This window comes from Pleurodeles waltl, chromosome 7, assembly GCF_031143425.1.
Source record: "Pleurodeles waltl isolate 20211129_DDA chromosome 7, aPleWal1.hap1.20221129, whole genome shotgun sequence".
Classification (NCBI taxonomy): Eukaryota; Metazoa; Chordata; class Amphibia; order Caudata; family Salamandridae; genus Pleurodeles; species Pleurodeles waltl.
Genome location: NC_090446.1, coordinates 443,619,343 through 443,907,700, shown reverse-complemented (window position 1 = coordinate 443,907,700; position 288,358 = coordinate 443,619,343). Strand labels below are relative to the sequence as shown.

The 288,358-nt window shown below is 45.0% G+C and overlaps 1 protein-coding gene across 1 annotated transcript; it reads left to right on the top strand.

Annotated features, from left to right (window-relative positions):
* Nucleotides 1-56,345: 56,345 nt before the first annotated feature.
* LOC138304157 (programmed cell death 1 ligand 1-like) lies at nt 56,346-276,413 on the top strand. The gene is made up of 4 exons (XM_069243972.1): nt 56,346-56,467; nt 107,999-108,331; nt 155,646-155,969; nt 273,537-276,413. The coding sequence occupies exons 1-4, from the start codon at nt 56,413-56,415 to the stop codon at nt 273,689-273,691; spliced, it is 867 nt and encodes a 288-aa protein (XP_069100073.1). The 5' UTR covers nt 56,346-56,412; the 3' UTR covers nt 273,692-276,413.
* Nucleotides 276,414-288,358: the final 11,945 nt, after the last annotated feature.

Here is a 288,358-nt window from a genome sequence, read left to right as displayed (position 1 = left end):
GTTTGTCTGGAGGACCGTAGAGTAGCGTGTACTGGGGGAGGACCCCATCCACGAGTTTCTCCAACTCCTCCGATGTGAAGGCAGGGGCCCTTTCTCCAGACGCACGAGCCATTGTCTCTTCCAGACCGAGGTCACAGCAGCACTTGCAGTGTAGGTCCTCTCCTGTCGAAGATCAGGTATCGAGTGAGTGAACAGAGAGAAAATGGCGGTCACGTCCGCTGCGGGCGTACATTGTCATTGGCTCCTGGGACCCATAGGGTCCAATGTTAACCAATGCAGAATTGCGCCGCGGTCTTCGACCGCCTACCGCAACGGTGTACAACGCCAGCGCAGTTACCTCACATCCCATTGTCCCACTTTACAGGTCAGGCATCCGCCATTTCAGGGGCCCACATGGCTAATTTTTAACTGCGTCGCACATACCTAGGCCTTGCCTCAACATTCATACAGGCCAAATTTCGGATTATGATTCGTGTTCTGTGTAAGCTGTGAGTACGTACCTCTGCAGTGGTTGACTCTGTGCTCGCTGTTGTCCTTCATAGGCACCATCCGCTGGGATATGTGAGGAGATGGCGGCATCCTCCGGTGTACAGACCGCTGGTGGACCTGTTGACAATGGAGGAAAGACATGTGATCATCATCTACAGGCTTGATCGTGCCACAATCCTTGAAATGTGTGCCCAGCTGGAGCCAGACCTGATGTCAGCTATCCTCCACCCCACAGGAATCCCCCCTCTGGTGCAGGTGCTGTCAGTACTCCATTTCCTTGCAAGTGGGTCATTTCAAACAACAGTGCCCATAGCATCAGGGATGTCCCAGCCTATGTTTTCCAACGTGTTGTCCAGAGTGTTGTCTGCCCTGCTGAAACACATGCGAAGCTACATCATTTTCCCTCAGGTGGAGGATTTGCCTACAGTGAAAGGTGACTTCTATGGCCTGGGACATATCCCCAACATCATAGGTGCCATTGATGGGACACATGTGGCTTTGGTACCCCCCGCAGGAGTGAACAGGTGAACAGAAACCGGAAGAGTTATCATTCCATGAATGTGCAGATGGTGTGTTTGGCAGACCAGTACACCTCCCATGTGAATGCCAAATTCCCTGGCTCAGTGCATGACGCTTAAATCCTGCGGAATAGCAGCATCCCTTATGTGATGGGTCACCTCCAGAGGCACTGTGTGTGGCTATTAGGTGAGCACTTGGAAGCAAGTCAGTGGGAATGGTTGTCTGGGGATATCCCTACAGGTTAGTGTGTGTCTAACAGTTGTCCTCGCCATTTGCAGGTGACTATGGTTACCCCAACCTGTCGTGGCTACTGACCCCAGTGAGGAATCCCAGGACAAGGGCAGAGGAACGCTACAATGAGGCCCATGGGAGAACTCGGCGGATTATAGAGCGGACCTTCGGCCTCCTGAAGGCCAGGTTCCGGTGCCTCCATATGACAGGTGATTCCCTATTCTACTCACCAAAGAAGGTGTGCCAGATCATCGTTGCCTGCTGTTATCTTCACAACTTAGCTTTGCGACGCCAGGTGCCTTTTCTGCAGGAGGATGGTCCAGATGGAGGTGTTGTGGCAGCTGTGCAGCCTGTGGACAGAGAAGACGAGGAAGCAGAAGAAGAGGACATCGACAACAGGAACTCGGTCATCCTACAATACTTCCAGTGAGACACAGGTAAGAAGACAAACCTGCCTACTACATGTACTTTATCACTACTAGTTCTCTACTGTCTCTCGTTTTCACCCAGTGTATGGTCACTGAGTTGTCACTTTCCCTTACGATTTCACAGATGTGGGTCCCACTGTGTGACATCTGCTTTGTTTCCTCATGGACTAGAGCTGTGTGACATAGGTATGTTGACATTACATTTTAAAGAGCATTTTGTCACTGTAATTGCTAATACACTATTTCAAAATCACAGACAGACTCCAGATTGTTTTGTGCTTTAAGGGTGTTTATTTAAGTACTCAATATTGGAGGGGGTTGTAAAATGGTGAGGGGTGATGGTGGAGGAATGTCCATGGCAGAGTCCAGTCTATTAGTCGCACAGGTGCATTGCCCAAATGGGCATAGGAAGTAGAGCTGGGGCAGTTTGAGGATGGACAGGGTGACAAAGTGGGACAAAATGATGACATTCAGGGCGGTCTCATTTCTTGGCAGGGGTCTTGGCATCGTTCTCTGTCTTTGTCCTGGATCTCAGGGACTGTTTGCTGGGTGATTCTCCCTCTGCAGGGGGTGGGGTGCTGGTGTGGTGGTCCTGTGGCGGGGCCTCCTGTCCACTAGCGCCGGTGGAGGTGGTGGCAGTTCATCGTCCAGGCTAGTGTCAGGGGCCCCTTGTTGTGCCACAGTGTCCCTCCTGGTGTCGAGGACTTCCTTCAGCACCCCTACGATGGTGCCCAGGATGGAATTAATGGATCTGAGTTCCTCCCTGAAGCCCAAATACTGTTCCTCCTGCAGCCGTTGGGTCTCCTGAAACTTGGCCAGTACCGTTGCCATTGTCTCCTGGGAATGGTGGTAGGCTCCCATGATGTTGGAGAGGGCCTCGTGGAGAGTGGGTTCCCTTGGCCAGTCCTCCCCCAGTCGCACAGCAACCCTCCCAGTTCCCCTGTGTTCCTGGGCCTCCGTCCCCTGGACCGTGTGCCCACTGCCACTGCCCCTGGTCCCTGTTGTTGTTGGGGTGGTGGGTTAGCCTGGGTTCCCTGTAGTTGTCGACACACTGCTGCTTGACGTGTCCTGGGGACAGAGGTATGGGCCCGCTGAGTGGGTGCTGTGCTGGTGTTTCCAGAGGGGGGAAGCTCTGTGGTGGCCTGTGACTGTGTTAGGGGAACCGACTGTCCAGAGGTCCCCGATGGTCCGGGCTGGCCACCTAGATCCAGTTTGACAGAGCGGCTGTCATCACTGTGGGCCTCTTCTGTAGGTGGTGTGGACATGTGTGGACCCTCCTGCCCGGTGACGTTGGGTAGGGGCCCTGCAGGGGTATAAAAGGATGTTTATTACATCTGTGTGTGCCATGGTGTGCAATGGGTGGGTGACCGTGTACCCCAGTGCTTGCATTCCTGTGTGGGTCCTTGTGTGATGGTGGTTTAGGGGGGTGTATGGGTATGTGCAGTGGCCATGCTTTGGTGATGAGTGTCCATGCTTTGTTGTTGCATGCAGGGCTTGGTGTTAGGATGTGTGGTTTGTGATGTTGGGACATTTGTGAGGAGTTGGAGTGATGGGGGTGAGGGTGGAGGTATGTGATGGCATGCAAGTAGGGTGGGGGATGTAATAGTTAAGATTTGACTTACCAGAGTCCATTCGTCCAGCTACTCTGGCGAGGCCCTCAGGATGCAGAATTGCCAATACTTGCTCCTCCCATGTTGTTAGTTGTGGGGGAGGAGGTGAGGGTCCGCCGCCAGTCCTCTGTACCGCGATGTGGTGTCTTGAGACCACGGAACGCACTTTCCCCCGTAGGTCGTTCCACCTCTTCCTGATGTCATCCCTATTTCTTGGGTGCTGTCCCACTGCGTTAACCCTGTCCACTATTCTGCACCATAGCTCCATCTTCCTAGCTATGGAGGTGTGTTGCACCTGTGATCCGAATAGCTGTGGCTCTACCCGGACGATTTCCTCCACCATGACCCTGAGCTCCTCCTCAGAGAACCTGGGGTGTCTTTGCCGTGCCATGGGATGGTATGGGTGATGTGTGGGGTGGTGTGTGTAGTGAAAAGTGGGGTGATATTTAGTGGTGTGTTGTGTGAGGTGCGTGGAAGTTATGTGGGTGATGGTACTGTGTGCCTGTGGATGCTTGGTAGTTGTTTGTAGTGTCTCTCTCTGGCCTTCTCTCAGTAATTTTGTTGTAGGGGTTTGTTGGTGATGTGGGTGTGTGTTTTATATTGTTTTGTATGTGTGGGAATGGTGTGTGTATGTATATCAGGTGTGTGTATTTTGAATTGTCCAATGTGGCTGTGCTTTGGAGATGTGTGTGTATTTTGAGCGCGGCAGTGTGTACCCCCAATGGAATACCGCGGTTGAAAGACCGCCACGTGGATTCGTGTGTCGTGATAGTGTGGGCATATTTCTGTTGGCGTGACGGTGGAGGATTTGTTTTTGCCAGTTTATCACTGACCTTTGGTGTGGCGGACTTGTGTGGGTGTCTGAATTTTGGTGGATTCCGAGCAGTGGGTCATAATGACCGCGGCGGAATTCCGCTGCCGCAGCGGTGTGTTGGCGGTCTTCTGCACGGCAGTAAGCGTCTTTTGCCGCCAATGTTGTAATGACCCCCTATGTCTTTTTGGACTACACAGAAGAGGGGGTAACACAATAGGTCTTCTTTCATGGAGGTCAAGAAGCACTTACATGTTCCATGTTACATGTTGTTGTTCCCAACATAAACAAAGCAGTCATTGTTGGTGAAACATTGTTTCTCTCTGAGGCCAAAGAGGCATGGAATTGCCTTAACATATATAAAGAAGGTAAGGATGGAGGACACCCAGCTGGTCTGGAACCCTAGAAGCACCAAAGAAAATGCACACCATGATGCTGCAATTAGCAAAAAGACTTCATGGAATCAGAAGAGCAGCAGTCCTGGAGGTGATGAGCACACTGAGCCACAGTGATTAAGACTATGTTGGGGTTTGTGGGATGACAGACAAGAGGGCACTGTTAGAGGCTGCCATCCTCCCAGATTCTTCAATGCTGAAAGGAAAGGTCTAATGTTTTGTTAAGTTTGTATTGGATGGAGTGAGTGTGCCTTTCTGTTCTTGGGAAAAAGAGATGGGTATAATTGTTACTCTCACCCTGCCCCTGCACTAGCACTTTGCCGTAAATTTATGTTCTCTTTCTATTAATCTATTTAACTTGAACTCTGATTGAAATGCTTGCAATGCATTAACAATGTTTTTTACTGCTGTTTATTCTGATTTTTACATGATTTGATTTTGAGTCTATTTTTTATTGTTCCTTAATTTAGGCTGGAGTAGCTATCTCCTTCTGCACATTGGGCTTCCAATTATGAAAACAAACATCTGCATTTCCCTTTGTTCTGCTGTTTTTAAGTTGTGTTCTTATTAAAATTGTAATGGTTTATAATCAACCACACAATAAAGGGCTATTATTATAATATAGAGTTGGGTATTGTAGTGTGGTTCTTTGGCTGTCAAAAGTAAGATATGGTTGGAGAGAGCGAAGATGTTTGGGCAAAGAAATACTGGCTGAAAGGTCAGAACAAGGTGATAGTAGCTTGTGGGTGGAAGCTGCTTGCCAAGATGCTGCTAGGCCATCAAGTGAACAGATGGCTGGTCTGGGTGATTATGCGGGACCAAATGGTACCCCAAAATCTAGAAATCCAAAATTTACCTCTATCAGATCTCCCACATTTCACTAGACTGGAAATTGTGTTAAACCTCAATTTTGTGAGTCAATGTGTCCCCACATCAAGGGTCCTCCCCAGGCATTGATATTAAAGAATACAATCAATTAAGTAAATGATGAAGATGAAATAGGCCCATTCAATAACTGAGGTCAATATCAATTAAAACATTGGGTGTTATTGCAGAATTCAAAAATAAAACTGTACATTGATTGAACTCCTGGGAAATGTAACTTACTGAGAAGTTGATATGTGTATTTGCAAATGATTGTCAGGTACACGATGCCCCCCAAAGGGGAGGGGGCTATTTCTTCAATGTTATTGAATTCAACAAATCAAAAACTAACACAGATTAATACCAGGCTGATTTGCAGGGCAACCTCACATTTTCTAAATCTTTCTACAGGTTTGCCCAAAAATCAAAGGACATTCAGTATAGCCTAAAGGAATTTGTCACCAAACAAGGACTTTATTTTGAAATTTAAATGCACATAAATACTGACTATCCTCGTGCACAGGAATGGAGAAGAATGCTTGGCATAAGTTAATGACTGTCTACCATTCTGCATCTGGTGGAATTTGGAAGAGTATTACTGCTGGATTTGATACTACAGAACAACATGGGATCACTATATTTTTTAAATCCTGCACTATTCTCCATTAACCACTTGGTTTCTTAATTTTCATCACAGGAGAGCTGTAAGGACTACCATGTACTTACTGAAGAATTCGCTGCTCAGTCATTTTCTCACTGACAGGTTAATTCCTTTCTTCTGTTTCTCTTGAAAGTTATATAGTTCTAGGGGAACAGCATTGTGTTTTACATTATCTTTACTGGCTTACACTTTTCATCAATCCTATCTCTTTACCAGAGAAGTCCCACACCTCTTCTTTGAAAGCATGTCTTAAATTCAGAGGTAAATCATCTTTGTTTGGACTAGGAACAGGTGAACTCTTTAACCATATGATTTAATTTTAAAAAGAGAATCTTTACCTTGAGCTTCAATTGCAACACAAATCGGTGTGTAATAAATTATGCAGTTCATCTTGCACAGCAAGGGGCATATTTGCAAGCCCCTTGCGCCTCCTTATGCCACACTAGTGTAATTTTTTTACACTAATGGGGTGTTAAGGAGGCAATGTCCATGCATCATATTTACAAAGTGGTGCAATGCATGTATTGCACCACTTTATAAACCCTTGCGCCATTTTATGCCATACCCAGATACAATGTATGCAAGGAGGGTGATCCCACACAGGGTGGCCCAAATGGTGTAGTGAAATTTACTAATCTCCTATAGGCCTCCCTGTGCGTTGCTCCACTAGCATCAACATTTTTGGTGCTGGTGCAGCAAAGCGCCACAATTGATGACGCTTTTGTGGTATTGTGGCCATTATGCGCCATATGGTAAATACGGCGCACCCATGTTACTGTTTAAGGGGTGCAGTGGGGTGCAAGAAAAGTGGCGCATCAATGCTGATGCACCACTTTCTTGTAAATATGCCCCCAAGTCTCTGCCCAACATGCCTATAGGACTTGAAGCAAACAGAAAAAAACTGATGATTATTTTCCAATGGCACTATTTTAACAGGTACACTTGCTGTGATCTGATTAATGATCTGTTTATTACTGATTCCTACAATGTGGACTTCTCTTCCTGAGAGTGGTAGGTTTGGGACTGCCACAGAATAAACTGCAGAACAGGTAGCTCCCGTATCTATTAAGAAAGAAACTGGGCGGCCATTGACTTCACCAACAATGTATGAGCCACTTTCAGGACTGATCCTAGTAGGGAATCCAGCTCCCCCTTATGTACTGTCACTGGGAATTATTTTCTGGAGAAGACTATGGAAAATCATTACCCATAATCAATTAACTCTGCTGGTACCCTGGATTATATAGGATTTTTATTTTCATGTTTTGCAGCAACACTAGGGCTGTAGGCATATTCATGTGGAATTGTTTGTGATCATGCACACACTGCACAGAAGTTGGTTGGGCTGGGGCCAATGACTGTGTCTATGCATGATTCACATTTCTCTACATGTATGGAGCAAAATGATTTTGGTTTTAATCAGGATTTTGTCAATATTCACACTTCCAGTGTCTGATTTTACTGTGGAGATGACAAGTACTATTCTTCATCATTTCAAAATTTACATTCATTCCAAAATTATTCAACATCCATCTTCCGTGACCTTGCTTTTGCATCATTCAATTTCCCACTCTCACACCTTGCATTGAGGACATCTCATTCATTCCCACACTGCCAGATTGAACGTAACCCAAATCAAAACCCATTTAATAATTTCTAGCATTCCTCTCAAATTGCTTCATCTGAGCAAGCATCTGCTTCTCCTTGATTATTTTCTGCTTATCATTAGACCAATAACTGCTGCACATGGCAAACTTCCAAATCTCATCTATACTCTTTGTCTACCCGCACAGCTCACTGTGCTGTATAGGATTACTAAGCTTCAGATGCAAAGCCATGACATAAGCAGAGATGGAACCACTCGCACCATCTTTTTCAGGATCTTCAACTCCACTGTACTTCTTGAAGATTTGCATGCATCTCTTGTAATAAGCATGCACTGATTATTACAGCAATGGCCATCTTACATTCAGGCCACAGGTCACTGGGTATTCAGTTTCAAATAGTAAATTCAAATCAGTCCAAAGTGTTTTCAAAATGGTAGTCAACCTATGAAACTTTTTATATTGCTTTTCAGGTTCATCTCATAAATTTGGAACATTTGTTGTGAAAGCATAAAGATCAGCTCTTGTCCAGGGCACATGCACATAATTCCCGCAATGTACTTCTCTGAAAGGAAATTTTGAAACTGTCCCTATTTCTCAATCAGTAATTGACCCCATTGCCTTCTATCTTGTTTCTAAGCTTTCTTTTTACTTGCCATCCCTCTGTTGTACTGTTTTCTGTATTTCTTTAATCACTCCATCCTTCTGTCTTTCAACTCAGTCTTAAATTTGGGCCCTTAAAGTCATCAAACACAGTTCCTTTATTTCATCATTAGTCAAATCCACTTTGTAATTCTTGTCTCACATTTTTCATTTTAGTGATGTCTACCTCACAATCATAAGCTAATTCCCCAAGCATGTCATGTGTTTTATTTGTGTATCTTGCAGCTTCCTTGATCAAAAATCTCCTTTCATCAACACTGTCTGAATAAGTCAATTGTCCCCTGTAAAATTTCTCCAAATTAGGGCACAGATTTACTAAATTGTCACGCAATGCAGTGCAGCATCAAAATACTGCGCTGCATGAGAATGAGAGGGTGGGAGAACTCCACATTTACAGAAATATGGCACTCTCCTCCACTTTCCCTACTGTCGGTGCAGACATTACTGCATAGTGCAAGGGTGTCTGCGTTAGCCTAGCACAGGCTTTGTACTGGAAGGTTAGCCTCCAGTACAAAATACTATACTTAGACGTCATTTAAAACTTTTCCTATTTGTATGTGTGTTGCAGAGTGCAGCATGCAGGGAAAGTCAGAAAAGAAAGGAGAAATGAAAACATTTGTCCTTTTAATGCCTCCTTTCAACTGGTGTTTACTTTTGGTACAAAGCCCAGTCTACTATTGTTTGTAGGTGGTGTTTTGCATCCAAGGGCATTGGTGCTTGCCTGGTAACGTTGAAGTAGTACCCATGTAACGCCTCCTTTGGCACTTAGTAACGCAATTCATTGCTTCACACTGCTTTCCACTACTTCTAGGGTATTTCCAGCACAAAACATGTTTGCACTGAAAACTAAATTAGGAAACAAAAATTGTGCTGTCTGTTGTCACATTTGTGACGCTAACCCAGTCCAAAATATTTATAAGGCTACTCCTAGGTTTTTAAAAGATCCACATTAAGAACTTTCTCCGTTAGAGTTCCCTCAATGACAGCAGTAGTAGCAGGCAGATCAACTGGAGTTAAATAATCAGCTGTAATACCGCTACGTGTACTCATTAATTTTGTTACTGCAGTTTTAGATGGGGCACTCGCTTACAATAACAGATGTAGTTAGTCCCTGTATTTGAAAACCCATACTACATCCTGCTGTACCAATATCCAGTGCTATGGCAGGACCTTGTCTATGTATTCCATCAGTATATTGAGGAGGTCTGGAATGCAAAAGATTATTTAAAAAGTTATCCTCCTTATCTGAATCTTGATTTAGTTTTTCTCTCTTGCTGTCATTGATTTCCTTTTTGTCTGCTGTCTCCTTGGCTTTTGTGAGGAAAACTGTCACTCCCTTCTCATTTCCTGCCCCAGCATCTTTCCTGTCGATGTCACTTGCACTCAGTACATTGTCTAAATGAACGTTTCACCTGCTTCAACATTTTCATTCTCTTCTTCTCAGTAGCCATGCAACCCCAGTTATTCAGTTCCTCAAACTGTGTAAGTCTAAGTAGCAGCTTTTTGATATTCATAGTTTGTCTCAGAAAATCTAGCTTCTTAATATTAAAGGTCCCCTCTATAGGACACTGTAAGTATTTACCAGAAGCGGTATAAACATGCCATTCACAAAATCCAGGTACATATATAGAACCCAATGTCTGTCCTCATTTCATTGGCTGGTGTTCGCTCAGCAGGCAATGTCTGGCACTCAGTAGAAGGTACAATAGAAACTTTAGGCTTTTGTAATACAGCACTAATTTTTTCTACCGAAAACGATCCAGAAATCACACAGAATGAGGTAGTAAAAAAACAACTAATCCCATTGTGGCTGTGCCAAAGGGCAACTAATCACAGCATGGCTCTGTCAGCAACCAACCAGTGACAGTGTATGTAGCTGTATGGTGATGTCTCACCAATCCAAAAAAGACAAGATGATTTGTGTAATGCTTAAATTAATCTCAGCCACTGGCGATTGCTCCGGCCGCATCTCAATCCACTGTGCTTTTTTGCCCACCAGGCCATCTCAGTTAGGAACCAGCCACATGCAAATCAGTCTTGACCCTTCTCCTCTGCCTGACCTGCCAGGGTAGGTCCTTCCTGAACAAGCACCCTAGGACTGGTTTCTCCCTAGTTAGGGCTCTTCAGCCAGGTATAGCTTGGTTCCAGTGACACAGTGAGCCTGGAACCCATGTCTTGGCATACCGGCGCATTTAAGGTGGCAAATACAAAAAGAACTAGGTGATGGATTGAATGCTTCCATTAATCTCAGCTACTGGCAATTGCTTGGACTGCATCCCAATCCATCGTTTTTTGCCCACCATGCCACCTCAGTTTAGACCCAGCCATATGCAAATCAGTTGTGACCCTTCTCCTCCTGGGAAAAGTCCAGTCCAAACTTCCCGGCCTGTCCCTGGCTGAAGAGCCCTGACTTGGGCGAAACGGGTCCTAGTTTGCTTGTGTTCTGGTTCAGGGAGGACCTGGCCTGGCAGTTCGCATGAAGCATGCATGAAGAAGAATCCTAGCAAGCAGTTTTTAGAGCCAGGGCATCATGCAACATAATCCCCAGTAACAATCTGATTAATTATAGAGAGGCAGTTGGGGTTAACAGCAAGACTGTTTTCAAAAGACTGCCATATAGCGTGTTAACATTTAGAATAGATAAATCACACTAAAGCCTTCCACATAACTTAAAAGCATACCTTACACTTGTGCATTGTAATCAACGGGGCTAAGATAAAATCAACAAATGTAACAATAAAGAGGTTCCAAGCCCACCAGGGAATACAAGGACAGGCTTCCCTTTGAGAGCTTCAAATTCGACTAAGATTCTGCTTCTATACACTTATTGAGATTCTAGTTCTAACATCCCGAGTGTATTTTGTTCAAGATTGTGTGTATAGCTTGTGTGATTCATGGTGTGTATGAGTGAATCAGAGTAGTGAAAGCCATGGGATCCGTTTTGGATGCCCCTGACCTGGCCTTTGCACAATATGGAGGTGTATTCCTGACATTCCTGAAGCTGGGAGGATGGGATCTAGACATTGAAGTGAGGGAAGAGCAGACAAGGCTGCTTTAGAAATTTAGTTAAGACTTTTGCAGTCAACAGAGCTGCTTGTTAGTCTTCCTGAAGCTCTGCCATTGGTAGGTGGTTGGAGTGAATAGTGCAACTAGATACTCTGCTGTGCAAGGTAAAGCGAACCCTAGAAGCGAGACCAGCCTTTTGTCTTTTCCTGATCACTCTTTTAGCGTGGCTGCAGGAAGTGCCGGTTGGTTACCCGAGTGTACTAACCAAAACACCAACTGAAAGACCTTGCTGAATGACATAACAGTGAGCTGTGAGAGAGACTATCCACCTCATGAATACTTGACCGAACATGCGGTCATATCCACTCATGCAGAGTTAAGGATTTGCATTAGCAGATACTGTTTTTACATCAGATTTAAGAAAAACGCCTCTTTAATAAAAGATGATTTTTTCTGATGGGTTTATGTTTCCTACACATTGGCGCTTTAAGTTGGTACGGTGTGAACTATGAATACGAGTGTGCATGTGTTAGATTTCACTTTTTGTAACTATATATTTTCAGCGCTCGGAAGCTGGACGAGGAGCATCACCTTCTTGTCTTCTGGTGCACTGTGCCAGGTCTACATAAAGGTATGGTGTATAAAGCTCTTGACAGAAAGAAACAAGCATTTACAATGCATCGGGTCTCGCGTTGTAAACTCCTAACCCGACTTTTCACCTATCGGGCAAAAGTGCATTTATGCACGTAACCCGAAAAAGTGAAATCAAGTAGGTAAAGCGCTCGACTTCTGCCAAGCAAGATCGGGCTCGTAAATTAGAGAAAAAAAAGTCCACGAGCCCGATGGAAAACAGCGAGCCTCGCATGTTTTCTGTACTTGGTCGCTGCGCTGGAGGAGGGCTAGCCACCGGAAAAGGCATGGCATATGCGTGCCTTCGACTAATGAAAGCAAGCAGATTTTATTAGGGAAGCCCAACAACCCAAAAAAAAAAAAAAGGTGTGTAGTTGACAGGGCTCCGAGCCCTTTTATAAATACAAAAGAGTCTCCCTGCAAAACGCATGCGCGAGCGCATGCAACGCAGGCTCGACCCCAATGAGGAGCAGCACGAGACTATTTTTTTGCCTACGCTTACACGTCTGTACCTGTTGCTAGCAGAAAGTGGTTACACCTCTGATAGCTCAGTAGGTAGATGCACCCGCTGTCAACATTCAATCCTTGGCGGTTGCAATAAGAATGAATACACGGATGTGAGGTTTGTAAAGCGAATGCGTCTCAGAGTGTACGCGTTGATGGTATGATATGCACTAATACACAAAGGAAGACCTTACGAAAGACCTCCTCTGAAGGAAACATCCAGAGGTCCAAAAGAGCCGATTCTATGCTTTGGCAGCTAAGAAAAAAAATGCTTTACCTCCCTTCCTCGCATGCTTAATGCGAGGCACTGCCAACAGGGTGGCGGACGCCAATCGCAAAGCTCTGGTGGGACAGTAAGGGAGGAATCTGTTACCGAGATAAGATAACCTGGACTGGACTGGAACAACGACCGATGGACCAGAGATAATGATTTAAAGGAAATCTGCTTCATGCTTCATAGTCTCAGGATGAACTGCGCAGCAGCATTTTGCACCACCTGGAGACACACCAGCAAAGCTTTGGACATCCCTGAGTAAAGAGTGTTAGAATAATACAACTGAGGTGTGATCAACGCATGGATCACCATCCTCCTACAATGTATATGAAGGATAAACAAAAATTTCTTACGGTTGCGAAGCAACCTAAAACATGAACCAACCACAGCAGAAATCTAAAGTTGCATAGAAAGTTGGTTATCCAATTTAACTCCCATTTTTTCCCCCACTAAAGATGGAGGGAGGAGAGAGAGCAAAGCAGAAGGCCGAGCAGCTTTCCACCAGTTGGCTGAGTGGGAGCCAAGCAGAATAATTTCAGTTTTCTTCGAACTGCATTTTAACTGGCTGCCCTGCCTTCAATCAAAGATGGCCAAATGCAATACCTGAATGAGTTTTCTATCAAGGAGGAAGGCCCCTCGAAGTCGAAGAGCATCTGGGCGTCGTCCATGTAAGACATAATTTTACAGCCAAACGACTACACCAATGTAGCTAGAGGAGACATAAAAACGTTAGAGTGGGGCTCAGAGAAGAACCCTGAAACGCTGTCTGCTTCACTGACTCAACAGCAGAAATAAAGTGAGATACCTTCGAATGACTGCAACCAATCTCACACCAAGCCACTAAGCCCCAGGTTGGTGAGGCGGTGCAAAATAATATTGTGAGGGTGGCATTGAACGCTGCAGAAAGATCGAATAGAATCAGTGCCACATTTTTGCCTTGATCCAGAGACATCTTGATATGGTCAGATATTTCCAGTAGTGCAGTCTCCATGCTGTGACAGGGACAAAACACTGTTTGATTAGGATGCAACAGCTTGTCCTGCTCTAAGTAATCTGAACGTTGGATATTAACCAGTATTTCCAGCATTTTGCAAAAACTGGCAACAAAGAAATGAGCCCATAGATGCTGAAGATGATTGGATCTAAAGAGGGCTTCTTAAGAAGAGGGACAACCTTAGTCAGCTCCCGAACAACTGGCATTAAGGAGAATGATAGAGAGAGGTTAAAAACTCTATTGATTTTCAGATTAACCACCTCCACTGCAGCTGCTAGCATTGCAGGAGGACAGGAGTCCAGCGGGGAGCCAAATCTGCAGTTCATAATTGCCTCTAGGGAAATTAACCTGAAATGAGCAAGGCTGCTGTCATCATTCGGCCTCACAGGTGTCAGGGCAGCCTTCGAAATAGGAAGAGCCCATTGAATATTGACACTCTTGGCCTCAAAGAAATCTGCAAGCCCACTGCACAACTCCTGGGAAGGAACAATCGCCCTAGTACAGGCCTTTGGAGGGAAAAAGGATCTGGAGACCTGGAAAAAAAGCACTACAGCTACTACAGGTGCCATTATTTTTTTCTCAAAATACAAAAGCTGTCCTAATTTGATGGAGGTTACTATTCAGTGAGTAGCTGTACGCCACATTGTCTCTAATTTTTTGCATACACTTCTTTCTGCAGCCAGAGAAGAGAACCAAGGGCGGGTACCCTTCCCAGCCACTCCTCCTTGAACTGCCACGGTGCCAGAGACTCAGCAGCCCTACTTAGCCAAGAAGTATTAGACTCCATGCTTAAATTTACATATTTAACTGGGGGGGCAGTTCTAGCTAAGAACTCTGACCAATAAGTGGCCTGGACTTTATTCCATGCATGGAAGAGTATGCCATGCAGCAGGGCTGGCCTGCAGGATGTGGTTATCAACCCTCCATATGATTGTAATTTGAAAATGATCCGACCAGGAAATTTGATCCCAGGACTGGTAGTAAGAGAACAATGGAGAATACCAAGTTAATGATAAACGTTTGCTATTCAAGAGTATGACCCCCATGCCTATACCACTCCCACTTCCTGCCTGCTTCCATCTATCTTATTATTAAACCACTGTGAAATTCTCCTGTGTATTAAGTCTCTAATCACAAAGTAGGGCTATGGGAATTTAAAGATCTGCAGGGGTTGCTTCCCTAAAACTCTCTATTTACCGCAATAGATCCCCAGGTCTATCACAGGAGTAGAGAAAAAAGCACACAGGGGAGAAGAAAGCAGAGCCTAGCTACAAGAAAGACATCCTTTTGAAGGACGAATTCCCTCACACACCCAAAGGTGGCATGCTTCCTCATACGGAACCTCCGCGCATTGTGATACCTAGTCACTCATTGTGTGGGCTATCACCCTTTCACTAGGAGGGAGGAGCTCTGCTGACGATTTAGAGGTATGATAATCATCAAATGATTAGCAGGATGTGGTGAGGAAGGCAGAGTGTGAACAAAGAAACAAAGTGGAGTACAACTGACTCTATAGTATGCTTGTAGTTTTATTGGTGGTTCCCTGGGCCAGGATTAAAAACCAAGACAGAACAGGAAGAAGTTAGGCCTGTCTACACAAATCACAGAGACGTTTCTGCCTATAACCCTCAACAGAAGTGTTGTGGCATTCTTCAGGACCTGTTGTGAAACGTCTGCCAGTTTAAGTGCTCAAAATACAAAAATGTAATCAATCAAACTAAAAATAAAATCGGTGTATAGAAAACCATCTAGTGGTCCTCATAAGACTCCAGAAGGTTGAAGGAATGGTAGGGATTCACTGGTGGATACCTGTGGAAAACATGTGCAGAGTTTACAATAAAGATATCGTATCTAGGCCACGTTCCATTGCACCAGCAGGAATTAACAGTACCTGGAACATAAGGTAAATACTTGGTGTGCCATCCTAGGACTCTGTACACAACAAAACTGTGAGACAGTCAGAAAGTAAATAAGAGAAAAGTAGAGCTTACCCATAAAAGTCAGGTTTAGCACCTCACCTCAAGCCCTTTCTAGGAGCTCAGGGAACATTCTCCCCTACAGGTTCATAGGGAAGAGATAAGAAAGAAAGCAAACAAAGAAAGAAATATGAAAAAGAAGGCTCAAGTCACTCGAGGGCATTGAAACAAAATACATCTTATGTGTCTAATATGTCTAAAAAAAACATCTATGTTACCAAGTAAGCCTATACATGCCTTGGAATCCCAAACTGATGTATCTGCATCATCTAGATTACCCACAATGTATGCTCATTATCCATCCAAAAAGGAGGCTAGTCATTTCAACAATGCTTGAGAACAAAAAAAGGTAGCTAGGGCACCTAGTTGGAATAAAAAATAAGCCGGGTATCACGTGATATACCCGCTACTCTCTCTATTCGTCAGTATTCCAGTGTGACCGCAAGATGGTGGCCGTATGGATGCCTGCATGTAAACAATCACGTATTACATAGGGCTGCAGATAGTGGCATCTCATGACAGGGGGACAAAAGAACAACCTAACGTGCTGGTGTATGTTTATATTCGTGCCTGCCACTTTCATTGTAAGGCTGAGGGCTTGCGATAAACTGTGATGCAGTTCCATCTGCATATGCTGCCTCCCGTGTAGTAAACTTTTTAACACAGGAAACGTCTAGGCACTCAGGCGCGCAGCATCCTGGCATGAGCTGGAGCGCAGGGGATTGTCGTGCAGGTGTCACTGTGAAACTGAAACTACCACAGGAATAGTAGTACAGGTCTCCCTGTTGACATGTTCACCGCTCTGGGGAACAGTGACACCTGCACTACAGTCCCCAGCGCTCCTGCTCACACTGGGATGTGGCGTACCTGAGTATAGCCATTTCTCATGTGAGAAAGTCAATTGCAGAAAGGTTTACACTTGCCCCAATTTACAGAGCCATATTAGGACAGACCCCGGGACCTCGGAGGCAAATTACCTCAAACCTTAAGTCTGAGGCCCACTAGCCTCTGCCTGCCTCATGGCTCCCTGAGTGGGACCTGAGAACACCACTCAGATTTGAGCAGAAAGAGACATTCAGTTTTAAAAAATAGAAGATCACCTAAGTAAGCATGAAAAAGACATATGGGCAAGGACACAGTCTGGCTTTTCCCTCTTTAAAGTGGGATGTACTAGTTACTTCACTATCCTGTGCAAAAACAATCCTGAGAGGCATTTTCCTATTTCTATGTGTGTTGCAAAATGAGGAGAAAAAGAGGAGAAATAAAGTTAGTTCTCCTCGATATGTCTCCCCTGGGGAGGCATAGCATTTTGTCCCATTCCCAGGTCAGCCTCTGATGGTAAATCTGGGAATGCACCAAAATCTATGGGTGTGTGTGTTGGAGCACCCATGCTCCACCCATTGAATACCTTCCTGGGGCACAGTAACACGGGAAAAAGATCTGCGACACCTTGCACTACTCCAGATTTGTCAGTCCATACAGGGCCATGCAAGATGCCCTTGCCTATCTTGATAAATCTGACTTCAGCATTGCTTAAGAGTGACGCAACCCTATGATAAATATGGGCTTTAGTGACGACGCCACCCCATGCATGTAGACACCTTGTTTTACTTTACTTCACTTTTTAAATTTGTTAAAATTCCTAAACCCTTTCTAACTAGTCTCCTTAAACAGTGCAACATTTTCAAAAATCGTACTCACTTTCCTTTTCAAATTGTCTCTACCTAGGTTAGACACTACAGCAACACCTCCATAGCGAGCCCTCATTTCCTTTTAGGAAGCACACTTCTACAAGACAATGGAATCTCAAAAAGGCATTCTTCTCAGGACTGATATATATCACATCTAGATTTCTTAGGATAGCTTCTGTCCATGCTAGTCCCCATCCATCACCTAATCCACATCTAGCATACATTTCAGTGTAACGATTTGGGGAAATCGTCAATTAATTTCATATTTGTTTAAAGCAGGGGACAACTAGGGCCAAAACCTTAATCACAACTGAGTGTAGGAGAAACTTGACATCTAATCTCTGCCCTCACTTTCTGTCAGTCGATGATGATCTTACTGATCCTGGAAACATTTTGTCAGGCAACTCAATGAAAATGGCCCTGTCTGGCGCTATCCGGTTATCAACTGTCCCCCAGATTCCTTTGATGTCTGGAAACCCATGCACTGTGAGGATCATCTGGCCCCTTTTCGGGTCACTGTAGCCACCCACCTGCCAAGCCATCAATGTTGAATGTATTTCTCCTACTAGACTTTTACCAAATTGTAATCATCAAATGTGTGTTCAGACGCTAGGCAACGCTTGCAATATGGTCTATCAACTTGACGTGCGCTAAATAGATGAGATGTACACACCTTGGATAATTGGGTTCTGGGAATTTGCTCTCAACAACAGAATACATAACAGATTTCTCGACTTGTCCTTGATTATTGCTGGGAGGGCCAGAGGGCGACAGTGGCAGTCATCAGACGGACTGCCGCATGGTAGATGAAATGCGGAGGTAAAGATCTGGGCCACAATTGAATGAGCTGTCATAGGTGCTGAGGAACTGAGAGCGATACATGGAAGTTGAATACAAATATGTTGCAAGAATAAAAACTGATGCCCATGAAGTTGTCTAAGCAAAAGTTGAAGAAGGATGAACTTGACCATTGTAATGTAATGTAACAGAGGCTTTTTTCAGCAAATTAAAAATCACTCACTTATTTTATTTCATTTGCATAGAGCTTTTATCCAAAATGCTTGGGCTTTGAACAAAGGATACAACAAAATGAAAACTGCACTCATTATGACAATACTTTAAAAAGAACCACACACTTCACAAATAAATGATGTTTTAGAGAAAATTTATAGGACTGAAGATGTGCAAGAGAGTTTTTAAAATGTAATAACTTTGGGCCAAATTTATTAAGTTATTTGCACAGTGCAGCGAACCAATCAAAGTTGCTGCTATGTGTTGTATGAAAGGAAAAGAGGAGAACAACACAATATGTATTAAGATGTGGTGATGTTTCTCTCTCTCCCGTATTGTTACATTGAATTCTCACTTGCAACAATGCAGACACCCTTTCACAATCGTGCAACGTGTGATGTCAAACATAGGTTTTGAACTGTACCAAATATTGGGCCAGATGTATCAAGAAGGCCTTTTGCGAGTTGGAAATAGCAATTTTTAAGAAATCCCTATTTCTGATTCGCAAAATGCAATGTATCACATTTGCGATTCGGTAATAGCGATTTCTTAAAAATCGCAAATGCTATTACGGAATCGCAAATTGCGATACAGCCCTCATTCGCACCTATGGGCCTGTAGGCCCATATCTTCAAATTTTTCGCATTTCCAAAATTGCGATTTCTTAACTGGAAATCGCAATTTTGGAAATGCAAAACCCCAGGGTGCTGAGGGCCGAAGGCCCCCTCTGCTGCACCCCAAAATAATATTTTACAACATGTATGGTGCACACATGCCAAAAGGGCATGTGTGCTTTACATGTAAATATTTTAAAATGCATTTTAAATGCATTTTTAAAATTTGCACATGTTTACAACCAGGTTTAACCTGGTGGTAAATAGCGATTCCTAAATGCCCAATTCGCATTTAAGAATTGCTTCTTACATGTGCTTTAGAAATCGCAAATAAGGAATCCTTATTTGCGATTTCTTATTTAGAGAGTCGCAATTTGCGACTCTAAACAGGGTCGGAATTTTAAGGAATTGCTATTTTAGCGATTCCTTAAAATTTCTTTCAGAATGCCTTTAATACATTCTGAAATGGCTTTTTGCATTCGCACCATTTGCGAATGCAAAAAGCTTTCATACATCTGGCCCATTATGCTTTGACAGAGTTTAAAACATTCTGTTCTTTGCAAGAAGCCTCTACTTTTATGTACTGGCACTCTGAGAAGGGTCCTATTGGGTTCCTAATGGGAGAAGAAATCAAAGGACAGGAACTATCCAGCCGCATTCGGGGCTTCTGAATTCGTGTGATGCCCCAAGGAAATTATGGAGCCCTAGCAACATTCTAGAAGCTATGAAGAACACTGTGGGAGCCATGAACCTTCTTGAATGTCTTTTCTCCTTAGATCACATTACTTTGGAAAGCGCTACAGAGGCATGTGCAAAAATCCTGAAAGTCCTTAACTACTTCCAGGTTGGAACCTGCAGCAGTTTTCCGATAACAAAATCAAGTATGTGGTACACATTTATATCTCCTTTGAGTCATCCCAAACCCAATTTACTACTATGATCTCCCTAATCCCTTTTTACAGTTCTTCCCTCCTCCATCCCTCCTTTACTCATCCCAAACCTCAACTTTCTGGATTCTTTTCTCTTCTATCCCTCCATTATTCTATTCAATCCAACTAACAGACTCAGATACTCTCCGCTCAAATTACACCATACCTCCCTATACTAATATTAATACTGTACTCATATTTCCCTATACTAATTCACTACCAATCCTTTTGGGTTCCAGAGTAGTGTGCTACTTGCCGAAAACCGCTTCAGGGGTAGTAAGCACCATATAATTATAATTACAATTACATTGTCTCAGAAAAAGAAGATGATGTAGATCCTGCCAAAGTCCTCAGTACTTCGTGTCACTCAAAGACCATGATGGGTGCAGTGCTCTCTTTTCTGATAATACAACTGTCCAGAAAAGAATGCTGCAGAGCTATTGCTACAGTTCGTCAAAGTTATAGTGTTACTGTAGTGAGGCTGGAGCCAGGTCGAGAAATCTCCCTGGGCATTGCACCTTGATCTGCCTATTTATAATGACGCAGAGCCAGCCACATTTCCCATTTTGCTAGTGCGTTGCCGCAAATGTGTAACTGCAGTATGATTGGTGTTAGCCCCAGGGAACAACAAGGAAGATTTAAGATATAATCCTCTGCTCCCAGGAAGGGCCCATTTGCATTTATACTTAGATGCTTTGCCACACAACACCCAGCATAGGTCTCATCCTATGCTCACTTTTTGCTTTGATGCTCTCAGCTTCTTAACCCCTTGGGTGCCCAGGACATAACGGTAACGTCCTCGCTTACACCGCTCGGGTGCCGAGGACGTAACCGTTTCGCCTGCTATGGGCCCTCGGGGGGAGCACTCCTGCCACCCCCTCTCATGGGCAGGATGGAAGGGGAATCCACTCCTGACCCCTTAGTGATGTCTAATGACGTCAGCACGGGATCGCATGCTGACCTCATCAGAGGCCACCTCCACCGTGCTGGAGGCTGAGGGATCGGAAGAGAAATGCAAAACTATTTCTCTTCTGATCACATATTGGGGTGGGAGAGGCATCAAAGGAAAGAAAAGGCCTTACCTTTCCTTTGATGTCTCTCTGAGCATTTCTGCAGCCCAATCGTGAAGCAATTGGGCTCCAGAAATATTTTTGTTTTGTTATTGTCATGAGGGTCGTTCCCCCGGGGGGGTGGAATTATTTTAGGCCATTCCAACCCCCAAACCCCCCCCGTCCCCCCCCCCCTCCCCTGGGGCAGATCAACCTCTGGACACCAGGGATCATTTTATTTAAGTTTTTTGTTTTTACTTTTTTACACTTGGGAAGCGACCCCTTAGGCAAGGGTTGCTCCCCTGGGGGGAAATTATCTTTAGGCCATTTCTGCCCCCCTTGGGCAGGAAAGCCTATTTGTGTTAGGCCAATCTGCCCCCAAGTGGGGAAGAAACCATTAGACACCAGGGATTTACCTTTTAGGTCAGTTTCACATAAGGCGAGCGACCCCTTAGGCAAGGGTCGCTCCGCTGAGTGGGGGTAAATTTATTTTAGGTCATTTCTGTCCCCCTTGGGGGCAGATCTGCCTATTTTAATTAAGCCAATATGCCCCCAAGGGGAGCAGAAACCACTAGGCTCCAGGGATTTTTTTTTTTACAGATGGGGAGCGACCCCTTAGGCAAGGGTCGCTCCCCTGGGGAGAAATTTAATTTTAGGCCATTTCTGTCCCCCGTGGGGGCAGATTGACCTATTTTTATTTGGCCAATCTACCCCCAAGGGGGGCAGAAACCACAACACACCTTAATTTTCTTTTTTTTTGCATCAATTTCACACGAGGGGAGCCACCCCTTAGGCAAGAGTCGCTCCCCTGGGGGCAAAATTATTTCAGGCCATTTCTGCCACCCTTGGGGGCAGATCGGCCTATTTCTATGAGGCCGATCTGCCTCCAAGGGGGGCAGAAACCACTTAGGCACCAGGGATTGGTGTGCTGTGTGTTTCGTTTGGGGGGACAGCCCCTTGGGAAAGGGTCGCTCCCCATGGGGGCACATTCCTGTTGGCCATATCTGCCACCCTTGGGGGGGCAGATCAGCCTATTTGTCTAAGGCCCATCTTCCCCCAAGGTGGGCAGAAAGCCCACCAGAGACCAGGGAAGTTTTTTTTTTTCTCAAAAAAAGAGGGTGGGGGCATAGCCATAGACCCACCTCAAATACATTGGGACAAAGTTGTTCTGCCCACCGGTGGGCAGATCGGGCAATTACCCCCGATCCACTCCCGGGTGAGGGAAGAAAGCCTTCCAGATGCCAGGGAATTAAAAAAGAAAAAATAGTGGGGTGGTGGCTACCCATACTTGGCAAAAAACAGGTCAGTTTTCGATGGGAAAATGTGATGTGTCAATGTTGTGTCTTAGGGCATTTCCTGTCCTGGGCACTAGGCCTACCCACACAAGTGAGGTACAATTTGTATTGGGAAACTTGGAGGAATGCTGGGAGGAAGGAAATTTGTGGCTCCTCTCGGATTCCAGAACTTTCTATCACCGAAATGTGAGGAAAAAGTGTTTTGTTTGCCACATTTTGAGATTTGCAAACGATTCTGGGTAACAGAGCCTGGTGAGAGCCCCATAGGTCACCCCATTCTAAATTCTCCTAGGTGTCTAGTTTTGAAAAATGCATAGGTTTGGTAGGTTTCCATAGGTGCCGGCTGAGCTAGAGGCCAAAATCTACAGCTAGCCACTTTCCAAAAAAACACATCAGATTTCAATGTAAAAATGCAATGTGTCCATGTTGCGTTTCCTGTCGCGGGCATTAGGCCTACCAACACAAGTGAGGTACCATTTCTATCGGGAGACTTATGCTCATGGGGTCGCTCCCCTTCATTGTTAACATAAAAAAAAAACTCCCCGCCGTCTAAATGCTTCTGCCCTCCCAGGGGCAGATCTACCTAATTAAAGTAGGCCGACCTGCCTGAAAGGCCTAATAATAAATTGTCACTCACCAAAGTGGCCACTCGCCTTATACATAAAAACGAAAATAAACTAAAAAAAAAAAAAAGATCCCTGGTGTCTAGTGGGCATTTCTGAAGCCCGGTCGCTTCACGATCGGGCTGGAGAAATGCTCAAAGAGACATCAGAGTAAAGAAGAGGCCTATCCTTTCGTTTGAAGCCTCTGCCTGCACCCAGCCCCAGATCAGAAGTGAAATGCAAAGCATTTCTCTTCCGATCTGTGCTGGAAGCTCAGCTTCCAGCACAACGGGGTCGACCTCTGATGAGGGCAGCCCACTGATGTCATCAGATGTCACTGAGTGGGTTTTGGGGGGGTTGAGGATGGAAGGGAAAGCAATTTCCCTTTCCATCTCTTGCCATGGGAGGGGGATGTGAGGCCCTTGGGGTGTGCGCTAGCTCTTCCCCCGAGGGCCGGTATCAGGACGACATGGTCTCATCCTCGGCACATGGCAACCATGGCAGAGAGCGAGACCACCAGTTTTGGAATGTTACCTTCACTATGAATTATTTTTCACGTCATACATTAAGCACACATTTTTTAAATCCCATGCTCATTTATTTCCCATTTCTTACATTCCTTCATATCATATGCATTTCATACAAATATTCATTGAATGTTAATCACCTTGAGAAACAGCAGATGTTAGCGTGTAGACAAAATAACATCGATAGAAAGCTAAGCTAGCAGTATGTAAAGACAAAATGTTCCGAAAATTAAGTAGGAGAGTAATGTAATGAGTTTTAAAAAACATAACTATCAGTGTTAGTTGGTGAAAAAATGTTAAATGTACAAAAGGTTAACAATGGTGGCATATGAATTCTGGGACGATTATTAAGTATCACCTAGAATTTTTGGTAGGGGAAAGCAGGAACCCGGAGGGGATAAATATGTACCATAGTCATTTATTCTCCCTCAAAAGCAATCTGCCTGAATTTGCACTGTATATATCTATGTAACCATACTTTGGCAAGAGTTAGCTGTCTATCTTACCACCGGTTGGCTACGTGTGCATATTGACAATAATCCACCAACTGTGTAACATTTCTGCCCTCTCAATTTGGTACCTACGTTTTGTGTCATAAGTAAAGTGTTTATACGTAAAGGCATTGGCTGGTTATTGATTTATTGACTACTATTACATATTTTACTGAGTTATGAGTTTCTAGCCTCATACCACTTTCCCAAGTAAGCCTTGACTACCTGACTTCGCTACCATGTGGACCAAGTGCCAAAGCTGTGTACTTGGGACTCAGTTTTAGGCTCAATACCAAGGTAAGGCCCCAAGAAACTGCAGGTATAAAGCTCTTAATTTTATGACCTGAGCCCAGTAACCTCTGTCTGCCACATGATTCCTGAAAAAGTTTCTTTAATCCCATAGCCAATCACCACCAGTTCGCTCTATTCTTCTGCTGCCAGACAGAGATGTAACATGACAGGCCCTCGGACAGGATGGCGCTTGTCAATAAAAACGGACTCCCATATAGTGTGCAAAAGGCCGATTTAATGAGACAGGTGCATTTTTCAACTGCCAATGCTATATCTGGCTTTAACGCCTTACATTCTATTATTACAGAAGCTTCACTAATACATAACCAGTACTAACCAACCACCTCCCCCTCCCCTAATTATCCCTTCCCCATCCTGTCATGAAAACTTCCAAACACCATTCATGCCATTCATTCGTCACATTCCCCACTCTTGCTGAACTTTGGTGCTGACTTTGTTGAGATTCAAGAAGCCCTACCACTCACCACCCCTCCAGAAGCTCCACAATGTATTTAACTGTACAACGTTTCTGCTGTTATAATGTCTTGAACTTACCAACAAACTGCCCCCGCACCTGCTCACCACTGATGACAAAACCAAACCCCCAGATAACGGGTTCATCTGCAAGGTGAGTATGCTGAGAATCAATTAAATAATCTCCTAGCCAGTATGCCTGCCTTGCAGATCCCGAAAGGGAGCCCAACAACAGTGATTTCACCCGCTCTTGCTAATCTCTCACAGGTTAGCTGGAAAAATTTGTCCTCGTCTGCCCATGGTGCAAGCCCACCGAACCTGGTCCACAGAAAACGAGAAAGAGCATCCACAATTTAATTATCCACGCCTGCTTCATGCCTAGCCTTGTATGTAATATTCAACCTCAAACATCCCAGGCCAAAAAACCGAAGCAGCTTCTAAACCATGGGGTCTCTGGCAGACTGCCGATTCACCATATGCACCACTGACATGTTGTCAACGTTGAATAACACTTATTTGTTTGCAAAACAGTGCCCCGTAAACTGACTGCCACCACCAGTGGAAAGAACTGAAGGAAGGCAATACTTCTGCCTTCCCCCTTCCATGCATCTAGCTATTCCTCTGTGCACCATTTGCCCTGCCAAAAAAGTCCAAAACCACACCCTCCAGCTGTGTCAGAAAACAATCAAATGGACCACTCCATCTCCTCCCCCAGACATGTCAGGAGTACCCCGTTAAAATTCTCCTGAAAAGTGTGCTGCATACGCGAATCCTCCCTCACACCAACCGAGAGCCGTAAATGATGATGTGAGAAGATGGTCCCTGACAGAGGCCACCCCAAACTCCTACAAAACGTTCTCCCTGCCCGCACAGGTCAACAAGCAAAATTCAAGTGGCCCAAGAGAACTTGAACATCCCTCACTTGCACCTCGCTTTTCTGAAGTGCCTTGTCCAATAATCCCAAGCATCGGATCTTCTTATCCAAAGGTAACCTGACCTCCATGTTTCCAGAGCCCACTTCCAGAAAAGTTATGACCTGTACTGGACCCACCATTTTTTCTGGTGCCTATGCGACCCCTAGATCGTGCATCAATTCCGTGAACAAATCCAAATTCCTCTGACAGTCCTGAGTACCAGCTGCCCCAACTAGAAATAAATCATCCAAATAGTGTGTCATAATGTCCCCTCCTCCCACATGAACAAAGATCTTCTGTAAAAAGGAACTAAAGGTCTCAAATAAGAACAAGAAACCGAATAGCCCGTTAGGAGGGCCTTGTCAACAAAGAAAATCACGCCAACCGGCATACCTAACAACACCTAATCCATCAAGTAAACTGGCAGAAGACGAAAAGCAGACTTTGCATCACATTTGCCCATAAGCGTCCCTGATCCCAGCTTATTCACTAAAGCCACTGCTGTGTCCAAAGAGGCATAATGAACTCTGCTACCAGCTTCTGGGATAAAATCGTTCACAGACAATCCCTCTAGCCAAGACAAATTGTGAATCATCCGAAATTCCCCGGGTTCCTTTTTCGGGACCACCCCAATAGGAGAAATACGCAATTCATCAAGAGGCCACTCCTGAAAGGGGCCCTCCATCCATCCCTCCTGCACTTCCTTCATCAATTTGTCCCACACCGAAGTTTCCTGTACCCTCACCGGTTCTCTGCCTATTGTCTCCCCTTTGGCCCCACATAGCACAAATGGAAACATCCTCAAAACCACATCCCAACAATTGTTGTTCTTCCTCCGAGCCCACCCTGTCAAGCCAGTATAACAACCTGTCAATCCCAACCGGAGCATGAGCCTTTTCCCAGAGACTGCTGTTGCCACCGCCCCCTACCAGGGTCACTGTGCCCAGAGCCCTGTCCTTCAGCCTGAAAGCCCCCGCCCGTCTGCGGTCCACATTGCATGTGCTTGCCTCCACAAGCATTTGTGCTTCTACTTGCAGTAGTCCCGCCAGCACTGGCCCATATCAAAATACCAGCACGCCCTGGAAATGCCCCCTTCCTGCTGCCGCCGAGGTGGGGTGCCTTCGAAAGGGCTTGTATATAACCGGCAAGTCACTCTCTGTATAAGTCAATAGAGCTGAAGGCACAGTTGTCATTGTCTGCAAAAATAATTCATTATCCAATTGACCCCAGATGCCGTCCGCATCCTCCGCCAGAGGCGCCCTGAACTCCTCATCATAACGCACCCATGCCATGCCCCCAAACATGACCTGCGCTTTCCGCACTACGTCCAGACACTTAAAGAGGGCCACACACCTTTCAGGGTACTGTTCACAATATACACTTGTATAGATGAGAAAAGTTGCCATCCAATTTTCTATATTTACCAGAACCTTTGGCATGCACGAGAGTTCAAATTCCTCCTCTTTAGAACCTTCTTTAGCCTTTATCTCTCTATGAAGCAATTTGAAGCATTTAATATACACCCCTTTCCATATCCGTTCTTTTGTCGCCATCATCAAATGTGCCCCCAGCGGTTTCGTAATTCCCATATATGGTAGTTTGGTCTGCCTAATGTCCTTACTCTCCTTTTTGTCACTGTCCTGCTGCCCCTCCCCTACCCCACTCAGCTCTACCTTAGTAACACCGCCCAAACCTTCCCTGACTGTGTCCTTAGCCCCCTCAATCTCTGTGCCTGTACCTTGATCCTGGACATACCTACTCTTCTGCAGATGAATATCTTGTGCCTGTAATTGCCTGAATCCCCATCTTCACCAGTCCACCCCCTCTCTGAGTTGCCGCAATTGTCCTTACCTGGCCTTAAGGTTGGGGCCCGCACTGAAGCCGTCCGCGGAGGCACCTGTTGCGCTGCTGCTGTGGCTCTATCCGCCTTGACCAACTGCTCCGCCGATTTCTGGAAAACATCAATGCTCTTCTCCCTGTAAGTGCCACTCCGTGCTATCCCGCACCATTCACATTCGTACTTCTCCACAATCTCCCCTTCCTCCACTTCCAGCTCCTCATTATCCAATTCCTCCTCATACACACCTCCAAACGTACCACAATTTGCACTAGTGCCTGGCACCTCACCATTACCCACGCCACCATCGCCAAATTGTGAATTGTACAAATCCTGTGAAAAGTCAAAACCTGGCAGGGTGGATGCAAATCCCTGTACCCTGCTGTCACTCTAAACAGTCCAGCACTGCCCCAGAGCTGGGCGCACTGACACATGCTCTGACTTCAGGCCAAGTCTCCAAAGCCACACAAGACTTTCCTGGCTGGAATGAAAACACATGAGATGCACCTACTTGTGTCACATGGCTGTCCCTGTCCTCCTGATGCTGTGAACACCGACGGGGGATTGTGACACCAGACCTATCTCCAAGGGCCCCCATACCAAATGCCTCCCCTTCCAACTACAACACCGAGGGGCACCTTATGGTGTGTACACCCTCGACCCTTAACCCCTCATTAGCAGCCCAAGAAGCTGTGCCGACCACAGCCCTGAGCATAGAAGCCGTTCCACCTTTGCTGCCAGGTCACTGCCCCCTGGTGGGTACCTGCCTGTTACTTGCACTCCCCCAAGCCCCAATTTGAACCCCCTGGTCCTGATCCCTACTCCCAGTCCTACTGCCTTGGGCCTGCCTGTCCCTCACAAGGGAAATACCTGGTATATTCAAAGCCTCAACCCTATCCCTCCTCCCTCCATCATTTGTGGGGCTATAACCACCTCCCTTGGCCCTGGCTGCCTGTAAAACGTCTCCGGGGGCTGCATAAATCCAGAGGGCCTCCCCCTTGCTCAGTCCTGCCCCTCACCCCATAGCCAACCAAGACCCTGCCACCGGCATGCATCAGAGATATGTTGTGCGCGCTGGCAGGCATAATGGCACCGCAAGCTGCCAGAAACCCCCTAGAGCCGGAGGAAGTTGTTGGCTCCACTACCAAGGGTGCTGCAGAGCTGGCCCCGGGTAAGCCTTCCGCGCTCAGCTAGCCGGGGGGGGCGTCTTCAGCTCCAGCCGCTTCCTCCCCGGCACATTCCTCAGCCCTCCCAAACTGCTTTTGAGGGGAAAGAACTCCCCCACCGTACCCACATGAGTGGCCCTAGCACTGCCACTACCACACAGGGCTGCTCCCTTTCCCTTTCCCCATCCTCACCCCCACCCATGCTCTGTCACCCCGCACGAGGCTACAGGCCGATATGGCCTGCTTGCCTGTAAACCCCACCCCCTGCTTTCAAACCCCACTGCAACTTCCTTACCCACAGGCTAATACCGCTGCGGCTACCCCCACGGACCGACGATGAGGCCTCCCTCCACTCAGAGTGCCCTCCCCTAACAGATCAGCCTTCCCTGCCTCCATCAAAACCGCCACCACTTGATGAACGCGGTCATCTCGGCCACCATTGCCCACCCGATCGCCTGCTACACAGTAAGATACAATCAGCAAGGGATAATCAACAGTGACCCACGGCCTCGTGAGCTACCACTAACCTTGTAACTACCAATTAACTTCCACCTAAAGAATCACCAATAAAACTGATGCCAAACGCGCGGGACACAAAAAAACTCCAAGGTTCTCACTGACCCTTGCTGCCAGTGCGTACCAAAAAATGGTGCCCAGCCAATGGTCTCCTGTCCCCTATGTACCCTAGACTTGACAACTCCCCCACCTTAAGAATTGGCCAATAAGTTCGCCCTAGAACCCTGGCCGCTACCACCCACCTGAAACTCCCCCAAGACCAGCATTTTAATTCAGTTACCAACGCTTTTCAATGTAAAGCATTTGCTGGCTTTTCAGTTGAAAGCATTTGCTACAATTTCAACAACAACAGCAGGTGAAGCCTAATGTCTGTGTTCTTAAGCCCCCTCACTTTACTGGTGAACTAACAGAACCAATGACATCTTTAGTAGCACAACTCCAGGTGCCAACCTATCGTTCGGTGCCATTTTTCCTCTAACCAAAATCAGACTACAGTGGTTGCATCATCGTAAAGTCTCCACTGTGATAATCTTATATTGTCGTCTCCTGGAAATAAAAGACAGACAAAGACACTTAGGGGGTGATTCTAACTTCGGCGGGCGGCGGAGGCCGCCCGCCGAAGTTCCCCCACCAAAATACCGCTCCGCGGTCGAAAGACCGCTGAGGGTATTTTGGGATTTGCCCTGGGCTGGCGGGCGGCCGCCAAAAGGCCGCCCGCCAGCCCAGGGCAAATCAACCTTCCCACTAAGATGCCGGCTCAGAATTGAGCTGGCGGAGTGGGAAGGTGCGACGGGTGCAGTTGCACCCGTCGCGTATTTCAGTGTCTGCTAGGCAGACACTGAAATACTTTGTGGGGCCCTCTTAGGGGGGCCCCTGCCGTGCCCATGCCATTGGCATGGGCACGGCAGGGGCCCCCAGGGGCCCCGCGGCACCCCCTACCGCCATCCTGTTCCTGGCGGGTGAACCGCCAGGAACAGGATGGCGGTAGGGGGTGTCAGAATCCCCCATGGCGGCGCAGCAAGCTGCGCCGCCATGGGGGATTCCCAGGGCAGCGGTAAACCGGCGGGAGACCGCCGGTTTACCCTTTCTGACCGCGGCCAAACCGCCGCGGTCAGAATGCCCTGCGGGGCACCGCCGGTCTGTCGGCGGTGCTCCCGCCGACCCTGGCCCTGGCGGTCTAAGACCGCCGGGGTTAGAATGAGGGCCTTAGTGTTTGCAGATGGAGAATCAGTCCTGTGGCTGTCCCTGAGGACTGATGCTCCTTTACTACAAAGGCTGCTTATCGGGACTAGGATTCGAAGGCAGCAAAATGTTTCTTTGTTGGGGATTGCAGAGCAGTAGAACTCTGCTCTCAAATGAGTGTTAAAGGTCAGAAGATGTTATCATTTAAGCAGCATAACAGCACATAACACAAACTAACTTGTGTCTACCACATCTGAGTATGGCTAGCTTTAGGGTGGTGCGACCGGTGCAGTCGCACCAGGCACTAGCATCAGTGGTGAGAGAGATAAAGTTTTATTAATAAATTAGTGGCATTGAAGTTAGCATATGGTGAATAATTAACCTATTTTAAAAAGCCTAATAAAGAAAATAACATGAGTTGTAAAATGTATACGTTTTAATTATGTTGAACTATGTGGCCACCATTCATATTGTGCACCACGTTTTAACATGAGAGCTTTGAATTTTATTAAATGAAAGTATTAAATTAACTAATATTAAGCATGTTTTATTAAAATGCAGATTAATAATTGAAGTGTTAAAATTAATATAAATGAATCACACTTATATTTGAATAAATGGATTTTATTATGACAGATTACACATGTGCAGAAAATAAATGCATGTTTAAATTGGTTCTAACATGTTATCAAATATTTTTGTAATTAAATAATTTGCTTTGCTTAGAGGATATGAATTGAAAGGTACGCAATAGGTTTATTAATGTATTCATGTGTATTTAGGTTACTTAATTTGACTAGGCTTGAAGTATTATTTTGCAAGCAGCAATGGAAAATCACTTGTTTAGTCTGTCCCCTCTGACCTGAATTTCCTCCCTGGGCTGCTAATGTGAATGTTCAATGTCCTATTGCATTGTCGGCAAGAGACATGTTTCAGATGCAATAATGTAACACTATTTGTTCTAGCTGTCAAACAGAACAAGAAGGTCATAGATCTCATGTGAAAGACGGGGGCTTACCATGGAGGGGCCTACTAGGGCTATTATGTTTAGCTGTCGTAGTAGTGCCCCCACAATGACTCCGGGGTCAGCTGGGGCTGCTATTACAACATGTAATAACATCTTTGAGGGGAAAACACTGGGGGTGGGGGCTACGTACCATTAGTCTGCATGAGGTGGCACCCAGGGGCAGTGAATGTAGTCAGAGCAACAACAAATGCTATAAATTCACCACATGGAACGTGCAAGGTCTATGCAACAAGATTGAGGCAGAGGAGTGGTGTAATATTGTTAATGACCTTGATATCATCTGTATCCAAGAAACCGGTGTGTCGCCCATACTAATGTACAAGGATTTACTTAAAATTTCCTGTGCGCCATCACTTATCAATCAAGGAGGGCTAAGGGCGGGCTTTAGTTACTTATCTCAAATAAATTCCCTGTAGTAGTTAAAAAAACTTATTTAGAGACCCCTAATTTTCAATTGCTGCGGTTAACTTCCAGGATTATAGTGGATGTGGTGTTAATCAACGTTTATAATAATGTTTGTGACTCCACTCGTTGCAGAGTAGCTCATGTTCTGGATCATGGGGGGTCATTATGACCCTGGCGGAACGCAGAGAACCGGCGGTAAGACCGCCAACAGGCTGGCGGTCTTACTTTGTGGAATTATGACCATGGCGGTTACCGCCATGGTCATCCGCCGGTTCTCCGTTCCGCCCGCCAGGGCGGAGATGACCGCTGGGCTAGAGACTTGGGTCTCCAGCCCGGCGGCTGTCACTAGACCGCTGGCGGTATTTGGACCCGGCTTACCGCCGTGGATTTCCAGCCGTTTGAACCGCCATGATATCCATGGCGGTAAGCACTATCAGTGCCAGGGAATTCCTTCCCTGGCACTGATAGGGGTCTTCCCCACCCCCCACCCCGACTCCCTCCCCTAAACCCCCACCACCCCTGCCACCCCCAAAAGGTGGCAGGGCCCCCCTCCCCATCCTGACCCCCAACATCACATCACCCATACCCACACGACACGCACGCAGGCACCACCTACACACTTACACGCACACACGCTGACATACATGCCTACATCCACACACACAGTCAGATACGCACACCCACATTCAAACATACACGCACACATCCATACAGACATACCCACAGACATACACGCACTCATTCCCATACACACAACACCCCCGCAAGCATACACGCACTCACACACCCCTCTACATACACACAAGCACACCCCCATGCACCCACACATCACACAACACCCCCCCACCCCCCTCCCCTCACGGTCAATCGACTTACCTGGTCCGACAATCCTCCGGGAGGGGACGGGAGCCAACAGAACACCGCCACGGCGCATCACAGGACGTGATTCGCTGGGCAGTGTTCTGTTGGCGTGGAGGTGGAGGTGGAGTAACCTCTACTTCCCCGCCTCTCGCCAGTATGGCTGTTGGCGGCTTGCCGTCCGTAAAAGGACAGAGAGCTGCCAACGGTCATAACAGGCTGAGCGGCAAACCGCCACCACTGGCGGTCTTCCGCACGGCGGTCCCTCAGCGGTCTTTAAAAAAGACCGCCGAGGTCAAAATTACCCCCATGGTCGGCATACATTTCTACACTTAATCCACTCAACTTTTATTATACTATGGGCTAGAGATTTTAACATTCAATCCTGTTTCTTGCCAGTACCCCAGAACTGCAGGTTTAATAGTCATGAGGAGGTAGGATATGACCACTTTTGTCATAATGACTATGGAGAGGTTCTTAATTTAATCCTATCCAAATATGACCTGATGCTACTAAGATGTAAACATGGAAATACTGGGTAAGAGATTCCTTCCTTTAGAGATAACAACTCCTCATCTGTTGTTAATCACATCCTAGTGTCTTCAGTCGCTAATAATGTATGTGACACCCCCTACATTGTCCAATCATCATTGAGTGACCATGACCCGATTATCCTCCTGAACCTACTCTGGGGCCCTAAATGTGAGTCTCAGACTATCATGAATCAGGTGGATGCACAGAGGACTAATGGGGTGAGACTGAAATGGAGAGATATTGACCCGGATGGCTTACTACAGAATATTAAAGGGGGGTGTCTGTCTGAGTTCGACTACTGTTTGCAAGATGAAATTGCCCCTATAAGGTTGCTTAGTTGTTTTAATCATGTCATGTCTTGTAGCAAGGCCCTCTTGACACGCCAACCAAAAGACAGGCAGCCTGGGGAAAAGAGAATGGTTTGACCACTCATGTAATAAAGCCCAGGGGGAACTCAAGCCGGCCCTCCACATCTCCCCTAGAGACCCTGTGGTAATCAGGACATTACGTGGTAAATACAGGGAAGCCCTGGAGCAAAGGAAGAAAGTGCTGAGGGAAGAGGCCTGGTCAATACTAGCCTTGGCCATGGACACAAATAATAACAAACTGTTCTGGGAAATAGTAAATGAGCCCTTTTTGTCTAACAAGGCGTTTCCTGAATTAGGCTCCAGCGTGTCCTGCTCAGCATGGGTAGCCTGCTTCTCCAAGGTGTTCAAGCAAAAGAGAGGGGTGGCAGACATAGCCGGACAAGAGGAGCCGTGGTGTGGGAATCCCACCTATTTAAATATCACTATGGAAGAGGTGCTAGGGGATGGCCCAGGGTCCTGGTGGGATACCGCTGGAGGTCTTCAATTTAAATATTAACCTCTGGCCCCCAATCCTCACTAGGGTGTTTAACACGGTAGCGACTGGAGCTATCCCGTTATTCTGGTCTTCTTCCATTACTGTACCCATATATAAAAAAATGATAAATCAGACCCCAAAAATTACCCACCAATTTCATTGCTGGACTCATCCATGAAAGTCCTAAGTTGGGTCCTATTGGCAAGACTTGATGAGGGGTATCCGACAATAACATTCTCTCACCTGTTTAATTTGGTTTTAGAAAAGGATTAGGTACTATTGAGCAATGTGTTCATCTGGATGTGTTAATAGGGAAATATATGAAGGCTAAACCAGGTGCTTCATACCTCCTTTTTGCAGATCTAAGTAGTGCGTTTGATTTAGTAGAGCATGCCCTTTTGGGGCCTACATTACTGGAAATGGGTTCCCCTAGGGATATCATTGACTTTTTGGCCTGCCTATACAAAAACCTAACATGCAAAGTCTGTTTTGGGCTAAAGGGAGAATTCACTTCTCCCTTGAAAGTCGGGAACGGTATCCACCAAGGTTGTGTCCTTGCCCCATTACTATTTTCTCTATTTAACAATGGGGTGGATAACGTCCTGCAGACCATACAGGCGGATCGACCTCAGGTGGCAGGGCGCCCTATATCTGTGTTGTTATATGCAGATGATGCAGTCTTGATCCCTAGGACTCCACTGGGACGCAAGAAATTAATGAATGGCTTTGAGTAATTTATGACACTAAAGGGTATGATGATTAACAAATCTAACACTTTCACTATGGCTTGTGGACAAAGGCCCAGAAATGTAAAATGTCTTCATCCAGAGCATGCAAATTACCATTGTTAGTTCCTTTAGCTATCTGTATGTCTTATTTTCAAGCAATGGATCCTGGGAATAGCACATTCACATGGGTAGAAATAAAATGTGTAGGAACTCGCATGGTATCCTCAGATTTGCCAGTAAACTGGGAAGTCGTCAAATAACAACTATAGTGGATATCTATAGGGCTAGAGTCTTATCTATGGTAGTCTACAGGGCAGATTGTGGGGTCATACAAAGAGCCCCCCTCTGCAAATAGAGGAAAATTGTTTCCTGGTGCATCGCTTAGTAGCGTTCCCTAAAATGAGGACTTGCCCTAATGAAGCGGTCCACTGGCCTTGTGATGGGGTTAGCAAACAGAGCACCTTGCACTTTATGCTATTCTGTAAATTTTATATACACCTCTGGATTTTTTTTTCTCAAACCCCTTTAATTGCTCAGAATATAAGAACTCATCTGGCCGCATTTGAATTTTTGTTAGATCTAAATAACCTCCACTTGTGTTACAAGGTGATGCTATACATTTTACTTGTCATCCATATAAAGAAAAGCCTCTCTTTCTGAAATCTGTAATGTTGGGATATGAGCAACTGCATGTGCTGTGTTTTGTTTTAATTGCTTTAATTATTTATGATACCTGATTTTATGACCTTGATTGGGATTGTGCACAACAATTTATTTATCTATCTACTTTTATGGCTATTTTCTATTTGCTGAATAAAGTTTATAAATCAAAATCAAAAGATTTTTAGTTTAGTTTATTGTGTGTCGTGAGAAAGGAATTGCAACAAACAAATAACTAGAGAATGTAATATTTTGTTAACCACTAAAGAAACCCGATGACAACGCACTTTTGCTGAGAAGATTCTTAAAATATCAGAATTTGGTCGTGCCGCTTCCAGTGATTGGATGCTGAATCTGACGTCTGAAATGTGCCCACCTGAAGGACCAATCGAAAGGATTGTGGTTATTTTAATTAGTGAGACACTTTCAGTTTCCACAGAGATTCTCACATGCCTCGAAGCTGTCCAGAACTCTGTCCACTTCTGTCCTAAGACTGCTCTCTCACACTCCTATTCTCTGAGTTCCCTGATGAGTTTTCTCATCATAGTCTTAATTGCCCTATTCTGTTATGTGGTTCAGTACTAATAAGGCCAACTAATTCTGAACTGCTGCTCTGTCCTACCTGCAGCCTGTGCTCTGCACCATCCTGATGCTGCTATCAACTGACGCCAGAAGACGGTGACTATCCTGCTTGATGAATCATCCTGTATGCTGTTCCATGAGGAGAGGTATAAATCAATGTGGTTTCTTGTTTCCTTTTTAGCTTAGTCACTTACACCAGCATATTTTTATAGTGTGTTAACCTAGTTAGATGGTTTTTCTAATTTTATTTTGTCTTTCTTTATTTTGCTTTTGCCTGCATGTGGTAGCCCATTCCCAGACATGCTAGTCCCAATTTTGGTTAGTGATAAGGATGGCCCAACTCGGATATTGATTGTTAAAACTGTATTTTGATGATTTACTGATGTCACCTTCATGTGCTAGAAAGTTAATACTCATGCGCATGTTGTATTGTTGCTAATCTATATTATTCTTTTGGAGTGTCTAAAAATATTGATGTTTAGTAGGTTGAATCTTTCCAGATGTTTTGGTCAGCCTATGGTTTTCATGTATGTTTATACCTTAGTTTTGCACACCATATTTGTGACATTGATTTTGATATTGTCATAAAGCTTTAAAACTTTATTCGGTTTGGGGTCCGATTGAGTTTTAAATTGTTTATGGTGTTTAGTATTGTTTATGGTATAATGTCATTAATTTGTTATTGAATGATTCTGAGTACTAAACTTTTTAGTAAAGTCCAAAGAGTCAGTCGACCTCAATAGGAATAGTTGAGATTGGTGTTGGTGTCTCACGCAAATGCTGGTGGTTGTTGAGCCCGGACCTGGAGAGTAGAAATTTTCTGGAGCACCAGCGCTCCAGCAGTTTTGGTAGCAGAGCTATGGTTTTGTCTTGTGAGGAGGAGAGTCAGAACTTGCCCACATTGTGATTTGTTCTTGGTTTAGAGCAAGGGTTGATGAAATCTCAGCTTTATGCTACATGTGTACAGTATGTGTTTGAGTACGGTTTTGCGCTTGTAGTGTTTTGGCAAATCTCGGTGAAGTGTGATATATACAGTGAAGTAGGGTATTTTCGTAGTCCCAAGTAATTGAGGTGGGGGTTTGCGTACTCCAAGTAAGAGAGTGGGGAATTGGCGTACTCCAAGTTAATGCTGCGCTTTCTGCTCAAAACTGTCTACGTGGTTGTTGATGTAATGTGTCCTGCGAGGCCTAAGACTCCAGAGTATTGTTCAAGTGTATGGAGACAATTGGTTAATTTATTGTCTGCAGATAAGGTGTTGGTTGATTGAGCACTGTCAACAACACCAGTAGCATTTTCTTTGACCGTATGTGCTGTTGGTTGGTATTAGGTGAATCCTGCGTGCACATGGAGGATCACTACCAATCGGAGTGAGGTTTGCGGGTCAAATCTTACTTGAGTTTGTGAGAAAGCCATAGCCGGAAGAGCAGCTGTTTGTGTGAAAGGCCACAGTCGAAAGTTCTGTACAGCTTTTAAAGCGCTTGAGTCCTACCTGTAGTGAGCAGACAAGTTTTGTTTTTTGTCCTCGCAATATTTTGCATTAAGGTTTTGTGTGAGCGGTGTGTAACACGGCTTTGAAGTGAGTCGCAGCAGCTGAGCAGAATGAGTGTGACATCATTTGGTCTGCGCTGGGATAGGTCAGTTGGTGAGAAAAGCCGCACACAGATTGATAGACAAGACTGCGCTGCCATAGTTTGCGAACAGCTTGTGGAAAGGATTTTGGGATTGAAAATTATTTCCTGGTTTCGTAGATTTTCAGTTTGTGAATTAGATTTTGATGAAAATTAAGTTTTTCAAAGCTTTAAATAGTGTGTTGAGATGTCTTTATTCCAGTTAGGAAGGGTGAGCCTATTCCACCAGAAGGTACACCAGCATTCCAGGTAATGGAAGAGAGAGAAAGTTCAGCATGTGTTTGGGTAAATCAATGGTGCAAAATAACTGAGAAGGAAGGCACCTTAGCTTTTCCTAGTTATGGAACTTTTAGTTTGAGAATATTGGAGAATCTGAAGGGAGTGATGTATGAATCAAAGCCCTTCCTGGACCTGCACAATTTGAAGCACTTGCTATTTGGGAATTCGTTGTGAGACAAAAAGAGGCTCAGAAATTTGAAAGGAGAATAAGGAAAACAGAAAAGACGCTAGCAGAAGCTAGGTGGGATGCAGAGCTGAGAATGTGGCGAGCAGATACATTACACACAGTGAAGTTATTGCCAGCGATCACACAGGAGGGTGATGAAAGTGTTAAGCCTAAAGCCAAAAAGAAATCTGAGGAAGATGTAGGACAGATTTTGGGTGAAAATGAAAAGGTAGCAGATGTCAAGAGTGATTCAGATGATGAATTTATAACTCACTTGTTGCAGAATCACCCTCACCATATAATGCAGTTGAATCAGTAAGTCAGAATGTAGTCCTGAATGTTGCCACAGCTCCAGCTGTACAAAGCCAGGTTTAGATAGTTCCGAACGTACCTACTGCAAATGTTGTATAGGTGCTAGTGATTTATCCAACAGTCCCAAATATTAATACAGTTCAAAATATTCCCATTCCAGTTATGCCACAGCCAACTCAGAATGCAAGAATGACTCAGTTTGAGTCCACACCTAATATACAGATACCCGAACAAGTCATGAACCAGAAACAGACTATGCCATTGTACTCCCCAGTAATTACACCACAGAATGTTGCCCCAAGACAGTCAAATCAGGCTTTTGGTACAGTATTATCTGGCCAGAATAAAGGATTAATGTTGCCACAAAGTCAGTTGAACTTGTCAGGTCCAGAAGCATTAACAGTCCCCGTAACCATAGGTCAAGTAATCCTGGTGTATGCCCTGGGTAATAATGCGAGTGGTCCCCAGATTTCAAATCCACTATCAGGAATATATTCACCTTTTGGAACTAGTGCAGAAATGGAGAGATTTAGCACTAATGTCCCAGCCATGACCCCTAAGAATTCTTTCGATTCGAGACAGATACATAATGGAGTTGGTCCACTTATTGGTGTGACATGTCCCCCATGCTCCGTGGGATCAGCTGTGGCGGCTTAAGAGCAGGCTATGAGAGCCCCATGCAATGTACCACATTTTGTGCCCTGAAACAATGGTAATAACATTAGTTTACAAGGATTGACAGCCCAACAATTGACTGAATGGTTAGATAATTTGCGTGGAGCATCAATTCCAGAAAACATGCCTGAAGAAGAAAGGACATTAAGCATGGCTAGATTAGAATTGGAATTAAATGAGATGATTGAGGGAACACTTGACGTGAATAGATTAGATTCTTACAATGAAAATAAATAGCGCTTCATGTGCAAGGAAGTTACTCTTCGAGCAGGTCAGGCTTATGAGAAGTTAACCAATTTAGCTGAGAAATATGAAATAGAGATGAATAAATCCAAACAGTTGAAGAAGAGTTACAGATTAGAATTTGAATCAAGAGATATTGCAAACATGAGATAGCCTGGAATGAAAATTCATATTAAGGAGTTGATTCAAAGCATTCAAACATGGGGAGCATTAGATAAATAGAAAGGCAGATGGACAAAGAAAAGAGATCGAAGGAAAAGCTGAATGCATCTTCAAGTGATATAAAGCTGGCTAAAGGAGATGTAAAAATGATGCCAATGAAAGAAATAAAGAAGGGGATTTTGTTCATGTCCTTTGAGTAGGAGTGGCATACTGTCATTTCCAAAGGATTATTCAAAGTTCAGGGAGAAACCAGTGGAATGGTACCAGCAAACAGAGAGGTTTGTCAAGCTTGCAAAGTGTTTGTGGAAGGATCTAAACACTTTGTTTGAAATTGTGGTTCCAGCAGATTTGTGGGTTGAGCGTAAGAGGAACATCGATTGGCCAACGCATGAGCAACCGAGAGACGCAGTAACAGGTGCACCGTCTGAAGAGGTGATGAAAAACTATTATAAGGTGATTGCATTTCTGAAAAGTACACTTTCCCCTAAAGACATTGATTGGCAAAGGATTGGCAGGACATCTCAGGAAGCAAGGATTCTGTTCATGCTTATTATGAGAGACTGCTGAAAGCATTCAGACAATACAGTGGCACAGAGATTATTGAGCCGAGTATAGGAGGCTGGCCTGGTTTGTAGTGGGCACCTTGGATACTTACACCTTATACCAGGTCCAGTTATCACTTTTTAGTGAACTGTAGTAGTGTTCTAGCAGCCTAGGCTGATAGAGGTAGTTGAAGCAGAGCAGCCTTTACTGACCTAGGAGACATGCAAAGCTCCTGCAATACCACTACAGTTACACAGTACTTATACACAATAAAAGACAATACTCAGTGTAACTAAAAATAAAGCTACTTTATTTTAGTGACACAAGGCCAAAAATATCTTAGAGGCAATACTCCTTCTAGGGGTAAGTTTTATACACAATATATACACTAGACACGAAAATAAGGTCAGTAAATAGTAATAGGATAGTGCAAACAATAGAAAATACCATAGAATGCAATAGGAAGAAATAGGTCTAGGGGCAACACAAACTAAATACTAAGAAAGTGGAATGTGAATCACAAATAATCCCCACTAGACAAGTGTGGTGTGTAGAGAATCGCTGGTAGTGTAAGAAAACCACAAAGGTGAGTAAAATACCCCACTCCAAAGCCCAAGAAAGTAGGAGTAAAGTACTGCAAGTTTCCTTGGGACACACTACAATTCGTGATTAGAGTTATTGAAGGAACCAGGCAAGACTGCCAGCAAAAAAATGGTGGATTCCTGGACCTGAAGACCTGTAAAGAGAGGAGACCAAGTCCAGAAGTCGCAGAAGATTCCAGGAAGGAAAGGAGCCCCTGCCAACCTAGAAGATGGTGCAAAAGAGGACTCTCTGGTTGGAAGAAGTCTGCTGAAGAGCACCTAAGAAGTTGTCTGTGGGTTCCTGCATGATGGAAAGGATGTCCCACATGTAGATGTTGGATGCAGGCGAGTTGCAGCGCTGGATTCGCCCAACAAGCCTTGGTTCAAGCAATGTCGCGGTTTGCGTCAAAATGGTGCTGCCTGGACCCAGGAGGGACCTGGGTGCCTCAACTCAGACTGAGGAGGCAGAGGGGGCTGCCAACACTGGAGGGAACCCACATGTGACCAGGCAGCACCCACGGTGGTCCCAGGACACGGGGACAAAGAAGGTGCAAATTGCAGTTGCTGCAGCACTACAAAAGAAGGTCCCACGCCGCCGGAGATCAACTCAGTAAGTTGAGCGTGGCAGGATAGAGTGCTGGGTACCTGGGCCAGGCTGTGCATGAAGGATTCTTGCAAATAATGCACAGAGGCACCAGGAGGTGAAGATGACGCAGTGCACAGGAGCACTGTCGCAAACGGGAAAGACAAGATCTTACCTCCTCCAAATTTGGACAGCTAGACCTTAGGACAGTTGAAGGGGTCCACCACCTGTGTTCCAAGGAGCATGCTCGTCACAAGGAGAGGGGTCCAACAGAACCGGTCGTCGTCTTAGAAGGTGCCAGCTGGAGCAGGGAAGTGACTCCGTCACTCCACTGGATATTTCTTTGGCCCTTCTGGTGCAGGATGAAGACAGGGAGTCCCCAGAGCATGCACACCGTGGAAACTGTTGCAGTTGCTGGCTGGAGCTTAAGCTGCAGAGTCAAAGTAGCCCTTCTCGATACTTTATTGCAGTTACAGTGGTTCCTGGAGCAGTCTGCGGTTGATCCGAGGTCAGAGGATGAAGCAGTGGTTGCAGAGGATTCCTGATGGAAATTTGCAAGCAGAATCTGAAGAGAAACCCACAGGAGAGACCCTTGATAGCCCTGAGAGGGGGATTGGCTATATGCACCTATCAGGAGGGGTCTCTGACATCATCTGCTGGCACTGCCCACTCAGAGGCCTCCAGAGTGTCCCCACACCTTGGAAAACATGATGGCTGAAGTCTGGGACACACTGGAGGAGCTCTGGGCACCACCCCTGGGGTGGTGATGGACAGGGGAGTGGTCACTCCCCTTTCCTTTGTCCATTTTCGCACCAGAGTAGGGACTGGGGGTCCCTGAACTGGTATAGTCTGGCTAATGCAAGGAGGGCACCATCTGTGCCCTTCAAAGCATTTCCAGAGGCTCTGGAAGGCTACCCCTCCCAAGCCTGTAACACCTATTTCCGAAGGGAGAGGATGTAACACCCTCCTCCCAAAGAAAACACTTTGGGCCAGATGTACAAAGCTTTTTGCATGGCGCAAACAGCGAAATTCACTGTTTGCCCCATGCAAACAGCACATTGCGATGCTCATTCCCATTTTGCGAGTCGGTAACCTCTGTAAGGGGTGTTCCCCTTCCTATTTACGATTCGCATCGCAATGTAGAATTGCTTTGTGACGCGGTCTCAAAGCAATTCGCAGTTAGCACCCATTTCAAATGGCACATCTGGCCCTTTGTTCTGCCTTCCTGGGACTGAGCTGCTCAGACCCCAGGAGGGCAGACCCCTGTCTGTGAGGTGGCAGCAGCTGTGGCTGCAGTGTAAGCCTCAAAGAGTTGGTTTGGCAGGACTGGGAGTCCATGATGGAGCCCACAGGATGCATGGAATTGGCTCCCCAATACCAAATTTGGAATGGTTGGACAATTCCATGATCGTAGACACCTTACATGGCCATATTCGGAGTTATCATTGTGAAGCTACATATGGGTATTGATCTATATGTAATGCACGTGTGTAATGGTGTCCCTGCACTCACAAAGTCTGGGAATTTGGCCCTGGACAGCGTGGGGGCACCTTTGCTAGTACAAGGGTGTCCTCACACTTAGTAACTTTGCACCTAGCCTTCTGTAAATGAAGGTTAGACATATAGGTGGCTTATAAGTCACTTAAGTGTAGTGAAAATGGCTGTGAAATAGTGTGTGCACTATTTCACGCAGGCTGCAATGGCAGTCCTGTGAAAGGGTTTGTCTGAGCTCCTTATGGGTGGCAAAAGAAATACTGCAGCCCATAAGGATTTCCTGGAACCCCATGCCCTGGGTACCTAGGTACCATATACTAGGGACTTATAAGGGGGGTCCAGTGTGCCAACTGGAATTGGTAAATGAAGTCACTAAACTATAGTGACTAATTCAGAAGCAGAGAGAGCATAAGCATTGAAATTCTGGTTAGCAGAGCCTCAGTGCCACAGTTAAGCACTACTGACAACACACATTAGGCCATAAACTAGGAGCACTGGGGTCCTGACCAGCAGGATCCCAGTGAGACAGGCAAAACATATTGACATACAGGTAAAAATGGGGATAACATGCCATGAAAGATGGTACTTTCCTACACAGAGAGAGATCATTCATTTTGTGTTTATATTCATTCTAGGATTGAAACCTGAAATTAATAATAGGATTAGGAATCATTTGATTTGCTGGTAAGGGAAGTCGATTGATTAGGTGTTGCAATACGCAAAATACTGTAGTGATGAGATTGATCTGAAGCAGAAAACGTTGAAGGAAAAGGCAATGGTGATGCAGATTAAATTTGCCCAAGCAGCAGGTATGCAGAGTCCGCAAGGAGTGTTGAATGTAGGAGGAATGCAGGGAACACAGGAACAAGGAAATATTGTGCCTCAGTTTAGAGGTAGAGGTCGTGGAGTTCCAGTAGATCCGAATGCAAATGTGGCTGGTATTCAGAACATGAAGAGAATGCTGCCTTGTCATGCATGCGGCACCTTTTTACATTGGAAAACGGAGTGCCCCTTTATTAACGTAAATAATTTGGTGCAAGTGGGGGTGTTGCGCAGATGGTTGACAACAGTCAATTTCAAAATCAGAGAGTTCATAGGCCCCAAAATCGAAGCATGAGTGTTCCTAAAGAGTTTAATCAAAGCATTCAAACGGGAGGAGCATTAGATAAATGGACAAATGGGAAATTCTCTTTGGAAAAAATATTGGACTTATTCGAGGTGTTGAAACAGTCAAAGTGACAGTAAAGCCAAATGCTGTTTTCCCGGAACACCACAATATCTCACGACTCCAAAAGTGATTGAAGGAATTACGCCAGTAATTGCAGATTTTATTGAACAAGGAGTTCAGAAAGAAGTGATGGGCAGCCCATGTAATTTACCAATTATGGGACTGTGAAAGCCAAGTGGTAAATATCGTATAGTTCAGGATTTAAGAAAGGTGAATGAAATTGTAGTATCTTGTTGTCCTGTAGTGCCAAATGCAGCTGTATTTTATTTTAGATTCTATGTGAAGCTGAGTGGTTTTCAGTCATTGATTTGTCCCAAGCATTTTTATCAGTGCCTTTGCACGAGGATAGCCATTTCCTATTTTCATTATGACCGTGTGTATACATGGTGCCAGACTCCACAGGGGTTTTCTGAATCTCTGTCTATTTTTAATCAGATCCTGAAGAAGAACTTAGGGGCAGATTTCTGAAAAGTGGTGCTGCACAGAGTGCAGCAACACTTTCCCTGAGCCCCTTAACTCCCCCTTACCGCCACCGCCACTATTTAAAATACAGCACACCATGGCGCAGGGTAGGGTGCAATAGCGTGGTTCAATGTGCTGCTATTGATGTACTATGCAGGAGTAGAGCCAAAATGTTGGTGCTACTGCTGCAGAGTACATAGGGACCCATTCTAAATAATGGAAGCCCCTTTTCCTTGCGCTATTTTTTCGTGCCCCCCCCCCTTACCGGGGAACGCCCCCTTTGCACACATTTTACCTGGCGCAGGCATAACATAGCACAAAGGGTTACGGCGCAGGGAGTTCAGCCTCGTTGGGCCACATTAACGTAAAAAATAATGACACTAATGTGGCGCAAGGTGGTGCTAGGGGGCTCATAAATATGTCCCTTAAAGTCTTTGAAAATGCCATTTCAGTCTGCTTAAATGCAGTGAATTGATGATTTGATGGTTGCGTCCAATACATGTGAACCTTGCAGACAAGATACCATAGTGTTGAATCATCTGGGTGAGAAGGGACACAAGGTTTTCCCTGCTAAGTTACAGTACTGTCAGAAAGAAGTGAGGTACTTGGCTCACCAAATTGAGAAAGGTGCGAGAAAAGTGTCCAGAGAGAGAGTTGCAGCAATTATGCAAATTAATCCCCCAGTTACACAGAGAGATGTCAGAATGTTTTTGGGCATGGTGAGCTATTGTCAACAATGGATCTAAAATATTTCAGTAACTTCCAAGCCACTGAAGAAGTTGACACCCAAGGAAGTCACAGATCCAGTCCCTTTCAACGAAAAGTGCATGAAAGTGTTCACTGAGTTGAGAGAGAGTTTGTGAAAAGCTCCAGCTTTGGGGATGCCTGATTACACAAAAGGTTTTGCACTGTTTTGTCATGAACATGATGGTTGTGCTCTTTCTGTTTTGATGCAGTCACATGAAGGAACAAACAGGCCAGTTACATATTTTTCAGCCACCTTGGATCCTGTCGCTGCTGCTTTGCCTGGCTATTTGAAGGCTGTGTCCCATGCTGGCATGAGCATCAGTCAATGCAAATGTTTGACCAATGCCCGTCTTACCCGTTATGAGTTATTGATCCTTGGATCTGCAAATGTAACAGTCAAGAGGTGTGTGGTTTTGAATCCCCCCTCACCAATGCCTGTAAACGTTGATGACTACATTGATGTCAATGAAATGGAACATAACTGCCTCGATGTCACTGAACTGTGCATCAAACCCAGACCTGATATTCAGGATACTCCTTTAGAGGAGAATGACCAAGTTGTCTTTGTTGATAACTCCTGTTTAAGAGGTAGTGAAGGTACTCTGAGAGCAGGTTATGCAGTTTGCAACCTCTCAGGAGTTGTGGAAGCCTCAAGGCTTCAAGGAGTCGTTTCTGCCCAAGCAGCCGAATTGGTTGCTCTTAGAAGAGCATGCTGTGTTTCAGAGCAGCTCAAATTGGCAATATTCATAGATAGTCAATATAGATTTGGTGCTGTCCATGATTTCAGGCAGTTATGGCATCAGAGCGGTTTAATGGCCTTGTCTGGATCACTTAATCGAAATGGTAAAAGAGGTCATCATTTGTTAAATGCTTTACAGTTACCTAAGAAGATTGCCGTTGTCAAGTGTGTGGCCCACCATAGGTCAAATGACTATGTAACATTGGGCAATGCCCATGCTGAACAAATCGCCAGATATTGTGCACTCCATTGCATCACCTTTAGAAAGAGTGGAGTAATCAACGTGACACCAGTGAGACAAATCAACATTTCTTGATGTCACTGGTTGATACCTGGGATGAAATTAAGAGATTGCAGGAAGAGGCAACAGAGGAAGAACACAGAGGTTGGATAAAAGCAAGTGGGCTCAAAGAGAGGGAGATGATGTTTGGATTTCAAATTAAGGGAAGGTTGTGTTGCCAGATTGTTTGTTGAATTCAATGGCTAGATTTTATCATGGTTAGGTTCATCTCGGCAGAGATGCAATGATTCGCACTTTTAAGCAGGCATGATACAATCCCAGATTCAGACTGGTTGCAGAAGCGGTCTAACACAGATGTGTTACATGCCAGCAAATGAATGTAGGGAAACGCACAGTGGTTAATTTGAGCCACATAGGCAGATCAGGAGGTCCATTTTAACAGAATGCAACTGGATTTCATTGAGATGCCTGCCTGTAATGGACTTAAGTATGTATGAGTCATTGTATGTGTTTTCTCCAATTCGGTTGAGGCCTATCCAACACGTAGGAATGATAGGCTCACTATAGCTAAGCTGCTGCTCAGGGAATTAATTCCAAGGTATGGATTCCCAAATTCTCTGGAAGCAGGTCGAGGAACTCATTTTGATAATCAGTTCATAAAGTTGTATGCAGCGTGAACACTGAGCATAAATTGCACTGTAGTTACAGACCAGAGGCATTTGGATTGGTGGGGCAGATGAATGTAACGCTGAAAGCTCGATTGGCAAAGGTTTGTGCCTCTACAGCATTGAAATGGCCTGATGCATTGCCACTTGTCCTGATGAGCATGCATAGCACCCCTGACAGGAAGACAGGGCTGCCGTCCCATGAAATTCTGATGGGTCGTGCAAAGAGAGTACCAGCAGGAGCTACAAATGCACTTGTGAACATAGCAGCTGACTTAATGCTGGACTATTGCAAAAGTCTAGCTGATGTGGTTCGCTCTTTGTCTCATCAGGTTGAAGCAGCAACAGTTCAACCAGCTCAAGAACAGTGCCACAGCCTGAAGGCTAGTGAATGGGTGCTGGTTAAGAAACATGTGAGGAAGACTTGCTTAGTGCCAAGGTGCAAAGGTCAGCTTCAAGTCATCTTGGTGACAACAACAGCTATGTAGTGTGCTGGTCTTCTGAACTGGATTCATGCAAGCTATACATGCAATGTTCTGTGTCCTCTTGGAAACACAGAGTCAGATCCCATAAGAGCGAGTGCTTGATGAAAAAGGGGTTAGACTTGACCAAGCTGTGAGGACGAAATCAGTTGCTGAAGCAGAAACGTGGAAAGTACAAGCAGTTTACATGCAGATAAAGGCACAGTTAAAGATACAGACAAAAGTGTAGGAGAACAAAGTCAAAGTCAAAATCAACTGATTCCTGCCAATACAGCAAACATTGTGAAAGCAGTTGCACCCAGAAAGACAACTGTGAAAGGAGACAAATGGCATGCAGCTGCACATGAACTGGTTGCTGATAAACTCCCATCAGTAACAGAAGCAGTTGAAGAGCCAAATCAAAGTGAAGATGAAGATGGTGCTGTCAGGAGAATGAAAAGGAAAAGAGTGCCAAGTCGCAGATACCCTTCACCTGAATGGATCTATTTTGCCACAAATGAATGAGAGAACAAATGTATGGCCTTTTGTTTTGACCGTGAAAATTCAGTTGAACCTTCTAAAACTTCAAATTGTATTTGAACTGAGCTTTGAAATAACCTTGCCAACTGATCAACAAAGACATTACACTCTGGAAGTAATAATTGGCGATTATCAGACTGTGTTCTACTGAAAACAAACTTTGAACTATTTTTGAGAGCTGTTAGTTGAATCTTGAAGAACATTCTTGAAGATCGAGAATTGCTGTAAATAGTGCAAAGACTTTGAGAAGCCGATTTGTTCTTAATTTTTGCTTGCTTTTCCCCTTTGTATATATATTTTTTTCTTTTCTAATTCTACCGAAGCCATGAATCCTGGACAGGGCAAACACAGTAAATGCAAATATGTGTGTATTGGTTTGATTGTAGTATGCATGATTGTATGTGTTTTGTTGATTACAGGATTGAGTGTTTCAATGAAAGGAGAGGTGCAAAGTAGAGCAACTCCAGTGCTGAGAATGATAACATCTAAACAGGATAAGTTCTTTAAGGATGTTGGATTGTTTCATTTATATAACACAAAATGAGATATTTTTTTTTCCAATGTGTTTTATAGTTTGCTGTATGAGTATGTGGACACAATGGGGGTGATTCCGACCCTGGCGGTCATGGACCGCCAGGGCCGGGGTTGGAGGATGCACCGCCAACAGGCTGGCGGTGCATCAAGGGCAATTCTGACCGCGGGGGTAAAGCCGCGGTCAGAAAAGGGAAACCGGCGGTTTCCCGCCGGTTTTCCCCTGCCCCTGTGAATACTCCACGGCGGCGCTGCAAGCAGCGCCGCCATGGGGATTCCGACCCCCTTCCTGCCAGCCTGGTTCTGGCGGTTTTCACCGCCAGAACCAGGCTGGCTGGAACGGGTGTCGTGGGGCCCCCTAACAGGGCCCCACATTGATTTTCAGTGTCTGCCTAGCAGACACTGAAAATCGCGACGGGTGCAACTGCACCCGTCGCACACCAGCAACTCCGCCGGCTCCATTCGGAGCCAGCTTCCTCGTTGCTGGTGCTTTCCCGCTGGTCGGGCGGGCGGCCTTTTGGCGGTCGCCCGCCAGCCCAGCGGGAAAGTCAGAATGTCTTTTGACAGCGGTACGGTCTTCTGGCGGTTCCCGCCAGGCGGGCGGCTTCCGCCGCCGGCGGGGGTCAGAATGACCCCCAATGTGTGTGCATGATTATTATGTGTGTACACAAATTCCTTCATCAGTACAACAAGGAATCACTTATCACAGCTTACCATACACTTACGGGATCAGTTGCAGTCTATTACTAACACGTTTGTACAACCACAAGTACATTCAGTATTTTTTCTCCAACTACGATGTAGACTTCTCTTTTGTTCGCATTACTACGTTGTAGGAGGATTCTTCTAGCCTACACTGACTTTTGGCACATCATATGCACACAGGAATAACCTGACATGTATTCTCACACACGAGGATAATGAGTTCATTAATCAAGTAGATGATAGAGGAAAAGCAATGAAGGAAAGGATAGATAAGGCTATAGTTAGTAGGAGGAAATCAGTTCACATCACATCTGATGCACAGAGACGCTTAGCTTTAGATGGGCAACATGTAGGAAAGCTTTGTATAAATAGGCCGCAATTAAAAGCTGACAATACGTTTATAGGAACTAGTGAATGCAGACATGTGTTCCTGTTCACGAGTGTATGGGATTTTGTGCTAAATGGACAAGACCCTGCTGTACCTGGTGTCTATTATATCTGTGGTAAGAATGCCTATTAGAAGCTGCCGAAAGGCTGGTATGGTACTTACTATTTAGGAGTGGTTTTCCCAAAAAATTACCAAGTGGACAACATTAACAATCCTGAAGGAATTGAGAGACCTTAGATGAGATTTAAAAGAGGAGAAAGTGGTTCAGAAATTACAGGAGATATTGTTGGAGCTTTCATTTCATCAGTGAGTGTGATCTTGAATGATATTAAGATAAGGAAGTTATCAACAATTGTAGATAAAATGTCAACTGATTTTTCAGGTGTAATGCTCCTAATGGATACTGAAATGGTTGCAGCAAGGTCAGTGATTCTTCTGAATCGCCTTGCATTAGACATTCTTTTAGCAAACGAGGGTGGAGTCTGCACACTTTTGAAATCACAACACTGTTGCACTTATATCCTGAATAACAGCAAGGAGATAAGGTTATATTTATTTAATCTGACGAGTCTAAAAAATTACTTAAGTGACCTAAAAGAGGCAAATGTTTGGGAAACAATAGGTGAAGGATTCTCCAAGGTAGGATCTTGGTTTGGAAACTTGGGAAGTAGTTTTGTGAGAATGATCCTGAAGCCTTTATTGATTGTGACAGTGTGCATAAATTGCGCACTTGGATATTACAAATCTTACAATTTCTGGAGAATGCAAAGAGCAAAAAAAAAAACAGAGGAGGGAAGAAACGGAAATGGAGAATATGAGAGACAGATATTATCAGATGATGAAAATAATCTACAATTATTGCAAGCCTAGATCTATGTGTTATCAAATTACAAGGCTTTGACCTGTCTCATTGTAAATGAGAATAGTTATTTTGTGACAGCATAGATTGCCGTCAGAGGAGGGACTGAGAGGGATCAAGTTTTATTAATAAATTAGTGGCATAGAAGTTAGCAAATGGTAAAAATTAACCTATTTTAAAAAGCCTAACAGAGAAAATAATGAGTTGTAAAATGTACACGTTTGAATTATGTTGAACCAAGTGGCCACCATTCGAATTGTTCACGTTTTAACATGAGAGATTTGCATTTTATCAAATAAAAGTATTAAATGAACTAACATTAAGAATGTTTTATTAAAATGTAGATTAATAATTGAAGTGCTAAAATAAATATAATTTATTTGTACTTATATTTGAATAGATGGATTTTATTATCCCAAATTACACATGTGCAGAAAAATAAATGCACATTTAAATTAGTTCTAACATGTTATATATCATGTTTGTAAATAACTAATTTACTTTGCATATAGGATATGAATTGTAAGGTGTGCAATAGGTTTATTAATGTATTGATGTATAAATGTGTATTTAGGTTCCTTAATTTGACTAGATCTGAAGTATTTTTTGCAACCAGAAATGAAAATTCACTTGTTTATTTTGTTCTCTCTGACCTGAATTCTCTTCCTATGCTGCTAATGTGAATGTTGAATGTCCTATTGTATTTTAGGCAAGAAACATGTTTCAGATGCAATACTATAACACTATTTGTTCTAGCTGTGGAACAGAAAAGGAAACTCACAGATGTCATGTGAAAGAGTATTAGTTTAGTTTATTGTATGTCCTGAGAAAGGAATTGCAAGTAACAAATAACTACAGAATGTAATATTTTGTTAATCACATGTAAAGACACCAATAACAACAACTTTTGCTGAGAAAATTCTTAAAGTATCAGAATTTGGACCTGCAGTGATTAGATGCTGAATCAGAGGTCCAAAATGTGACCAATCCAAAAAAGTGTGGTTATTTTAATTAGTAAGAAACTTTCAGTCTTGCCAGAGATTCCCTCATGCCTCTAAGCTGTCCAGAACTCTGTCCACATCTGTCTTAAGACTGCTCTCCCACACTCCTATGCTCTGAGTTCCCTGATGAGTTTTTTCATCATAGTCTTAATTGCCCTATTCTTTTATGTGATTCAGTACTAATAAGGCCAAGTAATTTGGAGCTGCTGCTCTGTCCTACGTGCAGCCTGTGTTCTGCACCATCCTGATGCTACTATCAACTGATGCCAGAAGACAGTGACTGTCCTACTTGATGAATCATCCTGTATGCTGTCCCATGAGGAGAGAGAGGTATGACTAAATGTGGTTTCTTGTTTCCTTTTTACCTTAGTCACTTACACCAGCATATTTTTATAGTGAGTTACCCTAGTTAGATGATGTTTCTAAATTATTTTTGTCTTTCTATATTTTGCTTTTGCCTGCATGTGGTAGCCAATTCGCACACATGCTAGTCCCAATTTTGGTTAGTGGTAAGGATGGACCAACTCTGATATTGATTGTTAAAACTGTATTTTGATGATTTACTGATGCCACCATCATCTGCTTTGAATGTTAATAATCATGCGCATATTGTATTGTTATTAATCAATAATGTTCTTTTGGAGTGTCTAACAGTATTGATATTTAGTAGGTTGAATCTTTTCAGACGATTCGGTCAGCCTATAGTTTTCATGTGTGTCTATAACTTTATATTGTGCCCCATATATGTGACATTGATTTTGGGATTGTAATAAAGCTTTGATCGGTTTGGAGTATGATTGAGTGTTAAATTGTTTATGGTGTTTAATACTGTTCATTGTATAAGGTCATCAATTTGTTATTGAATGATTCTGACTACGACAATCTTTGTCAAGTCCAAAGATTCAGTCGACCTCAATAGGTGAGAAAGGTCTTAATGTCTTACCCAAGCGCTGGTGGTTGTTCAGCAAGGAACTGGGGAGTAGAAATGTTCTGGGGCCCCAGCACTCCAGCAGTGGTCACTGTGTTTAGAAATAACTTAAAGGTTTAAAAGCACCTGCTGAAGCTCCTTGTGTATCAGTTTGTTTAAGGCAACACAGATAACACCAGTGATTAATGTTCCTGCTGGAGAGAGATCGAGTTATGTATAGTGGCAGTTCTGACTCACCATAAAGTAGCCCAGAGGGCCTGCTGATAGGAACGTGTACCATGTGGCTCATGGAACTGTATTTTATGTGGATAGCCGAGTAGGTTATTGCTTTTGCCACAGATCCCTTTTTATTACTTGCAGTTCATAAATTACAATCCTAATATAGCACAGTGACCTATGAACTGTCTTCAAAAAGCTGCATTCAAACTGAGAGGCATAGGGTTGGAACCTTATGTTTTTCCCCAGTCTTTTATTATCCTAATGTTGCTAAAAAGTGGTAATTTGGGTAGAAATACATTTATATTAGTAAAGGCAAACCCTACCACTGTGCCACGTTTTAAATCCGGACTTTGTGCTTCTCCATACCAGGCCCTCTTAAAATGTACTGCTTGCTAGTGTAGATTACATGATTCATACACCTTGTAATCTTTATTGTCTTATTCAACATTTCCCATAGACTGATTTAAGACACGTATGATTCATTGTATCGGCATTATGTTTCTGTGATGTATGGAAAGTGCTCTCACACCCTACACTGGTATGCATAGTTCTATAAAACAAATGAAATGATTGTGAGAGAGGGGCAATGGAGAGATGACGGGTACTGTTTAAGGTTGGTAGTTAGGAAATTGGGGGTGCCAAAAAAGATCGCCACACCGGATGCCACTAGGGCTAAAGCCGGCCTGCATATGAACAGCAATTCTCGGGCACTGCTTCAACCATGATAAAAATACCCCTCCTGATGAAAGTACTTCAAGTTTAGACGCTGAGACTATCCTCTTCATCACACCCCAAAAAGAAAAAGCATCTGATAGAAGCAGCCTCTAACTGAAGCCTGAAAATAAAAAAAAATTGGGACATTTTAGTCACACTCTTGGGACTGATGCAGACGAAATGGCCGGGAACAAATGCTCCTTGTGAACCATTTCTGAAGCCCACAGGGGGACAGCAGCTGCTTTAACAAAACTCTAGTCCCGGTATTGATTCTAAATATTTCCTTCCCTGCATTAGAGATAATGACACACTTGCTACGCTACTCCACAGAATAGGGCATGCATCTGAACCCGTGACTGAGCCCCAGAGGGTGAGGCAGAATCTTCTTTGCCAGTGTCTTTGCTGGCTTACTTAATTGTGTCGCAAACAGGCTGCTTTTTAAAACATCAGTTAAAGGCACCTGCTGCAGAGAACTTTGTGTGCCCGGTAATGTTCAGGGGATATTAATGTCAAGGTAGCTGTAGTTATTGTAATTGTGTGTGGTCCAGTCATAATTTTCACACATCAGATGTGTATTTTATGTAGCTAGCTTAATGGATTACTGCTTTTGTCACAGAGATCCTTTTGTTATTTACAGTTCATAAGTTACAATATTTCAGTTACAGCACAGTTATAAGAAACACTTATTTGTGTAATAACAAAGGCCTGATTTAGAGTTTGGCGGATGGGTTACTGCCCCTCAAATGTGACGGATATCCCGTCCGCTGCATTACGATCTCCAGAGGCTGTTATGGGATCATAATACGGTGGACTGGATATCCGTCATGTCTGTGAAGGAGTGACCCCTCTGCCAAACTATACATCAGACCCAAAGTCTTAGTGCAGACAACCCCAACCACTGCGTTATGTTTTACATCCTTACTTTGTGTTTCTCTGTGCCACTCACTTTTAGCATATAATATCTACCAGTGAGGAGGACATGTTACTTCTAGACCTTGTAAACCTCATCATCAAATATAACATCCCGTACATTGATTATCACACATGGATGATTGTCTCTCATTAATCTGTCTGTGTGATAAAAAGTGATCTAGCACCCTACATTGGGTGAGCAGCGCTATAAAAAAATTAAACGAAAAAAATTAGTGAGTGCTATTTAAAATGCTATTTGTGTAATTACTCATACCAAGCCATGTATCTAACATTCTTATTGTGTATGTATATTTCCTATAAACAGGTGTTGCACAAAGTCAAAACCCTGCCTTCAAATTGCAGTTTCTCTCAAGTAATTTTAGAGTGATATGAAAGCTGTGTATAATGTGTGTGTGGTGTAGAGACACCCTACATTGAAATTAGTACCACTATTAAGGAAATTAAAGGAAAGGGGATACCAAGAGATGAGAGGCACTGTTGGAGGATAGTAGTGAGGAAATATGTGGAGAAGGCAGTCAAGGGGGTGGGATGTCAACAAAGATTGTTGTACTGGGCGCCACCACTTTGGTCCTAAACAAAACCATGTATTTTAAGCAAATCAGTTCTCATGGGTCTGTATATTTATTGGCCTGGGGTGGCTTCTCCGTTTAGAGAGTGTCACCTTTCCTCCAGCATCAGGAGCTGCAAAACGTTTATAGTAAAAACATAATAAACTCTGTTTATTATGTTTTTACTATAAAGGTGGGCATGGCAACAGGCGTGGCGGGGACAGAGGGGGAGTGCACAGCTCTCCCCCTTCAGTAGGGTCTCTCCAACCTGGCACTGGATTGCCGGGTTTGAGTGATCAGGCAGAGGCTCCCAGTCTGCCTGGGAGTACCCTGATTTGGCACTCCCAGCTAATCCTGACGCTGCTTTGAGCATCGTCAGGATTGGCCACAGGGCTGGCTGGGAGCCCATGCCAGCAACGACAGAGGAGAGCGGATGGAGCGGCACAGTGTGGAAAAAATATAAACTTTACTATTATTTTTTTTGGTCCCCCTCCCACCATCTCCGCCACATGCTGCGCTGCTCCTTTTCCCTCCCACGAGCCGCCCCTTACATTGGCCAATATTTATGGGCTTTTGAAGCAGGGCAGCGCTGCAAGTCACCTTGCTGTGCTGCCCTACGTCAAAAGGAAAGGGCAGGAATGCGTTGTATCTGTGTTGTGTCGATGACATATGCTGCATTCCTGTCTTTTCCCAGTGGGCTGGTTCTGTTTTGGCAGCCTAGCGCAAGGGTGCCGGTGTTGCATGCAGGATTGTTTTTGTGCAAGAAGGGGCACTTTCCTGCGCAAAAACAATCCTGGTAGACTTTTTCCTCTTTCTACGTGTGCTTCAGAACGGGAACGTAGAAAGAGGAAAAAACAAGGAGAAATAAAGAGCTGTTGTAAATCTGGGGATGCATCAAAATCCTTGAGTGTTGCGTGGGAACACCCACTGCAACGGCATGGAATGCCTCCATTGCGCAGAGTAAGCAGTGCAGCGATTTGCGCTGCTTTGGCTTACTCCATATCTATGAAGCTATTCAAAGCCACGCAAAGTGGCTTTGTGAGGCTTCATGGATACAAGTTCAAGATTTGCGCTCCCGTTGCGTCACAAAAAGTGATGCCACAACGGCAGAAGGGGCTCATAAATATACTCCATTGTATCTCCTTAGGTAATGTGTATTCGTTTCATGTCTGTGACCTTATGTGACAGTTAAAGCCAAGTAATGATAACAATTTTAGTGATTCCATCGTTTAAAAACCGCCTGCCTCATCAATTTGTCAATATCTGTAAAACCTCTGCAGGAGTGTGATGTTAAGTCGGTAGCATTTGTACTGGCATTTGGCAGCACTACAGGGAGAGTGGGTGGTGAAAGCTGCAGGAACCTCCTGAGAAATATCTGGAGCACTCTATTTTTCCATACATCAAGCACTGCTGGAAAGGCCCGTTTTGTAGCACGCAAATAACGTTTATCTGTCTGACGTTTATCAAGAGCCGCACAGTTTGCATTTCTGTGGCATTGTATATTGCAATAAAGTTAGATTAAATGGCGGCTCTATCTTTGTACAATCCTTCCAAAAGAGGTGCACTCCTTCACGCAAGGCTCATTCTTGCTTTACGAATCGCCTTCAGTAGTTTTGTGACGCCATAACACTGGAGTTAGAATGGCTAATGCGTCCCACAACCGGGTATGAAGCACTGTATAAATGTTGCAGTAGCACAGTAAACGATGAAAATCGTGGAAGGGTGGTTCCGCGAGAGGCCTGTTTTCGATGAGAGCGAGAGAAGAGCAGCAGCACGGCGAGGCCTGCAGTTATCTTGTCCTCTGCAGCAGGTCCCTTGGCAAAAAGATAATCGTGAGTTAGAAATGAGACCACCTCTGCCCTGTCACTTTCTCAGCCAGCTCTGGAGCTCTGTCGGTAGTGTCGAAGAAAGGCTGAGAAGGAAGGGCCGCCTTTTGCCAGCACCTAGGTACAATGGTTTACGCATGGAGCCTGCCTCTCGGTCTGATGATCAGCGTGAGCATTATGGGTGAGTACAGCACCGCTGTGGCGACCCACAACAATGTGAACAGGTGCAACAAGCACTGAGGCTGGGATTGCAGAATAACTGACGCATGCTCATTTAAAACCTTCTCGATAAGTGTCCGAACGTACATGCCTTGTTTGAGCGTGGTTACTTAGTGGGGGCTGTGCTTCTACAAGTATTACTGCTATATAATATTGTTTGTTAGTTTAGAGCTCCACAAATCCAGGAAAACCAAATAATCAACACAAGTTGCTGTAGTTTTGAAAATTCACCTTGCCTTTATTTTGCTTCTTTTCAGAGCTACATTTTCAGTCCTGAAATTATTACTTCTTCCGTCTGCGTCTATAATCGAGCGTGGAATTTTCCCGTTAGACACTGACAGGGCCTAAAAGTAGTTATAGCATGTTTGAAGAAACAGTTTTGTTTTCTCCAGTGCATGTTTAAAAAGTGTATGAAACAGGGCCAGCCTTGTTGTGTACTTATCTATGTGAAAGAGTAAGACCGTGCTGGAATTGGAAAAACTGTACTCTGGGAACCAATACATTAGGAGTCAAAAGACCCGATTTACTAAAGCACTCGCGTGTAGTCAAAGTTTTGAGTGCCGAGTCTCCTCACTCGGGGCAGAATCTCCGCTATCGGGGTGGAATTTCCGCACGGCACGCTGCAGAGTGTGTGGTGTACATAGAGTGCGGAGATTCCGCCATGGGCGCGGACACTCTGCGTTCGTGACTTTACTCAGTGCTTAATTTGTAAATGAAAACGTGCAGGTCCCCAAAGCTCTCCTCTAAAACACGCGGCTGCTGCTATTAAATGTGCGAGCAGGTAATACTGGGGCAGCTTAATCCTGAAGCCATCTCAGGCCTCTTCAATCCATTTACAGTCACCCCTGCCCCTTCAGCTCACTCTTGCAGCTTTCTCCTTTCTCTCTTTGAGTACCCTTTTCTTTTTTCTCTTCCTCTGTCTTTCCCACATGAGGCTTTTGCTCGGAGTAAATGCTTGAGGCAGAAAAATAAGTGCCTGCAATAAAAAAAAAATTCCGTTACCCAGCACCGGAAACCACCAGCTCAAATTAAGCACTGACTTTACTAACACGTAGGTGACTTCGTGAATCGGGCTCAAAGTGTGGCAGCGGAAAGGGGATGGAGTCAAGAGGGGCGGAGTGGAGTGAAACCTAATTTATACATTTATTTGTTAAAAACTATGCCACAAAGAAATTAACATCAAGGACAAATGTGACAGTAAGTCTGTTCTGGCTTAATTTAATTGGTACAAAGAGCCTGCATTTTATATATCTTATGAGGCTAAGGTACCTGCTGCAAAGTCCTTTGTGCTTGCAGCACTTTTCTAGGATAATAAGAATGGTGACCTAACACTGGTGTTTATTGCACTTGCTGGGGAGATCTATGTTTTGTCTAGTAACAGCTTTAAACTCATAAAGTAGCGTAGAGGTTTAATGTGCCTGCTGCAAAGAACAAAGTAAATTATGCAGGTCACAGAGTTGTATTTTACTTAGATAGGTAAGTGGGTTACTGCTTTTGACACAGATGATTTTCTTACTTGCAGTTCATAAGTTGCAATCTTTCTAATATAGCACAGTAAACTATGAATCAGCATCAAGATACCGTATTCTAACTTTAAGGCTTGGATTCAGAACCTTATTGTTTTTTTTCCTCAATCTATTGTTAGTCTGAGGTTGCTAACAAGCCCTCTTCTGGATAGTACCAATGTCTTATGAGTGTCAACAGCCTCAACCACTGTGCTACGTTATCCTGACTTTGTGTATCTCTGGACCACCCACTCTTAACATATAATATCTACCAGTAAGACTACATGTGACATCTAGACCTTGTTGCCCTCATCATCGTATGTAACATCCTGTAAATTGTTTTACAAACTTGTATGATTTATTGTTTCTGTCTAATGTGTGTGTGTGTGACATAAAGTGCACTGACACCCTATATTCAGGTGAGCATCACTATAAAATAATTAAAGACAAATTAGTAAGTGCTATTTAAACCATTATTTGTGTAATTACACATACAGAGCCATACACCCAACATTCTTAAAGCACTTGCATATTTCTTATAAGCTGGTGTTGCACAAAGTTAAAAACCTGTCTCAAAATTGTAGTTCCTATCAAGTTGTTTTGGAGTAATAAGCTGTGTGCCTTGTTTTCCTCCATTGCATTTGCACTTAGGTGTTAGGCTCCAGGTAGCTTCTATCCAGGATGACACTTGAGCAAAAGGAGGCCTGATGGCCCTTTAAGAGAGGCCTGTTGTTTTGGGCCCATCTGAAGTGAGAATAAGAAAAAAACCCTCACTGCCTAAAGGTTGCTGTTAGTGACAGTGTTGGTTTAAGGGTTTTGGGGCTCTATGGTAAGACATATTGTGGGGCCACTGTGTGGAACAAATTCATTTTATCACACATTTCATGCCAACTCAAGACCACATGATGCCAAACAGTACTAAAATGCATGTTAAACTTTAACTGGGTCAAACAAAACAGTTGAAACATATGTTACCCAGAACCCAAAAAACCTTTAAGAACACACAGGATACAGAGACAGTTTCAAAAGGAGAGGGGTTTGGATAGAGAAATAGAATAGACAGAGATCAAATAGAAAGGAAGTTCACTTTCCCGGGGAAGCAGTGAAAAGTGCGTTCTTTCGGCCATTAACCACTTTGCCCATGTCTTAAAATATCTCTGGCTAAATTCAAAAAGATATATTCATTACACAAATTACAGCCATTGTGTTTTTTTGTGAATATAATGACACTGCTCAGCTGCTACTAGAGGTTACAAAGTTTCCTCCTCCCTCAATCTAGGACTATAAGAGATGTCACCACTGTAGCATCCTCCCCAGCTCAGAAGCATGCAAATAATCACAGTGCACGAGGAGCTCTGTAGCTGACATCTTTATTCCTTTTCATACAATGACACACTGCACTCTGATTTTGTCATAGCTGTTAATAACCACACCTTAACACCTCCCAACAAATTAAGTAATTCCTCTATTGAGTCTGCCTAGAACCGCAAGGGTCCTAGCGCACATAGTCTCACAGCACTACAACCAGTTAAAATCTGGAGAACTCAAGTAAGGTATGAGCTTAGGTTGGCATCCAATTCTGCTGTTGAGGGTAGCTCCATGAGCATCTACCAAATGCCCCCTTCCATTTTTTCTCTCTCCCCATTGTTACCCTCAACCCTTCAATATTCGCAGCTCAGTACACTGTCCCCAGGGCCACCACCAGAGAGGGGCAGAAGTGGCCTCAGGCATTATGGCTCTCTTATATGAAGAGACAAGATGCTACTCATGTGCAAATCTATTTTTAGAAATATAAAGAAAGCCTACTGTTTTCCAGTTAATTAATGCAAGGCAGTTAACATCCCTAGATAGTGGATGCTATAAATGTGTATTATTTCCCCGGGAACATATTTTATTAAATTGAGTTATACTTATGGACAGGTGCTTGTGCCACCTGACATAAACACCCCGGGCCTTGCAAAAATGGCCAGATCTCATGTCAGAGGCCCCAAGCTCCATTCCTGGCCTTGCCCACTGGCGTTCCTGCTGATTCCACCCACTCTATGTCCTATTCAGAGCTTTGAAAGGCCTTCTGCTCATAATCTCACATATCATTATCTCTTTCTGTGCACACCACTCTGCTACTCAATGGATCCAGATTCATAGTTAACAAACTCAGGAAATAGTATAAATGATATAAGCATTGACATTTTTATCAGGTAAACCATGCTAGCGTGCCTGGTCCTTAGTAAGTAAACTTACAAGGGGACGCGTATAGGTCGATGAACCATTTGAATCGCATGGAGTATCCTAGTCATGCAGTGAATACTGAATCAATAATCAACATCAATAATCAAGAAACATTCTATGGAAAAACAACTCTTAACCATCTACACATGAATAACCACAACTCGGAAAAGGAGTTAATCAAGTTTTATTTCCCTATTGGTTACAATACTAACTCATTTGTTAGCTCAATCTTTATTCGATCATTTCAAATTATTAATTTATTCATTAAAATGCAAATGACATAATCAATCAGAATGTGAAGAAAAACATATGCTTGAATAAAAGCCAATAAAGATTTCAACATCAATAGCAGAGTTCAGCAAATAGCTCATCAGTCATTTGTCACTGTCAACTTCACCCCCAGGAAGACTACCTAACCAAGATTAGAATCAGCGTGTGGGGCTTCATGCAAAACAATTTAGAGAAAAACATGAATTTTGGAAAACATCTTTCTAAGTGAAAATCTATAAAACAGCGCAGTTGGTACCTAGAAGAAAAGGCCCGAGTTAGTCAGTCACATTTTCATAACTACCTATCCACAGAATGGATCAGCAACAAAGTCAGTCTTCGTCTTCAGGTCATCAAAATTGATCAGCTACGCATCAAGCTCACAGAGTTTGAGCTCAACAACAGAATCTCGAACGGCGTCTTCTGACGTCATCAATTCTCCCCTAGCATCTCTAGTTTAAGCCCCTTGTCGTGACTTTTTATTAGGGTCTCCCACTCCATCCACCTAATTCCCCATTGGTCAGTCAGTCAGCAGAAATGAGTTTAACCTATAGTATTTGTTTACCAAATCTACAAATTTCAATATTTAGTCCTTTCACAAGATGTGGATTGGTTCGCCATACGATGTCCTCATCATCTGGCTCTTCAGGTATCAAAATCGTTGCATGTTCCTCTTCAGTTAGTGCCTCTATTGTTCAAGTCCTGGGAAAGTACATTAAGCCTACTCTACACATAATTGTATCAAATTGTCTTCATCATCTCCTGTCTGCCGGTACACTGCAGAAAATTATAGCTAAGCAATTTTAACATCGGGCGGTTCGGGGTCAGGTTACGCATCCAGTTTCTTGCAAAGCGTTCAGTGATTCAGCTCTTCGTATGCGAGGCCTAAGAAGACTAGGCCTTTATTTCAGCTAAGTTAGCACTGCGAGTTAATGTAAGAAATAGGTTATACATCTCATTATGACATATTACTACAATATTCTTATATATTTTCATTATTTCACACAGTATCAGTTATTTTAGTACAACAATGTATAAATGGCTGCCATGCCCAGAGGGCACATTTTCAATCGTGCACATTATTTTTCTACAATCAATATCTCTACAGCTTTTCATTATTTCAAACGCATAAACATAATTAATAATTTTCTAATTAGCATATTGGCTTCAACAACCACGGTACAGAAGGGTGTTCCACCAATATGCAAACCATACTTTCACGCTACAGAGAGATCCGAGGGCCCTGGATTACAAGTAGGCTGTCAGAAAGGGATCAATACATCTACACTCTCATCTCTCCAATGACTTCTACATGAAGTCAGAATTGCATATATATCAGCCTGTAGCACATAAAATGCAATTAATTTTAGCATTATGTACCAGTGGTAGAAACAGAACCCTGTGAAGTTGAACCCAGCTCAAGAGAGACTCAACCAAATTTAGTAATGCATGCTGAAATGCTCCTTCCTGGGCAATACACTCAAGATTTGGAGCGTCCTCCCAATGTACATTTGGGTGGACCCACTGGTCTCTTTCTTTAAGAAGCTATTCAAATACCACTTCCAACACTGTCACCCAAAATAGCTACATCTCTTTGTCCAGGATCATGCAACCATGACCTTCAACCTGAAAACGTTAGTTTACCCAGAACAATTTCCTAATCTGATCATATATTTTCTGTTATCTCATTTACAGGTTGTCTAGGAATGTAAGATTTTGTATGATGTAATAAGTATCCTATGAAAAACTTTCAGATACCTTATTGCTAGGTCTTGATTCGCTGTGCGAAAAATTCAAATATGTACATCACTCTGTGCCACAGGAAGGCAAACACTTGGGTTAGTGATTCTGCAATGCACATAGCAATTAACCAAGAAATAAAGATTAGAGGTACACAGTTGCAGAGTGATAACCACTTGAATGAGGATTTTTTTCAATGCAGGTGAGATACAGTTGTTAGTAATACACCTGGTTGTGTCTTGGACTGAGTGGTGTCTATTGTGTTTCTTCCAGTGAACCCAAAGTCCCATTGCTGTGGTGTCCATTGATTTCTTTAGGTTTGGCCGTCACTGGATCTGGGTTGAACCCACTGACTCACTATTCAGGTGTCCATTGGCTTCCAAAGGAAGCACGATCATCCTTTCTGAGCTGATTTCATTGACCCATTACTGTGTTGTCTATCATCTTCCTCAGTTTGGCTCATCACTGTATCTGGGTTGATGCTATAGACAAACTAGTTGGGTGTCTATTGACTCCTAGGCTGAGCCTTTATTTCTTCTTAATTGAACCAATAGAGCCATTCATTTAAAGATTATTTAATTCCTAGTATTGAGAAACCCTAGTCTTCAGACTGACCTATTGACTGACACCATTGTGTCTATTAACGTTCTGCGGCAAGGGAATCATTACCATAAACTCAACTCTATGGTATCTCTTACTTCTTCAACCTGCACCAACCTCTCTGAGGTTAATCCATAGACCCACTACTGTATTATCGGACTGTTTTTTAATTGTTTTGCCCATATGCCATTCATCACTTCAAATGGGGCCTGGAAGTGACCATACACTCTGCCAAATTAATCAATGGACTTCCACTCAGTAAGACAGCTCCCATTTTGAACCTAATAAATCAGGACTACAAACAAATGGAAAACAATCCTTAATAAAGATTCTCATGAAACTCAGAAGCCAAATTTCTTCTGCACCTGACTTAAACCCAACGTGTTAATAACAAAAGCTGAAATCAACTGACAATTGATCCCGCTGCTCTAGAATAAAGTATCTAAATGCATTTGATATACAGTATCCTCCACAGGATCTACATTCAGAAGTGATTTTGATTAATGAACTACCACAGCACCAGAAATTGACTGTTGCATTTAAAGTCAAAACAACCAATCTTGCGTTGGACTGAGAGTCAAATAAACACAAACTACGCAAAGAACTTTAACTCCCAACACATCAGGTTTTCAAATCTGCTATTGTAATTCAGGGAAGCACTCCATATCTAGGGCCATATTTATACTTTTTGATGCAAAACTGCGTCTATGCAGTTTTGCGTCCAAAAGTTTTATGCGGGTTAACGCCATTTCTTAGCGCCACTCGTGCATCAAATTTATACTTTGACGCACGGTGGCGCTAAGAACTGGTTAAAGTTTTTTTTTTTTACTCTAACCATTGGGCCGCGTTGTAAAGCAAAATGACGTTAACATAGGAAAAATGACTCTAATCCGGTTTGCGACACGGAAAATGTCGCAAACCGGATATGTGCCATTTTTCACCACAATAGCGTCACAAAGCAACGCAAACACAGCAAACAGTTCTAAGGAGCCCCTAAATGGATCCCAGAAGCTAGGAGAGAACCCTGGGAGACCTCAGTCTACCAGGAACCAGCTAGAAGGACACAGACAAGACCCAGGGGAGAGACAAAAAGAAAAGGAAGTGTTGTTTCAGTGCATAGGAGCATGAAATACTGGTCAGAGAGTCTTTATCACCTCTAAAGTGCCAATTGGGAGGAGAGAGGCAATTTGGCAACAAATTGTGGACAAGATAAACAGTGTGGCAGGGGTCAGGAGAACTGTCACCAAGTGTAAGAAATGCTGGCATGACTGCAAGCGCAGGACAAAGGAGAAGGCAACAAACAGGAAGGCACACTGCAGACTGGAGATGGGAGCCCAGTGCCGCAGGAGGCCCTGGACCAGATGGAGGAGATGAGTTGCAGCCGTCATCCCAGAGGAAATCGTCACAGGAATTGCAGGACAGCGCAGACTTTCAGGAAACAACACAGATGCAGGACAAGTTGCATGGGGGAACAAAATGCCTATATGTCAAGTGCAAGAAGGGGGAGGTACATACCTACTACACAATGCATGTCAGCCATGAAAATCAGGCAGCAGAAAGGGCAAAGGGTCATGGCACAGGTGCATGGTCTGTGCAGGGGTACCCAAGGTCACAGCATAAAACAACACCAACAACCTTTGCATGGGGGTACATCTCATGCCAAGGCTGCTGGAAAGACAAAGCCAGTCCACGAGGGTAGGGTAGAATGTAAAACTGGGCTGCTGTCACAGGATAGCTGGTATTGTCAGAATGTTAACTAGGGGACAATGCCCAGTCTGAGGCCATTGCCTCAAGCAGCATTTACCATTGACAACATTTGACACTACTATCTGTGCTGTGTGTGCTGGTCAATTAGGAAATGGCAATTAGGTGCCCATGGCATAAACACACTCACAGTTAGGGTTCTGGATGACTAAGTGATCAATCTCCTTCAATTCCTATCCAAGTGCAACTCCAACATCAGACACTGTCACTTACATTATGAAACACACAGCAGTAATCTCATACCCATGCTGCCCATTCCAGGGTCTACCCTGTGCCTGTGTTACAATAGCTGCAATGCCACCATGCAACATCTCAACTGTCATACTGCTAAGACAACAGCATTGAGGGGGAGGACATATGTGTGTAGCTAGTGAAACACACCTGCACAGTCATAAGAGGAAATGGAACTCTGTGAGGCCCATCAGAACAATGCAATGTAGCACACATGCGCAAACAGCAACATGACAAACTATCAATGCTGAAACCTGTATTGTGTCATGCCAGTGCAATACATGGTATGTGCTAGGTCTCAGCAACGTATGGGTGTATGTGAAATATCATAGACTGGGGCAGAGCCATATTGTTATGTGTGGTGCATGTGGCATCATCACACCAACACGCATTGCCAGGCCTCACCATGCTAATGGTAGCAGAGGGAGGGTTGAGTAGGACAAGAAGGTGGCAAGACACAATTTGGACAGAACCTACACCTAGAGGATGTGATGCAGACAATTTCCAACACTGCCCACACTACATGTGACATGCAGGTGGGGCATAGGCCTGTGGTAATGCAAATATTAATGACAGGAACAATGAACAGGAACCCAGATTACAGTGTTCCACCAATAAGTCAGTGACACCACATTACAACTGCCACAACAAAGACACACTAATTGTACAATATTTCATTGCAGAGGACGATGGCTCTCCTGTGCATCTGCCTGTCCTGGACTACCCTAATGACATGGATGACGAGCTGTTAACCATCAGCCAGGAAACCCTCCAAGATGTCCTGGGAACCCTCCACACCCCACCTCCAGTCACAAGGAGGAGCACAGATGTAGCAGCCATCCCAGAGGAATCACCCACCACCCCAATAGTATGACCTGCCAGCTCAAACACAGCTGAGGACTCTGATGACACTGGGACCACCTTTGAGAGGACAGTTTTGGGAGTTCAGCAGGAGCTGGCCAAGGAGGTGCGGGTGGGGATGCAAAATATGGCAGCCAGCCTTGGGGGGATGGGCATGTGCATAATGACATCCGCAGAACAGTCAGCAGCCATGCAAGTCCAACAATCCCTACTGCAAGGACTACAACAGTGTGTAAGGGACTTCACCACTGCAGTGAGGGAGTTGCCACAACACCTGGCCTCCCAAACCTTTCACTGCATGCATGACAACAATCAGGACTCCCTCAGGGAAGACATGGCTGCCTACCACAGGGTTGTTGCTGCCATTCTCAATAACCAGCAGCTCCTTCTTGCTGCAGTTATGCCCTTTATAGTTCCACAGTTGGCAGCTACTGGGAATTCAGAGTCCACGTCTCCAAACACTGAAGTGTGGGTGGACGACTCCTTTGCTGCAGGCACCTCTGCTCCTGCCCTTGTTAGCCCTGCTGCCCACAGTGAGGAGGCTATTGACCTTGTGAGAACTATCTCTGTGAGTCAGTCCGCTATTGTGAATGCCATCCAGGGACTGGCGACAAAACTCCAGCAGATGAATACGTTCCTGGAGGGCATTCACAGTGCAATGGCTGGCCTACAGAGATCTTTTCAGGCTCCCCCTCCACCTTCCTCTTCCCAGTACAAATCCCACCTTGCTAGACCCAGCTAAAGCACACAGACAGACTTGCATGCATCCACCTCAACAGACAAGGTAAGCACAGACAAAAACAAGCACCACAAGACACACCACCGGAACGCACACTAATAACATCTACCTGCAGACACAGCAACAGTCACAGCTTGCCCTGACATCCCGCCCCCCAGCATCATACACACGACATCTGGCACACTTACAGACACCATATCAACAGTCACTGATACAACCACCACACCCATCCTTCCTGGAGACACCACCCCAGCAGACCCTCAAACGTCCACCCCAGTCACCACACTTGCAGACACCAGACACACCTACATGCAGCACATCTACCATACCTGCAGTCATCACCCCAACAGACACCCACCTACCACTGCATTCCCCCACACCACCCCAGCCCAAAACACATAAACGCCCTCACTCATCCACCTAACAGACACCACCACACACAAGCACACCTCCCACAAACACATACCCAAAACATCCAAACCTACATGCCAGACTCCCTCAACCTCCAACTCCCAAACCCCCTTCCTCGTGTATCTAAAAAAAGTTTTCCTTTGTGGCCTTGCCCTTACCCCTGTTTACCCCGTGCCACTCCCAAAAAGGATAGTTTCCCTGCCTTCCACCTCCAAGGCCTCCCCTGCTCCCCTGCAAGCACCCAGGTTCCTCCCCCACCAAGAAGAAGGCCACCCCTCCCCAGAAGGCTCCCTGTCCCAAACCCAAATGCCCCCCTTAACCCCTTTTGATAAACCCTGAGGTGCCTGCCCCCTTGATGTCCCTACATGTAGAGGCTATATAGCAGTCAGGAGTTCAGTTGAGGCCCACTAGTGCGCCTTTTGGGCTACAGACTTTGGACTGGCCTACAGCCTTGGAGAAAAACTCTTTTAATAGACTTATTTATTATTAATGCCAACCAGTTGTTGTTTTTTTTAGACACACCTTTGTCCTGCATTTCCTTCCCTAGGTTTCTGTTGTCCCATGCTTACATTGTTGGTGTGCCTGTAGTTGTGTATGTTTGTGCTGCTTGCTGTTCCATGTTGTTTTTTTGCGGTTTGTGAGTTTGTGTGCAGTGCTGTTGTCCCCTAAGGTTAGGTTGTGTGTTATGTGTTGGGTATGTGTATGTAGCTGAAATGTTGGTGTCATGACAGTGTGTTGTGTTTGTAATTGTATGTGTTTCTTTTTGTTATGTGCGATGTGGGCATGTATGGTGTATGACTTGTCCCCTGATATGGCTAATGTCTACATGTGGTATGTGTGTTCTTGAATTTTGTCAGTGCAGACATGGAGTGTGCTGAACTGTGGTAGTTTGCTTTGCATTTGTGTGCGCCTGTATCTATTTAGGTGTGTGTCCCTCTGAGCTGGTTGAGATGGGGATGTCCCATGGAGTGTGAGTTGTGTGTGCTTTGTTGCCTTGCTCTTCACCCATTGTGTAACTGTGCATGGCAATTGGTGTTGGTATTGCTTGTCCCTGGGATCCAATTGTGGGCAGTTCCAGTTTGCATGTTTTGTTTAGCCTTGTTCAAAATGATGTGTGTTCCAGTGCAGCCTCCTTCCATGTATTGTCCTGCTGCCCCCATCGCAGCAATGCAGGTCTTGTTGTGGTGGTGCGCTTTGTGTCATTTGTCTATATGTCTCTGTGTGTATTGTGCGTGGCATTGTGCTTCCATTGTGCAATGTGTGTGTGTGTGTGATGTGTGTGTCGATTGAAGGGTTGTTTGATGGTGGTTTTGTGTGTTCCATGGCACATGGATGTATATGTGTGTTGTATGTTTGGGCAGTATATGGCCATGGCTGGGTGTGAGTGTGTTGAATGTATTTGTATGTGTGCAGTAGTTGTGTTGTGATTGCTGTGTATGTTGTGTGGTTTTCAGTGTCCCTGAGCCTGTTCTTTGTAGCCATTTGTACAAGTGTAGAATTGCCGTGAAGTGCTTGTGTGTGCTGGCTGAAGTGTGCGTGTTATGAATGTGTGGGTGTCCTTAGTGCACTATGTGAGTGTGTGTGTCTAGAGAGATAGGTGTAGCTGCTGCCGGTTGCCCCCCCATGAGGTGTTTGCCAGCAGCGTGCTGTTTTTAAAGGGTTAATGTTACAGGCAGGTGTGTGTGTACGTACGGTTGGTGTCGTCTACATTGATTCCGTTGTCTTTCGGAAAGCAGGAGCAGTGGCAGGACGCCGAGCAGTGGCTCCATGGCGGCTTCAAACGTGTATGGCTCTCTGCAGGTGAATGTCTCCATTTATGCTGTTCGTTTCCTCCTCTTGATACATGTTGATTGGACTGCCGCAGTCAAATTGTCAGTGTGCAACCTCCTAATACGTCTGGCGGAAATCTGGTCTCCGGCAGCCTGTTTGTGACTCAGATAGACCATGGCGGTCTGTGCTGCCTGGTGGCAGACCACTGGCAGTCTTCTGTTGCCTCCTCTGCCAAACTCATAATGTGGGGGTCCGCTCCACCAGCCTGTTGGCAGTTGGACTGCCACGCCAACATGGCTGTCCTCGGACCACCAAACTTGTAATCACCCCTTGATCTCTGTGTCCTGAAAATGAATTAAAAAAATTATGTAATTGAGCAGGTTGAGCACACCCCGACCCAAGAAGAACATATATGTGCGTCCCAAATGGTCCCCCCACTTTATTGTCTGGCCACAACATGACAACATACTGTAGCAGCACTTACAGGACTCTGAGGCATGGTCCCCCTTGAAATGCATTGTAGTGAATGCCAGTTTTTGACGGGTCACAGAAAAGGAGAACGTATAAATAGTGATAACAGATTTTAGTTACAATATAAATCAATTGCTACTGGTACCATACTAATTTTAGGAATTGTGAGGTGTTCTAATGTGATTTTACCCTATGAAAAATCCTTCTGCTGGTATTTCATGTTTGATAGAAAACAGTTTTCTCTTGATTTTTCCATAGAGGTTATGGAAAGTGCCCCAGAAGCTAAAATGATAGCATATTTTCTGTAAATTTACACTATCTTTCTCAGCCATGTGAGAATGAAATCTGACATTCTCAGTAAAACATGTATTTCCAACAGGAGCAGTCTGTCAGTTGTTTCCCTTGTGTTCTACTGCAGCCTCCCAGAGTGTTCTAAAGAACAACTAGAGCACTAACAGTCTTACTTATGACAAAAGCACACCTAAAGCCATCTTGATTGAATCAAACTGGTAAAACTTAAAACTTAAAAATTTAATTAAGAAAGGAACAAAATGAGGGAGTTAATTTTCTCATTGAAATTATGGTTAGTGCTGTAGAAAGAAAAAATATGACACGTTTTAAGTGAGTTCTCAAATATCTCCCTCTTCTATTTCATGACAACATTCTGACATGCGGACTGAAACATGCACTTTCAACACCAGCAGCAAACTGCTAGTTAACTTCCCTGTAATCAGCAGTTTTACTACAGCGTTCTAATGAGCAAGTAGAGTCCTAACATTCTGAATCTATTCCAGAAGTGTGACACATCTGAATGCCATCTTGATGAAATCAAAGTGGAAAACTGATAGCGTTTTCTACTGAGGATAGTGCAGTAAATGAGGAAATAAGGGGGCTTCATAACAAATAGGTCTTTCAAGATGGCCACCATAGAAAAACGAGCCCAAGTGTAGCACAAATATCTCCCAAATGTAGCCCAATTATAGCTCAAGGACAGAACTGTGCAACACACTGAGGGCTTCATTACGACTTTGGCGGGCCGACTGTCAGAACCCCAAAGCCGCGGGGATGAGGCCACCGTCAACCTGGCGGCCTCAACCCCCATCGTATTACAATGTTTCCACCGGCCTGACTGGCGGAAACATTGTGTTACAATGTTTCAGCCAGTCAGCCCAGTGGAAACAGTGCAGCAGCATTGGCCTTGACTCCCTTAAGGCAGCCAAGGCCAATGCACACACTAGCACATTTGGAATACGCATTGTCTGCAAAGCAGACAGTGCGCATTACAAGGGTGCTGCCATGGGGGCCAATGCACTGCCCACAACATGGTCGTGGGCAGTGCAGGGGCCCTCTGGGGCCCCAGCATTGGCTTTTGGCCAGCCTTTTCATGGCAGTGAACCCGCCATGGAAAGGCTGGTGGAAAGTGAAATTGTGATCAGCACGGCGGTGCTGCCAGGGGCACTACCTTGGCTGACCACGACTTTGACCACCACCACCCCATCGGGATCCGTTATCCCGGAGGTGGTGGCAGTCTCCTGGCAGTCCGACCCCCAGAGTTGTAATCTGGTGGTCGGTCCCCTAGGAGTGTGGCGGTCCAACTGTTACCGCAAGTCTGAAAACCTCCAAACTCATAATGAGTCTCTTAATTTTTGTTTTTTTCCAGTTTTATATACATCAGGCTTGACCTGGAGTGCTTTACATGAGCATCAGTTACATTACCCAAGGACACATTCATTTTGATTTTAGTTATGGGAAGATTAAGGGATTTGCCCAGAATCATAGGATGTCGAGCTGATGCCGAAACTCAAACCTGGTTCCCCAGTTGCAAAGTCTGCAGCTCTGGCCGTAAACCCCAAATCCTCTCCCCAAAGTGTAACATATAAACAAGTGATAAACTGGATAAAGTAACATAAAAATAGCAAGTATTTTAAAAGTGCTTTGTCACTATTTGAGAACTCAGAAAATACTTCCTCATTTTAGTTTTTTAGAGCACTAAGCATAATTTCTATGGGAAAAAGTCTGTCTCATCTGTTTTAATTTCTAAAGGAAATGCTTCAGGTATCATAGTTTTGAATACATTAAGATGATGTCAGGCATGGCACAATTTTGTAATAAACATAGAATGTTAGCAATATATTTGTTCATTAGAATACTGTGGAAAGGCAGATGTTAGGGGCACAAACTCAGATAATTGAGGACAGCTAGGAGGGTGCAGAGGGGACAAGTTGACCATGCTGGGCAGGTGGGAGGGGCTCCTGCGGGCCATGGAGGGGAAAGTGGGACAGGGGAAAAAAACCAACCATACTGAACAGGCAAGAGAGACTGTTGCAATATGTTTTGCGATGTTTTAAGCCAAAAAGGGCTTTATTTTACCCGTCTCCTGCCTAAAATCTCCTGTTTTTCATTGTAAGTTAATGGGGAAAGTCGATTCCCCAGGTTTGTTATTCAACATTTCCTTCTTACCAAGTTCAAAATGTTGGCAAGTATGGTAAATTGGATCACGGAAGGCAGGAGGAATGATAACCAGCCTATCATAGGAGTTTTAGATCTACAGATCCATATATTCTATTGAGTATTGTTTGAAGTACTAGGCTGGTGAATGGTGTGAGGAATTTTGGCTCCTATAGCTTTATTTGTGCAGATAGAATTGTCTTTAAAGTACCTGGGGTAATAAATATTGTCAAAAGTCCCCAAAAATATTTTGGGCTACTATGGCCATGAAAATGTATCTGAGCTTTAATAATATTGTATAACAAATAATCGTATTGAGGGTACATGATGCATTTTGGCTGTCATTGTTGATAGCTGTATTGTTATAATTGTTTTGTAAAGTGACAGGGTGAGTATCATGTTGAATTTCTAACAAAAGTCTATGATGTTATACAATGGACTTTTTCCATGAAAATTTGTTTAATAATCTGTGGGTTTAGCACTGAATTGTATTATGATTTACATATTTAGCACATTTGGGTGAAGTAAAGTCTGTCTGCTGTGTCAATAATAGAAGTAGTTCTTTAAAAATCCAGCTCAAACTAATATTTGTCAAGTGATCAAGATAATGGTGGTCATTCTGACCCTGGCGGTCTTTGACCGCCAGGGCGGAGGACCGCGGGAGCACCGCCGACAGGCCGGCGGTGCTCCAATGGGGATTCCGACCGCGGCGGTAAAGCCGCGGTCGGACCGGCACCACTGGCGGGGTCCCGCCAGTGTACCGCGGCCCCATTGAATCCTCCGCGGCGGCGCAGCTTGCTGCACCGCCGCGGGGATTCCGACCCCCCCTACCGCCATCCAGATCCCAGCGGTCGGACCGCCGAGATCCGGATGGCGGTAGGGGGGGTCGCGGGGCCCCTGGGGGCCCCTGCAGTGCCCATGCCACTGGCATGGGCATTGCAGGGGCCCCCGTAAGAGGGCCCCTACAAGTATTTCACTGTCTGCTGCGCAGACAGTGAAATACGCGACGGGTGCAACTGCACCCGTCGCACAGCTTCCACTCCGCCGGCTCGATTCCGAGCCGGCTTCCTCGTGGAAGCCTCTTTCCCGCTGGGCTGGCTGGCGGTCTGAAGGCGACCGCCCGCCAGCCCATCGGGAAAGTCAGAATTACCGCCGCGGTCTTTCGACCGCGGAACGGTAACCTGACGGCGGGACTTTGGCGGGCGGCCTCCGCCGCCCGCCAAGGTCAGAATGAGGGCCAATGTTGGTTATAACGTGTTGTGTTTCATTATATCTGCCAATTAAAACTACCACCAAAGTAACTCCATTGGTGTTGGCTTGTTTTTCCCAATTGATGCAAAGGTATTGGGGTACAGAGCAATAGTTTTGTGGTGTCAAATTTATCGTAGACACAAACAGCTTGCACTCCAAGGCTGAATTCCAAAATTAGGTTTTTATTGGCAACACTTTTCGAGCTCAATGAAATCTTCCTCACAGCCACATACAACAAATGTGCACTATCCCCCATAAAATGTGCTACCTTGAACACAGTGAAAATAGAGAAAAGGTGTCCTTCAAGTCGTGCTGGGTCAAGGTATAAACAGAAGAGAGATTTAATTGCTACACTAATTTGTCACATTTCACTGTCATGCTCATCTCATAATATTGAATAAATTAAATAACAGCGCATTCGCACAAATCAACAACAAAATGAATAATTTTGGTGAAAATTAAATATAAACTTCCAATAATGGCCAAGTGGCCAGACAATTCGCCCCCAGATGGTACTCATAGAAATGTGAACTAAATATTCAAAATTTGCACAAAAAAATCAAGCCCAAGTGGCCGAACATACTACAGGTTGTCTCAAAGGGCAGGAAAAACTTATAACTCAAAAAATGTGTATCATCTGTGCCACTCCCAATATTAAGAAACCCAGTAAAAAAGTGCACAAAATAAATCTAAAATACAAGAGCATAACAGGACTCCTTAGCACGCAACATCTACTCACACAAGATTTAACAACCACTAATGACCCAAGCAGCTGAGACTCACATGTTATTAATTGTCCAAACAACATGTTGTGCAGCATGACTAGAATACCAACATCAGTATCTCACAAAAGGCAAGAAATAAGAGACAAAGAGAAGATGTGCATATTCAAAAATGCCAGTCCTTGACATATACTATCACATTAGCCAATATAGACATGAAGCTGTTCGTTCAGGTTCAACCTTTTTGACTGCTTGGTATTCAGGTGAGTTATATATTCAGATTCCAGGTTTCGTAATCTCTTCTCTCTGTCGCCTCCTTGTGATGTCATAGTTACCCTGCAAATTCCAAAGAAAGAAAGGGTTTCAGGATTTTGTGAATGTTCCTATTGCCCAATGTCTAGCCACGGGTAAAACTGATCACAGTTCTTAATTGCCCGGAGGTGCTCAAGAATCCTTTTCCTCACAGGGAATGTAGTGCTTCCTATGTACATAGAACCACAAGGACAAACCAACGCATATATACAATAATCACTACTGCACGTGATTAATTTGTTGATCCGCCCAGGTCTGCCAGTTGGCAATGGATAGGTCTTGACATTCTTGCTCCCTTCAGAAGCTTTACAGTTCCCTGCACTTGTAAAAATCATTCTGTTCACTTAACCAACCCCCTCGCTTCAATTGTGTATTCACATAACTGTGGACTAAAATATCACTCATGGACTTAGACTTCCTGTAACTGACTAAGGGGTGACTTGACATTATCTGACCTATAACAGTATCTGATCTGACCAGGTGCCAACGTTTAGAGATCATACTCCTAATCTTAGATGATTCAGCATTAGAAGTGGTAATCAATCTCACAGGTCAGGCATTTTCCTGTGACCGAACTCTCTTTACCGAGAGGGCATCCCTGGACTGAAAAGCGGCTTTCTCCTTAGCCGTCTTTAGGACTTGGCAGGGATAACATCTAGCCCTGAATCGCCTACTCATACTAGTCTGTTCAACTTGGTATGACTGTGCCTCACTGCAATTCCGCTTGGACCTTAGAAATTCCCCATAGGGGATGCTCCATTTCAACTTATCAGGATGGTGGCTTGCCAGCTGTCTCCCTTCTAAGCAGTGACATATGTTCTATCCCTTCCTTGATCTCTACATGTATGTCAAGCAACTCAATTTTCCTCTCACGGATTCTATGTGTAAAAGCTGGATTGAGGTTCTAGGAAACTACCATTGGCTGATATTATGGGTCTACCTGGTGGGTTTACTTTATTCTTATGTATTTTCGGCAACATGTACAACATGTACAAACATGGCGCGACAGGTTTCTGCACATAAAGACATTGAAATTCTTCCATATTCAAAAGATCTTTCTCTTACCTAACAGGGAATGGTACCCAAAGATTGTATGTTTGTAAGCCTCAAGAGCGGTGAGTTCATAATCCCCTGACCTCAGATGTTGTCTCTCTGCCTCCTGTATAAACATTTGAACATCACACTGCACAGCGTTAGTTGGATTAATGTATAGTAATGAAAATTACTATATGTTAAAAAAGACATAGAAATTCACTGAAAAAAACAAATGTTACAGAAACGGTATAGTTAGGATTTTTTTTTTTTTAAACATTGAAATTCACTTTAAAAAACAAAGGTTACAGGGACATTATAGTTAGGCTCTATAACTCTCGCCACGCCAGGCACAGTTTTTTGTAAAAAAAAAGATGTCAGGCGTGCCCTAATGTTTGGGGAAATTAGCACAAGTTCTAGTTACCTTAGGACACAAGCTATAGTTACTTGAGATAATTCTAACTATAGCAGATAAACTTCTACGATTTTAAACGTTTAAAATGTGAGCCTAACTATAACGTCCCTGTAACCTTTGTTTTTTTAAGTGAATTTCTATGTTTTGTTATTTCTTTTTCATAACCATAATGTCACTGTAACCTTTGAATTTTTTGTGAATATCTATGGGTTTTTTCATTACGATACGTTAATACAACCACCACCACATGGCTGAGGTTGGCCTGAAGGGGCTGGCCTGAGGCCAGACTCTACGGCCAACCCCTATAACAACCCAATCCAACATGCCCCTCCTCAGGTCGATCTTAGCCCCGGGAACCCCATCCCCAGGGCGTGGCCTAATTATTATTATTTTTTGGGGGGGAAGAGCAGCATGCCCCCCCTCCCTGCGGCTGAGATCCCTGTGTCATGCTTTGTGACCTGGGTGCACCCCAGAGCACCCAATCACAATGCTGGGTACTGTGGTTGGAGCCTGAAGGCCCCCCCATGGTCCCAGCTGGCTCCCAGCCTCCTGCAGAAGCCAGCATTTCTGTCACACAGAGAGAGCTGCTAAAATAGTTTCCTCTGCTCCAGCAAACAGCTATCAGTAGCCAACTCTGGGGAGAGCTGCTAAAACAGTTTCCTCTGCCTCCCTGTCTGAATCTCTGCGGGCAGGGAGAAAGAGGAAATCTCTGTTTCTTAGTGATGAAGAGCTGTTTGACAGCTCTCCCTTTCTGTAAGCAGAGTGTTTGCTGTGCCTTGGCAGCTGCTGTCAAAGGTTCGGTCAAGCTACAACAGACAGCTATGTCCCAGCTATGTCCCATGGGTGGGCACCCTGTGACATAGCAATTGCTGACCCTGGGGGTGGCGGTCCCCTGGGCCATCATTGGCTCCTTGAGTGGGGCCGTGCAGCCCCCCCTGTAACAATCTATATAGCCCCTGGGGGTGGTGGTCCAAAACTGAATCACTTTCATTTTTGAAATATTTGCCCCAGGGCTGTGGAGGGGGCACGTGGCCCCTCTGCACACAATTTAAAAAATGCACCAGGCAGGTGGCATGGTTTTGTGCAAATAGATTTAGAACCTAACTATAATGTTCCTGTAGCCTTTGTTTTTTAAGTGTATTTCTATGTTTTTTTTATTCTATTTCTTGAATTTTATGTCCCTTTGGTTTTTTTCAGTGAATTGCTATGGTGTTTTTTAAAGTAAAGTAATTTGAATTATTATACATTAATCCAACCACTGCTACACATGGCCTTTTGCCCTGTGCAGTGGGGGCTGGCTGCAGGGCCTGGCCTGCAGCCTGGTACAGTAGCCAACCCCCCAGCACCACCCAACCCCGTGCCGCACACGGCCGAAGGGCCTGTCTGTCTGGGTGTGAGAATAAGTGTGAGAGGGAGTCTCTAGTTGTGAGAGTGGCTGTGAGTGTCTGTGTGGGTCAGTTAGTGGGTGTGTGAGAGTCTGAGTGGGTCTGTGAGTTGGTGCGTGAATGTCTGAGAGGTTCTGTGAGTGGATGCATGAGTGTCTAAGTGGGTCAGTGAGTGGGTGCATGAGTGTGAGTGGGTTTGTTCGTGGATGCGTCAGTGTCTGAGTGGGTCTGTGAGTGGGTATTTCAGTGTCTAAGTGGGTCTGTTACTGGGTGCATGATTGTTTAAGTAGGTCTAAGAGTGGGTGCTTGGGTTTCTGAATGGTTGTCTGATTGCATGTGTGAGTGGGTGTGTGAGTGTCTGTGTGGGTGTGCCAGTAGCTGTGTGAGTGACTCAGTCACAAAGAACCCTTGCCTGCCCCTTTATCCAACAAGAGTCCACAGTTTTGCACAAAATATCTACCCAAGTGGAGTTCTTTCTGACTCCTTAGGTAAATGTCCAGTATGTATTCTACACTACAGCTGTGTAATGGACCACAAGGAAATGTCATCAGTGACCTTGTGTGCACTTTGGCAATATGATTGTTTTTGGTGCGTCATTATCCAGAAATCTGTGATAACATGAATCCTCCTATAGAGAGGCCAACAAGACTACAAAGACGTACCTCTCCAGCAAACCAGGGTCCTTCCTCTTATCCATATGACTTAAGTGCTTCTTTGTTTTGTGGGGATGTCCTCATAATATGGGTTTACTGGGAGAGGGAGGCCACATGACCCCTCTCCCCAGGCCAGTTTCTCAGCTAAGGCCCAGCCTTCACAAATATTATATATTAGTGGGGGCTGGGGCTTGAGTAATAATTAACTTGGACCACAGGAGTGAATTCAGAACCTACCTATAACATACCTGTAACCTTTAGGTTTTCCAGAGAATTTCTAAGTTTTTTTAATATCAAGTAATATTAAATTACCTGACATCTAACCGTCACTGCTCATGGCCTTCAGGCGTGCGCAGCAGGGGTTGGCTGAAGGGCCTGTACTGTAGGCATCCAACCATCTGCATGCACAACCTTTGTGTGTAGTGGGATTGGCCGCAGGGCCTAGCCTCTAGCCAGACCCTGCGTCCAACCCCCCATATGCATCCAACCCCGCGCCATGCATGGCCTTCAGCCATGTATGGAAGGGTTTGGTCACAAGCGTTTTCTCAATGTAGAATTGCAGTAAAAACACCCTTACCTTGCCATGAATAAGTTCAATACATTAGAAGGGTTTGACAGTGGGCAGGAAAACAGATGAAAAGTCAGCTCCCAGAGAGCGTAAGCAGTTTTCCTGCTCCCACCCGCTGGGAGCAGAATCACAGTTTGCTCTTGCAGCTCCTGCCAAGTGACAGCAAACAACTGTATCTCGAGGGTGGGTACCTCGGGTCATAGGGAGCTGACCCTGAAGGGTGTCTGTCCCCAGCACCATTGATGGCTCTCAGAGGGGTACCACATGCCCCCCCTCTTCTTTCTATACCACAGGGCCAGCCCCAGGGAGGGGAGCTGCATGGCCTCCCTGACTAAATATTGGCCATGAGAGGTGGTGGTCCCCAGGCTGAATATCGCCCCTCCCCCTTTAATGAGTACTGTGCCCCGGGGAGGTGGGGTCCCTTGGGCCTCAAAAGGCCTATGTAGTCCCAGCATAATTCTTGAAATAAAGCCCCAGGGATATGGTGGCCCCTGGGGCCCAAACTGGCCCTGTGGAGGCAGCACTCACTGCCTCCCCACTTTTTATATTGAAATATGGCCCCAGGGCCTGGCCCACCTGAGAGCTGAAATAGAAACAAGTGTGGGAGACCACGCTTGTATTTAAAAAAGTTCCCAGATCCAAGGATCCTCTATGTTTTTGCTGGAAAATGTTTTCAAAAATGCTTTTTGGTCCTTGTGGGGTCCCTGGGGGGGCATTTCTACCTTGCGCCTTTTTATTTATTTTTAATTGTATTTTTCAGACTAAAGCTGAGTCCAAGCCCCAAAATGGCTACCAACACTTCCTAGTTTAAGTGTTGACAGCCAATCAGATAACAGCACAAAACCTGTCGAATTTGCAGAGATTCCGAGTCCTTATAGATCTATATTTTTAACACTTTAAATTTCTCCAAAACTACTGAATGGATTTACATCAAATAACAAAAAAAAACACTTTCTGAACCACAAGCTACCTCTCTGCCAAATTTGGTGTAATTTCGGCCAATGGTATGGGCTGTAGTCATTTCTAGAAATCCCTACGGAATTGCATGGGGAAAAAACATTTTGGGAAATGCCCTTTTTCTGAGGCCCTGCTTGGCCAGTCGCCCTGAAACTGACAGCAGCTGCAGTGAGTGGTGCACTAGTTTTAAACATTTTGGGAAAATTCAACTCCGTCTAGCACTGGTGCACAGCACAATAATAATCTTATAAGATTATTTCCTCTTTCTATGGGTGATGCAGAATGCATCACATATAGAAAAAAGAAGTAACGAGGAGATATCCCTCCTTGTTACACCTCATTGGGGAAAGCATAGCATTTTGACACATTCCCAGGTTTATTAGCTTTTGTAAATCTGAGAATGCGCAATATCCTTTGATGGATGCACGGTAACTCCCATGGAATGCCTCACAAAGGAAGTATAATGCAGCACACCACATGGGGCTGAGTTGTGTTACATTTTCTTTACTAAGCCACGCAAGGCAACTCAAGTTAGCCCTTGCCTGGCTTAGTGAATACCAAATAACATTTTGCTTCAAGGCTGCACCAAAAAAGTAGTGCGACCAGAGTGCAACATGTTAGTAAATCTGGGCTTTGAACCAGAAATTCCACACCCTGCCAAGTTTAGTAACCCACAGTGTATTAAAGTGCAATGTTTGCAATTCTTCATGTTAAATTTCCTTACTGGAAAACCAAGCACCCTAAAACCTGTTATACTGTGACCATTGTTTCTGGCCAAGAGTGCATAATAATACACAATTATCAATGGCAAATTGGCTTTTTCTAAAACACACTGGGCCAGTTGCCAGTTAGACCAACCACGCTTTAAACATGTTTAGTACATTTTTGAATATCTTTTGCCCCAAATGATGTTTTAGAAAAGTAGTGCCAAAGATACAGTTCAATAACAATTAGTTTAGTTATTGTTCTTTTCACCCTGCATTCCTCTTAACGTTATCTGCTCTACAAGCTTTTTGCTGACTATCCCAACTTGCTTCTGCAACTGTTCTATTCTCATATTTGTCTCTGTTTCTGATGAGCCATATGTTCCCAAACATTAAGCACTTCAAATTATGTGGGTCTCATAGGGGGTTTCATCTCCTAAAGTACACGCCTCAAGTTTTCAAAGACTCTCAGATTAAATGTTTCATAGCGAGGAAATTCTAATGCTTCTTCTTTCTCTGTAATCTTATGCCATTGCTCAAGCCACAAACATGCATGAAGACATTTTTCTGACAACACTTAATGACCTGGAGTACCTTTGGGTGGGGTCTTTATACCCTCTCTAAATGGGATAAATACATCTCTCAATGCACTTTTCAGTGCGTTAAAGAACTTCATTTTCAGTCAAATTCAGTAGTACATAATAATCTTTTCATATGAATCAGGAAGTAACTCTGCTCCCATAATTCTCTTCTTCAATATTGTTAACCAATAGCAATGCAGCACTGTCCACCAATACCAGCACAGCGCAAGATGATGTAAATCTTACTCCTCTCAGCAACTCACTCGCCTTTGCAATTGGTTCTCACACAATTGCTTTTCCCTCACTTAATACAAAATATTGCAAGCAAAAAACCAACAACCTGTCTGCTCACTGCAGGATAGGGTAACCAAACACTTTAAAGCAGTATGGTGATACACTTTCCAGCTATGCTTTTGCAATTACACAACGAGTAAGACTTGACAAGCAAACCTCACGCCAGTTGATACAGATCATGCATGTGCACTCAGGATTCACTTAATACCAACCAACCGTCATTTACACAAGGAAAACCATTGGCACTGTTGATTACATTTCACAACAAGCAGCTTACACTGTAGACAATAAATTAACCAACTGTCTTCTACACATGTGCATTATTCCGGGATCTTAGGCCACAGAAGACCCATTTAACAATAACCATGGATTGTAGCAACAAGTGCCACACCACACACATGTAAGAACTCCACAAAATACTTTATAACATCTTACTTTCCCACAATCTCAGCCCAAAGCAACACAAGGGCAAGCTCTATTAATACCTACACATTCACTACAAAAGAACAACTCTGAAATATCATCAATTTTCAGAACCGACCATGGGACATAGACTTTCATTGTGGGCAATTCGCATCACAAACATTTGGGGGACCCCTAACACTATGCCAAACTATGGCTTCCCCCTCATGGGAGAAACCATACCTCTGCTACCAGATTAGCTGGAGCATTTTCCTATTTAGGATTATGCTCTAATCAGGGTCAGTAAATCATTTCACCCAGCATAAGGGTGTGGAGACATGAAGCATCAAAACTTCACAACAAGTCAATTTAGAATGACAGTATGACCAAGTTGGCCACATAAGGAAAACTCCAGTCTGAAATAAAGTTAAGGGGTTTTATCATAAGATCAGTCTTCAAATCATGTAGACAATTCTAAAAACAAAGTTATAAAGATACAGAATCACCATTGGTTGACCAAAGCAACAGAAAAGATTCAAACAAACAAACATCAGAAGAATTAAACATTTAACAGTAGCAGGGCAAAACGTCAAAAGAACAACCTGTGGAACAGAAAACAAACACTGTTCAGTTCTTTTAAGCATCAAGGCAATTCAAAGGTTCCTAATTTAAGCTAATTAGTCCAAGGAAAATCTCTACAGATTAGCAGGTCAAAGGTAACATGTGCTGGCCTATAACACATGCAGAAAAAAGAAGTAAAAAGAAAAAGGACAAAACGAATTTGGAAAAAAGACACCTGGGGCAAAAGGTAAGTAACTAAAGTTGGCAAAAGGTAGGTAAAAAGGGAAAGCATCAACATGTGAGAAGCTCGATCAAGAATCTTCTTCTCTGGGTTAGGGGAAAATTCTCTAAGTCTCAGCAAAGCTTTGCAAAGGACAAGGTTAGACAGGACTGTAGCTATCAACGTCCTAGGGTCCAGCAAGCATAGAAGAGTGGGGAAAACTGGCAAAGGTTCATTTTGGAAACAGTATATTAAAGTTCATAGTGCAAAAGCAAAATGATTTGTTCATCCATCACTCCACATGACATGCATGGTGTAACTGTCCAATCATAGGCAGTCATGCCACATAGAACTGCAACACTGATGAAGATTCCCATTACTGACATGTAGAAAACATCCAGCTTAGCTCATCTGTGCAGACTGAAACATTTGTATTCATAGTCCATTCTACAGTTCCTGAAAGTGCTGTGCTCAAGGTTAGTTTCTCAGGCTCACTATGTGTAAAACAATAGGGCATCTATTACCAAGCTAGCCTCTCATGGGAATAAAGTCTGAAATTAAGGCACACATTAGCAAGAATGACTAAACATTTTTCTACAGTCAGGAAACAGGGCCTTACAGGCTTCACTTAGGCTAAGCAAGGTTAATTTAAACTGCACATTCAAATATATCAAAAGGCACATATAGCATTCACAATTATGAATTCAGCATTAGTAAGCTTTGTCAGTTTTCATGTTACAGATTTAAAACAAAATAACTATGTTGATACATTGCATTGAATATGGTACAGAACTACATTCTTCAACTTTTGCATGTAACATTTATAAAATGTATCTTCAGAAAACTATTAACGTTGTAATACAGAGTATTAATTAACAAGATACAGAATAACATAGAACTGAATTAATTTGTTATACATAAGTTTAAAGACTATAACACAACACTTTTGTCAGTAACCCACAGTGAATGCACATTAATATAGGCTTTCAGTGCACCACTTTACAGCAAATCTATTAACACTGTGAATAACATAATGCATAGATTGTCATGTGTAGGTGATCACAGTGACGTCAGGGGCATCAATAACATTTCTGCTACATCATTGGCATAGAATGCCTTTAAACTGTTTACAAGTAGGGGTGTTAGCACAGGGGACAACTCTCTTTCTACCATTGGGTAATGATGTCTGAAGCTTATGCACTATAACAGACAGAATATGTACTTTACAGTCTACATGGTAATCCTGAATTCCACCTCCCATCAAATGATCTTGGTTTTGATAAGCTTGATTCCTTGAAAAGTTACCTGCATTTGGAAAGACGTTGGCTAACACATGAAGCGCAAAAAACAAGAACAGTGTGAGTACCCAATGCAGGAAAAAACAAATATGTAAACTTACAAAGTTATCATTAGCACAGGTAACAATAGAATATTAAACAGTAATAGCCTTTGTGAAAATAACTGGCAGTAGTTAATGAAGAATAACTTGGCTATTTGCTAAAACCTATTGTGAAACCTTTACATTTGACAAAAAAATTTAAGTAAAATGCTTGCCTGAGCTGATGAGATAAAAACATAGCAGTCCTCAATGCTCAAAAGTAGCATAATAAAAGTGTTGCAGGAGGAATAGAGGTGTTGCTAAACCAAAAGCAGAAACAAAAAATGTGCAGAAAAAAGAGAAGCAATCGGTGTAAGTAGAAGAATGAGTGGCAGAGATAATGACGTCTACTGCATTGTAGCAGGATAGTAAAATTCCAGTTTCTTTTGATTTTTAGATGTAGAGTACTGGCTTTTCTGAACAGGCAACGGTTATTCAAAGACAGTAACTATGTACACTTGGGCCCAGATTTACTAGGCAGATTTGCAGAGCAAGACCTTAAGTGTTATTTACTATGCCACGCAGGCCCACCTTGCATGACTTTGCACGGCATAATAATTCTGGACTAAAGCAAGGAATGGCAGTGCAAGTTGCTGCCTTTCGTTACTCTGTCCTGGGATGGTGCTCCGTGGGTGTATCATTGGTGTTCCCACTCATCCACCCAAGGTTTTTGGTGCAAACCTAAGAATGCGTCAAGGGGAGGTGTAACAAGCAGAATTGGGTTCATTTCCTCTTTTATGCAGATGCAGCACCCATAGAAAGAGGAAAAAGCCTCAGCGGATTGTTGTTGTCCCTTCTGACACACATAACCCAAGGTCAAAAACACAACTTCAATAACCCTGGTGGATTATTACCTCCTAGGACCCAAGTTCTCGCTTCCTCAGCTAAATGTATCTATTACAAAGAGAAACATGAGACTTAGTTTGAGTTTAGATTCTGTGCAATGTGTGGGTATTCTACTGCCTTTCTGAGGCTCACTTTCACCTATCCTACAATACACTGAACAGTGAATCAAAAAGTCTACTTGTCTGTCAACCTGTGATTCCTCTTAGAGTCACCAAAGTCTTGTCTAGCTCCATCGTTTTTGTGTCCTCTTATCCTTGCTTGTTCCCAATATTTTCAGTTTCTTTTTCTTAATTCCTGTAGGTGTGTGCTTAACAGTGGCTTTCTAAAAACCATGATTGCTGTGTCTGGTGGGAAATCAGTGTCTTAGGCAACACCATGCCAACCAGAAGGAATACATGACTTTACAATGCATGCCTTTACTTTGCATCCTTGACAAAGCATGCCTTTACCACACATATGCCTTAACACACACATGCATTTACCATGCATGCCTTTACCAAACAATTAAGGTACGTAAAACCCATATATATATATATATATATATATATATATATACATATATATATATATATATATATATATATATATATATATATTTATATATATATCATGTAAAGTTACATGGACATTATAGTTAAGAAATAGAATGAAAAAAACCTTAGAAATTCACTGGGTTATAGGGACAGTATAGTTATAGTTATAGTTAGGCTCACATTTCACTTGTATAAAACCATAGAAATCCAGCAGTTATAGGGCCAGATGTATCATCAAGGCCATTCGCGATTCTGAAATAGCGATTTTTAAGAAATCGCTATTTCCGACTCGCAAAGTGCCATGTATCACATTTGCGAATCGGTAATAGCGATTTATTAAAAATCGCAAATGCTATTACCAATTTGCGCATTGCAATACCGGCTCCATTCGCACCTATGGGCCTGTTGGCCCATATCTGCGAATTTTTTGCATTTCCAAAATTGCGATTTCTGAACCAGAAATCGCAATTTTGGAAATGCAAAACCCCAGGGTGCTGGCGGCCTAAGGCCCCCTCTGCTGCACCCCCAAATTTTTTTGGGGGACATGTAAGGTGCACACATGCCAAAAGGGCATGAGTGCTTTACATGTACAATTTAAAAATGCATTTTCTAATTTAGAGAGTCGCAATTTGCGAATCTCTAAACAGGGTCGCAATTTTAAGGAATCTCTAAAATAGCGATTCCTTAAAATTGAGTTCAGAATGTATTTCATACATTCTGAAATGGCATTTTGCATTCGCAAACGGACATTCGCACCGTTTGCAAATGCAAAATGCTTTCATACATCTGGCCCATAGTTACCTTAGTTAACTATTGCCTATGCACCCATAATGCACTACTTATGACCTCACATATTACATCACTTGTGACACGGTCAGTGATGTCACTGATGACATTAGTGATGACATCTCAAATGCATCACTGATGACATTGCTGTAGTAATGCTCAAAACTCCTATAGGAATTAACATGGAAAATTAACTTTTTTGCCCCCCCCCCCTTTTTTCTTGGCTTCTGCTTCACGGATCACCCCAACACTTTCCCTGCACAACAAGAATCACTTTTTTTTTTTAAATGTTGAGAAGATCCATCAAACGGCTCCAAATAAAAAATGCTTTTCCTGTAGAAATATGGTCCTAACTATAATTCTGTGTGTGTATGTATATATACATAGATATATGTGTGTGTTTGGCTGTGAGTAAGACCTTTGTGGTTAAAACGCCTCAGCCTGAATAAATTATCACCATTTTGAAATCCCGGAGTTTTGTACACACACACACACACACACACACATAGATATATAGATATATATGTATATGTATATATATATGTATATATATATATATATATATATATATATATAGATATATATATGTATAGGTATATATAGCTATGTATATATATCTATATATATATATATATATATATATATATATATATATATATATATATATATATAGATATATATACACACATACACTAAACAAAACTAAGGTTACATGGACGTTATAGTTAGGAAACCAAATAAAAAAAAAGAAATTCACTTAAAAACAAAGGTCACAGGGACATTACAGTTAGGTTCTGAATTTATTCACACAAAACTATAGAAGTTGAGCAGTTAGATTTATTTTAAGTAAGGTGCGGTCAAGCCCCTATAACCACCCAATCCTGCGCTGTGCGCACTGGGGGTTGCCCGCAGGGCTTGGCCTGTGACCGGGCCCTGCATCCAACCCCCTATAACCAGATGGAAGAGAGCAAGACAGAGAGTGAGAGAAAGTGAGAGATTGAGAGACAGCAAGAGAATTAGAGAAAGAGATTGAGAGAGAGAAATAGAAAGCGGGAGATAAAGGGAGAGAGAGAGTGTTTTTAGGCTTTGATGAGTGATATACTAAGAATGAGATATTTCCAGGCAAATTGAAAAATTAAATGTATTTGTCCAGTGAAAACAGTGATATCACCTTTGGATATGTACCTCAAATATTTGAAGTTGAAAACGAAGGAAATGACCACTCACACATCTAGGACTGAAACCCTCAACTCTTGGTGAAGGGGGCTCAGACCTTAACCATTAGGCCAGTGGTGACTCTTTCCCATCTAGTGTGTAGACGTAACTATGACATTGAAATCACTTTCTCTCTCTCTTTCTTCCATCCTGTAATGGGATGGAAGAGAGAGAGAGAAAGTGACATAACGGTGGGAGAAGCCGCAGGGCCCCTACAGTCCTAGCCTGCTCCCCACGTCCTGCAGGAACCAGCATTGCTCCCGTAAGTAGGGTGCTGCTTTAAAAAGCAGCTCCGTGCTTGCAGGAGCAATCTTTTCATCTTTTTCCTGCACGCATACTCGCGTGCAGGGAAACCGATGAAAGCTCCGCTTTCTGCAAGCAGGAACTGCTTGACAGCTCTTGCTTGCAGAAAGCGGAGTTATGTTTGCTTTTGCTTGGTGGGAGCTGTATTTTTAAAATTACCTTTACCATGCTATACTCATACCTACCCCTGAACCCTAAAAATACCCTTACAAACTACACTTGAGATAACTATAACTGGTGAACTACAGTGGTTAAAACATTATATTGTGAACCAACATGGCCGTCCGGTTGTGAAGCCCAGAGGCTCCGCATAAAACCTCCCACAGACACTCAAAAACAGTGTCTTGAGGGGGGCCTCTCACCAGCCATGCTTCCAAGAAGGAGTTTCGAGTCCCAGGGATGAGGTGAACGGTGGTGGGGGAGCCCGGTGGACGATCTCGCCGACGCTGGCGACACTTGGCGGCGGAGGACTGGAGTGCGGGCCGGGAGTCCTGAGGCCTGCGCTTCTGCGACTGCCCTGTGGAGAAAGAAGGGCACCCCGGGTTGAGGATGCAGCGACCCCCACTGTGGACCAGCGGGGGGGCAGTGAGGTCCCTTCGGGAGCACCCAGTGGCCAGGCGGTACAGACGAGGCACGGGCGCAACGAAAGCGATGCAGGAGGCGGGACGGTCCCAGCTGGGAGAGAGAACCGGGGACCGCTGGAGGGGGAAAATCGGCACTTGACCCCACATAGAGGAATGGGGGGCGGCGGCGTGCCCCTGGATGCCCAGTTTTGGGGCTTGCCTGATGCTCCTGCCTGACCCCAACATGGCACCCAAGGTCACACCATGTGGAGCTTCCCCGTGGAGGAACATGGCCGAAGAGTAACTCGAAATGCACTCCTCTTTCCGGGAATTAAATGGCGGTTTTGGCACTGGGAGGCACACCCCGGTAAGGAGCAATGGGGGGGCCAGCATAAGAAGTGGTGAACAAAGTGGCAATAGGAGCACGAGCGAGGGAGGTCTTTGGGGGGCACCTATGCCTCGACGGAGGCTACAAACCAACAGGGTCTCCAGTTACTTTGCACCTGCCAGATTGGGTGTGCCCCCGTCGCCGCGGTCAGGGGCCATGGCATTAACTAAGGAGGACATTCTGTCGTCTCTTTGCACCTTCAAGGCGGAATTGCAAGAAGAACTCACGGCTGACTTTAAGACCGCAGATGTGTTCCAATCGGACATTAACAGTTGCATGGCCTCTCTTCAGGCAGACGTGGACTTCATGGGGACCCGTACGTTAGATCTAGAAACGCAGGTCCACGAGATGAAACAACAAGTAAATACAATGGAGAAAGAGGTCACACAGCTCAAGTCGCAAATCCAGCTCTCGATACTCAAATGCGAGGACTTGGAAAACCGCTCCCGCAGAGACAGTATTAGAGTGATGGGGCTGGAGGAGGGCAGTGAGGGAGCAAATCTGGAGGCTTTTGTGGTGGGTCTCTTCGTCACCCTTTTGGGCGATGAACATCCAGTAGTACAGGTGGAAAGGGTGCATAGGGTGGAGAGCCGCTCCGCCAATGAGAGTAAGAGGCCTAGAGACATCCTAGTGAAACTGAGCTCATTCAAGGTCAAGGAGGGCATCCTCCAAAAGGCGAGGCAAAAGGATTTCGTGTCTTTTCAAGGAGCACAGCGCACCCTATTCCAGGACATTGCTCCAGCCACACTGCTCCGCCGGCAGCAGGTCCGTCCAGTAACAGATGAGCTGAGATCGAAAAATGTTAGGTACAGATGGACATTCCCTTTCGGCATAGCTTTTGAACTCAACAAGTCATACCACTTCACGGAGTTTGGATCAGCGGTGGCCGCACTGGGGCTGCAGGAGAAGAGTGCCGACGTCAGACGCGCCACGACAGGAGAGTTGCAGCGCCGGGAGGACCCTTCCACATCCACTGCTGTGGATCAATGGAGGGGGAGGAAGACTCCCAAGATGTAAACTTATGCGCATGGCACATGTCAGAAACAAGTTCGGCTAGGGGCGGAGGAGAGGATCTTGGATGGAGGCAGCATGGGAGCTCTCAAAAGTGCCTTCGAAAGTGGTCTGGTGGGGGGTGGACGCGTATGAATACCCCTTCCTGACCATGATGACCACAAGGAGGTTTGAGTACCAGCGACCTGTAGTTTATGAGTTTTTACCTGTTCTGTTGCTATTTTCTATGTTTGGTGACTGTTTGTTGTCCCTACTTTGCGTGGACGAACAGTCCTGAGGGGGCCAGGAGACATCGGGGGACCTGAGATGGAGGTGGAGAGCTGAGGAACCCGAGTGACAACACAGGACAGATGTACCCACAGGCGAGGTGCCTTTGGTCACATTGACAAGATGCTAAATTTTCTAACAGGGAATGTTAAAGGGCTCAATTCCCCCAATAAGCGGTCACAGCTGCAGAAGTTCTTTGACGACCACCAATATGATATTGTGGCACTGCAGGAAACACATCTCAGGAAGGGAGAGGGACACAGATTACATCACAAACAATACCCGCAGATACATATTGCTTCAATGACAAAAAAAGCCTTTTGGGGTCGTCCTGCTGTTCCATAGGTCCATACACTTCCAGATCTTGGGGTCGAAACAGGATAAGGAGGGTAGATTTCTAATGGTCAAGGGCACCCTGGGGGGGCGGACTTGTACGGTGGCCACACTATATGCACCCAATAGTGGCCAAAACGCAGTTTCTATTGAACTTCCTCGACGTGTTGGGGGGGTTTTGCAGAGGGTGAGATAGTGCTTCTTGGAGACTTTAACTTTATTTGGGATGCCGCTCAAGACACAACACACCCTCAGAGACCACTTACAAGTGTCTTTGCAAAATCAGTTAAGACGGCCCTTAACAGACTAGGGCTCTTTGAATCTTGGTGCACGTTTCACCACACAGTGAAGGATTATACCTTCTTCTCCCACTCTCATAGATCCTACTCCAGGATTGACTACATATTTTTAAGTCAGCCTCTTCGGCAAACTCTTCGATCAGCAACTATCCACCCAATTATTATATCTGATCATGCCACGATGGAGGTGAGTTTGGATTGGACCCTCCCGTGTTCTAGGGGCAGGCAGTGGTACTTTCCAAACATCTTAACCCATGACCCATAGACTCGAGACAAGTTGCGGAGAGCTATCAGAGAATTTTTCCAGAATAATAAAGCAGGGGACACTCCCCTCCCCACTACCTGGGACACGTTTAAAGCTGTCCTCAGGGGCACATGCATTTCATTAGCAATTAGCCTTAGACAGGGTCTGGAGAGTGCACTGAGGGTAGCTGAACAGGCCTATAAGCTCTCCCGTACCTGGCAGACTCAGAATAAATTAACTTCCATTAAAGGCAAATTGCAATCTACGTACATGAACAGAGCAGAAGTCGTATTGTTGAGGCTTCAGAAATCGCATTATGAAAGAGGGAACAAAATAGGCACACTCCTTGCAAGGCAATTACGCGCTAAGCAAACTAAGGACTACATAGCGTAAGTGCGTGATGAGTCAGGGGAACATTATTCAGATGAGGAGAAAGTGCAAGCTTTTAGGTAATTCTATTCCCGACTATATAAATCAGATAATCCGAGCGCCCACGCCCAGGAGAGCTACCTGCAACACACTCATCTCCTGCAGGTTTCTTGGGATTCTAATGAATTCTTGGCGGCCCCATTCACCGCAGACGAAGTGCGGGAGGTCATCGACTCCCTTCCACTACACAAAGCGCTGGGTCCCGATCGATACACTGCGCATTTCTACAAAACCTTTGGGGCAGAGCTAACACATCACCTAGCTGACCTGTTCAATTTCATAAGAACCGAGCACACACTATGCCCTACTATTGGAGAAGCCCTGATCACACTTATTCCTAAGAAGGGGAAGGACCCTCAGCTCTGTGCCGCTTATAGGCCCATCGCCCTGCTTAATCACAAGGCAAAATTATATTCCAAAATCTTAGCCCAGAGACTTGAGGGGGTGTTACCAGATCTGATTCAGGGCTTTATCAAAGGTCGGCAAACACACAATAATTTGAGAAGGGTCGTTCACCTGATGGAAAAGGTAACAAAGAAGCAGGTTCCGGCAATGCTTTAGGCACTGGACGCCGAAAAAGCGTTCGACCGGGTGGTCCTTCTTGGTGGCGATCATGCAGGGATTTGGGTTCGGGGAACAGTTCATAGCAATGGTAAAGAGCAATTACTCATGTCCCCGGTCAAAAATACGAGTAAACGGGGTGTCTTCCGACTTCTTTGACCTGTCCAGGGGAACAAGACAGGGCTGTCCCCTTTCCCCATTGCTCTTTGTACTTAGCGTGGAACCTCTGGCAGCCCGGATAAGGGCAGATCTGAATTTTCAAGGCATCCAATTTGGTCCCGACCAACACAAGATATCACTGTTTGCCGACGACATCTTGCTTTTTGTTACTAAACCACGTACAACCCTTCTGACCATCCAGGAGGAGTTGGGTCTTTTCAAGCAGGTAGCAGGCTTCAAAGTGAATAGGGGGAAATCATATATCCTTAGCCTAACAGTTCCTTCCGCCGAGTGCTAGCCTCCACATCTCTATTTGTATGGGCCAAGAAAGAAATCCTGTACCTGGGAGTCAGGCTCACCCCCAGGGTGGCCGACCTGTTTAAGGCCAATTTTCTGCCCCTACTTAGGACGTTACACGTGGACTTTAAGAGATGGTTGACGCTCTGGCTTTCATGGTTAGGTCGTATAAACACCATTAAGATGACAGTACTTCCACGTTTTTTATATCTGCTCCAAAGCCTGCCCATCGACATACCCAATGATTTTTACACAGCTTTGTACAATATTCACCCGGTTCATTTGGCAAGGCACTAGAGCTCGCCTTTCCAATAAATTGCTTACGTGCCCCAGAGACAAGGGCGGTTTGGCCCTCCTAGATCCTCTAATATATTACAGAGCAGCACAGATCCGCATCATCGCTGAGTGGTCACTTCGAGAGTCAGACAAGCTGTGGCTACATATGGACAGGGCAGTGACGGGACGGACACTATGGGATGCGCTTTGGAAGCCCAAAGGAGACCGACCGAAAAACGCTATTCTCAGCACCCCCACCGCTACCACCCTTAAAGTATGGGACACAGTGACAAGAGTCTACAAGCTCACAACTTTTCCCTCACCACATACCCCAATTCACTATAACACAGACTTTTCTCCGGGAGCTACCCCAGGTCCTTTTGACAAGTGGAGGGAGGGAGGCTGCTTGACGATCGCTGACCTATACCATAGGGAACATATAAGTACAATCCCAAATTGCTGTAGAGACTTTCATCTACCCTACTCTGAGCACTTTCATTACAATCAATTAATCCATTGGGTTACTCAGCCTCATATGCGAGCGGCGGCCACCAGGGATCTTCTTCCCATTGAGAGGTTTGTCCAGCAGGGAGGGGTAGCAAGGGATAGTATTTCCACACTATATAGGTTGTTGGCGTCAGCGCAGCATGCTTATACTCCCTGGCATCTTTCTTTCTTGGAGCAGGTCTGGATTCCCAGGTGGGGGAGGTTCTCTGGCACCACCTGTTTCAGGACATAGTCAAATATAATCGCTCCATGGGGACCAGAGAAGCACATTATAAAATACTCTACAGTTGGTACCTCTACCCAGAGGAACTTAAAAAATCTATCCCCAAGTGTCCGACGGGTGTTGGCCTGGCTGTGGGATGTTGGGAGATTTGAGGCACATCTGGTGGGACTGCCCTGTTATTTGCCCATACTGGAACGAAATCCTGTCAAATTTAAAAGAGATTTTAGGTTACCCTGTCCCGTCCTCACCTGCACATATTTTACTGGGCCTGCACGCTCTGGAACTGCAGCACCAAACACATGGCAATCGTTCTACTTTGTGGCTGGCATTAGGTGCAGCAAAGACGGCATTAGCATCATATTGGAAAAAAACAGAACCACCCCCAATACCATTGTGGTATACTAGACTATGGTGCGGCCTCGCCATGGAGCGATTATCTGATAAGTTGGACGACTCCAGGAGAAGCTTTGACTATATTTGGGACCCACTGGTGAGGTTCCTCTCCAGGGGTATACCGCTCACAACCTGTAGCCCGCGTCTTAGGGCTCTGCATCTTTTCCATGTGTAAGAACCAGCACACTGGGAGGGACATTGGGTGGGATTGGGCGTGTAGTTACATGTGTGAGTGTGACATTTTTGCTTGACTGCTATATTCTTAGATTTCATACACCACGCTGAGAGGGACAGGATACATAATATGGTTGTTAGCATTGATTTTTTTCTTCTTTTTTGCACAAGGTAACACAACTCGGTGCACTACTGCAACTTTTCCAGGTGGAGATATTTGAGATTTAAGTTGCGTGCAGCGCTCCCTACTATTGAGAATTGATTTGATCAGAGATGGAATCGGGGGACACACCTGGTGTATTGCACGATGCTATTTGTGATCTGAGTTGCTTGTATCATTGTTGTATAAAACTAAAAATGCCAATAAAAACAGTTTAACAAAAAAACATTATATTGTCAGGGAAATTCTCATCTAACTATAACAAAACATTAACCTTTGTTTTTATCAGTAAATTCCTTGGGTTTTTTAACATAAAGCCATATTTTGTCACCATAAAGCCAACCAACCACCCAACCCTCCACAGGCCTCTAAACCCACGCTGTGCAAAGTCTTTGGAGGTGCATGGTTTGGGGTTTGCCACAGGGCCTGGGGGCCACAGAGGGAGCCCCAGAGCTCCTACAGCCCCACCAGCTCTCCAAATGAACTCATCTTGGGTACACTGGAAGCTGGATTTGTTTCCTCCTGGAGAGAGCAGCTTTTTTGGCTTGCCCCGTTCAAGTTGGAGCAATGTGTGTTTTCCTGCTCGCAGAAATCTATTCACACTCGGTGTGAGCATTTTTAAAGCTCCTGCTGAATGAGAGCAACATGCCTTCCCTTCCTGCATTCTTGCAGGCAGAGAAGGCTTGTATGCACCCACCAGGTGGGAGCTTTACAAATGCTCTTGCCAGGCAGGAGCAAGCATATTTTCCCTGTGCTAATCTGGACAGGGAAACCATTGTGTTCTGGGGGTGGGCTTCAGGGACACAGTAAGGGAGCTGGTCCTAAAGGTTCGGGGAGGAGGGCTGTGCGTCTTCTCCAATTATTTTTTACAACAGCCCTTGGGATGAGGCCCCAGCCCTCATAGAGGCTTGGGGAAGTGGGGGCAATACATCCCCCCTGAAAAGGGAATATTGAGTGCTGCCCTTGGCCCTGCCCCGGGCCCTGCCACCTTTTGTGTTTTTAACCTTTTTTAAAGGACTTAGGACTGAATCCTAAGATGGCTGTCGCCATATCCTTGTTGATGTGGCGGCAGATAATCAGATCTTAGAATTATACAAAACAGTGATGGATGGAATGCTTGAATTAATCTCAGCAACTGGAAATCACTTGAGCCTTAGCCCAATCCTTTCTTATCTTGCACACCATGCCACCTCAATTTGAACCCAGGTGTATGCAAATCAGTCTTAGCCCTGCTCCAACAGGAGCAGTCCAGCCCAAATTGCCAAGCCTGGTCCCCCTGAACAGGAACACAAGCAATTTAGGACTGGTGTTGCCCTAGTTTTGGGCTAATCAGATGAGTACAGGTTAGTTTCAGTAAGCCAGTGCACACAGGACCCACTTCTGGGTATACCCATCTCAATTAGGGTGACACAATACGTATACAAAACAGTGATGAATGGAAGACTTGAATTAATCTCAGCCAATGGTAAAAACTTGGGTTGCATCCTAATCTATAATTATTTTGCACACCATGCCACCTCAGTTTAGACCCAGCTATATGAAAATAAGTCTTAATCCAGCTCCATTAGAAAAAGTCCAGTCCGAACTGCCATGCCAGACCTTTCTTGAACTGGAACACAAGCAACCAAGGATGGATTTTGTCCCAGTTAAGGGTTCTTCAGTCAAGTACAGATTAGCTCCAGTTATACAGTGTGCACGGGACCCACATCTGGACATACCTGTCCCACTTAGGGCAAAACAATAAGTATACAAAACAGTGATGAATGGAATGCTTGAATTAATCTTACCTACTGGCAATCATGCAGGCTGCATCCCAATCCATTGTTATTGCGCATACCATGCCACCTCAGTTTGGAACCAGCTATATGCAAATCAATTTTGGCCCTGCTCCAGCAGGAACAGTCCAGCCCAAACTACCAAGCCAAGTCCACCATGAACTGGAACATAAGCAAGCCAGAACAGGTTTTGCTCTAGTTATGGGCTCACCAACAGGGAACAGCTTAGTTCCAGTGGCACAGTGTGCATGGGACTCAAGTCTGGGCTTACCCTTCCCACTTAGGGTGACACTGTAAGTATACAAAACAGTGATGAATGGAATGCATGAACTAATCTCAGCCAGTGGTAATCACTCGGGCCACATCCCAATCCATTGTCAGCTACATGCAAATCCGTGTTGACCCTACTCCAGTAGAAACAGTCCAGCCAGAACTGTCAAGTCAGGATCTCCCACCCTCTGTTGGCCCAGCAGATCCTCTGCGGTGTAAAATAAACAAAGTATTCGAGCATTAATTGCTCACAAACTACTGAACAAATTCACACCAAATCACAAAATGCACTCTTTCCGGACCAAGATCTAGCCTTCTGCCACATTAGGTGTAAATCAGTTCAGCCATTTGGGCTGTAGCTGTGTCTAAAGTTCCTATGGAAAAAGGAATGGGGAACACACGTTTTGGCCCCCCTCTTTTCTCTGCCGTCGCTTGACCAATCACCCGGAAACTTGTTATGCTCATACCAGGCAAAAAGTAGCACTTTTTTGGAAGGTTTCATGAAGATTACTCAAACAGCGCTAAAGTTAGCAACACAAAAAAGTAATTTTGTATGGAAACATGATCCTAACTATAAACTACCCAGTGGCGTATATATATATTCACTGGAGAAACCTAAGGTTAAAGAGACATAGAAAATGTCAGTAAAAACATAGCGCTTTAAAGGAACAAAACCTCTGACATTCACTAGCTACAGTTAACTCAAAGAACTATGGGCCAGATGTACCAAAGGATTTTACCCATTCTGTGTCTATGGGAAAAAGCTTTTGTACATATGACCCTATATCCTGTGCCCTAGTTAACTATAGCTCACACTCAGGCCATGAATTATGTCATTTCAGATCTTGCAGGGATGTTATCAATAATGTCATAGAACATGTCATGAGTGATGCAATATGTGAGGTAATTAGCAGTGCAGTTAATCAGCTGTGCTTTTAACTAATCTGACAACCAAAGTATAGATATTCAGACTTCAGAGGTCCATCCTAGGTAGCACATAACCTACTTAGTCACTGCTCTTTACTTTATACAATATTTTCATTGGGAGTTGAGCACTTCGTGCTTAAATTAGTGACTGTTCTTAAAACAGTGTTCCCAATGGGAGATAAGGGTATAATGGCTATACAGCGTATCAGTGTAAGGATTATCCCTGCCACAGGTAGAAATACATTTTACCTTCTCTCCAACATAACTTCTCCAGGAAAAGGGTTGTTTATAAAGCTCCTACCTGTAATATTGCACTTTTTGCTGCCCACTGCTGGTGACTCCATGGCTGTTTTGACCCACTTTAATAATGCACTAGTACCAGGTGAGCACTTTATTACTTAAAAAATATACATTATGTGTTGCTCTATAGCATATTTTTGCCAACTACTTTGCCTCTTGGGTCCTTAGTGCAGGTCTGTCTGCAATAGGGGGTTAACCCAAGTGGGAGAACTCATTACAGAATTTCCGAGGATAAGCATTGGCCCTAATTATTAAGTAAGTGTGCTATAATATGGGTGCAGAGTGTGTATCTCTGCAGCGCCTGTACAGCAGATTTGTACTTTTACGATGTTCTGCCTCACAAATTACATTGTCCCTCATTATGACCCTGGCAGTCTTTAGATCGCCAGGGTGGTGGTCGTACTGCCGCCAATGCGGCGGTAGCACCATGATCGGACTGCCAGCACCTCCACTCTTCCTCCACAGGATGGTGTGGCGGTCCTAATCCACGATGACAACTCTCTTCTCTACTAGAGGTTCATGGCAGTAGCACTGCCATGAAACGGCTGGCAGAGACGAGGTACAGGGGGCCCCAGAGGGTCCATGCACTTGGTATAGGCAGTGCAGGAGCCCCCATGGCCAGTCCATCGCAAAGTTCACTGTCTGCTTTGCACCCTACACACTAAAGCATTGCCGCCAGCTCTATTACTAGCCGGAAACTACGTTGTAGGGCGTTTCCTGCTGGGCCAGTGCTGACCCAGCGGAAATCTCGTAATAGCCCCGGCAGGGAGGCAGCCACATGGGCGGCAGCCTCCTTATTGGAACTTCGGCAGGTGGGCTTTTCCGTCCACCGAAGTCTTAATGGGGGACATAGTCGTAATATTGTGCCATTAATTCAGTTTTTGCCTGAGTGAAGCTTTCATTATGCTGCTAAAAGCATGAACATTTTTGATCTTAAAGGTAATCCGAAAGTGTATTGCAACAACAGCAAAACAGCAGTTGAGAGACATTTTCTCCTTGACAGCCATACACTGTTACTGCGTGTGACGTTTGCTAGAAAGTTCTCTCACAAAACATTTTCATACACAATACCAGCAAAGTACCATCCAAATGTGCAAACGTTTGTACAATTTTTGTGAAAATTATGCTTATTTGGAAAAAAATCTATTTTGCCCACCTATAGCATACGTATGAACACATGTTTTGTGTAGTAAGCAGAATTATTGCAAGAACTTTATGCTAGAATGTAACATTTCGATTGTACAGTTAAAGGCAGAACAGTGTTACATATTATGAATGCCTTCGTCACCAGCCTTCTGGCAATTCTTCTTTTGTTTTGTCATGGGTTTTTACAAAACTTTATTGTTTGGGTATATGCCGGGCCCTCATTATTCTAATTAAAAAAAAGCCAGAGGCAAAAACGTTTTGTGGTCTAAAAAAACACACATTATCTTAGTACTGCCTGGCACTGAAGGAAACTACTTAAAAATAAATCAATGTCGCATTAGCTGCAAGCCTCTTGCCTTCGAGGAAGAAAGAAAAAAAGAAAAATAAAGATAGAGAAATAGAGAGAAAGAAAGAAGGAAAGCAGGAAAGAAAGAAGGAAAGAAGGGAAGAGGAAGGAAAAAAATCTGGTTTCATGTTAAAAGTGTGCTGTTCAATTTTCATTTTACTGAGCTCAGCAGTAAGGGGATCCTCTGTGTAAGATTGCCTTTTTGATTTCCGAATTAGAGTCAAGTAGTACCCCCCTTACAACTGTGAGTGTGTTTGCACTAGCACTGAACACACTCTAACTGTTTGCATGATTGCACAAGTACTAAATGCACTTTAATTGTGCATTTCAGTTGTGCCTGGTAAGCCAGTAAAAGCCCTGAATGTATTTTTTTTTTTTGTGTTTTAAGTAAATTGTTGGTATGTCAGTGTGTTCACCCTTTTCCTGCTGATCACTCAACTATTTTATATGATTTCAGAAAGGTTATTTCCAACTGCCTGCATTTTAACACAAGCACTAAATGCACTATAATTGCATTTAGGTAAGCAACTAGGGGTTTAGGGTGTTTACCTGTTTTTGTTTTTTGAATCTTAACATTCATAGGGTGACAAGTAAGGGATTATTGATATGTATATTACGTTCTGCACCTCACGTGTACCAAGGGGGTGACCTGAGAACTGTGACATTTGATGTATTTGGTCATGTAATTGTTTTAATTAACTATGCATGTTAAATAAATACATTTAAAATCTGAAAATAATTTGAGAAGGAAAGAAAAGGAGAGGAAAGAGCGAAGAAACAAAGAAAGATTGGGAAACAGGGAAGGAAGGAAAGAAAGATGGAAAAAAGAAGGAACGAGATGGGAAGAAGTGAGAATGAAACAGAAGGGAAAAAAGAGCAAAAGAAAGGAAGAAGGAAAAAGAAAGAAACAAAGAAATCAAGAGAAAAGGAAAGAGAGAAGAAAAGAATGAATGAAAATAGGCGAGAATTAAAGAAGGCCAAACAAGAAAGAAAGAAAGAAAGAAAGAAAGAAAGAAAGAATAAATAAATAGATAAGCAAGAAAGAAAGAAGGAAGAGCAAAGAAAGGAGGAAAGAAAGAAAGAAAGAAAGAAAGAAAGCAATTAGGAAAGAAAGAAAGAAGTATAGAAAGAGAGAAATAAGTAAAGCACCAATAGTTTTTTACAGAACAGTTTCAAATGTACACAATATGGTATGCTGTGAAATAGCAGCAGTCAGAAAAGCAAAGCACTCCGAAAGGAATTTACAACAGTACTGGCAGATGGGATCTGATAAAAAATGGAGTGTGCATCAGAAGCGTTGTGCTGTCACATCAAGCTTTAAATACAAAGGTAACACTAAAATTATGATGAAGTAAAAACAAAACACTGGCACTGAAGAGAACCACCTTTTGTGAGGGTGCGCTCCTTGTAAGAGATCAAAATGCAGTCACTTAAAGTACAGTTAACCAGTGGCTTAAATGTGAATGACACAACAATAGAGCAATGGATGAGAGGTGGAAGAAATCCCATATGTGAAAGTTTATGACACATATTTTAGTAAAATCATAAAGGTATTAGCTAATGATAGACCTAAAAGAATGCAGACTGCTGCCAAGAATTATATCCTAATGTCACATATACTTTTATTTGTCTTTGGACCAAGGCCACGTACCTCAATGTTTCCTGCTTTTGCCTAATTTAACTTTAATAGTAGCTTTCCTATTCTGTCTTTTTGTTTAATTGGGGCTTTTGCATGTTACCCCTGCTGATTGTTTGGGAATGGGGGTCCTTGCTGTCTTCCAGCCCCTGGACACCTTAAGTAGCCCATGCGAATAGTAATTATGTGAGTGAAATTATTTTGTTAAGATATTGGTGGGAAAGAGAAGCCATGAACGAAATAAAAGAAGAAACTGGAGGCCTTTAGAGTTGTGAATGGCTTTCTGAGGACACGCCCGCGCTGCACAAGACTGAACTTTGATATGTCTGAATCAACCCTAGCCTACAGAGGCTGACAGGTGGGTGGGAGGCTAAAGCTCTTTCTGCCTAATGGGTGTTTTGTCCATGGTTGAAAGCCCTACCAAGGTTGCATGTGCCCACCTGCTCTGCCCTATGAAGCTAAGCAGGGCAATAAAAAGAACAAGATAACGTGCAAAAGGAGGGTAAAGAATGAGGAAGAGAGATGACATTGAGCAGTGCTTAATTTGTGAAAAAACAAGTGCCGGGGCCATTGCCACGAGGCCACTGCAGCTTTCACTACTCATTGTCCCTGCCAATGTCAGTGCCAACAAAACTACTAACCATCACACTCCCACAAGAGTGGCAATTCAGACTATTCTAGATCCCCAAAGCTATAAGAGCTATAAGAATGGCTTGGGAGACAGGTATTTGTTAATTCTAAATACTTTAAAAATGATTAACAACTCTTCATGTGCTCATCTCTAAATTAGACATACTTTAGTACTGTGTTGTAGGCTATCATAAGTGCAGGTGTTGACAATTAAATGCTGGTGCCGAGCACCGGAAACCATTGGTTCAAATTAAGCACTGACTTTGAGGCCATCACCAGTTAAGAACAATCTTTGAGCAAAGTGCATAGTTTGGAAGACAGCTGTTGGGTCATACACATAATTGAAGGAGTGTGAATCCTCTGCTGTGCCTCATCTGGTTGCCCAGAGAAGGGTGCACACCACTTCAACAAATTAGGGACATAGATACTGGAATCCGTTGCTCTGTGAAAACCGGCGGTCTTGGAAGTATCTAATTCATCTAGAGCCTTTCGGGATATACATACGTGACACTCTTGTTGCTGTAAAAGGTCATTTATTAGAACAGGTTTTAAACATCATTACTTAAACATTTAACTGTATCTCCTTTTAAACAGACTTTAACTTAACAATTCCCTTCCCTTTATTTTCTCCTTAAAATATCTCCCTTCAATTTTCCTACCGTATATGCTCCCCTATTCCTCCCATGCCTTCCCTGCCTGTAGCCTACCCCTCCCCGCTCTGATCCTTCAATTCCTAGTTTTTCCCCCTGGAAGGGTGGACAAGCCCGCACCTGGCTCTCTACTCCATCTCCTGCCATCACTCTCAAATTCACCTGTCCTAAATGACTGTTAACCGCTCCTACCTGACCCCCCTTTCCTGCCTAACTATCCTCTCCTCCCTCTGCCTTCCTAAGCTGGGTGGGTGGGTGGTCCTAAATAACGCGACCCTCCCACGCTAAGTCGGCGCAGTGAAGAGGCCGACCCCACCCTCCACCCCCTTATATTTCCTACCCTAAACCCGCCCCCACTTACCTTTTACCCAATAGGGCGCCCTGCGCGCCACATCCTCTATCCCCAAACTGCCCGCGGAGAGACTAGACTGCGTCTCTCTCTCTGCGGGCCCCTTCATTGGGACATACATACGTGACACTCTTGTTGGTGTAAAAGGTCATTTATTAGAACAGGTTTTAAACATCATTACTTAAACATTTAACTGTATCTCCTTTTAAACAGACTTTAACTTAACAATTCCCTTTCCTTTATTTTCTCCTTAAAATATCTCCCTTCAATTTTCCTACCGTATATGCTCCCCTATTCCTCCCATGCCTTCCCTGCCTGTAGCCTACCCCTCCCCGCTCTGATCCTTCAATTCCTTGTTTTTCCCCCTGGAAGGGTGGACAAGCCTGCACCTAACTCTCCACCCTCCCCCATCTCCTGCCAACCAGAGAAACCTGTGAGGCGTTTCGCTGCCCCACCCTCTTTTATTTCCGGGTACACAAATTTGTACCCCATACGCTTTCTAACATCAGTCTCAGTTCTGTGATATAGTACACATTACCCAACTGTGATAAATGGACCCCGTCGTCGCGAAACAAAACTTGTTCTGGTTCTTTTATGTCCCTGTGTCTCAAAACTTTGATCCCCTGGGCCCAGCAGAAAACTCTCATAGCTCTGTTCAATTTTTTCCGAGCCCGCTCTATGGCTCCATGATTAATAGCCCCTCTCCAAGCCCTTCTCGGCACAAATTCCGTCCATATAAAGCATGTTCCGTATAGTTTTTGTTTTAAAAGTTCCAAATCCCTCTGCATCAATTGAATCAAAATGAGCCCCGATAGCTTCCCCAGATCATTCTCCCCCAAATGAATCAATAACAAATCTGGGCATCCCCACTGAGGCAAGTTACTCGTGATAAATGGGAGCAGGCTCCCCCACCTCATACCACTCTTGCCCCACCAACGCACTTCATGGTTTCTGCTGGGCAGTCCCAATGATCTGCCATAAATTTGCTTCTCTGCAAATTTTGCCGCCCAATGAACAAACGAATGGCCGACCAACCATGTCGTCATCTTTCCCGTCTCCGGCCCAGCCACGCAGCCTGTAAAGAAAAAACATTGTAACAATTGCCTGGATACGCAACCCCCCCCCCATCTTTCCTCTTCTGTCTGTTCCGTGTTCTTCAAGGCCTAACATATCTCTCACAGCTCCTAGACTTCCATCTCCCTATGGCCTTGATCTTAGCCCAATCCCAGTCCAAATGTGCTGCCTCCGTTGTCGCGCCAATCCTAAATGAGTGCGTTCCATAGTCACATGCGCGCCGCCCTATCCTTCCAAGGGCCATTCTCATAACTTGTAAAAGTTGGTAACTAGTTAGCTTCTTCCCTGACGCATGCATGAAAACCCCTGTTTCACCTGCCCCTGGCCATCTGGCTTTGAAACTGACCCATTCCTCAACCGGGCAAGCTAACTCCACGCCCCCTTTTCTCAACCATATCCACTTGCCTTTCCCCAGCTGGTCAGTTTTTGACCATCTTAGCCATATCCCCAACCTGTCTTTATGCACGCATACCTCTTTTCTCCTTACCCCAATTTCTTTACCCACCCCCAACAACTCTGATACTCTAAATGCGCCAACAAACATCCACAACATACATAACCGAAATAAACCCACCTCGTATTCATCCCTACAACAGACTGGTAACACCTGTACCATCTCTATCAACATTTCAACGTAATGGGTTCCCTTGCTGGCTTGTCTCCGCTCGCTCTAACCTTGCTCCATCCCGTCAGCATTTTACCCAATAAATCATTGCGCGCTGGATCATAACCGAAAAACAATTTTCCATAGAAAGACACGCCAGCCAGTTTCCCCCCAATTGTAGCTGGAGATAAACCCTCCCCGATCAGAAACAACACGAAACGTCTAGTCCTGGCTTCAAGCATTGGCAGGCTTTGTGCCCAGAAATTGCCCCAAAACTGTTCAAAAGATTGAAACTCCAACCATGCCATTCTGTAGTTACGCCACGTGGATACAGCTAATGACATCTCCACCAGCCCCGTGATCATCATGCCCCACATTCCCAGATGTCTGCCGGGACCACAGTCTTGTTCTGATCCGCTCCAGGTGCCAATTCGCGGAAACGCCACCACTGTGAACGAGATAGGGAGTCTGCAATCTCGTTATAGATCCCCGGTGTATGTGCAGCTTTAAAAATAACATTCAAAGACAAACATAACAGCATGCACTGGCGCAACAAGCGCAAAACTCTGAGGTCCCTTGCTCTCTGTCTGTTTACCAACTCTACCACTGCCATATTGTCTATCTGAAAAATCACTGTCCTGTTAGCTAATTCTTGTCCCCACACTGCCAGTGCCACTAAAAGGGGAAAAAACTCCAAGAACGCAATGCTTCTCCCTTGCTGCATCCAAGATGCCAGAAATGTCTCCGCACACCTCCTCCCGTCCCAATATAAACCAAAGCCTGATGCTCCTGCTGCGTCTGAGAGAACTTGTACCTGCCATACCGTGTCCGACTCCCCAAAAGACATCGGCACTCCACTGAAATGTCTCAGAAAAATCTCCCATACTCTAATGTCTTCTCGTAACGTCAATGATACTCGTATCCTGTGGTGCGGAAGTACGGCACCTGACATGGAAAGTCCCAACCGCCTACAAAAAGTTCTACCACCCCTAACTACTCTGCACGCAAAATTAAGGTAGCCTAAAAGCCTCTGAGCCATTCTCAGGTCCATCTTGCGCAAAGTGCGCGCTTCCGCCAGGCAATCTAGCATCTCTCCCACTTTTGCCTCTGGCAACATGGCGACCAATTCTTTCGTATCCAGTTCAATGCCCAAAAAGGTTAGAATCGGCGCGGGGCCTTCTGTTTTTTCTAGAGCCAAAGGCACACTTGCCTGTTGCGCCAGCTTCTGGAAAGCGTCCAGAGCCCGCCTACACGCCCCAGATGCCGCAGGCCCTACAAATAAGAAATCGTCTAGGTAGTGCGTCACCCACCTATGTCCACTCGCTCTTACAAAAAACCATTGTAAAAAGGTGCTGAAAATCTCGAAAAGAGCACATGATATCGAGCAGCCCATGGGCAGCACCCTGTCCACATAAATGTTGCCATCCAGCTGCATGCCCAAGAGGTCAAAATCTGCTGGATGAATAGGGAGCAGTCTAAAAGATGATTGAATGTCGCATTTTGCCAATTCCGCCATCCTGCCACACTTTAAAACTAACTTTATCGCATCATCGACTAAAGCGTAAATTACTTTAGAGTCCTCTTGGGCAATAAAATCATTGACAGACGTCCCTTCCGGCCAAGACAAATGATGAATCAACCGAAATTCCCCTTGTGCTTTCTTGGGTACCACTCCCAAAGGTGATATCATCAAGGTGTCACTTGGCCACCCAGAGAATGGGCCTGCTATTCTGCCTAAAACTACCTCTTTTGCCAGTTTGTCACGCACTATCTGCGGGCGTTCTTTGGCTGACCGCAAATTGTCAGCCCATCTCCGTTGCCGAGGTCCTTAGTAACCTATTCTAAAACCTTCTCTAAAACCCCATTCGAGTAAACGCGCTTTATCCATGTCTGGGTATATATGCAACCATGGCAACAGAAATTCCAGTCTAACTGGTGTAGGACCCTTTTGGCGCAGGAGTGCCATGCGCCCCTCTCCCTCTAGCAGCCCTCCACTGTTCAGCTGGGCTGGACAGGGAGAAACATTGGGTGACTGGATGACGGCCCCCGCACTTGGAGCAGTCATGCTTGAACCTGCATTGTGCCCTGGAACAAAAACCCTTGTTAAAGTTCCAACAAGCCCCCGCTGTTGTCCCTGTTGTCTTAGTGGTATTGCCCGCCCCTCCATGGGCGGGGCGAGCTTGAAAGGGCTTGTAAGTCACTGGCAGGCCACTCGCAGTGTGAGTGGACGCCGCTGTCTGCGCCGATGCCATCCATTGCATCCACAATTCGGGGTCCACGTCACCCCACGGTTTCTCCGGATTGACACTCACTGGGGCCCTGAATTCTTCATCGTAACTGAGCCATGCGAACCCTCCAAAATGCATTTGGGCCTTCCTAATTATATCCATGTATTTAAAAAGTGCAATGGCCCTGTCTGGGTATTTCTCGCAGTATATACTGGCGAATATCAAAAAGGCCGATGTCCAGTTACCCATTGTTATTGGCACCCGAGGCCTACGTGCTAGTTCCCATTCTTCCTCTTTGGACCCTTCCTTTGCCTGTATGTCCCTATGCAACAGTTTAAACACATCTACATATTCGTGTTTCCATATTTTGTTTTTTGTTTTTTCGGCCACATGCGAACCTAGTGGCATGGCTAAACCCATGTACAGCAGTCTCTTTCTGTGGCCTCCCTCTTCCTTGTCCTCTACCGCCTTTTCTCCCGTATCCACCTTCCCCATTGTGGCTGTACCACTCGTGGCGGTGCCTTCTTTATCTTTGTTCTCGACCGTCTTCTGAATGTCGCTATCCCCTGCCTTCTCTAAAACTGACCCGTCTCCTACCCCAATGGACCTTCTTGTGTCAGCCTCCTTTATTATCCCGCTCCCCTTGCCCCACACTGACCACCAATTCTTACCTCCAGCGGTGTCTCCCAGACTCCTTGGTATTCTTTTTAGGCTTCTGCCACGCGGCGTAACTTGCCGACCACCAGTGGGGCCTTCCAGCAGAGCTGCCACCTGTAAAACAGAGCACGAAGAGGTTGCGCCACTCTTGCGCCCTCGCCCGCCACCCTTTGTCACCGTGCTCACCTCCCAATCTCGTATTTCGCCATCCTCCCATTCATCCCCTTCCTCCTCATAGTCTAGTTCCAGTTCATCATCTCCTTCCCATTGGCCTTTGCGCTGGCCGAAATCTCTTGTATTAGTTGATGTACTCGCACTTGCTTCAAAACCTGCATGACGCGTGTCATCGAGACGGTGTCCTTGATCCCTCGGTGTGGAGAAGGCCGCCGCAGACCCCTCCAGAGCTTCGTGCCAACGTGTTTGGGCCGTATTGCACCCTGTCGGCGTATTCCGTCTCTTGCCAACCTCTGCCGTTGGCATTGCTGCCCTTCTGCCCCCGTGACCGTCTGCGTCACCGGGTTTCACCGCGCCTACTGACCCTTCGGCCGTTCGAGCCATTTGTCTCTGTTCTCCCCTTGCCTGTGGCACCCATACCCAGGTTCCACTTCCTTGCCCTGGTTGCTGTGTCCCTGCCTGCCCCTTGGCCTCTCTGGGTTTTGGGGTTGTCTCACTGCGGGCCTGTGCCTCGTCCCTGTCCTTGCAGAGCTGCGCCCACCTGGCCTCTGTTTCTAAAACGGCCTTACGCTGTTCCCTTATTCTGGCCTCCAAATCCCATGTCTCTGCCTGGTCCCAGGCCCCCTGTGTGTGCGGGCTCAGGTCCACCACGGTCCCTGCTTCCTGTGCTGCCTTGACTTTCCCTCCCCTGGCCTGGCGTGGCCCTGCCTTGGCCCTCCCTGACCCACCCCTGTGTCTTCCGGCATACTTGCCTCTTTTCTTTACGTGTGCCCCGAAAAACCCAGCGCTGGGGCCCTCCCCCCTGTGGTATGACAAATCTAAGGGGGTGAAATCCCCACTGGGCCCCGGTATGGGTTGCTCTACCTCCTTGCTGTGCCTGTTGTCCCCGGCCCCCCCCGCTGTGTGGCCCTCGCTGCTTGCGGGGTCCGTGCCTACTTGCGCGCTAGCTGTCCCTGCGTCCTGCGTGTCCTGTGTCTCCCCGCCAAACATCAGCGGGCTCTGTGTCCCGTGAAGAACTTGCTGCGCAATCGCGCCCTGCCCGGGTGCTACAGATCCTTCATCCCTCTCCCCATCAGAGTCCTGTGACTCGCATGCCGCTATTGCGGCCGCCACCCGCCCCGATGCCGCACTACTGGGGCGTGTCATCCCCACCCAGGCCTGGTCTAGGACCCCTGGTCTAAGTAAATCCGCCCTGCCTGCTTCGCCTAAAACACGTATTGCGGCCCTTACTGCCTCCGCGTCATGGACGGTGGCCATGTTGCCGACCGAGGCGTCGGTTGTTGTTCTACTACGGCCCTATTATTTGCTTCCTTTTATGTGTCTCTGTATAATTGTCTGTGTTTTATCTTTTATTTTATTAAGATTTATTTATATATATTATTATATATATATATTTTTTTTTTGCACCAATGTTGTGCCCCAAAAAACTGGCCTGCACCCGTTGTGGGTGTTCCCTATGCTGTCCCCTGCATTGGGTAGGTGTCCAGCTGCCTGTGACACTGCTGCCAGAAATTCCGAAAAATATAATATATATATATATATATTTTTTTATATACAAGGGGCCCTCCCTGTACCTAGCGCGCCTTTTGTTGCCCTGGGGCCCCGCGCGGGGGTGTGACGGCGCCTCCGCGTCAGCAAGGCCTGTGCCTGCTGACTTTCTGCAGCACGTCTCCCGGTGGTGCTGAAAAAACCCCGGGGGGCCGCCTCTTGCCGAACGCGCGTCTCCGCGCGCTAACAAATTTTTATTTATTTTTTGCCGGCCTTCTCTGCTTCGCGCGCCGGTTATACTTTGTCAATTGCCAAAAATGCCCAAGGGGGGGCTGCCTCCCCCGTTTCTGCCCTCATGACCACATCTGCCCAAGGAGCCGGCCTCCCCTACCGCCGGTGTCCTACTCCTCCTGCATGCCCCGCGGGACGGTGTGCCTGCCTGTAGATAATGCTCTCAATCTAAAAACCCCTGGCCTAACTGAACCTGCCTCCTTATCTCCTTCCTAAATAACGCGACCCTCCCACGCTAAGTCGGCGCAGTGAAGAGGCCGACCCCACCCTCCACCCCCCTTATATTTCCTACCCTAAACCCGCCCCCACTTACCTTTTACCCAATAGGGCGCCCTGCGCGCCACTTCCTCTATCCCGAAACTGCCCGCGGAGAGACTAGACTGCGTCTCTCTCTCCGCGGGCCCCTTCAATATAAAGGTGTGGCAGAGGTAATGAAACATTGTGGTCATCAGCGATTAAAAAGACTGTTAAGATGTGAAACGTTCTCATGTCCATGTGTTTGCTTTGCAGGTGCAGTGCTGGCCAATTCTGGCATGCCGCAAGTCACCTCACATGTCGGGGATAACCTGCACCTCGAATGTCTTGTATCTGTGGATAATCTCCCAGTGAACCTCAGCCTCTTGACCGTACACTGGGCCAAGGATGGAAACATCAAGGCCACCTTTGAGAATATGGAGCTTCGTGTTGCTTTGTCACGCCTGCAGCTGAGGGAGCATGAGCTGGAGAAGGGGAATGCTTCTCTTGTGATAGGGCAGGTGATACTTGCTGATGCAGGACTCTACCTCTGCAGTGTGACATACGGCAACAGAAAGACGACAAGCCAGATTAGGCTGAAGGTTGAAGGTGAGGTGGCACTGTAAAAACCACAAATTTATAACTGCCTTCATAAAAGTGGTCTGATAGCCAGTTACTACTATACTCCAACAATTTGGTCAGGCTTCTGCCCTCCGAGAACCAGAGTAGGGAGGGGGCAAACGCTTCAAACTAGGATCGTGATCACACACTTGCCCAATTCGCTCACTCGTACACAAAATTATCCACCAAAATGTACCCATTAATAAACCCCTGTTGCTCCTGCCCCTAGGGGAAGTAGAAAAAATGAGGCCTGGGAGAAATTTTAACCACGCTGGAGTAGTTGGAGTAATATCAGTAACTCAGTAAATCAGCATTACTCTTATGATGTGAATTACTGAAATTAAACAATTATGCCAGCTTGAGTAATTAAGTGAGTGAGTGAGTGGCTGCTGGCTACTGTTGTTTGCGTCCTGTCGCCTTTAGTGCTATCTTCTTAGTGGAAAATGCATTCTCAGGTCAAATTTGGACACTCTAAATGCTGGATTACACTTCTTACACATTTACACATTATTACAGTAATTATGCAGTATATACAAGTAATTATACTATAGAGAATTATGCCAGTTACGCCTAACCCTAGAAAAAAACCTGTGTCTATATCTCAGCACCTCAATAACACCTGCTTATCATTTACACCAAAATAAGGAAATACAGTTATGACCAAAAAGTGACATCACAATTTCAGGTCTGCCTCGGAGAAAAACAAACAAATGCCCTGACCTGTATAGAGAGAGGGAAACACATCTACACGGATACATTAAGACAACAACTACGGGACTTTGTTGTCATGTGCCCGCACTTGGAGCAAAAACAAACACAGGCAAACTTCCACCACATTCACATAAACACTTCCCCGCCCTCATGGCTAGAGCTAGTATAGCAACAGAAAACCACCTATCGCTACAACCTTACACCCAGTGCTGGAATTTGGAAACGTGTACTCTGGAACCCATTAATTGGGAGTTAAAGTGTGGCAGACGAAAGGGGGTGGTGTGACGAGGGTTGGCGGCAGAAAAGCAAAATCTGACAGTTAACTTACAGATTTAGTTTAAAATAAAAAATTCTGCTGTAAAGAAATTGGCAACAAGGACATATGAAACAGTAAATCTGTTCTAGATTTCTTTGTTGGCCTCAAAGAGGCTGCATTTTAAAATATCTCACAGGGTTAAGACACCTGCTGCAGAGATCATAGTGTGCCTAACAATTTTGAGGGGATTTTAATAGCAGTAAGATAACTCTAGTGGTAAACACAGTTCTGGTAGAGTTCTGTGTTTTGTCCAGTCACAATTTTGACTCATAAAGTGCATTGAGGGTTAATGTGCCTACTGGAAAGCACATCATGTAACTTGCAGATAACAGACCTGATTTTCATTTAGATAGGTAAGCGGACTACTGCTTTTGACACTGAGATAATTGTATTACTTCAAATTCATAAGTTGCAAGCCTTTTAATACAGCACAGTGATCTATTTACCAGCATCAAAGAGCTGCCTCAAAGTGTAAGTTGTGGGTTTAGATGCTTACACTTTTTCTAAATCTGTTGTTATTCTAAGATTGCAAAGAAAGGTTTATTTGGGAAACAATAAAGTCTTATTAGTACAGGCAAAACCGATCTCTGTGTTGGGTTTTATATCCTGACTTTGTGTTTCTCTCGACCGTTCACTTTAAACATCTAATGCCTACAAGCATGGATGATAATGATTCCTACACCTTATAAGTTATAACCCTTGTAGGAAATTGGGTTACTGGCTTAGAAGGGTGAATCCCTATTCAAAGAGCAACCACAATTCTTGTCAGGGTGGAACACAAGCAAAAATCAACTTAACCTCTGATTTACCCTCTGGTAGCTTGGCACAAAAGCAGTCATGCTTAACTTAGAGGCAACGTGTAAAGTATTTATACAGCGCACAAACACTAATATGGTGAAAACACAACACATGAAAAATCCCACACCAAGATCAAGAACTAAGACGTAAAAAGTGTCAACCACATTTATTTGGTTGCCGTAGACCGAGTCCAAGTCACAGGTTCAAGCTGACTGTGATGGAGCGTGGTCAGACACATGACTGAGTTTAGTCCTCTGAAAAGTACCTTCTTGTGGTCTGGGCGTTGAGATGCAAATTCCTTGCATTGCACTAAACAGGCCAGGATCAAGAAGACATCGATTGAGGTGCGATGTGATGAGAGGACCGGCATTGAGATGCTGTTGACAAACAGATGCGATGCAAGGTCCCGCATCATAGTCGAGGGAGCTGCCAGGGCTTGCAAAGACACACTGAGATGCATCGGCATCAAGGACAAGGAAAAACTGCGTTGTGCTAGGTCGGAGTCTATGGTGAACTGCACCACACTGCATGGAGATGCAAGGAGTTGCATCAACAAGCCTGTTATGTCCCTGTGACTTGAACAGGGGGCCAGCTAACTGACCCTTGGGGTCCTGGGTCCACACAGGCAGACTGGATTCAGCAGAGCAGCTTACAGGAGGTGAGGAATCCTAGTATAGCAACTGCAGGTTTTGGGCATCAAAGCAGCCTTTGGTCAGCAAGCAGGTCAGTTGGACTGACTACACAGCTGGGCAGATCTCCTTCCTTGAAGAGAACACAGTTCCAGAGATGATCTAAAGAGTTGGGCCTGAAAGTCCATTATTTACACCTGTTGCCAACTTTGAAGTAGGAGAAACTTCTAGAATCCTCCACCCTACAGAAGTGTCCAGAACTTCCTTCCTCCCTGCCCTAGTCCCAGAGTGTCTGAGGACACAGAAGATGAGTGTTAAACCCTTTGTAAGTGTACTCAGACAGAGGCTTTGTAATGTGCAAGGGTGATAGGTGACAGCTCCTCCCTCATATATCAAGTCAGAGATAGTCCATCCTGCCAACACCTATTCCCCCTTTGTCACACTGTCTGGGAGAAATTCAAAGATCAACTGCCAGCTATACCTTGTCATGTGACCCGGGATACAGGCTGCAGGCACCAAATGTTTGTGACAAGAAAATGCCAACTGTCTAAAAGTGTTATTTTCAGAATTGTGACTTAAATTCCGATTTTACCATTAAAGAGGCATTTAAGTTACAATTCTTTAGATACCAAACTCAATATTCCTACATGCTCCCAATTTTTGAAAGTTATCACTTATTAAATGTAGTAAGGTAACCCAATGTTATTCCATGGGGGAGGCATGCCTTACAGCAGTGAAAACGAATTTAAGGATTTTTCACTACCAGGGCATGAAAAACATAAAAGTACATGTCCAGCTTTTTAACTACACTGCACCCTACCCTCTGGGCTTTTAGGGCCTACCCTAGCAGTGACTTGTATGTTTTGAAAAGGGAGGTTTGGGCCTGACAAAAGGATTATTGTGCCAAGTCAAAACAGCATTTTGAAACTGCATACACAGGCTGCAACGGCGGGCCTGAGATATGTTTAAAGGGTACTTAAGTGGGTGGCATAATGAGTGCTGCATGCCCACAATTAGTATTTTACTTACAGGTCCTGGCACCACTTTACTCCATGATTACAAGTAAATTAAAGGTATGAATTGGGGGGTAAGCCAATTTCACCATGTTTAAGGGTGAGAGCACAAGCACTTTAGCACTAGTGAAGAATTCACAGAGTCCTAATGCCAACAAAAACGAATTCAGCAAAAACAGAAGGAGTAAGGCAAAAAGTTTGGGCAAAGACCACCCTAAGACTGAAAGGTCTAACAACCCTCACTGTCTTATGTAACATTTCCTGTACTTTGATTTATACACAAGATTGATTGTGTGTGATGTAAAGCACTCTGTCACCCTTCCCTGGGATGAGTAGGTCTATAAAAGAATAAAATTAAAAAAAAATATTAGGTGCCATTTACATCAATATTTATGTAATTACTCATACAGACAGAAAAATCTTGCATTCTTACAGTGCAAGCACATCTCTTAGATAGGGAGTTAAACGAAGTTATAAACTTGCATCCAAATCATAGTTTCTCCTAAGTACTTGTAGACTGATAACATGCTGCGCGCCTTTGTTTTCTTCCATTGATGTGGCGTCTAGGTGTAAGGCTCCAGGTAGCTGCCATCCAGTTGTAGTGAATCCTAGTTCGAAACAGGAGTTAACTTAGCCTATGGCTTACAGACTCGTGCCCCCGTCACCTAGTGACTTTTACCTACTTAGCTTGCTCTGTCTTAGCCCATTTAATTATTTAATTATTTTAAGATGGCTGCCTTGTTGATAGTTAGGCCACTTGTTATGCTTTGCATTATCAGTGTCACCACGCTAAGGCGTCAAGATCAAGCAACAACCACAAAGAAACAGTAGGTGTTCACACTTAGGGATTTTCCCTCTCTATACTTTCGAGGGATTGTTTATATTAATTGCCATACCAAGCATGTCTGTTATCTATTGTTTGGGAACACACCTACATCAGGGGTCCTTGTAGATCTGTATAAATACATCACACTTTAGACAGATGATCAGAGGGATTCCGACCCGAGTGCATCGCCACCATTGCTGATATCGATGCAGCACGTCGTCTTGACGCTGACTCAGTTTTCGTGTCCCTGCGGATTCTGAGATAGAGACCTCATTCCAAGGTAACAAGGGTTGGGGGCTCCCTTCATGGACATAGCATTGGCAGATTAGGTTTAGCAAACCCAGCTCTCCTTTAGGTAGGAGGTTAGGCCTCTCACATTAGGGTATCAGGGCATATTACATCTCGTATGTCTTTTCTTTGCATTGCAAGATGGTGGGGGTCTTTGTAATAATGACTCTCGTCTTCACAATTCTGTTTCTTGCATTGTTCATTATCCTAATCATTGCAGCCCATGCAACTTATCGCAAATTGCAGTTATGTTAAATAAAAACTATTGCATCTTTGTCATTGCCTGTGACATGATATATCTATGAGAAAGGGGTAATCTCCATTTAACCACAACACTCCCTGAGATGTCTTATTCTCGAGTCCATGCGTAAAGGCTGCCACAAATCACCTTTTACTATTGTGTTTCTGGTGAGGTGCTGCTAGTGAGTCGGTAAGGTTTGGGCAACAGTTGCGACTTGTTGTAGGATAGGCATAGTCGCCTACAAGCAAAAGTACTGTCATCCTTTAACCAGCAGTCTTGCTTAAAGCAAGAGTCCAAACTACGACACAGTATTATATGCAAACAGAAGGAAGGCTGATTGCCCTTTAAATCAGGCCTTAATTTTGGGCCCGGCTGGAAGTGTACTAAGAAAGTCCCCTTGCCATCTGCACATTGCTGCTCCAAAAGGAATGCAGACAAAGGGGGTGCTGCTGAAATGTGCCCTGATGTCAGAAAATGACACCATGACAAATTCATCATGTTTTCCTGGGTCGGTTGGATCCCAGACCCAGCAAGAAAGAGCTGCAAGAATCAAGATGCGGCCTGATCGCCCTATTTTCCAACACTGCTTACACCCTATTCATACACAACAGTTTGAGCTGTGAATTCCAGTCCTACACCTGCAATCTTGGCCCTATCGAGAGTTGGGGGTGGTCAGGGTGGGCAGTCGTTTACCACAGGGCCATAATATTAGGCTTAGAAATCGATAAATCAACATGACACTTGTAAAGCGCTCACTACCGCTAGGATCCCACTCAGCTTCTTGGGCTGTACTTGCAGCAGGAAAATAATGTAGGGCTAGATGTACATATCTTTAGTATAGCGATATCCAAATAGCAGTTTTTTTCTAAATCCCTATTATATAATTGCTAATCTAAATGTATGAAAGTTTTATTTCTTATTTAGCAATTCCTAGTGGGTTGCAAATCGAACTACCTAATTAATATTGATGAGGTAGGTTACAATTTATGACCCATTAGGAATGACAACCATCACAGGAATGGTCAGCAGACCACTGTTACTGTGATTGCTTTTTAAATACATCAATACTTTTTTTTAAATGCAGCTAATTTTCCTTAAAGGAAAATGGATTGCATTTAAAAAAGAAAAATGAAAAGTGTAACTTTCATCTTCTAAGATTAGGCAGTGGTCTGTGGTTAGTTGTACACCTGCCTTCCCCTTATTAGCGTCTTCAGGAAGCTGTACCTTTAAAAATTAGAATTTTGCTCACATAAAATGTAAAACTTTTCTCACATACAAGCACATACATGCCATTACAGGGAGTGCAGAATTATTAGGCAAATGAGTATTTTGACCACATCATCCTCTTCATGCATGTTGTCTTACTCCAAGCTGTATAGGCTTGAAAGCCTACTACCAATTAAGCATATTAGGTGATGTGCATCTCTGTAATGAGAAGGGGTGTGGTCTAATGACATCAACGCCCTATATCAGGTGTGCATAATTATTAGGCAACTTCCTTTCCTTTGGCAAAATGGGTCAAAAGAAGGACTTGACAGGCTCAGAAAAGTAAAAAATAGTGAGATATCTTGCAGAGGGATGCAGCACTCTTAAAATTGCAAAGCTTCTGAAGCGTGATCATCGAACAATCAAGCGTTTCATTCAAAATAGTCAACAGGGTCGCAAGAAGCGTGTGGAAAAACCAAGGCGCAAAATAACTGCCAATGAACTGAGAAAAGTCAAGCGTGCAGCTGCCACGATGCCACTTGCCACCAGTTTGGCCATATTTCAGAGCTGCAACATCACTGGAGTGCCCAAAAGCACAAGGTGTGCAATACTCAGAGACATGGCCAAGGTAAGAAAGGCTGAAAGACGACCACCACTGAACAAGACACACAAGCTGAAACGTCAAGACTGGGCCAAGAAATATCTCAAGACTGATTTTCTAAGGTTTTATGGACTGATGAAATGAGAGTGAGTCTTGATGGGCCATATGGATGGGCCCGTGGCTGGATTGGTAAAGGGCAGAGAGCTCCAGTCCGACTCAGACGCCAGCAAGGTGGAGGTGGAGTACTGGTTTGGGCTGGTATCATCAAAGATGAGCTTGTGGGGCCTTTTCGGGTTGAGGATGGAGTCAAGCTCAACTCCCAGTCCTACTGCCAGTTCCTGGTAGACACCTTCTTCAAGCAGTGGTACAGGAAGAAGTCTGCATCCTTCAAGAAAAACATGATTTTCATGCAGGACAATGCTCCATCACACGCGTCCAAGTACTCCACAGCGTGGCTGGCAAGAAAGGGTATAAAAGAAGGAAATCTAATGACATGGCCTCCTTGTTCACCTGATCTGAACCCCATTGAGAACCTGTGGTCCATCATCAAATGTGAGATTTACAAGGAGGGAAAACAGTACACCTCTCTGAACAGTGTCTGGGAGGCTGTGGTTGCTGCTGCACGCAATGTTGATGGTGAACAGATCAAAACACTGACAGAATCCATGGATGGCAGGCTTTTGAGTGTCCTTGCAAAGAAAGGTGGCTATATTGGTCACTGATTTGTTTTTGTTTTGTTTTTGAATGTCAGAAATGTATATTTGTGAATGTTGAGATGTTATATTGGTTTCACTGGTAATAATAAATAATTAAAATGGGTATATATTTGTTTTTTGTTAAGTTGCCTAATAATTATGCACAGTAATAGTCACCTGCACACACAGATATCCCCCTAACATAGCTAAAACTAAAAACAAACTAAAACCTACTTCCAAAAATATTCAGCTTTGATATTAATGAGTTTTTTGGGTTCATTGAGAACATGGTTGTTGTTCAATAATAAAATTAATCCTCAAAAATACAACTTGCCTAATAATTCTGCACTCCCTGTATAGTGGTCCTACACGGTACATTCGTAGCCATCCATAGAATAGCATGCTCATGTTTGTCAGTCAGTGGAAATCTAGCTTATGACCTTCAGATTACTGCATTCATAAGTGGTGAGGTTGGACTCATTGGAGCCATTCTTGGTTTAAATAGGAGTAGTTGTAATTTCCGGTATTTTCAGAGTTGTCTGTGTGTATAGTAGCATATGTGGGAGCTTTTGTGATGGTGTAGCATGGATGGTAGTTCGTGTGACACTGCAAGTGCTAGTGCATGTAGTATAAATGGTGGCACATGTGGATGTGGCAATGTATGACACAGCACATAAAGCAATGGAAATATTAGGGCCTGATTTAGAGTGTGCTAGACGCGATACTCTTGTCATAAACATGGCAGATATCTCATCTGCTGCATTACAAGTACATTATAATCCATGGCATTTGTAATAGGGTGGATGGGACATCTGCCACGTCTGTATGGAATATCCCATTTCCAAACTCTAAATCAGGCCCTACATGTGTGTAAGTGTATGATCGTTTGCAATGCTGTATTTGGTGGTCTGTGCAGTGAATTGCATGGTAGTGTGACACTGTAGGTCTGTGACATTATTCATGGTATATGTGCAAGCACATCTAGTGGTGTATGTTGAAACATATATCTAGGATTAGGCAATTGCAGTGTTACATGTAGATTTTTAGGGTCGAGCCTGCAATAGATTGTGCTAGCACATGCGTCTCGCTTGCAAGACTCTGTTGTTAACTAAAATGGGCTTCAAGCCCGCCCGTTGTTTACCATTTGTTGGCTTGCTTGGCACTGCTCTTTAAAGCCTTGTAATTTGTCACTGTAGGCCAAGTATCATTTCCGTGTCTGTCTGTGGAGCAGGGACCAAGCACTGATTGATTCAACTTAATCAGTGCCCGTCTGCTGCTCCCAATGTGATTGAGGGACTTTTTTTTTTCTTCTAGTGACCCACAATCACAAGGCGTGTAACTGGCAAAAACGTGTCCAGCAGGACAAATAAAATTGTAAACTTTTTTTTTTTTTATAGTTAACTCTTTTCTTTTATTTTGCCAAAATCTTCTTTTCTCACATTGCTCTCATGTTTTGTTCTTGTTTGTGGCAGATTATCTTGTTCTAAAGTTTGCAAAACAACATTGTTTCTTTCTTATGTGTAATTTCCAAAATTATTCTTCAACACATATTTGTGAAGTACTCCCCAATCCAACCCATTCCAATCCACGCCAATCCACCCCCCCTCACCCCACACCAGTACAACCCACTCAGTCGTACTGACCCCAAACCACTCCAGTCTACGCTACTTCAAACAAAACCACTCACCCAAATCCACTTCAATCCACCACACTCCAATCCTCCCAACTAGCCACACTCAAAACTACCCCATCTACCGCACTAAAATCTGCCCCACTCCAATCTAAAACAATCTGCTCAACTCCAATAAAAACAATCTGCCCCATTACAATCCAAAACAAGCTGCCCTACTCCAATCTGCCTCGCCAATCCAAACCAACTTGTCCCACTCCAGTCTAAAACAATCTGTCCCACTACAGTGTACCTCACTCCAATCCAAAAACAATCTGCTCCACTCCAATCTGTTTCACTCCAATCCAAAACAATCTGCCCCACTCCAATCCAAAACAATCTGCCTTACTCCAATCCAAAACAATCTGTCCTACTTCAATCTGCCCTCACTCCAATCTGTTTCCCACTCCAGTTCAAAACAATCTGCCCCACTCTAATCTGCCCCAAGCCAATCCAAAACGATGCCCCACTCCAATCTGTTCCACTCCAATCTAAAACAGTCTGCCCCACTCCAATCTGCCTAATTTCATTCCAAACCAATCTGCCCCACTCCATACCAAAACAATCTGCCTCACTCCAGCATAACAAAATCTGCCCCACTCTAATCTGCACCACTCCAATCCAACATAATCTGGCCCATACCAATCCAAAACAAAGGCCCGCTCCAACCTGCCCTGTCCAAACTAAAACAATCTGCCCAACTCCAATCTGCCCCATTCAAGTCCAAACAATCTGCCCCACTCCAATCCAAAACAATCTGCTCCACTCCAATACAAAACAATCGGCCTCAATCCAATCAGCACCACTCAAATCCAACATAATCTGCCCCACTCTGATCCAGAACAATCTGCCCCACTCCAATCTGCCCTACTGAAATCCAAAACAAACTTCCGCACCCCAGTCCAAAACAATCTGCCCCTCTCCAGCCCAAAACAATCTGCCCCATTCCAATCTGCTCCACTCCAAGCCAAAACAATCCATCCCACACCAAGCTGCCCCACTCCAATCTAATTAATCTCCCCCACTCCAATCTGCACCCTGGTAATCCAAAACAATCTGCCCCACTTCAGTCCCCCACTCCAGTCTGCCCCACTCCAATCCAAAATAATGTGCCTCACTCCAATCTGCTCCACTCCAAGCCCAGACAACCTGCCCCAATCAATCGAAAACAATCTGCCCCACTCCAATCCAAAACAGTCTGTCTGCTCCAATCTGCCTCACTCCACTCTGCCCTACTCCAATCCAAAACAATCTGCCCCACTCCAGTCTGTCACAGTTCAGTTCAAAACATGTTCCCCACTCCAATGTGCCCCACTCCAATCCAAAACAATCTGCCCTATTTCAATTCAAAACAATCTGCCCCACTCCAATCCAAAACAATCTGCCCCACTCTATTCCATAACAATCTGCTCACTCCAATCCAAAACAATCTGCCCAGCTCCAATCTGATCCACTCCAATCTGCCCTAGTTAAATCCAAAACAATCTGCCCCACTCTAGTCTGACCCACTCTGATCTGCCCCACTCCAATCTGCCCCACTCCAATCGACCCACTCCAATCCATGGCACTCCAATCTATGGCACTCCAATCTATGGCACTCCAATCCACACCACCCCAATCCAATGAGCCCAAATTCAAAACAACCCAATACAATCCACCTCAGTCCAATCCACCCCACCCAATACAATCCACCCCACAAAACCACACCCCACCCCAATCCACTGCACTCCATTCCACCCCAATCCAGTCCACCCCACCTCATCCTGTTCACCACTCTCAATCCAATTCACCCCATCAACCTCACCTCATTGCAATCCACCCCACTTCAATCCACGCCACTCCAATCCACCTCACCCCACTCCAATCCAATCCACCCCAATTAAACTCAACCCAATCCAATCCACCCCACCCCACTCCAATCCAACCTACCCCATTTCAGTCCACCCCACTTCAATCCAATCCACCTGTCCAGTCCACCCTACCCCATCTAATCCACCACTCTCAATCCAATTCACACTACTCCAATCCAACTGATCCCACCTTAGTTCAATCCATCCCACTCCAATCCAATCCACCCCACTCTATTCCACCCCACTCCAATTCACCCAAACCCACTCCAATACACCCCATCCAGTCCACCCCACTCCAATACACCCCACTCCAATCTACCCCATTCCAATCCACCCACTCCACTCCAGTCTGCCCCATTCCAACCTACTCCACTCCAGGCCACCCTGCACCACCTCACTCTATCCAGTCCAATCCACCCCACCCACCTCGTCCCATTTCATTCCACCTCACTCCAGTCCAACCGATTCCACTCTAATCCACCCACCCTAGTCCAGTCCACCTAACTATAGTCCAATCCACCCCACTCCAATCCACTGAGTCTAATCCGCCCTTCTCCAATCCACCCCACTCCAGTTCAATCCAATCTACCCCACTGCACTCCAGTCCAATCTAATCCATCCCACTCCAATTCATCCACTCTAAACCACCCTGCTCCTATCTAAGCCACCCCACACTAATACTATCAGCCCCAATCCAATCCTTTTTACTCCAGTCCTATCACTCCAATTCAATCCACCCACCCTAATTCAATCTAATCTATCCCACTCCAATCCACCTCACCCCATTTTAATCCACCCTCCTCCTATCCACCCCTTCTAGTCCATCCACTCCACTTCATCCAATGCAACCCACTCTACCCTATGCCAATCCACGCCACTCTGCTCCAATCCAATTCACTAGACCACCTCAATCCACTCCAACCCACCCCACTCTATTCCACCCCACTTCACTCTGCTCTACACCACTCCACACTACGACACTACACTCTACAATACTCTATACCACTGAACCGCTGACCTTTACTCCCCTCTACCCAACTCCACAACCCTATTCCCCAAGTCCACTTTGTGAGAGTCCAGGCCACTAATGTTTAGCCAAACTGAATAGCAGCCACACTGGTGTACAAAATGGCAAAAAGACATTGCCAAGCCAAGAGCTCTTGTAAAGGCGAGACCTATCGGCTTTGCCAATGCTTGTGTTATTTCGGCATTTATGTTGGAAAGTGTGTAGGTGAATGCAGTGGTGTATGTGTAATTGCATCTGGTGGTATAGGTGATGTGATATATGTACATGTGTACCTGTGGCGGTGGTTAGTGTGTAGGTTTATATGTAGGTTATTAGGTGACTGGTGAGGTTGTGTAGATGTATATACTGGTACATGTCTAAGTACAGGGAGGTGTATGCTTAGCTGTCTATTTAGCTGTATGTGCAGTATGTGTTAATGAATGTGTAATCATACATGTAAATGTATCTGGAGGTTATGCAGTGGTGTTTGTGGAAATATTGTGTATTGGGCAGATACATATTTAATGTGGTTGTTAGGGTATGGGTATATGAATGTGCTGGGGCATGTTTAGGTGTGCTTGGTGAGGTATGGGGTAGAACCTATGTAGACACATGCCCGTTTTTATGTGTTGGTGTATGTGTGGCTTTATGCACAGGTGTATTTGTAGATGATGTAGTGTATATAAAACAGGATGTGGTGTGAAGGTGATGCTGTATGTTTAAGTGTTTGAGGTGTGCCTGTGATGGTGTATGTGCCAGCATATGTAGGTGTGTTTGTGTGGCTATAAGGGTGTAGGTATGTGATATGATGTAAATGTAGTTAGTTACTGTGTTTGTAGTTGTGTAGGGAGTGGTGTGTATAGGTGTATGTGATGGTGGTGTAACATTTGGTGTATATTCTGGTCTAGGTGTATAGGGTGGGAAATGTGCTCTGGGCGAGGCAGTATACCCTTATGTGTGGGTAGTGGTGTATGTTGTGGTGGAGGTGTACGATTAAGTGCAAAAATATCACCAATGTCGCTGGGTGTACATGTTGTGTAGCATGCAGATGTGTATGTGGTGGTGGCAACATTGTGGTATATGTAATAATAAGTATTGTGGTGTTTTCAAGTGTGTGCATGGCCATGTGTAGGTGAATGTGTTGGGTTATGTAGAAGTACCTGCCTAACTGTATGTGGAGGTGTCTGTGTCTGTGGAGGTGTACAATGTAGCGTACATACTGATATGTCATGATATATGAGCTGGTTCATGTGTGTGTAGGTATACATTCTGGTGTATGTGTAGGCGTATATTTAGGTGGATGTTATGCTGTATATGCTTGTGTATGTGGTGCTGTATTTGCAGGTATATGTGTATGTGGTGTTATAAGGGAGGGTGTATGACTAACTGTTGTGGTGTAGATGTAGATGTGAAGGTCTATGCATAGATTTATGTGATGTGTGTTGCTGTGCACATGACAGTTTAAGTAATGGTGTATGGGGTGGTATTTGTGACTTATTATGTGGTGGTGTAGGTATATGGGCTAGTACATATCAGAAAGATGGTAAAGTGAGTTGAACACTCTCAGCGGAGATATTCAGTGTTATTCAGGTCATGCATTTGAATCCTGGCAAGGCAAACACAGCCTTCTATCCTTCTGACATGGGCATATTGAGTACTATAATTAGGGCAACAGTAACATGTGTTATTTACAGTGCATAGAAACAGCAGAACTGTGTTTTGTGCTATATCCAATATATGGTAGCGGCATGTTGGAGTCACATAGGCTGGTGTTGGTATGAGTTGGTGAGTGAGTACATGTATTTGGCAGTGACTGTGAAGCTCTTTCTGGTAATGCAGAAAATGTTGAATGTGTGGGTGTACTCTTAGGACTATGTGCAGTGTATCTGGTACTGTACATGATGGTGGAGTTTGTGGTAGTAGTTGGAACGTTGCCCTTTCTGAAGTGTCACCCCATTTTTTACCTTTTCTGAACCCTATCTTTGCTGGGTATAGAGCTCTGTGTGCTTTATCCCTGCTAATGAGGGGGTAAAGTGCCTGTACACCTCCTTTCAATCTGATGACATTGGTATATATCTGAATGGCATATTTACACTTACCTATAAATTCTTAGTATATGCTACCAAGCGGTACCCGGGGCATTCATTGTGGCATCCACCACTGAGTCAATATAAACTTGACTGCAGGCCTGCCACCAGTAGCCTGGCAGCGTATGTTTTAACTGAACATTTGATTTACTAAAACAACCCCTTTTGACAGGTCAAAAACTTCCTTTTGAATATTTATAAGTCACCCCAAGGGTCAGGAGGCCATGTATTTAAAAATAGAAGGACACGTAAAAGTTTCATGTTAGATGTCTTTACAGTAAAAAATAAAATCCATATTTTCACAATAGCAGAGTTGGATGTTCATTTGGAAAGCACTGAGATACACTATTAAATACAAATACTGTTTTCTGACAATTGGGCTAGCTAGAAAAATAAATAGACTAATGTTAATAGTTACTAAAAATCTATTTCAATTGTAAAGTCTGATATTTTCTAAATATTACAAAAAAACAACATTCAGAAAGTTATCATTTCAATCCCTAAAGTCCCTGCAAGGTAATGCTGCTCTTCCACTTTGGCCAACCAGTAATTAACATTTAAATAGGCATGAATGAGGGCTGAACTTGCTTCCAGGAGGAAGGAAACAATAGGCTGCATTATTGGTCACTGATGACCTATCTGAACCTGACAGAATATGTGTGGGTGGGTAGGGAGGATCCTTTTGACATTAAAATGTCAAATCCTGCTTCAATGTCTACCACTGCTTGACAAGTCTGCTGGAGCTTTTCTTATGAGACTTGTGGCATACTTGAAAGAGGCCTCCCCTGCCACAGGCTAATGTTAGCTGACACTTAATCTGGGGCTGTTTTTGTTCCCACAGCCAGTCAAGCCCCAAATAGTCTCTTTTGATTAGAGGTGGATGGTAAACTCCACTCCACCAGCGGAATATGCAGAATGTTGCTTACTCCGTTCTCTACATGGAGTGCAGCGTTCAGCAGAAACTCCTCCAAGCACAACATGGCAGAGTTTACTGCCCACCCCATAATGTGAAATAATATGTTAAAAAACTCATGTGTATCAAACTATTTCGACATATTTGTTTACTGCATCTTTGTTAATGTACGCACATCACGCAATCTGACAGAACTGGATGACAGAAGATATATAAATAATTTGAAACGTTTCTAGATTTTTGAGAGGCAGCAGGACAGAACTGAGTGCAGCGGATGGGTTAACATCACAGTAGGAAATGGGTGGAGAATAGGAGGTGACTGCTATACCATTTTTTAATACAAAGAAAACAGGAACACGCACTGATAAAGAACGTTTGCTAACAAAGACACACATTCTGATTCATTGCTTGTGTAACAAGTACATTCTGGTGGACTAATATAAATGATTATCTCGGCCAGCGAAACAGTAAGGGGCATATTTATACTCCGTTTGCGCCAAATTTGCGTCGTTTTTTTTTACGCAAATTCGGCGCAAAACTAACGCCATATTTATACTTTGGCGTTAGACGCGTCTAGCGCCAAAGTATGAGGAATGAGCGTCATTTTTTTGCGTGAACGCCTTCCTTGAGTTAATGAGATGCAAGGTAGGCGTTCCCGTCTAGAAAAATGACTGCGACGCAAATGCGTCGTATTTATACTCCCGGGCAAAAATCACGCCCGGGAGTGGGCGGGGCAAAAAACCCCGCATTTGCGCCTCTTTTTAACGCCTGGGTCAGGGCAGGCGTTAAGGGACCTGTGGGCTCAAAATGAGCCCACAGCTGCCCTCCCATGCCCCCAGGGACCCCCCCTGCCACCCTTGCCCACCCCAGGAGGACACCCAAGGCTGGAGGGACCCACCCCAGGGACATTCAGGTAAGTATAATTTTTTTTTTTTTATATTTGTTTTGGCATAGGGGGGGCTGATTTGTGCCCCCCTACATGCCACAATGCCCAATGACCATGCCCAGGGGACAGAAGTCCCCTGGGCATGGCCATTGGGCAAGGGGGCATGACTCCTGTCTTTTCTAAGACAGGAGTCATGTAAATGGCGTCTGGGCGTCGTTAAAAATGGCGCAAATCGGGTGGAGGCGATTTTTTGCGTCAACCTGACTTGCACCATTTTTAAGACGCCCTAGCGCCATTTTTCCCAACGCCGGCGCTGCCTGGTGTACGTGTTTTTTTTCCACGCACACCAGGCAGCGCCGGTCTGCTTGCGCCGGCTAACGCCATTCAATAAATACGGCGCCCGCATGGCGCTTCAGAATGGCGTTAGCCGGCGCAAAATTTTTTGACGCTAAACTGCGTTAGCGCAGTTTAGCGTCAAAAAGTATAAATACGGGCCTAAATATTGTAATTCCTTTTGAAACTCCTAATCCCGTAAACATGGAAACCGCTGACCTCTGCACAAGCAGCGTGCCTTTTTTGCAGTAATACATGCATAACATCAACAAAATGAGTTTTGCTGCATGGGAATGATATACAGGAATCTATCGGACTGCTGCATATTTTTACTAACTCTTTAAATGACAGAAGGGGCCACAATTCTAGTCCGGGTATGTCAGATACATAACCTAAATTAACCTGTTCTCACCCTCTGCTACCCTTGGCACAGAGCAGTCTTGCTTAACTTAAGAGGCAATGTGTGAAGTCTTTTAGCAGCACTTAAATTACAGTAGCACAGTGAAAACACCACAAAAAGACTCCACACCAGTTTAGAAAAATAGAAAATATTTTTATGAGTAAAGCAATTTCTTAAAAATCGTTATTTCAGAATCGCAAAAGGCTTTTTTCATACATCTGGCCCATAGTGCTTAATGGGCTCCCAGGCAACTGTGTTGACTGGTGGTGAATATAATATAAATTGCTCTGGAGTGACCTGCCTCATTCCTATTTGTCACACTGTGAAAATGTTCATATAGCTTTGGGAATCTTTGGCTTTGTTTTTCATTAGCTTCTCCCTAGGCTATGGTGGACTGAAACTCCGCCACTCGTGGAACTCTGTGGAATGTTGCAGAGTTTTTAGGTAACAAGTTCCACCCACTTCTACTTTTGATGTTACAGTGTCACAGCGTGTTTGACAGGTCTGCTGGGTTTATGTATAACATTTGAGGTGCACTTCAAAGAGTCAAGGCAGGATGCCAAATCAAATCATGTGTATCCCATGTCTGGTTGCTAAATACTCAGCTTTGTTCTATCTGATTTCTGCCTCTAGGGATGTTGGGGTACAAGGACAGCCTGAAAGCTGAAAGCTGGATTTGGGTGTTAGATTGGGAGAACACTAACGTTAATACGTTTACATCCCAAGAGGCTAAATTTAGTGTGCCTGAAGACTTAGACCATCTTGTAAATGCTCAAAGTGGATAGGGTTAGCCCAGGGAACCTTTATTCCATTGGTTACGGCATACCAAGTAGTCATTACTACCCACTAGGTCATGGCAGACATAAATGTGACATCTCCAGGCACCCAATTCAGAGCACTCCTGGACCTGTGGAGGATCAAAATAGGAGGGAATCTGCTGTCTGGGACCTGAGAAGAGCCCTGAGAAGCTGGACCTGCTTGCACACTTGTACCCAGGAATAAGAAGTGGACTCTGTTGGACCTTGCTCTCTCAGCAGGGTCACCCCGCCAAATGTTTGCCTTATACCCTCAACATTTTGCTTTTGTTGACCGAAGGACTCTGTGCACTTTACCACTGATAGCCAGTGCTAAAGTGGTTGTGCCCACTTCCCTAAACATGGGTTGATTGGCATACACCTAATTGCCTATTTAATTTAATTATAAATCCCTTGTAGAGTGGTATACCATATACCAAGGGCCTGTAAATTAAATGCTACTCGTGGGCCTGCAGCACAAATTGTGCCACCCACTTAGGTAGCACCCCAAAACATGCCCCAGGCTTGTCACTGCAGCCTGAATGCAGTGTCACACTGCCATGTCAACTTAGTATTTTAACCACCTTGCCAAGCCTTAAACTCCCCTTTTATCACATATACGTCGCCCCTACGGTAGGCCTTAGGTAGCACTTAAGGCAGGGTGCTAGGTAGTTAAGAGGTTGGACATGGATAACATTCGACATTTAATAAACTATAGTTCCAAACTGGGAAACAGTATATATGTCATGTTTGGTACCTATGAAATTGTAATGATAAACCCTTGTTAATAGTAAGGTCAAATTTTTTGTCAAAACTTTGAAAATGCCACTTTTGGAAAGTTGGGATTTTCCTGCCTTTAGCCACATAGAACTGATGCAGTGAAATTTACAACTTTTCACTGCGTCACTCTATGACTTCACTGCGTCAAAATGTTGCCACCTGCTCAGTCCAGGCATAACATTGATGCAGGGCTTTTTCCAATGGGACTCTCCTCACATTGCTGGACTTGCATTAGTTTAATGGCCCAACTCCAGCAATGCATCACTTCAGCGCCAACAGATTGTGAAAACGTGCCCCATGGAGCTCTGTATAGTAAATATAGTGCATCCTTGACGTCGTTAGGGGATGTGCAACAGTGCAAGAACTCCGACGGATTGATAACAATGCATCCGTTTCTTGTAAATGAGGCCCTATATGTTCCTGAATGAGCCATCTGCTGGGAGTATGGGGGGGTTTGGAGCAGAGTACTGCCCCACTTTGACCTGAATAGTCTGTGCTCTGCCTTCATACAAAGGGCTTAATGACCCTGTATTGCCAACACTCCATCTTAAAGCCAGGGCAGGGAAGTCAGGAAATTCCAAGCACTTCAAAGTACCTTTCCGGAAACTTCTCCCACCTTCCAGAAAAGCACCAGAGTATAAAAATAGGACTTTCAAACCCACCCTTCAGTTCTCTACTGGACCTACAGAAGGATTCTTAGAGGACTGGCTGGTGCTGTGTCCTATTGTGCACTCTGCCAGACTGATACTGTTCCTAAAAAGACTTCTTTGCTACCTGGAGCCTGCCTTGAACTGTCAGAGGCCAGGCCTGCTGTTGAGCCCTACATCTTTACCTGCACCCAGGACTACCAGAGGTGACTCCAAGGGCTAGTTTGCTGGCTTCCTGTTCAGAGCCATAGGGATATTACAGGCTCCCATCCTCTTGATACTTCTCTAGAGGGAGGTCAGAGGTCTTTTTACATGAGGGTTTATCCTTCTCAAGATACACTACATGCAAAGGAGCTCTTCTGGTAATTGAAAGCAATAAACTTTAAACATACTACAGGAATCTGAGAAAAAGCATACTGCTTGCTTCATTATAGGATTTCTTCCTGCTCCCTTTCAGAATGGGCGTGCTACTACCTGTGAGAGGCACTTTAAGTTTTACACAACTATGATTAATGGGATGATATCACACCCTAGTTAAAGAGGGAAAGGTTCTTTATAGTTAAAAATGCATCTACCTGATAGAGCCCTGTCTAGTTTATTCTTATTCTCAGGTGATATGATTAAAAAAGGGAGGAAGCACTAGAAACTAGTGGTTATAATGGCCTCTGTTTCTATAGGGCAACATTTAGATGAGGCATACTGTCTAGTTTTAATAAATGCCTGGGTTTGGTAGGGGTTCCCTAGATGCCCAGCGAGCCCAGGACCAAAACCCAGGTTACCCCCTTGCGAAACCAGGTTGTTTTATGATAGATAATTTTGATGTCTCCGCAATACATTTTAGGCCATATCCTGTCTCGGGCACTAGGCCTACCCACACAAGTGAGATACCATTTTTGGGAAAATGCCAGGTGGAAGGAAGTTTGTGGTTCCCTACAGATTTCAGAACTTTCTATCAGAAAATGTGTTTTGAGTGAACGTTTGAGGTTTGCAACAGATTCTGGGTAAAAAGATGTGGCTTGAGTCATGCAAGTCCGCCCACCCTGGCTACCCCTAGGTTTGTAGTTTTCAAATATGTACAGGTTGGCTAGGTTTCCTTAGATGCCGGCTGAGCTTAGGTCCAAAATCCCAAGCTACCATTATTGGGAAAAAGGGTCAGTTTTCAATGGAAAACTGCGCTGCGTCCATGTTGCATTTTGGGCCGTTTCCTGTCGCTGGCATTAGGCCTACCCACACTAGTTATGTACCATTTGTATCGGGAGACCTGGTGGAATGCTAAGTGGAAGGAAGTTTCTGGCTCTCTGCAGATTCCAGAACTTTCCATCTCAGAAATCTGAGGAAAATGTTTTTTTAAGTCAAAGTATGAAGTTTGCAAGAGATTCTGTCTGAAAAAAGTGGTGAGAGCTATGCAAGCTAGCCCCCTGTGGATATCCCTTAGTGTCTAGTTTTAAAAAATGTACAGGTTTTCTAGGTTTCCCTAGGTGATGGCTGAGCCCAAAATCCACAGCTAGGTACATTGCAAATACATGATCAGTTTTCAGTGGAAAACTGTGATGTGTCCTCATTGCGTTTTGGGTGATTTCCTTTTGTGGGCACTAGGCTTACCCACACAATTGAGGTACTAATTTCTATTGAGAAATTTAGTGCAATACAGAATAGTAGAACAAGTGTTATTGCCAATTGTCTTTCGCTGCATTTGGGCCTTCCAAATGTAAGACAGTGTGTGAAAAAGAAGACATTTTGAGAAATGCCCTCTAATTCACATGCTAGTAAGGTACCCACAAATTCAGGGATGTGCAAATAACCTCTGCTTCTAAACTCCATATCGTATGCCCATTTCAGAAATACATAGGTTTACTTGATACCTATCTTTCTTTCTTTATATTTTACTAAATGAAAGTTACTGTCTGCCCAGTATGCAATGAAATACCATTGCAAGGTGCAGCTCAGTTATTGGCTCTGGCTACCTCAGGTTCTTGGTGAACCTACAAGCCCTATATATCCATTACAACCAGAAGGGTCCAGCAGACGCAATAGTATATTGCTTTAGAAAATCTGCCATAGTTAGAAGCAGTTACAGATCAAAACGTAGACACAAATTGCTGTTTTTTCAACTCAAATTCAATATTGTGTAATTTCAACTGTTCTTTGCTATAGGAAAACCTTGAGTGATCTTCACTAATGACCTCTTGCTGAACTCAGAATTTTATCTACTTTTAGGAAATGTATAGCTTTCCGGTATCCATTATTTTACACTCATTTCTGCCACTAACTAGAAAGAGGTTGAAGGCACAAAAAATAGGAAACATTGGCTAAGTCCCAGTAAAAATGCCAAAACTGTTTTGAAAAATTAGGTTTTCTGATTCAAGCCTGCCTGTTACTGAAAGCTGAGAAGATGGTGGTTTTAGCACCACAAACCCTTTCTTGATGCCATTCGCAGGGAAAAAACAGACACTTTCTTCTGCAGCACTTTTTTCCCATTTTTCCAAAAACACAAAAACAAAATGTAGCTGTATTTTTGCTAATTTCTCTGTCCACAAACCCAGGGTACCTTTAGAATCTGCAGGATGTTAAAAAAAGAATGCAAATTTGGTGTGGATACCTTATGTGGACAAAATGTAATAGAGGCTTAAGTGAGAATTACTGCAGATAGCCAAAAAAAAAGGCTTAGCTTAAGGGTGAGGGGGAAGGCCTAACAGCGAAGGAGTGAATGTGTCCTAGATTCTCTAATAATAATAATCATCATACTATTATTAATAATAATAATAATAATAATAAGATGTTTTTCACTCAGTGATTTAATGCACTCCTACCATGCATGCATCACACTCTGTCAGTCGTACTCGCCCACTTCAGATGTGCTTCATTTGTGTGTCTGGGAGCTCTAAATCATAGTCCCCATTAATGGTTACACACTACTCACTCGTTAGTAGGAACTACACTCACAACTCACAATACAATACTTTATTTCGGCCAAAAGCCATAAAAGTGTACAATTAGACACCATGTCATAGTTAAACAACATATCAATTTGTAAAAAAGAAGAATAAATGAATTACCACAGTATACATTTAAAAACCCTAATTAAATTTTAAGATCACATAATTTTAAAACAATACAATACAAGCATTATTATTCTTAAAATCTTAAAATCCTATTTTGTTAAATGTAAAAAGGTTAATGGCTCTTTATCTTATTCCAGTCAAATCAAATAGCAGGTTATTATAATAAATAACTAGGATCAATATATTAAAACATACAATTATGACAATTCTCTAGTTCTTATAGCCCATGCACTTTGCAGATATCTTGCAACTGAGAAAACTATTTTGTCATTTGTATCAGTTATCATTAAACGTAATCCTATATTCCATTCCCTTATCCCCAGTGACCTGAATAACTGGGCAATCCACTTCTTCCTCGGAGCCAAGTATCTGGGGCAAAAGAACATAAAGGGGGTGATTCTAAGGCCCATATTTATACTTTTTGACGCTAAACTGCGCTAACGCAGTTTAGCGTCAAAAAAATTTGCGCCGTCTAACGCCATTCTGAAGCGCCATGCGGGCGCCGTATTTATGGAATGGCGTTAGCCGGCGCAAGCAGACCGGCGCTGCCTGGTGTGCGTGGAAAAAAACCACGTACACCAGGCAGCGCCGGCGTTGGGCAAAAATGACGTTAGGGCGTCTTAAAATGGGGCAAGTCAGGTTGAGGCAAAAAAATCGTCTTAACCCGACTTGCGCCATTTTTTAACGACGCCCATCCCCCATCAACATGACTCCTATCATTGTAAAGATAGGAGTCATGCCCCCTTGCCCAATGGCCATGCCCAGGGGACTTCTGTCCCCTGGGCATGGTCATTGGGCATAGTGGCATGTAGGGGGGCACAAATAAGGCCCCCCATGCCAAAAAAAATTATTAAAAAAATAAATAAAATACTTACCTGAACTTACCTGAATGTCCCTGGGGTGGGTCCCTCCAGCCTTGGGTGTCCTCCTGGGGTGGCCAAGGGTGGCAGGGGGGGTCCCTGGGGGCAGGGGAGGGCACTCTGGGCTCATTTTGAGCCCACTTGTCCCTTAACGCCATGCCTGACCCAGGCGTTAAAAAGCGGCGCAAATGCGCCGTTTTTAGCCACGCCCACTCCCGGGCGTCTCTTTTGCCCGGGAGTATAAATACCACGTAAAGGCCTGGGAGTCATTTTTTAGACGGGAACGCCTCCCTTGCATATCATTAACGCAAGGAAGGGGTTCACGCTAAAAAATGACGCACATTCCGGGAACTTTGGCGCTAGACGCCTCTAACGCCATAGTATAAATATGGCGTTAGTTGGCGTTAGTTTAGCGTCGAATTTGCGTCGAAAAAAACGACGCAAATTCGGCGCAAACGGAGTATAAATACGGCCCTAAGTCCGGCGGGCGGCGGAGGCCGCCCGCCAGACTTCCCCCACCAAAATACCGCTCCGCGGTCGAAAGACCGCTGAGGGTATTTTGGGATTTGCCCTGGGCTGGCGGGCGACCGCCAAAAGGCTGCCCGCCTGCCCAGGGCAAATCAACCTTCCCACGAGGACGCTGGCTCAGAATTGAGCCGGCGTAGTGGGAAGGTGCGACGGGTGCAGTGGCACCCGTCGCGTATTTCAGTGTCTGCAAAGCAGACACTGAAATACAAAGTCGGGCCCTCTTACGGGGGCCCCTGCAGTGCCCATGCCATTGGCATGGGCACTGCAGGGGCCCCCAGGGGCCCCGCGGCACCCCCTACCGCCATCCTGTTCCTGGCGGGAGACCCGCCAGGAACAGGATGGCGGTAGGGGGTGTCAGTATCCCCATGGCGGCAGAGCGCGCTCCGCCGCCATGGAGGATTCTGTAGGGCAGCGGAAAACCGGCGGGAGACCTAGTCTGACCGCGGCCGAACCGCCGCGGTCAGAATGCCCTGCGGGGCACCGCCGGTCTGTCGGCGGTGCTCCCGCCGACCCTGGCCCCGGCGGTCTGAGACCGCCGGGGTCAGAATGACCCCCAAAGTGCGCGAGTGACTCTGTAGTTTTTTTACAAAAATGACAAAATGTAAAATTCCGGTCCTCCGCTCTCCATTTCGCAGTGAATGACTTGAGCGGGAGGATCCCTAACCTAAATTTAATATAGAGCGCTTTAGTATAGGGAGGATTAACATTATCCATATAGGCCTCGAATTTGGGACTACATTTGTGGTCTAAAAACTACAGGGTCCGACTACCTTTATTATTATACCATGTTTGGACCAAAATATTCTCTCAATAGCACCTGTTTATGCGCTCCTTTACTTCCTTGGTCAGATACTGAGGAGCACTCCACACCTCTTCCATATTAAGGAGTTTACACATATCTCTAATGTGTCTAAACCAAGGGATCTTTAGTGCACCATCATCTACTAAAAACTCTTCTAATGCTATATGGAGAGTGGACAAATGCTCAGAAGTCCAAAGCCGAACCCAATACTTGAGGGGTCTTAATGCAATTACGTTATGTATCTCATTTAGAGCTAAATCAAATCTGAGGGGGGTGAGAGGGGTGCTCATCGGCAGTCGCAAGAAGTTTCTTAAAAAATGATTTTCTACTGTAGTCAAACACCTAGAATTAGTGTGACCCCAAAGCTCAGCACCATAGATTGAAGCTGCAACTGCCGCTGCTTTATAAACAGTAATAGCAGGTGATATCTCACCTTCTGAAATATTGGCAATTTTCCTCCCTATAACTGTTGACCTCTGCCTAAGGGCTGTCAAACTCTTTCCAATCTGCGCCGACCAACTTTGATCATCACTTAGCCTTATCCCCAAATAATCAAATTGTCTAACTCTCTCCACTAATTGGCCTGCTACAGTCATTTTCCCCCTAAAAGATTTGTGCGGATTAAAGACCATGAACTTTGATTTGCTTGGGTTTATTTCGAGTCCTCTTTTAAAACAGAATTGGTAAAAAGCATCCAATTAGTTTTGCAAACCCATAGGTGTTTTCAAGATTAATAGTGTTGTCAGCAAACATTAAAATGGGAACAGAGGATCCAGCTAGTTTTGGGGCATCATGGTTACAGTTTAGTAGTTGGTCCGCCACGCCATTGATGTAGAGGTTAAACAATGTTGGGGCCAGAATGCACCCTTGTCTCACCCCCCTATTGACAGGTATAGCTTGTGTCAAGTCACCACTTTGGGACCAGCGTACTTTAGCATACATCCCCTCGTGTAAGTACCTTATCAACCTTAATAGTTCTCCATCGAGTTGATAACTCTCCAACACTTTCCACAATATGTCCCTCGGGACCATATCAAAAGCAGCTTTTAGGTCGATAAAGGCTACATACAAATGGCATTTCTTTAGTGACAAGTATTTCCAACAGAGGAGATTAAATCTGAATACCTGGTCTATTTTACTCATTCCTTTTCTAAAACCTGCCTGGAAGTCGGAGAAAATGTGTGATTCCTCTATTCATACCTGTAATCTGTTCAATACCTGCTTGCTAAATATTTTTTGACTAACATCAAGCAGGCTGATGGGCCTATAATTAATAGGTTCTTCCCTTGGTCCTTTCTTATAGATGGGAACTATTATTGCTCCTTGCCACGAGGGAGGAAGTCCCCCCCCCTTCAGTATCTCGTTACTAATCGCGTTTAGATACAGGGACCAAGTTGTAGGTCGGGACAGAAATAGATCACCAGGGATGCCATCCAACCCAGGAGCCTTCCCTTTACGGACTGATTGAAGAGCCCGAGTAGATTCTTTCAGGGTGAAAAGGTCCAGGGCAAATTTGGGTGATGGAAGTCGTTAGGTTTTGATGGAGCAATAGTTGCACTACTGGTATAAGGTTTCCTATATATGTTTTTAAAATGTGTCACCCAATTTCCTGGCTGGATTACAGGGTAATTCTCCATGCCTTGAGAGCTACCTTTATCTGCCACTAATTTCCAGAATAATTTGGCGTCTTTCCCATGAAGTGCCTCTACCAACCTATTCCAGTATTTGGTTTCCCACTCTTTTTTTGCATTTTTTAGTACAACTTTATACGCAGTCCTAAATTCTCTTATCTCTCTGGACTTCCCTGCCTTCAGCGCTGCCAATAGTTGTGATTTGGCCTGACGGTAGGAGTTGGAAAACCAACTTAACGATCTTGTCCCATTCTGTGTCCGCCTCCTTACTACCTGAAACTGCGACTTTAACCAATTGGTCAAAGAGCCGTGCAAGTGGATCAAGTCCACCAATATAATGTTTGCATACTTCAGTGGGGACAATGTTTTAACAACTATTTGGTAAATTGATAGTTGAAAATTAACATCGCCCTCCACCCATTCCCATTTCACATTTTTAAAATCATTTGTCTTATCTAGGACATAGCCTTCGGCCCATGCTGTCATAGTTTTGCTGGTGAATAGAGAAGAAGAAAAGGTAGTGCTCAGAGCATAATGATCACTACGAGGGAGAGCGACCATATCTATGAGCGATTTCCAAAGAATATCGTCTACCAATACATAATCAAGATGACTAGAATATACTCCTCTCCTATATGTGGGCGACACCGGAGTATCTGAGCTGGTGTTCCCATTTACTATTCTTAGCCCCTTTATTGCTATTAGGTCTTCTAATAAGTCTGACGCTCCCCCTTCTTTCTTATTTATGACCTTAACCGGCCCAGATTTATCCCATATTTCTGCACACTGAGTTCCTTTTTGCTGGATATCATCAATGCAATTCAGTTGCATATTAAAATCTCCTGCAACAATTAGACCCTGCCCACCCGGTAAAGAATTAAGAAGGTCTGTTAGTATATTCATCAATACTGTTTTGGTCCTATGGGTGCCAGGCCTGACATATATGTTTGCAATTACTATACTAAAGGACCCTCTAGCAGTACTAAATTCAACCTCAACAGCTAGCAAGTCCCTAGAAGGGGTTACTAGCTCCCTGACTTTTGGAAACAAATCATATTTTAACCAAATTATCAAGCCCACAGCTGCCCTTCTAGATAATGAAGGAAGCGCGGTCTTCTGGAAGGTCCAGTAACCTTCTCTATTAATCACCGATGAAGCCCGTGTTTCCCGAAGTAAAATAATGTGGTGATGATCTATAAAGTTACACCAGTCAGGGATAGTTGTTTTCTGGAGCAGCCCTGCCACATTCCAGGATAAGAGCCTGATCGGTGGGTCGAATCCGTCCCCCTTATCTATTTGTTTCTCTCCGTTAATGTTTAAGCGAGGCTCGGGGCCATGTGCACTCCCCTCTATTGGAGCACTACAATATACTTTTGGCTCCACTCTCTCAGCGTACAATATCTGGTTACTTGCTGTAATAGAATCTGAGCTGGGTCTACCATCTCTCCCACTCTTCCCCATAGGGGCTTCACGTCAATCTATGTCTGAGGTTGAACTGCACTTTGAGTTCCTTTAAATCCTTCTGGAAATGTCTGTATGCAGGGTCGTTGGGATATTATGGGGGTGATTCTCACCCTGGCGGGCGGCGGAGGCCGCCCGCCAGAGTTCCCCCCTCCAAAATACCGCTCCGCGGTCGAAAGACCGCTGAGGGTATTTTGGGTTTTGCACTGGGCTGGCGGGCGACCGCCAAAAGGCCACCCGCCAGCCCAGTGCAAAACAGCCTTCCCACTAGGACGCCGGCTCAGAATTGAGCCGGCGGAGTGGGAAGGTGCAACGGGTGCAGTGGCACCCGTCACGTACTTCAGTGTCTGCAAAGCAGACACTGAAATACAAAGTGGGGCCCTCTTACGGGGGCCCCACGACACCCCATACCGCCATCCTGTTCCTGGCGGCAGAGCCGCCAGGAACAGGATGGCGGTATGGGGTGTCAGAATCCCCATGGTGGCGCAGCGAGCTGCCTCGCCATGGAGGATTCTACAGGGCAGCGGAAAACCGGCGGGAGACCGCCGGTTTTCCACTTCTGACCGAGGCAAAACCGCCGCGGTCAGAATGCCCTGCGGGGCACCGCCAGCTTGTTGGCGGTGCTCCCGCCAACCTCAGAATGACCCCCTATGTCTCTCTATAGGGAACTGATTTTCCAATGATTGAGGGAGTTTTTGGATAAGTAACACTTGTGATGAAACGCTAGGTCTCGTTCTTAAATCTAATGACAGAAGGCCCTTAACTAAAGTCTGACTCCTCAATTTAAGCCTTATAAAGTCTATTGGTGATCCTGCTCTTGAATATCTTTGTGCAGTGACTATGTCCTCCCTTATAATAGATCTACATTTCTTTATCCCCCTTATCCAATGGATTACTTTATTTATAAGGGAATCTCCTGTCTCATTATAACCGTTGCTCAACTTAGGAACATTTGTCATGTATATATCATGTCCACTATGCCTGGTCTGAGTTGGGGGAGCATTACTCGAAGGGTCTGCTGACCTCTTATCCAAAAGTTGAAGTCTATGTGTCTCACGATTAACACCTCTATTCCTGATTGTCTCACAATTTTTAGAAGTATCCACACCAGAAGGAGTGCCTAGGCCCCCATCAGAGTTCTGAATTACCACGTCGGTCCTTTTTCCCCTTTGCATTTCTGTCATAGATGGTTCGGCTAGGTGAGTTTTCTTCGCCGGGAAGTTAGAGTCGGATTTGGGTATTGATTTCCTTATGTTCCCAACTATAGCAGAGATGCCATCCAACTTCTCATATATCATGTGGCTAAAGGATGTAAGATATTCTCTGAGACTCAATACTTCAGCTCTTATTTGTGCTAGCTGTAGTTCCGCTGGGTGTTCCTTCTGAGTAGGAGCAGATGTTAGCATCTCCTCGTTCTCCCTTAGGATACTCCTCTCAGGGTCACATGGCTCCAGTGAAGCAAGGGCTGAATAGCGGTTAGTACAATTTAATAGAAGGGATACAGCACCCAACTGGGCAGGCGAACACAAATTAGTACTCTCGGCTGGATAATTGAAATTTCCTAACCTAATAGGTTCTGGGATAGGTCCCTGTAAGCTAGGTGCCTGTGGTGCTCTACCCACAGGGGCAAAGAAAGATTTTATGTCCTTAGTAGTATCATTAGCAACTTTTTAATGAGATTTTGAAGGCTTGGTAGCTAACAAGCTTTCCACTTCTTCTATAAGATCGTCAATTTGAGACAGTGTACAGTTTTCAGCAGAGTGCCACGGTACTTTCTTTGCCCCTCCCTGCTCAGTGGGGTTACCACTGGCTTTCCTTTTCCCCATCTTAGTTAGAATAAAAAGTTTTCCCAAGTTCAATGTCACAAAAATGTGCGGGGAAGAACTGAAAGATGGGATCACTATAGCAGTATATACCTGACCTGATAACAACTATTAAGTACTGGTAAGTTGGGTTCTCAACTTAAAAGTTAAATCCAATCACTAAAAAAAAGAAGAAAAGATACAAACAGTACCTCCAGGCAGCCACACTCCTATGTGATGCCTATCCTGGAGCCTTTAGGGAGATGTCAGGGGGGGGGGGCCCTGCCCTGCCTCTTCCTGGCAATGACGGGCAAGGATGGGCCCGCCCTTGGCCCGGGCTTCGCCCGGGCGCGTCCCGCGAGCGGGACCTCTGGTACAATGTTTCAAGGGTTCGGAGCCCTGGTGCAGCCCCTCCTCCGGCGTCAATCAGACGCCAGCACATAGCGCGTCCCGCGAGCGAGCGGGATCGCTGGTACAATGTTTAAAGGGCTCCGAGCCCTGGTGCAGCCCCTCCTCCGGCGTCAATCAGGGTCCAGCTCACATTTCATTTGTACTTCACCTATTCAGACCCATGCTTCATGTGTCCATCAAAGTCCTGAATCAAGCTTCTGCATACGTTCATTGCACATTCTCACTTTCACTCACACTCACTCTTCCTGTGTGCATCACATGCTTGAAGTATTGCTCGCCTTGTCCAAATGTGCTGTGGCTACGCTCAGTATTAATGTAGAGTCATTTTCTAGGGCAGTGGGACAACTTTAGGTTTCTGGCAAGTCACCATTGTGGGCATGCTGTTTCTACCAGTGTTCTGGCTCTTTTGTGTTTTTGTATTCCACAGTACCGTTTGAGTATTCCCTTAGCCCTCTTGACTCCCTACTTTAATTTAGTAGTCCAGGCTTACTCCAGCGGTAGTTTAGTTAGGAGCTGTGATACGGTATGATACGGTTAAATAATGTAACCAGCAAGAAAAACCACAAAGGGCCTTCTTATGTGGCTGAAATATAACACCAAATATTTTAATATCACTGAGAAAGATATAGATTGAGGGACCAAAACACCTGGAGTGCAATAGAGGCACTTTGTATACTGATCGTAAACTGCAATGGTGCTTACTTCACCTGTCTGTTTTCAGGTGCCCCCGACAGCAGTCCTTAGCTACTAGGGATATCCTTGTCACTCTAGTCAATGATTTTTTCAGTGCCTAGGTTGCTTGTATATATCGAACTCTAGTATAAAAGTTAAACTGAAGAGTTTATTTCTGAAAATACTCGATCTAAAAGGATATCAAAATGGAACACCAACAAAGAACTAGGTACTACTGGCTGCCACTGGAACGATTGGACAGAGTCACTATTCTGGGTATCAGCTGTACCAGGGCTTTCTGTCTGTGATGTTCAATGATACGGGCACTAAATACTGATCAAAAGACCACTAAGGAAGCCACTCACACCAATCAGAGTTCAAGGTGCCATATGTCCATAGAAACTGGGTGTCACCAATGGTTGGCACCCATGTGCCATTCTTAAATTTCAACTGCATGTACTTCCGAAAAGGACAGTCACAGCTAAAACAATTTAGGGTCACTTACACATTAGACTTGATGGTCCAACCAGAATGAGGGGTACCAAGGTTTAGTACCACTGTGATACCAAATAGGCTCAAGCTCCACCAATACAGAGCAGCTATCACAATGCTTATGGTGACTGAGGGGAAGAAGAGGAAAGTGAGCTTCTCCCAGACCTCCTGTGCACCAGTAACAAAGGTGTTCTATGGAGTTAGTAGTTCTCTCCTCCACCTCAACAGAGCAACAGCAGACCGAATGTTACAATTTACTCAGCCAGTTTGCTAATCTGTTTTCCTTGACCCAAGGTCTGACGTGTTGGTGTACCCATGATATGGATACAGGTGGCAGCTTGCCTGTTATAAATAAAATCTACTGACTCTCAGACCAGGGCAAAGTAAGCATTAAGGCTGAAGTTGAAAAGATGCTGGAATTGGGGGTGATTGATCCCTCTAGCAGTCTATGGGCCAGCCAAGTGTTTTTAGTGCCCAAGTCAAATTCAAAAGGAGGGAAAACTGAGTTTAACTTTTGTGTGGGCTACAGAAGTTTGAATGCACTCCCCAAGACTGACGCCCATCCCATACTAAGAGCTGATTATCACATTGACAAGCTGGGGACCACTAAATATCTGAGCATCTTTGACCTGACCTCAGGTTGTAGGCAGATAGCCCTCACAGCATTAGCCAAGGAGAGGTCTGCCTTTTTCAATTCCTAAAGGCCGCTTTCAGTTCAAAGTGATGTCCTTTGGACTGAAAATGCACCTGCCACCTTCCAGAGGTTGGTGAACAGAATAATCTCAGGTTTGGAAGACTTCAGTGCAGCATATCTGGATAATATTGCTATGTTTAGTTTCACCTGGGAGGATCACCTGGTCCATGTCAAAAAGTGCTTTAATCCCTGCAACAGGTAGGGCTGACTATCAAGGCAAGAAAGTGCCAAATAGGACATGCTTCAGTTGTGTACCTGGGACACCAACTTGGTGGAAGTTAGGTACAACCTCTTCAACCCCAAATCCAGACAACACTGGCCTGAAAAGCTCCTAGACCACAACTCAAGTCAAAGACTTTCTTGGCCTGACTGGGTATGCCAGAAGATTTGGGACGATAATGGCACCTTTGGCAGAACTAACCTCCAAGAAACAGCCCATAAAAAGCATCTGGATTGACCAGTGTCAAAAGACCTTTGACACCCTAAAGGAAACTTTGTGCTCAGTACCTGTTCTGAAGGCACCTGATTTCAGCAAAGAGTTTGTTGTCCAGGCAGATTGGGGCAGTGTTGTCACAGCTAAATGATGAGGCTCAGGATCAACCAGAAGCCTTTATCATTAACTCCTCCCGAGCAAGCAGTGTTGAGTGCCTTGTAGAGGGAAGCCTTTGCTGTGGTTTGGTCCCTGAAGAAGCTGAGACCCTGCCTATTTGGGACTCACTCCAGAGTTCAAACTGACCACAGACTCCCAGGCGGCTATTACAGATGGGAACAGAGAACCCCAAATTGTTGAGGTGCCCCATTTCTCTACAGGGCATGGACTTTACAGTGGAATACAGTCTTGGGACTTGCTATGACAATATAGATGGCCTTTCCAGGTTCTTTCACATAGATGGTGAGAACTACCAGGATAAACGTTAGTTGCTTAACACCATTCATCTGGAGGGGGCCATGAAAGGAAATGCCTTTTTTGCATGATTACTCACAACATTTTGCACTGATGCTGCTGGTTGTTCGACTCTGAAAGTGCAATGAGGCCTGCTAACCAGACCTCAGTGCCAGTGTTCTAACCCCTAACAAAGTGTATGTTGAACTGACTCCCGCCCAATTGACATAAGAATCTACTTATAAGTCCCTAGTATATAGTACCAAGGTACCCAGGGCCGGTGAGCTGAACTACAAAATGACTCTGAGCCTGCTACTGTAGTCTGGAAGAGCAGTTTTAAACTACTAGATGGACTTTGCTATTTAAATTAATAGCAAAGCCCACACTACCTTTATCAATGTATGCAAGTCCCCATAAGGAAAGCCTATTGAACCCTAAGGCAGGGAGCTATACATTATTAGGTGGGGTATATATTTTATTATGCACCAGCAGCAAAAACCCTAAATTGACATTTTTACTAAGTAAGCCCAGTGACTCCATTGGCTAGCACAGAGTTACACGCTGATTCCAGCTTTCCTAACTTGTGAATGGGACCGAAAAATCGGTACTTCAAGGTACCACATTAATCATGGCATTAAACTGAACTTAATCCCCAATTCAAATTTAATATCACTATCAAGGAAAGGCAACTTTTAGAAAGTTGTCACTCCACTTGCAGTTGCTGGCCACCAGACAGCCCTCTGCCCTCCTGGGGAGGAGTGTGAATGACTCCCCTACCTTAGAACAATAGAGGTGTGCTGCAAAGGGCGGTATTACCTTCTCCTCACAGGAAGACACACAGCGTGTTGGCCAAAAAGACAAGCTTAGAAGGAGAAGCTGCCTTTGAGGGGCAAATGCCAACCACACTCAAGAGGAGCTGCTCTTTTGTTCTCGTAGATGGGCTGGTGAACAGAACAGAGGGGGGAGAAACCAGATATGCCAGTTTTTCTGTGGGCATGTAGCTCACAGGTAGCAACACCTCCAGGGTCTGAGGAGGCATTTAGGCATCTTGAGAGTGGGCACAATAGTGCACTCTAGGATTGCCGCAGGCCGGATGTTGTCACAAGGCAGGAGGGACCCTGGTAGACTATAGGCTAGTGACTACATCATCCCCCCAGGACACTTTCTGGCATAAATATGGCACCCCTGACAACCTGAACCTCAGGAAAGAATATTGAAAAACAGGAGAAAGGAATGCCCTGCTGATCCCTGGACCAGGCAAAGAATCTGCACCTACTGCTGGAGTGCACTAGCTGCTCCTTGGGCTAGAAGAGAGAGGACTATGGGGCAGATTTACAAGCTCCTTGCGCCACATTAGCACCATTTTTTTAACGTTAATGTGGAGTTAGGAAGCCATTTCTGCCGCTCTGGATTTCCATAGTGGCACAATGTATGCATTATGGCACTTTGCACCCCCTTGCGTCACATTATGCCTGCACCAAGCATAATATATGCAAGGTGGCGTTCCGGCATCTAGAGGGCTGCAAAAATGGTGCAGGGTAATCTACAAGATTTCACTGTGCCATTTTTGGCATCATTTTTTATGCCTGCTCAGAGCAGGCGTTAACATTATGCAGCCATATTAACCTATGGGCCTCCTTGCACTTTGCTCCACTGGCTTCAAACTTTTTGATGCTAGTGGAGCAAAGCATCACAATAGCGTCAAAAATGTTGACACTATTGGCCTAACCTTCGCCATGGTGTGCTGTATTATAAATACAGCGCACCCATGGTGTTGTTAGGTAGGGCGACACAAGAAAAACTTCCCCTGTGTCTGTAGTCTCTGGCTCCTAGAAAAGTTTCTCAAGAGCCCCAGCCTGCAAAGGTGAACTCCAAGAGTCAGCCTTCTGGCTCCTTGGTCCAGTTCCAGAGCCATAGAAGCTGAAGTAGCTGTTTTGGCTGGTTGGTAGCCACCTTCACTGGATTGTCGCTAACCAATTACCACCAAATGTACAGTCAAGAAGGCCATTCCCCTCATTCAAAAGTTGCACCTAAGTCCAGGGAGAGTTGTTAGAGTGCAGATTGGTCACCCAACACAGACAGTAGCCTTCGTCAAGGGATACTGCTGGACGTGCTGTAACTAGAGGCCAGTAGCCCAGGCATAAAACTGGGCTTCTGCTGGCTGGAAGAGGACTTCGAGGGTTGCCGACTCCTGAGGCCAAGGGGTCACATACCCTTACCAATAGACAACGGAGTAACCCAAGGAAGACCCCTGTTGATCACACAGCAACCAGAACATCTTTGAGCATCCTGAGCATCCTCTTTCCTTAGTATTAGGACTTTTCATTTGAAGTCTATAGCTGTGTTGATGTTAAGTGTGGAACTGAACTCTAGGCTGCTTTGATGACCAGGTAACTGTCCAAATATCCCTTATTTGATCCCCAGACTTTTCCCCTGTTGGAATTGGTCACCCAATCCAGGCCGGAATAGTTAAACACAACTCTTTAAAACTTTTCAAAAGTTTCCAAATTTTACGGTTACCAGTACTTGTTTGCACTTTGGACTAAAACTCTAATAATTATGTTTACTTAACATTATATGTCTCCCTGGACCCCATCTGATTTTGCTAAATTGTTGCTGGATTTCTTTCGTGATGTGCAGCTTTCTTATTTTGTTGTTTGGTGCTTCTAAATGCTTTACATTAGTTCCTTTGTTTAGGCCTTGCTGCTCAAAGCCACAGCTACGCAGCCTTGAGCAAGAGGTTTTACATATCAGCCTGACTGGTGAGTGTACTACATGGTGAGGTCGATGAGGTCGCACAACTACACCATACAATAATACACCACAATCCTCACAGAATGGAACTGAAAGCCCCTTTGAATTAAAAAAAAAAAGATTACACCTCCCTCTAGTTCACATGACACTTTGACCTGTCTGCAAACTGATGGGAGTAATGAACCATTAAAGAACACCAATCACTTTAAGGGTTGCCTTCGGGAAAAAAATTCTTATGACTCAAAAAGTCTTATTCAGATTTGAGTGTTGTTTAAGTCTACAAGTTCATTCTTAAATCATTGGAGGATCTTCTACCAGGGTGGGGCTACTTTGTACTTGTATATGAGTACTGAAGCTTGCCAGTTGCCCCTCGCCTCTCTTAATGCCCAATACTGTGGGAACTATATCAAAAGGCCTTCTTTTATTGTTAGATTTTAAGTGTGGAAACTAGATGTGGAAGATAGAAGTGATATTCTGTCTTAAGTGTAGCAGACTAAACAGGGAGGAGTAAATGATCACATAGCAAACACATTGAATTACAGGGTTTTTCACAGCCCAGCTGCTGTATGGCTGGTGCAACCAGGCCATCTCATTTGGATTTGTACACCATGCTGACAGAAAATATTCTCTTTTAAGTGCAATAAGAAAACTTCTTTTAGGTTGCCAAACATAATGTACGAAAACGTTCCTGTGCATCTTATGCAGTTATCATGGTAAACCTGATAACCTATCAGTGTAAAAAACTACATAGGTTATAGCATCAGGGCATGAAATGGTATGGTAAAGCATCTAGACCACCAGACATTAGCATAATTACTTGAGGCCTTCTACGGGTGCACACTACGTAGAAATTGCAGAATACTCGCTGGTCTGGGCCCTAGGAGACCCAAAACAACAGTCATAAGCAAAGTGCACAACGTTAAGGCAAAGCACCTGAATAAGTAGAGACACATCAATTCTTCCATGACGCCACACTTTTGGACGCCTTCCCCAGAACATTGCTGCTGGTGCACCTGCTCTCTTATTATATGTTGTGTGGTGTGTGATAACTATGATTCTCTGAGAGCTGAGGGCAAGCGTCCCCGATAGGCTGTAGGAACTCCTGCGCACCCTCTACACGAATTCCGGTGACTTCTGGCAGGAGCCCAAACTCGCTTTCTGATGGCAGCAGGGGCCTCCGGTGAGGGCCTGCACCACGAATATGGACAGGATCACTCCAAGATCTAGATGAGGCATCTGTCAAAGTTCCTGGTGCCCTTCAGTATATCAGCCACAAGCGATCTGCTGCTGTAAATGTTTGTGCCCCTCGGGCAGGGGAACGACACAACCCTGAAGTCTAAGTGGGGGGACCCCTCAGTTGTCCCCCTACATGTGCAAGGTTCCCAGGTGAAAGTAGCGGCCCCCAAGTGCGTGGCGCAGCTTGGGGTGTAGTATTACTTTTGCCTTGGCCGAGAGCATGGGTCGGCAGACACACTCCCTCCTTGGCTCTCACTGTAACTGCAAGGGTGGGAGGCGATCTCCTTAACCTCTCCACTCATCTCCTCCAGGTGAAGCTGTCTCCCTTTCTCTGCACGGGTGCACCGGTACATGGTTCCTCGCTTCTCCCATCCTGGAGGAGGGGCATGCTGACGGGGGTGCCAGATGATCGACCAATGCATGCTAGTCAGCGAGAGAGTGCCTCAGGGTGGCATCTCTCTCCAGCATGTTGTACATTCTGACCCCACCTTGTTGCAGCCGCACTGGAGGATCTCCCGGCGACTAACTGTGACGCCGGAGACCGGGCAGGATCACGGACACATGGCTTCCCTCAGCGCTTTCACGGGCAGTAGAGTGCGGCGCTGGGGGAAGAAACTAACAGGAAATCACTCTTCACGAACGAGACGCTCCCCACATGCTGCACTTGTAGAAGCCCAAGGGCAGAAAATAGCGCTCTGGCAGAATCTTTTGTTGTCCCTGAGAGTACCTAATCAACAGGTGGGGCAAACCAATGAGCCTACTGAGAGCACTGGGCCCAGAAGGGGTAGCAGGCAGGGCAGCACATCAGGGTCCCTGTAACGCAGTCCTTCTCACAGCCCAAGCAGGTAATTCCAGTAGCGGTCCTTTGTGGAAGCACCCCAGTGCCTTGCAAGAACAGAGTTAGGGGGCAGGTGACAGCAGAGCACTCAGCAGAAAAGCAATCCAGAAGGGCAGTCCAGATGAGTCCTTTGTGCAGTCCAGCAGTCCTTCTGACAGAGGTTCAGCCCCTGTTCCCAAAGTGCTCTAAAAGCAAGGGGTGAGAGCCCCTGTACTTAAACTCCAGGGGCCCAGCTTCTAGAAGGTTTCTAGCCGGATCTGACCAGTTCCAAGAATTTCCCCTTCTCTTTTACTCTGGCACCAGATAACAGTATGGGGTAAATGAGCCCTTTGTGTGAGGGCAGGGGACAGCCTATTCAGGTATAAAGTGTGAACAACTCTTCCTCTCTACCAGCCCAGGAAGACTATCAGTATGCAGATGTAACCCTCTCACACCTAACCCACCCTGATGGATGGCTGTCTAGAGAGTATGCACCAAATGGAGCTGTCACTCTACGCCAGACATGGATTGGAGTCAGGCTGCAAGGCACCAGAGTTATAAGCACAGAGAAATGCCCACTTTCTAAAAGTGCCATTCCTAAAATAATAATGTAAAACCCACCTACACCAGTAAGCAGGATTTCTCACTACCATTCCAAACATACCAAACATGCACACGCTATTCCTCACAGAGCAGAAGTTACAACTTAGATATCTAAGGGAATTCCCAATGTAAACCTATGAGAGGAGCAGCACTCACAGTAGTGAAAAAAAAATAGGCTGTGTGTCACTTCTAGGACATGTAACACATAAAAATATATGTCCTACCTTTTACGTACACAGCACCCTGCCCATAGTGCTATCTATGGTCTACCATAGGGGTGACAGGCATAGAAAAAAGGGAATTTAGGCCTTGGCAAGTAGTTTAAGTTGCCAAGTCAATGTGGCAGTAAACTGAGCATGCAGGCACTACAGTGGCAGGCCTGAGACGAGTTTGAAAGGCTACTTCTGTGAGTGCCACAATCTGTGCTGCAGGCCCACTAGTAGCATTTAATTTACAGGCCCTGTGTATATAGTATACAAGGGATGTACGGGTAAATTAAATAAGCCTAACAGGTGTAAACCAATTATACCAAGTTTGAAGGGACCGAGCACATTCCCTTTAGCACTGATTAGTAGTGGTAAACTGCCCAGAGTCCTTAAGCCAACACAAAGAGGATCAGAAAAATAGGAGGAGAAAGGCAAAAGGTTGGGGGATAATCCTGCAGAAAGGGCAATTTCCAACACTTAGAAAGACTAATTTTCTTCGGATATGAGCATAAGAAAACTGGACTTTATGAGGTGGTAATAGAATTGTCATAGTTGGACACTGGATGGCTAAGTGCCCGTCCAAAATGTGCTAACATTTGCTTCAGTTAGGTTAACTACTTTATGCCATGCTCACATCTCCTCTAGGCAAATTTCCCAAATTCATGCTGATCAACTGCACATAGTTGTTTTAACATCATTGTGATAGCTGATGCCATGTTACATGTCCATATTAGCCATAGCAGAAAAGGCTATACTACTTATGACATTTTTAGCCCCTCTATCATGCTTGTCAGCACTAGGGTTGGATTCACAAATAGCCAGCTCAGCTTTTAGAAGTTTATATTCTTTGTATCTTTTCTCAAGGTTGTTCATACCATTCTCATGAGAATGCTGCAATGAGCTCAATGTTTCAGTTGTTGTCCAATGTACTCCATTGATGCCAATATTTAAAAACTCTGGGGCATATTTAAAAGGTGAGTTGTGTCGCTCTTGCACCATGCAATGTGGTGCAAGCACAATGCAAGCCCAAAATGAGATCTACGAAGCAATGGATGGCCACCTTGCGTGGCCCTGAGCGGCTTCATAAATTTGGATTAAAGCTACGCAGCGCAAATCTCTCTGTTGTATTACTTTGCCCCAGGGAAGTGTTCCATGGTGTCCCAATGCAACATCCATAAATTTTGACACATTCCCAAATTTACCAGAAGTGGTAGACCTAGGAATGCGCTAAAATGCTACACCTTCCCAGGTGAGGCGTAACAAGGAGAAATATCTTTATTTCTCCTTGTTACTTCCCTTTCTATATGTGCTGCATTCTGAAGCACACATAGAAAGAGGAATATGCCTCAGGGAGTTGTTTTTGTGCAGGAAGGTGCCCCTTCCTGCACAAAACCAACCCTCCTTACAACATAGGCACCCTTGCATCATGGTGCAAGGCTGCCTCCGTTGGCACTAGGCTGCCAGTACGGCACCAGCGCAGGAAGAAAGGTAGGAATGTGTTGTACTCTCTTAAATACAACACATTCCTGCCCTTTCCCTGTGACACAGTGCAGCAAGGTGACTTGCTGAGCTATGCTGCGCCACATCCTCATAAATATGCCCCCTCCATGTATTAGTGGAGGGGCATTTGTATTGAATGCACACTGCTGACCAAATGAGAACCATTGTCACTTTAACTTGTGATGTCACAATTTTCTAATTTTTGCTTTATAAACGTGCTCAGACTTCAAGTAGGCATGTGAGAAGATTCTACTTTGATGATTTTAACCATGTTCACGTTTGCCCATGAAGAACAAACGATCTCTTGCTGGCCTGAGATTTCGAAGTTCTTGCACTGCTTATGCTTTAGAGGAGCTAGTGTCACCTTCGCACTACCGAATTAGAGAGTTTGCCAGGTGGATTATTCTGTTGACTTCTATACCCCTAATGACACTGATGTCAGCATGATAAGGGAGGAATGAAATTCAAGCAATTTTGATAATAATTACTGGTTGTAGGAGGCTGGCCTGGTTTGTAGTGGGTACCTTGGGTACTTACACCTTATACCAGGTTCAGTTATCCCTTATTAGTGAAATGTAGTTGTATTCTAGCAGATTAGGCTGATAGAGGTAGCAATAGCAGAGCAGCTTAGGCTGAACTAGGAGACATGCAAAGCTCCTGCAATACCACTTATAGTTACACAGTACTTATACGCAAGTAAAGACAGTACTCAGTGTTACCAAAAATAAAAGGTAGTTTATTTAGGTGACAGTACCAAAAATATCTTAGAGGCAATACTCCTTCTGGAGGTAAGTATTATACACAACATATACACTACACACCAAAATAAGGCAAGTAATTAGACACAGGATAGTGCAAACAATAGGAAACGCTACAGAATGCATTGAGAGAAAATAGGTCTGGGGCAACACAAACCTTATACTAAGAAAGTGGAATGCGAATCACAAATTCCCCCCTAGACAAGTGTAGTGTATGCAGAATCGCTGGAAGAGTAAGAATACAGTAAAGGTAGGTAAATTACCCCACCTCAGAGCCCGGAAAAGTAGGAGTAAATTACTGCAAGTTTCCTTAGGACACACTACACATTGTGATTGGGATTTTGCAGCAGCCAACCAAGTCTGCAAAGAACAACTGCTGGATTCCTGGACCTGAAGACCTGCAAAGGACGAGGACCTAGTCCAGAAGTCGAAAGAAGTTCCAGAAAAGACAGGAGCCCCTGCCAACCCAGAAGAGGGTGCAAAAGAAGAGTCCACAGTTAGTCGAAGCGGGTTCCTGCATGATGCAAAGGATGTCCCACAACGTGAAGATCGTTGCAGACGTGATTTCGTGTTGGAAGTTGCCAACAAGCCTTGGCTACGACAAAAGTGCGTTTTGCATCAAAATGCCGCTGGATGGACCCAGGAGGGACCTGGGGGACTCAACTCTGTGTGAGGAGGAAGGGGGGGCTCTCAGCACTTTAGAGAGCCCTCAGGAAGCCAGCCAGCACCCCCGGAGGTCCCAGGACACGGGGACAAAGGAGGTGCAAAATGCGGTTGATGCAGCGCAACAAAGGCAGGTCCTACACCGCTGGAGAACAACTCAGCGAGTTGAGCATCACAGTATGGACTGCTGGGGACTTGGGCCAGGCTGTGCACGAAGGAATTTTGCAAAGAGTGCACAGAGGCCTCAGGAGGTGAAGAAGACGCAGTACACAGGGGTACCATCACTCTCTGGGAAGGCAATGTCTTACCTCCTCCAAATTGCGTCAGCAGGATCTCAGGACAGTCTATGTTGTTGATGTCCAACCTCTGTGTCCTTAGGAGCATGCTCGCCGCTGTGAGAGGAGTCCAAGGGTACCGGTCATCGTCTTGGAAGGTGCCTGCTGGAGCAGGGGAGTGACTTTGTCACCCCAGGGGAGATTTATTCGGTCATTCTGGGGCAGGATGAAGACAGGGAGTCCTCAGAGCATGCACACTGTGGGAACTGTTGCATTTGCTGACTTGGAGCAGAGGTTGCTGAAGAAAAGTATCTCTTGTGGATACTTTGTTGCAGTTACAGCGTTTCTTGGAGCACGCTGTCGTGATCCAGTGTCAGAGGAAGCTGAAGTTGTTGCAGACTATTCCTGAAGGAAACTTGCGAACAGAATCTGAAGAGAACCCACAGGAGAGACCCTAAATATCTCTGCGAGGGGGATTGGCTACCTTATTAGGTATGGACCTATCAAGAGGGGTCTCTGATGTCACTTGCTGGCACTGGACACTCAGAGGCCTCCAGAGTGCCCCCACACCTTGCAAAGCAAGATGGCTGAAGTCTAGAGGAGCTCTGGGCACCACCCCTAGGGTGGTGATGGACAGGAGAGTGGTCATTCCCCTTTCCTTTGTCCAGTTTCGTGCCAGAGCAGGGGACAAGGGGTCCCTGAACCGGTGTAGACTGGCTTATGCAAGGAGGGCACCATCTGTGCCCTTCAAAGCATTGCCAGAGGCTGGGGGAGGCTACACCTCCCCAGCCTGTAACACCTATTTCCAAAGGGAGGGGGTGTAACACCCTGATCTCAGAGGAAATGCTTTTTTCTGCCTTTCTGGGACTGGGCTGCCCAGTCCCCAGGAGGGCAGAACCCTGTCTGTGAGGTGGGAGCAGCTGTAGCTGCAGTTCAAGCTTCAGAGAGCTGGTTTGGCAGTACTGGGGGTCCATAGTTGAGCCCCCAGGGTGCATGGAATTGGCTCCCCAATACCAGATTTGGAATGAGGGGCGATTCCATGATCTTACACATGTTACATGGCCATATTCGGAGTTACCATTGTGAAGCTACATATAGGTATTGACCTATATGTAGTGCACACGTGTTATGGCGTCCCGCACTCACAAAGTCTGGGGAAATGGCCCTGAACTATGTGGGGGCACCTTTGCTAGTGCAAGGGTGCCCTTACACTTAGTAACTCTGCACCTAACCTTCAGCAAGTGAAGGTTAGACATATAGGTGACTTATAAGTTACTTAAGTGCAGTGAAAATGGCTGTGAAATAACGTGTGCGTTATTTCACGCAGGCTGCAATGGCAGGCTTGTGTAAGGGTTTTTCTGAGCTCCCTATGGGTGGCAAAAGAAATGCTGCAGCCCATATAAATCTCCTGGAGCTCCAATGCCCTGGGTACCTAGGTACCATATACTAGGGACTTATAAGGGGGGTCCAGTTTGCCAATTGAAATTGGTAAATGAAATCACTAGTCTACAGTGACAAATTTAAAAGCAGAGAGAACATAAGCACTGAGGTTCTGATTAGCAGAGCCTCCGTGACACAGTTAAGCACTACACAGACACACACATTAGGCCATAACCTATAAGCAATGGTGTCCTGACCAGCAGGATCCCAGTGAGACATGCACAAACATACTGACATACAGGTAAAAATGGGGGTAACATGCCAAGGAAGATGGTACTTTCCTGCACTGGTTCCGATGTATAATGTGGTGGAATGCAAAGAGGATGAGAGGGAAATTCCAGGCCAGGTGGAATTAAATCCTGCACCAAAAGGTACTAACCGGAGAAAACACACAGCATGTAATAGTACAGATATCCTTAGAGACATAGGTCATCCTCAAGTAGGTGTGAGCACCAAAATGGTACCGCCCACTTAAAGAAACAATTACAAAGAAGGTTGGCAAAGCTGACGGTTTTAAGCCCCAGTTCCAAACTCTTAGGCTCTATCCCAAAACATCCCTCAGGAAAGGAGAACATGAAGCCTGAAGACCTTGGCGAAACGCATCCTCCCCCAATTCAAAGTGGATTTTTTAAAAGTTTCACAATCATCTCCACTAGGACTGAGACCTTCCCAGGGATCTGCAAGATCCCCAAATATGAGAGTCCAGTAAAATCTGAAATTGAGTTGAAATGTCCACACATCTTCTCAACCAAGTCGCCTGATACTTCTTTCTTTCCAACCCAATGATACAGAGAGACACCTTCGAGCATGAAGTTTGAAATTGGACTGCAAGCAAACAAATGGTTTGCAGAGCAAACAGGATTCAGAGAATGACTTACGCATGAATTAAGGGGTGCCAAGTAATTCCTGGAGGATGATTTACCTTAGATTACACTGACTAGCATAAGAGGTGAATCCAATTGGAAGGAAAATGTCGATCAGCTTCATGATTTTAATGTACTTAAGCGTCTGACACTGCTATATACTTCTACTCTTACAAATGAGACAAACTAGAAAAGCTCTACCTACTTGCAGGCATCTCACCCTCCAGGGACAGCTGTGAAATTTGAGTGCCATCAGATGGTGTTGGGAAATATTATACATTTCATACACCCGGGACCAGATTTACTAAGCGTTTGTCCTTGCATCGCGCAAAGCGACTCAAGGACAATGGAAAGACTTCAGTAAGATTCACAAAGCCATGGAAGGGGCAATGTGCACCGTCTTCCGTGACTTTATAAACAAATGTGACACAAGACAGTCGCTTGCACTGCATTATGTTACATTTTAAGGTGGTAGCCTTTCAATGGGTGGAGAATGGGCATTACAGTGCACCCACTCATGTTTTTGACGGAATTCCAAATTCGCCAAGGTTTGTAAACCAGGGATGTGCATCATATCGGAACGCCTGCCAGAGGATTGCATAACGAGGAGAAAAAGCACAAATACCTTAAAAGTACTGTCAGGTATTATACTGAGTTTAGCTTTAGAATATATGGCCAATGAAGTGGGTTATGAAGGCTTTGGCTAAACTGGGATGTTTTTTATTTCACTATGAGTTTCATAGCAGGGGTTACAGAGATTACACACCTTGCAGAGGCAATGATATGTCTTCCCTTTGCACCTGCTTACTCTTGATCATGCTCACCAAAAAAGATGGCTGAGTAGGCACAAACACACCCTTACCACTCACATACATTTACTAAGCAATGAGCACCTCTATCAACCAACAATGTGATGTAGCCTTGTTTCTTTAACCAAAAACACCTCATAACTTACTAAAGCTGACACACTGACCATACCGACAACACTCCACCACAAAACTGTGGGTGGAAACATTTGGAAATCTGCCATGCTATTGTGCAATATGCAACTGCAAATTATTACTGACAACTTCAACACAGCACAAACCCATCACCAAACAGTACACTGGTAATCAGAAAGCCATTTGAAACTAGGTTAATGCCTGGCACAAAGAAAGAGGACAGGGTCTCAAGTCACCCTGGCCTTCGAGCTTTGATGTCTGTGATGGAATACGGCACACAGTTCATGATTAGTCAGTCAAACAGCCTCTGGTCCCTTCAGCTGCTGGTCACAGATTTTAAGGGCAAGTATTGTGTTAACAGCTGGTCTCAGTCTAGCTTTTTAGTGACCAATGTTTACCTAGGGATTCTGGTGCACCCCTGAATTAGCCCACAACCACAAGATACCCACAGATTGAGAGCTAGGGTGCAATGCTTAATTTGTAAAAGAAAGCGTGCCGGTTCCTAAAGCTCTGCTGAGAACCCCATGGCTGATGCTATTAAATGTCGTCATGCTGAATACCAAGGCTGGGTAGTCTTGACTCCACCCCAGGCCTCTTTAATCCACTACCAGACACTACCTACCCCTTTATCTCACTCTTGCCGGTCACTGCTTTTTCCCTTTATGTCAGTTTTTCCCTCTTTCTCTTCCTCCTTTTTTCGCCTTTGTGTATTTTTCCCCTCTCTTGCTCTCGATCAAAGTCTGATGAGGAAAAATAAGTGCCAGTCCCCAGAAATGAGTACTGGTGGTCCCCACCGGCAACTGCCATCTCAAATTGAGCACTGTTAGGTTGACATCAGAACGTCTATCCACTGTACCTCGGAGGAGTATGTTGTAGGAAGATGATTTCAAAGTGTGTAGGTTTGTTACAAGACCCACAATTTGAAGAACACTATTGGCTATTCAGATGGATGTGTTTTGAAAAGGAGATACAGGCACCACCAAAGTCGCAAGCAACTTCAGCAGCCTTTGAAGGTCACACTCTTTATCTACCACTCGACTGTGTCTTTGGCATAGGTGCACAATATGGGGACACAGTGCAGATGGACATAGACACATCAAGCAGGCCCAATAGCCAACCAAGTCATTATGTATCTTCTGCATAGCATAGACCCCATGGTGATTTGATTCTTATATGGTTCATGTTAGGGCTGCAGGGACAATACCCACTGGTATTGAGGTACCGTCAGTAGGGCCAATGAGGTAAAATTATGTCAATTGAATGTGAAATTTGAGGGGATAGGCCATACATTTCAAGTGGGGTAAAGCTGTTGGTGGGAAGAATAAGACCTGCTCCGCACTAGGTAACCAACCAGGTTTTACTCACCAGCTGTTGTTGAGCAGGTCTCTGAAACAAACATGAACTGTAGCCCAGAAACCAGATACGGATGAAACCATACCACAGAGACTAGTTCAAGGACAATGAAACTGGAGTGAACATAACTCTAAAGCGGAAAACCTCCACTGTTTGCTGTATGTAGTATGTCTTTGAAGAGAACCTACATATGATACAACTGAGTGTATGTCAAAATAACGAGGTCAAGAATATCAACCTATACTTCTATCAACTACCCAATATCAACATCCAACATATCATCAAGATAAGCATAACTGGGGAGTATAGATTTACTCTTCTAACTCCACCTGTGCTTAACTTGAAAATATGTTGATAGTTGATATTGCGCATTTTAGAAAACATCTAGCTATGGCTTTATCAAAAATAGGCAGCAGTGAATAAGCATTTGCAGCTGGTACCTGAAAAACATAAGGCAAATAACAATTCACAACTAATACATTACCAAATCTCCACAGTAATCAGCTACAACATCTACTTCATCAGTGGGACAGCAACAGTAGGCACCAACATCAGGATAGGAATGGGAATAAGGACAGGGTAATGGTTTGAATTTGGACTATAATATACACTAAACCATTTAAGCATAGGTTCTTCATAAAGCAAATAGAAACTCTAGGGCTCAGGATACACAAAAAAAACAAAGAAGAATGACCCACAAACAAAGGTGACTGAACATTAAATTAAACCTGTTAAATGAAAATGATTGGATAAAGTATAAGGTGAGAAAGTTATGACCAATCAGAACATTAACAGATATCAAAATTATACTGTTATTTTACTCCAAGCTCTTCTATTTGTTGTTATTCCATTGACAAAATCTAAACTAATACATTAGTATCATAGACTTCCTCTTCTTCCGCCTCATCTGTGGATCCTTTGTTTCCACTCCACCAAAATATGAAGCCACAGGAAGACCGATTACAAAATATGTTACTTCACCATTTCTTTACCCTGGAGGAAAGACATACAAGTTAAAAACATATCTTCAAACAATGAAGTCAGTCAAACTACGTAACACTCTAAAAACATTTTATACAGCTTGCATTGCACAATGACCTTGAATCTGCTTCTACTTCAGTCCAGCAGAGGCCACTAAATACACATGTATTTCTACCATTGGTTTTAGTTAAGAAACACACTTGCTTGTAATGACAGAATAATTCCATCAGCTTAAGTTAGCACAGACAAAATATAGGCCTTACATGAGATGGTGACCATTCAATTAGTCAGTTTTGTAAACATAATCTCATTTTCTATTTAATTCACACTTTAATCTGTAAGTATGATTATGTAAAGACTCAACATTTTATCAGGAAAATCTCTGCTCTCACATTAGTGCTCTGCTGCTTGAGCACTGTGACACACGTCACACCTTGTGCAATGCTTCAGCTGATGGAAAAGCAGTCCACGAAGTTAAAAGAGAGTGGGATAGAACAGCCACCTACAGGATGGATACTTTTTCCATAAATTCCTGTATTTGTGCCCTTGTGTGCTGTGGAGCATCTGTAGATGCATGTTTATTTGGTGTCTAGGTTACGCTCCTGCTCCCCAACTCATTTATGACAAAAGGCTGTCATGCAGATTCAAATTCTGATTCTAAGCCCTTCCCAACCAGCAACCAAAGGGTGCAACCTCAATATGCACAGAGCAGTATTAGTGTCCAGTGCTCACACCGGAATGTAGTGACCTGCATGAACTCTTTAATGTGTAGGTAGAATGTAAAGCATACTGTATAGGCTTGTCCCACAAAGGGAATACTGAAAAAATGTTGGTCCTGTATTGTGACTGACCACCTTCGCATCTGCATGATTTGATCGATTCTGTTATGGCCCCTGCTTTAACCCTCCATGCGATTGCTTCTCAGGTACAATTTCCTCGGCTACAGAGAAAGTACAGGAGATCGTTGGCAAGAGTGGTGAAGGAGTGCAGCTCTGGTGTCTCTTTCAGGTGACTCCAGCCTCTGTGGCCCCAGGACAGTTGTCCGCACGCTGGACTAGGAAAGACGGAAAATCTCCTTCTGAACAGATGTCACACACTATCCTGAACCCACCAGAGAACATGAATAAAGCGTGGAATGCAACCTTAGTCATAGAGAAGTTGACACCTGCTGATGCCGGATTGTACCACTGCACCGTAACCTTCCAGGAAAAAGAGGAAGAGACCTGCCACTTGATGTTGAAGGTGGAAGGTGAGGTTACATACATCATAGTAGCATTTCTAATCACATGGGAGGAGGGTCACCACGGATTATAAGTGCAAATCCACTAACTACTAATAGGCACCCCTCCTTCGACTGAGGATTTATGATTATCATTCTCATCACCACTGCTTGGTGGAATGATCTAATACACATTCCTGATGTCATGTCCACACTTTTCAAACTCTTTCAGCCCAAAGGTCCTTCTAACCTTCATAAGCCAACACTCATTCTTGATGCCATTGCACACTACTCTTTCCTAAAACCATTGACTGTCCTTACACAAGCAAAATAAGTGCAGGTGCCAAACATATTTTTTAGTAGCCAGCTGCCAGTACTGCTGAATGTGCTACATGAGTGATTCCACTTTGTGCGTCTTTCATCCACCATCCTTTACTTTTTATCTCACTCTTGCAAGTTCTTTTTCATGCATGCTTTGTCTCTGTCAATATAGCCCTACCTTTTGCTTCTTTCTTTCTGTCTTTCTTTCTGTCTTTCTTTCTCTCTTTTCTCTCTTTCTTTTTTTCTCTCTCATTTTCTAGGTAAATGCCTGAGAGGTGAAAAATAAATGCTGGTATCTCAAAAATGAGTGCTGGTGCTAGCCCCCTGCTACTTTTGCACATGTTAAGTTCTTTGCCAATCACTTCATGCTATCATCATTGCTAATCCTTCCTTTCCTCCTCATGACTACATAATGGAGCCATTGATCTGCGCTCCTTGTTCCCACCACATGCCACCTGTCTCTCCAGCTGCTTTTTCCCTGCAGTCCCTCTTAGTCATACCACATAGTACACCACCCAGCAAACAGCCCACATTACCATTAGCTGTAATAGGTTAGCATTCTTTCCAGCAGCAATCTCTAGCCACTTCTGCCATCTAGCAACTTCAGTACTCCTTTTTGGCACCACTGATCAGCAGTCCTTTCAGCACACTTCACTCCATGCTCCTTCTAGCACCATTACCCTAGCATAGACTCCTTTTGCCATCTTTAACATTGACTATTTCTGCGCACCACACTTTACTACCACCACAGCCCAACATTCCCCCCATGTCTCATAAATTGCCTAGTCAGTACTGAGCCTTGTCATCCAGTGGAAACAGCTGGCATTAGAAACATAATTTTCAATCACCAATCTGTATTTTCTGACTAAAATCAACTTTATTTGCGAGGGGAAGGGATGAATAAGGGAAACGCTATAGTACCAGATTATCTTGACCTAAATATTGTATGACGAAAATAGTGTGTTGTAAATAAAGTAATTTAAAATTTACATGGAAAGGGAAAATATTTTGTATTTAGAACCAAATATTTGTGTGAGGCAACACCTGAGGCAACGTTTTTTTAACAAACAACCGAGGGAAGCAGTTGGACTTGATTTTCTGTTCAGAGTCACCCCTAATGTTTTCTTTTTGCCTTCACCCCTCCTGTTTTCTGAAACGGTTTTTGTTGGCATTTAGGACTCTGAACATTTTACTACTGCTAACCAGTGCTAAAGTGCTTGTGCTCTCCCCCTATAACATAGAACAATTGGTTTACACTTGATTGGTTCATTTCATTTACTTGTAAGTCCCTCGTATATAGTACATGGGTACCCAAGGCCTGTAAATTAAATGCTATTAGTGAGTAGCAGCACTCATTGTGCCTCTCACTAAAAGAAGCATTTTAAATCACGTCTCAGACCTGCCATTGCAGCCTGTAGTGCATATTTAAACTGCCAATTCAACCTGACTAAATAAACATGTGTTTTTAGGTTTTACATGTCCTGGTAGTGAAAAACTCCTCAATTCGTTTATGACTAATGTAAGGCCTACTTCTCCCATAGGATAACATGGGCTACTTTATTATATTTATTAAGTGCTAACTTTTGATTGGGAGCAGGTTTGAATATCATTTTTGGACTCAAACCAATTATAATTTAAAATCCTCTTGAAAGGTAGAGGCTGATTTCATATTACAATTTAAAAAATGCCACTTTCAGAAAGTTGAGAAGGGTATATCGAGATTTGGGTCTTGTGTTTGCTGTGCCACTGGAATCAAGGTATACTTTGGGCTAGACTTTTCCCATGAGGAGCAGGGTCAAGGCTGATGTGCATATGGCTGGGTCCAAACTGAGGCGGGATTGTAGTCAAGGCATGACAGATTGGGATGTGACCTGAGTGATTGCCAATGGCTGATATTAATTCAGGCATTCCATCCATTACCATGTTGTTGTTGCAGTTGACTCCCTAAGTGAGATGGGTATGCCCAGACATAGGTCCCATGCCCACTGTGCCACTGAATTAAAGCTATACCTGGCTAAGGAACCCTTATCAGGGTGAAAGTGGCCTTAGGTTGCTTGCATTTTGGTTCAGGGAAGACACAGCTTGGCAGTTTGGGTCGGACTGTTCCCACGAGGAGCATGGCCAAGGTTGATTTACATATGGCTGGGTATACTGAGGCGGCATGGTGAGTGAAAAAGTATGGATTGAGATGCTCCCCGAAGTGATTGCCAGTGGCTGAGATTAATTCAAGCATTCCATCTACCACCTTGTTGTTGTTACAGCTGACACTGTAAGTTAGACAGGCATGCCTAGACTTGGGCCTATGCTCACTGTGCCACTGGAGCCAAGCTATACCTGGTGGATGAGCCATAATCAGGACAAATAAAGCCCTCAGTTGCTTATGTTCTGGTTCAGGAAGGACCTGGCTTGACAGTTCGGGCTGGACTGTGGCCATTAGGAGCAGGGTCAAGACTGATTTCCATATGGCAGCTCCAAACTGAGGTAGCATGGTGGTGAAACACAATGGATTGGGATGCGGCCAGAGTGATTTCCAGTGGCTGAGAATAATTCAAGCATTCCATTCATCACCTTGTTTTTGCAGTTGACGCCCTGAGGGGCATATTTATACTCTGTTAGCGCCGAACATGAGTCAAAAATTTTGACGCACATTCGGCGCAAACCTTACACCATATTTATACTATGACGCCCGACCCCGCAAACGTCAAAATTCCTCAGTGTGCGTCATTTTCTGGATGCGGGAAACCACCTTGCGTTAATAACATGCAAGGTAGGCGTTCCCGCCCAAAAAATGACTTTAAGGCCTGTGCGCCTTATTTATACTCCTGCGTCATTTTGCCGCACAGGAGGGGGCGGGCCTTACAAAACGGTGCCCAGCCTGATGTGCGCCGTTTTTTAACGCATGGGTGAGGGCAGGCGTTAAGGGACCTGTGGGCTCATTTTCATGGTCCCTGACCATGGAAGCAGTCCACAGGTGCACTTCGCTGCCCCCAGGGCCACCCCCTGCCACCCCCACACACCACCTGGAGGACACCCATGGATGTGGGGACCCATCCCAGGTAAGTATAGGTAAGTTGAGGTAAGTATTCTTTTAAAAAAAAAATAGTGCCATGGGGGGGTCTAACTTGGGCCCCCCTACATGCCACTGTGCCCAATGGCCATGGCCATTGGGCAGGGGGGCATGACTCCTGTCTTTGCTAAGACAGGAGTCATTTCAATGGTGGCTGTGTGTCAAAAAATGGCGCAAGTCCGGTTAGAGCCAGGATTTTTTACTCTAACCTGACTTGCACCACTTTTTGACGCACAACCCCCATTTTTCAGGGAAGACACAGCTTGGCAGTTTGGGTCGGACTGTTCCCACGAGGAGCATGGCCAAGGTTGATTTACATATGGCTGGGTATACTGAGGCGGCATGGTGAGTGAAAAAGTATGGATTGAGATGCTCCCCGAAGTGATTGCCAGTGGCTGAGATTAATTCAAGCATTCCATCTACCACCTTGTTGTTGTTACAGCTGACACTGTAAGTTAGACAGGCATGCCTAGACTTGGGCCTATGCTCACTGTGCCACTGGAGCAAAGCTATACCTGGTGGATGAGCCATAATCAGGACAAATAAAGCCCTCAGTTGCTTATGTTCTGGTTCAGGAAGGACCTGGCTTGACAGTTCGGGCTGGACTGTGGCCATTAGGAGCAGGGTCAAGACTGATTTCCATATGGCTGCTCCAAACTGAGGTAGCATGGTGGTGAAACACGATGGATTGAGATGCGGCCAGAGTGATTTCCAGTGGCTGAGAATAATTCAAGCATTCCATTCATCACCTTGTTTTTGCAGTTGACGCCCTGAGGGGCATATTTATACTCTGTTAGCGCCGAACATGAGTCAAAAATTTTGACGCACATTCGGCGCAAACCTTACACCATATTTATACTATGACGCCCGACCCCGCAAACGTCAAAATTCCTCAGTGTGCGTCATTTTCTGGATGCGGGAAACCACCTTGCGTTAATAACATGCAAGGTAGGCGTTCCCGCCCAAAAAATTACTTTAAGGCCTGTGCGCCTTATTTATACTCCTGCGTCATTTTGCCGCACAGGAGGGGGCGGGCCTTACAAAACGGTGCCCAGCCTGATGTGCGCCGTTTTTTAACGCATGGGTGAGGGCAGGCGTTAAGGGACCTGTGGGCTCATTTCCATGGTCCCTGACCATGAAAGCAGTCCACAGGTGCACTTCGCTGCCCCCAGGGCCACCCCCTGCCACCCCCACACACCACCTGGAGGACACCCATGGATGTGGGGACCCATCCCAGGTGAGTATAGGTAAGTTGAGGTAAGTATTCTTTAAAAAAAAAATTAGTGGCATGGGGGGGTCTAACTTGGGCCCCCCTACATGCCACTGTGCCCAATGGCCATGGCCATTGGGCAGGGGGGCATGACTCCTGTCTTTGCTAAGACAGGAGTCATTTCAATGGTGGCTGTGCGTCAAAAAATGGCACAAGTCCGGTTAGAGCCATGATTTTTTACTCTAACCTGACTTGCACCACTTTTTGACGCACAACCCCCATTTTTCCCTACGCCGGTGCTGCTTGGTTAGAGTCATTTTTTTTTACTCTGTCCAGCCCACAGCTCCGGCTAACGTCAATCCATAAATAAGGCGCCCGCCTGGTGCGTTGGAATGGCATTAGGGGACGGTACATTTTTTTACGCAAACCAGCGCTCGCGCTGTTTGCGTCAAAAAGTATAAATATGGGCCTTAGTGTGAAGGGTATGCAGTTATGGGTCCCGAGCTCAGAGTCCTGCTGGAATCAAGCTATACATGCCTAGTCAGCCCTCATCAGGGCAAAACACATCCTAGGTTGCTTGTATCCTGGATCAGAAAGGACCTGGCTTGGCAGTTTTGGCTAGACTGTTCCCATGACGAGCATGGCCACGGCTGATTTGCATATGGCTGGGTATACTGAGGTGGCATGGTGAATGGAAAACAATGGATTGAGAGGCGGTCCCAAGCAATTGTTAGTGGCTGAGATTAATTCAAGCATTCCATCCATCACCTTGTTGTTGTTACAGTTGATGCTGTAACTGCCATGGTTATGCCTAGACGTGGGCCCTGTCTCACTATGCCACTGGAATTAAGCTATACCTGGCAGATGAGCCCTTGTCAGGGCAAAACTAGTCCTCAGTTGCTTATAGTCTGGTTCAAGGAGGATCTGGCTTGGCACTTCTGGCTGGACGATTGCCATGAGGCGCAGGGTTAAGGCTGATTTGCATAGGGATGGTCCCAACTGAGGTAGCATGGTGGAGAAAAACGGATTGAGATGCTTCCCAAGTGATTTCCAGTGGCTGAAATTAATTCAAGCATTTCATCCATCACCTTGTTGTTGTTGCAGTTGATGCCCTTAGTGTGACGGGTATGCCTAGATGTGGGTTCCGTGTCAGAATCCCACTGGACTCAAGCTGTACCTGCCTAATGAGCTCTCATCAGGGTAAACACATCCTAAGTTGCTTGTATTTTGGATCAGGAAAGACCTGGCTTGGCAGTTTAGGCTCAACGGTTGCCATGAGGAGAAGGGTTAAGGCTGATTTGCATATGGTTGGTCTTAACTGAGGTATTGTGGTGAAAAACATTGGATTGTGATGCGGCCCGAGTGATTTCCAGTGGCTGAGATTAATTCAAGCATTCCATCCATCACTTGTTGTTGTTGCAGTTGACACCCTTTGTGTGGCAGGTATGCCCAGATGTGGGTCCCTTGCTCAGAGTCCTGCTTGAATCAAGCTGCACCTGCTTAGTGAGTCCTCATCAGATCGAAACACATTATCGGTCGCTTGTATTCTGGATCAGGAAGGACCTGGCTTGTAGGTTTTGGCTGGACTATTCACTTGAGGAGCATGGCCAAGGTTGATTTTCATATAGCTGGGTATGCTGAGGTGGTATGGTGGGTGAAAAACAATGGATTGAGGAGCGGCCCTAAGCAATTGCCAGTGGCTGAGATTAAGGTCGGAGCCATTTATGTCTTGGACCTGCAGTTTTTGTACAAAAAAGCAAATAGTGTAATATTGTGTCCTTACCCTCTAAAGTGCATATGCAGTCTTGCAACAGAGGTGCCACCCATTTGGAGTGGTACAATATATTTGGCAATATTCTTAGCCTAAACTTTATATATAAAGTAGGTTTCCGTTCTGGGTGTAAAAAAAATCCTGGTATGTGGTTCAGCTAGGTGTGTAACGCTCAAATAGATAGCAGTTAGGGGGTTCACAATGTTGCTAGTAGCAGTAAATATTGTGTGCCAATGTGCCTTCTTATTGACCGAAAGGCTCTCGCTGTTTATTTGGCTAGGGTCTCACCAGAAATAGCTCAGGCCTAGTTCACTAAGAACTTTGTTTACATGTTACCCTCAACAATACCTCTTTGTGCATTCTATAGCAGTATTTCCATGGTGGATTGCAGGTGCACAGTTGACAAATGGTTCCTGTTTAATCAAATCCAGTATAGGACAGCAATTAAGGCAGCTACATCTGATATCAGATGGATACCCAGTTCTACACAGAAGGGATGTAGTGGGGTACCAGGGCACAGTTTAAACACGGGACACAAAATATTTTTTCCACTGTTTGCAAATCCCTAGATCTAATATAGCCCCTACCTCTGCATCATAGAGAGCTGTTGGAAGGGTTTTCTACTTATAAATCTTCAGAGTGATAGTTAACAGCTGACTTGTTACAGCATGCTCTAAATTTAACAATGATTTTCTCAAGGTGGGGCTGCCAATTAAGTGATCAATGAAAGCCCAACCCCAAACAATCCAACTGGGTGACCTTTTCTTTTTTTAAAAGTTTAATCAGCTTTATTGAGAGAACCATTCGTAAAAGAAAATCCAATTAAATATGTATAATGAGGTTACTATACTTTTTAAAATATAAACAAAACTGTTTACATTTTGTATTATAAGAGGGATAAAAATCGAAGGGTGGGGAAAAATGTTAATGCTAAAGACCAAGTAATAACAAAAATAATTAATTAAAAAAACATAAACATTTGATATGAATGGTAGAAAAGGTAAAAAATAGATATGAGTATGCCGAGATTACAACAGTTTACAGTAGTTTGACATTTTTTGAGTGACTATAGTTAGTTTGTTTTCGCACACTATTATCTAAAGATTTAATTAATGGTAACCAATACAAATCTTTATTAACTGTGGTAATGACAAATTTGCAAAAGCAGTATCTAGTCTATGATAATGACAAACATTATACCATCAAGCTTTAAATGAAATATTAGATGAACAATTCAAGTCGATTGTAACTTGCTGAAAGGCTAAAGCCATCATGAGATCTAACAATTTATTATCATGAATATCTGATTTAGTATTGTCAGAAACACTATCTAAAAAAAGTATTAAAGGGGAGATGGAGCACTTTATAATAAAGATGTTTGTGAGTTGAGACCAAACTTTCTCCCAAAAGGAAGCGGTAGGTGCACAGTTGAAAAGGAGGTGCATCAAATCTCCATTAGGGTGACCGCATAACCAGCAGGTACTATCGTTAGTATTTGAGAATTTGGCAATAGATGTAGGTGTGCGGTAAAGTCTGTGATATAAAGAATAAAGATTGAATAGAGACAGCCGCTTTGGAAACTTTATGAAATCTAGACCTTATTTTTTAATTCTACCTTATATATTACTCTAGACAAATCCGGAGAAAAGAAATACTTGTAAATACGGGAGGCTTTAGGAGTAGAAGTTAGAATATTATAGAAGAGTCAGATGATGAAGACATGGGATCTATTGGTTGTGAGTGAAGACTATCCAAAATGATATTCATGAGAACAGAGAACTTATAGAAGTATGTGCAAGGACAATTAAATGATCTCTGGAATTGTGGGAAGGAGCGAGATGTAACACTATCAAATAAATCGCAAACCTACATGATACCTTCTTGCCTCCAGGACTTCCAATACTGGGATTTGTTATTGATAGTGATAAGTTGATTATACTATAAAGGAGACTGTAAAAACGAATCTTGAGACAAAAGTTGCATTAGATGACTTGGTTTAAACAGGAAACAAGAATGTTTAAACAGTGGTGAAGATGTGATAATGTTCTTAGCAGTAAAAGAGAGAACGTATGTAGGCGAAAAAGGAGCAAGTAGAGAATATTCAATATCAATCCATAGGGGAGTACATGAGGAAGGTAAAGTAGAGAGACACTTGTGGGTATATACTTTTTGGTGCAAAACTGCACTAACCCAGTTTTGCACCTAAAAGTTTAGCACCAGCTTGAACCATTCCTGAGCACCAGCCAGACGCCATATTTATGGAATGGCGAGCCAGTGCAAAGGGTGGGCTAGCGTGAAAAAAACATGACGTTAGCCAGGTGGGGCTGGCGGTATGAGAGAAGGGGGTTTTGCACCAAAAAATCGCGTTAGGCTGGTTAGAATAAAAAAAGATGACTCTAACCAGCCTAGCGTCATTGTTTGGTGCAAAACCATCCATACTATATGACTCCTGTCTTAGAAAAGACAGGAGTCATGCCCACTACCCCAGTGGCCAACACAGGGGACCAGTCTTCCCTGGGCATGGCCATTGCACCCTGTGCCATGCAGGGGGCCCCAAGTTGGGCCCTGATGTCACTTTAATTTAAAAAAAAAGAAATTACTTACCTATACTTACCCTACTTACCTGGGATGGGGTCCCCTATCCTCTGGTGTCCATCTGGTGTGGGTGGGGTGGGGGTCCTGGGGCTTGAGGAGGGCACCTGTGGACCCATTCCATGGTGTTTAACCATGGAAATGGGTCCACGGGTCACTTAACACCTGGTCTGAACCAGGCATTAAATAATGGAGCAAAGCAAACTTTGCACCATTATTTACCACTCCTCCCACCCGTGCGTCATTTTAGCACGGGGGATAAATATGGGGCTATGAGGTTAGCACCATTTTTTAGAAGGGAACGCCTACCTTGCATCTCATTAATGCAAGATAGGTTCACACATCTGAAAAATGGTGCAAGCTCAAATATTTTGGCGTTAGACTGGTCTAACGTCACAATATAAATATGGAGTTGGTTTTGTGCCGAATTTGTGTAAACAAAATGATGCAAAATCGGCCCAAATGGGGTAAAAGTATGACCCTTAGAGGCTTTTCTCAAGCAAAAAGCTTTAGAATAACTTGGAAAGTCTGTAAAATTAGCACCACCCTCTATGTAGCCTTCTTAAGTACTGACAATGAGAGTCTGGATTTTTTTTTATGTCATAGAAATTTTGAAAGTATAGAATCCAAAATAATTCAAGATAGGTGTAATCATCATTTTGATGGAATCAACATGACAATGCATTTCAAGAAGATAGGAGTTTGTCTATTCTGTTAACTCCTTCTTTCATATTTATTGTAATAGAGTCTTTTATAGAATTGGTGTTCTAAATGTTTAATAGTAGAACCAAATGCTTTGTGATGCTTTGCAAAATGTCTCTTCTTTTTTAAAGCAAAGTCAATGATATGACTTCTAGCTGCAGCAACAAATGTGTCCCACAGTAACTGAGGAGATGTATCAGAGGCTGCCTGAATCAGAAAAAAACTCATCTGCAAAAGAAGTAAAGGAAGAGGAAAAAGCTGGATCTAGTAAAATAGAATTGTTAAACCTCCATCTGTTGGATTTGGGATGTGCTGGGAATGGCGATTCTCAGAGGTTCACTGCATAGAGAATCAGGATTTTATTAAAGATAAGGAGGCTAGCATTATGCATAAAGCCTTTATACACCACTCCTAAGCAGCAGCTCATTTAAAGACTTAGAACCAAATGATGTAACAATAACATAGAACCAAACACAATCCATATAATCCCACAGCAGCAGCCATCTTCCTCTTTTGTTTCGTCGAAATGTTCATCCTCCTTTCTCCACTTCACAAATTTTCCCTTCAGAAAATAATAACTCCAAACTCTTATCCATTTGGAAAAAAGATAAAAAAAGTCAAGAACAAAATTTATCTTAAAATTATAAAACGTACTTAATATACAATACTCAATCTAAATTCTACAAATTTGTAGGAACAGCATATATATTTTCATATTTACAGACAATCTCCCATGGGTGGGAGAGGAGGGATAATGCTAGCCTCCTTGTCTTTAATAAAATCCTGATTCTCTATGCAGTGAACCTCTGAGAATCGCCATTTTATGTCAAGACAGGAGGCTATCATCATGCATGTTCAAAGCTTAAAACGCTAAAAATGCCACATGCTCAATAGGTTTAAAATAGAATTTCCTAAATATGTCCTCACTTGATGTTGGAAAATGGGTTATTGGTAAGGGCAGGTAGGTACCTACACCTAGCAACAAGCCACTAACCTCCACCTAGGTACAGTTAGGTCTCAGTAAATTAATCCCAGCTCAACCCTTGGTAGCTTGGCAACGAGCGTCAAGGCTTAACTTAGGAGACAGTGTGTAAAGCATTCAAATATCACAAAACAGTAATTAAATAAAACACAGGAAACAGTTTAAAAATCCAAAACCAATTTATAAAAATAGTTTATATTTTTATCTTTAAAATGACACAAAAACGAATAAAATTGGTTCAGGGGAACCGGAGATATGAATTTTTGAGGAATTATTATTTTTCTAGTGCTTAGAAACAAAAAGCGCCAATCGGGTCATCTGGTTGCACCTCGACCGGGGCAAAGTCAAAGTTTCAGGCCGACCGCGATGGAGCCCTGCTCGGCTACAAGTCGCGGGAGGCCTCGGTTAAAAAGTTACCTTCTGACTTAGTCTTTATTTTGAAGATTTTCTTCACCGGGACGAACCTGCCAGTTGAATCCGACCTCCTGGAGCCCTTGTCCGGATACGCGATGTGGGTTTCCTCGGTGGAGATTTTTACCTTCGGACTTAGTAGTTTTTTCAAGATGAAAATCCTTCGACCGGGGTAAACCTGGATCTTGATCCGACGTCCGTGGAGCCCTTCTCGGATACGATGGCTGGGAGGTCCCGGTCAACTTTTTACCTTCGGACTTAGTCTCTTTTTCGGATGTTTTTCTTTACCGGGACGAACCACCAAGTCAGGCCGGGTCGCGGTTGAGGCAAGCCGGCTAGAATTTCCGCGGCGGGTCGGTCCCTCTCTGGAGTTTTTTTACAACATTTTTCAAATCTTCTCCAAACTTCTGGGGCTTCACCCAGATGTTCTTTTAAGGTTCTTTTGGGGTCCACAGCTCACCCCAAGGGTCCAGAAGTTCTGTGATGGTCCTTGGGGGGTGTGGACTTCAACTCCCAGAATGCACCTGGCGCAAACTCCTTTTTGGCCACTGGGCAGTGGTCAACTGGTCTCTTTTTTCAGGAGTTGGTGCAGGGGACTCTGGATAGCAATTTTTCACCTGTAGCAAACAGGGAGTCCCTCCTTGAACCAGTTGAAGCCAGGCAAAGTCCTTCTTGTGGTGAAGCCCAAGTGTGCAGCTGGTGCAGTCCTTCTGAGTGCAGGTTCCAGGTGCAGGCCAGGGGTCCAGCAGGGCAGTCCTTCTTCTCCTTTAGTTCTTTTCTTCTTGAAATCTGGTGGGGATCTGAGGTGTGGGGTCAGGTCTGCCAGTTTTATCCTTGCTCCTGGGTGAAAAGCAGGGGGGTCCTGGTTCTCCAATCAGGTACAGGGTCGTCCCCCTGTGATGACCACTTCCTGGGAAGTGTGGCAAAAATCCATCCCAGAAGGCAACAGTCTCTAAAAATCCAACATGGATGAATCTGATTTTTGGAGGTTACATCTGGCTGAGCCCACCCACTGGTGTGGCTAAAAATCATAAACACACCCCTCTCCTGCCCTCTCCTAATCTAATCAAGGGGGCACCTAGTTGTCTGGGGTTGCAGGATGTGGGGGTGTTGCTGGGTGCTCCAGATGTCCTTCTCTGCCTTTGAAGACCAGTTTGGCAGCCCTCCCCCTTCCTGCCTCACCATCTGCTGAGGGGAGATTCTCTCCCCCAAGCACATTCCTTTGTGTGAAGCCAGGCCACTTCACACCTCATCAAGGCAGCTTTGGCTAAGCTGCTGCAGGCTGGCCAATCAGAGCACAGCAGCAAAAACAATGCAGGGCTGAAATTGGCAACTTTTTAGGTAAAGTCTAAACTTTTTACCTGAACAAGTTATATTAAATCCCACAACTGGAAGTTGTGGGATTTATTACAACAATTAATTTGATACCAAATTCTTGGTATGCAACATTTAAGGAGACTTTAAAATTTAAAATAAAGTCTCCCCATTCTAGCCTATGAAGGCCATTTACTTCAATGAGGGAAAAACGAATTTGGCTGTTTTTACCTCACCAGGGTTCATAAATCTATTTTTATAAAGTCCCTGCTTATAGTTACATGGCACCCAGCCCTAGGGGCACATAGGGCACACCTTAGGGGTGACTTATATGTAAAAATAAGGTAGTTTAAGACTTTGGAACTACTTTTAATTCCAAAGTCGAATTTGCATATAACTTTAATTTAAAAGCAGCCAGCAAGGCAGGCCTGCCTTTAAAATGACACTGGGCACCTCAGCAGTGCACCTAGGTGTGCACCACCTATGCTGTGGTCCCTAAACCTACATGCCCTACCATATACTAGGGACTTATAGGTAGGTTAACTTAGCCAATTATAATTAGCCTAATTTGCATATCCATTTTACACAGAGCACAGGCCCTGGGACTGGTTAACAGTACCCAGGGCACCATCAGAGTCAGGAAAACACCAGCAAAAAGGGGAAAATGGGGGCAAAAAGTTAGGGGGCCTCTGCAATCAGCCCTGTTTTCTCACACTTGACCAATCAGCTGCTTTCATAATTTCCTCCAACTTTCCACCTCTCAATAAGGTTTTAGAAGCCATAGCACCCCTTACGGAATGTGCTGTATACTTGTTCAAATCTATACCAGCCTCTCTCATCACATTTTTAATCTGGCAATTGTAGCTGTTGAAGCTGCCTTAAAGGGTTTCATATAAGAAAATTAAAAGTTGATTTGTTCCATCTGATCTATGCTCACACATCCTGTTTTCATATTCCTTAATACACCTTACTACGCATAATTCTGGATGTTCATCAAACCTTGGATAAAATATATTTTCCGTCATAGTCTTAGATCTATTCCTTACCTCAAATAGGACTCCCTGTGGTTGATAAAATCTACATGAAATCTCAAGTGCCTTGACATCTGAGACTCTTTTAAAAGATATCATATATAATAATGTTATCAGTTTCCCTGCCAATTGTTTATTTGTCAAATATTTATTATAAGACCATTTCCTAAACACATCAAATACCATCCTTACGTCCCTTAAAGTAGAATATTCATTTTTTGGTGGTCTTTTCAATCTGATACCTTTCATGTTTTTACATATTAATGTATGCCTTCCAATAGCAGAACCATCAACCAAACTGTGTCCAACTGCAATTGGTGACCTATAACAATTAATAGTTCTATAAGACATCCCTTTCCTAAACAACTCTGCTAAAAAAACTAGCTACCATAACTACATTTGTCTCCACGGGATCCAGATTCCTCTCAGTGCACCAACATAACCAAACCTTCCATGCGCTTCTATATCTCCTCCTTGTACCTGGAGCCCATGATTCATATAATAACTCTGAAGCTTCTCCAGATAGTTCTGTGAAGCATTCATTTCTCCTGAAATTTTCCAAACTAGAAGGTTGAGCATTCCCAACTCTACTAAAGGATGCTCCTGATCGTCTACATATTTTAAAACTCCCTTGCATGCCTCTATCATAACTGGATCGCCCACTGCTAATTCCATAACCAATAGAAACCACACTTGCGTTGTCCAAAATAGGGTCTCTAGAACCAACTGACACCTCTGTCTCCTCACCTGTACGACAACTCTCTGAATCATACAAAAAGGAGGAAGGCATAACCCTTAAACTTGCTCCAATCCAGACTGAAAGCATCCACTGCTTTCGCCCCTGGATCTGGACGTCAACTCACATAACTCTCCGAATGATTTGTTAACAGTGAAGCAAAAAGATCTACTTCCAAAAGTCCCCAAATCCTGACTATCTGCTGAAATACAAAAGGCATGAGTTTCCATTTGCTGTAATCCCAAATATATTGGGAACCCCAATCTGATCTCGTATTTTTCTCTCCCGGTAAATACTGTGCTGTCACCTGTATCTTCTGTTCCATGCAAAACTCCCAAAAATTATTTTTGACCTGTTGCCTCCTAACTTGTTTATATATGTCACAGCTGAAATGTTGTCCATTTTCAAAAGAATTGAACACCCTTTTCAATTGCTCCCTGAAACTCTGAATTGCTAATTCTCCTGCCCTCAATTCCAGACAATTTGTGTGATCTTCCCTTTCTTTGCTGTTTGGTTTGCCTCCCATCATTTGTGTTCTGTTACTTCATCCCAACCTAGTGTACTCATGTCTGTTTCCCAAACATACTCACGTGTTAATACGAATATGGCTTTCCCATTCCAAGCCTGCACATTTTTTAACCACCAATTTAATTCCTCCACTGCATCCTCTGAAATGTTTACCATATCCCCATACCATAACCCTTGTGCCAATCCTAGATGTTTTATCCTCTGGAGTGCTCTGTAATGTAATGGCCCTGGGAAAATTGCTTGAATTGAGGCTGATAGCAAACCAATTGTTCTTGCCAATTCTTTTAAAGTGATAGTACTTTTCCTCAATACATTCTTTATCTCCCTTTTTATCAAGGCAATCTTCCTGTCTGGCAATTGTAATTGTCTCTCTACCGTATCTATTACAAACCTTCAAACTTCCATCCTCTGCTACGGTAAAAGAACTGACTTCTCTTGGTTGATTAAGAAACCCAAATCCTCCAGAATGCCTACAGTCATCCGCACATGTTCCAAAAGTAATGAACTTTCCTGACTCATAATCAGGATATCGTCCAGATAGATAATCAATCTTATTCCTCTTTCTCTCAAGAAACCTACTGTCAATCTCATCACCTTTGTAAAACACCAAAGTGCTGAAGATAGACAGAATGGAAGACAAGTGAACTGATATAATTGTCCTTCCTACCTGAACTGTAAAAACTTCTGGCTGTGAAAATTCATGGGAATCATGAAATAAGTGTCTTTTAAGTCTATTTTTGCCAACCAATCCCGCTCTTGCAGTATATCCCTCAGAATATGAATCCCTTACATTTTGAAATGTCTGTACAGTACACATCTATTTAAACTTCTCAAATTTATCACAGGTCTCCAACCTTTGTCTTTCTTTTCTACTACAAACAAAGTACTTACAAACACTCTCCTCGTATCGTCTACCTTCACAATTGACCCTTTCTCCACCATGCCATGAATTTCCTGTAATACAACTTCTCTGATCTCTTTTTGAAAACATAACTCCCTTGGTTCCTTCTCTTGATATGGATAATCCTGAAACTCTGTTGTGTAACCCTTTATCGTCTCTAGGACCCAACAATTGTTTGTTACTTTTTCCTAATTCTTTACAAACATTTGTAATATCCCTGCAATTCCTCCCAGGCAAGAACCAATTCTAATCTTCATACTCACCTTATCCCGAAATTGATCCTGAACTGTTGGTTTGACTGCGTCCACGACCTGCTCTTCCTCTACCTCCTCTACCTTTTTGAGGATAGAATGAATTGGCTGAATAACTGCCCCTAAATGATCCTCATCCATAACCGCTTGGGCCCCTATAGAATTGTCGGCCGAAAGAATGGCCCCTTCTTCCTGCCCTGCAATATAACTTTCCATCACCAAAAACTTTCCTCATTTAAAAATGAGCTTTATCTAAAGCTGTAAAAGTATGCACATATTTGCTTAGAGCCTTAATCATGCCATCCCCAAAAAGCAGTTATTTTGTTTCCTCAGAAGACGACTCCTTTGCCAATTCTCCCAATTTTGGGCTTATTTTCAATAAAATCGCCCTTCTTCTCTCATGAATGAGGCATGCATTAGCATTCCCTAAAAAACAAATTGCTCTTTGGCTCCAACCTCTTAATAAATTAATATCCAAATCTCTGCCTTTTACATAAGATTCCTCCACCATATTGAAAGTCCTGGCTAAAGATCACAGAACATCCAGTAACTTTTCCTGGCACTGTTTTAGAGATCTTTCCAAACCTTTGCATGGATCCCAACCAAGTTTAAAAAGGTTAGTAATTAAATCTGGATCTAGGTTAGGAGTCATAGAATCTTTCTCCCCAATTACTTGGTGCGAACATTCTGCCCTCATCACATTCCTTTCAGACCTTTCCAAAGGTTTTCACATTTTCTGTCTTAAATATTCAGCAACATGATGCATAGGCCACCATTCTGCACTTCACAGATGTTTAACATCTGAGGGCTCAAATAAGGTATGACCCAAAGGATCTTGAACCTGACTTTCTTCCCTGTTTACTTCCCTTCTAGAATATCAAACTCATCCAAATCATTCTCATCATTCAGATCAAGGATATACTCATCATATTCATCTGAATATTTCTTAATTTTCCTGGTGGATTCTCCAGTCATATCCTTTGCAGGGTTAACCTGCCTCTCCATTGTGCCACTTTGGACACCTGAAACCAATTTATTTTTAATTAATGGACATCCCCTTTCAAAATGTATGTCTCCTGTATGCTTTCTTTTCTCCAAACATTTCCCACCTGGACCTCTTTCTTCATATTCCTCATCATCTGATAAGGACCAATACTGATCTTCCTCAAATATTCTACTCTTCTTATTACATTCTTTCCATAACTTAGACAGTGCTGATTTTACACTCTCTCCAACTTCCTTAGATATTAACTTCTTAATATTCTATTCCTGAGAATCCCTGCTAGATATTTCCATCTCCTCGGCCATGTTATTCAGTATCTGTCAATCTACTTATCTCGATCCTTCCCTGGCTCCTTCTCTATTTATTTATTTTTTTAAACTTGTTGTAAAACAAATTAAAAAACGGTGCCTGAAACTTAAGGTTTCCCGAAATACTAATTAATTTCAATTAATATTCCAGTGTTGTACACTTCCCCTTTGATATGTCAACTGCAACGGCTCTCCGAAGTGTGTAGCCCGTTGCCAAGCAACAGTACGACATGACGTGCATACGTCGTTCAGGAAAACAGTAAAAGGTCTTGACCCATTGAGAAAAAGAAGAAATCTCAAGCACGCAAACGCGTGCGCATAGAAAAGTTCAAACACACCTCTTAAACAGAAAGAGGACGAATCATGCTGATAAAAGAAGAAATCTCAAGCATGCGAATGTGCGCCCGTAGAACATTTCCAACGCACCCCTTAAACCAAAAGAGGATGCGCCATGCTTTGTGCACACCCGGGCTGAGCGCACGCCTGTGTGCGTCTCGTGAATTTCAAGAAATGCTGGCTCACGCGCTCCAAAGTCAACGCGCTGGCACTCACTGCCAGGCTCCACACGCGAGTGGCTCGCGCTCACATGACAACAGCAGAAAAAAAAGTTTCCTTCAACACGAAGGTAAACATATTCTCCTTTCTTTTTTTTCTTTTTTTTCTTTTTTAAATGAAAAATACCTTAAATATTGCTTAAGACCCACAACAATGAAAAAATAATTAACTAAACCCTAATAAATGCAACGAAAAAGCAATATTAAACACATTTAAATATTACAAGTCACTAAAAATACCCAAAAATTGGTAAAACTCTAAGAATACATAGTAAATCATACAAGCATTTGAAACTTAACAAATTATCAAATAATTCTACAACAAAGAAAGAGACTACTAATCTGCACAGAAGCAGCAAACAAAAGAGGAAGATGGCTGCTGCTGTGAGATTATATGGATTGTGTTTGGTTCTATGTTATTGTTACATCATTTGGTTCTAAGTCTTTAAAGGAGCTGCTGCAAAGGAGTGGTGAATAAAGGCTGTATGCATAATGCTAGCCTCCTGTCTTGACATAAAATAAATCTAGATCTGTAATAACTGGAGCATGGTCAGAGATTACAATATGCTCAATAGTAGAGGTGATAAGGTTTTGGGAGAATGATTTGCTGACAAAAATATGATCAAGCTGAGTGAGGGAATCCATGGGGCAGGGAATAAAAAGAGAACTCCTTCAAAGAAGGGTTACAGAGCCTTGAAGAGTCTATCAGGTGTCTTTGTTACTTAGAGATGTTAGGCAGAAAATAAAAGTCTGGTTATGTAGGAGCCTAAGAGTTATAGACAGCCAAAGGAATGTCATTAATAAGTAATTTAACAACAAACCATCTACCTTCAGTATCTGTTTCTTGGGTAAAAATTGTACATTTCAGCTTTTGTGACACAAGGTAATTATTCCATTGTGAATATTAGACATTGGTGATACAAATACTGAACCAACCCAAATGTGTTTAAGTTTTAAAGCCTCCAACTCTGTGAGATGAGTTTTTTGAAGGACTTCGGCCCTCATTATGATGACAGCGGGATACCCTGCCATCAACTGTGCTGACGGTCGACGGAAGACCGCCAGCGCGGCGAAGCCCCCGCCGGCCCTATAATGATGTTCTTGCTGGGTTGGCGGGTGGAAACAGTGTTTCCGCCCGCCGGGCCAGAGGGAAACAGGGCCTTTACATTGACGCTTGCTCCAAATGGAGCTGGCACCAATGTGGCAGTGCAGCAGGTGGTGCAGCACCCGTTGCATATTTCACAGCCCAGAATTTGGGCAGTGAAATGCACGACGGGGCTGTGCATTGAAGCCCCTGCACTGCCCATGCCAGGTGCATGGGCAGTGCGGGGGCGCCCAGGGGGACTCCGAGTCACCCATTCTGCCAGCCTTTCCCTGGCGGTGTAAAAGGAACAGGCTGGCAGAATGGGACTCATAATCCGCAGGGCAGCGCTTCCCTGTTGGATCTGAAACTCCGCTACCACCAGGCTGCCTGGTGGTGGGAGCATGAAGGTGATGGTGTTTCCACTGTGGCATTTTTGCCACGATCATAACAGGGTGAGCGGACCTCCACTACTGCGGCGGTCTGCCCATCTCTGGGAGTCTGTCAGTCCATGGACCGCCAGATTCATAATGAGGGCCTAAGTCTGGATCATAGTCAGCCAAATGAGATAGAATTCTTTGTCTTTTTATAGGGTTAACAAAAGCTTTTAAATTCCAAGAAATACCTCTAAATGTTATAAATAGAAAGAACCCATGAGAGTGTACAATCTACAGTAATTACAACATGTAAATTACAAAACATAGAAAATAAGAAGGAAAGAAGTAAAGGAGCATAGTCAGTGAAAGGAAAAAAGTCATAAGGGAAGAAGAAGAGTAAAACAAGGGAAAGAAAGAGAACAGGGAGCATTGAAAAGAAATCAATAGAGGACAGTACATGTCAGGGACTGGCGACTGAGTACATGTACCTTAATGTGTGACAGGAAGGATATTGTGGTGGTGACAACACAGGTGTAGACGGCACAGCCAACAAGGGACAATGCACCTCACTGGAAAATAACATAAGGAGTTTGAAAATAATGAGAAAAAGGTTCTTGAGTACTGATAAGGGAAAATAGGAAAAAGAAGTGGATATAAAAAATCAGTGAAAGTTAGAAACATAGCGAGATACTACAAAAAAGTTCTGTGAGAAGGGACCAGCTGTGTCCATTGTATCTGTAGTATGAGAGTTTATAAATTTTGGGAGCTCAGATGGGTCTTTCAGTGAGGTGGTTTTATTTTGATAGGCAACTTTGAAGATGCAAGAATGAAATAGGCCATAACGAGCCCCTAAAGGTTGTAGCTCAGGATGAATAAAGTCTTTCCCTCTGTTGGCTATGGAAACGTCTTGCAAAAAAATATCTTTTTGCCTGACCATGTAACGTGCTTTTTGGATTTAGCTGCATTTAAGACTTTCAAATTGTCAGTGAATTACAGAAATGAAATAATCACTCTGGGAGGCTTGGCTGATGGGACTGGTGGAGAGAGACGATGACCCAATCTGTGAGCATGTTGGATGTTTAAGGTTGTGGATGTAGGTAAATCTACTTGTAGCGGCAGAGCAAAGTAAGGAAGGTTACAGGATCTGCTTCCTCTAAAACTCAGGAAGACCATAAATATGTAGATTGTTACGTATGTTAATGTTTTCTAAATCTTCGGAATGTTTTTTCAGCAGAAGAATGTCCTTTGCTAAAATAGCTATTTTAACGGTTTCATCCTGTATGTCACTGACACGCTGCTCCACCGAAGCCACTCGTGTCTCTATAACTTGCCATTTGTAGATTTTGTATCCTCCTGTTTTTCTTCCACAAATGGTCATAGGGCTCTAATTTCCTCCAATAAAGTCTCTAAAGAAATAGGAAAAAGTGATTTTTCAGGAGAAGGAGGATCTTGCTTAAGCCTTTTGTTGGTAGAGGAGGGTAGCTGGATTCTCGAAGGGGCAGTTACTGTATTTGCAGAGCGCAGAGTAACAGAATGTGCCATGCTGAGAGAAGAGATTGGACCATCCATTAAAGACAGGCCTGAGTCTGTTATCTGTATATGCCCACACTTTTCTGGTATACAGTGGTTTCTTAATTCGGCCCATACAAACTGAAAGTTATAAATCTTCAGAGTAAATACCCACAAACAAATATATATGTAAAATGATGGAAAAAAATGCTTGTATTAATATTTTCAACAGTGCCTCTGGCTGCAAGTAATAAATATATATTACCCCACTGTGCGTCGATGAGCCATTTACGACCATGTTGGTACAGCCATAAGAAGCAGTTACATAATCCTTTTGGGAGGAATGAGTAAATGTTGGTTTTCAGTGGCGGAAATAGTGAGCACAAATGAGGATATCAGCAATTAGGTCTGCTGGTGCAAGGAAGAGGGCATGAGTGACAGGATTGACAGAAGCACGTAACACTGAACTTGCCTGAAGCCGCAAATACCTACAATGGTGGGCGCATTAGTCTGAACGTCGATGTATTGTATTGTATTGTAATTGTATTTATATAGCGCTTACTAACCCTGACGAGGCGTCGAAACGCTTTTCGCTGAGTAGCACGCTACTCTGGAACCCAACAAGAATTAGTGATGGATTAGTATCGGGAAATAATGAGTACAGTTTTAGTATTATTATGAGTTAATTTGAGCCGCGGATATGAGAGTTTGTTAGTTAGATTGACTGGAGTAATGGAGGGGTGGAGGAGGAAAGAAATCCAGAACTGTTAATTGGGAGTATATCCTTAATTTACTCAACCCAAAGGCTTAGGATGACTAAAGGGGGGTGGAGGAGGGAAGAGTATGTGGAAGGGTTAGGGAGAGCATAGTTGCAGGGTGAGATAAATGCGGGAGAATTTAGTAGGGTTGTGTGGGAGGTCACGGTAGTAGAGTGAGGTTTGGTGAGTTAGATGTGGAAGCGGAGGGAAGAGCTTACGCAGTTGTTCAGGAGATGAAAGTAGTAGAAAGGATTTGGGATGAGTCAGAGTGAGAATGGAGGATAGTTTGATAAAGACATGACATATGATGATGTGTAGATAAGTGTGATAAGATGAGAGCAGGAATTCATAAATATCTAGTATAACAACCCACCCAGGAGCCATGCAATGACCCACGAACATGCCAAGCACAGAAACAACATATACACATACATACATATATATATACACACACATATATGTACATAAAATACATATTTAAAATCATGAGTAAATATACTTAGTTAAACAGGTTTAAAGAGTGTGTGTGTATTTTATTGTTATGACTTAGTAGCGATACATATTTTCTAAAGAAACTATAAATAACTAGAAATATACACATAATCTGAAAAAAATATTTATCAACATAGGCATATGCAGTTCATAGTTGTTTGAATATGGTGGTTATGAAGGAAAAAGCCAACTCTTGAGTAGTTTTCTGAAGACAAGAAAGTTATCTGTGGCTCTTATAGTTGGGTAATGAATTCCATAGTTTCGCTGCTTGGACGGAGAAGGATGTACCACCTATAGTGTTTTTCTTGTATGGTGGTGTTCTAAGGAGGGGTGCCAATCTTGAGCGGAGGTTTCTTTGTTGGATGTATTTGGTAATGTTGTTTCTGATAAAAAGTGGTTCTGTTCCATGTATAGCTTTGTGGGTGATACCAAGCAGCTTGAAAGTGCATCTTCTGGCAACGGGTAACCAGTGTAGTGCTCTCAAGGCAGGGGAGATGTGGGTTTGCGGCTTTACATGTAATAGTAGCCTGGCTGTGGAATTCTGGATACGTTGTAGTTTTTTCATAACAGATAGAGATGATCCATGGTAGAGGCCATTGGCATAATCCAGTTTGGATAGTACAAGCGAGATAGTAGCTTGCACCTTGTGTGGAAATCCGAGGTGGGGGAAGATGCGTCGTAAATGCTTCAAGGTGATGAAGCTTGTTCGTGCTAATTTGTCCACATGGGCATTCATAGTTAACTTGGAATCCATGGTGATTCCTAGGTTTTTAACTTCCTTGGATAATTGAGGAGGTGGTCTGAGATCGTCAGGCCAGACGCACAGAGGGTCATCATTTTTCCAGTCACCACATATGAGTATTTCTGTTTTGGAGGCATTTAGTTTGAGATGGCTCCAGGTCACCCACTGATCAACGGCTCTGAGGCAACTGAAGATTTGTGAGTTTTCAGTGTTTTTGGGGCATTCTAATTTAAGTAGTATTTGTGTGTCATCAGCATAGTTGTAGCATGTGAGATGGAAATCATTGATCAGTTCTGGTAAAGATATCATGTAGATGTTGAAAAGCGTAGGTGAGATGATTGACCCTTGGGGGACCCCTGCTTTTGTGAGGTAGGGTTCGGACGAGAAGGGGGGCGAGTGGATGATATTAGATCTTTTTTGAAGATAGGAAGTAATCCAGTCGAGAGCAATCCCTGGTATGCCGGCTTTGTGGAGTCTTTGAGTTAGGGTGTCATGGTCAACCGTATCAAAGGCAGCTGAGAGGTCCAAGAGAAGTAGTACAGCAACTCCATTGCGGTCGACTGTGTTTTTAAGATCATCCCAGATTGCTATGAGTGCCGTTTCAGTGCTTCTTCCTGGGTGGAATCCAGTTTGGAAGTCTGAAAGTATAGAATTGTCTTCAATGAATTGTGACATCTGGGCGAATGCTGCTCTTTCTATCAATTTGCCCAGGAAAGGTCCATTTGTGATTGGTCTGTAGTTGTTGGGGTCTTGCAGGTCTAGGTTTGTTTTCTTTAATAAAGGTCGTATGTATGCCTTTTTCAGGTCTACAGGGAAAGTTCCTGAAGTTAAAGAGTTGTTGATGATTCTTCTTACAGGTGTGGCAGCAGAAGTAGATAGAAGAATGTTCTTGAAGATTTGTGGTGGGCAAGGGTCAGAAGGGCAACCAGAAGGTCTGCTTGCTTTGACCAAATCCATAAATTCATCCTGGGATATTTGTTTGAAGGATTGTAGAGGTTGGGTTGGTTTTTTCTTAGAGGGTATTTTAGGAAAGGGGTTGGTGCTGATGGTTTTCTTCTGTTTTAAAAAGGAGTCCAATGTGTCTGCCTTGGTTGTGTAGTGAGTTGCCAATTTGTTTGTGAAATCTTGAGTAGTGGGATGACTTCCTTCCATGCATGTACGTTTTCGAAATTCATTGAGAATTTTATAAAATTCCTTGGTTGTAGATTGAGCATTTTAAATTCTGTCTGAGTAGTACTTTTTTTTAGCTTTTTTGATTGATGATTTGTCTATCCTGTTAGGTTTGTGTAGCTGCAGTTTGTCTTTACTGTTGTTTGTTTTGAGCCAGGTCTGCTGCAACTTTCTGATTTGTTGCTTTATCTTTTTAAGTTCTGTGTTTCTCCAAGGTGTTGGTTTTCTTTTGTTGTGTTTAGTTTTTCTGACTGGTATTAGGATATCAAAAGCTTCCTGTAGCCACTCATAAAGTTTTGGCCCAGAATGAATTGTATCTAGATCTGTGTTTGCTGTTAGTTGTGTTTCTAAGTGATCCAAATTGAGTTTGCTCCATGGTCGATAGGTGTATGTATGTAACTAGTTGTGGGGTGTGTTGATTTGTGGAGTTGTATGTTGGAAAGTTATCATATGGTGGTCTGACCAAGTGATTGGCGTGATGCTATGAATAGTAACTAGTTCAGGCTTAGCAAAAATGACATCTAGGATGTGACCAGCGATGTGTGTGGGATTGTGTACAATCTGATGTAGGTTCAATGCAACTGGGCCAGTGTTGATAGCTTTTGGATGGGACATATTGGGTTTGTCAAACCAAATGTTTAGATCCCCAAGAATGCATAGGTTGGAGTATAGTGTAATAAGGTTTGAGACTGTGTCTAGAAAAGCATCTGGGAATGTGGAGTTGTTAGGTGGAGGTCTGTAAAGGAGGAGAAAGTTACAGGATGAAGTTGGAGTAGGGTGGCATCTGGTAAGGAGGGCTTCACAACCGTGTATGGAGATGTTGTCTGTTTTACTGAGGTTCAATGCCTGTTTGAATATAATAGCTAGTCCACCTCCTCTCTTGCCTATACGGTTTTGAGTGATGGTTTGATAGCCCGGAGGAACGGCTTCGTGCAACACTGGGGCCATGTCATCTCCCAACCAGGATTCAGTTATGAATAGTAAGTCAGGTTGTGTCTCTGTGAGCAGGTTGTAGATGTGGTGCTTGTTTTTTTAGAGTGATCAAGCATTTATGAGCTTTCAGTTTAGAAAAGGTGTGTTAGTGGTAGTGTTGTTTTGTTTAGGAGAAGGGTAAGTAGTATAATGTGAGCTTGAAGCGGGGTGTTGCTAGTTGTGATAACCGTTTGAGGCTCACAATAGTCTTGCTTTTCAATATAGTGTTCCTCTTCCAGCAGGTTAAGGAGGCATTTTGTTGGGTCTGTGTGTGTGGGTGGTGGACTTGGTGGCTGAGGGAGCCATGAGGATTGTACTGTTTTTTGTAGGGTAGTTTTATTATGTAATAGACAAGGGGATGTGAGGTTGCTATGAGTGGCATGTTTTTAATTTTGTTTGCGTTTGTTTAGTGTGGATGGAGTATGGGTTAGGGGTGGTGGAGGAGCATGTGGATCATGATGTAAGGCTCTAAATTGTGCAATGGAGGAGAGGCGAGTGAATGAAAGTTGCTGGTTTGGGGTGCTTGTGGTACGTGTTTGTGAAGAGTGAGAAAGTAGGGGTGGAGATGGGATGGAATTTGTATTCTTTGTGTAGTCCTGAGGGTGGGAGTGGGTATGATGATAAGTGTAATGTAAGTTTGTGTTGCTTTGATGTGCTGATGTTTGTGGTCGGTATTGTTTTTGTAGAATAGTGAGAGGCGATATTGGTTTAGTTGTTTTTGGTGAGGGATTTGTATGTGAGTTAGTGCTGGTAAGTGGAATTTGAGTGTTAGATGGGGTGTTGATGTGTTTTGGAGATGAATGTACGAGGCGTGTAAGAGGTGATGGATGTGTGTCAGGGGAGTTAGTATTAGTTGTGATGACTGGAAGAGGTAATATGTGTGGTGGAGTAAAATGTGGGGATTGTATGGTTGTGTGTAATTGGTGAAGAGAGGGGAAGAGTGTTTGTAGATGGTGTGTTTGAAGGCAGGGTTTGGGCATTGTTATGATGACAGGTGGTCTGTGTGGAACAAACAGCGGATAGTGTTGTTGGTTAGTATGAGCAGAGAGTGTGTATCTGGAAGGCTGAGAATGAGAGAAATGTATACTGTAGTTTTGTGTTGTGTGGGTGATGGCAGGTTGTGTTAGTGGGAGTGGACAGAGTAGTGTTGGCTGTGAGAATGCAGGTGTTTGACTGTAGTACTTGTGGGGGATATGTGTATATGTGTTGTATAAAGGGTATTGTGATGGGTGATGGGGCAATGCAATCCGTCTGTGGTCAGTTTGTGATGTATGAGTTGGATGCCTTTGTAGAATATGTGTTTGCATGTTGAGACATGTGTAGGGGCCGGAACCATTCTTGGTCCATTGAGAATTGGGCAGCATTTCTGGCCCTAGGCCCTAGTCCCTAACTGTCCCGAACAGGCCCAAACAGGCAGCTGCCCTTGTCCTCTCCGCCCTTTGCCTCTCCGCCCGGGCTGAGACGCCCTCAGTCCTAGCCTTTAATAGCCCTACTGGCCAATAAAAACTGGTACTAACCCTAGCCAATCCAATTTCAAGCCCTGATTCAAACAACTAATGGGAGACCCAGCCCTAATCACCAATCATAGCCCTATTCCTGACCACCAATCACAGCCCCAGCCCTAAAACCAGCAACCAATCAGAATCCCAGCCCTATCCACCAATCACAGCCCTAGAAACAACAGCCAATCAGAATCTCAGCCCTATCCACCAATCACAGCCCTAGAAACAACAGCCAATCAGAATCTCAGCCCTATCCACCAATCACAGCCCTAGAAACAAAAGCCTCTCAGCTTTTCGGAAGACATGCAACAAAATTCAGCATCCAGATTGTTTGCTGCTTAAAGTTGAGGAGCTTACCGCTTGAAATGTCAGAAGAAAACGTAGTGAACTTTGGCAGTTCTGGTGAGGTGTGGAGCATCCTGCCTAAGTGACCATCTTCCGTGCCTATCTAGCCACGCCCCCTGGTCGACCTTTTCTAATGGATCCCCGCCTATCTTACATACCCTCCTTAAATGCAAGCCTGTTTTTATTGCTATGGCCTTTGTTTTTTTAACAATAATGTGTGGATGTTTTTTCTCCACAGTACCTAATACATTTGCTGATCATAGCGTGAAAGTAGTTTCCTGTTAAAGATAGCAAGGCAGCTTCATCCGCATATAGTAAAATTGGTACCTTTTCCCCTAGTAGCTCAGGACAGTCTATGCCAGTCCCCTCCAGATAGACAGTAACATTATTATAACTAATAGCAGTGGTGCCTGTATGCAATCTTGTTGAACTCCAGTGGGGATGGGAAAAGAAGGGCTGCACTGCCCTGCTGGGCCAACTCGGACACATGCTGTTATGAAAGAGAAGACTTAGGCCCTCATTACGACCCTGGCGGTATAGAACCGCCAGGGCCGCGGCACGCAGGAGCACCGCCGACAGGCCGGCGGTGCCCCGCGGGGCATTCTGACCGCGGCGGCTTAGCCGCGGTCAGAGAAGGGAAACCGGCGGTCTCCCGCCGGTTTCCCGCTGCCCCCAAGGAATCCTCCAAGCCGGCGCAGCTTGCTGCGCCGGCTTGGGGATTCCGACTCCCCCTCCCGCCATCCAGTTCCTGGCGGTTCTCCCGGAGGGGGAGTCGCGGGGCCCCTGGGGGCCCCTGCAGTGCCCATGCCAACGGCATGGGCACTGCAGGGGCCCCCGTAAGAGGGCCCCAAAATGTATTTCACTGTCTGCATAGCAGACAGTGAAATACGCGACGGGTGCAGTAGCACCTTCCCACTCCACCGGCTCGATTACGAGCCGGCTTCATGGTGGGAAGGTCGTTTTCCCCTGGGCAGCTTGCTGCGCCGGCTTAGGGATTCCGACTCCCCCTCCCGCCATCCAGTTCCTGGCGGTTCTCCCGCCGGGAACCGGATGGCGGGAGGGGGAGTCGCGGGGCCCCTGGGGGCCCCTGCAGTGCCCATGCCAACGGCATGGGCACTGCAGGGGCCCCCGTAAGAGGGCCCCAAAATGTATTTCACTGTCTGCATAGCAGACAGTGAAATACGCGACGGGTGCAGTAGCACCCGTCGCACCTTCCCACTCCACCGGCTCGATTACGAGCCGGCTTCATGGTGGGAAGGTCGTTTTCCCCTGGGCTGGCGGGCGGCCTTTCGGCGGCCGCCCGCCAGCCCAGGGGAAAACTCTGAATACCTGCCGCGGTCTTCCGACCGCGGTGCGGTATTCACGACGCGCAACTTTGGCGGGCGGCCTCCGCCGCCCGCCAAAGTTGTAATGAGGGCCTTAATGAATTTCAACAAAGGTGGATCAACGCCAAACAGGTATAGGCTACTCCTTAGCTTTTGTATGCATACAGAACAAATGCAGACCTTAGGTCAGTAAACATGAGGTAAATTGGATATTTTTTTATCAAAACATATTTGGTGCATATTAGATAGAGGCAAAATATCTGTTCTGTGGATCCAATACCTTTTCTAAAACCTGCCTGGCAATTTGTTAACACGTTTTGCACATCAGCCCAGCCCTGCAAACGATTCAGGTGTGCCCGCCCAAGTATCTTCCTCTCCCCGTTCAAAAGGAAGATAAATCTGTAATCAGTGGGATCAATCCGGCTACCTTTCTAATATAAGGGGACGAATATAGCAGATAGCCAGAACTGTGGGATACAGTCAGATTGAAGTGCAGCATTATAAAACTTCACCCAAATGCCACCCCAGACGTCTGGGCCTGCTAAGGATAGGCACACAGGGACCAAATCAAGCCCAGGGGCTTTATTAGACTTTTGCTGCCTTAACGCCCTCGATACCTCGGGTGAAAAAAAGTGCAGGCTGCCAGTGCTGCCAACTGCAGGAGTTTCTGACACACATCCAACAGAATCAGAACCTTGGCTATACAACTTTGTGAAGAGGGCTACCTGAGAATTGGCCCCAATGTAATGTTCGATATTTTGGCCATGCTCACTGCACCTCAGCAATACTATCTTTCTAAACTACTTTGCGTCATTTGCTCCTAATGCGGCCAATAAGAGACTCCAACTTTTTAATGTTAGGACCAGGAAGCGTGTTTCTGCTGCAGGGGAAGCTTTACCATCATCAAGGCCATGGAGAACTCTTTCTTATGGGTGTAGCATTTCTTTCATAGCAATCCGATGCGTTGTTATTCTTCCTAATTTTACCTCTAGGATGAATAGGCTTTATCCAAAAAGATGTGATTTTTCTCCATCATTATAATACAAGCTTCCACAGTTGTTGATTCCCTGCGCAGCTTGTAGCCTGCTATCTGGCTAAGGTCAGATCTTATGGCGTTCATAAGTGCTACTTGCACATTCTCATAAATTGATTTAGATTACCTCACCGACCTTACATTAGTAGTTTTTTCAACGCAATTGGATAAAAGAGGTTCTTGGCGAGGATAGGGGTATTTTTTATTCCCTCTACTAATATATCCACAAGCAGAGGGTTGTGATCACTTTCTGTTCTGGGGCATATGGTTAAATCAATCACTGTGCGCCATTCTTCAGTGTTGATCAGCACACGGTCAAGCAGACTTTCCCTATGTCCCTGTCTGTAGGAGCAGTTTGCTGGCCTATCAGACTGTGTGCGTCCATTCAGGAAGCAAATGCCAGTGCTCATCAGAAGTGAGATAAAACTTGCCTCTCCTTTGGTTGTCCTTCCCTAAGGAATAATAGTCTCTGGTACCTCCAGCCTTCCTCCTGCTCTTTAAACCAGCTCTGTATGGAGTTTCCTGGTGGTCGAGTGTTTAAATTGTCACACACAATTAGCACATTATCCGTATGTAGCTCTTTATCCTCGCGAACCTTGGCAAAAATATCCTCCATTGCCAAATGGCCGTTGATCTTGCCGTAATGCACCCGTGGAATATGAATATATATATATATATATAAAGCAATTGGTCTGGAAAACAACGCGCTCAAGGTTGGTGCAAACGTGGGGTCTCAGACCAAACCTGACTTTAATTAAACACCAAATCATTGGATTTCTGACTGATCTCTGCGCTTCTGTAAGTATGTGCCTTTTTAACTGAGAGTGGAACATTTTTGGATTGGAAGACAAAGTGAATGGTCAAGATTGGGTGGGATATATGAACAGGGTAGATATATGTTGTTTCCAGGAGATGTGGGCATTTGCAGACATGGCCCTAGATAGGTACACTGGTTATTACATTAAATCATATAAGGTAAGAAGGGGACACCGGCGGACTAGCATCATATATTTCAACCAAGTTACAGGTATTAATGCAAGACCTCCCCTGGAACACCCAACACCTAGTGCCAACTGTACATTCACCTAAAAGCAATAGATATCATATATACACATATATATATACTATATATACACACATATATATATACTATATATATATACATATATATATATATATATATATATATATATATATATATATATATATATATATATATATATATATATACATATATCACCGGCAAAAACAGGCAATTTCCTTTTAATAGTATACCAGAAGACTCCACAAGGCGTTTCGACCTCCGTCTTTATTAAGTGGTTACATCTGTCCTCACACCTGTTGTTAATACAGTACTTTTATACAGTACCATAGCATTCTGGGCTTTGTAGTATTTTGATGATTCAATCCATTCTGCCGAATGCCAATCACAACGTTCTTCCAATAGCACAGTGCCACTATTGGAATAGTTAAAAAAAACATTATCATAAATCCCTCAGAATGCGAATTAACAGTTCATCTGTCCCAGTCAGTACACATACATTAAAACAAAGGTTTCTCTTCATTCCTGAGCCCTTCCCACTGACCGGTTCATCAGTACAGGGCTGCATCAGCATTTTGGGCATTTTTCTGCACTCACATGAACAGTTACGAAGTTCCACATGGCGTGATCAGAGTCCGTCTCTGATGGAACCGCTTGATTAAGATGGAGGTCGAAACGCGTTGTGGAGTCTGCTGATATACTTTTTTTTTTATAACTCTATTTTATTGAGTTTATAATAGAACAACTTAAAGACAAAGACAGAAACAAGCAATGTGTTTCAATGTGAGATACAACAATGTTCATTGCTCTCCTGGGCGGAGGATGGTGACACATACAGACAGAAACATGGAACATATCCAATCAGACCAACAATAGCTACCTCCACCTCCCCTTCCTAAGGAGCTCACATGTAACCAAGTCATTCATATACCATGTTTCCCAGTGTTACTATATTATCACAGTTGGTTGTCACCTGTACGCATAGCATAACATTCCACAGTCAACAATCATCATCAGTGCTCCAATCAGAGCAGGACTCCTAAACCCCTGTGAATCGTTCAAATAATGTACTCCAAGCCGTTACGTCAGTCAGAGCCCCTTCGTCCCTACGTGTCAGTCTCATGTTTTGTTCTTCGGCAACACCCTGTAGGAGGCTGGCCTGGCTTGTAGTGGGTACCAAGGGGTACTTACACTCTGTACCAGGTCCAGTTATCCCTTATTAGTGTAGAAGAGGTGTTTCGAGCAGCTTAGGCTGATAGAAGGTAGCTATAGCAGAGCAGCTTAGGCTGAACTAGGAGACATGCAAAGCTCCTACTATACCACTGGTGTCATATGCACAATATCATAAGAAAACACAATACACATATATACTAAAAATAAAGGTACTTTATTTTTATGACAATATGCCAAAAGTATCTCAGTGAGTACCCTCAGTATGAGGATGCCAAATATACACAAGCTATATGTACACAATACCAAAAATATGCAGTAATAGCAAAAGGAAGTAATGCAAGCAATGTAGAATTACAGTAGATTGCAATAGGAGCACATAGGTACAGGGGCAACACAAACCATATACTCTAGAAGTGGAATGCAAACCACGAATGGACCCCAAACCTATGTGAGCTTGTAGAGGGTCGCTGGGACTGTAAGAAAACAGTGAGGGTTAGAAAAATAGCCCACCCCAAGACCCTGAAAAGTAGGTGTAAAGGGCACCTATATTCCCCAGAGAGCACAGAAGTCGTGATAGGGGAATTCTGCAAGGAAGACCAACACCAGCAATGCAACCAAAGTGGATTTCCGGACGAGAGTACCTGTGGAACAAGGGGACCAAGTCCAAGAGTTGCGACAAAGTCGAGAGTGGGCAGATGCCCAGGAAATGCCAGCTGAGGGTGCAAAGAAGCTGCCACCGGATGGTAGAAGCTGTGGATTCTGCAAGAACGAAGAGGACTAGGAACTTCCCCTTTGGAGGATGGATGTCCCACGTCGTGAAGAGGCTTGCAGAGGTGTTCCCACGCAGAAAGACCGCAAACAAGCCTTGTTAGCTGCAAGGGTCGCGGTTAGGGTTTTTGGATGCTGCTGTGGCCCAGGAGGGACCAGGATGTCGCCACTTGGATGAGGAGACAGAGGGGGCGCCCAGCAAGCCAGGGAGCCCTCACAGAAGCAGGCAGCACCCGCAGAAGTACCAGAACAGGCACTTGGAAGAGGAGTGAACCGGAGCTCACCCGAAGACACAAAAGGGAGTCCCACGACGCCGGAGGACAACTCAGGAGGTTGTGCACTGCAAGTTAGAGTGTCGGGGACCCAGGCTTGGCTGTGCATGAAGGAAATCCTGGAAGAGTGCACAGGAGCCGGAGCAGCTGCAAATCACGCGGTACCCAGCAATGCAGTATAGCGTGGGGAGGCAAGGACTTACCTCCACCAAACTTGGACTGAAGAGTCACTGGACTGTGGGAGTCACTTGGACAGATTTGCTGAGTTCAAGGGACCACGCTCGCCATGCTGAGAGGGGACCCAGAGGACCGGTGATGCAGTCTTTTGTTGCCTGCGGTTGCAGGGGGAAGATTCCGTCGACCCACAGGAGATTTCTTCAGAGCTCCTGGTGCAAAAAGGAGGCAGGCTACCCCCAGAGCATGCACCACCAGGAAACAGGCGAGAAAGCGGCAGGATCAGCGATACAAGGTTGCAGTAGTCGTCTTTGCTACTTTGTTGCGGTTTTGCAGGCATCCTGAGCAGTCAGCGGTCGATCCTTTGGCAGAAGGTGAAGAGAGAGAAGCAGAGGAACTCTGATGAGCTCTTGCATTAGCTATCTAAAGAATTCCCCAAAGCAGAGACCCTAAATAGCCAGAAAAGGAGGTTTGGCTACCTAGGAAGGAGGATAGGCTAGCAACACAGGTAAGAGCCTATCAGAAGGAGTCTCAGACATCACCTGCTGGCACTGGCCACTCAGTGTAGTCCAGTGTGCCAGCAGCACCTCTGTTTCCAAGATGGCAGAGGTCTGGAGCACACTGGAGGAGCTCTGGGCACCTCCCCTGGGAGGTGCAGGTCAGGGGAGTGGTCACTCCCATTTCCTTTGTCCAGTTTCACACCAGAGCAGGGCTGGGGGATCCCTGAACCGGTGTAGACTGGCTTATGCAGAGATGGACACCATCTGTGCCCATCAAAGCATTTCCAGAGGCTGGGGGAGGCTACTCCTCCCTAGCCCTGACACCTTTTTCCAAAGGGAGAGGGTGTAACACCCTCTCTCGAGAAAGTCCTTTGTTCTGCCTTCCTGGGCCAAGCCTGGCTGGACCCCAGGAGGGCAGAAACCTGTCTGAGGGGTTGGCAGCAGCAGCAGCTGCAGTGAAACCCCGGGAAAGGCAGTTTGGCAGTACCCAGGTCTGTGCTAGAGACTCAGGGGATCATGGAATTGTCTCCCCAATGCCAGGATGGCATTGCGGTGGCAATTCCATGATCTTAGACATGTTACATGGCCATGTTCAGAGTTACCATTGTGACGCCATACATAGGTAGTGACCTATGTATATTGCACGCGTGAAATGGTGTCCCCGCACTCACAAAGTCCGGGGAATTTGCCCTGAACGATGTGGGGGCACCTTGGCTAGTGCCAGGGTGCCCACACACTAAGTAACTTAGCACCCAACCTTTACCAGGTAAAGGTTAGACAAATAGGTGACTTATAAGTTACTTAAGTGCAGTGGTAAATGGCTGTGAAATAACGTGGACGTTATTTCACTCAGGCTGCAGTGGCAGGCCTGTGTAAGAATTGTCAGAGCTCCCTATGGGTGGCAAAATGAATGCTGCAGCCCATAGGGATCTCCTGGAACCCCAATACCCTGGGTACCTCAGTATCATATACTAGGGAATTATAAGGGTGTTCCAGTATGCCAATGTGAATTGGTGAAATTGGTCACTAGCCTGTTAGTGACAATTTGTAAAGAGAGAGCATAACCACTGAGGTTCTGGTTAGCAGAGCCTCAGTGAGACAGTTAGGCATCACACAGGGAACACATACATATAGGCCACAAACTTATGAGCACTGGGGTCCTGGCTAGCAGGGTCCCAGTGACATATAACAAACATACTGAAAACATAGGGTTTTCACTATGAGCACTGGGCCCTGGCTAGCAGGATCCCAGTGAGACAGTGAAAACACCCTGACATATACTCACAAACAGGCCAAAAGTGGGGGTAACAAGGCTAGAAAGAGGCTACTTTCTCACACACCCCATTCCAAAACATCACGGGTCTAGCTAGAAAAGGATGGGCTTCATTTACTCATCCAGCCTATAGCCACCTTGCGCTTAGCCATCACCTGTACAAGCTCTGCAAATCTGTATGGGACGCGCCTGCCCCATAGTCTCCGTAATATACCCAGGATGCAAGCCAATGGCATCGCTTCGAGCCCCAGCCGGGTGACCCCGTCACCACCCAACAAAAGTGCTGCACCTCCCTACCAGACCATGGTAAGTGGAGAAAGGAAGCACCTGTCTCCCCACATCGTAGACACCCAGTCTCCCTTGTTGGGTCCATCTTGTTAAGTCAAGCAAGCGTAATATATACACAATGAACAAAATTAAAGTGCAACAACTTAAATCTGTGGTTACAAGAGACCGTGTGCACCAGAGACCGTGCCATATTCCAGTCCACATCTTCTTGAAGGTCCTCTAGTTCTCGATCTCAGGCGCTACGCGCTGCACACTCCACCCCCGCACGATCCCCACGTGGGGCTCTATAAAAAAGGGTAACCCAATGGGAATCCTCTCCCCAATTTATTAACCCATTCAACACTCTTGATGCTGGGAGGTCCACTGGGAATCCAGACCAAACCTCTCGGGCCAGGCCACACTCTCGATCTTGGCATACTGCAAGAACTGCCCAGCGCTCAATCCAAACGTATCTCGCACCTCCTGAAAGGCGATAAACTCCCCATTATGGTATAAATCATCCGCCACCAAGCAGCCACTCATTCCCCAAGCTTCTTTTGACATTCAAATATCCATATCCTGAAAAGGGGCCAGACTCCAAATCTTTAGTTCCCTATCAAAGGGAGCACGTCGAAGTATTTTCGTAACCGCCTGCTCCCAGACCCCTGCTGTAGTCTTAACCAAATAAGGGACAGGAGTCCCCGACCTACCGCCCATCATTAATGCGTGCACCAATGCCTCAACTCCCAACATGCCAACGAATAGTCGCTTCTCCCTATTGTCCATCTGTGTCATCCACTTAGCAGCATAAATGAACTGCATAATAATAGAGTCTAATATTAGGGATGGCCAAAGTTTCCATCTTCCATATTCCTTTGTAATGTGGACATCGCCACCCTGCTACGACGGCCAGCCCAAACCAAGGAAATTAACAAGCTGTCCAGGCAATTGAAAAGCCGAGCTGCCAATGAAAACAGAGAATTCTGTACAAGGTAACGACATCGCAGCAAGAACACTACCTTGGCCACAGCCAGCCTTCCCATCACGGAAAGAGGCAGCTTATTCCAGAACGAGACAGAGCGCTCCAGACTCTTCCCCATTGTGCATCACATGTGCTGTCATCGTATGTGTGACCCATATGCCCAAATATTGTAAATATCCCACCTGAGCCCCATTTCCAGCAAGTCCTCTGGCAGGGGCATCACATAGTGATCCTAGAGGAAATAGGAGGGATTTTTTCCTATTCACCCGTAGCCTCAAATTCTTCCAACAACTGTAACAACAAAGGAACGTGTAGCTCTCGGAGGTATATCAATGCATCATCGCCATATAGGGAGACATTATGAGTAACATGTCCCACCTGCACTCCCCAGGGCTCCAATTTCTCACACACCCAGACCGCCAGCAGTTCCACCGCTAAAGCAAAGAGGAGCAGTGACAATGGGCATCCCTGTCTGGTCCCCCTACCAATCGCCCAAGAGTCCGAGAGTTCTCCGCTCACCTGAACACGTGCAGTGGTAGCAGTTTACAACAAACAAACCCAAGCACAAAAATGGTGGCCAAATCCCATTCCTTGCAGGATAGCCAGAAGGTATTCCAACTCCACGGTATTTAAAGCCGTCTCTAGCTCCAGCGATACTAAACCAATTCGTCTACCACCCCTGAAGGTTCATGTAGAACGTGTGCTAAACGGCGTAAGTTGTAAGTCGTACTACGACCAGGAATAAATCCACATTGATCCTCATTTACCAAACCCCAAATCACTCCACACAGTCAAGTAACCAAATTTTACACAGAATCTTGACATCTGTATTGAGCATATTGTGCGGACGATATGAGGAAGGGTCATCAGAATCTCCCCCAGGCTTAAGCATTAAACAGACGACGCCCTGATGCATGGTCCTAAGAAGAATACCCTGGTCCCGGGCTTCCTCAAACACCACCATCAACCTATTTCTCAAAAGGAGAAAAAACGTTTGGTACAACTTGATCGGGAAACCATCCCCATCAGGCGATTTAGATTTCGACAACGCCTCCAGAGCCGCACCCACTTCCTCAACTATTATCTCAGCCTCTAGACTTTCCATACTGTCCGGCTCCAGCTGCGGAAGTCTCATCCACTTCAGAAACTCTCATAAGCTAACATCCAGGACGGGAGGACCAGCCCTGGACACAACCTGCAAATGCTCCACTAATACCCGAAAGATATCTCTGCAATTGGTAACCTGTAACCCCTCCGCGTTCTTAATGCACAGGATGGGAGGAGATTCAACCTCCTGCTTGAGGAGCCATGCCAGCAATTTACCAGACTTGTCTCCCTCCCTATGGAGTCACTGTCTATACGATCTAAGGATGACCTTATCCAGCGTGTCTGAGCAGCCACTGACCTTAAACAGCCGTAGCTTCTCTTGCTCAACCTCTTGAGTTATCGGTGTCTGATGTTGTACTACCTCCAGTGCACTCTCCCAGTCTGTAATTTCCTGTTCCATTTGTTTGCGCACCCCACATGCAGTGCTGATACACTCTCCCCTTAATACCGCCTTCATGGACCTCCCATTCCGTGCCCCTTGAGTTAGTCGTACTCCAATTCAAATCCAAATAGTCCTTAAGGCCCACCGCCATTGTCTCATGATTGCCAGCATCCATCAAAAAAGACACAGGCATACGCCAAGTGCGGGACACCTTAGCATCAGATCCCCACAGCACGTCCATCAGCACTGGTGCATGATCAGACAAAAACCTCCCCAAATGTTTGACATCCAGTACCTGTGAACAAGTCAGTCCACCCAAGAGGAACTGGTCCAACCGGTTATGGCCCTCATTACAACCCTTGCAGTTGTAGGTAAATCTACTTGTAGCGGCAGAGCAAAGTAAGGAAGGTTACAGGATCTGCTTCCTCTAAAACTCAGGAAGACCATAAATATGTAGATTGTTACGTATGTTAATGTTTTCTAAATCTTCGGAATGTTTTTTCAGCAGAAGAATGTCCTTTGCTAAAATAGCTATTTTAACAGTTTCATCCTGTATGTCACTGACACGCTGCTCCACCGAAGCCACTCGTGTCTCTATAACTGACCATTTGTCATCAAGGTTTTGTATCCTCCTGTTTTTCTTCCACAAATGGTCATAGGGCTCTAATTTCCTCCAATAAAGTCTCTAAAGAAATAGGAAAAGATGATTTTTCAGGAGAAGGAGGATCTTGCTTAAGCCTTTTGTTGGTAGAGGAGGGTAGCTGGATTCTCAAAGGGGCAGTTACTGTATTTGCAGAGCGCAGAGTAACAGAATGTGCCATGCTGAGAGAAGAGATTGGACCATCCATTAAAGACAGGCCTGAGTCTGTTAACTGCATATGCCCACACTTTTCTGGTATACAGTGGTTTCTTAATTCGGCCCATACAAACTGAAAGTTATAAATCTTCAGAGTAAATACCCACAAACAAATACATATGTAAAATGATGGGAAAAAATGCTTGTATTAATATTTTCAACAGTGCCTCTGGCTCCAAGTAATAAATATATATTACTGCACTGTGCGTCGATGAGCCATTTACGACCATGTTGGTACAGCCATAAGAAGCAGTTACATAATCCTTTTGGGAGGAATCAGTAAATGTTGGTTTTCAGTGGCGGAAATAGTGAGCACAAATGAGGATATCAGCAATTAGGTCTGCTGGTGCAAGGAAGAGGGCATGAGTGACAGGATTGACAGAAGCACGTAACACTGAACTTGCCTGAAGCCGCAAATACCTACAATGGTGGGCGCATTAGTCTGAACGTCGATGTATTGTATTGTATTGTAATTGTATTTATATAGCGCTTACTAACCCTGACGAGGCGTTGAATCGCTTTTTGCTGAGTAGCACGCTACTCTGGAACCCAACAAGAATTAGTGATGGATTAGTATCGGGAAATAATGAGTACAGTTTTAGTATTATTATGAGTTAATTTGAGCCGCGGATATGAGAGTTTGTTAGTTGGATTGAATGGAGTTATGGAGGGGTGGAGTAGGAAAAAAATCCAGAATTGTTAATTGGGAGTATATCCTTAATTTACTCAACCCAAAGGCTTGGGATGAGTAATGGGGGGTGGAGGAGGGAAGAGTATGTGGAAGGGTTAGGGAGAGCATAGTAGCAGGGTGAGATAAATGCGGGAGAATTTAGTAGGGTTGTGTGGGAGGTCACAGTAGTAGAGTGAGGTTTGGTGAGTTAGATGTGGAAGCGGAGGGAAGAGCTTATGCAGTTATTTAGGAGATGAAAGTAGTAGAAAGGATTTGGGATGAGTCAGAGTGAGAATGGAGGATAGTTTGATAAAGACATGACATATGATGATGTGTAGATAAGTGTGATAAGATGAGAGCAGGAATTCATAAATATCTAGTATAACAACCCACCCAGGAGCCATGCAATGACCCACGAACATGCCAAGCACAGAAACAACATATACACATACATACATACATATATATATATATATATATATATATATATATATATACACACACACACACACACACACATATATGTACATACAATACATATTTAAAATCATGGGTAAATATACTTAGTTAAATAGGTTTAAAGAGTGTGTGTGTATTTTATTGTTATGACATAGTAGCGATACATATTTTCTAAAGAAACTATAAATAACTAGAAATATACACATAATCTGAAAAAAATATTTATCAACATAGGCATATGCAGTTCATAGTTGTTGGAATATGGTGGTTATGAAGGAAAGAGCCAACTCTTGAGTAGTTTTCTGAAGACAAGAAAGTTATCTGTGGCTCGTATAGTTGGGAGTAATGAATTCCATAGTTTGGCTGCTTGAACGGAGAAGGATGTACCACCTATAGTCTTTTTCTTGTATGGTGGTGTTCTAAGGAGGGGTTCCAATCTTGAGCGGAGGTTTCTTTGTTGGATGTATTTGGTAATTTTGTTTCTGATAAAAAGTGGTTCTGTTCCATGTATATCTTTGTGGGTGATACCAAGCAGCTTGAAAGTGCATCTTCTGGCAACGGGTAACCAGTGTAGTGCTCTCAAGGCAGGAGAGGGGCTTTACATGTAATAGTAGCCTGGCTGCGGAATTCTGGATACGTTGTAGTTTTTTCATAACAGATAGAGATGATCCATGGTAGAGGCCATTGGCATAATCCAGTTTGGATAGTACAAGCAAGATAGTAGCTTGCACCTTGTGTGGAAATCCGAGGTGGGGGAAGATGCGTCGTAAATGCTTCAAGGTGATGAAGCTTGTTCGTGCTAATTTGTCCACATGGGCATTCATAGTTAACTTGGAATCCATGGTGATTCCTAGGTTTTTAACTTCCTTGGATAATTGAGGAGGTGGTCTGAGATCGTCAGGCCAGACGCACAGAGGGTCATAATTTTTCTAGTCACCACATATGAGTATTTCTGTTTTGGAGGTATTTAGTTTGAGATGGCTCCAGGTCATCCATTGATCAACGGCTCTGAGGCAACTGAAGATTTGTGAGTTTTCAGTGTTTTTGGGGCATTCTAATTTAAGTAGTATTTGTGTGTCATCTGCATAGTTGTAACATGTGAGATGGAAATCATTGATCAGTTCTGGTAAAGATATCATGTAGATGTTGAAAAGCGTAGGTGAGATGATTGACCCTTGGGGGACCCCTGCTTTTGTGAGGTAGGGTTCGGACGAGAAGGGGGGCGAGTGGATGATATTAGATCTTTTTTGAAGATAGGAAGTAATCCAGTCGAGAGCAATCCCTTGTATGCCGGCTTTGTGGAGTCTTTGAGTTAGGGTGTCATGGTCAACCGTATCAAAGGCAGCTGAGAGGTCCAAGAGAAGTAGTGCAGCAACTCCATTGCGGTCGACTGTGTTTTTAAGATCATCCCAGATTGCTATGAGTGCCGTTTCAGTGCTTCTTCCTGGGCGGAATCCAGTTTGGAAGTCTGAAAGTATAGAATTGTCTTCAATGAATTGTGACATCTGGGCGAATGCTGATCTTTCCATCAATTTGCCCAGGAAAGGTCCATTTGTGATTGGTCTGTAGTTGTTGGGGTCTTGCAGGTCTAGGTTTGTTTTCTTTAATAAAGGTCGTATGTATGCCTTTTTCAGGTCTACAGGGAAAGTTCCTGAAGTTAAAGAGTTGTTGATGATTCTTCTTACAGGCATGGCAGCAGAAGTAGATAGAAGAATGTTCTTGAAGATTTGTGGTGGGCAAGGGTCAGAAGGGCAACCAGAAGGTCTGCTTGCTTTGACCAAATCCATAAATTCATCCTGGGATATTTGTTTGAAGGATTGTAGAGGTTGGGTTGGTTTATTCTTAGAGGGTATTTTAGGAAAGGGGTTGGTGCTGATGGTTTTCTTCTGTTTTAAATAGGAGTCCAATGTGTCTGCCTTGGTTGTGTAGTGAGTTGCCAATTTGTTTGTGAAATCTTGAGTAGTGGGATGACTTCCTTTCATGCATGTAGGTTTTCGAAATTCATTGAGAATTTTATAAAATTCCTTGGTTGTAGATTGAGCATTTTAAATTCTGTCTGAGTAGTACTTTTTTTAGCTTTTTTGAATGATGATTTGTCTATCCTGTTAGGTTTGTGTAGCTGCAGTTTGTCTTGACTGTTGTTTGTTTTGAGCCAGGTCCGCTGCAACTTTCTGATTTGTTGCTTTATCTTTTTAAGTTCTGTGTTTCTCCAAGGTGTTGGTTTTCTTTTGTTGTGTTTAGTTTTTCTGACTGGTATTAGGATATCAAAAGCTTCCTGTAGCCACTCATAAAGTTTTGGCCCAGAATGAATTGTATCTAGATCTGTGTTTGCTGTTAGTTGTGTTTCTAAGTGATCCAAATTGAGTTTGCTCCATGGTCGATAGGTGTATGTATGTAAGTAGTTGTGGGGTGTGTTGATTTGTGGAGTTGTATGTTGGAAAGTTATCATATGGTGGTCTGACCAAGTGATTGGCGTGATGCTATGAATAGTAACTAGTTCAGGCTTAGCAAAAATGACATCTAGGATGTGACCAGCAATGTGTGTGGGATTGTGTACAATCTGATGTAGGTTCAATGCAACTGGGCCAGTGTTGATAGCTTTTGGATGGGGCATATTGGGTTTGTCAAACCAAATGTTTAGATCCCCAAGAATGCATAGGTTGGAGTATAGTGTAATAAGGTTTGAGACTGTGTCTAGAAAAGCATCTGGGAATGTGGAGTTAGTCGTTAGGTGGAGGTCTGTAAAGGAGGAGAAAGTTACAGGAGGAAGTTGGAGTAGGGTGGCATCTGGTAAGGAGGGCTTCACAACCTTGTATGGAGATGTTGTCTGTTTTACTGAGGTTCAATGCCTGTTTGAATATAATAGCTAGTCCACCTCCTCTCTTGCCTATACAGTTTTGAGTGATGGTTTGATAGCCCGGAGGAACGGCTTCGTGCAACACTGGGGCCATGTCATCTCCCAAACAGGATTCAGTTATGAATTGTAAGTCAGGTTGTGTCTCTGTGAGCAGGTCGTAGATGTGGTGCTTGTTTTTTTAGAGTGATCGAGCATTTATGAGCTTTCAGTTTAGAAAAGGTGTGTTAGTGGTAGTGTTGTTTTGTTTAGGAGAAGGGTAAGTAGTATAATGTGAGCTTGAAGCGGGGTGTTGCTAGTTGTGATAACCGTTTGGGGCTCACAATAGTCTTGCTTTTCAATATAGTGTTCCTCTTCCAGCAGGTTAAGGAGGCATTTTGTTGGGTCTGTGTGTGTGGGTGGTGGACTTGGTGGCTGAGGGAGCCATGAGGATTGTACTGTTTTTTGTAGGGTAGTTTTATTATGTAATAGACAAGGGGATGTGAGGTTGCTATGAGTGACATGTTTTTAATTTTGTTTGCGTTTGTTTAGTGTGGATGGAGTATGGGTTAGGGGTGGTGGAGGAGCATGTGGATCATGATGTAAGGCTCTAAATTGTGCAATGGAGGAGAGGCGAGTGAATGAAAGTTTCTGGTTTGGGGTGCTTGTGGTAGGTGTTTGTGAAGAGTGAGAAAGTAGGGGTGGAGATAGGATGGAATTTGTATTCTTTGTGTAGTCCTGAGGGTGGGAGTGGGTATGATGATAAGTGTAATGTAAGTTTGTGTTGCTTTGATGTGCTGATGTTTGTGGTCGGTATTGTTTTTGTGGAATAGTGAGAGGGGATATTGGTGTAGTTGTTTTTGGTGAGGGATTTGTATGTGAGTTAGTGCTGGTAAGTGGAATTTGAGTGTTAGATGGGGTGTTGATGTGTTTTGGAGATGAATGTACGAGGCGTGTAAGAGGTGATGGATGTGTGTCAGGGGAGTTAGTATTAGTTGCGATGACTGGAAGAGGTAATATGTGTGGTGGAGTAAAATGTGGGGATTATATGGTTGTGTGTAATTGGTGAAGAGAGGGGAAGAGTGTTTGTAGATGGTGTGTTTGAAGGCAGGGTTTGGGCATTGTTATGATGACAGGTGGTCTGTGTGGAACAAACAGCGGATAGTGTTGTTGGTTAGTATGAGCAGAGAGTGTGTATCTGGAAGGCTGAGAATGAGAGAAATGTACGCTGTAGTTTGGTGTTGTGTGGGTGATGGCAGGTTGTGTTAGTGGGAGTGGACAGAGTAGTGTTGGCTGTGAGAATGCAGGTGTTTGACTGTAGTAGTTGTGGGGGGATATGTGTATATGTGTTGTATAAAGGGTATTGTGTTGGGTGATGGGACAATGCAATCCGTCTGTGGTCAGTTTGTGATGTATGAGTTGGATGCCTTTGTAGAATATGTGTTTGCATTTTGAGGCATGTGTAGGGGCCGGAACCATTCTTGGTCCATTGAGAATTGGGCAGCATTTCTGGCCCTAGGCCCTAGTCCCTACCTGTCCCGAACAGGCCCAAACAGGCAGCTGCCCTTGTCCTCTCCGCCCTTTGCCTCTCCGCCCGGGCTGAGACGCCCTCATTCCTAGCCTTTAATAGTCCTACTGGCCAATAAAAACTGGTATTAACCCTAGCCAATCCAATTTCAAGCCCTGATTCAAACAACTAATGGGAGACCTAGCCCTAATCACCAATCATAGCCCTATTCCTGACCACCAATCACAGCCCCAGCCCTAAAACCAGCAACCAATCAGAATCCCAGCCCTATCCACCAATCACAGCCCTAGAAACAACAGCCAATCAGAATCTCAGCCCTATCCACCAATCACAGCCCTAGAAACAACAGGCAATCAGAATCTCAGCCCTAACCACCAATCACAGCCCTAGAAACAAAAGCCTCTCAGCTTTTCGGAAGACATGCAACAAAATTCAGCATCCAGATTGTTTGCTGCTTAAAGTTGAGGAGCTTACCGCTTGAAATGTCAGAAGAAAATGTAGTGAACTTTGGCAGTTCTGGTGAGGTGTGGAGCACCCTGCCTAAGTGACCATCTTCCGTGCCTATCTAGCCACGCCCCCTGGTCGACCTTTTCTAATGGATCCCCGCCTATCTTACATACCCTCCTTGAATGCAAGCCTGTTTTTATTGCTATGGCCTTTGTTTTTTTAACAATAATGTGTGGATGTTTTTTCTCCACAGTACCTAATACATTTGCTGATCATAGCGTGAAAGTAGTTTCCTGTTAAAGATAGCAGTGCAGCTTCATCCGCATATAGTAAAATTGGTACCTTTTCCCCTAGTAGCTCAGGGCAGTCTATGCCAGTCCCCTCCAGATAGACGGTAACATTATTATAACTAATAGCAGTGGTGCCTGTATGCAATCTTGATGAACTCCAGTGGGGATGGGAAAAGAAGGGCTGCACTGCCCTGCTGGGCCAACTCGGACACATGCTGTTATGAAAGAGAAGACTTAATACATTTCAACAAAGGTGGATCAACGCCAAACAGGTATAGGCTACTCCTTAGCTTTTGTATGCATGCAGAACAAATGCAGACCTTAGGTCAGTAAACATGAGGTAAATTGGATATTTTTTTATCAAAACATATTTGGTGCATATTAGATAGAGGCAAAATGTCTGTTCTGTGGATCTAATACCTTTTCTAAAACCTGCCTGGCAATTTTTTAACACGTTTTGCACATCAGCCCAGCCCTGCAAACGATTCAGGTGTGCCCGGCCAAGTATCTTCCTCTCCCCGTTCAAAAGGAAGATAAATCTGTAATCAGTGGGATCAATCCGGCTACCTTTCTAATATAAGGGGACGAATATAGATATATTGGGATACAGTCAGATTGAAGTGCAGCATTATAAAACTTAACCCAAATGCCACCCCAGACGTCTGGGCCTGCTAAGGATAGGCACACAGGGACCAAATCAGGCCCAGGGGCTTTATTAGACTTTTGCTGCCTTAACGCCCTCGATACCTCGGGTGAAAAAAAGTGCAGGCTGCCAGTGCTGCCAACTGCAGGAGTTTCTGACACACATCCAACAGAATCAGAACCTTGGCTATACAACTTTGTGAAGAGGGCTACCTGAGAATTGGCCGCAATGAAATGTTCGATATTTTGGCCATGCTCACTGCACCTCAGCAATACTATCTTTCTAAACTACTTTGCGTCATTTGCTCCTAATGCGGCCAATAAGAGACTCCAACTTTTTAATGTTAGGACCAGGAAGCGTGTTTCTGCTGCAGGGGAAGCTTTACGCATCATCGAGGCCATGGAGAACTCTTTCTTATGGGTGTAGCATTCTCTTTCATAGCAATCCGATGCGTTGTTATTCTTCCTAATTTTACCTCTAGGATGAATAGGCTTTATCCAAAAAGATGTGATTTTTCTCCATCATTATAATACAAGCTTCCAAAGTTGTTGATTCCCTGCGCAGCTTGTAGCCTGCTATCTGGCTAAGGTCAGATCTTATGGCGTTCATAAGTGCTACTTGCACATTCTCATAAGTTGATTTAGATTACCTCACCGACCTTACATTAGTCGTTTTTTCAACGCAATTGGATAAAAGAGGTTCTTGGTGAGGATAGGGGTATTTTTTATTCCCTCTACTAATATATCCACAAGCAGAGGGTTGTGATCACTTTCTGTTCTTGGGCATATGGTTAAATCAATCACTGTGCGCCATTCTTCAGTGTTGATCAGCACACGGTCAAGCAGACTTTCCCTATGTCCCTGTCTGTAGGAGCAGTTTGCTGGCCTATCAGACTGTGTGCGTCCATTTAGGAAGCAAATGCCAGTGCTCATCAGAAGTGAGATAAAACTTGCCTCTCCTTTGGTTGTCCTTCCCTAAGGAATAATAGTCTCTGGTACCTCCAGCCTTCCTCCTGCTCTTTAAACCAGCTCTGTATGGAGTTTCCTGGTGGTCGAGTATTTAAATTGTCACACACAATTAGCACATTATGTAGCTCTTTATCCTCGCGGACCTTGGCAAAAATATCCTCCATTGCCAAAAGAGGGTCCGTTGTTCTTGGAAAGCAAGGCGCTCAAGGTTGGTGCCAACGTGGGGTTTCAGACCAAACCTGACTTTAATTAAACACCAAATCATTGGATTTCTGACTGAGCTCTGCGCTTCTGTAAGTAATTGCCTTTTTTAACTGAGAGTGGAACATTTTTGGATTGGTAGAAAAAGTGAATGGTCAAAATTGGGTGGGATATATGAACAGGGTAGATATATGTTGTTTACAGGAGATGTGGGCACTTGCAGACATGGCCCTAGATAGGTACACTGGTTATTACATTAAATCATATAAGGTAAGAAGGGGACACCGGCGGGCTAGCATCATATATTTCAACCAAATTACAGGTATTAATGCAAGACCTCCCCTGGAACACCCAACACCTAGTGCCAACTGTACATTCACCTGAAAGCAATAGATATCATATATACATATATATATATATATATATATATATATATATATATATATATATATATATATATATATATGTATATATATATACATTTATATATATACTATATATATACATATATATATATATATATATCACCAGCAAACACAGGCAATCTCCTTTTAATAGTATACCAGAAGACTCCACAAGGCGTTTCGACCTCCGTTGTATTAAGTGGTTACATCTGTCCTCACACCTGTTGTTAATACAGTACTTTTATACAGTACCATAGCATTCTGGGCTTTGTAGTACTTTGACGATTCAATCCATTCTGCAGAATGTCAATCACAACGTTCTTCCAATAGCACAGTGCCACTATTGGAATAGTTAAAAAAAACATTATCATAAATCCCTCGGAATGCGAATTAACAGTTCATCTGTCCCAGTCAGTACACATACATTAAAACAAAGTTTTCTCTTCATTCCTGAGCCATTCACACTGACCGGTTCATCAGTACAGGGCTGCATCAGCATTTTGGGGATTTTTCGGCACTCACATGAACAGTTACGAAGTTCCACATGGCGTGATCAGAGTCCATCTCAGATGGAACCGCTTGATAAAGATGGAGGTCGAAACGCGTCGTGGAGTCTGCTGATATACTATTTTTTTTATAACTCTATTTTATTGAGTTTATAATAGAACAACTTAAAGACAAAGACAGAAACAAGCAATGTGTTTCAATGTGAGATACAACAATGTTCATTGCTCTCCTGGGCGGAGGATGGTGACACATACAGACAGAAACATGGAACATATCCAATCAGACCAACAATAGCTACCTCCACCTCCCCTTCCTAAGGAGCTCACATGTAACCAAGTCATTCATATACCATGTTTCCCAGTGTTACTATATTATCACAGTTGGTTGTCACCTGTACGCATAGCATAACATTCCACAATCAACAATCATCATCAGTGCTCCAATCAGAGCTGGACTCCTAAACCCCTGTGAAGCGTTCTAATAATGTACTCCAAGCCGTTACGTCAGTCAGAGCCCCTTCCTCCCTACGTGTCAGTCTCATGTTTTGTTTTTCGGCAACACCCCACTCCAAAACATCACGGGTCCAGCTAGAAAAGGATGTGCTTCATTTACTCATCCGGCCTATAGCCACCTTGCGCTTAGCCAGCACCTGAACAAGCTCTGCAAATCTGTATGGGACGCGCCTGCCCCATAGTCTCTGTAATATACCCAGGATGCAAGCCAATGGCGTCGCTTCGAGCCCCAGACCGGTGACCCCGTCACCACCCAACAAAATTGCTGCACCTCCCTACCAGACCATGGTAAGTGGAGAAAGGAAGCACCTGTCTCCCCACATCGTAGACACCCAGTCTCCCTTGTCGGGTCCATCTTGTTAAATCGAGCAGGCGTAATATATACACAATGAACAAAATTAAAGTGCAACAACTTAAATTTGTGGTTACAAGAGACCGTGTGCACCAGAGACAGTGCCATATTCCAGTCCACATCTTCTAGAGGGTCCTCCAGTTCTCGACCTCAGGCCCTACGCGCTGCACACTCCACCCCCGCACGATCCCCACGTGGGGCTCTATAAAACAGGGTAACCCAATGGGAATCCTCTCCCCAATTTATTAACACGTTCAACACTCTTGACCAGACCTCTCGGGCCACACTCTCGATCTTGGTATACTGCAAGAACTGTCCAGCGCTCAATCCAAACTTATCTCGCACCTCCTGAAAGGCGATAAACTCCCCATTATGGTATAAATCATCCACCACCAAGCAGCCACCCATTCCCCAAGCTTCCTTTGACATTCAAATATCCATATCCTGAAAAGGGGCCAGACTCCAAATCTTTAGTTCCCTATCAAAGGGAGCACGTCAAAATATTTTTGTAACCGCCTGCTCCCAGACCCCTGCTGTAGTCTTAACCAAATAAGGGACAGGAGTCCCCGACCTACCGCCCATCATTAATGCGTGCACCAATGCCTCAACTCCCAACATACCAACGAATAGTCGCTTCTCCCTATTGTCCATCTGTGTCATCCACTTAGCAGCATGTTGTAAATGAACTGCATAATAATAGAGTCTAATATTAAGGATGGCCAAAGCCTCCATCTTCCATATCCCTTTGTAATGTGGACATCGCCACCCTGCTACGACGGCCAGCCCAAACCAAGAAAATCAACAAGCTGTCGAGGCAATTGAAAAGCCGAGCTGCCAACGGAAACAGAGAATTCTGGACAAGGTAAAGACACCGCAGCAAGAACACCACCTTGGCCACAGCCGGCCTTCCCATCATGGAAAGAGGCAGCTTATTCCAGAATGAGACAGAGCGCTCCAGACTCTTCACCACCCGTTCCACATTGTGCATCACATGTGCTGTCATCGTATGTGTGACCCATATGCCCAAATATTGAAAACCTTCGAGCTCCCACCTGAGCCCCACTTCCGGCAAGTCCTCTGGCAGGGGCATCACATAGTGATCCTAGAGGAAATAGGAGGGATTTTTTCCTATTCACCCGTAGCCTCAAATTCTTCCAACAACTGTAACAACAAAGGGAACGTGTAGCTCTCGGAGGTATATCAATGTGTCATCGCCATATAGGGAGACAATATGAGTAACATGTCCCACCTGCACTTCCCAGGGCTCCAATTTCTCACGCAGCCAGACCGCCAGCGGTTCCACCGCTAAAGCAAAGAGGAGCGGTGACAGTGGGCATCCCTGTCTGGTCCCCCTACCAATCTCCCAAGAGTCCAAAAGTTCTCCACTCACCCGAACACGTGCAGTGGTAGCAGTTTACAGCAAACAAACCCAAGCGCAAAAATGGGGGCCAAATCCCATTCCTTGCAGGATTGCCACTAGGTATTCCAACTCCACGGTATTTAAAGCCGACTCTAGCACCAGCGATACTAAACCAATTCGTCTACCGCCCCCGAAGGTTCATGTAGAACATGAGCCAAACGGCGTAAGTTGTAAGTCGTACTATGACCAGGAATAAATCCACATTGATCCTCATGTACCAAACCCCGGATCACTCCACACAGTCAAGTAACCACATTTTACACAGAATCTTGACATCTGTATTGAGCATAGTGTGCGGACGATATGAGGAAGGGTCATCAGAATCCCACCCAAGCTTAAGCATTAGACAGACAACGCCCTGATGCATGGTGGGGGGGGGAGACAGTAGAAATAGTGGATGTTGGTATTTCTGCATCTGGATGGTGTTTGTGTGAATGCCTTTAGGATGAAGTGTGGTGCTTGTGTTTGCCTGTACCACTCTTGTGTGTTGTCTTGTGTGCATGCTTGTCTGCCTGTGTGCTTGGGATAGGTTGGGGTTGAGGAGAATGGGATTGGGAAGAGTAAGTTGGAGGGGGGAGGGTGGAAACAGGGACAATGGCTGCCATCAGAGAGGAGGCCAGAGCCTGTATCGATCTCTGTTGGGCCGCCAAGCCAGTGTGAATGCCCTCCAGGAATGCATTAGTCTGTTGCATCTGGGTTGCCAGCCCCTGGATGGCATTCACAATGATTGACTGCCCTACAGAGATGGATCTCAGGAGGTCAGTAGCCTCCTCACTGAGGGCCCGCAGGGCTCACTGGGGCAGGGCCTGAGGTGCCTGGGGTGAAGGAGATGCCCACCCTTCTGGGTGAGCGGGCACGGGCAACTCGATGAGGGGCTGCTGGGAGGGTGGTGCTGGTACGGGGGTGGCTGCTGTACCTGTAGCTGGCGTGGTCACAGAGGTGTCTGCCACCACCAGGGAGCTTCCATCGGAGGAGGTATCTATGTTAGAACTGTTCCCTCCTGTCTCCGCCGTGATGCTCCCCTCGCACTTCATCCCACTGGTGCCCTCAGCTTCTGTGGACTCTGCCTCCTGTGTCCTGTGGGATGCAGCTCCCTCCATCGCCGGTGCCACTGCTCCTCCGCCAGTTTATGCTAATGCACATAAGGACAGGGTGACAAAACAATAAGGGGGGGAGAGACAAAGGATACACTTGGTCAATGGCTGCACCAACACCACCTTTGGTGTACACAGCACCCTCACACACAGGGAACAAGCCTACGCACTGTGCATTGCACTAACAATGATATTGCTAGCCACCAAGGCATCGGGAGGGGCACAAACCGGCAAATGCATCACACCTGGGACCCATGCTGCCCTGACCAGTAGTGGATGCCTAAGAGCTAGGTAGCTGGATTGTCCCTTCAGAACCCTAGCCACCAGGGGACCTATGCTACAATGCCAAGCCTAACCTAGGGGCACCCACTGACATACATCCCCCACTTGGATACCACCCTACCATGCATAAGTTGTAATGATGGGCACTGTACTCACCCCCTTGTGGCTGCTGTGCTGCCCTCAAGCGCCCATCCAGCTCAGGATAGACCACCGCCAGTATGCAGGCCATCCGGGCGGAGGGTCAGGGTTCGACGGGCACCCCTTCCTCGTTGGGAGGCCATCCCCAGCTGGGCCTCCGCCGTCTTCCGTGCCCAGCGTCTCAGGTCCTCCCACTGTTTGCGACAATGGGTGCTCCACCTGCCATAGAACCCCAGGGTCCACACGTCCTTGGCGATGGCACTCCATATACCCTTCTTTTAAAGGGCACTGACCTGCAGAGGAAATACACACAGGAAAATAGTATTAGTCAAACAGTCCTGCCTGTACACTTATAGCCCACCATACACATCACCATTTCCACACACATGGCCCAGCCCACAACCAATACTCCACCCAGAGGACATCCACCCACCCCCTTACATGAGGCCTTCACACACAACTCCATGCATTCATGCCACATGCATCGTGCCCAGAGTGTACTCACCTGTTGGTCTGGAGGCCCATACAACAGACCGTACTGGGGTAGGACCCCATCCACCAGTCTCTCCAACTCCTCCAAAGTGAAGGCTGGGGTCCTTTCCCCGGTCACACGGGCCATCGTAAGTTCCAGACACAGGTCACAGCAGCACATGCAGTGTAGGTCCTCTCCTGTTGAAGATCAGGTAGGAATTGAGGGATGACATAGAAAATGGCAGTCACGTCCTTGGCGGTGCATACTGTCCCCACTGGCTTAGATCACCATTGGCCACTGTAAGCCATAGGGCCCAATGTTATCCAATGAGGAGTTGCACGACGGTTTCCGACCGCCTCCCGCAACAGTGCACAACGTCAGCGGAATTACCTCACTTCCACCTGTCCCTCCACACAGGACAGGCAGATGCCATTTCAGGGGGGGGGCAGGCTCTGGACATTTGCTGTGTCACTGGTGAAATTTGAACATACTGGACAATTCACACTTACCCATTACAAGTTCACAGCATGCAAAGTTCTAATGTAGCCCCACTGTTCAGTTTGTGACCGGCTCCTCAATCTTTTGCCCCATAGATTGCTACTGCTGTGGATGAATAGGAGATGGAGTCATACCCCCGTGTACAGACCCCTGGTGGACTTGACAACAATGGAGGACAGGCACATCATCCTCACCTATAGACTTGACAGGGCTGCAATCACAGAGCTGTTTGCCCAATTGGAGCCTGATCTGATATCTGCTATCCATCACCCCACTGGGATCCCCGCTCTTGTGCAAGTTCTATCAGTGCTCCATTTCCTGCCAACTGGTTCTTTTCAAGTGACAGTGGGCTTGGCAGCAGGAATGTCACAGCCAATGATCTCAATAGTGCTGACCAGAGTGTTGCCTGCCCTGATTAAACACATGTGCAGCTACATTGTATTTCCCCAGGTTGAAGATTTTGGCCACAGTGAAGACCGAGTTCCATGCAATGGGACATATCCCCAACATAATTGGGGCAATTGATGGAACACATATTGCATTTGCCCCCGTCAAAATGAAAAAGGTGTTCAAAAATCAAAAGAGTTTCCACTCTATGATTGTACAGATGTTGTGCTTGGCGGACCAGTACATCTCCCACGTCAATGCTAAATATCCTGGGTCGGTGCATGATGCCTTTGTCCTGAGGAATAGCGGCGTCCCAAATGTGATGTCCCAACTACAGAGGCACAGGTTGTGGCTAATAGGTGAGCCCTGGTCCCCACCCAGTATATGTTGGTGTATGGGTATACAGTAGTGTGGGCCATATGGGATAGTTTGCGGCTAAATGTTGTCCCTCAATATTCCAGGTGACTCTGGCTGACCCAACCTATCATGGCTGCTGACCGCTGTGAGGAATGCCAGGACAAGGGCAGAAGAATCTTATAATGAGGCCCATGTGCCAACCAGAAGGATAATAGAAAGGACCTTTGGCCTCCGGAAGGACAGGTTCAGGTCCCTCCATCTATTAGGTGGATCCCTGCGCTACTCACCCAAGAAGGTCTGTCAGATAATAGTGGTATGCTGCACAGCCTTGCCCTGAGACGGCATGTGCCTTTTCTGCAGGAGGAGGCTGGAGATGCACGTGTGGCAGCAGTGGACCCTGTGGACAGTGAGGATGAGGAGGCAGAGGAAGAGGACAACAGAACATCAGACAATACTTCCAATGACACACAGGTAAGACAGTGTTACTTCACATTTCAATTAATATTTTTGGAATTTCTATGACACTGGAACGCTGTTATTTCCCACTTCTATGCCCACTTACTGTACCCTTTGGCAATTCATTTTACAGATGTTGGTGACCTCAGATATGCTCCTGGTGTGATCACTTCAGCCAGCTACAGGTCATACATCTATGCTCATTTTCTGTACAGTTGAATTGCAATGTCTGTACCTGTTGAAATGAGTACATACTCTAAACATTTGACATACCCCATACTTTCTTTTCAAGGGTGTTTATTGAAGTGCTAAAATATAGAGGGGCAAGTGCAATGGGATGGGGTGATGATGGAGGAAAGTCCAGGGTATTGTTCCATTCTGTTTGTAGCACAGGTGCATTGTCTAAGGGGACATAGGAAGGGGAGCAATGGCAGTTCGAAGTGGACAGGGTGGGACACAAGGGTGACAATAAGGAGAGTCTCATTTCCTGGCGGGGGTCTTGGCAAGTGCCTCTGGCTTCAGTGTGGATAGCACAAAACGTTTGTGGGTTGGTTCACCCTCTGCAGGGGAAGATGTGCTGGTGGCCTGTTGGTCCCTGTGGTGGGGCCTCCTGGCCACTGTTAGCAGTGGAGGTGGAAGGCTGTTCAGATATCTGGCTAGTGGCAGGGGCCCGCTGTTGTGTGACTGCCTCCCTCATAATATTGACCATGTCTGCCAGCACTCCTGCTATGGAGACCAGGGTGTTGTTTATGGCCTGCAAGTCCTCCCTGATCCCCTGGTACTGTCCCTCCTGCAGCTGCCTGTTCTCCTGCACATTGTCCAGGATATGGCCCATCATGTCCTGGGAATGTTGATATGCTCTCAGGATCTCTGTAAGTGCCTCCTGGAGAGTCGGTTCCCTGGGCCTGTCCTCCCCCTGGCACACAGTTTTCCTCCCAGTTTCCCAGTTAGCCTGTGCCTCTGTCCCCTGAACTGTGTGCCCATAGCCATGGACCCCAGGTCCCTGATTGTCTTGGGTATGAGAAGTGGCCTGGGGTCCTTGTAGAGATGGACACCCTGCTGATTGACGTGTCCTTGGGATAGAGGTATGGGTACGCTGGGTGGATGCTGTGGTGGTGTTTCCTGATGAGGGAGGCTCTGGGGTGGTGTGTGACTGGGCATGGGTAACCTGCTTTCTGTCCAGAGATCCCTGATTGGCCAGGTTGGTCATCCAGATCCTGAAGACCAGAGTTGCTGTCATCACTGTGGGCCTCTTCTGTTGGGGGACTGGATATTGCTGGCACCTCCTCTCTGCTGACATTGGCTGGGATACCTGTGGGGATGTAAATGCTGTGTTATTGTTTCTGTGTCTGCCATATTGTGCATCAGTGGCTTGCCCTCTTTGGTTGTATTTGCCCTGGCAGCTTTCACTTGTGGAAGGTTTATGGTGGGATAGCTGATTCTCTCTAGTGTGCTTGCTTTAGTTATAGGTGGCCATGCAGGGCTGTGAGTGGTGTCCATGCATTGGTTTGGCATGCAGGGCTTGGCATTGGGATAAGTGAGATGTGATGGTGGTGTGTGTGGGAAGTGGTGGAGTGATGGGAATGAGGGTGAGGGTGGGGGTATGTGATGGCATGCAGGTAGGGGGGTATTAGTAGTAGAGAGTTGACTTACCAGAGTCCAGTCCTCCTCCTACCCCAGCCAAGCCCTCAGGAAGCATGGTTGCCAAGACTTGCTCATCCCATGCTGTTAGTTGTGGGGGAGGAGGTGGGGGTCCACTGCCAGTCCTCTGTACAGCGAGTTGGTGTCTTGCTGCAGTGCAAAGTACCTTCCCTGGTAGGTCATTCCACCTCTTCCTGATATCATCCCTAGTTCTTGGGTGCTGTCCCACGGCATTGACCCTGTCCACAATTCTCCGCCATAGCTCCATCGTCCTAGCTATTGATATCTACTGCACCTGTGCTTCAAATAGCTGTGGCTCCACCCTGATGATTTCCTCCACCATGACCCTTAGCTCCTCCTCTATGAATCGGGGGGTGTCTTTGTGGTGTCATGGGTGTTGTGTGAGGTGTGTAGGTGAGGGTGTGTAGGGTGATGTGTTGGGGTGTGTGATGTGGGGTGCGTGGGTGGTGTATAGGTATAAGTAGTGTGTGGCTCTGGTTTTGTCTGTGGTCTTGATGTCTGCCTCGTGCCAATGGTTTGTAGTCATAAAGGGTTGTGGGTAATGTGGGTGTGTGTTTTATAGTGTTGTGGGTGTGTGGGTGTGGTGTGTGTATGGGTGTCAGGTGTGTGTTATTTAAATTAACCAATGTAATGTTGTTTTGTATGTGTGTGTGTATTTTGAGAGCAGCGGTATGTACAGACAGTGGTTTACTGCCGTTGAATGTCCGCCGTGGTGATTCGGGGGTGATAATTTTCTGGGCGTTGTTCTGTTGGCGTGGCAGTGTGGGTTTTGATACCGCCACTTTATCACTAACCTTTGGTGTGGCGGAATTGTGCCTGTGACTGAATAGTGATGGATTGGTGTATGTGTGTCATAATATGGTGAACGGATATCCAACACAGTGGTAATTTGGCAGCAGTCAGCGTGGCGGTAAGTGGGATTTACTGCCAATGTCATAATAAGGGCCTATATGTATTGTGCGTCTTAGAATGACAGGTATATTCCGTAGTTTCCGGATGTAGTCCTCTCCATCCATCCCAGAGCCCTAGATTGTGCATAACCTCTGTGAGGGATCTCATCATCAATTGTTTGGTGCCCAATTTAGACGGAAAATGATCCATCTTGCCATGCAATATGCAATTGTAGTCTCCAGCCCATATTAGAGGGGCGACTATCCCCTCCACCAGCATTTCAGGTATGTTGTCATAAAAGGAGGGATCATCTATGTTAGGTGCATAAGTGTTGAGAATGGTAAGGGGCAGTCCATCTAAAGTGCCCTGTAAATGTATATATCGCCCTTCCACATCTGCTTCACTATAGATATGTGTAAACGGGACTGCGGGCACGATCCATGTCAACACTCCCCTTGCATAGGATGAAAATGATGAGGAGAACACCTGACCCCACCACTTTGTAGCCAACTTATGTGATTCCTCTTCTGTCATATGTGTTTCCTGGAGACACGCTACATGAACCTTATGTCGCCTCAGGAAGGAGTGTACTCTATAACGTGTAGTATAGCTCTGCAGCCCCCTAACATTCCATGTCAGTATATTAATCTGTTGACACATGTTAAGAATGCATATCCACCCTTCCCACTAAGGCCCCTCCTCCAATCCCACACCCAAAAGGAGAAGGCAAGACAAGTCCCAACTGCCCATCCCACATTCAACAATGCACTGGTGTTATAAACATCAAACCTCTGTGAACTTGTGCAAACTGTAAACCCCCGAACCCCTGTGCCCACCCCAGATGAATAGTAAAACATACATATCAAAACAATCTGTAGATCCATATATATGTATGCTGCCAGGACAACAGCCCACACCCCAACACCCAAAAACTCTACCACAACATTGGAAGTGAACACCCCCTGTCCCAACGACAGTATACACAGTGCCTACCACCCCAACCAATTATAGTCTAGGATAAGCATTTCCCCCCAAATGTGAAATACAAATACATATGAAACCCCTTTAAACCAACATCCGTAACAGTTCCATTGCTCCCAATCATGCGAGGCGTATTCCACAGACCGAACACAAGACCCCGGTGGGACGGCAAGAGCAATATTCACCAAAGGCCAACATATTTAAGAATCAACAGAAAGCATCTCAGCTCCCCATCTGAAGAGTAAGCAAGTTTAATGACCTGCTCAGGATCCACCACCGCCATAGTACCATCCTGTTGGATTTCGATTCTGCTGACAGAGTTATCACAAAGCTTCGCAGAGACCCGCAACTGGCCATATCCACACCTCCTCCAGTCCATACAGTCCACTCCAGAAGTACAAGCCGAGCCAACTCCAGACCGCCCAGAAGGACCCAGGCCAACCTTGTCCCACATCTCTAGCCATCTCCAGACTTCCTCGGGATGATCAAAAAACTGCGACTTGTCTCCAGAAATCACCTTCAGTCGTGCCGGATACAATAACATGTATCTGATGTTCATGGCACGAAGCTTGGCCTTCATCTCCAAAAACCCCTTTTGGGAGGACTGGACCTCATTTGTATAGTATGTGTAGATGGATATTTTGCAACTTTCAAAAACAGCCCTGTCAGTCTCACGGGTGGTCCGCAGGATACAGTCCCTAGGTTTGTAGTTCAGGAGGCGTGCTATGATGGCCCTCGGTGGCGCCCCGGGCCAAGGAGGAGCAATCAAAGCCCTGTGAGCGCGCTTCACCACAAACACCCTGGAAAACCCCACAGGCTGCAATACCTCTCTGATCCATTGCTCAACTGAACTTTCCACCATGGAGCCTTCTTGGCATTCCAGAAATCCAAGGTATCGGGTATTTTATGGTCATGGATCTAAGAAACAGCATAAAAGCTACGTCTGCTAGTCTCCTGTTCAACAAATGTACTCTGGGGGTGCCTTCCTGTTAAATAGTTTCTTTGGAAATCCTTACCTTGGCCTGCTTTCTACAGTGATAAGGCTTTCAGGAAGTCTCTTTCTGTAGTAACGGGGTACACAGATTCTAGAACCAAGATACCTTTGGGTGCATGTGCACTGAGGAATTATTTCATTCATTTATTCACCTTCACCTTGTGGAACTACTCTATGTTTTCTTTTCTAAATTACATAGCTGAATTTCCCTCTTATCAGATAAGTTATTCTGTTATTCTTTTTCCCTGTCAAATTGCCACTAGGAAGCAGGGGTGGCTCCTCCACTAGGGCGGAAGAGCATTGCCTCCCTGCCAGCAGCAAGAGGTGCAGAACTTTTACTATAAAATGATGATAAACAATGTTTATCATCGTTTTATAGTAAAAGGGGCGGGCCTTGGGGCTGTGAGGGGGATGAGGGGGAGTGCACAGCACTCCCACTCTGTACGCAGATATATGTGTGGCCAGCTGTCTCGGGCCGGCCAAACACACATGCGCACAGGGCTACTGCATTGCTGTGTTAGAGACAGCAGGCAGAGACTTTCAGTCTGTCACGGAGCGCCCCAGCTGGGTGCTCAGTCCAACCTTAATGCTGCTTTCATGCTGCAGGCAGCAGAGTTAGAATTGGACGCATGGCAGGCTGACAGCCTGTGCCTGAGTACAGAGTACAAGGGGATGATTGCGCTGAGGCGTGGCGCGAGACAAAAAGGGACACAAAATTGCCACTAGGAAGCAGGGGTGGTTCCTCCATTAGGACGGATGAGCGTTGCCTCCCCGCCAGCAGCAAGAGGTGCACAACTTTTACTATAAAATGATAATAAACAACATTTATTATCGCTTTATAGTAAAAGAGGCGGGCCTTGAGGCTATGATGGTGATGAGCCCCTCTGTACGCATGTATTTTGGCTGGCCGTCTCGGGCCGGCTAAACACACATGCGCACAGGGCTCCTGCGTTGCTTGGTTGGAGACAGCAGGCAGAGACTGCCAGCAGCATGACAGCAAAGTTAGGATTGGATGCATGGCAGGCTGACAGCCTGTGCCGGAGTATAGTGTACAAGTGGATGATTGCGCAGAGGGGCAGCGCGGGACAAAAAAGTAAGATTTTAAAAAAATTACATTTATTTATTTTTTGTACACCTCCACCCACAACGCGCCGCCCCGCCCTGCCCCTTTTCCATCCCGCGAGCCGCTCCTGCTATGAAGCTCTCTGTCTTCTTTCTAAAAAGTGTCGACTAATCAGGATACTAGGGCAAGATTTACACAGGTTTTACATCAGGTTTGGGTCACTTTTTAAAGCAAACTGGACGCAAAACCTTTTTTGGGATTTACAAACCAAAAGAAAATTGGTGTTTGCGTTGGTTTTTAAGGAAAAGTAATGCAACCCAGTGTGAAATGCTGCTTTGCGTTACTTAGTTTCAAGGGCAAAGTACATGGGTGGTACATAGGCATTTCTATGCAACCACCCGTGCTTTTCGATGCAAAACCTTATCTACTAACATTAGTATACAGGGCTTTGTGCCCAAAAATAATGCTGCTGGGAAGCGGGCATTAAAAGGAGAAATGATTTTATTCCTCCTTGCTTTTCTGACTATGCATGTGTGCCGCACTGTACAACACACATGCAAAGTAGGAAAAGTTATAAAACTTGTCTAGTCATAGTATTTTGTACTGGAAGCGCACCCTTCCAGTACAAAATCTATGCAAGACTCACGCACACACTTTTGCTCTACGACACAAAAGTGTGTGTGTGGCACTCAGCAGCAAACTTCTGTGCCTGCAGTAGGGAAAGGTGAGGAGAGTGTCATATCTCTGTATAAATAGCGCTCTTCTGCTCTCTACTTGTCATGAAACACAGCGCAGCATTTTTGGGTGCTGCACTGCGTTGTGTGTAACTTTTGTAAATCTGGGCCTAGATGTTTTTCTGCTGCAGACAATTTCAAATACCCCTCAGGATTTCTGGTGCAGTTATCAGTGAAAACCATGGTGGGGTTTGTAAACGTTTGCTACTTGTAGAGCACATATACCAGTCTTTAAGGATAAGTGTTTTATTCATTGGTCATTGATTTCCACCAAAAATATTATTTTACCCACCACGTGGTTGCAATTTATGCTAAATATGTACCTATGACATTATGGGGGTCATTATGACACCATCAGTGAGTGTTAATGTGGCGGTAGTACCATCAACAGGCTGGCGGTACATACCGCCACATTATGAGAATGGCGGGTTGGCTGCAGCCAACCTCCCACTTCTCCACTCATACTGCCATGGCGGTATCAGTAGCCGGCCAGAGATGTCAATTTCCAGCCCGGCGGCCGGCATAGTACAGCTGGCGGCATTTTGAGCCTGCCTACCACCATGGTTTTTGTGGCGTTAGCAATGCCACGAAAACCATGGCGGTAGGCCCTACCAGTGACAGGGAATTCCTTCCCTGTCACCGGTAGGCACCTCCCCCATCCCCCCAACGCACACCTGACACCCCTCGCCCCACCTCCATCCAAACTCCCACCACCCCCTCTGATCCTCCCACCCCCATACACACATACACCCGCAGACACGCACCACGCATACACCCAATCACTCACACTGGCATACACGCATAGTTCCAGACATGCTCGCACACATTGTTACACACAATCAAACTGACATGCAGACATGCACTCACTTCACCATTTTTACACGCATTCATTCACATGCATACACCCACGCAAACATTACAACACACACAGACGCATTCACACACACCCTCACACATTCATGCACACAATCAGACACACACACACAGAACACCCTCCACCCCCCTCCCTGTCGGAAGCCAGACTTACCTTGTTCTAGGAGGTCTTCCGGCAGGGAACGGGAAGGGGCACTGCTACCGCCAGCAGCACCTGCCAGCTGAACACCGCCAGGCTGTATCACAGGTCATGATATGGCTAGCGGCGTTCAACTGGCGTGGCGGTGCTGGTTGTAGCAGCGCCATCTTACCACTGTCTGCCAGTATGATCACTGCCGGATTTCCGCCCTTCTTGTGGCGGAAGTCCGGCAGTGATCATAATACGGTAGCCACGATGATGGTATTTTGGCAGCCGTCACCACGGCTGTAGACGGTTTTTACCGCCAATGACAAAATGAGGGCCTAAGTCCTATGTGGTTCATGTTTTGAGCAGGCATTTACAATGATGCCAAAAATGGCGCAATTATTTACTGTGCCATTTTTGCAGGCCTCCTAATGCCGGAACGCCCCCTTCCATACATTATGCCTGATGCAGACATAATGTGATGCAAGGGTTGGCAAAGTGGCGCAATGCATTGATTTTACCACTTTTTAAATATAGCACAGCGATTTTTGCCTCGTTGAGCCACATTAGCGTAAACAAATGATGCTAATCTGGCATAAGCAGGTGCTAGCGCCTTGTAAATCTGGCCCTTAGTTCGATGTCTTTTACAATTCTACCACTTCTAATTCAGTGGTTATTAAGAGCATCTCAACAAAACTAGGTAGTGATTGACAAACAACCCAAATGTTTCTGCTCGATTATCTCACATCTACACACAATCTTAGTATCTATTTTTTTTATTTTAAATTACTTTTGTGGTCACCTATTTTTATGGCTATTAACTCTTCTTCATATACTTTCTGTTATTTCCTCAAACTGCTCTAATGGGGCAACTGGCACTGACTTTGTTTACAGCTAATTCTGTATGTTTCCTTGAAATATTTTGGTGTTGGAACTCTTTCGCTTTTCCTAATCTCTCTGGATATTTGGAATACGCTTCTCCTTGAATAGGAACTTACATTTGTGTACATAATGTTTTTATTTACATTAGGATTTAAAACCATTCATGTTAATTTTTAGTGTGCGCAACCCCAAAGTAACATCCATTCTTCTTCAAACTTTATTTTACCTTCTCCTCTGTTTTTAGGGTTGAGCGCGCAAAGTGCTCTGTCCCTGGTGTAATCTCTCCGTGGGCTTTTAACCATGCCCATGTCACGTCCATCCGTTTTGTTGGTTTGTGGGCTTGTCTTTTAAAATTCAATTGATTTAATTAGTGAAAGGCAGGCATACTTCATGTCTTTTCCAGTGTTTAGCCCTCCTCGAGCGCACCGGTAAAATACTGAAAACACACGAGGCTCAATGCTTTCCATATGGTTCCTGGACTACTTTTTCTATTTATTTCATAGGCAGCGCGATCTCGCTGGGCAGTAATCAAGCGCTTTGCATGACATCGACCCTGTTACATGGATAATTGTACTTTTGCCAGTTACATAGATAATTGCACTTTTGCCAATTACATGGATAATTGCACTTTTGCCGATTGGTTTCAGTGTGAGCAAACTTCTGTTTCCTTTTGTGTGTCTGTTTTGCACTTATGGCAGCCGTCGACTTGCTTATGTGAAACTGTTTTACTTTTCATTTTCAGTTTCTGTGGCAAGAAAAGTCCGGTTACGAGTTTACAACACTAATAGCTTTAACTCGAGCAAACGCGAGACCCATTGCATTGCAAATGCTTGTTTCAATTGAAACCTACTAATTTGTAAATCAAAACTACTGTGCCTGCTGGTGTAGGGTTCTAGGTTAAATACATGATGGTCAAATCTACTTTTACAACACAGTGGAAGCACCACCCTCTCTGACAAAATACTTGGAGAGAATTAGAAGAGACAGAGAGGCCGTACTTGTAGAAATGACTTTCTTTGAGATAAATTGTTAAAGGACTAGCCTTCATTTCTTGCCGCCAATTCTATTGACATATGTACAGATGTTTTGCCTTATGATACATCAGGAAGCATGAATGCTGCCCTTTATAGCGCATAGAAACTAATGGCCTTATTTAGTGATCATCAAATGGGATACACTGTCATAACTTGGTGTACATCCCATCTGCCATAGGCTATAATCTAAAATTAACTAGCAATGTGGCAGGCGGGACCTATGCCTTGTTTGTGACAGAGAATCATATTGGCCAAATTCTAAATTAGGCCCTAAGTGCCAGTAGCACCCATCTTAAACAACAGAGATGCTGCACTTCATTACTTGTTTGACCTTGGAAAAGTTCAAATAAACAAGTGAATAAAACTTGTGTGTTGCCTGAGTCTCGTAGTAGCCAGGGAATGGTAATGAAGCATTAAAATGTATGCCTGTGTCACACAGTATAAACTGTCACCTCTTGTTTACATGTTTGTGCAGTTTCTTGAAGATCATTCTAGCCCTAACCTCAGGACAGGACATACGTATGGCATTAAAAAAGTGTATAGCTATCTAGAAAAGTTAGTTTTAAAAACTCTAGGCTTGATCATATTTATTAATGTATATAAAAATAACAGGAAGGGATATGTAAGCCATGTTAGGAAGTATGTTCGCAAGGTCCTCAGTTCCTACTCGTAAATGCATTCAGAGGGTTACTTGTTGCAGTCTCATACAGTGCTCATATCAAAACCTCCGCCAGGGGCCCAGGCAAGATTATGTTATGTTATGAAAACTTATAGAGCGCATAGCTACCCGAAGGCCTCCCAGCGCTATATAAAAATCTTCAGAGACACAACCTTGGGGACCGACAGCTAGAACAACCAGGTTTTTAACTGCCTCCGGAATGAACGTTCGTGGTTGGTTTGTCGTAGATTCAGTGGTAGTAAATTCCACAATCTGGCTTCAAGGTAGGCTATCAATCTTCCTTCCCTTTTAGCTTTTTTAATTAGGAGTATGGCGGCAAGTGCCACAGAGGATGATCTAAGATATCTTGTAGGTGTGTAGAAGGAGGCTAGGGTTTTCAGAAGTGGCGGACCTTTGTAATGTAGGGCTCTATGGATGTAACATAAAGATTTGAATTTTATCAGTTGCTCCTAAGGGAGCCAGTGCAGAGTGGATAGAGCTGATCTGGCCGATTCATAGCTTGGTATTTTGAAGAGAAGGCGGGCAGCAGTATTCTGAACCACTTGCAATTTTTTCACAACATATGTTGGTGCCCCAAGAAAAAAGGCATTCCCATAGTCCATTCACAATATTATTAAAGCCTGTATGATAAGTCTCTTTGCGATGAACGGGAGTAAGATTAAGGCAGGCCAGACTAAAAGATGAAATGTTAATATTCCAAGACTTCACAAAAATGGTTCAGAGGCAGCGGAAAATGTTTGACCAAGTGAATGTGAAACTGAGAGCCATCAATCTTAAATATAGACTGTTCTTTCCAGTGCAACTCAAAATCCTGTGCAAGGACAGATCTCACTTCTTTGCGATGCCAGAATTGTGAAGAAGAAAACATGAAGAATGTGCATAGGAACCAAAGAGTTAAACCTATTGAGACAAGAACCCCAGGAAGCCAAAAACGAAGACTGAGACCAAGGTGATCAAGAGAGGGAACAATCTCAGAAAAAGCAACAAAGGGGGAAGATGGGAGGAGTCCAAGTACTCCAGTAGAGACACACGCCTGAAGAGAGAACAACAGCACATCACTAGAGCAATGGGGTGAACGGACCAAAACTACACATCTGAAGATTAGCCTGTGCACTCTACTGATGACAAAACAAAATGAGGTACAATGTTCCTTAGCGAGGATCTACGAAATTAATAAAAAAGGGTGTGCACAGTACATCTGTAGAAAAGTGCAGTATTATGAAGTGAGTCTGGGTAAATCTCCTTAAGCAATACTCTCAAAATACCCCAACCTTGGTCCTTTAGATGCACACTAATAAATCCCTAGCTCAGTCCTGGTAGTGTGGCAAAGAGGAGTCAGGCTTTACTAGAGTAACATGTGTTAAGCATTTCAGAGTGCCAACATGGGAGATAAGTAAATGACACAACTCAAAAGAAATCCAACACCAATTTATAGAAATAGAGCAGATTTTTATCTTCATTTAGAAACCAAAACAAAATGATTCACATACACATAACTGGAGTTATGGATTTTAAAATGAAAAATAAATCATTACTTAACAAGCTGTCAAACTTTCCCATTGCGGTCAATGTAGAAAACCACTAGTGACAATCGGCCACTTGCGGAGTGAGTTCATTGGAATCCACTGGAAGCTAAGGTGATGGGGGTTCCAAGACCAAGCTTCGACGATCATACATATTGTACCTGGCTTGTGGGGTCAGTGTGCAGAGGTGGCCTGGGCCAGTGGACCATGTTTCACCAGGTAGGACAACTCCATCAACTCTACTAAGCTCGGGGATCTTGGGCGCAGAAGTGTGCTTGGCTATCCTTGGTGCCGAGTGTGAGCTGCTGGTGCAGGGTTTTCCTCTGAAACTGTGCTGGTGATGAAACGGATACAAAAGCTCGACAATGGAGCCACTGATGTGTTCCTGCGGAGTGGTGTTCCTTCGTGGTGCAGCATTGAACAAAGAGGTTAGTAGCCGGACTGACAACCAGCAAACCTTGGTAGTGGAGAACACAGCGCTTGGATACTTCAACATCCTACAGTCTGAGAGAAAGCTATAGTCAACTGAAACTTGCTGGAGATCAGGTCTACTTTTCCTGGAAGACAGTAGACTATTTATTTTTGGGTGATCTCTCGGTAGGCCCGATGGCTAGTAACTTCTTGGTTCCTGGAGGGCAGTTTCTACCTGCAGGCTGCAGGGGACTAGTACCTTTAGCTCAAGGGAGTTCTGGTGATGCCTATCAGTTGCAGAGGGGTTCTTCTTCCTTTTGGAACCGGTCTTTGGTCTGGGAAGAGTCGTGGTCATGCAGAATGGCTGCCACAGGTCCAGAGTTTTGTTCCCTTTTTTGTGCAGTCCTGACAACTAAGACATAGGTCTCTTCTTTGTACTTTGTCGCAGTTCAGAGCAGATCTGAGGTTCTGGTGTCAGGGGTGACCCTTAAATCCTAGATTTAGATACATTATAGGTGTAGGGACAAGTGGCCAACGGGCTACTAGTCCCAGCAGCTAATCTGCCCCTGAGGTGACTACTTTCGGGGGGTCACCTTTTCTACCCAGAAACCTGTATCTTCCCACTTTTCAAGATGGCAAAACTCATCCTCGACTTTACAGACCAGGTAGCCCACCCTAGGGGTGTGGCTACCCTTCTGGGGGTGTACGTCTCCTGACTACATAATTTTCCCACCTGCCAGTAAGGGCGGTGACACCTCCCTTTCAGGCAGGCCTTTGTTTATGACTACTGGGAAAGTTTACACTTTATTGCAAGGTATCAAAATCCTGTCTTGGTGGCTCCAGCTGTAGGCTGTCAGCTGGGACACAGAAAATGCTGGGGCAACAAGGTGGGCAAACTCTGGGTGCATGTCACCTTAAATCTGACTTCAGATTCTAGTGACCTAGCTGACCTGGGTGCATGTCACATTAAATCTGACTCCAGATTCTATTCAGGTTTAATGAGACAAGCTGTTTGATACCAAACATTACATACTTCAGCAGAACCATAATGGAGTTTGCATTCTCAGGTGTCACTGGGTGCCAACCCATGTTATCCTATGGCCCTCTGACCACTTACATTAGTCTTTAATTGAAAAGGCTACTATAAGGACATATATGCTTGTTCTTCTGTGCCCACACTTTTAATATAATGCTCCTGTCTCCTGGGCTTAGGAAGCCTACCTTAAGGATGACTGGCATATATTAAAAGCAATGCCTTGACCTTGCCACAAATGGTATGGGCAAGATTGAGTTTGAGAAGTTTACTCTGCTCCTGCAGTCTGAAATGGCAGGCCTGCTATCATATGTTTACTTCGGTCACCCAGGGTACCACAATCAGTGCTTCAGGGCCTGGTGACCCGTTTAACACCCATGCCCTAGATACCACTGGTACCATAAACTATGGGCTTAAAAGGGGGTCAATGTCCTTACCAATTTACACATATCAAATTTAGGGAGAGAGCTTTGGCACTGGGGCCCAGTTAGCGAGCTCTAGTGCACTTTCAGAGTCATAACTAACAGCATTGGGGCAAAAAGTGTGGAGGTGACCATACAAAAAGGAATTTTTTTTACAACATGTATTTTATAAAAATGCAAACCCTATTTACTTTGCACAATCCACAATGTGCAGAATGAACCACAATCAACAGTAGCTAAAGAGTAGAGAGGGACAAATCTGTAAAGCTGCTTGATGCAGCCCTCCTACACACTCCTTTCTCCAGCTGAGTTGTAAAGGTGACTGTTGGTAATGAAAAAAAATAAAGTAACTTTTTGTGTTAAAGGATGACTAGGGAAGGGAGTTGTGAAGGCAACAGACCTTTCCTAATTTTGGTGTGAGAGGAGGGGACACAGACTGGAGACATGCTCAGGTGGGGAACCAGGACAAATACAGTGGAGTGGGCTACAGTTGAGTTCAGAATTTCCACTTTTTTCAGTAAAGATACATTGGAGTTGACAACAGCTGGAAATGTGGGGAGATATATACAATCAATAGGTAAGCAAATGTTTAAGATAATTAAAAAAAAAGAAACAATGCCATCAACAGAGTATGAGGCACACTGTAAAGGAATGTCATGGAATGTGAATGGCCTAGGATGCAAGATTAAAAGAGGGGGGGGGCCTAATACATACAGAAGCACATACCAGACTTTGGGCACAGAGTGTAAATTATTGGGAAAGGGCCAGTATATCTCCTTAGTGCTTGCAGGGTACACAACGGGATATAGAGAAATAGCAATTTTGGCAAAGATTCTCCCCACGATCCCCATTCCAGAGACGGAGGAGGATGACAAACCCCAGAGGCTGCTGCCTATGTGGCTGTGAAGGGTAGATGGGGCAGGCAAGACATAATGCTACTCTGTTTATATGATCCACCTCAATTTCAACAGGGGCCAAAATAAAAAGATGGACATGTACAATGAGAAGCTAATGCCCCTCTACATATAATCAGAGGAGATTTCAATGACATAATGCTATCGAAATTAGATAGGACTTCCGCTTCCGATTCACGCACTCCCCAGACACACCTTGCTAACTTCGATTGGACAATGGGACCCACACGAGTAAAGAATGAAACATCTAGGAGACTAATAGTACTCCTATTTCTCAGGAATGCACAACATCTTCTTAAGACTAGACTATATATTTATCTCAAATGGAGAAATCACAGTCATAGAAATTCAGTGCCGTAAGAGATGGGAGGACATTCGCCGCTGCAGCAAGAAGACGGCGGAGGCTCAGCTGGGGATGGCCTCCCAACGTGGGAGGAGTGCCCGTCGCACCATGACCCCCCTGATGTTCCGGATCCTGGCGGTGGCCTACCCGGAGTTGGATGGGCGCTTGAGGGCATCACAGCAGACACAAGGGGGTGAGTAAACTCACATTCTGCTGACTTTGCATGCAGTGGAGGTGTCTGGGTGGGGGAGGTGGGCTGTGGGTGTCCCTAGGCCAGGGCGAGTTAGGTAGGCAAGGCAGGATTCCGGGGGAGAAGGATTTTGGATCACTCTACAGGTTTATTCTGCAAATGGTAGGTCCAATCACGAAAGGGGGATCTTCTTGGACACTAAGGGGGTCATTATGAACATGACGGGAATCCCCACCATGTTCATGCTGGCGGTCTTATCACAGACTACCAGCCCCCTTGAGACACTGCCAGCTGAATCATGAATATTCTGCTGGGCCGGTGGGTGGCAACACTGTTTCCGCCAGCCGGCCCAGCGGAATGCTGGGCCGGGACATTGCCGACAGCTCCACATGGAGCCGTTGTCAATGCTGCTGTGCGGCGGGTGCAGCAGCACCTGTCGTGCAGATCACTGCCCGTAAATCAGGCAGTGACCTGTGTGACGGGGCACTGCACAGGGCCCCTGCACTGCCCATGCCAAGTGCATGGACAGTGCAGGGGCCTCCAGGGGGGCCCAGAGCACCCCTTCCACCAGCCTTTGACAGGGAATGGCTGGCGGAACAAGGGTTCTGGTAAATGGAAATAAAGTCTAAACGGTTAGCCTGTGGCTGGAAAGTAAATGGTGGTGGCACAGCACAAACCGTGTTAGGTGGGAGGTGAGGCTGGACGTCTGCTGAGCTGGCTTAGAGAGAAGAAGAAGCCAGATGAATGGGATCAATAAGAGACGCAGAGGGGCAATTCATAATACCGACTCAGCCAAAGTGCATACATTGATGCAATACTTTGGGAAATGCTATGCAGCAGAAGAGCTGGCAGAAAAAGGTGAGATTACACAATTTGTAGGGGGTCCAGACATGCCCACATGAGCAGAGAAAACAGAGATAACTTATATAGGGAATGCACAATGGAAGAAGTAACTCAAGTAATTGAGCATCTAAAAATTTGGAAAACCCTGGGTCCTATTGTGATACCAGCAGAGCTCTATTAGAAGCTCTCTTCAATACTGAGCCCTTACCTCCTCAATACTACCCACAGGTCCTAGGCATGCACATTTCACATTATACATAGGAAGGGGAAAATAAGAGATAATCGCTCATCATATCGGCCCATATCACTTCTCAGTGTAGTAACCAAAACTCTGGCAATCATTCTAGCCTCAAAACCAGTGGGATTTGACACCACCGTTATCCATAAAGAGAAATCAGAATGTATACCACTGCACTCACCAAAACTTAAAATAAGTATTGTACATAATTCACTGCCATATACAAGGGCAAGAGACTAGGCAAGAATGGCTCTAATCTCCACTTTTTTTGCCATGAGCTTAGAAACCCTGGCTAGCTGGGGGAAAGCACACAAAGACATTATATGATTTCAGGATGCTCTATAGAAGAAAGAACTGTGATTTATGTGGGTGGTATCCTCGTTTATATAACACACTCGGCAATCATGATCCCAAAAATATTTCAGATATTCAGGAAATATGAAACGTATTCAGGGTGCACACTAAAATAGGAAATGTCCATTATGTATTAGAACATTGCAATGTTGGGAACTTCATTGAAAACAATGGTGTGCTCCGGGCATCTAATGGCAGTTAGAAGCCCAGATCTCCAACATTTCAATGTCCACAGCTGTTGCTGTGAACAAACGCCTCACGGAGCCCGAAGGGATTTAATTCCCCTCAGGCTTATATTTTATTTATTAGAACATTGTGCGCTCTAGAGGTGGAACGTGTTAATAGCCTTATAGCCCTCCCTAGCTGGGTTACCCAGCATTAAAGTCCCTCTCCCTTGTTAAAGGCCCTCGCCTCTAAGAATACAGATGGGCCCTGGACGGGGGACTACCCCAAGGTTTGAGATATTCACAGAGGGCTATAAATACATAGGAATATGTGTATTACTCAAAAGTGAATTATTTGCCATCTGTGCCCGTCAGCGACTGGAAGAGACTGGGCCACCCCTCTTTTGCCCAGCACTAGACCTCAGTGGATTTTTGTGGCTCTGATTGTTCTTGACTGTTCCTAAGTATGGGTAAGCGAAGAGCCCCTGCAACTGTACTGGGGAGCAGGAGGCTACCCCTTGATGGGTTTCTGAAAAGGGCAGTTGGGGTTGGTGAGGGTCAAATTCTGCAGGCAGAGCGCACCGTGTCTTTATCCCCTTCACTAACCATGCGCACTAGTCTCAACTTGCCCTCCGAAGAGATGCTTACTACACACTGATCAGATGGGAGACTAGGTATCCGCAGCAGCAGAACTTACATTTAGTCACTCTGGCTGACCTAACCAAACTAATTCTAATATTATTATTGCACCAATTAATGACAAAGGAGGGTCTGACAAAGTGTGTGCTTGTGGGAAAAAGAAGGCCCCACCAAGAAAAAAAAAAACACAGACCTGGGTGCAAAACATAATAGACCCTGCACATCGAATCTTGGCTCCCAATCGAGCTGGCAGACTGTTATGGATCAGCATAATGGAGGCATAACAAACACAAAAGACAAAATAAATATGCCCCTACGGAGAATTAAAGACATTTATGTTGGAACAGTTTAAATTGATTTCTGTACCATTGGGGAAAATTGAGGACAAATTGGATAGGTTGGGAATGTTGGGTATAGCACATAAGGTAACGAGCAATGATGGCATTGATGTTAACATTGTAACTGCTGTTAAGGAATTGGGTCCTTTACAAAAACCCTCTGAATTTAATCAAACCAATAATATGCTGTGCCATGAAACTGCCACAGGGAGGGATCTTCATAGGCAAGACGGGGAGATGTCTTCATCTAGGAACATTGTGAGGCAGTCAGGTAACATCGCTTGTGGCTAAAGGTACCAGGAAGCAGGTTATTGAAGAAGATTTCTATATACAACCACAAGTATGGGAAAGGCGCTTTAGCTCTCTGTATGCCGATTTAAATCATGCGAATAAGAGGACGATTGGGATTCCAGGCTGAGATGATCCTGGGTCCCCGGGAACCCTGGAATTTAAATCTGTTACTCTCAGCCTTGAGGACACTAACCGGGCCCTTCACACTTTACAAATTGGCAAGGCACCAGGCCTGGATAAAATTCCAGGTGACATGCACTGTGCTGAAAGAGAGGTCTGGTGTGTTATCTTGAATCGATGTTTTAATGCTATCCTGAAAGGCGCACAAATCCCGGACACATGGCTTGGAGCGGAGGTGGTTTCTATATACAAAAAAGGGTGACAAATGTGATCCCGCAAATTACAGGCCCATAAGCCTTAGAGATGTTACCCAAAAATTGTTTAGTAGACATGTATTAGACAGGTTACTGGTTTAGAACATCTCACCTCTTCAAGCAGAATTTAGAGAAAACACTGGTACCATAGATCAGTTGTTCAGATTCCTGTTCATACTATGGAAATATGTGTTATTTAAATGAGAACATGTGTATGTGGCTTTTGTGTATCTAAGGGCAGCCTTTAACCTCTTCCCAGATGGGAAATTGTGGGAGACATTGAATCGGTTGGGTGTCCCTAAATATCTTTTTTAGGTTATCACAAGACTGCATCATACGAACTATGCCCAGGTTAGATGTGGCCAGAAAAGGGAGCTTACTGATTGTATCAGAGTGGAGAGGGGAGTCAGGCAAGAATGTGTACTGGCCTCTTTTCAACTTGTATATTAATGGGCTAATAGATTACCTGAATGGGTGTAAAGGAGACCCCCCTCCCCACACTAGCTGGTAATCCAGTAGCATCACTAATGTATGCTGATAATACTCTTAATATCAAGGACACCGGCAGGTCTTCAGAGCCTCCTGAATAGATTTTCTGAGGCATGTACAGATTTGGGCTTAGAGGTTAATATCAATAAAACAAAGTTTATGGCATTTAATCCACAGAAATCCTTTAATGGTAAGGTAATGCTGGATGGAAGCTACTGTGAGAAAGTCAAAGAATTAGATTACTTAGGGGTAAGACTTTCACATTCATTAGCAGTGTCTACACAGCTTGCTAAAAGCCAGCTCTCCCTCCAACAAATTTGCTTTGCTTTATTAAGAAGATGGAAAACATGCAGATTTAGACCAGCTATACCAATTTTTTAAATCTATTGGGTAAAAGGGGTTAGCGCTGCACTTTATAGTGCAGAGCTTTGGGGAACCCAAAATCTGGGAGCACTGGAAAGAGTTGAGAACAGCTTTCAGTGGTAGATTTATCCCAGAACACACCCCTTCCCCCTTACGGCAAGATCTTGCCTTGCATAATATTGCTCATGTTGCGGCTCTGCGACCCATGGTTTATTGGATGCGAGTATGGGCTAATAAAACACTACTTCCGCTGCAAGAGTCATTGACCCAAATTTTGGAGTTCAATAGCAGCAACAGCATCCCCTGGTTGAAATAAGTGAAATCTTGGCTAAACGTCTTGGGTATGGGTGATTTGTGGACTAGCCCCCTCAACATCAGAAAACATTCTATAGTGCTCCTAAAGGATAGGTTTTGGGCCCATGCATGCAACTTATGGTTGCAGAAGGCTAATATGGGGAGCTTGACTGAGAGGATTTTTGGTATTTAAAGAGCAAGGGCCAGATGTATGAAAATATTATGCACTCGCAAACGGTAAAATCGTCCGTTTGCGAGTGCAAAATAGTGGTCTGCAATGCATGAAAGGCATTCGCAGACCACAAAGTAGCAATCGCTAAAATGGCGATTTCTAACATTGCGACCTGGATTTTGCGAATCGTAATTTGCGATTCGCAAAATCCAGGTTGCAAGGCAATGCTGCAAAAAAATCGCAAATTGCGATTTTTCGCAGAATGGCATTTTGCACATGCAAAATACCATGATCTGCAACCAGGTGGTAACCTGGTGCAAAATTTAAAAATGCAGTAAAACTGCATTTTTAAATTGAACATGTAAAGCACACATGTCCTTTTGGCATGTGTGTACCTTACATGTTAAAAAAATAATAATTGGGGTGCAGGAGAGGGGGCCTTAGGCCACCAGCACCCTGGCCTTTTGCATTTCCAAAATTGCGATTTCTGGTTCAGAAATCGCAACTTTGGAAATGCAAAAACTTTGCAGCTATGGCCCAACAGGCCCATAGCTGCGAATGGGGCCGGTATCGCAATTTGCGATCCGGTAATAGCATTTGCGATTTTTAAGAAATCGCTATTACCGATTCGCAAATGTGATACATGGCCCTTTGTGAGTCGGTAATAGCGATTTCTTAAAAATCGCTATTACCGAATCGCAATGGGCCATGATGATACATCTGGCCCCAAATGTACTATGAGGATTTTATGAGTAGGATTGAACCTCCTCAAGCAAAATCTTTGTATCTTAAATTTAGGTACAGTATCCTGCCACTCAACAGCTTCTGCAGTAGCTGGAATGGGTCAAGTACCTGCCCCCAAGAATGTCCACTGTTTCCCTTCTGAAGAAACCGAAGAGTCTTTTCTTTTTTTTTGCTCTTACTATACTAAAATCAGGAGGACTTGGGCTCAGATTTATACCTGCTTTGCGCCAAATTTGCATCATTTTTTTACGCAAATTTAGCGCAAACCTAACTTCAAATTTATACTTTGCCACTAGACCCATCTAGCGCCAAAGTATTGGAGTTAAAGTCATTTTTTGCTAGCGGGAGACTACCTTGCGTCAATGAGTTGCAAGGTAGGCGTTCCCGGGCAAAAAATGACTATATGGCCTTAGCGCCAGATCTATCCCCCCCTGTGCTAAAATCAAGCACGGGGTAAAGGGGGCCTTAAATAATGGCGCTAAGCTTGCTTAGTGCCTTTATATAACGCATGTGTCAGGGCAGGCGTTAGGGGACCTGTGAGCCTATTTCCATGGTCAGAGACCATGGAATGGGCCCACAGGTGCCCTTCCCTAGGCCAAGAGACACCACCACCCACACCAGAGGGACACCAGAGGATGGGGGTCCCCATCCTCTGGTGAGTAAGGTAAGTACTGGTAAGTATTGTTTTTTTTTTTTTAAAGTGCCATGGCAATGGGCCTAATGGCCATGCCCAGGGGACATATCTCCCCTGGGCATGGCCATTGGGGTGGTGGGCATGGTTCCTGTCTTTGCTAAGACAGGCGTCATGTCCATGGGGGTTTTACGTTATGCTTTGACGCACAACCTCCTGTTCCCCCTATGCCTCCCCGACCCTGCTAGCGTCCTTTTTTATGATGCTAGCCGGGCCTTACCGCCAGCTACCGTCATTCCTTAAATATGACGCCCTGTCGGCATCTTGGAATGGTGCTAGTCGGCGGTATGCTTTTTCAAGCGAAATTGAATTAGCACAGTTTTGCGTTAAAAAGTATAAAAAATCCCCTATGGTTGTTACCTATCTGCTGAGCTCTTAAATCTAGACAGCTGAGGTTTACCTTGTGGATCCTCAAAAGTGATACCAGAGGTTGGCTAGTTTTTGCCCTGTCTAAATACCTGATGAAAGCTTGGAGAGTTAGGTGCAGGTTTTGTTGGTCTGCTAATTAAAACCTGAATAAAGTACTGTTCTAGGCTTACCTACCTACTGATTGGTGTATATTGTTTGTGGATGAAATGTTCTATGGGATCTAATATTGCATTATATTTGCGCTATAATAATTAGCGATGAGTGTGATTTTATGATTCCTGGATATTTTATATAAATATTTCTATGTATATTGTTTTTATGTTTTTAATTTATTTTATTTATTCATCTGTGGGATTATGTTTGTATTTTCATTTTTCTTCTAATATTGCTGTGCTTTTATGGTTCTTTTATGCAACCGAATAAAGATAATAATAACATAGAGGATATCTTAGGAGAATTCCGGATGGACATAGCCCGATCAAAGATCCTACCTCTTACTATACTTGGTCGAGCTGTGATTTTTAATATGATCGCCCTTCCTATATTACTGTATTGTTTGTAAAAAAAACTTAGCCAATACCTGGCACAATCTTTGACAGAATAGAAGGGGAACTGAGGAGTTTGCTTTGGGATGACGGCACCGAGAATAGCTCTAAAGGCACTAACTAGAAGCCCCTACGATAAAGTGATTGCACTTCTTGACAACATTGGGTGTCGCAACTTATTGGGTGGCACAACTTATTAACACTAATGACTGGATGTATGCCTCTCAAGATGACCCAGCATTCCCTTTGGAGAGGACAATATTTGTCAAATCTACATTCCTTCACTACTTATATCTTGGCAAGGGGAGGGCAGGTCTTCAGCCAACCACATTGGCGGTGCTAGTAGCGTCAGCCAACCATACTGGCGGTGCTAGGGGTTGGGCAAACCTTATCACAAGGCAACAACCCTATGGGTATTACTCAGGTTATTAAGATGGAGTGATTAATGATTTGGAACAACATTGGCATTTCAAAACTGGGACTTCTTCTTGAAGCAGAAACAGTTAAGCCTTTTTGAAGTCTGTAGCAAGATTTTGACTTAGCCAACCATCAACTGTTTAAATACACACAATACAAGCATGCCTTGCAAACAGAGGACATGGTCTGGACATAGATTCCTAACTATGCTCCTTTAGAAGGCAGAATGCTCATGGACAAGCTGGGGAGAAGGGCAGTCTCCTCCACATACAAAATCATTATCAGTAATATGCCAGATAAACCAACACATTTAAGGGTGAGATGGGAATAAGAAATAGTGGAATTGGAATGTATAGACTTAGAGGTGGTGTTAATGTACCCAAGAGAAGTCACAATTAAGGCAAGACTAAAGCAGATGCTACTGAAGATTCTGCATTAAGTGTATTATAATAGGAGAAGGCTTTTTAAAATGAATCGAGCCCCCACTCCAACTTGTCTAAAATGTGGTACTGGGGAGTGCCATTTCTACACACACTTTGGAAAAACAACAAGCAGCAGCTATAATGGAAAAATACAACCCTGTACTTAGGCCAACTCTTAGATTGTGACATCCCCATGACTTTTCAAATTATTACTGTGGTAATTTCCAACAGAGCATGGATATGACATAAAGCAAGTTGTTATTCTGTATGCTGTGATTGGTGACTGCTAACCGGGATGTGGCGAGAAAGTGGGGATCTCACTAAAACCCTACAAAGAGGTAATGGCAACAAAAAATGGATTTTTATATATAGGGGCAAAGAGGGTGAGATAGGAAGTATGAGGCTGCCCACACAAATTCTATAAGATATTGGGTAGTTGAATGAACTGTTCTGGACTAGAAAGCATCCTTAAGACAACTGGAAATACAGGAGAGGAAATGGAGGAGATGAGAGCACACGGAGAACATAGGGACTCCAACATTATGGGAAACCCTAGAGAAGGTTGATCACAAAGACTAGCTGAAGGAATAGTGTTGATAAATGTACAATAATGCTAATTGCATATGTAAAGAGCGTGTTGTCTTTTGTATGTAAGTGAAAGAACCAGCTGCTATAGGTTTATATCAAATATTTAGTAAAAATATTTTTTTTAAATGAATGAAAAGGTAATGTTATGGTGCAGACTTCCCAAGCAGAAACAGGTTTCTTCTTAATGTCTGCCACATAGTGTTTGACATTATCTTTGCAATGCTAATCAATTGGTAGAAAGGGTTATGGTGAGCAAAATGTTAGCAGATAAGAATACGTCTGTAATTACAAGAAAAAAATATATATCAATATCAAAATCATCCTCTGACATATACATCAGGTCCTAAATAACGTTTGCAAAATATGACTCCATTGAGTGCAGATTTTCAAATATTATCGCCAGAGGGACAAAATGTTTGTAAATGACTTTTAGAAAAAATATTTTTGTAAGATGATATTTTGGCTAGGATATTCTGGTACCATACCAGTAACATTTCTATGCTGTATACTTATGTACAAAAAGCATATATTTTCTAACCTTTGAAAAATCATAACAAAATAAGTACTTACCGTATATTGATTATCTTGGTCTTAAAAATGTTATGAAAGTCTGAAGTATTTTTGTAAATTGGTCTTGAGTTTTTCTTCTGAGTGTGTGTCCACATTTACTGATACTGTGAGTACAACAAATGCTTAGCACATCTCCATGATAAGCCTAACTGCTCGCCCACACTACCACAAAAACAGAGCATTAGGTGGTCTGCTTTTCACCTCTGGATACCAAAGTGTGTTTGCGTGGACTCACTTCATGGTGCAAGTCATTTTCGTACATTAACTAGTGAGCCAGCATCCTACCCTCACTGAGCGCAGCAGGAATAACGGGCTGGGGTGGAGGTGCCTGTGGCAAAGAAGACACCCACCCTCTTGGGTGAGTGGTTGTGGCCATCTGGGTGGTGATTGAACTGGGGGTGGTAGACAAAGATGGTAGAGGGGTGTGTCCCAATGGGTCTACCACCACTAGGGAGTGTTTACTGGAGGAGTAATCCAATGATGACGAAAATTTTGATTTGGTCTCCCTCGTGGCACTCCCCTCACCCTCTGGGCCCCTCTGTGTCAGTGGTGTCTTGACCCACGTTTCCATGGCCAGATGCTTCCCCACTCGGATGTGCCCTCTCTCCTTTGCTTCAATGGACTGATGCTGAAAATACAAAGAGAAATAGGGTCATCACATGTCTATGATCACACTTGTACAACAGTTGTGATTAGCAAACATTACCATGATGTCAAGTAGTCCTCAGCAACAAACTCCACCTAAGTGGTCTATACATGTACCATACCATATGCAGGCATGCCAACTGAAATGGCAACATTTGTCCGCAGGAAAATCAAGATCTCCCACAACTACAATTGCATGGCTAAAGTTTTTCAATCACAGTAACCATTGGACAAGTAGGAGACCTCATCACCTTCAATGCTTTGCCTCATGGAGCATACCTCAGTTACCTATTGTCATAATATAGTAAGCCAATGTCAACTCCATTCCAACAGATCCCACGCAAGGTCATGCACACATTTATTTGTCACATACATAATGACTCAACAATAATAAATGATGGTCCCAGAACATACCATGTTGCTGACAACAGTACAATAGGTGGGAGAAGGTGACAAAGAAATGTCAGACTGGAAACATTTCCACAAAGCACAAAATAATTTTATTTGTCCCAGTAAAGACAGGCAGGTAGTACTAATTTTGCTCATATAGGCCACACATTTGGCATGGAAATGGATACTGTAGACAAAACGTGCAAAATGTCAGAGAGATATGTCTCTAAACTCCACAACACAATGAATCAACAAGCCCCAGGAAAATCACCACTAATGTCTGGCACCCCTTACAATCATACTCTGAGTGCATCAGTAGACAACATTAGTCCCTTGGATGTTGGAGAGGCCCAGAGATTTGCAAGTACTTGTTGAAGGCCCTCAATATGTTACCCAATTGGAAGCTACATCATTTTCTTCATTTTGGTCATGCAACCCAGATGTCTGTGGATGAATGCTTGTACCCAAACACATGTTTCTAACATAACTGCAAGTCACTCCATGATGCATGCAAACCTTCCCCACTTCACATGTGCAAAGCACTTTGCTACATGATTCCACATCAATTGCATGTAAATGCACATTGTGGCTAAACACTCTAGGCCTAGCTGTCATGTCCCTCACTGCTACTGCAGTTGTGCATGCCAAATGACATGCTGTGGTGGGTGAGGATATGTGTCAGCCAATAATCAATGGTGACATACTGCTGTCTGTGGCACAACATTAAATGTACCCCCATTGTAAGTGTCCTATTCCACACACAGGTTGTCATGTACATATATGTGAGGAAATATAGAAATTATCCCCTCAACACAGGCAGACCATGCATGAAACAGCAGATTACAAATGTTTTTTCAAAGAGAAAGAGAAACATGCTGACATGTAGGCACAAGGAACTTTGGTAACAGTGATGACACGTAAATCATGTCAGTCGACATGCCCCACTTACCAAGAAGTATTGATCTGTAGCTGCACCCAAAGAACAATACAATATATGCTCTGTCACATTTATGATGGCCATCTTCACATTATAGACAGTAGTGAGGCACCAGCACCAGTCATACGCTGAAGACAAGTAGCCTCTGGGTGGCAGATGCCAATATACTTATTTCACCAGACACATGGCTGAGGCCAGTGATCCACCACTAGCTTTTTTTTTTGGCCTGTAACACGAGGAGTAGTGGTCTGTTGCCTAGAATTTACACCCACTACAACTACAAACAGTACTTGATTTATCAATGTACTCAGCGATTTGTTGTCCCTGGAGATATAATTGTTTGTTGATTGGAAACAGTTGTGTCCTAGGTCCCTGGGCCAATAGACAAGGCACATCAGTTTGCAACCCAAAACATGTCTACACAAACAATCACTCATCTACTGTGTTACACATGACTCATCCCTAATCATCAGGGGGAGATTTCAGAACCTAACACATTCACTTGACAATGTGACAAGCAGGATATGCGCTGTACCCATCCTCTTGTGGCTGCTGTGCTGTCCTCAAACTCCCATCAAGGTCTGGGTAGGCCACCTCCAGAATGCTGGTCAGTAGTGGGGTCATGGTCCTACGGACCCCACGTCCACATTGGGCGGACAGCCCCAGCAGGACCTCAGTGATCTTCTGGGCCCAGCGTTTCAGGTCCTCCCACCTCTTCCAACAGTGGGTGCTCGGCCAGCTGTGGACCCCCAGTGTCTGCACCTTCTTGCGAAAGCTCTTTATCGCTCCTTTTTCTGATGGGCGTTGGCCTGCATGGATGCAAAAGACAAATCAAGAGTTTACAATCACAAGTTTTGTCACAAATGGTTGAACCACATACATGTCAGAAACACCAAGCTAGAACATTTCAATGTGTTAATACTCCACAAGTGTGAAACACTCAAGCCAATAAGTACAGGGGAATGAGTACAGACATATATCTTTACATCTGCAGACTAACCTCCTACCCTGCTCATTGCCTACAATGACTAAGCAAGCTTGCTGACATTAAGTAGCCCATGCTCTAGCAACATGTACTGTGATGTGAGACACTATGAAACACTACACACATGTGTGGCTTCTGAATGGTAAACTCCTTAAGTCAGAATGGACCAACACATTCACAATCTGTGCGATTGACTCACTGCATATAGTCCCTACAGCAACTGCCAGAGTACAAACCTCATCATTACACATGAGTAACAATCAAGGGCCTGGCATGGTAGATGCAGAAAGTGTCTTCTTTGTCCATGTGTGAACATGTGGCCTAACAAATGCAGATTCATGCCCCTTCAGGGGAGGGATTCAGTTGTATGTACCTGTAACACAAAACACTCATTTGGGCATATGTTTCTATCCTATAGAGATGGCATCCAACATACAAAGGCATGCATTGTACAGTTTCTGCTATGTGACAAAGGTACTGAGTCACATAACATGGCCTCCCAGGAATCAACACACTGTCTGCACTGTGGGTCTGTCATTTATGCTATAAGCCTGTACAGGACTACAATGACCTGTGTGAAGGTGACAACAGAGCTGTGGGAGCCTGTCATGAGTCTAAGACACACATTGACAATGATGCAAAATGCACATATGTACTAACTAGATGAATGATTTACCTCTGTACTCATTCCTAATCTAGTCAAAGGGCAGGTTTTGCCACTAGAACATCACATCGGCCACATGCCAGGATCTGTTGGGGTAAAGGGAGTGGGCGCAGTGCCACAGTTGCATAGCCACAGTGACTCTCCCACAGCCTAGACTAGTTCCCATACTGGGAGATACATTTGGCTGGACCTGGTCTCTGCAGGCTGAGCAGACAGAACCTACAACACACTCCATTCCATCAATTCCATGCATGGCAGTACATCATGTGGCCATCAGCAATTTGCCACATGGTGTGTGTGGCAACCTGAAGGGCAGAGCGAGTCATGATATGCCTTCCACACAACAGCTTAGCAAGGCCAGATGTGGTTTGTAAGATCTGTGGCACTATACACATTGCTCACACGATTATCAAATGACTCATACAACATGCATCCATCGGCTCATGCTGTCATGCACATAGCTGTTGTCTCACATCTACAAAATCATGAGGAAAGAGTTGCCTTTGGATGGCAGTAATGTCTTCTTACCTAGTAATGTGCATCCAACACAAGTAGGATCTAGGACCCCGAACATCTGACACAACACAATGTGACTGAACTTAACATATGGTACTGACCACCAGTACCTGCACATTGTACAGCCCAGTGTTGCCACATAGATTGCGACAACAGGCACACAAAAAGTCTAACTGGCACACTGGGGCACATTGTAGCCAGTGAGGAGGAAAGGGATGAAGTACAAGGAAAATTGTGCACATGAGGTACTTACCTACTCCTCTTGTGAGTCATAGAGCTATCCATACAGGGATAGGACCTCATCAACAAGCCTCTCCAGCTCCTCTGGTGAGAAGGCAGGGGTCCTATCACCTGTTAGATGTGGAATGATTACTCCCAGAGGTGAACACAGCAGCTGAGGTCGTGGAGGTGTGGCTGGCAGCAGTGTCAGGAGTCACGTGACTGAATATGCAGAACATGGCTGTCACGTCCCCCATGTACGCAGTTGCCACCACCGGCGGACACAGCCATTGGGCCGCGACCACCACTGGCAACAATATTAGCTTATGGCTGTGTCCGACACAGTTGCAACTGCCTGCCGCCATGATGACTTCTGCGGACGGTCGCTTCCTAATGTCCAGTGGAGTAGGTCAGGCATCCACCATTTTGGTGGCATGAAATGCTGTTTTGGGCTTTATTAACTGGATCACACCGACAAAACATGTTTTTTAACCTCACAAACATCCTTTTCCTGTCTTGTAATGTAGGTCCTACTACTCAATCACCATTGAAGGATGTTGCAGGGCACAGATGGCATTTAACAACGGAGCACAGTCCACCACCTCCGCTGATTGTCATTTTGGTGGTCAGTATATACAGTCACATTTCGAGGGGCAATTGTGTTGCACATCTTTTAGTTTGGTCCAAATACATGTTGTGGACACATGTTTTGAGAACAAAGGGGGTCACATGTGACCCTTGTGTATTTGGCAGCGGTGATGTGTACTGGGTGCCATGTCTATACAGTCTGAAATGCTTTGTCACATGATATCATTGACATGCACCATGTATGTTGCTGTGGACACACTGACTAATGTTAAGAAACATGCCTTGTCATACATAGGTACCCTAGGGAAGAGAGGATGCGACAAGCTCCTGTCTATGGTCCAATGCCAGAGCATCAGACCATGGAGCAAAGGCACATCATCATGTATTACCGCCTGGATAGGCAAACAATAGTGGACTCATACCGTCAGTTGGAACCAGATCTGATGCCAGCTATCAGTTATCCAACTAGCATACCAACCATTGTACAATTCATATCAGTATTGCAATGCGTAGCCACAGGGTCCTTCTAACGCACAGTGGCCCTATCTGCTAGTATGTCCCAACCTATGTTCATTCTGGTGTTGAAGGATATCCTCTCAGCAATGTTGAACCATCTTGACAGCTATATCCAGTTTCCCCATCATATGGTTTTGGATGCTTCCCACAAGTGGTGGGGGCCAATGATGGCACACATGTTGGCTTGGTGCCACCGCAGGCCAATGAAAAAGTTTATCGGAACAGGAAGAACTTCCATTCCATCAATGTGCAAGTTGCCTGTTTGGCAGATCTCTACATTTCAGATGTGTGTGTCCGTTTTCTGGGATCAACCCATGATTCCTTCATAATGCCGAACAGCACCATACCCCAGCCGTTGTCACAACTGTACCCAGAGAGGGCCTGACTGATGGGTAAGTCACATCTGTCCTGATTGTGTGTGTGAAATATAAGGTGCTACAATCATGAAATGATTGATTCATCATTGCACCTATGTCATGTCCCGGGAAAGGGTGTCAGATCTCTGTGGCATGATCCATTCTCCACAACATTGCCCTGTGGAGGAATATCCTGTACAGCCTGGTGGGGGGAGCCTGCAGTGCCACCGGGTGAGAATCCTGAAATGCCAAGTGAAGATGACGGTGAAGAGGAAGGAGCTGACTTGCGGGAAGATCTCATCAACAGCTACTTTTCATGAGTGTAAGTATGTTATGTGATGTAATTACTGTGACTGTACAATGAACTGCAGTTATGAGAATGTGCGGAGTTGAGTGTTTTAGAAACAATTAGGAAGCTGATATTCTGCAATATTTAACCAAATGCTGATTGATGATTTAGCTTTTGACATATTCCCAGCTTGGCGATGTTGCTTTGTTTGTGTCTGTTTCCTTGCAATGTAATTTCTTTTCCAGATGCTTGCCTTGTGATTTGTGTGATGGGTATGTTTTTAAGCCTATACTCTTGTTTTGTCTTTGTACAAGTACCTTCACCATGACATCCTCATGTGGGCCTTTCAGAGTTGTGACATTGGCAGTTACAGGATGCTGTTCTGACATAAAAAGTAGACATGGATTGTTCCTTGTAATGTAGGACACAGATTTGGGAAGAATGAGACCTGTGCCAAGACAGCTTGCACATTGTACGGGTGGAAGGTCAGAAGTGCCTATTGGACTTGTTTTGTATGCTATGGTGGGACGATTGCATCATGTGTGTCACCATGTAGGCATGAAATATGTAGTCATAGATTACAACCAAGACATTTACCCTTCACATTGGCTAAACACTATTCTTGTATGTCCTGTATGTATTTGTAGATGTGTTTCATCATTGCAGGCCACAGTGCCTGTCCCACAATACTGACATATGTTTGTGTCATACCACAAGATGCATGGGCATTGGATTATGATGCTTTTGTGATCAGGGACTGTTGTACTGCATCTGTCTTTATCTTGGATTATGTGATGTTGGATTACTTTGGTGATATATGTGATAAGGTTCAAGCTGGTGACATCTTCAACTTTAATGTTTGCCTATTCTATATGTCAGTGTTGGACAAGTCCCTTCCTTCCATGGTCTGGAGGGCTGTACTTTGACTCAGCTTGAGTCATGCATTCTTGTTTCAAAAAGTCCAAACATATAGGGAGTCTATGTGCTATTTCAGACACTTGTACGTATGTGTTTGTGTGTAATGGTTGTAAACCTGAGGAGGACACTGGGTACCTGTAAAATATCCCTCGTTGCACTAGGACCTTGTGTCTTCATCATATGGTTCACATGGTCTTACAACTCTCCATAGCAAAATGTGGAAATTAAGCCAGCAGACAATGAGTTTGCGATGGGTGAATTTATTACAAAGCTGATCCAGAAAATAAAATTTGGACATAAAGGAACAAAAAAAAAAGTGAAGATGTCAGTCATGATGAATTAAATCATTGGAGTAGAGGCTACACCCCTAGTAGTCCAAGGTCCATAGTACTCCTCCCATTTGAACTGGCAGGTGGCTGAAGATCAGTCAACAGGGTGAATATGTGGCACACAAAGGCGGTCCTTTAGGAGGAGGTCACGTGCTGACAGTGGTCGGTGTCTTGCCATCTGCACCTCTTAAATTTTTGTTGGATGTACCTGCTTGTGTGTGTGTGGGGGAGGGCGTGGGGGGGATCTGCTGCTACAAATACAGCAGTGTCTGGTGCGGGTTATTAGTCTGGCAGGGCCTCCCTTCCAGTGGCTGGCACAGATGTTGATGTGCCTGGTGTTGATGAGCCAAAGGAAGGGGAAGATTGGTTTTAAAAAGCCCTGCTCAAGACTGTATCTATGTCCCTCATCACCCCTGTTAGGAAGGCCTGTCGGTATTATAGGCCTCCATCTGTTCTTGTATTTCCCTACGCATGTCCCTCTGTAGCTGTTCAATTTCCTGGAGTTTGGTCACCACCTGGCCCATCACATTGTGGGGCTCCTGATAGACCCCAAGATGGAGTCCGGGCCAGGAGCCACCCCAGTGGCCTCACCCCACGGGCCTAAAGCATCCCTCCCACACACTCAACCCCCACTGCCCTGTGCCCTTGCCACAGGGTGCCCTCTCCCATTGGTTACAGGACTGGGGGCACAAGACGGAAGACACTCTGCCTGGTACACAGGCTGGGGGGCGAATGGTTACCTGTGATGTTGAGTCAACTGGGCTGGGAGGTGTTGATGTGGCCACAGTGAGACTCACTGTTGGTGCCTGACAAGGTTGCCCAGATGGGCCAGAACTGTCCTCCACATCTAGATGCCCAGGAGTGTCTTCTTCACTGAGGGCTTCGCCCAGAGGGGTAGTGGCAGTCTCTTCTGTGGCCTCTGTATGTTCAGTGGCAGCTTGACCTGTTTGTGTGAAAGATACAATGTTACTGGTTGTATTGTGACATCTACCTTCAACTGTTTAGTGTTACATTAAACAAAGTCCTTGTACAAAGTTAGTTTACAGTTAATCCTATTGTAGCAAGTACCCATAGTATTGGTTGTATTGTCATGACATTTGTGCAGCACGCCAGATCTTTTTGACTCAAGATCATTAGCATATGGGAGGATGGCCTAAGAGTGACATTTTGCTACCAGTGCAGGCAAAACAGTGGCTATGCAAGATAGGGCTTTGACCATTTTGAGGGCTAGTTGATTGTGATGCAGGCAGACCGAGGAGTTTGCTGGATATGTGACTGGAGTCATTATGTGGTCAGTGCAGAGTGAACGTGTCTGCTGCCAATACCATTCTGGTTGTTCATCTTGAGGCCTTTGGGATCATTGTTTTGCACATTGATAAGCTGCCCTTCCTGTCCTCAATAGTTTCATCTAAGGTTAGCAGGTCAAGATGAAGCTAGGTAGCCAGACACATCTCAGAGTTGAGCATGATCTGTGTCTTGGGTACTCCCAGGTGAGTTAACTTCAATTGAGTGTTAGCAAGCAAGGGTATTTGGCCAAGTACCGCTGGCCTGGTGTTTGGAGTTATAGAAACAGTGCCTCCTGGGAGTTGCAGTCATGTCACTCCACTCTCCATATTACACACCCTTGACAAATGTTATCCTCCCAGATGAATAAACTTCATTTGAGAGTTCACAAATAGATGGATTTGGGAAAGTGAACACTGGTTTTGTGGTTGGAGTTAGAGAAACAGGGCCCATTTGGTTTTGCATTCCATTCACTCCCTCTACTTTCCACCACCATACAAATGTTATCCTCCCAGTTGAATAAACTTCAATTGAGAGTTAACAGACATTAATATTTGGGCATGTGAACACTGGGCTTGTGGAGGTAGAGAGAAGAGCCCCCTGGCCTTAGCAGGTATGTCACTTCCTCTGCTTCATACACTTGGTAAATGTCATCCCCCCAGGTGAGTACACTTCATTTGAGAGTTGACAACCTTATGTATTGGGGCATGTGGCCACTGGTCTGGTGTTTGTAGGAGCGGAAACAGGGCCTGCTGGGAGTTGTGGCCATGTCAGTCCCTGTACTACACACACTATACAATTTCTATCCCCCTAAGTGAGTATTCTTCATGTGTGAGTTACCAAACAGGAGTCTTTGGAGATGAGGCCACTGGGCTAGTGAGTGAAGGAACAGTGACAGAGCCTCCTGGCCTTAGCAGTCATATCACTCCCTGTGATACAACACACACTATACAAATGGTATCCTCCCAGCTGAGTAAACTTGCTTTGAGAGCTGCCAAATGGGTCTTTAGACAAGTAAACACTGTTCTGATGTTTGGAGTCAGAGAACCAGTGACTCCTCTGAGTTGCAGTTATGTTACACTCTCTACTACACACGCTATGCTAATGGTATCCCCCCCAGATGAGCCCACTTCATATGATAATTGTGAAACAGATGTATTGGAGCAAGTGCCCACTGTGCTGGTGGTTGGAGTCACAGTAACAGTGCCCCCTGGGAGTTGCAGTCAGGTCACTCTCTCTACTACACTCACTTGACCACTGTTCTCCCCCAGGCAAGTACACCTCAATTGAGAGTTCACTAACAGATGTATTATAGAAAGTGACCATTTGCTAGTGTTTGTAGTTACAGGAAAAGTGCCTGCTGGGAGTTGTAGTCATGTCAGTCCCTGTACTACACGCAGTACACACATGTTATCTCCCCAGGTGCATAGCCTTAAAGTGATAGATAACAAACAGGGTATTTGGACAAGTGACCACTGGTTCGGTGTTTGGAGTTATGGGAATAGTGCCTGCTGGGAGTTTGAGTCATGTCAGACCCTGTACCACACACACTATACAAATGTTATTTCCCCAGGTGTGTAGCCTTAAATTGATAGATATCAAACAGGGGTATCTGGACAAGTGCCCACTGGTCTGGTGTTTGGAGTTATAGAAACAATGACTTACCAGACTCCACTCCCCCAGATATTCCTGTCAAGCCATCAGAATGCAGCAGGGCCAAGACCTTCTCCTCTCAAGGAAAGAGATGTAATGGGGCACTGGGAGAGCCACCACCAGTCTTCTTGGCCTGCAGCTGGTATCTGGAGACCAGGGACTGCAGCTTGCCATCAAACTCGTTCCACCTCTTCCTGATGTCCTCACTTAGGTATAGGATGGTGCCTGCAGCATTCACTCTGTCAATGATCCTGTCCCACATTTTCAATTTCCTACTGAGAGGAGTATGCTGGACTTGTGCTCCAAACAATTGTGACTCTACTCTTACGATTTCATCCTTCATGACGCATAGCTCATCTTCAGAAAAACTGGGATTTTTAGAACGTGACATGGTGAAACAAAAAAGAGCAGGTGGCAGTGACTTACTAAACAGGAGAAGTGCAATAGGGTGTGAATAGACAAAAGTGTATGCAGGGTGTTCTATTTGATGGTGAAAAATTGGGTGCCTAATCCGTGCAAAAATTTATATGGCCATGGTTCTTTGGCTCTGAGTGGAAATGCAAAGGATTGTGGACTGTGAAGGGGTGTGTTGTATACTGTCCTTTGTAGGTGTGTCCAGTGTGGCAATCTGTGTCAGCTGTGTTGCTTTCAAATTCACCAAAATTAAAGGTACCCCCTGCTTCTATAATTCTAGTTCTGGGACAACGGGAAAAAATTACAACTCATAATGTACAGTGTCCTACTTGACTTGCATTTCTATATGCTTAAAAAAACGCTTATGGTTCTGATCCCTAAGCACAAAATTGTTCCATGTATAAATGAATTTATTAACCACAATTATTTACATATTTTTTCTTACATGATATCATCAATAGACATATATAAGAATAATCCTCAATTACTTTTTATATTTTACCAAATTATTCCATGAATTACTTTCATAAAATACCTTACAAAATATTAAACATATTACATGCTTAAAGATAAAAAAGAATACCTCCACATCCCAATCCACTCACTCCTGCTCACAACCAGAATCATCCCCTATTGTACTCTCCATTCATACCCTGACTCAGCCATTCTAGACATACAACACAAAATACAACAGAAAAGCAGATTTGATTTATAGCCATTGTAACGTTGTGAGTTGCAATCACTCCTAAAAGCAGTCAATGCACGTTTTAGTGTGGGAAATAATTTCATCCAGCCACCTTCTTCAGGACCATGCTACACTACAAATGCTTCAAAGGTTGGCCAGTGGGCAGAATACTGATGTATTACTCAAGATCACACCATGGTCAGGGCAACATGTCACATCCTCGGTAATCCTTTTGTCTTTATATTGATGGCTACAACTCCAAGTAGTCAGCAAAAAAGGAGGAAATCAATAAACATCCTGCTCATGTTCATTCCTTCCTGCAAGGGTCCCCTCACTGCAAAAATTAATTTGGGATTTAATGCTGTCAAGCCCTCTTCTATAGGAAGGGCACCCTATTCCTAAAGATCCACATATTATTATGTTTTCAAATTAATCCAATGTGCAATTGTGTATTACTTTCCTGACCTCGGACCGCCGTGGATCGGTCTTCCATTGGCTGACTGCCATGGGTGTCCACCATGAGTGTCAGCCACAGCGACTGTGTGATTGTAATGAGGTCAGTGGTTGATCGCAGTCCTGTCAGGGCTGGAGGTCGGACCACCCATTTTTTTGCTTCTGCGCTACTGGCAGTGTGTCATTTTTGCTTGGCGGCGGGCTGTCTTGCCTGTATAACTCGTAATAGGATGGTCTGGAAGACCGCCAACATGGCGGGCTTTTCAGGACTGCCAACATGGCAGTCTGGCGCTCTGATCGCCAAACTCGTAATGCGGCCCTTAATAATTTACACCTTTGTGTACATTTAATAGCATACCTAGAGGGGTGAATAAACAATGTGAACCAAGGAATCAGGTGGATATGAATTTGCCTTCCTCTTAAACATTTTGTGAATAACTCCACTGTTTCACTTCACACTAAGGGGTATACCCCATTGCAAACCCTCTACTCCTACTTTGCAACTCTCACTCTGGCCTGAAGAGGGAGAGGAGTTACCCTTCAGGCAGTTAAGAACATCCTGATAACATAACTGAAAGGTCAACTATAAACAGCCTCTTTAGCCTCCATGATACTTGAAGAGTTTCAGATCATTCAAATATAGTACACTATCCCTGGAGCATGCCATACTTCAAAACAAGGAAAAGACACTGCGTGCCAAGGGGTTCATGTATCACTGAATTTTCACAGCGGTAAAGAATACCCAACCGTCTCTTAATTGGCAGAGAGCAAAAATGACATTGTTTGCACCATGCAAAGGCTTGGTGCAAGTTTCAAATCAAAGCTGTACTCAAGGATGATTACAATGTTTAAAGATGGCCGCCATCGTCTATGCTATAGTATTGGTATTTGTAGGAATGTCCCTCATTTGTGTTTGGTGTTATTTAAAGATGTTTATTCCATACCCACTCCATCCATGAACAAGGCTATGGCCAAAACGCATTGGAGGGGAGATCCATTTTTTACAATAAATTGATATGAACTTACAGCATATGGGAGGTGTCCCGGGCTTTCCTTGAACAGAAGGAAAAACTTTGTGCATTTGTGGGATTTACGAAACCCCGCCGGGACCGCTGTAACACAGCTTCCGCATTCCCAACATTGCTTGATTAAATATATATATATATATATATATATATATACACACACAACCTAGATAGCGACGTGCCTCCCTGCTGGTGCAGCGTTAGGGTTAAGACCAAAACCCTCACATTAGCCTTCAAAGAAAAACAGCGCTGCACTCCCAGAGGCTGTGTTCATGATTAATAATTTATTCACATTGATAAAAGCTTTCAAACAGACCACACAACGCGTTTCGTCAGAATGTCTTCTTCCGGTGGTTTCATCTGCTCTCTCCATTTTTCTCCTTCTATCCTGATTTATACTCAGCATTCTGAGATTGTTAGTTCCTAATTATTTATCGCACCTGAAAACAATTATGGCATTTTTACTCCCTTCTGCACGAACCTCTCATTGAACATGGTAAAGTAATAGGCATTTTTGTTTTTAGCATTTCTTGTGAAAAACTATGCTTCTTAAATTTCGTTCTCATTTCTTCATTCGCTAACACATTTCTATTCCCATTCCAGTCTGTGCAACAGTAGGAAAAAAAATGGACTCAGGAGGGGTACAATTTACTATTCCCACTCCAGTCAGTACAACTGCAGGGAAAATGTTGGACTCAGGAAGGGTAAAGTGTATTATTCCCAATTCAGCCTGTGAAAGAGTACGGAAAGCATTGGACTCAGGAGCAGTAAAATGTACTATTCCCACTACAATCTGTGCAACAGTGGGGGAAACATTAGACTCAGGAGGGGTAAAATGTACTATTCCCACTCCAGTTGATGCGACAGTAGGGAAAGCGTTAGAGTCAGGAGGGGTAAAATTTACTATTCTCACTCCAGTTGTGCAAAAGTAGGGAAAGTGTTTGCCTCAGGAGGAGTAATTTACTATTCCCACTACAGTTGGTGCAACAGTAAGGAAAACGTTGGACTCAGGAGAGATAAAATGTATGATTCCCAGTCCAGTCTGCAGAACAGTGGAGAAAGTACTTCACGTCAAAAACATACCTTATTTTAATACAATTATTAATTTCTTAAAGTTATAAAACTATTAATATAGAACTAAATATATAAAGTAAAAAACAATTAAACAATTAAACAATTAAAATAATTTCAATTTTCAAAATAATTTAAATTAAAAAATATTATCAAATAATTATTTTATTAAATTCCCCCACCATAGTCGAACATTTAACATATATCTAAATTTCAGAAATATAATATTTACACAATTTACATAGTCAATTAACAAATAAATAATAATGAAATATTTTATCAAACGTTAATAATTAATACATTATCATTTAATAAACTTCCCACCCTGTTCCCCTACAAACCCAACAACCCGCATCTAAAATACAAATTAAAAAAAATATTCTTACACAATTTACACACTTAATAATAAAATAATAAAAAAATAAATGACTTAAAATAACAAACTATATTAAAAAACATTAACAATATCTACACAAACAAAATAAAACATACAATTAAAATATAATTTAAATACATACAGAAACGTAAAAAACAATATTTCTTACCTTAAAACAGCTATATTCCTGTCAATTATATTTTTGCTCACAATATTTCTGTGTCACTATAATAAAAACTTTGTATTTGTTTAAGTATTTTGTCCGAATACCCTCACAGCTGTCTTTAAACAGGCCCTCATTCTCACTGATCATTATTCAGTTCCAGACAAGTCACCTTGTTGTTAAAGTTTTGATTAGAGTGTCAGTGCCCTGGTAGGGTGCACCTTCTTACAGTTTCCTCATGCCCTCTACTTCCACCAGCAGCTCACTTCCAACGGCCACAGTAAAGCGGCTTAAACCAGACTCACAGGTCTGTTGTTTTGTGTTGTGTGAAAGAGAAAGCAGAACGGTGCCATATTTTCAAAGAAATTATGCAATTCTCCCTCTCTGCGCAGGCACACTTTGAGCTACTTAGCTCCAACTCCAACGCAGGAACTGTTGTGCCACAGTGCAAGGGTGCCTGCTTTATGGTTAGGGTAGTTTTGCAAAAACTACCTTAAGCACTTTTTGTAAATACAGAAGTGGATTTTGCACCAAGTAATGCATACTTGAGACAAAACCTTTGTAAATCTAGGCCACAGTGTCTGAGCAAGTCACAAAATGGGTGCTAAGCCTCCTACATTAAGAACAAGGATCTTACTAGTTCATGATGTAACTTATACACATACACTGTAACTGTGTACATGTAAATATGCCTACCTAAACACAAATGTGTACTACTGTGAACTGTCCTACTACATATATTCAGAAATATTGGCGTCTTCTGATGAACTAACATTCTTATTAATGATTTACCCTCAAAAATACCACATTGCTTCACTATTGTTGCAATTCTCACTTTGCAGTACAACTGTGCTTCGTACTTTTCTATGCTCAGATATAATAAAGGATAAACTTATTTTGTTTACGAGCTGTCCTGTGCAAGAGAGCATTTGTAATTTCAGGTCTGCACACTACAATAGCAGCCACATTGTGCAACACCATTTGGAGAAGAATGCACAATTTGTATATAAAGCTTGGAAAGCACTAGTTGTCTGTGAGGGAAAACAGCCTGGACAACGAATCAGGAACATGCGTTGTCCATGAAAGCAGAACAAAGATTTAGTGAACAATCGCTCTGTTTTCCTCTGCCTTAACCACGCATTTCTGAACAACGAACATGTGTGGTTAAGGCAGAGGAAAACAGACTCACAATCGAGAGAGGATGCGGTCAGGTAGGTGGGTCTGGGGTAGGGTTGGGGGTACTTTTAGGGCAGGGTGGTCGAGGTTCTAGTTTTTAATGGCCGGGTGGGGGGTTGGGGTAGTTTTCGTTTTTATGGATGGGGATGGGGGTCAGGGTAGTTTTAGGTTTCGGAGCAGGGGGTCGGGGTAGGTTTAGGGTGAGGGATGAGGGTCGGGATAGTTTAAGTTTTAGGGGTGGGGTGGGGGATCGGATAGTTTTAGGTGCGGGTTGTGGTAGTTCTAGGGGCGGTGTGAGGGGTTGGGGTAATTTTAGTTTTTAAGAGTGGGTGGGGGGTCAGGGTAGTTTTAGGTTTTAGGGGCGGGTGGGGGGTTGGGGTAATTTTAGCTTTTAGGGGCGGGGTGGAGATTCGGGGTAGTTTTAGGGGTGGGGGTCGGGGTAGTTTAGGTTTTAGGGGCAGGGGTGGGGGTCGGGGTAGTTTTAGGTTTTAGGGACAGGGTGGGGGGTTGTGGTAGTTCTAGGGGTGCGGTTGAGGTTTGGGGCAATTTTACTTTTTAGGGGCGGGTGGGGGGTCGGGTAGTTTTAGGGACAGGGGTGGGGGATTGAGGTAGTTTTAGGTTTTAGGGGCGGGGTGGGAGGACAGGGTAGTTTTAGGGGTGGGGTAGTGTGTCGGGGTAGTTTAATTTTTGGGGTGGGTGGGGGGTCGGGGTCGTTTTAGGTTTTAGGGGCAGGGGTGAGGGTTGTGGTAGTTCTAGGGGTGGAGGGTCAGGGTAATTTTAGTTCTTTTATTTGTAGTTTTAAGGGTGGGGGGTCAAGGTAATTTTCCCTTTTAGGGGCAGGGGTGAGGGGTCAGGGTAGTTTTAGGGACAGGGGTAGGGGGACGGGGTAGTTTTAGGTTTTAGGGGTGGGGGTTGCGGAAGTTTTAGGTTTTAGGGACGTGGTGGGAGTCGCAGTAGTATTAGTGGTGGGAATGGGGGGTTGGTGTAGTTTAAGTTTTAGGGGTGGGGGTCAGGGTAGTTTTAGCTTTTAGTGGTGGGGTGGGGGGTCGGGTAGTATTAGGTTTTAGGGGTGGAGTCAGGGTAGTTTAAGTTTTAGGGGCGGGGTGGGGGTTTGGGATAGTGATAGGGGTTGGGGTAGGGGCTGGTGTAGTTTAAGTTTTAGGGATGGGCTGGGGGGTGGGTGTAGTTTAAGTTTTAGGGGTCGAGGTGGGGGGCGGGTAGTTTTAGGTTTTATTGGTGGGGGTGGGGGGTCGCGGTAGTTCTAGGGGTGAGGTTGGGGGGTCGGGGTAATTTTAGTTTTTAGGGGCAGCGGTGGGGAGTTGGGGAGTTTTAGATTTTGGGGTGGGGTTCAGGGTCGTGGTAGTTTTGGGGGCGGGGTGTGGGATTGGGCTAATTTTATTTTTTAGGGGCAGGGTAGTTTAAGTTTTAGGGGTGGGGTAGGGGTTCTGTGTAGTTTTATGATTTAGGGGCGGGTGGGGGGTTGCGGTAGTTCTAGTGGTAGGGGTGGGGGTCGGGGTAATTTTAGCTTTTAGGTTGGGGGTGGGGGGCAGGGTAGTTTTAGGTTTTAGGGGCGGGGGTTCGGAGTAGTTTTAGGGGTGGGGTGGGGGTTTGGGGTAGTTTTAGGGGCAGGGGTAGGTGGTCGGGGTAGTTTACGTTTTAGAAGCAGGGGTGGGGGGTCGCGGTAGTTTAAGTTTTAGGGGTGGGGGGTCGGGGTAGTTTTAGGGGCAAGGGTGGGGGTTGCAGTAGTTCTAGGGGCGGGGTTGGGGTTTGAGTAATTTTATTTTTTGGGGGTGGGGGTCGAGGTAATTTTAGGAGCAGGGGTGGGGGATTGGGCTAGTTTTAGGTTTTAGGAGGGGGTGGGGGGTCGGGTAGTTTAGGTGTGGAGGTAGGGTTTCGGTGTAGTTTAAGTTTTAGGGGTGGGATGGGGTAGTTTTAGAGGCGGGGTGGGGGGTTGAGGTGCTTCTGGGGGCAGGGGTAGGGGGTCAGGGTAATTTTTGTTTTTAACGGCAGGGGTAGGGGGGTCGGGGTAGTTTTAGGGGCGGGTTGGGGGTCATAGTAGTTTTCGGGGTGGGGTGGGACGGTCTGGTAGTTTTAGGTTTTAGGGGTGGGGTGTCTGGGTAGTTTTAGGAGCAGGGCTAGGGGGTCAGGTTAGTTTTAGGTTTTGGGGGGGTAGGTGGTTGTACTAGTTCTAGGAGCAGGGTGTGGGGGGCCGGCGTCATTTTAGTGTTTAGGGGCGGGGTGACGGGTCGGGCTAGTTTTAGGTTTTAGGGGCGAAGTGGGGAGTCGCAGTAGTTTTAGGGACAGGGTTGGGGGGTCAGGGTAATTTTTGCTTTTAGGGGTGGGGGTGGTTGGTCGGGGTAGTTTTATGTTTATGGTGTGGGGTGGGGGTTAGGGGTAGTTTTAGGAGTGGGGTAGGGGTTGGGGTAGTTTAAGTTTTAGGGGTGGGGCGGGGGATCGCGGTAGTTCTAGGGGGTTGGGGGGTTAGGGCAGTTCTAGTGGCGGGGTGGGGGTAGTTTTAAGGGTGGGGGTGGGGAGTTGGGATAGTTTTAGGTTTTAGGGGCAGAGTGTGGGCCAATGTAGTTTTAGGGTCAGGGATGAGGGTCGGATAGTTTAAGGTTTAGGGGTGGGGTAGGGGATCGGATAGTTTTAGGTGTGGGGTTGTGGTAGTTCTAGGGGCGGTGTGAGGGGTTGGGTTAATTTTAGTTTTTAGGAGCGGCTGGGGGGTCAGGGTAGTTTTAGGTTTTGGGGGCGGTGTGGGGAGTCTGGGTAATTTTATCTTTTAGGGGCGTGGTGGGGATTCGGGGTAGTTTTAGGGGTGGGGGTTGGGGGTCGGGGTAGTTTTAGGTTTTAGGGATAAGGTGGGGGGTTGTAGTAGTTCTAGGGGCTTTCTGGAGGTTTGGGGCAATTTTACTTTTTAGGGGCGGGGTGTGGGGTCGGGTGGTTTTAGGGACAGGGGTGGGGGATTGAGGTAGTTTTAGGTTTTAGGGGTGCGGTGGGAGGACAGGGTAGTTATAGGGGTGGGGGCAGTTTGTCAGGGTAGTTTAAGTTTAGGGGCGGGTGGGGGGTTGGGGTAGTTTTAGGTTTTAGGAGCAGGGTTGAGGGTTGTGGTAATTCTAGGGGTGGGGGTCAGGGTAATTTTAGTTTTTAGGGGCGGGGTGGGGTTGGGGTAGTTTTAAGGGTGGGGGGTCAAGGTAATTTTCACTTTTAGGGGCAGAGGTGAGGGGTCAGGGTAGTTTTAGGGGCAGGTGTGAGGGGTAGTTTAAGTTTTAGGGGCAGGGGTAAGGGGACGGGGTAGTTTTAGGTTTTAGGGGTGGGGGTTGCGGAAGTTTTAGGTTTTAGGGACGTGGTGGGAGTCGCGGTAGTATTAGGGGTGGGGATGGGGGGTTGGTGTAGTTTAAGTTTTAGGGGTGGGGGGTCAGGGTAGTTTTAGCTTTTAGTGGTGGGGTGGGGGGTCGGTAGCATTAGGTTTTAGAGGTGGAGTCGGGGTAGTTTTAGGTTTTAGGGGCGGGGTCGGGGTTTGGGGTAGTTATAGGGGTGGGGGTAGGGGCTGGTGTAGTTTTATGATTTAGGGGCGGGTGGGGGGTTGCGGTTTTAGTGATGGGCTGGGGGTGGGTGTAGGTTAAGTTTTAGGGGTCGGGGGGTCGGGTAGTTTTAGGTTTTATTGGTGGGGGTGGGGGGGTTCCGGTAGTTCTAGGGCGAGGGTGGGGGGTCGGGGTAATGTTAGTTTTTAGGGGCAGGGTAGTTCAAGTTTTAGGGGCGGGGTAGGGGTTCTGTGTAGTTTTATGATTTAGGGGCGGGTGGGGGGTTGCGGTAGTTCTAGTGGTAGGGGTGGGGGGTCGGGTAGTTTTAGGTTTTAGGGGCAGGGTCGGGGTCATGGTAGTTTTAGGGGTGGGTGGGTGTGGATGTCAGGGTAATTTTAGCTTTTAGGTTGGGGTGGGGGCAGGGTAGTTTTAGGTTTTAGGGGCAGGGTGGGGGTTCGGAGTAGTTTTAGGGGTGGGGTGGGGGCTTGGGGTAGTTTAAGTTTTAGAAGCAGGGGTGGGGGTTGCGGTAGTTTAAGTTTTAGGGGTGGGGGTCGGGGTAGTTTTAGGGTTTAGGGGCAAGGGGGGGGGTTGCAGTAGTTTGAGGGGCGGGGGTGGGGGTTTGAGTAATTTTATTTTTTGGGGGTGGGGTCCAGGTAATTTTAGGGGCAGGGGTGGGGGATTGGGATAGTCTTAGGTTTTAGGAGGGGGTGGGGGTCGGGTAGTTTAGGGGTGGGGTAGGATTTCGGGGTAGTTTAAGTTTTAGGGGTGGGACGGGGTGGGGGATGGGGTAGTTTTAGAGGTGGGGTGGGGGTTGCGGTGGTTCTGGGGGCAGGGGTAGGGGGTCAGGGTAATTTTAGTTTTTGGGGATAGGGGGATGGGGTAGTTTTAGGTTTTAGGGGCAGGGTTGGGGGTCATGGTAGTTTTAGGGGCAGGGTGGGGGGTCGGGCTAATTTTAGTTTTTTGGGGGGCGGGTGGGAGGGTCGGGTAGTTTTAGGGGTGGGGTGTCTGGGTAGTTTTAGGGGCGGGGCTAGGGGGTCAGGGTAGTTTTAGGTTTTAGGGGTGGGGTAGGTGGTCGTACTAGTTGTAGGAGCGGGGTAGGGGGCTGGCGTAATTTTAGTGTTTAGGGGTGGGGTGACGGGTCGGGCTCATTTTAGGTTTTGGGGCGAAGTGGAGAGTCGCAGTAGTTTTAGGGACAGGGTTGGGGGGTCAGGGTAATTTTAGCTTTTAGGGGTGGGGGTGGGTGGTCAGGGTAGTTTTATGTTTTAGGGGCGGGGTGGGGGTTAGGGGTAGTTTTAGGGATGGGGCAGGGGTTGGGGTAGGTTAAGTTTTAGGGGCGGGTTAGGGGGTTGGGTAGTTTTAGGTTTCAGGGGTGGGGCAGGGGATCGCAGTAGTTCTAGGGGGGTTGGTGGGTTGGGGTAGTTCTAGGGGCGGGGTGGGGTTTCGGGGTAGTTTAAGTTTTATGGGCAGGGTGGGGGGTCAGGGTAGTTTTAGGTTTTAGAGGTGGGGGTTGCGGTAGTTATAGGGGCAGGGGTGGGGGTTCAGGGTAATTTTAGCTTTTCGGGGCGGGTCGTGGTAGTTTTAGGTTTTAGAGGTGGGGGGTCGGGTATGGTGAGGCTAGGGGGTGGGGGTAGTTTTAGGTTTTTTGGGCCGGGGTGGGGGGCCAGGGTAGTTTTAGGGGTGGGGTTAGTTTTAGGTTTTAGGGGTGGGGTCGGGGTTGTTTTAGGGGCGGGGTGGGGGTTCGGGGTAGTTTTCGGGGTGGAGTAGGGGATCGGGTAGTTTAAGTTTTAGGGGCGGGGATATGGGGACAGGGTAGTTTTAGGTTTTAGGGTGGGGGTCGGGGTAATTTTCGGTTTTAGTGGCAGAGTGGGGGGTCGCAGGAGTTTTAGGGGTGGGGGGTCAGGAAAGTTTTAGGTTTTAGAGGCAGGGTTGCGGGTCACTGTAGTTTCAGGTGCAGGTGGTGGGGCGAGTTGGGCTAATTTTAGCTTTTAGGGGTGGGGTGTCGGGGTAGTTTTATGTTTTTGGGGCGGGTGGGGATTAGGGGTAGGTTTAGGGGTGGGGTAGGGGTTGTGGTAGTTTAAGTTTTAGGGGCGGGTTAGGGGGTTCGAGTTGTTTTAGGTTTTAGGGGTGGGGCGGGGGTCACGGTAGTTCTAGGGGGGTTGAGGGGTCGGGCAGTACTAGGGGTGGGGGTGGGGGTAGTTTTAAGGGTGGGGTAGGGAGTTGGGATAGTTTTAGGTTCGGGGTACTTTTAGGAGGGGGGTGTAGGAGGCTGGACTGGCTTGTAGTGAGTACCAAGGGGTACTTGCACCTTGCACCAGGCCCAGTTATCCCTTATTAGTGTATAGGGTGTCTAGCAGCTTAGGCTGATAGATAATGGTAGCTTAGCAGAGCAGCTTAGGCTGAACTAGGAGACGTGTGAAGCTACTACAGTACCACAAGTGTCACTTGCACAATATCATAAGAAAACACAATACACAGTTATACTAAAAATAAAGGTACTTTATTTTTATGACAATATGCCAAAGTATCTTAGAGTGTACCCTCAGTGAGAGGATAGGAAATATACACAAGATATATGTACACAATACCAAAAATATGCAGTATAGTCTTAGAAAACAGTGCAAACAATGTATAGTTACAATAGGATGCAATGGGAACACATAGGGATAGGGGCAACACAAACCATATACTCCAAAAGTGGAATGCGAACCACGAATGGACCCCAAACCTATGTGACCTTGTAGAGGGTCGCTGGGACTATTAGAAAATAGTGAGAGTTAGAAAATTAGCCCTCCCCAAGACCCTGAAAAGTGAGTGCAAAGTGCACTGAAGTTCCCCCAAAGACAAAGAAGTCGTGATAGAGGAATAATGCAGGAAAGACACAAACCAACAATGCAACAACTGTGGATTTCCAATCTAGGGTACCTGTGGAACAAGGGGACCAAGTCCAAAAGTCACAAGCAAGCCGGAGATGGGCATATGCCCAGGAAATGCCAGCTGTGGATGCAAAGAAGCTTCTACTGGACAGAAGAAGCTGAGATTTCTGCAGGAACGAAAAGGGCTAGAGACTTCCCCTTTGGTGGACGGATCCCTCTCGCTATGGAGAGTCGTGCAGAAGTGTTTTCCCGCCGAAAGAACGCCAACAAGCCTTGCTAGCTGCAAATCGTGTGGTTAGCGTTTTTGGACGCTGCTGTGGCCCAGGAGGTCGCAAATTGGACCAGAAGAGAGAGGGGACGTCGAGCAAGACAAGGAGCCCTCTCAGCAGCAGGTAGCACCCGGAGAAGTGCCAGAAACAGGCACCACGAGGATGCGTGAAACAGTGCTCACCCGAAGTTACACAAAGGAGTCCCACGTCGCCGGAGACCAACTTAGAAAGTCGTGCAATGCAGGTTAGAGTGCCGTGGACCCAGGCTTGGCTGTGCACAAAGGATTTCCGCCGGAAGTGCACAGGGGCCGGAGTAGCTGCAAAAGTTGCGGTTCCCAGCAATGCAGTCTAGCGAGGTGAGGCAAGGACTTACCTCCACCAAACTTGGACTGAAGAGTAACTGGACTGTGGGAGTCACTTGGACAGAGTTGCTGGATTCGAGGGACCTCGCTCGTCGTGCTGAGAGGAGACCCAAGGGACCGGTAATGCAGCTTTTTGGTGCCTGCGGTTGCAGGGGGAAGATTCCGTCGACCCACGGGAGATTTCTTCGGAGCTTCTAGTGCAGAGAGGAGGCAGACTACCCCCACAGCATGCACCACCAGGAAAACAGTCGAGAAGGCGGCAGGATCAGCGTTACAGAGTTGCAGTAGTCGTCTTTGCTACTTTGTTGCAGTGTTGCAGGCTTCCAGCGCGGTCAGCAGTCGATTCCTTGGCAGAAGGTGAAGAGAGAGATGCAGAGGAACTCGGATGAGCTCTTGCATTCGTTATCTAAAGTTTCCCCAGAGACAGAGACCCTAAATAGCCAGAAAAGAGGGTTTGGCTACTTAGGAGAGAGGATAGGCTACTAACACCTGAAGGAGCCTATCAGAAGGAGTCTCTGACGTCACCTGGTGGCACTGGCCACTCAGAGCAGTCCAGTGTGCCAGCAGCACCTCTGTTTCCAAGATGGCAGAGGTCTGGAGCACACTGGAGGAGCTCTGGACACCTCCCAGGGGAGGTGCAGGTCAGGGGAGTGGTCACTCCCCTTTCCTTTGTCCAGTTTCGCGCCAGAGCAGGGCTAAGGGGTCCCTGAACAGGTGTAGACTGGCTTGTGCAGAATTGGGCACATCTGTGCCCAAGAAAGCATTTCCAGAGGCTGGGGGAGGCTACTCCTCCCCTGCCTTCACACCATTTTCCAAAGGGAGAGGGTGTAACACCCTCTCTCAGAGGAAGTCCTTTGTTCTGCCATCCTGGGACAAGCCTGGCTTGACCCCAGGGGGGCAGAAACCTGTCTGAGGGGTTGGCAGCAGCAGCAGCTGCAGTGAAACCCCAGGAAAGGCAGTTTGGCAGTACCAGGGTCTGTGCTACAGACCACTGGGATCATCGAATTGTGCCAACAATGCCAGGATGGCATAGAGGGGGCAATTCCATGATCTTAGACATGTTACATGGCCATATTCGGAGTTACCATTGTGAAGCTACATATAGGTATTGACCTATATGTAGTGCACGCGTGTAATGGTGTCCCCGCACTCACAAAGTTCAGGGAATTGGCCCTGAACAATGTGGGGGCACCTTGGCTAGTGCCAGGGTGCCCTCACACTAAGTAACTTTGCACCTAACCTTTACCAGGTAAAGGTTAGACATATAGGTGACTTATAAGTTACTTAAGTGCAGTGTAAAATGGCTGTGAAATAACGTGGACGTTATTTCACTCAGGCTGCAGTGGCAGGCCTGTGTAAGAATTGTCAGAGCTCCCTATGGGTGGCAAAATAAATGCTGCAGCCCATAGGGATCTCCTGGAACCCCAATACCCTGGGTACCTCAGTACCATATACTAGGGAATTATAAGGGTGTTCCAGTAAGCCAATGTGAATTGGTAAAATTGGTCACTAGCCTGTTAGTGACAATTTGGAAAGAAATGAGAGAGCATAACCACTGAGGTTCTGATTAGCAGAGCCTCAGTGAGACAGTTAGTCACTACACAGGTAACACATTCAGGCACACTTATGAGCACTGGGGTCCTGGAGAACAGGGTCCCAGTGACACATACAACTAAAACAACATATATACAGTGAAAAATGGGGGTAACATGCCAGGCAAGATGGTACTTTCCTACACAACCCCCCCCCCCAAACGAAGGACAATAAGACTAGCCATGACCTGATGAGTCTTCATTGTCTAAGTGGAAATATCTGGAGAGTCCATCTGCATTGGAGTGGCTACTCCCAGGTCTATGTTCCACTGCATAGTCCATTCCCTGTAGGGATATGGACCACCTCAACAATTTAGGATTTTCAACTTTCATTTGTTTTAGCCAAAGTAGAGGTTTGTGGTCTGTCTGAACAATGAAGTGAGTGCCAAACAGGTATGGCCTCAACTTCTTCAGAGCCCAGACCACAGCAAAGGCCTCCCTCTCTATGGCAGACAAACGCTTTTCTCTAGGGGTCAACCTCCTACTAATAAAAGCAACAGGTTGATCCTGGCCCTCAGAATTAAGTTGTGATAGGACTGCCCCTACTCCTAATTCAGATGCATCAGTTTGGACATAGAATTTTTTAGAGTAACAAGGGCTTTTCAGGACAGGTGCAGAGCACATGGCCTGCTTCAGCTCCTCAAAAGCTTTCTGACAGTTTGCTGTCCATAATACCTTTTTAGGCATCTTCTTGGAAGTGAGGTCATTAAGAGGGGCTGCAATGGAGCCATAGTTCTTAATGAACCTCCTGTAATACCCAGTGAGGCCTAGAAAGGCTCTCACTTGAGTCTGAGTGGTAGGGGGAACCCAATCAATAATTGTTTGGATTTTCCCCTGAAGTGGTGCAATCTGTTCCCCACCAACAAGGTGTCCCAGATAAACCACCTTACCCTGCCCTATCTGGCACTTTGAAGCCTTGATAGTGAGGCCTGCCTTTTACAGGGCCTCTAAAACTTTCCATAGGTGGACCAGGTGATCATCCCAGCTGGAGCTAAAGACAGCTATATCGTCCAAATATACTGCACTGAAAGCCTCCAGCCCTTGCAGGACTGTGTTCACCAACCTCTGAAAAGTGGCAGGTGCATTTTTCAAACCAAAAGGCATTACAGTAAACTGGTAATGTCCTCCAATGGTTGAAAATGCTGTTTTAGGTTTAGCATCTTCTGACAATTTGATCTGCCAATACCCTGCAGTCAAATCAAAAGTGCTTAGATACTTGGCAGATGCCAGTGTATCTATGAGCTCATCTACCCTGGGTATAGGGTGAGCATCAGTTTTGGTTACCAAGTTGAGACCTCTATAGTCTACACAAAACCGCATTTCCTTCTTTCCATCTTTGGAATGGGGTTTTGGTACAAGTACCACAGGAGAAGCCCATGGACTTTCAGAGTGCTCAACCACTCCTAGTTCTAAAATTTTCTGGACTTCTTGCTTTATGCAGTCCCTGACATGGTCAGGCTGCATATAGATCTTACTTTTGACAGGTAAACTGTTTCCAGTATCTATAGTGTGCTCACACCAAGAAGTGGTACCTGGCACAGTAGAGAAGAGTTCAGAGAATTGATCTAGGAGATTTATGCAATGGTCTTTCTGCTCAGCAGTAAGACAATCAGCCAAAACTACACCTTCCACTAGAGCATCTTGCTCTGTGGAAGATAAGAGATCAGGTAGAGGATCACTGTCTTCTTCCTGTCCCTCATCAGTTGCCATGAGCAGGGTGAGATCAGCCCTGTCATAGTAGGGTTTCAGGCGGTTTACATGGAGTACCCTAAGGGGACTCCTTGCAGTGCCTAAGTCACATAAATAGGGGACTTCACCCTTTTTCTCAACAATTGTGTGGGGTCCACTCCATTTATCTTGGAGTGCTCTTGTGGCCACAGGCTCCAAGACCCACACTTTCTGGCCTGTTTGGTACTGAACCAAAACAGCCTTCTGATCATGCCATTGCTTCTGGAGCTCTTGGCTGGCCTGAAGGTTTTTACTGGCCTTTTTCATGTACTCAGCCATCCTTGATCTGAGGCCAAGTACATAATCCACAATATCCTGCTTAGGAGCTTTTAAAGGTTGTTCCCAACCCTCCTTTACAAGTGTGAGTGGACCCCTAACAGGATGTCCAAAAAGAAGTTCAAAGGGGCTGAAGCCCACTCCTTTCTGGGGTACCTCCCTGTAGGCAAAAAGGAGGCATGGTAGAAGGATATCCCATCTCCTGCGGAGTTTTTCAGGGAGACCCATAATCATGCCTTTGAGAGTTTTGTTAAATCTCTCCACCAGTCCATTTGTTTGTGGATGATAGGGTGTTGTGAACTTATAAGTTACACCACACTCCTTCCACATGGCCTTTAAGTATGCAGACATGAAATTGCTTCCCCTGTCTGATACAACTTCCTTTGGGAAGCCCACCCTGGAAAATATTCCCAGGAGGGCCTTTGCCACTGCAGGAGCTGTAGTGGTCCTTAAAGGAATAGCTTCAGGGTATCTTGTGGCATGGTCCACTACCACCAAGATGAATCTATTGCCTGAAGCAGTAGGAGGGTCAAGGGGGCCAACTATGTCAACCCCTACCCTTTCAAAGGGAACCCCAACCACAGGCAGTGGAATAAGGGGTGCCTTTGGAGTGCCACCTGTCTTGCCACTGGCTTGACAGGTTTCACAGGACTTACAAAATTCCTTTGTGTCCTCAGACATTCTAGGCCAATGAAACAGGGGAACAAGCCTGTCCCAAGTTTTCATTTGTCCTAGATGCCCAGCTAGGGGAATGTCGTGTGCTAGAGTTAGGAGGAACTTTCTGTACTCCTGAGGAATCACTAATCTCCTGGCAGCTCCAGGTTTAGGATCTCTATGCTCAGTGTACAAGAGGTTGTCCTCCCAGTAAACTCTGTGAGAGTCACTGACATCCCCATTAGCCTGTTTGACAGCTTGCTGTCTGAGACCCTCTAATGTGGGACAGGTTTGCTATGCCACACTCAGCTCCTCTCTGGCAGGCCCCCCTTCACCCAAAAGCTCAGCAGTGTCTGCTTCAAGCTCCTCTGGTGTAGGTTCTGCACAGGGAGGGAATTCTTCTTCCTCAGAAGTTGAATCCACTGTAGAGGGAGGGATAGTAGGAAGTGGTTTGCTTCTACTAGCCCTAGCTTTAGGGAGCACTTGGTCCATTGTTCCAGGATCCAAGCTTCCCTGTCCTTTTTGCTTTTTGGCCTGAGCCCTTGTCAAAGCAAAAATATGCCCTGGAATGCCCAGCATTGCTGCATGGGCCTCCAACTCCACATCTGACCAAGCTGATGTCTCCAAATCATTTCCTAGTAGACAGTCTACAGGTAAATCTGTGGCTACCACAACTTTCTTTGGACCAGTAACCCCCCCCCCAGTTGAGATTAACAACAGCCATGGGGTGGCTAAGTGTGTTGTTGTGAGCATCGGTTACTTGGTACTGGTGACCAAGTAGGTGTTGTTCAGGGTGGACCAGTTTCTCTATGACCATAGTCACACTAGCACCAGTGTCCCTGTAGGCCTGAACCTCAACACCATTTATTAGGGGTAGCTGCTTGTACTTATCCATATTAAGGGGACAAGCAGCTAAGGTGGCTAAATCAATAGCCCCCTCAGAGACTAACACAGCCTCTGTGGCCTCCCTAACAAGGCCAACCCCAACTAAGTTACCAATAGTGAGCCCAGCTACTCCCTTGGATTGGCTATTAGTAGGTTTGCTCCCACCACCACTGCTATTAGTAGGGACACTAGGGGTAGCAGTAGGGGTTGTAGTGGTAGGAGCATTGGTGCTTTTCTTTGGACAACTGGGATCTGTTGTCCAATGGCCTTTTATTTTACATAAATAGCACCATGGTTTCTTTTCCTTGTTCTGATTAAAAGAGGATTTGGGCCCACCACCCCCACCAGAGTGTTTTTGTGGGCCTGATGAAGACTCATTTTTAGATTTGTCCCCACCCTTGTCAGAAGACTTACCATCCTTCTTTTTGTTGCCATCTTTGTCACCCCCTGTATGAACTTTTCTGTTCACCCTTGTTCTGACCCATTTGTCTGCCTTCTTTCCCAATTCTTGGGGAGAGGTCAGATCAGAGTCCATCAAGTATTGGTGCAACAAATCAGACACACAATTATTAATAATATGCTGTCTCAGGATTAAGTTATACAGGCTGTCATAATCAGTAACTTTACTGCCATGTAACCACCCCTCCAAGGCCTTCACTGAATGGTCAATGAAATCAACCCAGTCTTGTGAAGACTCCTTTTTGGTCTCTCTGAACTTTATCCTGTATTGTTCAGTGGTTAAGCCATAACCATCCAGGAGTGCATTCTTAAGAACTTGGAAATTATTGGCATCATTTTCTTTCACAGTAAGGAGCCTATCCCTACCTTTTCCACTAAATGATAGCCATAGGATAGCAGCCCACTGCCTTTGAGGGACATCCTGTACAACACAGGCCCTCTCAAGTGCAGCAAACCACTTGTTAATGTCACCCCCCTCCTTATAAGGGGGAACTATCTTGTGCAGATTCCTGGAATCATGCTCTTTTACAGGATGACTATGGGGAATACTGCTGCTGCCACCATGGGTATCTAAACCCAACTTCTGTCTTTCCTTCTCTAGTTCAAAAGATTGTCTATCCAAATCCAGCTGTTGCTTTTTAAGCTTCAGTCTGGTTTGTTCCACCCTCAACTTATTGAGTTCCCTCTCTAACATTCTGTCATCAGGGTTGGTGGGAGGGACATTCCTAGATACAGAGGTATGATGGGAATGAACAGAAGGAGACCTGTCCCTTACAGAAGCCACCCTAACAGCTTGGCTAACAGAAACATCACTACCAGTATGGTGAGAATAAATGATTTTGCTATGATGTGAGACAACACTATTTGTATGGTGTGGCTCATCATCATTACCAACTATGCTAGACTGTCTAGTAATGGGCAGGCTAGGAAGTTTCTTTCCTGAATCTTTTCCTGGGGGAGACCCTGAATCAGATTGGGAACTATTAGGTACTTTTTCAACAGATGAGGCACTTATAGCCTTATCTTGTTCTCTAAGCATGTTAATTAACAATTCCAAGGAAGGATTCTTCCCTACACTCAAACCTCTCTCTATGCAGAGACTCCTTGCTCCTTTCCAGCTAAGGTGATCATATGCAAGTTTGGACAGATCAACATTTTGGCCTGTGCCAGACATTTTTAGAGAGAGTTAAAGTGATAGAAAAAGAGAAAAAAAAAGTTTTCAGAACTTTTTAGAAAGACAGAAAAAACTTTTTTTAAACTTTTAAGAACTTTTTGAAAGTTTAGAAGTACTTTTCAGCACTTTAGAAAAGAGTGAAAAGAGGAAATGCAAAACTTTTTAGCTATGTGTACACACACTGAACTTGTTTTGTATATTTTTCTCTTATGAAAAGTACAATGACAAGAGTGGTAAGTAGTCTCAAAGCACTTATCCCACCACTGCACAACCAATGTAGGAGGCTGGACTGGCTTGTAGTGAGTACCAAGGGGTACTTGCACCTTGCACCAGGCCCAGTTATCCCTTATTAGTGTATAGGGTGTCTAGCAGCTTAGGCTGATAGATAATGGTAGCTTAGCAGAGCAGCTTAGGCTGAACTAGGAGACGTGTGAAGCTACTACAGTACCGCAAGGGTCACTTGCACAATATCATAAGAAAACACAATACACAGTTATACTAAAAATAAAGGTACTTTATTTTTATGACAATATGCCAAAGTATCTTAGAGTGTTCCCTCAGTGAGAGGATAGGAAATATACACAAGATATATGTACACAATACCAAAAATATGCAGTATAGTCTTAGAAAACAGTGCAAACAATGTATAGTTACAATAGGATGCAATGGGAACACATAGGGATAGGGGCAACACAAACCATATACTCCAAAAGTGGAATGCGAACCACGAATGGACCCCAAACCTATGTCACCTTGTAGAGGATTGCTGGGACTATTAGAAAATAGTGAGAGTTAGAAAATTAGCCCTCCCCAAGACCCTGAAAAGTGAGTGCAAAGTGCACTGAAGTTCCCCCAAAGACAAAGAAGTCGTGATAGAGGAATAATGCAGGAAAGACACAAACCAACAATGCAACAACTGTGGATTTCCAATCTAGGGTACCTGTGGAACAAGGGGACCAAGTCCAAAAGTCACAAGCAAGTCGGAGATGGGCATATGCCCAGGAAATGCCAGCTGTGGATGCAAAGAAGCTTCTACTGGACAGAAGAAGCTGAGGTTTCTGCAGGAACAAAAAGGGCTAGAGACTTCCCCTTTGGTGGACGGATTCCTCTCGCCGTGGAGAGTCGTGCAGAAGTGTTTTCCCGCCGAAAGAACGCCAACAAGCCTTGCTAGCTGCTGTGGCCCAGGAGGGACCGGGAGGTCGCAAATTGGACCAGAAGAGAGAGGGGACGTCGAGCAAGACAAGGAGCCCTCTCAGCAGCAAGTAGCACCCGGAGAAGTGCCAGAAACAGGCACTACAAGGATGCGTGAAACGGTGCTCACCTGAAGTTACCCAAAGGAGTCCCACGTCGCCGGAGACCAACTTAGAAAGTCGTGCAATGCAGGTTAGAGTGCCGTAGGCCCAGGCTTGGCTGTGCACAAAGGATTTCCGCCGGAAGTGCACAGGGGCCGGAGTAGCTGCAAAAGTCGCGGTTCCCAGCAATGCAGTCTAGCGAGGTGAGGCAAGGACTTACCTCCACCAAACTTGGACTGAAGAGTCACTGGACTGTGGGAGTCACTTGGACAGAGTTGCTGGATTCGAGGGACCTCGCTCGTCGTGCTGAGAGGAGACCCAAGGGACCGGTAATGCAGCTTTTTGGTGCCTGCGGTTGCAGGGGGAAGATTCCGTCGACCCACAGGAGATTTCTTCGGAGCTTCTAGTGCAGAGAGGAGGCAGACTACCCCCACAGCATGCACCACCAGGAAAACAGTCGAGAAGGCGGCAGGATCAGCGTTACAGAGTTGCAGTAGTCGTCTTTGCTACTTTGTTGCAGTGTTGCAGGCTTCCAGCGCGGTCAGCAGTCGATTCCTTGGCAGAAGGTGAAGAGAGAGATGCAGAGGAACTCTGATGAGCTCTTGCATTCGTTATCTAAAGTTTCCCCAGAGACCCTAAATAGCCAGAAAAGAGGGTTTGGCTACTTAGGAGAGAGGATAGGCTACTAACACCTGAAGGAGCCTATCAGAAGGAGTCTCTGACGTCACCTGGTGGCACTGGCCACTCAGAGCAGTCCAGTGTGCCAGCAGCACCTCTGTTTCCAAGATGGCAGAGGTCTGGAGCACACTGGAGGAGCTCTGGACACCTCCCAGGGGAGGTGCAGGTCAGGGGAGTGGTCACTCCCCTTTCCTTTGTCCAGTTTCGCGCCAGAGCAGGGCTAAGGGGTCCCTGAACCGGTGTAGACTGGCTTATGCAGAATTGGGCACATCTGTGCCCAAGAAAGCATTTCCAGAGGCTGGGGGAGGCTACTCCTCCCCTGCCTTCACACCATTTTCCAAAGGGAGAGGGTGTAACACCCTCTCTCAGAGGAAGTCCTTTGTTCCGCCATCCTGGGACAAGCCTGGCTTGACCCCAGGGGGGCAGAAACCTGTCTGAGGGGTTGGCAGCAGCAGCAGCTGCAGTGAAACCCCAGGAAAGGCAGTTTGGCAGTACCAGGGTCTGTGCTACAGACCACTGGGATCATCGAATTGTGCCAACAATGCCAGGATGGCATAGAGGGGGCAATTCCATGATCTTAGACATGTTACATGGCCATATTCGGAGTTACCATTGTGAAGCTACATATAGGTATTGACCTATATGTAGTGCACGCGTGTAATGGTGTCCCCGCACTCACAAAGTTCAGGGAATTGGCCCTGAACAATGTGGGGGCACCTTGGCTAGTGCCAGGGTGCCCTCACACTAAGTAACTTTGCACCTAACCTTTACCAGGTAAAGGTTAGACATATAGGTGACTTATAAGTTACTTAAGTGCAGTGTAAAATGGCTGTGAAATAACGTGGACGTTATTTCACTCAGGCTGCAGTGGCAGGCCTGTGTAAGAATTGTCAGAGCTCCCTATTGGTGGCAAAAGAAATGCTGCAGCCCATAGGGATCTCCTGGAACCCCAATACCCTGGGTACCTCAGTACCATATACTAGGGAATTATAAGGGTGTTCCAGTAAGCCAATGTGAATTGGTAAAATTGGTCACTAGCCTGTTAGTGACAATTTGGAAAGAAATGAGAGAGCATAACCACTGAGGTTCTGATTAGCAGAGCCTCAGTGAGACAGTTAGTCACTACACAGGTAACACATTCAGGCACACTTATGAGCACTGGGGTCCTGGAGAACAGGGTCCCAGTGACACATACAACTAAAACAACATATATACAGTGAAAAATGGGGGTAACTTGCCAGGCAAGATGGTACTTTCCTACAGGGGGTAGGGTGTCGGGGTAGTTTAAGTTTTAGGGGCAGGGTGGGGGGTCAGGGTAGTTTTAGGTTTTAGGGGCTGGGGGTTGCGTTAGTTATAGGGGCAGGGGTGGGGGTTCGGGGTAATTTTAGCTTTTAGGGGAGGTGTTGGGGTAGTTTTAGGTTTTAGGGGTGGGGGTCGGGTAGGGTGAGGCTGGGTGTGGGGTAGTTTTAGGTTTTAGGGGCAGGGGTGGGGGGTGAGGGTAGTTTTAGGGGTGGGAATGGGGGTAGTTTCAGGTTTTAGGGGTGTGGTCGGGTTGTTTTTGGAGCGGCGTGGAGGTTCGGGGTAGTTTTAGGGGTGGGGTAGGGGGTTGGGTAGTTTAAGTTTTAGGGGTGATGTGAGGACGGGGTAGTTTTAGGTTTTAAGGTGGGGGGTCGGGGTAATTTTAGGGTTGGAGGTGGGGGTAGTTTTAAGGGTGGGGATAGGGAGATGGGGTAGTTTTAGGTGGTGGTCGGGGTAGTTTTTGGAGTGGGGGTAGGGAGTCTGGGTAGTTTAAGTTTTAGGGGCAGGGTTGGAGGTCAGGGTAGTTTTAGGTTTTAGGGGCGGCGGGTCGCTGTAGTTATAGGGGCAGGGGTGGGGGTTCAGGGTAATTTTAGCTTTTAGGGGCAGTGTTGGGGTAGTTTTAGGTTTTAGGGGTGGGGGTTGGGTAGGGTGGGGCTAGGGGGAGGGGGTAGTTTTAGGGGCAGCGGTGGGGTGTCAGGGTAGTTTTAGGGGTGGAGGGTCGGGGTAGTTTCAGGTTTTAGGGACAGGGTCGGGGTAGTTTTAGGGGCGGGGTGGGGGTTTGGGGTAGTTTTAGGGGTGGGGTAGGGGGTCGGGTAGTTTAAGTTTTAGGGGCGGGGATGTGGGGACGGGGTAGTTTTAGGTTTCAAGGTGGGAGGTTGCGGTAATTTTAGGTTTTAGTGGCAGGGTGGGGGGTCGCAGTAGTTTTAGGGGTGGGGGTGGGGGGTCGGGGAAGTTTTAGGCTTTAGGCATGGGATTGAGGGTCCCGGTAGTTTTAGGGGCAGGGGTGTGGGGGTCGTGCTAATTTTAGTTTTGTGGAGGGTGAGAGGTCAGGTATTTTTAGGTTTTAGGGGTAGGGTTGGGGGTCAGGGTAGTTTTAGGGGCGGGGTAGGGGGTCGGGATAGTTTTAGGTTTTAGAGGTGGGGTATGGGGTCGTGATAGTTCTAGAGGCAGGGGCTTGGGGTAATTTTAGTTTTTATGGGTGAGGTGACGGGTCGGACTAGTTTTAGGTTTTAGGGGCACGGTGGGGAGTCACAGTAGTTTAAGGGGCGGGGTTGGGGATCAGGGTAATTTTAGCTTTTATGGGTTGGGGTAGTTTAAGTTTTAGGGGTGGGGTTAGGGGGTCGGGTAGTTTTAGGTTTTAGGGGCGTAGTGGGGGGTCGTGGTAGTTCTAGGGGTGGGGGTTAGGGTAATTCTAGCGGCGGGGTGGGGGTCGGGGTAGTTTTAAGGGTGCGGTTGGGAGTTGGGATAGTTTTAGGTTTTTGGGGCGGGGTGGGGGGTCGGGGTATTTTTAGGGGCGAGGTAGGGTGTCGGGGTAGTTTAAGTTTTAGGGGTGGGGGTGGGGGGTCAGGGTAGTTTTAGGTTTTAGGGGTGGGGGTCGCGGTAGTTAAAGGGGCAGGGGTGAGGGTCGGGATAATTTTAGGGGCAGGGTGGGGGCTTGGGGTAATTTTAGCTTTTAGGGGCGGGGGACAAGGTAGGTTTAGGAGTGGGGGGTTGGGGTAGGGCGGGGCCAGGGGGTGGGGGTAGTTTTAGGGTTTAGGGGCAGGGGTGGGATCAGGGTAGTTTTAGGTTTTAGGGGTGGGGTGGGGGATGCAGTAGTTTTAGGGGTGGGGGTGGGGGTAGTTTTAGGTTTTAGGGGCGGGGTCGGGGTAGTTTTAGGTTTTAGGGCCGGGGTAGTTTTAGGTGTTAGGGGTGGGGGTTCGGGGTAGTTTTAGGGGTGGGGTAGGGGGTCGGGATAGTTTAAGTTTTAGGGACGGGGTGTGGGGACAGGGTAGTTTTAGGTTTTAAGGTGGGGTTGTGGTAATTTTAGGTTTTAGTGGCAGGGTGGGAGGTTGCAGTAGTTTTAGGGGTGGGGTGGGGGGTCGGGGAAGTTTTAGATTTTTGGGATGGGGTTGGGGGTCCCGTTAGTTTTAGGGGCAGGGGTGGGGGGTCGGGCTAATTTTAGTTTTTGGGAGGGTGAGGGGTCAGGTATTTTTAGGTTTTAAGGGAGGGGTTGGGTGTCAGGGTAGTTTTAGGGGCGGGTAGGAGGTCGGGGTAGTTTTAGGTTTTAGAGGTGGGGTATGGGGTCGTGATAATTCTGGGGCAGGGGGTTGGGGTAATTTTAGTTTTTAGGGGTGGGGTGACGGGTCAGACTAGTTTTAGGTTTTAGGGGCAGGGTGGTGAGTCACTGTAGTTTAAGGGGCGGGGTTGGGGGGTCAGGGTAATTTTAGCTTTTAGGGGTGGGGGTCAGGGTAGTTTAAGTTTTAGGGGCGGGGTTAGGGGGTCGGGGTAGTTCTAGGTTTTAGGGGCGGGGTGGGGGGGCCGTGGTAGTTCTAGGGGTGTGGGTTAGGGTAATTCTAGGGGCAGGGTGGGGGTCTGGTAGTTTTAAGGGTGGGGTAGGGAGTTGGGATAGTTTTAGGTTTTTGGGGTGGGGGGTCAGGGTATTTTTAGGGGCAGGGGTAAGGTGTCGGGGTAGTTTAAGTTTTAGGGGCGGGGTGGGGGGTCAGGGTAGGTTTAGGTTTTAGGGGTGGGGGTCGCAGTAGTTAAAGGGGCAGGGGTGGCGTCGGAGTAATTTTAGGGGCAGGGTGGGGGCTTGAGGTAAATTTAGCTTTTAGGGGCGGGGACAAGGTCGTTTTAGGGGTGGGGGGTTGGGGTAGGGCGGGTCCAGGGGGTGGGGGTAGTTTTAGTGTTTAGGGGCAGGGGTGGGGTAGTTTTAGGTTTTAGGGCCGGGGTCGGGTAGTTTTAGGTGTTAGGGGTGGGGTTCGGGGTAGTTTTAGGGGTGGGGTAGGGGGTCAGGGTAGTTTAAGTTTTAGGGACAGAGGTGTGGGGATGGGGTAGTTTTAGGTTTCAGGGGGGATGGGGGTTTGGGGTAATTTTAGGTTTTAGTGGCAGGGTGGGGGGTCGCAGTAGTTTTAGGGGTGGGAGTCGGGGCTGGGGTAGTCTTAAGTTTTAGGGGCGGTGGGGGGTCGGGTTATTTTTAGGGGCGCGGGTAGGGTGTTGGGGTAGTTTAAGTTTTAGGGGCGTGGTGGGGGGTCAGGGTAGTTTTAGGTTTTAGGGGCGGGGTCGCAGTAGTTAAAGGGGCAGGGGTGGGGGTTGGGGTAATTTTAGGGGCAGGGGGGAGGCTTGGGGTAATTTTAGCTTTTAGGGGCTTGGGGACAAGGTAGTTTTAGGGGTTGGGGGTCGGGGTAGGGCGGGGCCAGCAGGTGGGGGTGGTTTTAGGGTTTAGGGGCAGGGGTGGGGGATCAGGGTAGTTTTAGGTTTTACGGGTTGGGTGGGGGATGCAGTAGTTTTAGGGGTGGGGGTCTGGGTAGTTTTAGGTTTTAGGGGTGGGGTTGGGGTAGTTTTAGGTGTTAGGTGTGGTTTTGGGGTAGTTTTGGGGGTGGGGTAGAGGGTCGGGGTAGTTTTAGGTTTCAGGGGGGATGGGGGTTTGGGGTAGTTTTAGGTTTTAGTGACAGGGTGGGGGGTCCCAGTACTTTTAGGGCAGGGAGTCGGGGTCGGGTAGTCTTAAGTTTTAGGGGCGGGTGGGGGTAGTTTTAGGTTTTAGGGGCTGGGTGGGGGTTCGGGTATTTTTAGGGGCCGGGTAGGGTGTCGGGTAGTTTAAGTTTTAGGGGCGGGGTGGGGGGTCAGGGTAGTTTGGGGTTTTAGGGGCGAGGGTCACAGTAGTTAAAGGGGCAGGGGTGGGGATTTGGGGTAATTTTAGGGGCAGGGTGGGGGCTTGGGGTAATTTTAGCTTTTAGGGACGGGGGGACAAGGTAGGTTTAGGAGTGGGGGGTTGGGGTAGGACGGGGCCAGGAGGTGGGGGTAGTTTTAGGGTTTAGGGGCAGGGGTGGGATCAGGGTAGTTTTAGGTTTTAGGGGTGGGGTGGGGGATGCAGTAGTTTTAGGGGTGGGGGTAGTTTTAGGTTTTAGGGGCGGGGTCGGGTAGTTTTAGGTTTTAGGGCCGGGGTCGGGGTAGTTTTAGGTGTTAGGGGTGGGGGTTCGGGGTAGTTTTAGGGGTGGGGTAGGGGGTCGGGGTAGTTTAAGTTTTAGGGACGGGGTGTGGGGACGGGGTAGTTTTAGGTATCAGGGGGGATAGAGGTTTGGGGTAATTTTAGGTTTTAGTGGCAGGATGGGGGATCGCAGTCGTTTTAGGGGTGGGAGTCGGGGTAGTCTTAAGTTTTAGGGGCAGGTGGGTGGTTGGGGTAGTTTTAGGTTTTAGGGGCTGGTTGGGGGTTCGGGATAGTTTTAGGGGCTGGGGTAGGGGGTCGGGTAGTTTAATTTTTCAGGGCGGGCTCTGGGTAGATTTAGGTTTTAGGGGCGGGGTGGGGGGTCGCGGTAGTTCTATGGGCAGGGTGGGGGGTTGGGTAATTTTAGTTTTTAGGGGCGGGGTTTGGGGGTCGGGGTAGTTTTAGGGGCGGGGTGGGGGTAATTTTAGCTTTTAGGGGCAGGGTGGGGGTTGGGGTAGTTTTAGGGGCGAGTGTAGGGTGTTGGGGTAGTTTAAGTTTTAGGGGCTGGGTGGGGGTAATTTTAGCTTTTAGGGGCAGGGTGGGGGTTGGGGTAGTTTTAGGGGCGAGTGTAGGGTGTTGAGGTAGTTTAAGTTTTAGGGGCGGAGGTGGGGGGGTCAGGTAGTTTTAGGTTTTGAGGGTTGCAGTAGTTCTAGTGGCAGGGGTGGGGGGGTCAGGGTAATTTTAGTTTTTAGGGGCGGAGTTGGGGGCTTGGGGTTTTTTTAGGGGTGGGGGTGGGGAGTCGGGGTAATTTTAGCTTTTGGGGGCAGGGGTGGGGGAGTCGAGTAGTTTTAGGTTTTAGGGGTGGGGTTGGGGGTCAGAGAGGTTGCATGCTGGAACCATGCACACCTTTCCATGCATTCCTTTACCAGGTATGCCTTTACAATGAAAAATCGCTGTTAAAGCATTTGTGGTAAAGGCATTAGTGGTAACAATGCAGTCCTTGTTCTGACCGCGTTGTTCAGGCATGTGTGGTTACAGCATGCGTTGCTCTGTCCTGTATTAATCAGTGAGATGGATAGAGAGCCCAAAGTGGGCATTCTGCTATACAATGAAAATATAACTACTCATCCCTTCAAGTACTCTCAATGTGTAAAAACATTGAAATTCACTTAATTCCACGCCAAAGCCTTCCTTCTCTCTCTTCTACTGAGTTTCATCATCAACTCCTATTTGAATCCCTATTAATGATCACGTTGTCTCTAACATTTGATCCTAAAGAAAAACATCCATTAAGGTGAGTACTCTTGCATGTGGTCTTAAAGATTGATATCTTGCCTCCTCATTGAATTTTTACTGCTGTGGTTGAAAATGTATGTCAAATTGAGTGAAATTGAATGATGTTCTAATTTCTTTAATTAAATACAAATAAAATATAACAGACGCATTCAGGGGTTGATATCGGGTTTGCCAGATGGAAAACTACATCTGCCAAATTCCCAACAGGTTGTCCCCGGCCTACGTGGTGATCTCCCCGCCGGAGCTATTATGGGTTTCCTGCTAGGGTGGTGGGCGGAATCCTAAGTTTTCGCCCGTTGGCCTAGCAGGAAACACACTACAGCATTGTCTCTGGCTCATAATCCAGCTGGCGGCAATGCTGTCACCTGCAAGGTGCACCAGCACCCTCGCAATGTTCACTGTCTGCAAAGTATGTGATGGTGCTGGTTAGGAGGCCCCCTGCACCTGTTCTCAGCCAGCCTTTTCATGATGGTGCTACCGCCATGAAACCACTGGCGGAGAACAAGGTCATAATCCCCAGCAGCGCTGCTTGCAGTGCTGCCCTAGTGGATTAGGACTTCCACCACCGCCAGACTGCGGGAATCCATGATCCTGGTGGTCTGATCGCCACTGCGAGTTTGGCAGTCTATAGACTGCCACACTCGGTATGAGGCCCTCAGTGTCAGAAATCTTTGCTGCACCATCTCTACAGTGTAAAGAAACACATGCATAGCTCAGTATATTAATGTATTTGCTGCACTAACCTTTGCACAGCCTGCAAGCCATATGTTTGCAGTAAGCTTGCAGACTTTTCCTAACAAGTTATGTAATATCCGTACCATGAAACTGAGTATTCGTAACCCCTGTTGTTTACAGTGGTATGAAAACACAATCCTGACAAATGTCACCCTACTTAACAATGAGCATTCCTCAGCCATGCCTTTACTTTTTTTCTGCACCCATACCACCATTTAGAGAGTCCATGCATTGGGAGTAGGTAGGTTTACTGCTTACTACTTGCAAGTGATCAGGAACTGTCCTACGATAAGGGCAAACCTATGAAGTGTTTCACAGCCCTATTTCTCTTGGTGTGGGGTATTAAACCCAGCAAGCACATTTCCAAAGTATGCAACGTAATGAGGCCATTGCAGGTCATCAGGTGTGTCATCACATCCAGCCAGTATCCAACCAGTGACGGACAGACCCAGAGCGTATTTAACAAATATGCATCTAGTGTAAGGCAGCTGGGACAGGTAGCGTATGGGCAGTGAAAGTATTGATTGATTTTGTGGGGAGTTAAGTAGGGTCTATGTATTATATAAACTGTATCAGTTTGAAGCATGTATTGCGGGATACTAAGGTAGGGTAAGCTAATATGGCCTGCTGTTCTCACTACAGGGACGGTCTAAGTCTGTGTCCTAGTGCTGATGCAGAACAGTAAGGGGAATGGTTGTGTGAGTGGGCAGGAAGTCAGTTATCCAATGGGTCAGGTGATGGACCTCTGTACAATCTCTGGCCTAACGAAATTGGGAGACCACACACAAGACACCCTCCCTGGTCTATTGTCTTTTTGCTATCCCAAATCAGGTATAAAGTGGCCAGTTGATTCATGCAACCAATGTCTCATCTATTCTTGGCCAGTTCCAATGAGTCCAGCAATTCAACTTGTGTCAACGCATTTCGGTGGTTTTTCACAGTACTTTTTACCACCTTCTCAGGACGATTTTATATTCTCCCAATCCATATTCATTCCATATCTATATTAGAATAAAAATAATAAAATAAAAATACCCAAATTCCAATCCTACATTTGATTACTTAAGTAGTACTAAACCTGTCAGTCAGGATCTTCACCAGTATTTTGTAGTCTGTGTTTAGAAGCTTGAGGGGCCTGTAGGACCCCAGCTGCATTGCGTCGCTCCCCAGTTTAGGAAGCGAGATGAGTAAGGCGTCATTTAGCGTGGGTTGGTAAACAGGTCTGTGACAAAACTCTATTATATAGTGTTTTTAAACGTGGTGCCAGCAAGGAGGCATAAGCTTTAGTACCATTCAGTTCCTCTCTGTGTTCGCATGGAGCCTGAGGCAAAAAGGTGTCAGCGAGGAAGTCCTTATTGAGCCGTGCTCAGCCTGTTTCCGAGGAATGAGCCAGGCCCTCAACTCTGAGCAGTCACTGTTCCAAGTTAGGTACAAGCTGACTGCCTATGTTCTTCTGCACTTATTTTCATTACAAGTCAAGCACTGCAAATCCTTCTTTAGGGCAATGTGCATTCATACTGTTTGCTTATTGTCCATTGATCCAAGTTATTCTGCCTTTCAGTGTCTTAGAGACAGTGCTTTAAATGGGCCGGTACTCTCAAGTACTGAGTACCGGCACTTTTTTTATTTTGAGAGGGAGCGTACCGGCATATCTCAAGAAAAACGTAATACTTTTAATTGAAGAGTACCGGCACTTCTCAGAAACAACCAGGTACTCTATTACAGAGTACCTGCACTTCTATTTTTTCCACTTAAAACACTGCTTAGAGAAGTAGTTGCCATTTTACTTTTTAATGGTCTCAGTAATGCTGAAGCGTGGCTGCGTGCTGCTTTTGCAGAGGTTCCGGTGTTTCAGTGCTTTGAAGGTTGCACTGTCCAAAGCATTAGTTCAGCCGGTCTTAGCTGGATCTTATGCCCAGTCTTGGTGATCCATGCAGGGCTGGCTGCAGGCCACCACAGGGAGAATTGCATTGTTTGTGATATGACAAACTCTCAAGCCCCGGACAATTGGAAATGGTGTGCATGCGAACTGGCAACCCAGAGTCTGTTATTTGATTCTTGATTCAGGGCTTTATAGATGTTTTGTATTGAAAGGGGGTGTGGGCAATGCCTGCTTTGAATCCTGTAATGGTCATTTCTTCTGTGAATCCTAGAATACTCAGAATTTCAGGACATAGAGAGGGACAGGTGTTTACCTTCAATGTTCCGAAATATGATGTTGTGGTGATGGTACTTTTGGACAAAAGAGAGATGAATGCTTTTTTAAGCCTCGTGGGGCACAGAACTATATTATCAATCCTGAGACCCCCTGCTATGCAGGATCCAACTCTTCTGCTTGTAAAGTGACTAGTTTGGTTTGATTCTCTTCACAGACCCTAAAACAAGAGCAAGAATCCGCCATCTTCCTTCAGAAGTGGAGAAACCCGAAGAGCCCATGCAACGCTATTTGGAAGTGGGGATGGTACTTGGAGTTCTCGTAACAGCATGTGGTGTGGCCTTGGTCCTGGCAGTTTGCTACAAGGGATAACTACTTTTAAAATTAATTAAGTTAAATGAGGAAGGGGGCATCAGATAGACTGAGGAGAAAGTGTGAAAGAGAAGGGAGAACTAGTATTATTAGAAAAGAAGAGAGTAGGAAGAGGATCAAGAAAGATAATTTGGGCAGGGAGGTGAAACTAATCAAAATGGGACCGTTGTGTGAAAATGAGGTGCAATTGAGAACAGACCCTTTTTATCCATTATCTTTAAGTATGATTTCAATGTCAAATTGTAGGTTTGTCGGCAGATGGTTGTAATACCGGCGGCTCGAGAGTGGTGTTTGGAGGCTCTGAAGCACGCATGCATATTGAAGACTTCATTTGTGGCTGTTGTTTGTGCCATCAATGGATTTTTATGCACCTAGGGTCATTCCACTGCATCTTAATAACGTGGACAATATTTTATCATAGCAGTGCACACATATAAGGCAAAAGGGAAACCAATAGCTAACAATGGGAAGTCCATAATACAGGTTTTTTAAGTGCTGTTGTTTATATTTTGCTGCATGCCGAACAAAGGTGAAGTTCGATAGTATTCTGTTTAATTATATTACATAGAACGGTGCATTTCTGATAAGAGTGCCCGCATCATGTGTAAAGAAGACGTGTCAGAGCACTTGCTTTGTAAGTGAGCAGTATATTTAGGAAACTTTCATAGTAGTTACAGCTGCTGGAGTACTAGGGGCATATTTACAAGGAAATGGTGCAGTGCTGTGTAGCAGGCAATCATTCTGCTTCAAGCTGTGTCATCTCTAGAACGCAGGGATGCACTGTATTTACAGGAATACGGGCATCCCTGTGTTCTACCCTGCGCCGGTGCTAAATTAGCTGCCTAGCGCCAACACAGGCACCCTTGTGCCATGGTGCAAGGGTGCCAGCGTTGCGGTGGTGATTGTTTTTGTGGAAGAAAGGACACATTCCTGCACAAAAAAATCACTAATGACGATGTGCTCCTTCTATGTGTGCTGCAGAGTGCAGCACACATTGAAAGAGCAACAAACTAGGAGAGATAAAAGTATGTCTCCTCGTTGCACCACTCTTACACTACCCCTGGGGTGACGTTAGTTTTTGGCGCTGCTTCAGATTTATGTTTCCTTGTAAATCTGGGGCGGTGTCAAAAAGCAATGGGTGTTGTGCTGGTACACCCACAGCAACACCCATTGCCTTCCCCTTTGCTGCAGACAACTGTGTCGGGCGGCCCATATTTACAAGGTGGCGTTAAGCTACAAAAAGTGGCTTAACGCGCCTTGTAAATATGGTGCAGGGCATTTTGTCACTGGAGCGTCGCAAAAAGTGATGCTCAGGTGGTGTAAGGGGCTTGTAAATATGCCCCTAAGGATGCTGCACACTCTTCAGTAGGAATGCACATGCCTGTGACACTTCGAAGTGAGAGGACATCAATGAGTTGTCAGGCACAGACCTTTGAGATGGATCTGAGGATGAAAGTGAGTGAAGTGGTGAAGCTAGAGTTGTGCTGGAGCTTTTTTTCTTGCTAAATCAAACCCTGATGTCAATTGATTCTACGAAAGATGAAAATATGGAATAATGGGGACGTGTGATCTGCGTTTTCTGCTTATATACCCCTGTTCCATTCTATAAGTTCATGTATTTGAGTGCATATTTTTCCTTTATAAATGTGTTTAATTTAGTACGATTTGTACATGTACAACAAATACAGGTGTGCTACATTATAGGTAGATAGCTTATCCATTTGCTTATATATATGAATGAATATGATTTATGTTGTGTAGTGTATTTTAGTACATGTACAATAGAATTCATATGCTAATTCTTGCATTTTACATCATTCATCACAAGGGCTAGTCTTTTCATAATAATCAGAAACTAATATTTATGTCTAGTACAGATATAAATCTGTACTAGACATTAAGGAGAGCAATCTTCAGTTTTTCTTGAGAGATTTGGGCAAGTTACATGCTGCATACATCTTCAGCAAAGGTCATCAGTTCCCTGGATCGGCGTTGTTAGCTGCACATTTCCCGTCTCAAAACACCACAACAGAAAAATAAAGTGACCTTCTAAAAATACAGATGTGTTATTTAACCAGGTTATGCAATTTAGAGGCACCAAAAGAAACTCAGATGGGGACTTTAGTGGTAAAAAAAGTTTAGCGAGTCGCTAGTAGGGAAGAGTTGGTTTCCAAATACTTGTTTCATCAGGTTATGTATGAGTTCAATGAATACCATCAACAGTATTGCAATTCTTCTTAATGTGTTTTTTATTAATCGTTTTCATTGCCACTGATGTGTTTATTTTTGTAGTTACAGCTCTTCATGTATTTTAAATATATAGTGTGGATTTCGTGTGTATGTCAATCCATGATCAAAGGCGTTTTGTACCTCACTAATGCAGCAAGTAATCATGTAGTCAAACAACTAATCATTGCACCATCCTCAAGTAATGAGTAGGAGGTTTCCCAGGTTCCCAGATTCAGGTCGCAAGTTGGCTAAGACTGAACGTTGCCAGAGAGTTCAAGGTTTCTACAAATTGTCTTGTATTTGCATCTAAAGCTGCAAAAAATGTACCATGGTGTCAAAGCAGAGTGCCCAAGAAGAAATACACAACACTGTACCAATAATTACTAATATAGAGACAGTTGTTGTAATATTGGTTTCCTCCTAGAGTTCAGATTTGAGTTTCCTCTCTGCTAGAGCATTTATCAAGGTTGACTATTAAAAGAATTTCCCCATTCAATTGCATTTTTCAGTCTGATTATGAATCTGTCTCACAATGGCATTAGTACCTTTGATGATAAGGGGAGATTTTAGAGTTCCATTAATAGAGCACCTTGTGGGACGAGGTTTCCCTGATAAGGGGTGGGAGAGATAATTGTAGAAGTTACAGCACATGCTGCATACCCCTTTGAAATATTTTACTCAAGAGCAGAGTTTGATCCTATTGAGCCAAATGCTAGGCATTTTCCTAAGTTTGAAACTGCCTCTATTTCTGCTGAATATGAGCCATATAAAATGCCAGAAATCCTCACAGGGTATCAGAAAGATGAAACGTGGTTTGATGTGAATTTACCACGTGTAATGGAGAATGTTAGGATGGGTGCTAAGAGCTATCTAGCCTGTATAGGCTGGTTAAATTCCTCAACGGAATGCAGGGAATATTAATGCCCTGGTATTAAGACACCTACTAACTGAAATGTTAACTATATGTAGATGGCTTCAACAATATTTATGATAAACGATAGTGTCTGGTATTCTAGTTCCAGCTCCTGTAACGGCCTACTCTCCCTTGTAGACAACTTGTCCATAGACTAGCAATGCAATTATGCCTGTTAAGAGAGGTAAGATTATATTTTGAATAGGCTGTGGTAGCTAATCAATTGAAGTTGATCTATCCTCACACTACACCCCAGAATAAACTTGGAATGTTAAGGATGTGCATTCTGCTTGCTATGGTACCACTTATAAAGGATTATACTACGGGGAACTATATTTAGTAAAATGTGTTCTACTACAATAGACTACTGCACATGGCACACCCACCTTGACTGTGCTACCAGAAGTGATAAATCAAACACAAACTGAGCATAGAGCCACTCTGGATGTTGGTTTGGCTATGAAGTTGATTGCTAACTTTGGACCTGTCTCTGATATTTCTTAGTAACATTTGAGGGGAAGCAGCGGTGTTGACCCTACACTAGTGCTTGACTGCTGTACTTGTGCAAGATTGTGAATGTGAACTACCTAAAATGATCTAAAAATTATATACCTCTTTGGACCAAGATACTTTGGGTACTCATGCCTCAAAACCACAACTCAAAACCAAAAAAAAGGTCTAGGGATTTGGTGATAGAAAAAGCACCAGAAGCACACACAAAACGGAAAGCTCAACTGAAAACAAGAACTGGATCTCTTTCACAGCAGGATTCCATTAAGGGGTGTATAACACTTGAGGGATAATGAAAAAGTAACTAGACAGATTAGAATAGGTATACTAGTAGCTGTTCTGTTTGTTCTTTGCAGGACTCTGAAGAGAGTAGAAGTACAGGACTGAGGGGGTCATTCTGACCCCGGCCGGCGGCGGAAGCCGCCGGCCTGGCTGGAACCGCCAGAATAACGCTGCGCGGTGAAAAGACTGCCGCGGGTATTCTGGGTTTCCCGCTGGGCTGGCGGGCGACCGCCAGAAGGCCGCCCGCCAGCCCAGCGGGAAACACCCTTCCATGAGGATGCCGGCTCCGAATGGAGCCGGCGGAGTGGAAGGGGTGCGACAGGTGCAGTTGCACCCATCTCGATTTTCAGTGTCTGCATGGCAGACACTGAAAATCTTGGTGGGGCCCTGTTACGGGGGCCCCACGACACCCCATACCGCCATCCTGTTCCTGGTGGCCAAAACCGGCAGGAACAGGATGGCGGTATGGGGGTCGGAATCCCCATGGCGGCGCAGCAAGCTGCGCCGCCATGGAGGATTCCCCAGGGCAGCGGAAAACCGGCGGTACACCGCCGGTTTTCCGTTTCTGACCGCGGCTGTACCGCCGCGGTCAGAATGCCCAAGGGAGCACCGCCAGCCTGTTGGCGGTGCTCCCACGGTCGTTGGCCCTGGCGGTTTTTACCGCCAAGGTCAGAATGACCCCCTGAGTATCATAGGAAAGACAATTAGATCAGACAAAAGAGTGAGATGAGAACATGTGATGTAGAGGTTAGCTGGAACAAAGAAGAAATAATCAGGAATCAAAAGCTCAGTGTCTGGACTGACAAAGAAAAAGCATGCTTCAGAAACTGCAAATACTTCTGCAAAACTGAACATGGACAGTGCCTTTGAAGAAAGTATAGCCTGAAGAGCATATGGTAGTTACTCCAACTGAAGAGTACATACAGAGTACATACAGGTAGAAATATTGCACGGACATGTAAACTCTCCTGATAGACATTATGATGTATAAATACACATAAAGGGGTTATATTGCAGCAAATAAATGTAGTATTCTGATCGGATTTATCGTATGCTTACAGTATCATTATAGCCAAGGATGATTGTCCTCCATCTTTTATAAGGGACATACCATGCGGAGTGGAATTATTAGTGAAAGCATTTCCCCCCTTAGTATCTGGAGAACGCCAGGAAAAATAAGTGCATGAATGGGCTTGAAACTGGCTCTGGCATAGTATAGCAGTCAAGCACGAAAGGACAAAGAATCTGTGCCACATGTGATTCCACTACAGAGTGAACCACAGGTTCAGTATCAATTTCCATCAAAGCCAGGAGCAAAGCGGGATCTAAGGGCCATCCTCGCTCAATTGCAGTATTGTGGTGTAATATGTACTCAACCATTAACACACCTTTGTTTCCGGTGTTGAAACAAGAGAACTCATAAAGAATTGCATTGAATTATAAACATTTTAATGTATATACACATATGCAGATGGTACAGAACACACAGTACTGAACCAAGGACAAATTCAGGTTCTGAGGCAAAATATACCATCTGAATCACAGTACCTAACCGCTTTCTCTTGTGTTATATTTCAGTGTCTATGCAAGATTGCTCCAAGGCAATAAACACTAGCATAGGTCTTTTGCAGTAAGAAATATGGAACGGTTATAAGAAGATCCTGAGTTGTTGTCATACACTAATGGCAAATATGTTACAGATGGTGACTTCATAGAGCAACTAGACAGGGTGGACGGAATAGTGACTTCTTCAGCCAACATGGGTATAGAATATATTTTTGCAAATCAAAATTTGAGTATCTTAATGTGATCTTTCTTGGCAATGAGTTATTCAGTGAGGGTAAAAGATTGGCACCTGATGTCCTAAAGATGTATGCTACTTTACAATCTCCAAAACCACTAAGAAGGTTTAAGCTTTTATGGGTATTTGAACTTTGAAAGAGCTTACTTGGCACGCTTTTCTGTGAAGGTGAGTACTTTTTTTTTTTTTTTTTTTTTTTTTTTTAGCTTTATTTCGGTAAATATAAATACCATAAAAGCGCATCACACAAAAAAGGAACGGCAAGCTACATGATAAACAATTTAAGTCATAAAAGATTGAAAAGGAGAAAAAAAAAGAAAAGAGAAATATTTACACATAAGCAGTTCCCTCATGGAAAATCGCACCTTATAGTTATGTAAAAACGCATTATAGGTAAAAGAATAAGATACAAGCCTGGCAAACCATATCAGATAAAAAGGACATTTCTATTTAAAAAATATCTAAGAAAAATAAAAACAGCAGGTAGGGAATGCATCTGAACCAATAAAAGTGATATGTGCATGCAATGATAAATCCATCAATTGTTGTTTACCACATTCATTGTTAAATTTCCCTCTGCTTTTTTAAGCGTGTTCAGTCTGATACGCCAGATTGAGTCTAAATATTTTGACAAACAACAAACCACTAAAACCGATGAATCAGATTTAAAAATTCTCAAAGCTAGCAAGCAGTTTTTAAAACCCTTACTTCTGCACAGAGGAATAATCCAACGGGCTCTTTGTTTGGAGTATGCAGGGCATTGGAAGAGAATATGAGTTACTGATTCTTCTCTGGCACAGCCCATCGGACACATCTTAGAAGAACAACTAAAATTAGACCATTTATAAGTGAGGGAACGCAAAGGAAGAGAGCCCACCCTGAATCTAATGTATAATGAACGAGCAAACGGGGAAGATACTATATCCATATATTGTGCAAATTCATAATGACATTTAAAATATAAAAAATTTCCCGTCATGGATGATGACGAGACAGCGGACAATTGGGAAAGTTGAACGTGGAGCCAGAAAGCATCCTTTAGAGTCTGGGTTGCGTTCTTAGGGATAGATAATGGTTCCTTCCAATAGGACCCCAAACCAAGAAGCGAGAGGGTCCTTTCTACATATGCACACCACTTGATTTTGGAGCTAGTGTTGTTGGCCATCAAGTTAGCTAGCGCACATCTATAATGAACAAGAGAATCTGATGACCATAGGCGAATCCAGTACAACAGGGGCTTGAGTGCAACGATCTGGCTGATAGAAGGGAGATTTAGGTCCATGCGTATTGGGAGCAGTGGGGTACTGGAAGGAACTCTTAGCAATGACCTTAAGAAAGAGTTCTCCACTTTTATCAAATCATCCAGGCAACAGTGGCCCCACAGTTCAGCTCCATAGATTGCTCCCCCTCTTGCTTGTAGTTTATAAATTTCTACTGCGGGCGTCATGGCAAAGCTAGGAGATCTAGCTGCAAATCTTGCAATGCCACTCGCTCGCTGTTGCAATCGTAAAGTTGCCTTCTGGATGTGGCGCTGCCACTTGTGCGAGTCTTCTAGTTTCAGGCCTAAATAATCAAAATCGCTGACTCTTTCCAGCGCGGCACCCTCTAAATAGATAGGTCGTCTCATTCTGCCTTTCCTATCGCCAAACACCATGCACTTGGTTTTTAATCGGTTGATTTCGAGCCCATAATCATTGCAATAGTCAATGAATCTTGAAAGCAGGGTTGAAAGGCCTGTGGCTGTTTGAGAAACCAGCAGGGTGTCATCGGCAAAAAGAAGGCAGGGGATCTTCTGCCCTCCTATTTTAGGCGAGTCGTTAGAGCACTCCATAAGATAAGGGATGCATGCGTTTATGAAGAGAAGGAATAAGGTAGGGGCAAGAACACAACCTTGTCTTACACCTCGGGCAGTAAGGAATTTTTCTGTTAATTCACCTTGTGGGCCCCATCTAATTCTACCATAGTTGCCAGTGTAAAGATCCCTGATAATATTTAAAATAGAGCACGGGACTCCTATTTTAGACAGAACTTCCCACAGTTTGTGGCGGGGTACTAGATCAAAGGCCGATTTTAGATCTACAAATGCTACATATAGGTGGCCTAAGTCAACATCGACAACTTTCCATTTAATAGAAGTAAAACAAAATATCTGATCTAATGTGCTAGTTTTTTCTCTGAAGCCCGCTTGTAGATGATTTAAGATTTGATTTTCAACTAGCCACTTGTTCAGCCTGCTCAACAACTGATAACAGAAATTTTTTTGAAGGTTGTCGAGGAGGCTGATGGGTCTATAATTACCCGGGTTGTTCCTCTCTCCTTTCTTATGGATGGGCACTATAATCGCCTCTTTCCATGAGTCAGGATAAATTCTGCTAGTCAAGATGGCATTAGAAAGTCTGTTAATATATGGGCCCCAGGTGTTCTGGTCCACTTTAAACATATCAGAGGGGATCCCGTCCATCCCAGGGGCTTTTGCTGCTTTCTGAGCTGCAGTTTCGTTCAGTGTAAAAGGGGGCAAGAAAGCCATAGACTCGTCAAAAGTTGTTGGCTCCTCCGAAATTATGTCAGAAATATGACTTGCCGACAATGGTCCATACAATTCCTTAAAGTAGGAGAGCCAGATGTCAGGAGAAATATAAGACTCCAGGTGAGATGCGCGGTTCTGATCACCACAGGAAACTAGGAGCCAGAACCGTTTTGAATCATGGACGGTAGCTGCCTCAAGTAAATTGCTCCATAGCCCCTCTTCGTACTCGAATTTACTTTTGTTGCAAGTGGAAGCATAATGACGTCTAGCAGTGATGATGCCTGATCTGTCTTTGGTCTTTAGCGCGATGGCCAAAGTATTTTTGGCCTCCCTACACCTCTTGTTGAACCATTTAGTATGTGGTCGAATACAGGAAATAGTCAGTGGCCTTGGACGTTTAGTAAACAGCTCTTTCAAAGTAGAAAAAAGGTCCAAATGAAGAGGCAGTATTTCTAATGGAGCCAGAATAAAGTTGGTATCAAATAACTGGTGAGAAGAGGTTAGGGCACGCAATTTTCCTTGAAGCTTATTTGATTGCACAAAGGAGTCCCACCTTACTGTACGCCTATTACTGGACAGCTCCATAGCAGTAGAGGAGACAGGGGGAAGTGCGACCCCTACTAGGAGAGAACTCTTGTATGTGATCTGGAGGGGAGCATGATCACTAGTATGGGGAAGACCCACCTCTAAGTCTAGAATATGGTGCCATAGTCTTAAGTCAAAGAGGATATAATCCAATTTGTTACTATATGAGCCCCTGAAGAAGGTTGGTCTGGCCGGAATGTCCGCTGGAAAGCAGCCATTACCCAAACGAAGGCCATGGGATATCATGAGGTCCACTATCTGTGAGGCCCTAACGCTTGGTTTATATGAATTTTGCTGGGTAGAATGAAAAGTCACAGGAGGAGGGATATTCCATACACTATCTTCAGACTGCATGACCTCTATGTGATCTGCATTAAGTTCAAGTAGAACGTTAAAGTCACCAGCTATTATGATATGATATTTGAGGCGAAGGTCTGGGATTAAGATATTCAGTAGCTCGACAATGGGAGATCGGTGATTTGAGGGTCCCGGTCTGCTATAAATATTTAGACAAAGGACAGGAGTGCCTGAGGCTGGGTAGATAGCAACGGCCAAAATATCATGAGAATCCACATATATCTCCTTTGTACCACTCCCCTCTATAGATTTTACCCATGTGATTAAACCCCCTGCCGCCCTGCCAGCTAAAGATGGCTTAGCAGGCTTGAAAAAGGAACTATACCCTTGTTTGTATGTACAATGCGTTGCCCATGTTTCCTGGAACATGCAGACGTTAAAATTTCCAACGAGTGCCCCCCACTCAGTGTCAACAAGTTTGCTGTTAATGCCAGCCACATTCCAGGATAAAAGTTTTGCTGTGTGCTGGACACAAGAAATGTTTGAGTTCGTGGTAGTATCAACTTGGACGTAACTGGCAACGGGATTCGCCTTGAATAAACTTGTGGTGTTATTAATATTTCCAGGTTGTGAGTCCGATAAAAGAAGAGAGGCTGGGCAGGGTGAATTAGATGGAAAGTTCATGGCTGCTGTGGCTGTGCAAAGATTGGTGAAACATAGTCAGTCAATATCCGAGGTAGCCCCAGGATCGTGGGTTAGTTGGGCCCTTGAAGCAGGGCCAAAACAGAACTTAGGGGCCAAATCAGGGAGTGGATCTCTCTGGACCTGATGGCCTGTTGGTCTTATGTCTTGAGTAGTTGTAAAATGGTTCGGGGCCAAATTGGCTGATCTAGTGGAAGGATTCGCACGCATATAGCTAGCAATAGGACAGCTAGCTGAAAGAGTAATTGCTGAGGACTTCCTGCGTATAGACCGTGCTTCCATTTCCATGAGGCCTACTGCCAAATGTGGGCTTTTAAGACTAAGGCCCTCATTCCGAGCCTGGCGGGCGGCGGAGGCCGCCCGCCAGGCTTCCCCCCTCCGAAATACCGCTCCGCGGTCGTAAGACCGCGGAGGGTATTCCGAGTTTTCCCCTGGGCTGGCGGGCGGTCTTCACAAGACCGCCCGCCAGCCCAGGGGAAAACTCCCTTCCCACGATGACGCCGGCTCGTAATAGAGCCGGCGGAGTGGGAAGGTGCGACGGGTGCAGTTGCACCCGTCGCGTATTTCAGTGTCTGCTTTGCAGACACTGAAATACTTTTAGGGGCCCTCTTACGGGGGCCCCTGCCGTGCCCATGCCATAGGCATGGGCACGGCAGGGGCCCCCAGGGGCCCCGCGACTCCCCCTCCCGCCATCCGGTTCCCGGCGGGAGAACCGCCAGGAACTGGATGGCGGGAGGGGGAGTCGGAATCCCCATGCCGGCGCAGCATGCTGCGCCGGCTTGGAGGATTCCTTTGGGGCAGCGGGAAACCGGCGGGAGACCGCCGGTTTCCCTTCTCTGACCGCGGCTGAGCCGCCGCGGTCAGAATGCCCCGCGGGGCACCGCCGGCCTGTCGGCGGTGCCACCGCGTCCCACGGCCCTGGCGGACTTGTTCCGCCAGGGTCGTAATGACCCCCTAAGTGTTATAAAGTCACTAGGACCAGAGAGACCAGGGGAACCATTAGATCGCTTGACAGAAACAATGTCATCATGGATGATTGAGCCACAACCCCTGGTATGTCTCACCCAGTGCAAGACCTTGTTTGTTAGTGAGGCTTTGTCTTCTCTCACGTTTGGGGGCAAAGGTGGAACATTGCACATGTATATGTAGTTGTTGCTAATTAATTTATGATTGTGGTATAAAGCTTTGGTAGTATCCCATTTGAAGGGAACATTAGGAAGGAGCGGGGTAGTTCTTCCAAAAGAGGACGTAAGCTGTTTTGCAGGACACTGATCGTCTATGGGACCTGCAGCACAAGCTAGTGGCAGAAGAGGCCCGTTTGGAAAAACGCCTTTTGCAGGTGGATGCTTAGTAGGCAAAAGGTTTGAGTTAGGCTCGCTAATAGGGGAAGGATATTTGCTTTTAAGAAGGGTGGTGATCTCAAGCAATAATGCTCTCAACTCGCTAACTTCAGTCTTAAGGCTACACACCAATGTGAACAAATCATTTTGTAGAGGAGGTGAGTCCTTTATATGAATTAAAAAATCTGACATTTTCCGAAAACAATTGGTCAGATAGGCCTATCGGTATTTCATACAGACCACAAGCACACATGTAAGAGATAATCTCTCCAGACACGGGGTAACAAGATTGATCTAGTAATTAAAATTGCATCTACCACTTCCGGCTGCACATAAGTAGTTTGCAATGAGGAACAGATGACCTCCAAAGTGTACAGATAAAATGTAAATTCTGCTTCAAAGGAAAAATTTACTCTGAGAAAATACTCAAGGCAGATCATTGGCCATTTTGAAAAAAAATTCTCTTGCACACAAAAAACATTATCGTAATTTCCATAGATCTACACTTGAGGCGGCTTCTAAAGCAAATATCCCTAATGCACATACATTGCACTTGCATTTGGTGAATTGGGCTGCAATAGAAAATGCTAGTGATGTAAAGTTTGAATACTATCCTACACTTGGACATAGGAATTTCACAGCCTTCAATTGTCACTAAGCAAAAATACTCGGCGGCTTGTTCTGCAGTGCAGGAAGCTTTTGAAGATGGCAACTTCAAGGCACTACATAACACACTAGGGGCCAGATTTAAGAAAAGTTGGTGCAGCGCCACTTTTCTTGTGCCCCTTAGTGCCCCCCTAACAGAACCATATGTGCGCGGTATTTAAGATATGGTGCACCATGGTGGTAATTAAGGAACTAGCATCAGAATGTTTGACGCTAGTTTGGAACTGTGCAGGATTAGCCTCAATCCTGCAAAGCCCTTTGAGGCCCATTGTAAACAATGGTGTGCCTCCTTTTAACACCTGCTCTGAGCAGGTGTTAAAAGTGCTGGAAAAAATCATACAAAGAGATCTCTTAGATTTATTTGTGCCATTTTTCCGGCCCCCCTAACTGGGGAATGCCCCCTTTACATACATTATGTGTGGCACAGGCATAGTGTAGCGCAAAGGGTTACATTGCGCCACTTTATAAATTTAGCACTGCGATTTTGGCCTTGTAGGGCCATATTAGCGTAAAAAAAAAAGATGCAAAGAAGCGCTAGGTTCTCTTACATTTGCCCTAAGTTTTAGGTACTTCCACTGCACAGATAGCTGAAATCAATGCCTTCTTTTTTTGCCCTTAAAACAGGTGATCTCTAAGTTCCAATATTTATTGTGTCAAATTCTGTGTTCTGTTTTCAAGGTTATAATGTGGACTTACTACAGTGGCGCGAATGTAAATTGACAAAAGCAAAACAGTTTTGGGGAAATGTGGATATTGTACAGGACAAATGTTCTTTGATCCATGCCCAACATACCGTGACCCACAAAAGTGAAGGAATTCATGCTAAAGGCATCTGTGTGGATGATTTAGCTGTAAAGACAGCAGTGCAAACTCTTAAGGCTGCTGCTGTAACCTGATTCTAAATAAAGATTGAAGAAGCCAAAATGGTGGAAATACAAGAAAAATTGAAAGGAGAACAGCTTCCTAATGGTTTATCCCCACCCAAATATTTTTATAGCCTCACCAAAGACAAAAACAGGAGCTACTGCCACACTATTGATTGTACCGAGCTAAAAAAGATGTTCATGCTATCAAAATCATCGCATACCCACTGGGAATTGCTTGGAAGATGGTTCCATGTCTAGTTTTGGGCCCTACAGGAATGATTAAAATATCCCTTATGTTTTGAAAATCTCACTGGATGACATTCTCACACCAGGTCCTTTTGCAAGTTCATGAGACATCAGTGCTGTTAAACAACTAATGACAGACTTGAGTTTGTATGCTTCATTGGACAACAAAGGTCGGTATCGCAACATGGATACTCGTAAAGAGCATTTCTAATTCTGTCAATATTGATATTACTGCTTTCATTGATCAACATTCTAAAGGGAAGTATGCCATTTTACAAAGTGGGAACATTGTGGCACTCTGCCAATTAGCAGTCATAGAAGTTTTTAAGAGCTATTCACATTTTATTGATGATGCCAAATTAAACCTTCTACATTTTAATATTTCCAAGAGCCTGAAAAGTTTAAAAAGGTTTTGATTACCAATCTCAGAATAACACATTCACCACAATGTAATGATTTATTTTTAGAACAAGAGTATACTTTTCGGAAGGAGAATATCACTGAAAAATCATTTGGGAATCACATTTCTGAAAATTCTGAGAAATGACACCTTGCTTAAAGCATGGATGATCCCTAAAGAAATACAACTGTGCAGCAACCTACTGCATTACTTTTGTCTCCCTTTCATACTTAAAGACTTCCACAGGTGCTTAAGTTAATATGCTATATTTTGCACATTGGAAATAGAAAAACAATATCACTGATCATGAAATTATTGAAATGGTTCAACATCAACAAATCAAGAAACAGCACAGGGTCCCTACACGAATAGGGAGAGAGATTCAGGAAAATATACAATAAGTAAAAAGGACATCACTCTCCTAATAATTCAATAAAGCAACCAATTTTCAAAAAGCCCTGACTGATATCCAAAAATGTATTTAGAGAAACCTTTATTTGCTTTTAAGAGAAATAAAAACTTGCACAATATCCTGGTTCGATCTGAGGTCACCTGCACACAAGAACCGATGCAGAGATCGATTACAGGATTGGATCCCATTAAAGGCAATTTTAAATGTGGTAACTGTCATGCCTGTGAAGCGGCTGTAGTTACAAAAAAGGTCATCTATATTGGAAAAACCATTACCCTCAACACCATGACGAACTGGAGATCAAAAAATGTGATCTACCTTATCCTATGTCTGTGTAATCTAGGATATGTTGGTGAGACATCAAGGGAGTTTAGAGTTAGACTGTCTGAACACAAATCTTCTATTAGAACTCGGAAGCCTAATGCCCTCTTGGTCACACATTGAGTCACATTTGACCATAAGGAAGATGAGAACATATGGACCATCTTGGAAAAAATAACTTCGAGGGACGATATGTTTTCTGAAGAAGGAGGTTTTCTGGATGATCTTCTTCTTGGAGACCTTTAAAAGGCGTTTGAACGAAGACATCCCTTGGCATAATGCCCTTTGAGGAGTTTTCGAGGCTAGTGAAGTCCAGCTACACTAAGAGGGGAGCGGAGAGGTATCTGTTAGCCCTTGAGCCATGATTTATTTCATTTCCACAGGTTATTCGCTTGTATTTAGGCCTCATGATCGCTTTTGATCATATATCCCGCTGTTTCCTTGTTTTCTGTACTCCTCTATTCTATTAACAATATTACATATAACTAAATTACTCCCCTTTAAGATGGCCGCCATGTCTTTCTGAAATATTACAGCTCAGTAAGAGGGACGGCTGTGTCTCATCTATTT

Excerpts from the sequence above, each read along its gene's own strand:
- LOC138304157 (XM_069243972.1), top strand. The coding sequence starts at position 56,413 with ATGGTTTACGCATGGAGCCTGCCTCTCGGTCTGATGATCAGCGTGAGC. Across the intron at positions 56,468-107,998 it reads GATCAGCGTGAGCATTATGG|GTGCAGTGCTGGCCAATTCT; the intron begins GTGAGTACAGCA and ends TTTGCTTTGCAG. Across the intron at positions 155,970-273,536 it reads CTTGATGTTGAAGGTGGAAG|ACCCTAAAACAAGAGCAAGA; the intron begins GTGAGGTTACAT and ends TTCTCTTCACAG.